Source organism: Bos indicus x Bos taurus, chromosome 5 (genome assembly GCF_003369695.1).
Source record: "Bos indicus x Bos taurus breed Angus x Brahman F1 hybrid chromosome 5, Bos_hybrid_MaternalHap_v2.0, whole genome shotgun sequence".
Lineage (NCBI taxonomy): Eukaryota > Metazoa > Chordata > Mammalia > Artiodactyla > Bovidae > Bos > Bos indicus x Bos taurus.
This window is the reverse complement of record NC_040080.1, coordinates 50,398,245-50,685,958: the sequence shown is the minus strand read 5'-3', so window position 1 is coordinate 50,685,958 and position 287,714 is coordinate 50,398,245. Positions and strand designations below refer to the sequence as shown.

At 42.7% G+C, this 287,714-nt stretch overlaps 3 protein-coding genes across 6 annotated transcripts; 2 read left to right on the top strand and 1 right to left on the bottom strand.

Annotated features, from left to right (window-relative positions):
• Nucleotides 1-77,982: 77,982 nt before the first annotated feature.
• CKAP4 (cytoskeleton associated protein 4) lies at nt 77,983-86,795 on the bottom strand. The gene is made up of 2 exons (XM_027541898.1): nt 86,051-86,795; nt 77,983-80,455 (listed from the first exon to the last, which is right to left on the bottom strand). Exons 1-2 carry the CDS (start codon nt 86,501-86,503, stop codon nt 79,139-79,141), a joined length of 1,770 nt encoding a protein of 589 aa, XP_027397699.1. The 5' UTR covers nt 86,504-86,795; the 3' UTR covers nt 77,983-79,138.
• Nucleotides 86,796-120,372: 33,577 nt separating this feature from the next.
• TCP11L2 (t-complex 11 like 2) lies at nt 120,373-161,361 on the top strand. Of its 4 annotated transcripts, XM_027541894.1 has the most exons (11): nt 120,580-120,750; nt 130,257-130,400; nt 130,856-131,045; nt 134,348-134,483; nt 139,346-139,466; nt 140,940-141,160; nt 143,239-143,375; nt 150,016-150,203; nt 150,420-150,601; nt 153,262-153,434; nt 158,994-161,361. In XM_027541894.1, the coding sequence occupies exons 3-11, from the start codon at nt 130,889-130,891 to the stop codon at nt 159,236-159,238; spliced, it is 1,560 nt and encodes a 519-aa protein (XP_027397695.1). In that variant the 5' UTR covers nt 120,580-120,750; nt 130,257-130,400; nt 130,856-130,888; the 3' UTR covers nt 159,239-161,361. The 4 variants fall into 4 exon arrangements, with proteins under 4 accessions (XP_027397696.1, XP_027397695.1, XP_027397694.1 ...); XM_027541895.1 differs by lacking the exons at nt 120,580-120,750; nt 130,257-130,400 and adding an exon at nt 120,373-120,458; XM_027541893.1 differs by lacking the exon at nt 130,257-130,400 and having other exon boundaries at nt 120,581-120,750.
• An 8,283-nt stretch (nt 161,362-169,644) lies between these two features.
• Nucleotides 169,645-285,417, top strand: POLR3B (RNA polymerase III subunit B). The gene is made up of 28 exons (XM_027541892.1): nt 169,645-169,895; nt 173,467-173,499; nt 175,644-175,700; nt 175,785-175,849; nt 181,794-181,869; nt 183,684-183,784; nt 185,062-185,153; nt 187,126-187,243; nt 188,728-188,836; nt 196,211-196,333; nt 204,538-204,657; nt 206,913-207,047; nt 217,351-217,512; nt 220,261-220,461; nt 222,575-222,737; nt 223,982-224,135; nt 229,794-229,868; nt 230,421-230,519; nt 237,382-237,509; nt 245,642-245,851; nt 248,468-248,626; nt 249,246-249,363; nt 250,857-250,999; nt 272,074-272,177; nt 272,731-272,897; nt 277,630-277,743; nt 279,086-279,259; nt 284,674-285,417. Exons 1-28 carry the CDS (start codon nt 169,824-169,826, stop codon nt 284,801-284,803), a joined length of 3,402 nt encoding a protein of 1,133 aa, XP_027397693.1. The 5' UTR covers nt 169,645-169,823; the 3' UTR covers nt 284,804-285,417.
• Nucleotides 285,418-287,714: the final 2,297 nt, after the last annotated feature.

Below are 287,714 nucleotides of genomic sequence, written 5' to 3'. Positions count from 1 at the left end.
CTCGCCCTTTGTGCAGCGCCGGCTAGGCCGTGCCGGCGGCCAGGGGGCTTTGTCCTCGCTCGGCTGGGAAAGAGACGGGGGGGTTCCCAGCCCGGGCGCCCCCTCCCCCGGCTCGCCCTCCGCAGCCGCCGCCGCTACCGCGGGCTCTCCGCCGCCGCCGCCTCCTCGGACTCCGGCTCCGGCCGCTCGGCCTCCCTTCCTGCTCGCGCCCTGGCTGCGGCGACGGCGGCGGCTCGCCGAGCCCCGGGGCCGGGTAGACGAGAGCGCTCGGAGCCGGGGGCCCCCGGGGCCCGCTGGCGATCCGGCCGGGGGCGCTGCGGGCTCGGGCGCCCCTTCATTTTCTTTTGGGTGTCGCCGCGGCCGCCAGGCCGGAGACGGGGAGAGGTGGGGGAGGGGAGGCGCGCGGGTGTTGGGTTACAGGCGGTGAGTCACGGCTCCCCCTCCCCCGCCGCGGTGCGCACCCCCTCGCGCTCAGCCCAGGCTGCCACCCGCGCCTCGCAGACCCCTATCCCGGCTGGCGAAGGGCTGCTCTCCCGGGCCGGGGTCGGGGCAGCTGCGCGCCCCTGAAAACCCCAAGAGGGGCGCGTTGACCTCGGCCCCGCGCCCTCGCCGGAGAAAGGCTAAGGCGGGGAGGAAGGGAGGTTCCGAGGCTGAATCTGCGGCCGGTCGCCGCACTGCAGCCTTCCGACACTATCCAGGACTCCCGCCTGGGAGAGGAGGAGAGTTGGGTCGCTAGAGGTGCCTGGATGCAGCTGGGCGCCTACCCTGCCCGCCAAGGCTGTGTTTGGAGGTGGGCAAACCAGGGACCTCGGATGGAGCAGGGCCTGAGACTGGCTAAGCCAGAGGCGATAGGCAGGCCTCTTGGCCCCTTGGGCGTTTGTATTTCTCCTTTAACTGAAATGGCCAGATCCTGGAGATGGTACCCAGCACCCCACCCCCACAAGCGAGGGTCAGGCAGGAACGGCTACGACTGTGGCAAGACTGCCACCTTCTAAGAAGTAGCAAGGGAAAATAAGGAAGAAGGCAAGAGAAAAAGAAGGCTTCGGGAGTTGTTTCAATAGTGTGGTATACCAGACTGGGATGGGAAGAGTGAGGGGTGAGGAATGTCTGGTGCGTTCTGCAGATGGCGTGGTGGTTCATTTTTTCACCAGTGAGCCGGACTCGCCCTTCCTCCGCAGCTCTCAGGTTCATCCCTCTGCATTCCTGCTGTCTTCAGGCCTGTCTATACCTTATCACCTTACCCTGGATCCCGCAACAGCACGTCCTCCCTGCAAGCCCCCTCTGCGCTGCCAGAGTAATAGCCTGTAACACTAGTCACCATAATGTGTCCTCCACCCTTGCAGGGTCTCCCTGCCTGCCTCCTGCAACTATTCTGCTTTTATACAAAATCTGTAGACTTTGCATATGTAGATTAGAAAGTCAGTATAAATAACATGCAGGTTGAGCCTGGCTTCCTAGTGGCTAGGCTGTGTGACATTTGTCAAATGACTTAACCTCTCAGAGCTTCAGTTTCTTCTTGAAGTATAGATTACTGGATCTGTTTTACAGGTAAACGGATCATGTCTGTAGTGGTAATTAAAACTGTTAACCCTGGGTCTTTCCCTTCCCAGGGATGTGGTGTGCTGTGCTTAGTCACTCAGTCGTATCCAGCTCTTTGTGACCCTCTGGGCATGGGATTCTCCAAGCAAGAGTGGCTTGCCATGCCCTCCTCCAGGGGATCTTCCCAATCCAGGGATCGAACCGAGGTCTCCAACATTGCAGGCAGATTCTTTACCATCTGAGCCACCAGGGAAGCCCCTGAACATGGTAGGAATCCACTACCCCATCTCTTGAAATTAAATGTGGCCACATTACTTAGACCAATGGAATGAGAGCAGTGATGTGCATTGCTTTTAGGTGGAAACTTTGAAGGACCAATGGGTACATGCCCATGTCTTGACAATCCTGAAAATGCAATGTTGGCACTCACAACAACCATGAAGAACAGATATAGAGCCTCCATCATCCAGCCGGGCCTCTGTAACGATGGCAGAACTGGCCCAAGTAACCTGCATTGTAAAAGTAGTGTGAACAAATATTAAACATGTGTTAAACCAGGGAGATTTAGCAGTTGTTTGTTACAGCAGCATAACCTAACTTATTCTGGCTGATGGTGATCCTCCCCAGTGCCTAGGACTTAATCAGTATTGAATAAATAGCACCTACAGTGTGCTGATCCTATTTTATGACAGTAAACCCTGTTTTCAGTTGAGGAAACCATATCAGAAAGGTTAAGTAATTGGCCTGAGATTACACAAGTTGTAAATAGCCACACCAGGAATTAAACCCTACCTGTCCAGTTCCCAAGCGTGTGTTCTTCCACATATGCAGTTCTACCTCTCCTTAATTGGGAAGGATGGAAACAGTACAATGCCTGGCACAAAGTCATGCCCAAGAACAGGGAGTTCCTCTCCAGACTGAATTCCTATAGCATTTATAATTTGAACCACACTTTAGCACAATGTTATCGTGCATTGTGCTCGAGTGTTTTCACATAGATAAAGCATTTCCTCCAACAAGCTCCCAGGCTCCTTGGTTAAGAGCTTGAGTTCTAGAGTCAGACTGCCTGGGTTCAAATCCCTGTTCCACCACTCATAATTGAGCATTTTGGACAATTGTTTTCCCTCTCAATCCTTCTGTTCTCTCATCTGCAAAATGGTGATGGTAATAACATAGGTGGTATTGGCAGTGGTAACAGTAGGTCTCGGGGTTGGTGTGAGGATTGAGAAAATCAGTAAATCATGGCTATGAAGATTATACTCATTTTTCACCTTCTTATGACTCTTACTAGAATTCAGGCAATTATAAGCAGGTTAATCATACTGCCTGCTTAGACTCTGATTTCTGGCTTCATTATGGATATGGGACCAATGTTGTCACATTAGCAGTTGGAAGCGTAACATCCACACTGTCCTACAACTTATATTTTCATAAGGCCCACTATTTGTTTTTTATTACACTTTCCATTGTCAAGGCAATTTAAAAAATAGAAAGTAATATTTGCTCTCTTAAGAAATAGCTGTTTAGAAGACCTCGTAATGCCAGTTATGGTTTATCCGCTATCTACCGTCTGCCAGGACCTTTATATATATTGGGGGCTTCCCTTGTGGCTCAGCTGGTAAAGAATCGGCCCGCAATGTGGGAGACCTGGGTTTGATCCCTGGGTTGGGCAGATTCCCTGGAGAAGGGAAAAGCTACCCACTCCAGTATTCTGGCCTGAAGAATTCCATGGGCTGTATAGTCCATGGAGTTGCAAAGAGTTGGATACGACTGAGCAACTTTCACTTTCACTTATATGTATTACCTCTAATCATCATGAAACTGCAAGATGAGTATTAATGATCCCCACCTAGCTGTTCACACTGAGTCTCAAAAAGGTTAAGTTGTCTATGATCAAGCTTTCCTCTGATCCCTGTTCCAAGCTGCCTAACATCCCAGCTCATATCCATGAATGTGTATGCTTTGGTTAACTAAAGTCTTACGTTTTTCTAGACGAGGTTTTGAAAAGTTACCAAAGGTCGTAATATTTCTAACTTAAGTATGTTGTTTGGTAGACACCTTATGATAAAAAGCAACCCAGGAAAGTGTTTGTTCTTCACAGTGGCAGATTTCTAGTTGTTGTTCAGTTGCAAAGTTATGTCCGACTCTTTGTGACCTCGCCAGGCTCCTCTGTCCTTGGGATTTCCCAGGCAAGAATACTGCAGTGGGTTGCCAGCATTCCCTTCTCCAGGGGATCTTCCCAGACCAGGGATTGAACCTGTATCTCCTGCATTGGCAGGTGGATTTTTTGCCACTGAGTCGCCTGGGAAGCCCAGATTTCTAGTTGCCCACCAAATATTCATGCTTCTCAAGCAGGTGAGCTCACAGACAGCTGCTCTGCTGGGAATGTATGTCCCCACTTCTCTTGCATCCCAGTGTGGCCATATGACTGGTTATCTCTAATGGAATATAAACAGAAGTGATGTGCATTACTTCTAGAGCAGAGTGTTGAAAAATGGATGTGTATTCCCCTCTTGGCCTAGCTGTAAGTAGAGGGCTCCAAAGCCCCAGAAGATGGTGAGGTCACCAAATAAAAGAAGCCTGTGTTCCTGCATCACCTTCGGAATAAAGCCAACCTCTGGCCAGGACATTGGACTGGTACATGAGTGAGAAGTAAGCTGCTACTGTGTTAAGCCCCTGAGATTACAGAGTTTCTTTGTTACAGCAGCTAGTACTATCCTAACAAATATATACAGTTTATACCGTACGTGTGTTCAGTCACTCAGTTGTGTCCAACTCTTTGTGACCCTATGGACCATAGCTCACGAGGTTCCTCTGTCCATGGGATTTTCCCAGCAAGAATACTGGAGTGGATTGTCATTTTCTTCCTCCAGGGGATCTTCCAACCCTGGGATGGAACCCTCTTCTCCTTCATCTCCTTCACTGCCAGTGGATTGCTTACCACTACACCACTGTATTTACATATAAAAAGCACAATGGGAGATTATAACAATCTCAATATTTGGAACCCAAAATGCCACTTTTATGTTCTCTGGCCACTTGCTTATTTAAAGAGAAAGCTTATTATTTGGAACTGGAAGTTTTTCCTCTAATTTTCCCTGTATTACATGTATCCAAGATCCAAACAAGAATAGTATTCAGTAGTCATAAAATGATTTAATAAGAAATTTAGTCATTCAACAATATTCTTGTTTTTCCCACTACATACCAGACATCTGGGGCTGAGAATGCACTGTGACAGGACAGGCCTGGTCTCATCTTAAGGAAGCTGAACATCTTACTCACCCAGTCTGTGGGTAATAAATACAATTTACAGCTTTCAACTGACCTCCAGCCACCAAACTTCTTGGGAGATCCCAAGCTATTTAGAAGTGCAAGATATGCTTAAAAACTAAAATTTCCTTGTACATCAAAACAGAATGCTATGTTTCTTCCCCTGCTAAGTGGCTAGAAAAACAGTAAGAATGGTGGATAAGAGCATAGGCTTCAGAGTCAGAACTGGCTGAGATCAAGTCCTGGCTCTACCATTTTCAAACTGTGTGGTCTTGGGCAACTTCTTTGTTTCTCAGTTTCCCCATCTTTAAAATGGGGATGCAATACCTAGCACAAGGGGTGTTTGTTGAGGATTGACTGCATTAATGCAAAAAATAAAAAGCACTAAGAACAACATGAGATAACACGAGACAGCACCCAATAATGTTGGCTGTTACTATCTTTGGCCACCTTCCCACTGGAATGACATTTTGTGTATACAAGGATATAGTGGACAACCATTTCAGGGGGCTGACGTGACACCAGGAAAAGGAATTATCAAGAGAATCAGTGGATATTACAAGTATTCAACTGAAATAACCCAGGTTGAGATCCTACTTTCCATTCTTCTCATCTACTTGCTGATTGAGGGGCCAGAAGAGTCCTGTTGGGATCAGCATCCCTTTGGGTAATCCCTGGAGAATGGGACAACCCATGGGACAAGAAACAGGGCTCCTGACCCCTGTCATGCCTATACCCCGGTACTTTGGCCAGGTACCTTCACCTCTCTGTGGAATCCTGTCATCAGGCAAGATGCTCCTAAGGGCTGACAATTTCCGACCCCTTTTGGAGATTTCAGTTTTACATCCCCAGCATGTTCCTTCTTTTCCTCCCTGCTTCATGCACGTGTGAAGTGAATGGAGCAAGTGGACGATTGGCAGCAGCTCCATTTGCTTTGTTTTCTCTGTCCTAAACTTTATACTGAAAAATAAGATAGCAGCTTCCTGTGGGAACACAACAGCAGGGATTCGTTGGAAGGTTCTGTTACTGAGAAAAGAAACTGAAATGTGATAAATTCCCCATCAACAGAGAAAGCGCTGGCAGGACTCCAGCAGGAGCAAACAATACTGTACCACCCTGGAAAGAGTGGCTGCCAGAAAGTCGAGAGCGTACACGTGTCACATGCAGAGATGCACTGGGGTCATGTGGGAATAACTCTAATTGGCTACAATAGAAGAGCCTTTGGGTTTCAAGGAAGTTGAATGGAGATTTCTGGGCAGGTTCAGGAGATATAATGAGTTCTTGATGGGGAGGAGGGGATAGTTAGGGAGTTAGGGATTGACATGTACACACTGCTAGATTTAAAAGGATAACAAATAAGAATCTACTGTATAGTAGATCTACAAAGAATTCTTTACGATGTTATATGGATGGTCTGGGATTTTGGCGGGGAGGGTGAAGTGAAGTGAAAGTTGCTCAGTCGTGTCCAACTCTTTGTCACATCATGGACTATAGAGTCCATGGAATTTTCCAGGCCAGAATACTGCAGCGGATAGCCTTTCCCTTCTCCAGGGGATCTTCCCAGCCCAGGGATCGAACCCAGGTCTTCCGCTGATTCTTTACCAGCTGAGCCACCAGGGGGTGATGGATACATATATATGTATGGCTGAGCCTCTTTGCTGTCCACATGAAACTATCACAACATTGTTACTCTGCAATACTCCATTGTAAAATAAAAAGTTAAAAATAAAAGTCAAGATATTAGAGATAGGGTTTCCCTGGTGGTCTAGTGATTAAGAATGCACCTGTCAACACAGGGGATGTGGGTTTGATCCCTGGCCAGGATGACCCCACACAATGAAGAGCAACTGAGCCAATGCACCACAATTACTGAGCCACCTGCGGCAGCTACTGACGACCTTGCGCCTTACAGCCCACGTTCCGAAACAAGAGGAGCCACCACCATCAAAAGCCCCTGTTTGCTGCAACTAGAGAAAGCCCACGTGCAGCAATGAAGACCCAGTGCTGCCATAAATAAATAAATATATCTTTTTTGGAAAAAGATATTAGAGGCAGCCCTGCAAAAATAATTAATAAATAAAAATAAAGAGTTTTCCTTTATTACATTTTATAAGTGTATTCCTTATACACTCCCTGTATGGGTAAATGCACTCAGTCACATTAGCTACATGCTTACCACAGGCTCATCGTGATTCTAGGTACTGCAGATACAGAAGTGAACAAAAACTAACTCCCTGCCTTCATTCAGTTTTGTTGTTGCTGTTCAGTCACTAAGTCACCTTCCACTGTTTGCAACCCCATGCACTTCAGCATGCCAGGCTTCTCTGTCCATCATTATCTCCCTGAGTTTCCTCAAACTCATGTCCATTGAGTCAATGATATCATCCAATCATCTCATCCTCTGTTGTCCCCTTCTCCTCTTGCCTTCAGTTTTTCCCAGCATCGGGGTCTTTTCCCACAAGTCTGCTCTTCACATCAGGTGGCCAAAGGATTGGAGCTTCAGCATCAGTCCTTCCAATGAATATTCAGGGTTGATTTCCTGTAGGATTGACTGGTTTGATCTTCTTGCTGTCCAAGGGACTCTCAAGAGTCTTCTCCAACACCACAGTTGATCTCCTCTCTGCCATCCTTCCTCCACGTGGTCACCATATGTCATTCCTAAAGCACAGTCTATCTGACCCTGAATCTCCCTCCTCTGCTATCTCCTGTGGCCTTCAGGACAAAGTTCAAACTCCTTAACCTCACATACAGGGCAGCTGGACAGGGTAATAAGAGTATCAGCGTTAGCATCAGAAAGACCCGCGTCAGAATCCTGGCCCTGCCTATCAACAGCTGTGTGATTTTACCGAAGTCACTCAGCTTCTCTGACCTTGGTTTCTTCTCTTTTCTCCTTGTCCTGGATATTACTATCTGCATGTCCTTGAGAGCAGGGACTTGGTCTTGTTCCCTCTGTATATTCAGCATGTAGAACAATGCCTAGCACATAGTAGGTCCTCAACACATTCGTGTGGACTCAGCCAATGAGCTACTCTAGAAGAAAGCATGTTATGGTTGCTGGCTCACAGGTACCCAGCCATGCATTTTTCTTTGGCTGAGTAATGCCTGCTTCCCTTGCCCTGATGGTCTGACCCTAAAAGCCGTCTCCTGATTTGTATCCACACCACCTCCTCCCACTTAGCATCCATTATTTCTGGGGTACCTCACTCTGTTTTATATCTCTCCACCTTTATACATGCCGTACCCAGTGCCTAGAACATCCCCTTTCCTGCCCTCCAGGTGACAAACTCCAACTCACCTTGGACACTGAGCCAAAGATGTCAATCTGCCTCTGATCCTGCGCTAGACAGAACAGAAGGCTCTGTCCCCAGAGCACTCAGTCCCTGGGTCTATTACAGCACTTACATCATGGCAGTGTAGTTACTCAATTGTGTGCCCAGCTCTGCTCGGTTTCCTGAAAGCTCCAGGGCATTCAGGTCTAGAACAGCACCATCCAATAGAAATATAATGTGAGCCACATATAGCGTTTATTTTTTCTAATTCATCATTTTTTCTTTTTTTTTTTTTTTTCTTTTTTTAGTATTTCTTTTTCTTTACTTATTTGGCTGCTCCAGGTCTTAGTTGCAGCATGTGGGATCTAGTTCCCTGACCAGGGATCAAACCCAGGCCCCCTCCACTGGGACCACAGAGTCTTAGACACTGGACCACCAGGGAAGTCCCTGTATAGCATTTAAACTTTTCTAACAGCCACATTAAAAATTAGTTTAAAAACTGAGAAATTAATCTTAATCCTATATTTTATTTAACCTATTCTGTTCAAAATGTGATTTTAATGTGCAGTCAAGATGTAATCTTGACTGTAATATTAAAAAACTCATTGATGAGATATTTGACATGCTTCTTTTTGTGCTAAGATATCAAAAATCCCTTGCATAATTTACTCTTACTGTAAATATCAATTCAGAGCTTTGTTTCCAATGGTTAAACTGAAATGAAATCCTAGCAAAACAATTAAGCTGTATTTAACAGAAAAATATTTTCCATTGTCCCAAGGTTTTCTGCTTTGAATTTTAATTAATTGCATGAAATTAAAAATTTAGTTTCCCAGTCACATAGCCACATTTCAAGCACTCAATAGCTACATGTAGCTAATGTCTATTGTATCCAACAGTACAGAGCTAGATCTTAACTTCATTCTAATAGAAGTATAGATCTGACTTATAATGCTGCTGCTGCTGCTGCTAAGTCGCTTCAGTCGTGTCCGACTCTGTGCGACCCCATAGACAGCAGCCCACCAGGCTCCCCCGTCTCTGGGATTCTCCAGGCAAGAACACTGGAGTGGGTTGCCATTTCCTTCTCCAATGCATGAAAGTGAAAAGTGAAAGTGAAGTCGCTCAGTTGTGTCCAACTCTTAGCGACCCCATGGACTGCAGCCTACCAGGCTCCTCTGCCCATGGGATTTTCCAGGCAAGAGTACTGGAGTGGGGTGCCATTGCCTTCTCTGAACTTATAATGAGTGCCATACAAACATTGGAAAGATGACGGATGGATGGATGAATTTGACTATCTTTACTTTCTTTCTGGTTTATCTTCTTATTTCTTACTCTGAAAATACATAGCCCCAGAAAGAAAGAATGAACTTAAGAAAAAGGTGAATCCATAGAAATCTTCCTTGAACTCCAATTTTTCAAGTTGCCCAATGGGCAAAGTTCAAAGGCATTAAACTTCTACTCTCTGACCCACTTCCACACAACTCAACAACCCAGCTCAACTCTGCTCAGATGTCACCTTACCGATGGGGTCTTTCCTGATCATCTTGCTTAAAACTACAGCCCACCCTCTCCTCCCCCACTCCATCAGTGGTGCTCCTTACCCCCTTTATTCTTCACTATTGCATTTACCAGTGTATAATATTATGCATGCCTGCTAAGTCCCTTCAGTCATGTCTGACTCTTTGCAACCCTATGAACTGAAGCCACCAGGCTCCTCTGTCCATGGGGATTCTCCAGGCAAGAATACTGGAGTGGATTGCTGTGCCCTCTCCAGGGGATCTTCCCCACCCAGGGATCGAACCCACATCTCTTACCTCTCCTGCGCTGGCAGGTGAGTCCTTTAACACTAGTGCCACCTGACAGCAGGATCCTCTATGACCCACCTCCCAGAATATCGGAAATAAAAGCAAAAATAAACAAATGGGACCTAATTAACCTTAAAAGCTTCTGCACATCAAAGGAAACTATCAGCAAGGTGAAAAGACAGCCTTCAGAATGGGAGAAAATAATAGCAAATGAAGCAACTGACAAACAACTAATCTCAAAAATATACAAGCAACTCCTACAGCTCAACTCCAGAAAAATAAATGACCCAATCAAAAAATGGGCCAAAGAACTAAATAGACATTTCTCCAAAGAAGACATGCAGATGGCTAACAAACACATGAAAAGATGCTCAACATCACTCATTATCAGAGAAATGCAAATCAAAACCACTATGAGGTACCATTTCACACCAGTCAGAATGGCTGCGATCCAAAAGTCTACAAATAATAAATGCTGGAGAGGGTGTGGAGAAAAGGGAACCCTCTTACACTGTTGGTGGGAATGCAAACTAGTACAGCCACTATGGAGAACAGTGTGGAGATTCCTTAAAAAACTGGAAATAGAACTGCCTTATGACCCAGCAATCCCACTGCTGGGCATACACACTGAGGAAACCAGAAGGGAAAGAGACACGTGTACCCCAATGTTCATTGCAGCACTGTTTATAATAGCCAGGACATGGAAGCAACCTAGATGTCCATCAGCAGATGAATGGATAAGAAAGCTGTGGTACATATACACAATGGAGTATTACTCAGCCATTAAAAAGAATTCATTTGAATCAGTTCTAATGAGGTGAATGAAACTGGAGCCTATTATACAGAGTGAAGTAAGCCAGAAGGAAAAACACCATTACAGTATACTAACGCATATATATGGAATTTAGAAAGATGATAACAATAACTCTGTGTACGAGACAGCAAAAGAGACACTGATGTATGGAACAGTCTTATGGACTCTGTGGGAGAGGGAGAGGGTGGGAAGATTTGGGAGAAAGGCATTGAAACATGTAAAATATCATGTATGAAACGAGATGCCAGTCCAGGTTCAATGCACAATACTGGATGCCTGGGGCTAGTGCACTGGGACGACCCAGAGGGATGGTATGGGGAGGGAGGAGGGAGGAGGGTTCAGGATGGGGAACACATGTATACCTGTAGTGGATTCATTTTGATATTTGGCAAAACTAATACAATTATGTAAAGTTTAAAAATAAAATAAAATTAAATTAAAAAAAAAAACCACTAGTGCCACCTGGGAAGCATATAATATTATACAATTCATTTATTTGTTGTGTTTGTCTGGACAAAGCAGAGATTTTTATCTATATTACTTGCTCATGAATCCCCAGGACCTGGTATATAATAAATGCTCAATAATTCTTTGTGAAATGAATGAATGGATGGATAAAAAATTTGAGTTCCAGCTCTTTCATCTGCTAGCTCTATGAACCCAGTAAGTAAGTAAAGATTAAACCTCAGTTCCCTCATCTGTAAAATGGATATCATAGTAACACTTTATAGTGATAAATATACTTTATATTTATTAAATATATATATAAATAAATATATTTAAATAAATATACTTTATATTTATTGTACAATGTGATCCCATGGGGTTAATACTTATGTTATAGGACTAAATAAGATCATGTCTATGAAATGTTCAGCATGGTACCTATTCGTGATAAGCATTGACAAAAAGGGAGCTTCTATCTGACTGTTAAATTAATAATTTTATTCAGTTTATTTCATCAGCTATAACAACCTTGTAAAGCAATTACAATTTCCCAAGTAATTTTGTCCCAAACAAACAAACAAAAGAAAACCTAGGTCAGGGAAAAACAGCCTTGGGATCTAGATAGCCTACATAATTGCCTGTATTTACCTGTCTTGTTTTTATTTGTATTTCTAACCCTGGGATACGGGTCCCTCAGCCCTGCCCTGCCAAGACCCAGGGCAGCTCAGTGCCAGGCCCTGTGTCCATTATGTTTATGGTCACCAGGGACTTAGGCACTGAACGCAGGCTGGAGAAGGGCATTCCGGGCGTGGCACCAGCCGGCCTGTGACAGCAGAAGTTCCTGGCCCACCTGCTCTAGTGCGGTCCCCTGGGCCTTAGATGGCCTGTGGCCTGGCAACTGGGCCCAACTGGAGCCAAGCTGCCCAGGCAGCCAGCTGCTGAGGGACGTGTTAGCTGCCTTCCCAGCACCTGCAGCACGTGCCCCAACTTCCTCTTGAGGATCTGCCGCTTCAGCTCCCTCTGCAGCCTCATCTTTTGAAACCCTTAATTTACCAGGCATCTTGCCAGTCTCCCCCTCTCTTCTCAATCTCTGCATCTCTGTGTTTTTTCATTCATTCACACAACAAATGTTCCTTGAGCGTCTATAAGAGGCAGTCCTTGTGGCAGGACTGGGGATCAAGAGTCATCTAACAGAGTCCTCTGCCCTCAGGAAGTTTCTAATATCTCCCATGGGCTTGCTTGACAGTCTACCAAACGCCTTGACACGACTGGCTTCTTTTCATTCTCATAATGATCTTTTACTTGGGATTAGAGATTTTGATTTTTCCCACATTTCACTGGATGTGTTAAGAGACTGAGTGCCTTATCTAAGTTCTCACAGCTCATAAATGGGGAACCAGGGGCTCAAACTCAGGTATATTTGGCCCCACCGCAGCTAGTATCCAAGCAACATCACATCTCACAAATAGCAGTTCTATAAAAGTCACAAAAAGTCAGCTCGCTGAAAGATAAGGTCCATTTGAATGGCTCCAAAGAGAATTGATGTTTTGTTTGGGGAGGAGAGAGACTGATTCCCTCCCTAAACAAGACAGAAGTGGGGGTGGGGCAGGGATCTGGGAACCAACCAAGAACCAGATGAATTGGGAGTCTCCCCAGATGTCTTCCCCTGGTCCCTCCAAAGCATATATCTGACTTGGGATTCCTGAAACCTCAGAATCCAGAGCCCTGAATACCCAAATTAACAGAATGTGGACAAAAGCAGAAAACACATGCCCAGGTATGAACCACACCTCTTTCCCTGCCTCCCCCCAAGAAATGCCAATTCTGATGTCCCTACCCTGAAACCTGAAGTTCTCTGGAAGGAACTTCCAGGTGGCATTATGAGTAGAAACATTTTACCATAGCACCACCAAGTGGCCGAGTCTCTGCCCACAAAAATCTCTATGAAACAGGCAGAAGAAATTTAGTTCACTTCAGGGCAAACCAAGGCACAGATTAACTAATGACCAGGACCGAGAGGGAAAAGGAAAAAAAAAAAAAAAAAAACTTGGCTAAAATGGAAGCAGAGTGGAGAGTTTCAGGGGCAATCCAGGAGGCGTGGATGTCCTCAGGCCCAGGAAAAGGCAGGAAGTCAAAGCTTTTTCTCAAGAATTTGGCAGGAATTTACAGACTGCCAGGGCTGCAAGTGGCCAGCTCTTCACTCTTTGTGCTCAGTCACTCAGTCGTGTCCGATTCTTTGCGACCCCATGGACTGTACCCCACCAGGCTCCTCTATCTATGGGGATTCTCTAGGCAAAAATACTGGAGTGGGTTGCCATCCCCCCCTCCGGGGATCTTCCCAACCCAGGGATCGAACCCAGGTCTCCTGCATTGCAGGTGGTCTGAGCCACCAAGGAAAGGAAGCCCAGGGAAGCCCATGCTCTGACAGTGGGACAAAAGAGCAATGATGCCCTCTGTGAACGTGTATCCCCTGTCTGATCAAATTTAATCCATAAAAATCTAAGAGAGAGGTATGCACACTCCCCAGTTTTACAAGTAAGATAGAGCAGGGGCCTTCACCACCTTTTTTTGTGCCCCACACAAGCTGAGACTGATTTTCACATGATTACGTGGTTGGAAAAATCAAATAAGAACAACACTTTATGATATCTGCAAATTACATGAAATTCAAATTTCAATGCTATACATAAAGATTTCTTGGAGCACAGCCATGCCCATTTATTTATGTACATCTGTGGCTGCTTTTGAGCTATAAGAACAGAACTGAGTCGTTTCAACAGAGACCAGATAATCATCAAAGCCTAAAATACACATTGCCTGGCAGACAAAAATACATTGACCAGCTCCTAGGACAGGGACTCAAAGAACTTGAGGAATCCAGGGAGAAGTGATGTGATGGAGAGTAGAAGATGGAGTTAGAGGACCAGGTCTGCCACATGTGACCCATAAAATGGGAAATAATATTCCATCACAGAGACATTGTCAAAATGAAAAAAGAGGGGGCATGTTTGTGAAAGTCACTTGTGAAACACTTTCTATGTTGTTCATTACAGGGTCTTGATGTGCTTTTGCTAAAGAAATGGACTGTATGTAGCTCTCGGTCTCCAGATTAGAGTATAGTGAGCCACAAACAGGATAGGACGAAGAACCCGGCCTGGCTCCAACTTGACCTCCTGCTCTTTCAAACTTCAAGCTACCTCGATGTTCTCTGAAAAGGGCGCTGACCAGACCCTCCACACCTTCATTAAGCTGGAAGGGCTTTTAGGGAAGTTCGTACGTCCTTGGAGTATTTCCACCTAGTAGACTCGCACTCTGGCTCTCACCCCTGGCTTTCACGTGTTACCAACGGGCTTTCTTGTCAGCAGCACAACCATATTGAACTGTGTTTTCCATCTGGTGCATAATGAGGGCTCGATTAAAGGGAGATGTTATTTTTGACTGTTGCAGCAGCTGTTTCTCCTCATGCATCTTGGTAACCCTCTGCCCCTCAGATCAGAACTACTGAGAACCACCTGCTAAATGTGAATGAAGCACCAACAAGCAGGGGCTTCCCTGGCGGCTCAGTGATAAAGAACCTGCCTGCCACTGCAGGAGGCATTGGTTTGATCCCTGATCCTCGAAGATCACACATGCTGAGGGGCAACTAAGCCCATGCATCCCAACTATTGAGCCTGTGCTCTAGAACTGGGAACTGCAACTATTTTTAGCCCACGTGCCACAACTACTGAAGCCTGAGCACCCTAGAGCCCGTGTGCTGCGATGAGAGAAGCCACCGTGATAAGTCCACATACTGCAACTAGAGAAAAGCCTGCGCGATAACAAAGACCCAGCCCAGCCAAAAATGAATAAATAAAAATATTTTTAAGAAAAGAACTAACAAGCAAAAGAGCAGCATGCTTCATTTGGTCCTCCTGATGACATCCACGAGAGCTGTGCTATTGCATAGTTTTTTTTAACTAATGATAACACTTCCTTTATTTTCTTTAATTTACTTTTGGCATGGCATGTGATCTTCATCCCCTGATCAGGGATTGAACCCAGGCCCCCTGCAATGGAAGCACTGTCTTAACAACTGGACTGCCAGGGAAGTCTCAGCTATTGTATTATGGTGTCCGATCTTCACATGAGCAATGTTAAGACCCAAGAATCCCCATCCCCCATAGAAATATGAAATTCAAGCTAAGGGTTTAGATTTTGGCTTCTGTTGGGCCTCTGTTTCCTCATCAATTAAACAAGTATAGTCGTCAAACATCATACTGGGCTGCTCAGGAGCATCCAGTGAGAGGCAGGAATATGAGAACATCACTTTTGCGACTCATAAATGTAACAATTCACTCTCCAAGAAATGTACTTAACAAAGCACAGATTGCCTGTTCGACTTTAGCCAAAAGGATGAAACTCTGATTACTGAATTTCAAGCATAGCCAGATGAGCTTAAGAAGTGTCAGTGCGAGTGAAAGAGAACTTGCCATCACTTTTGCAAATAAGTGCCATGTGACAGTGTTGGCCAGAGGTGAGCTTGTCCTTTAAGGGTATTTTCCTGGATTTGTAAAGAGTACAACCTCAATTATGATCCTGGCCTCTTGAGTGAAACATATAGACAACAGAGTTGCAAAGATAGTTGATCCTGCAAACTGCATCCATGTTATTCTAGGAGTACCTGACATAGTCCCTGTTTACAAGCACCCTGTCAGAGCTACAGGGGTTTCAGGCTACAGCGAGCTGGGCTTTGTTCATTGCACTGACTCTGCCATATGTAAAAGCCCATCTGAGGACATCTTTCAGATTATACACACAAAGAGGATTATTTAACACTAAAAAGTCTCCCAATAGAAAATTACCTAAACTGTCTAGACTAAACCTTTGCGTTAATGCAAACACATCTACTCCTTTGAGATAAAAGGCTTTATCAGTACCCTAATGTTCAGGAAGGTACCTGTAGGAATCGCTCACCTGTAGGAATGAGTATTCTCTCTCTTGCCTCAGCAATCGTCTCAGCCATGACTGTGGTTATATCCAGTCCCAAAGTTCTCATCAGAGCATGATCCAGTTCAGTTCAGTTCAGTTCAGTCGCTCAGTCGTGTCTGACTCTTTGCGACCCCATGAATCGCAGCATGCCAGGCCTCCCTGTCCATCACCAACGCCCAGAGTTTACTCAAACTCATGTCCATTGAGTCGGTGATGCCATCCAGCCATCTCATCCTCTGTCGTCCCCTTCTCCTCCTGCCTCCAATCCCTCCAAGCATCAGGGTCTTTTCCAATGAGTCAACTCTTCACATGAAGGGCCAAAGTATTGGAGTTTCAGCTTCAGCATCAGTCCTTCCAAAGAACACCCAGGACTGATCTCCTTTAGGATGGACCGGTTGGATCTCCTTGCAGTCCAAGGGACTCTCAAGAGTCTTCTCCAACACCACAGTTCAAAAGCATCAATTCTTCAGTGCTCAGCTTTCTTCACAGTCCAACTCTCACATGCATACATGACCACTGGAAAAACCATAGCCTTGACTAGACGGACCTTTGTTGGCAAAGTAATATTTCTGCTTTTCAATATATTATCTAGGTTGGTCATAACTTTCCTTCCAAGGAGTAAGTGTCTTTTAATTTCATTGCTGCAATCACCATCTGCAGTGATTTTGGAGCCCAAAAAATTAGTCTGACACTGTTTCCACTGTTTCCCCATCTATTTGCCATGAAGTGATGGGACCAGATGCCATGATCTTCGTTTTCTGAATGTTGAGCTTTAAGCCAACTTTTTCACTCTCCTCTTTCACTTTCATCAAGAGAGCCTCTGGCTAAAGACTTTCAAGGGTTACTTAGGCCAGTGAGAAAGGGACATGTAGAGGTATACAGTGTGGGCCCTACAGTGTCAACAGATGCCATCCAGCCCTGAAAGCGCATAGTTCCCGGCTCCTTTTCTGTGATTGGTTTCACTGGAGTGTTGCTGTTCACACTGTTGCTCTGATTGGCTATATGCAATAAGCAACCCCTAATACAGTGATCCTAGGTATGTTCTTAGTGCCCAGGCTGGCTATACTACACCCTCATCTCTCTGTCATTTATGGAGGTGTAAATTAATCTGTCTTACTACGATGATGCCACAAAAGTGAGGAAGGAAGGGAGTTCTCATGAGCTGATGTAGGTTTCCAGAACTAGGAATTCGAGATACAAGTCATACATTCATATACCCTGTATACTCCCTAGTGAATCAGATGGTAAAGAATCTGCCTGCAATGCAGGAGATCCAGGTTCAATTCCCAGGTCAGGAAGATCCCCTGGGGAAGGGAATGGCTACCCACTCCAGTATTCTTGCCTGGAGAATTCCATGGACAGAGGAGCCTGGCAGGCTCCAGTCCATGGGGTTGCAAGGAGTCTAACATGAATGAGGAACTAACACTTTCACTTTTTAAATTTTTCATACACCCCATAGTAAGTGTTCAATAAATACTCTCTTTTCTGATTTGATTCACTACCTCCATCATCTTCCCCAACCATGTGGTTGGTTCCCCTCCTTTGAACTTTCATATCATCATTGAAATTTCCTTTTTTTGAAACTGTTTATCCGTTTGTTCTCCCCTCTAGACTGGGCAGAGTCTGGGTCTCTTTTTCTTTGTATATCACCAGTGCTATTACTGTGCTTGGTACAATTGGTCCTAAGTAAATATTGAACTAAGCTAAGCTAAAGCCCACGTGTGTAACTATAAAGAAATGAGACTGGATTTAAAAATACATTAAGACACATAAATCCAAAGTGAATGGTGTCCATTTCAGAGTACTCACCATGGGGTGGGGGAAGAACCCTTGCTGGACACTTTTTGGGAAGAGCTTTTTAGGGTGTGGCACATTCTTTTGAACAGCCTTAGTGAGAATGTACCTTTCTCCTGTCGTGAGAAGATTTATATAAAAATGCTTTTAACAGCAAGGAACAAAACAACGAAGTAAAAGTGACAAACAGTGAAGACATATTATTATCTTACATGACAAAAAGCCTGGAGGTACATTCTTCCAGAGATGGCTCAGCAGTTCAAAAAGACATCAAGGACACAGGCTCTTTCTATTCTTCTGAACCGTTCTTAGTTTATTGGCTTTTCTGTAACTTTGGGTTGTTGCCTCATGGTCACAGATGGCTGCTATAGTTCCAGACATCACATTCTCATACTATTGCTTTCAAAGTAAGAAAGGCTGGGGTGGGGTGAGCCCTTCATGTGTCTTTCTCTCCTTTTATGAAAGATGAAAATACTTTCCAGCCTACTGGAAAATACTTTTCCAGTTCCACCAGAACTTGGTCACATAGTTATGTTTATCTACAAAGAAGGCTGAAAGTAATAGCCAGGCATATTTAGGTTCTGAGAAAGGAGGCAGGGAAGGAGAAAGGAAGTTGGGGGGCAAGTAAGAAAATTTCTCAGAAATTTGATCTCCATTAGATTCAAGATTCAGTTAGAGCCAAAAGAATCCAGTAGTTAACTTCAAGGTTTGGAATCACATATAATAACCTGCTGAACACTAACTGTATGCCAGCTTTGTAGTAAGGAGAAGGAAGACCACATCATCCTCAAAGCCAAGCTGAGATTGCTAGTCCACCTTCAGCAGTATACAACTGATTCCTCTGCCTGATTCCTGTGTTCTTTTCTCAGCTGGTTCACATCTAGAGGGGAGGAGAATGCAATAGAGTTATACCAAACCCCTAACATCTAGAATGCTCTGACCTCTCCCAAGCTCTCCTATGGCTAACACCTACTCATTATAAAAAAAAAATTGATAACAATAGCTAACACTTACATAATGCTTATTATATAGTCACTGTTATAAGTACTTTTCAAATACCCATTTAATACTCATGCAAACATTATGACATCTGCATGTTAAAGATGAGGGAACAGAGGTACAGAGAGGTCAAGTGACTTGCCCAAGATCACACCCCAATTCAGAGCTGGGTTTCACTTTGGGCAAGATGGCTGGAAACCATGGCCTTAACCACTATACTTTACTGCCTCTGACTTCTCTACACCCCCATCCCCACTCCCAGGCTGGATGAGGAGAGCCCATCTCTTATTGGTGTCTGCAATACTCCATCCACACTGCTAAAGGCCACCCTGACCACGCTGTATCAGAATGATCTGTTTAGGCATCTGTCTTCCCTTTTGGCTCTGAGATTCTTGAGGACAAGGACAGCATCTTTTCTTACTTTTATCTTCTCTGCCTAATAAATTGCTTCTATTTATTTATCCAACATTTCATGAGCATGACTAATGGCAAGCGCTGTGTTAAGTGCTGCTTCATTATTTCTCCCATTCACATGATGTCCCAGATGATAGCAAACTTGTAAAGTTAGAATGATAGATTGTTTCCAAAACCAGCCTGCCATCATTCCCCTCCTTGAATCAATTTGCCCATTCCTTGAATCTGGGCTGACTTTGTGACTCACTCTGACCAATAAAATGCAGTGGAAGTGACATTCGGTCAGTTCCAAGCCTGAACCTCAAGGGACCTTGTCCACTTCTACTCTCTCTCTTGAGGTCTTGGACAACTGCCACTGGAACAAGCCCGGACTGGGTCACCCTGTTGGAGGATGGGAGGTCACATGAAGCAGAGATGAACCAGCACAGCCGAGGCCACCCAAGACCAGCCAGCTGCCAAGCCATCCTGCAGCTGACCACAGATGCGTGAACCTAGTGTTGTAAGTCACATTTGGCCCAGATAAGAGAAGCAGGGAGTCACACCTAGTCTCATGAGCTAAATAAATGGCTGTTGTTTTAAGCTACTAAGGTTTAGAGTCTTTTGTTACACAGCACAAGCTAACTAATGTAACTGATAACTCTGGTGTGCACAGAATGGTAGTGAAAGTTGCAGTAACCATGTCCAGACTCTCTTAAGGACAAAGAGGCAATAAGCACTCATCTTCTTCCCTTGTCAACTGGGTCAGAGACCCTAGTTCTGCCTCTTCCTTTTTTCTTCTCACTCCAATCACATGGCCTGTGAGATGAGAAAGGACCACAGTGGTTCCAAATACTCTGTGAAAATAAGCCAGACAACCAAACAGAGCTTTCATTCCAGTTCCAAGGGTTTTCATCTACTGGTTCTCAAACCCTGAGATAAATCTTGCTCTACCAAGGAATGGCTACTGTGTATCCCCCAAATTAGAACATTTCAAAGGAATGTTCAATGAATAAAACAAAGTGCCAGGAAAGCCTCTTATTCCTCTTGAGGGAATGAAGCCAGTTCCTTTGGAAGTGAACTTGAATCCTGGAAAGGATTCAAAACATGTCTGTTTTTCTGGTTAGTGATTAAGGACTCAGCATTTCTGGAAAGGGATGAAATCTTGTTGTTCTCTCACCAAGTCTTGGCTCCTCTGTCCCCAAAGCTTTCACTTTTCTCCTCTCTGGTTCTATCACAATAAACTGAGACAGCTCTGATCCCTCTATTAGCTTTTTGTGGAGTGGAGGTGCCTCCCCACTGCACGGCATATGGTACCTTAGTTCCCCAACTGGAGATCGAACCTGCACCCCCTGCATTGGAAGCACTGGCCCACCAGGGAAGTCCCTTTATTAGCTTCTTAATTGCTCTGCTGAGTTTATACAACCCACGTCAGGAGCATCAAGTTGCATTTCTAGGAGTATAAGTGGGAGAGCAGAGGCAAGTTTCCTAGGAATAGTCTTTATCATTTTTTCACTGAAAAAAATTCTAGTAAGTAGGCACTGAGCTAGGTTCTGGAAATAAAATGGGGTAAAGACCCAGGACCTGACTTCCCAAAGAAGGAAATGGGGAAGGAAGACCAAAAGTAGAAGATGATCTTATAACTACCAATGGGTTTTGTTCCTTTAGTTAAAATTCCAAGGTTTGTTTTGCTTGAAGCTTTCTTTATTGTAGAGCCTGGAACTGTGCTGGGCTAGGAAAGACAGAGTTAAGAAAATAAACAGGATCCACTTTCATAAATATAACGGTAATTATTATTAATAATAACATTGCTAGTATAACTTCCTTGGTTTGGTTTTGTTTTGCTCCATTTTGTGGAAAAATATGCATAGCATCAAATTTACCATTTTCATCACTTCTAAGCATACAGTTCAGTGGTATTAAGTACATTCACACTGTTGTCCAGCCGTTGCCACCATCTGTCTCTGCATCTTCTTCATCTTCCCAGCCTGAAACTCTGCACCCATTAAATACTGATTCCCCTTCCACACTCCCTCCAGCCATCACCATTCTACTCTTTGTCTCTGTGCTTTTGACTACTCAAGGCACCTCATAAAAGTGGAATCAAACAATATTTGTCCTTTTGTGACTGGCTATTTTACTTAGCATAATGCTTACAGGTGCATCTGTATTATAACTTTCATCAGAATTTTTTTTGTTTTTTTTTGAGACTGAACAATGTTCTATCCTATGTCTACACCACATTTTGTTTATCCCTTCATCCATCCATGGACACTTGGCTGCTTCTACCTTTCGGCTTCTTTGAACAAGGCTACTGTGAGCATGCATATCCAAGTATCTCTTCACGTCCCTGCTTTCATTTCTTCTGGGTGTGTACCCAGAGATGGAATTGTTGAGTCAAATGGCTATTCTGTAGTTAACTTCTTGAGGTTCCACCATACTGTTTTCCACAATGGCTGCACCATCTTACATTCCCAGCATCAGGGCACGAGGATTCTATTTTCTCCGTATCCTCACCAATGTTCATTATTTTCTGAGTCTTTTTTTAAAAAAATAATATGCATCCTAGGGAATTCCCTGGTGGTCCAGTGTTTAGGACTCTGCACTCTCACTCCAGGGAGCACAGGCTCAATCCCTGTCAGGGAACTAGGATCCCACAAGCCACACAGTGCAGTCACAAATAGTAATAATGGCCATTCTAATGGATATGAGATGCTGTTTCATTGTGATTTTTATTTGCATTTACCTAATGATTAATGATGCTGAGCACCTTCTCATGTGCTGATTACCCTGATTGCCCATCTATATGTCTTCTTTGGGCTTCCCAGGTGGCTCTAGTGGTAAAGAACCCACCTGCCAATGCAGGAGACACAAGAGGTGCAGGTTCAATCCCTGGGTTTGAAGATCCTCTGGAGAAGGGCATGGCAACCCACTCCAGTATTCTTGCCCGGAAAATCCCACGGACGGAGGAGCCTGGTGGGCTACAGTCTGTAGCACCGCAGAGTCAGACACAACTGAAGCGACTTAGCAAACAAGTGCACACACGTCTTCTTTGGAGACGTGTCTATTGAGATCCTTTGGCTTTCTTTTTCACGAGCATATGCTGCCTTCCTGTTTTGTGCCAGGCATTCTAGCAAGCTCCACAGATGCATTATAACATTGCACTTAACCTCAAGACAAGCAAATGGTTATTGTTCCTATTTTGCAAGTGAGGAAACTGAGGCTTCTTTCATTATTTGCTACCTAAGAAGGGGCAGAGAGGGCTTTCAAGACCCTGCCTCATCTCAGGCAGGGGAGACCTGTGGGACAGCAGCCAGGTCAGGGGCTGGGGGGACCCAGTGCAGTCTGGTCCAGAAGGGCTGGTCTTGCCATCTCCTGTGTTCCTTCCTGCCTTTTGCAGCACTTTTTGCCTCTTTTTCTTCTTCCCCTTCCTCTTTCCCTCCTTTCCTCTCTGAGCCACTGAATGTCTCCTCTCTTCCTGCCCAGATCTCATAAACTCTTAGCACCTCAGTGAAAATAGCTCCTTCCCCCAGAGGATTTTCATTTTCAAAGGCTTGAACTGGAATAGAAGTACCCAGAAAGACCCTCTAGAGGCCCTGACTGTGAAAGCTGAATCTCACATGGGCTGAGACTACTGGAAAAAGGGCAAGCCAACCCCAGCCCCACCCCACCCTGATGATCTGATGACTGGTTCTTTTTTATTTCCTTGCATGAGGAAGTGTTGCCCAGCTATTCACTAGTTCGTAATACAATGGGTTATTGGCATAGCTACAAACTAACTGGTAACTACTCTGTGCCAGGTAGTGCTCTAAGCACTTTACACATATTCACTCATCCTCCCAACCTGGTCCCATTGAGAGATGCAGAGACTGAGCCTCAGAACACTGAGATAACCAGTTCAAACTCTGACTGCTCATAAATGGTCCAGCCAGCACTCCAACCCAAGTCATGCAGTTTCAAAGCCTGAACTTAGCTGATACTTCATACCACCTACAATTTTCTCCTAGAAGAATTTAGAGACATATATACCTGATGGTTGGGTTTTCTTGGTGGCTCAATGGCAAAGAATCCACCTGTCAATGCAGGAGATGCAGGTCCAATCCCTGGAATGGAAAGATCCCTTGGAGAAGGAAATGGCAACTTACTTCAGTATTCTTGCCTGGGAAACCCCATGGACAAAAGAGCCTGGTGGGCTATAGTCTATTGTCTATAGGCAACAGGATTATAGATGTTTTTGATTTTCTATGATATTCATGACAAGTTTCTTAATGGTCTTTCTTTTTGAAAGAAATGCTGATCCATTGGTGAGTAGGCAGAGCCAGTGAGGGCAGGGGGCGGGATGAGGGGGCGCATGGATATATTTGAGCACCTGGCTTCTTCTGATTTTCCCTGAAATCACCTTAGGAAGAGAGGTACCTCGGCTGCCTTTGCAAAGACTCCCCCCTCAAGCCCTCTCATGACCATCACAGAGCTCTGAGCCCAACCCATTAAGAGCCCTTCTTTTCCCCCAAAGTGGCCAGAAGTATCAGCTAGCCCTCTAGCTGGGCCTTTGTCCCCCTGTAGTCCCCACGTGAGGTGTGGAGCCCACCCCCAAAATCCCTTGCTCTCTGTCTGTGAGGGGAGTCAAAGGTGGGCTCATTTGTGAGGACACCCCAGGCTTCCCAGGCAGTCTAGGAGTCAGGTCAAGACCCCTGGGCAAGAAGGGCCAATGCCCCTCACCCAGGCAGGGGCTGGGCCCCCAGAGCCCACCAGCCCTCACCAGAGCTGTTCAGTAAGAGAAGGGAGTTTCCTACACCTCGTTGTCACTTCCATCTTCTCCCCACCTCCACCCCCTCACAGCACCCAGTTCGATTCTCTTTCAGGACCTGCTGGAGATCAGAGCAGCTCTGGCTCTGGCAACAAAAGCAGGTCAGATGGAAAAGTGCTGCTGCTCCCAGGGTTATTTACATTTTAAATAGAGGAATCTTAGCAAGGCAGCCCCCAAGGAGGGCCTTTAAGGGAGCAGTTTCAGGCAGGGGTGGGTCTCTTGAGAAAATGAAGGTGTCACAGGGCCCTTGTTCGAGACCATAATCAACTTTCTACTGCATTTCAAAGTAGGGCCACCAGTCGGGTCACTGCCCATGGCTGCTTCTGAGAAGCTAATCTAACCAGGATCTAGCAACACCAAAGGGAGGAACCAGCTATTGAGACAGGAAAGCAGGTCCAAGCAAATGAGTCTAGGCTCCACCCCACTCCCCAGCGCTGTGGAGGCTTCCAGGAAGCAGCAGTCAACAATCTCTGTGGGTGGCAAACAGCCCCAGGCCAAGAAGTTGAAAATCCTGTGTTCTGCGCCCAGCTATCTCCAAACGTGCTATGTGACCTTGACAAAATAAACCTCTCTGAACCTTGTAGTCATGACTGGGAGAGGGTAGACTACATGGCCTTAAGGTCCTCGGCAGCCTCAGTGTGCTAAGATCTTCCTCTCCTTTCCCTACCTCCCCCTCCTGCCTCCCTACATCTGGAGGCCAAGAGCCACAGCTACTGAGCCATGCCCAGAGCCGTTGCTTCGCAAATAGAAGCCCGTGCACCACAATGAAGAGTCGCCCCCGCTCACCTCAACTTGATAAAGCTTGCTTGCAGCAACAAAGACCCAGTACAGCCATAAATAAATATACAGACTTTTAAAAAGAACTGAGAAATAAAATATCTAAAAAAAAAAAGAAGCCTATATATATATATATATATGGGCTTCCCTGGTGGCTCAGTCAGTGAAGAATCCCCCTGCATCGCAGGAGACCTGGGTTTGATCCCTGGGTGGGGAAGATCCCCTGTAGAAGGAAATGGCAACCCACTCCAGTATTCTTCCCTGGGAGATCCCGTGGACAGAAGAGCCTGGCAGGCTACAGTCCATGGGATGGCAAAGAGTCGGACACAATTTAGCAACTAAACCACCACCACAAACACACACACACACACACACACACATACATATATAACTGAATCACCACATGTACACCTGAAACTAACACAATATTGTAAATCAACTAGACTTCAATTTAAAAAACAAAAAAATGAAGACAAAGGCAGAGAGTCTGGCTCAACTCAGTCCAGAGATGTCTGGAAACTGCAATTTTCACATTTAATCAACCATGGCAAGCTGGATTAGGGACCAAAAGAGCATCTCTTCCCAGGTTCCACAAAGGTCCAGACCCAGATAAAGGACCTGCCCCAAGCTCGGCTAGTTGAGTTGCTCAGCCCACATCCAGGATCAACCAAGGCTCCTCACTGGCTCTCTGGTTTCAAAACAAAACTTGAAGGAGAACTGCATTCCGTGGAAAATCTTCCAGTAACAAGACTCCTGGGAGCACTAGGGGAACAGCATCTGTCAAGCATTGGTTTGCACAACCTGTGACCAAAAACAGCCTTTTAATGTCAATACCAATCACAATCATCGCACCTTGTGTACTTAGACAGCGCTACTGACCTTTCAAAGCCCTTCATCTGGGCTTAATTTGGCCTTGTGCAACTTTCTAAAGTAGGCAGAGCAAAGGACTTACAAATAACTCAGTCCTGTGTCAGAGACGGAGAAACTGAAGCCCGGAAAAATAACAGAGCTGGCAAGAGAGATACTCAGAGTTTGAACCAAATCCCCTAAGTAAAGCTCAGTGAGTTCCCCCACACCAGTGCATCCCAAATGCCATCTTCAGATGGCTGCCCAGCTAGCAGTATCACAGCCATCCAGACCCCACCACAGAGACATTAGAGGTCTTGGATGTCACCTCCAAACAAGCAGTTTTTTTAATTTCCAGCATGATGCACAAATCTGGAGACCACTGTCCACTATACTGTGTTCACAGAATCTGGGATTCCTAGAAATTCTAGGCTAGAGAGATCGTCAGAGCTCATTAGATACAATCACCTGTTCTGCTCAAACCACCCCCTACACCTCAACAAGTGCTAGGACACAGGTTCTGCTGTAGATCGTGCGTGCGTGCTCACTCAGTCGTGTCCTACTCTTTGTGACCCCATGGACTATAGCCCGCGAGGTTCCTCTGTTTATGGGATTCTCCAGGCCAGAATACTGGAGTGGGTAGCCTTTCCCTTCTCCAGGGGGGTCTTCCCGACCCAGGGAGTGAACCCACGTCTCCTGCGTCTCTTGCATGGGCAGTTGGGTTCTTTACCACTGATCCACCTGGGAAGCCCCCAATGCAGTGTGTTGCTGTTGTTCAGTCACCAAGTCATGTCCAACTCTTCATGACCCCAATGAACTGCAGCACACCAGGCTCCCCCATCCCTCACCATCTCCTGGAGTTTGCCCAAGTTCATTTCCATTGAATCGGTGATGCCATCCACCCTTCTCATCCTCCGTCACCCTCTTCTCCTTCTGCCTTCAATCTTTCCCAGCATCAGCGTCTTTTCCAATGAGTTAGCTGTTCACTGCAGTGTAAGATGCAGCAAATAGTACAGGCTTAAATGTAGGGGTAATTTCTTTTTTTCTATATTTAATTTTTCTGTGTATATTCTTTCATTCTATATTTTTATATTTATATTACAGTAAACAATAGAGGCTGATTAGGGCAACTCCCTGGAGGTCAGACACAGGATCTTCTCTGCCTTGGATCCTTTAGGGTTTGTTGCTGTTTGAGCTCCCCAGGAAACAGACTCGGGGTTGGAGACCAGCATACAGGGTGGACATCTATGGAAAAGTATACAGACTGGATTGAGCAGAGGGAGGCGTGGGCTCTGAGGCAGTCATAGCCTCAGCCAACCCCTTGGGGTGCCCTGCAACTGCAATGGCTTTTCAGGGTTGTCCTATTTGAGGTCCTGAGACCAAGACTTTATACCACACACAAAGATTGGTCACTGGATCCTGTCTGCCCCAGGGAAGACATGTGACCTTGGAACAGAAAACAGGGTTCAGCCGAGGGCACATCTCAGCAAGGGTTGAGAGCTGGGGGCCAGCAGCTGTCGGTACAAATCCTTAAGTCCTAAAAGGTAATCACAGCACAGCATCCACTATGAAGTGATTATGGGTTGAATTGTGTCCCCTCTAAGATTTATACATGGAAGTCCTCACCCCCAGTGCCTCAGAATATGACTTTATTTGGAAAACTAGGGTCATTGCAGATGTAGTTCATTAAGCTTGGATGAGCTCATCCCAGAGTAGGGTGGCCCCTAATTCAATATGACTGGTGTCCTTATAAAAAGGAGAGATTTTGACACATAAATGCACACAGGGAAAATGCCACAAAGGCAAAGACTGGGGTGATGCATCTCCAAGCCAAGGAAAATCCAAAGATTGCCAGCAAACCATCAGAAGCTGAGCCACAAGCACAAAACCGACCCTCTCTCACACCCCTCAGGAGAAACTAACTTCTGCTGACACCTTGATTTTGTACTTCTAGCCTCCAGAACAAGGCCAGAAAACAATAAATTTCTGTTTTTTAAGCTGCTTAGTTTGTCGTACTTTGTTACAGCAGCTCCAGAAAACTAATATGGAGATGTTGCCTTCATCTACATGGTCCAAAATGGTTTACCACCATGTCTGCATTCCAGCCAGTAGAAAGGACAAAAACAGAAGGCAGGGAGACCACCTCCCTCACTTCCTGTCACATCCCATTAGTCATAACCTGATCACATGGTCATATCTGTTGCAACGAATGCTGGGAAATGAAGTCTTTATTCTGGGCAGCCATGTGCCCAGGTAAAAATTAATTACTAAACAGTGAGACTAGTCCTCCACAGGGGCTCAGTGGTAAAGAATCTGCCTGCAATGCAAGGGATGCAGAGATGTGGGTTCAGTCCCTGGGTCAGGAAGATCCCCTGGAGGAGGAAATGGCAACCCACTCCAGTAATCATGCCCAGAAAATCCCATGGACAGAGGAGCCTGTCGGGCTGAGTCCCCGGGGCCACAAAAGAGTCTGAGCAACTAACCAACAACAACAATGAGACTACAAATAAAGTTAGGGTTAGGATGCTCCCATTGATCCCACCTTTTGCTTAGACTACTTGGTGAGCCTGATCTAAGACATCCTTTTTCAAGTCTTTCCTTAGCTCACTGATTCTTCTCCCGTGCTTTTGGTTATAGGCATCCTAGTTCTTCCTCCTACAGTTGAAGACATGAAGTTTAGAGCACACATCTGATAAGCATCAGAGTCAAAATTCAAACCCCATCACTCTGTCTCTCTGGGGAATGAACATAGTTCCTGGAGTCCAGAGACCTTGGGTGAAGGGGTAGTCCTATCCCTCACCAACCACATGACCTAATCCAGCCATTCAACCTCTGAGCATCCCATCTGATTCTTTTTTTTTTTTTTTAATTTTTTTTTTTATCCCATCTGATTCTTCTGTAAAATGGGAATAACAACATCTCCTCCCCTACCCTCCAGGATTATGGATGAAATACTACATGTGACACGCTTTTCTAATTGCAAAATACTAGCCATTTATTCATTCATCTGTTTTTCTATATCTTTCCCTGTTTTATGAGATTGTTAAATTGAAGATGCCACTTAGACTTGAATGTCCCCCAAGAGCACCTGGAAGTCTGTTGGTCCTCGGAAAATGTGCAATAACTCCAGGTTGAGAAATCCCAAACACATTTGTCTTCCTAAAGTAGAGGATATAGATTTCATAAGGAAAGTAAATATGTTAAGAAATTACTCAATTTCTTAACTCACGTTCCCAGCTGTTCTTTGGAAATGCTGTGGATGGCATTTGGCATGATTAACAAAGAAGAAATAATTTATGTGAATGTCTGCATGTTGTTTCTCAAAGTAGCTATTAACAACACAACCAAATAGCATGTGTTTTTCCATTCTCTGGAAAGCAAGAAATATAGAGCTGTTTTTACCCCAGTTTTTCCAAAACAAATCACCTTTTTGCAATGGAAAATGTTGCCCTAAGGAGAGAAAGTTTCAGAAAAATTCTGAGTGAGTGAAAGAAAACAGAGCACCCAGTGGAAGTTCTATTTAATGAGAACAAGAACCTTAGCCATTAAACCTGAATCTGTTCACAGCCCGTGTCACTCAGTTGGCATCTACAGGCAGGCATGCTGAAGTCAGACAGACCTAGGTTCAAATCCCACTGTGATTGTTCGTGGGGTGCCCTGGGCTATCTTGTCATTTCCATAAGCCTCAGTTTCCTCTATAAAATGGGGATGAAATACTCTCCTCATAGGCTTCTGGAAAGGTTGAATGTGGTTACATATTTAAAGTACCCACGATGTGGTAAACTGAACATCATGTCCTTTCTCTGGCTGCACTGGGCACATTTAATCCCATTGAACATATCACACTGCCCTAAACAGCATCTCCTAGGACCACACTCTTCCTAGTGATGCCTACTAAAATATTCTAGTTTCCAAAACTGAAGTTAGACTCTCATGTGGGCATGCGTGCTAAGTCACTTCAGCCGTGTCTGACTCTTTGCGACCCTGTGGACCTGTCCATGGGATTCTCCAGGCAAGAATACACTGGAGTGGGTTGCCACGCCCTCCTCCAGCCTGGGTCTGGGTCCTCCAGACCCAGAAGAGGACTGAATCCACATGTCTTAGTCTTCTGCATTGGCATTGGTTCTTTACCACTAGCGCCACCTGGGAAGCCCATGCCTCTCATCCTGGTATCTAAAACAATAGGGATTGGGTAAAGAAAGAGAAACTGGAGCAGGCAACCCACTCCACTGTTCTTGCCTGGAGAATCCCATGGACAGAGAGCCTGGCAGTCTACAACCCATATGGTCACAAAGAACCAGACACGACTGAAGCAACTTAGCGCACATGCACACAAAGAAAGGGGAAATGATTTTGTTCTCTTATTTGTATTTATTGTTCTAAACAACATTGCTAAGTCCAAAAAGACCCATCAAACAAGAGATGTCAATGCCTGTGGTGTGTGAGGAGGTAAGGTGGGGAGAGGAAGGAGGCTGAGGATGTGGACCAAGAAAGAAGGGGAAAGAGAATTTCCACTTTTATTTTAAAATTTCATTCATATAAAAATATTTGAGGGAAAGAAGATAAAATATCAACAGCAATTCAAAGTGGTAGATACATGGATATCTAGTAATAATATTCTTTGTACCTTTCTTCATGTTTCACTATCAAAATTATTTCCAACTAAACAAATTTTTCATTGAAACCATAATACATTTTTTAATGGCAAGAACTTCACTAGTATCCTGGCTACCCTCACAATTGATATCGTTTGTATCCTGTTTCTTTTTCTCTTTGCACCTGAGTGTAGCTGTTTTATACAGAGCATGATATATAATCCCTCTGCACATAGGGATGTGCCAGGATATGAGTAGCAGGCCCAGGTGTTTTGTGGGGCAGTTTGCCCAGGGCTTCCCTAGTTGCTCAGACAATAAAGAATCTGCCTGCAATGCAAGAGACACAGGTTTGATCCCTGAGTTGGGAAGATCTCCTGGAGAAGGGAACGGCTACCCACTCCAGTGTTCTTACCCAGAGAATCCCATGGACAGAGGAGCCTGGTGGGCTACAGCCCACGGGGTCACAAAGATCCAGGAGTGACTGAGCAATTAACACTTGCTTAACCCATGTAATAGGACAGAAAGTAGATGGTTCATGTTACAAACAGCCAAGCGCCTGTGGTCTTAAGGGCAGCCAGCTTCAAGGATTTTTTTTCCCTTGCCTGGTCCTTGAGTTGGCAAGCTCTGAATCATAACATAACACCTGCCTGCTTTAGCTCTTCATCGATCATTGATTCATTGATTCGTTCTAAAAGTCTGTTGAGTGTCTCTCTGTGCGGGGCCTGAGGAAAGTGAGTCAAGCCAGGTGGTCATCCTTAAATAACTCAGGGTCAAATCTGGACAAGTACGCATCCCGTGAGAGATTACACAAAGTGATAAGACCCGATGATGATGGAGAGAAGCAGAAGGCATGGGGGGTACTCAGAGGAGACAGGGGGAATGAATGACTCCCCAGAAGAAGTGATCACTGGAATGGGTCTTGAAAGAAAAATAAGAGTTTGCTAACATTTTAAACTTGGGAGATTATTTTGTGCTTTTAAATCCAGATGTTTGAACTTATCTTTAAAAAAAAAAAAAAAACAACCCAAACAGGAGATCTGACCATGCTGGGGAAGAGTTCTACAGGGTGAGAGTCAGCTGGACCTGAGTGGGGGACAAGTGCCTGAGCAGGTGAAGGGATTCCACAGCCAAATACCATCAGGTTCAACTAACCCCATATGGACTGGTGGTGTAGAGTGCTTTGCACACCCTCTTGGGTTTCTCTCAACTTTGTGGGGGGTAGGGAGGAAGGACGTATTGGCTCCCACAGGCAGAGGAGCCTGGATTCAGAGAGGTTCCCTTCTGGAATCTTCTAGGGTGGAGACAAACTGCACCTGCTAGAAGTAAGTCTGGGTCTCTTGCTTCTGGGCCAGAGAAGTCCCCATCGTGATGAAGGTATTGGGCACCAAGGGAGGTCAGCCGAGGATTTGGTTTAGGGGGTATGGAGAATTCAGTTCTCTGTAGATTATACCTCAAGGCCCACTTCCTTCCCTATGGGCTCACAGGGAGGTGTTCCTAGGTAAAGGAAGAGAGACAAGAGACTAGTTGAGATGATCCCAGGCCCAGAGGTAACTGGAATGAGATGAGAGCTGGGAAGAGTAGGCAAAGGCTGCACTGACCTACTATCAATAAAAAGCCTATGTGCTAAGTCGTTCATTCATGTCTGACTCTTTGCAATCGATGGACTGTAGCCCAGCAGGTTCCTCTGTCCGTGGGATTCTCCAGGCAAGAATACTGGAGTGGGTTGCCATGCCCTTCACCAGGGGATTTTCCCAAGCCATGGATCGAACCCACGTCTCATGCATTGCAGGCAGGTTCTTTACCACTGAGCCATCAGGGAAGCCCCTATGAGTCTGTAAGTTGTATCATTTCAGTTTCATGTGTTCAGAAAATAACTGATTGAAAACCATTTTATAGGTGGAAAAGCACGACAAGAGTTGATTGGCACCAGTTATTTCCAGGCCGATCTGGATATCCCAAACTCTGGGATATTTTTTAAAATTATGGTGATGCCATTTGGATTTGGCCAGATCACTCAGCTAGTAAAGTGGCCAGGCTGAGATTCAAACCTTGTTAGCACTATGCCACATGGTCTTTGCAAGATGTGGCATAGCATCCAGAGTTGGGGGAGCACCTCTAATGCTCTGAGGTTGATGTCATGAAGGAAACCTTGCCTCCCCAAAGACCCAAACCCCCAGCACCCCACCTCACCAGACCCAGCACCCCAAGTCTGATCTTACCAGCAGTCCTGAGCTTGTACTGTGTATTTATCCATCCCATGCCCACACAGTAAGTTGTGAAATATTAGAGTAGATGACCTGGTTCAACCCTCTCTTTGACAAATGAGAAAATGGACACCCAGAGAAGTAAAAGGACTTTCTCAGGGTCACACAGCTAAGTGGTGCCTCTAGTCCTAACTCTGACTGACTTCATGGACTGTAGCCTGACAGGCTTCTCTGTCCATGGCAATTCTCCAGGCAAGAATACTAGAGTGGATTGTCATGCCCTCCTCCAGGGACTCTTCACAACCCAGGGACTGCAGGCAGATTCTTCACCATATGAGCCCATTTCTGCTAGAACTGTACCCCAAATGCTTTGGCTTCTAGCCCACTTTCCATTTTTCCTCTCTAGGCTTAATTCTCCCAAGTTCCATTTCATTCTTCTAAGAAGAAGAATCATTAGTCCCAAATGGGAAAGAAAGCAAGCTTTTATGCCCCCTAAAGATCTTATTTCCAATATTCAAGGGATTATTGCAAATGACAATAAGTAATATTAAGTTATTGAAGCAACCCCATGTAAAATGAAAACATCGTCTCTCAGAAACTGGCTCCAAGACCATCTTTCAGAAATTAGAGGGAAAAAAGAGACTAGAATAGGGCAGGAAAATCACCATCAATCCAAACTGAACACATGAAAGGTCCAAGGCTCAGCCCAAGGCGACAAAAATAGCCAATTTCTTTCAATTACCCCATTTTCCATCCCCTAAACTAGATGAGGACTGTCATCTTATTGGCTTGTCAACCTTCAGGAAACTTGACCCTGCTCTTTATTTATTCAATTATCTCCCCAGCCCCAGCACACAGCAGAGAAAAGCGTGTGGCCCAGCAAACTCACTCCCGCTCTGGGGCTTCTCTACCTTTCCTTGCCCAAGAAGCTTCTCATTTCTCTATTTGGTTACTTTTAATTTCCTGACATCCTTAAAGTCTGTGCTTATACCACCACTCCAGGCATGCAGACTCTGGAATCAGCCTGAAGTATAGCTGTATAAACTATACAGATTGCCTTGAGTATTGGAGCTCTCTGAGTTTGTTTCCAAACCTATAAAATGGGGATAATGAAATGACACGGGACTTTTGTGAAACATACATAAGATTATGTATATCAAGTAACCAACACATAGTCAGCCCTCACTCATAAAGGCTGGTTTTGTCCCCCAAGGCACCTAGCATGACACACATATCAACCAGCCCTTTAGCTCAGTGAAGTGAAGCCGCTCAGTCGTGTCCGACTCTTTGTGACCCCGTGGACTGTAACCCACCAGGCTCCTCCCTCCATGGGATTCTCTAGGCAAGAGTACTGGAGTGGGTTGCCATTGCCTTCTTCAGGGGATCTTCCCAACCCAGGGATCCAACCCGGGTCTCCTGCATTGCAGGCAGACACTTTAACCTCTGAGCCACCAGGGAAGCCCTCCTTAGCTCAGTAGACCTTACTAATTAACACTCAGAGTACCACAAAAGATTCAAGGTACTTTAAGATGTAGAAGGCCCAAAGGGGAAATAGTTATCAAAAATAAATAAATGGAATGCATTTAACTTAGTTCTATGAGGTGGATGAACTTAGAGCCTGTTACACAGAGTGAAGTATGTCAGAAGGAGAATTAGAAATTTCATGTATTAGCACATATATATGGAATTTAGAAAAATGATACTGATGAACCTATTTGCGGGGCAGGAATAGAGATGCAGGCATAGAGAACAGACTTTGGACACAGCAGGGGAAGGACAGAGTGGGACGAATTGAGAGTGTAGCATTAATATATATACACCACTTTGTGTAAAACAGATAGCTGCTGTATGGGTACCTGGAGCTCTGTGATAACCTAGAGGGGTGGGATGAAGTAGGAGTTGGAAGGGGTTCAGGCGGAAGGGGACATATGGGTACTTATGGCTAACTCAAAATGACGTATGGCAGAAGCCAAAACAATATTGTAAGGAAATTATCCTCCAATTAAAACTAAAGAAAAATATTCCACAAAGGTGAACAAAAATAAATAAATTCTTCCTAAAAGCTATTAAAAAATAAATGAATAGGAAAGCCATGTCTCTTTTTTTTTTCAAAAATCAGAATTGAGAATCCTAAGAAATAGGACTAGAGACAGAGTTGGAGAAGAATTCAACTAAAGGCATTGAGAAGTTCTATAGAAAGAAATCTGCATATCTTGTATTGTCTAACTTATTTGGCTACAGAAACTTTTGTCAAGTAATACCTCTTAATTCCAAAAAAAAAAACCCTGCACTTTAGGAACTGTTAGGAACAGTACACTTTAGGAACTGTTGGTTAACTATCTTAAGAGTATAAATAGCTATCCCTGATCAAGGTGACTGTTATGTGTTAGGCATTTCAGTGACTCGTCTGGGCTCACACAGACCTGAGAACTATTGTTGTCCATTGGAAGCAATAGTTTCTAAGGATTTTCCCGACATTACACAGGCTACCATGTAGGAAGCATCTGTACCCAAGTCTGCCCAACTCTGAAGTCCGTGGCTTTCCCCCCTGTACCATACACCCTCCCAATTCTATCTGATTTCTACCCCTTTCTTCCCAACCTGAGCTGCAGCTAGTCCTGGTCCAAGGGTCCAATGAATCAGACCAAACTCCACAACCAAGCGATGGAGAGAGTTTGCCTTTGGTAAGCAAGTATGCACAGTGACTCTCCACAGACACCACCCAGGCTTCACCCACCTCCAGTCCCATCTTTCACAGAGCATCTCATTATACCTGCTTCCAGAAATACGTCGTTGAAATCTCTATTTGAAGTCACCAGGGAGGTGGTATTCTGATTGTTTTAGCATAGTTAAATCCTGATCTTTTTCTAATATGTGTCTAAAGTAGAGTCAGGGACTGAGTTCTTACCCAGCTCCATCTCCAGTCACAGGTATGACCTTGAGCAAATCCTCAAGATGCCTCCTCTCTAGATTTCTGAAGTCCCAGGTGTACAAGGAATAGGGTGGACCCAATGACTAATCTTTGGGTCTCCCAACCTGCACATGAGATAATCTGGGTTTATGATTTCATAAAGACTTAGGTTCTGCAGTCCAGCTAGGAATCCTGGCTCTATCACTTACTGTATGACCTTGAGCAAGTTACTTAACCTCTCTGTTCCTCAGTTCTTTCCTCTGTCAAATGGGATTAAATCAGAGAATAAAGGCTTTGAAGGGTGATCAGAACAATGCCCAGCCCATTGCAAGTTCTTGATAAGTGTTAGTTTCATTTGCATTAGCCTTGTTGCAAAGCATTGCCTAAGAGGTTGTCATTGTTCAGTCACCAAGTCATGTCTGACTTTGAGATCCCAGGGACTGCAGCGTGCCAGCTTCCCTGTCCTTCATTATTTCCTAGAGTTTGCTCAAATTCATGTCCATTGACTCAATGCTATCCAACCATCTCATCTTCTGCCACCCTCTTCTCCTTTAGTCTTCAAACTTTCCCAACATCAGGGTCTCTTCAAAGTCCAAAATGCCCTGGTTTCAGGACCAAGCTGACCTCTTACCCACAAAGCTCATTCCCTTCTCCCCTTCTCTCCTCCTTCCTCCCCTCTCCCTCCAACTCTACCTTCCACCCCCTTCTCAGCCTCCCAGTCTGAATCCTTCAAAAAGGAGTCTCCAACAAGGCTAAATGGAAAGCACCCCGCCTGAGGATAGAGAGGCTGACCTCTCATAGCTGGACAATGCTCACAGTGGCCAATGGAGCCGCACAAAGTCGGGGGCAGCAGCAGGGTCAGCAGAGAGACTGGCTGGGCCGCCAGCCCATTTACTAACACCTGGCACCCTGCCTGTCCCCAAGCTCCAGGGCCTCTGCAGCTATTGTGAGGTGGGCTCAGCCACCTGGACCCCACAAAGGCAGTGGCTACCCAGAGCTGGCCCCAGAAACCAGCAGGGGGGTTTCACTGTTGCAGCTGGACCAGGGAGAAGCTGGTGGGGTCCGGGGGAGGGGAGGAGGGGACAAAGATGGGAATGTGGAAACGGACAACAGTTAAACATGCTAGGATTTTCAACAAGAGCTGGCGCTTTTTACATGATGATTAGGAGATGGTGCTGGGGAGGGAACAGGTGAGCTCACACAAGGCTGCACCACTGTGCCACCCACAAGCCCCCATGTCACCCAGCTCTTCCATGCCCCAGCTCCCTGAAAGGACCGAGTGAAATGATACATAGAAAACTCTCAGAAGACATGAAATAAACTCATCAGAAATCTTAACTATTATTATCAGCAGTTATTCATTTATGCCTCACAATCCTCTGAGACAGCAATTATTACTATCTCCATTTTCCTAATGGAAAAATGAGACTTTACATTTTCAAAGAGCTCATATTTGGATCCTGGGTTCATATACAGCTTTATTTCCAGTGTCCACACTGATGCAAAGACACCTTTTGCCTGGAGTGAGGTTCAGACTGCCCCTCTCTAGCACCTTCTTCTCTAACAGAGACAAAAGCTATAAAGTGTGTTATTCAGGCATTGTCTGGAATGGGCCAGACTCTGACTACAGGGTCAGGGATACAATGTGAAGCAAAAGAAGTCATGTCCGCCCTCATCAAGCTTACGGTCTGTGACTGACACGCACAGATCAGACCAGAAGGGGTGAGAGTATAATTCCTACATGAGGCAAAAACTCCAAAGCTGTGCTGTCCAAGATGATAGCCACTTGCCCCAAGTGGTGATTTTTATTCAACTTTCAATTAAAATTAAACATAGTCAATAATTCAGTTCTTCAGTCACACCAGCCAAGTGCCCAGCAACCAATGGGATTAGTGTCTACTCTACTGCTCAGCACAAATACAGAGCATGCCCATCATCATAGAAACGTCTACTGGAAAGCACTGCTCAAGAGGAAAGAAACCAAAACAATGAGTTCTGGAGGTTCAGACACCAAGTGGCTTCCCATAGGAAGACGCATTTGAACTAAAGCTGAAGGATGAGGAAAAATCCAGGGGTGAGGAAAGCTGGGGAAGGACAGGAAAGCCTGGTAGGTAGGGTAACAACACCCATGGAAAAAGCCTGTGGTGGGAGGGACCTATGTGACTGGAATGCAAAGAGAAAGAATGGAGTGGTTAGGAGTGGAGTCTCTAAGGGGCTGACTGGCTGGTTTGCATCCCGACTATGATTCTTCCTAGCTGTGTGCTTTTGGATAAGTTACTTGACTTCTCTGTGCCTCACTTCCTCACCCATAATATGAAGACAATAAAAGTATCTCCTTCCCAGGATTTTCTTGAGACTGTCCAGAGTCCAGAACATATTTAGCCCTATATGTAAGACTGCTTTTATTATTTCTGGCATAAGATGAGGACAGGGAGGCAGGCAGAAGTCAGTCTATGCAGGCCTGGTGGGCCATGGAAAGAATGTTGGTCTATAACCTGAAAGTAATAGGAAGCCTGAAGAATTTTAAACATAGAAGGCAGGGGGTAACTGTAGGCACCAGTAACAGCAGCTATGACTCAATACCAGCCAAGTGTTAGAACATGAGACAGTGAACTCAGTATTACCAGGCCTTCCAATTAAAAAAAAAAAAAAAAGATGGAAATTCAGTAAAGTAGTTAAATACCCTAATTTTTAAAAGTAGACCTCTTATTTCCCATTTTTTGATATTTTGTGTGACAAACCAACCACCTTCTAGGACTTCTGGTCTACCTCACGATCTACAACTCCCCAAACCTCCATAAACCAAAGTCTATAACAAAAGCCACATCACCTGGTGAGCCAGGTGGTTTCAGGAAAAACCAATAGATTGCCTAGAATACAAGTGGCACATGAAAAGAGTCACCAAATTAAATCTGATCCAAATGGCTACACGACTGCACTGGAGGCCCTCAGACCTGAGCAAAGGAGCCCAATGATAAAAGCATGCACAAGCTTCACAGCCCTTTTACTTTTATTTGTTCACCTTTCAGTGGTAAGAAAGAAAATATATGAAAATCAGTATTCTCGTCACTAATCAGTTGTTAAATGAAGTATTCTCAGCCTCTCCCCAGAATCTGGCAGTCCTTTCACCCCAAAAATATAGGAAGCGAGTGTTCATTTGGGAGGTCTATGTTTCATGTCATTTCCTGGTACAAGGTTATAAAGCGAAACCACTTAATTGGACATGGGATTAGGTGGGAGAGCAAGAGAGGATAATAAAGAAAGACTGGTTTGATGAAGAAAAATGTTTGAATGAAAGCCTTAGGACTGAGCAAGAATCAGGTATTTTAGGTTTTCATTCTTGACACCTTAACCTTCATTGACTATTGCTTTTTCATAGAAGTTTTTCTTCCAAAAATATTGAATGTCTAATGCATACTAGAAACTGGGACACAGAACCTGGTTTCCATGCTCAGGTAACTTACAGTCAACTAGTCAGTGATTACCATTCCTTCAGACTAAGCAAGAGACCCAATTAAGCACTTGCTCTAGATGGTAAAACATTTGTAACAAAGAGAATAAAGAAAACTCTGACTGGCTTCCTGGAGGAGGAAATGGCAACCCACTCCAGTATTCTTGCCTGGAAAATTCCATGGACAGAGGAGCCTGGAGGGCAACAGTTAATGGGATTGCAAAGAGTCAGACACAACTGAGCCACTAAGCACACACACTGACTGGCTTGAGCATCTTATTAACTGCCCCCTTCCCCATCTACTCCCCTGATCAGGGAGGAAAGGTGGTCATTGGTCTCCTTAGGGAAGACTTTACAAATACCAGGAAAGTGTAGAAACTCTTTAGAAAGAGGCTTCTAGCACTTCTTCCAGTACTGGACTTCCAAGGGTCAAGCTCAGTTCAGTTCATTTCACTTGCTCAGTCATGTCTGACTCTTTGTGACCCCATGGACTGCAGCACGCCAGGCCTCCCTGTCCATCACCAACTCCCAGAGTTTACTCAAACTCATGTCCATTAAGTCGGTGATTCCATCCAACCATCTCATCCTCTGTCGTCCCCTTCTTTTCCTGCCTTCAATCTTTCCCAGCATCAGGGTCAGCTCAGCAAACAGCAATTTAGAAACACTAGATTTTCTCTCTAAGAAAGGAGGGGATTTTATTGGGTGAAGTATTCCAGTTTGAGCTGGCACTGGGAGCTGGAGACTGAAGCTGAGGCTGAGGGCTGCCAGCAGAGGTCCAACCTCCTTTCCATCTTCCCCCATTGCCCTCACCGCTCCTATAAGTAGATGAAGGGAGGGCAGGTTATAGGCTGGCTGAGCGTTCAGCTTTGAAAGCAGAAGATAAGATATATGATACAGAGACATAGACAAAATGCTTCCAGATCTTAGGTCAGGGCCATCTAAATTGGACTAGGGCAGAATTATTAACTTACAGTCTATAGACTGAATTTAGAGCTCCCTGAACTTGGGCATAAAAAAAAAGAAAAGTGTTATCTTAATTTTTACCAACCTGTAACTGAAATGGGAAAGCCCCTTCTCCTAGGAGTGTAGGCAACAAACCACAGTGGCATAGTGGTACTCACGACTTTGGCACAAATTATAATCACAGATACTCTCATATCACATTTCATTTGTGACAAAAACTTTGAAAGAGCATGTATGTGCATCATGACACCAAAACCATGGTAAATACTAGACTTGCTTCTGGATCTTGTTATCTAATGCATTAAGAAGAAGCACATAGGTTACTATGTCACAAATTCATTTTTTTTTTCCAATGAGCTCCAAGGCGTTAAAAGATTAATGGCCCCTGGACTGTAAGATTCAGGTGTGGTCTTTAAAAGGCAAGTTGTTTACATTCAAAGGGTGTGAATTAAAGCAGGCAAAGGAAAGGGGCAGGGAAAAGGCATTTGAGGCTAGGGAAGAACATTTGGGAAATCAGTTGCTTTTCAGGCACCATAGCTGTTTGGTGTAGCTCAGTTGGTAAAGAATCTGCCTGCAGTGCAATAGTCCCAGGTTCAACTCCTGGGTTGGGAAGATCCCCTGGAGAAGGAAACAGCAACCCATTCCAGGATCATTGCCTGGAGAATTCCATGGACAAAGGAGCCTGGCAGGCTACAGTCCATGGGATCACAAGAGTCAGACACAATTTAGCGACTAAAGAGAGAGAGAGAGCTGTTTGGTGAGGCTGCTCAGGGCCTCTTAGGCTGGGGAGAGCTGACAGGGTTCAGAGGCTGTGTGTAGCTGTAAGCCTATTCACCTTGAAACTCTTCTTCACAGAGGGCCCAAAATTCAGGCTTCTCTTCCTAGTCATCTAGTGAGATTATATCCCCATTGAACTTTTCATGCATGTGTTGAAAGTGTTAATTAACCAAAAAAAATGTTTTTTAAACAATTTTCCTAACTCTATTTTGACATATCTTCCTTTTGCTTCAAGGTGCTCTTCCCTGCACCCCAGCCACTCTGCTGAATTTCCACCTTGGTGAGTGAGGAGAGATGTCCATAGTCCTCTGCTGATTTCTGAGAAAGTTAACCTGGCCAAGAGGGGGATTTACTGAAAGTGTGGAGGAAGGTGAGGTCAGCAAAGTGAATGAGGCCCAGATCAAAGAGTTGGGATTTTTCCCCTCTCTCTATATATGTACGTATATATACATGTGTATGTCTGTGGCTGATCCATGTTGATGTATGGCAGAAACCAACACAATATTGTAAAGCAATTATCCACCAGTAAAAAAATAAAAAATAAAAAATAAAGAGTTGGGATTTGGTTCTGAAAATTATGGGGAAGGGGGATGGTTTAAGTTTTTTCCTCACTGTCATGCAAGTGACAAAGAGAGGATAATGCTCATTTACTGATTTTTCTTCCAACAGATATTCCCTTTCTCCTGGCAATAGTAGCTCAGTTGCCTTTAGGAGAACCACCTTTCAAGCTCTTGGGTCAATAGCATGTGACCCAAACCCGGTCAATCAGAGCACAAAATCCCCCAAGTCATACAGTGATCGATTTAGAAGTAAGCCTGTCACAGTAACTCTATCTTTCTGACTTTCCAGGAATTGTTTCAGGAATATTCGCCCAAGTTGGTCCAATCAGAGTGACTCTTAGGATTTGCGCAAGCACTATTGGTAAAAGAGTGTCACTTTTAAGCTAGACTGGATTAGCCTAGAGAAGGTGGTTAAAACAGCTATCTTCCCTGAGGATAATGCAAAAATGAGAAAGCAGAAAAGTAGAGCCAAGAGGTGGAGAGAAACGGCATCCTAATGATAATACTACACCTCTGGGTAAAGTTGGGCCAAATTTATCCTGGAGTTTTCAGTTAAATAAACTATTAAACTCTCTTTTTTTTTTTTTATCTTCTGCTTGTTGAGTTGAGTTTTCTGAAACTTGCAACCAGAAGAGCCCTAATGGACACAATCAGATGATCTGGTTTTAGAATGGGCATGCCTTCTGTGTGGAGGGGAATGCCCAAGAGGCTCCTGCTTTGGAGGCAGGAAGACCCAGAATGCCAAAGCTAGAGACCATACATGGAGAAGGCAATGACACCCTACTCCAGTACTCCTGTCTGGAAAATCCCATGGACGGAGGAGCCGGGTGGGCTGTATAGTCCATGGGGTCGCGAAGAGTCGGACACGACTGAGCGACTTCCCTTTCACGTTTCACTTTCATGCATTGGAGAAGGAAATTGCAACCCACTCCAGTGTTCTTGCCTGGAGAATCCCAGGGACGGGGAAGCCTGGTGGGCTGCCATCTGTGGGGTCGCACAGAGTCGGACACGACTGAAGTGACTTAGCAGCAGTAGCAGCAGAGACCATACAAGCCCACCTTCCCTAAATAAGGCTGCCATCACAGACAGCCGCAAGCTTCTGAGGGCCTACAGCAACCAAGATTCACTTCTCACTCACATTGCTTGTTGGTTGCAGGTGGATTGCGGCTCTGTGGCTCCACTCCAGATGTCTTCTGAGTTCTAGGATCCAGGCTGGGGAGCAGCTCCTCTCAGTCTCATGGCCGAGAGTAAGAGAGCAGCAACCGAACCATACCATGGCTCTTAAAACTTCTGTTCAGTGAGCGACCCTGTCATGTCTGCCCACATTCCATCTACCAAAGCAGGTTTATGGCCAAGCTGACATCACTGGAAACACCGAAATCTATGTGGCAATGGGCACCTATGTCTAATTCACTTATAAGAAAGGCAGTGACTGATTAGAACAGTAACAGGACTCACTGTCAAGACTTTGGAGACAATTTGATTCAAGCAGTTCATTTGACAGAGGGAGAAACTGAGTCCTGGATTAAAGTAGCCTGCTCACAGTCATGTGGGTCATCAGTGGCAGTGTAAGGGTGAGAACCCAGGTCTCCTGGCTCCCAGTCCAGAGCTCTTCCCTGCACCCCAGCCACTCCCCTGAAGTTCCACCTCGGTGAGTGAGGAGAGATGTCCGCAGTCCTCTCACCCACACAGTGTGCTTCCCTGCACTGGTTGCTGGATAATGGTCAGGACAAAAGGAAATTCTCCAGAATCATGATCTGAGATGGTTTCTTCCAGGCATTTAGTGAGAACAGAGAACAGGTTTGAGGTGATCAAATGTCTAAGAAAGTATAATTCTGCAACATTTGAAAAAACAGATTTAGATTTAGAACTGGCGGTTTGGGGCTTCTTCCTCTTATTATGACTTGATTTTTCTTTTTACCATCTTTTAATCCTAGAGGAGAAGATAAAGTAATGGCTCTTGAATATCTAGAAGGTGTCAGACACTGATAGATTTGACATATGTGTAACTTTATTACATGTGCTTTCCCAGGTAATTAGGAATTTTAAAAAATATTTCTGAAGTGACACGTTGTTCTGTCCTTCCTACCCCCTTTTTGTAGCAGCCCTGAGGATACACAGAATATAAGAGAAGATGGGTCATCCCGTGGTACTACTCTCTTAGACTTTCAAACAGCCAAATATTCCATATAACATATTTCAAACACAAACTATATAAACTGACTATAGACATTGAGAATTTTAGAGAAGTCACAGTCTGAAAAATCCATTTACCTTGATGCCACCAGGAGTGATCTTCCAGATCTGGGCAGAGCATTTGGGTTTGTGTTCAGCCTCCCATTGTCCTGAATTCCACTGGACCCAGTGACTTGCATCCTGTTACAGAAATGCTTCCAGCAGAGACTGCCTCAGTGGAATCGGGGAGGGAGGGGGCCCTGGGGACCCTGGGTTGTATATGGAAGCCTGTCAGGAACCTTCCAGTCTCCTTGCCTGGACATCTAAGTCTCTGATCCAAAAAGAGAGGGTGGACTAGGCAAACAGTAATGATTACCAGCTGAGGGAAATGGCTACATTCTATACTCTTCACTGGCCTTCACCATATCTTTGGCTCTTCCTACCATCTCACCTCCAGCTCTGATGTCTCTACTTTAATTCCCCCCAGAGTCACCATCAGTTCTGAGGGTCTCTCTTGACTGAATTTTTTCATCAACTGATACCCTAGCTCATCCAACCCTCAATATAAGCTTTGTGTGATGAATACTATTATCTCCATTATGCAGATGAGGAAGTGAGGCTCAGAAAGAAAACAGATCAATTTTGGCCACAAAGCTATGGAGCTAGCTTTCAAAAACACATCTGGCCCACTCCAAAGCCATAGATGCTGGTATTCATTCACAGATAGGATAAAGTCCCTACCGTCTCCTAAATCCTGTGTGAAATTGGAAATAAATGATAGATGAGACCCACTCCTCATGTAATGTATTCCAAATTCCCTCAACAGATAGTGTCTGAGATCCCACTAAATGCCTGAGCCACAGCAGTCTATAAGCTACTAGCAAATGCAGACAAATTCCCCAGCAACTAACAGCTTGATTGGGTGTCATCTGTCAAAGGGTGATAACAGAGAGGGTGGGTGAGAACCACCTTCTCCACCACTTGCCTTGCACTGGGTTTGACAAACCTTGGAATAGGTCTACCCAACCCCACTCTCTCCGATTCTAATCATCCCCTTCCTTAACAGCTCATCAAAATCAGGGACTTGCAAGGACTTAGGTTATACTGAGTTTGGGATTATCCTCTGCAGCTATAGAAAACTGTATGGGAGCAGTGCCTTAGGCCAGAATTAATTTCCATCCAGGAAACCAGGCAGCTCCATCATGGGAGGGTGCAGGAAGAAAGTCTGAGATGGTTCTGGAGAAACACAAAGATGGTTCTGCAGTCAATTACTGATGGTAAGTGAAAAATTAGGTCAGCTCCCTGACAGCAAGGCCCAAGAGAAGCAGCAAAATACCACAGAACCCCCATTCTCTGTGGCCCTGAGGACATGACGTCTAAAAATAGACACACAATACCACTGGATATGCTGTGGATTTCACAACTGCTGGCCCAGCACAAAATGTTTGGCTTGAGCCAAATCAGGATGCAATAAAAACCAGCCAGGAAGGCAAGCCTGACCAAGATCAACATTCACCAGGACAACAGCAGCCCCTCCATCCATCAGGATTTGACCATGAATTTGAACATGGAGTTACCCACTGTCCTCCATTCTTGTTCGACTCACTCTGCAACTTACAGAAAACTTGCCTTGCATGCCAGGGACTTTCTAAGACATCACATTTCAGGGACACCAGGGTGGAGGTACTGGTGGAAGCTTGCCCTGAGAACTGGAAAATGAGTGAGCAATGTCCATAATTTCAGTGTGAGAAGAAACACAACTACAAGCGTGGGTTGTGGGTGGATGGGATAAGAAAACATTTTAAAGAGAAAATAATGACAAACATATGAGAGAGAAAGGGCATGGCCCAGGCTGGAAATGTGTAAGAAAATAAAAGGAAAACAAGAAAAGATTTGGCATTGTACTTATAGGTTTAAAACCAATTTTAAAGTTGACAGTTCTACTCTGCTGGCAAAACTCTATTTTTATAGTTCATGAGATATTATTTACTGAGTAGGTCACATGTGCCAGAAGCTGCTCTCAACTCCTCCCATGTGTTATTTCATTTAATCCTCACACCAACCTTATGGGGCAAATACTAAGAATATTCCCATTTTTCAGATAAAGAAAGCAATTTAGACTCATGAACAGACTTTAGCAGTCATCTTGGCCAGTGGGTTCCTAAGCTGCCTGGTACATCAGAATTATCTAGGGACCCTGTTCTAGATACCACCAACCTCAATTGGAAAAGGGACAGGAGTGGGTCCAGGAATCTGTGTTTACAGAGGACCCCCAATTGATTCTCATATACAGCCTTGTTTGGAATCCACTTGCCAATCCAACTAACCTCTTCACTTTCCAGACCAGAAAACTGAAGCCCAGAGAGTTCTAGTATCATGCCCAAGGTAATCAGCCTGTTGGCAGCAGAGCCAAGCCTAGAAACCAGGGCTTGCAATATGGCGCTCCTGCAATCACATCATACATTCCTCACAGCATCCTAAATGAGGGATCTTTCTCTCCCACTGAATCAACAGATATGCATCACATTCACCCATCTCTAGTCCAAACCCTTCAACTCAACTCAGAACAACTACACAAAATTTTGCTGAATACTTGCAGTGAGCTACACACAATCCTTGCTGCTAGGAATTCCCTAGTGATAAGATTAACATGCACTCTTACCCCCCTAGAGCTGAAAATGCAGCCGAAAAGAACCATCTTTCGAAATATAACCAGCTTCCTGAATGAACTGAAATCAGTCAAAAGCAATTCAGTTTTCTCATCACTGCCCCCACAAACCTACTCCATCTTCCGATTCCTTGGAAATCTTAGGTGCCGTCAATTGATCCTGTATTTATTCTGGCCACTCTTAGGTATTAAAGAATAACTTCACATTTCAGGTAATTTATAAAGTCCCATTTAGTCTAATGGCAAATTTCCAATCTTTCATCCAGTTAAAGAGTTCTCCCCGAGCCTCATCTTGGGACCAACTCAGGCTGGGAAGATTCAGCAGGGAAAGGGAATGTCTGAGCTCCTTTGCTGGGTTCTTGGGCTTCCCAGGTAGCACAGTGATAAAAGAATCCACCTGCCAATGTAGGAGATGCAAGAGACTTGGGTTCGATACCTGGGTGGGAAAGATCCCCTGGGGGAGGAAATGGCAATCTACTCCAGTATTCTCGCCTGGGAAATCCCATGGACAGAGGAGCCCAGTGGGCTACGGTTCATGGGGTCACAAAGAGTTAGACACGACTGAGCAACTGAGCATGGACACATGCATGCCCTTCTCTTCCACCCACTGCTTTTTTTGGCAGGAAGGAGGGGTGAGAGAGGTAAGGAAGATGAGAAGATCTTAAGGAGCCAGGGTCATCTGTCTTGGTCAAATGTCCTCATTAATGCATATGTGTAAACCCTTGTTTTTCCTCCTGGCCTCCTCTAACTCCCTGATATGGGCCATGCCTTCCCCAGCTGACCTCTCAATCCCTCACTTCCAGTCACCTGGACTCTCTATTGGAGTCACAAGGGATCTCTTGGCTAGAGACCCTCTCAGCATGACTCAAGTCTGGCTCCTCCTTCTCAGGACTATACCCAGGCTCCCACTGCCATTGGGAGAACTGTTTATACCAGTACGGTCCTTATACCTCTTTCTCATCAAGGTAGAAAGTCAGAGGAGAAAGTCAGACCTCCCAGCATAGTTGTGCACTAAGTCCCTTCAATGCCAGGGATTTTTCCAAGTGATTCTCTGAAGTGATTCTCCTCATTTGGTGTGGAGGAAGGAGAGAGAACCATTCACCCTCCTTTTCCCCACTCTGACTACTCATTATCCAGTCTCTCCAGATTCATCCCCACTACCACCTCATTGTTTGTCCTCCAAGTGTCTTAACTCATGTGGGTGATGTACTAAGAATCTTTTTTAATAAAAACTGATTTCACAATCCCTTAGCATGTACTACACAGATGGTCTCAACCTTAGGGACTTTCCCAAAACACCAAAAAGTCAAATTTAACATCCTGTTATATGAGAAATTACAGACTCAGGGTGCCAAGACAACATACAGCAAGGGCATTTGGAGCCAGCCCACTTTAGTTTACTAAGATTTTTCCCTCACAGCCCTCAGCTAAGGTACCAAGTCCCTCCTCTTCTAGGCTTCAAGAGAGACAGGCTTTCCAGGGAGCAAACAAGCAGGTCTTTGCTATAGCTCAGGATTCACCCTTCTCACTCCATCAAAATAACTGCTGCTTTGCATTATACAGTATATATATATAGCTTTATACATGTGTAGACTTCTGTCCGTATCTTTAAAATCATAAATTGTAAATACTTATGAAGGTAGTGTAGATCATGGTCATAAGGATGATGACAATGACCATGTCAGTCAACAACAATGATGACAATTAGGAGTGAAGAGGCAAAGAGAAATGATTAGCTCCTACTTTCTATCTTTTCTAACTATTAATATACTGTCCAGCCTTCCAGGTCCAACTCAAAAACCTAACATTTCATCAATACCATTCCAAAGATGTGAAATACCTTATCAAGTACTTCCTGTATGTTGAAGAGCACATTGTAGTAGCCAGCCTCCAGGATAGTCCCCAGTGACCTCCATCTTCTGTTATTCACACCTTTGTGCAGTTTTCATTCACACTGACTAGGACTGACCTATGTTACCAAAAGAATATTGTGGAAATGGTGTGTGACTTGAGGCTAGGTCATTTATTTTTTCAACTGCAATTTCTGCCTTGATCTCTCTTTGAACATCTCCTCAGGAGAAAGTCAGCTGCCATGTTGAGAGAATGCTCAGCCAGCCTTCTGGAGAGATCCACCTAGCGAGGAGCTGAGGCCTCCTGCCAAGAGCCAGGGTTGACTTCCCAACCATGTGCACAGCCATCTGAGAACTGGCTCCTCCAGCTTCAAGTAAGCCTTCAGACAACTGCAGCCCCAGCTGACACTTTGATTTTTAACCTCACGAGGGACCTTTAGCACCCAAGATGAATAACTCTTGAGTTCCTTACTTACAGAAACTGTGTGAGATAATAAATGTTCATTGTTGTTTTAAGCTGATACATTTTGCGGTAATTTGTGACATAGCAATAGATAACTAATATATTATGATGGCTAAAAGCATGAGCCTGCCTTCAAATCTTATCTCGATCACTGATTAGAGATAAGTCCAAGATACTGTGTGATCTTGGACAAGTTATTTAATGTCTCTGAATGCCAGTTTCCTCATCTGAAAAATGAGGAAACAAGAATACTTGCTTCAGAGACTCAGAGAAGATTCAACAAAATGAAATGAGCCAGTAAGGCATTTAGCACAGGATCTGACACAAAGAAGGCACCAAATAAATATTAGTTATTATTGTTAAGACTTGCAGAAGTTTTCCTGATGCCCACATGAAATGATCTCTTCCTTCTGAATTCTAAGAATGTTCGCTATTATTCTGTGAAAACAGAAAGGGAATGGAGGACTTCTCTGGTGGTACAGTGGATAAGACTCTGCATGCCCATGCAGGGGACACGGGTTCAACCCCTGGTCCAGGAAGATCCCGCATGCCATGGGGCAACTAAGCCCATGTACCACAACTGCTGAAGCCCTTGCTCTAGGGTTTGTGCTCCACAACAAGAGAAACCACTCCAAGGAGAAGCCTGTGCACTGCAACAAAGAGTAGCCCCCACTCACCACAGCTAGAGAACGCCCATGAGCAGCAATGAAGTCCCAGTGAAACCAAAAATAAAATAGTCTTTTTTAAAAAAGAGCGGGAATGGAAATGGAGTTGACATTATCTGACCATGAGTTACTATACAAAGGACTTGACATGTATTATCACATCCGATCTTTGCACAGTCCTAGGAACGTGAGGCGGAGAAGGCAATGGCACCCCACTCCAGTACTCTTGCCTAGAAAATCCCATGGACGGAGGAGCCTGGTGGGCTGTAGTCCATGGGGTCGCTGGGAGTTGGATACGACTGAGCGACTTCACTTCCACTTTTCACTTTCATGCATTGGAGAAGGAAATGGCAACCCACTCCAGTGTTCTTGCCTGGAGAATCCCAGGGATGGGGGAGCCTGATGGGCTGCCGTCTATGGGGTCGCACAGAGTCGGACACGACTGAAGCGACTTAGCAGCAGCAGCAGGAACGTGAGGGCACAGGAGGGCCTAGAGGAGCTATCCCACATTGAAGGTCAGGAAGGGCGGCAGTGAGGAAATACCCCTTGTCCAAGGTAAGGAGCAATGGCTGCGCTTTGCTGGAGAAGCCGTGAAGAGATACCCCATGCCCAAGGTAAGAGAAACCCAAGTAAGACGGTAGGTGTTGAAGAGGACATCAGAGGGCAAACACGCTGAAACCATACTCACAGAAAACTAGTCAATCTAATCACATGAGGACCACAGCCTTGTCTAACTCAGTGAAACTAAGCCATGCCCGTGGGGCAACCCAAGACGGGCGGGTCATGGTGGAGAGATCTGACAGAATGTGGTCCGCTGGAGAAGGGAATGGCAAACCACTTCAGTATTCTTGCCTTGAGAACCCCATGAACAGTATGAAAAGGCAAAATGATAGGATACTGAAAGAGAAACTCCCCAGGTCAGTAGGTGTCCAATATGCTACTGGAGATCAGTGGAGAAATAACTCCAGAAAGAATGAAGGGATGGAGCCAAAGCAAAAACAATACCCAGCTGTGGTGGATGTGACTGGGGATAGAAGCAAGGTCTGATGCTGTAAAGAGCAATATTGCATAGGAACCTGGAATGTCAGGTCCATGAATCAAGGCAAATTGGAAGTGGTCAAACAAGAGATGGCAAGAGTGTCGACATTCTAGGAATCAGCGAACTGAAATGGACTGAATGGGTGAATTTAACTCAGATGACCATTATATGTACTACTGCAGGCAGGAATTCCTCAGAAGAAATGGAGTGGCCATCATGGTCAACAAAAGAGTCCGAAATGCAGTACTTGGATGCAATCTCAAAAACAACAGAATGATCTCTGTTCGTTTCCAAGGCAAACCATTCAATATCACAGTAATCCAAGTCTATGCCCCAACCAGTAACGCTGAAGAAGCAGAAGTTGAACGGTTCTATGAAGACCTATAAGACCTTTTAGAACTAACACCCAAAAAAGATGTCCTTTTCATTATAGGGGACTGGAATGCAAAAGTAGGAAGTCAAGAAACACCTGCAGTAACAGGCAAATTTGGCCTTGGAATACGGAATGAAGCAGGACAAAGGCTAATAGAGTTTTGCCAAGAAAATGCACTGGTCATAACAAACACCCTCTTCCAACAACACAAGAGAAGACTCTGTACATGGACATCACCAGATGGTCAACACCGAAATCAGATTGATTATATTCTTTGCAGCCAAAGATGGAGAAGCTCTATACAGTCAGCAAAAACAAGACCAGGAGCTGACTGTGGCTCAGACCATGAACTCGTTATTGCCAAATTCAGACTGAAATTGAAGAAAGTAGGGAAAACCACTAGACCATTCAGGTATGACCTAAATCAAATCCCTTATGGTTATACAGTGGAAGTGAGAAATAGATTTAAGGGCCTAGATCTGATAGATAGAGGGCCTGATGAACTATGGGATGAGGTTTGTGACATTGTACAGGAGACAGGGATCAAGACCATCCGCATGGAAAAGAAATGCAAAAAAGCAAAATGGCTGTCTGGGGAGGCCTTACAAATAGCTGTGAAAAGAAGAGAAGCAAAAAGCAAAGGAGAAAAGGAAAGATATAAACATCTGAATGCAGAGTTCCAAAGAATAGCAAGAAGAGATAAGAAAGCCTTCTTCAGAGATCAATGCAAAGAAATAGAGGAAAACAACAGAATGGGAAAGACTAGGGATCTCTTCAAGAAAATCAGAGATACCAAAGGAACATTTCATGCAAAGATGGGCTCGATAAAGGACAGAAATGGTATGGACCTAACAGAAGCAGAAGATATTAAGAAGAGATGGCAAGAATACACAGAAGAACTGTACAAAAAAGATCTTCACGACCCAGATAATCATGATGGTGTGATCACTCACCTGGAGCCAGACATCCTGGAATGTGAAGTCAAGTGGGCCTTAGAAAGCATCACTATGAACAAAGCTAGTGGAGGTGATGGAATTCCAGTGGAGCTATTTCAAATCCTGAAAGATGATGCTGTGAAAGTGCTACACCCAATATGCAAGCAAATTTGGAAAATTCAGCAGTGGCCACAGGACTTGAAAAGGTCAGTTTTCATTCCAATCCCAAAGAAAGGCAATGCCAAAGAATGCTCAAACTACCGCACAATTGCACTCATCTCACACGCTAGTAAAGTAATGCTTAAAATTCTCCAAGCCAGGCTTCAACAATACGTAAACAGTGAACTTCCTGATGTTCAAGCTGAATTTAGAAAAGGCAGAGGAACCAGAGATCAAATTGCCAATATCCGCTGGATCATGGAAAAAGCAAGAGAGTTCCAGAAAAGCATCTATTTCTGCTTTATTGACTATGCCAAAGCCTTTGACTGTGGATCCCAATAAACTGTGGAAAATTCTGAAAGAGATGGGAATACCAGACCACCTGATCTGCCTCTTGAGAAATTTGTATGCAGGTCAGGAAGCAACAGTTAGAACTGGACATGGAACAACAGACTGGTTCCAAATAGGAAAAGGAGTACATCAAGGCTGTATATTGTCACCCTGTTTATTTAACTTACATGCAGAGTACATCATGAGAAACGCTGGAATCAAGATTGCCAGGAGAAATATCAATAACCTCAGATATGCAGATGATACCACCCTTATGGCAGAAAGTGAAGAGGAACTCAAAAGCCTCTTGATGAAAGTGAAAATGGAGAGTGAAAAAGTTGGCTTAAAGCTCAACATTCAGAAAACAAAGATCATGGCATTCGGTCCCATCACTTCATGGCAAATAGATGGGGAAACAGTGGAAACAGTGTCAGACTTTATTTTTCTGGGCTCCAAAATCACTACAGATGGTGACTGCAGCCATGAAATTAAAAGACGTTTCCTTCTTGGAAGGAAAGTTATGACCAACCTAGATAGCATATTCAAAAGCAGAGACATTACTTTGCCAACAAATGTCCATGTAGTCAAGGCTATGGTTTTTCCTGTGGTCATGTATGGATGTGAGAGTTGGACTGTGAAGAAGGCTGAGCACCAAAGAATTGATGCTTTTGAACTGTGGTGTTGGAGAAGACTCTTGAGAGTCCCTTGGACTGCAAGGAGATCCAACCAGTCCATTCTGAAGGAGATCAGCCCTGGGATTTCTTTGGAAGGACTGATGCTAAAGCTGAAACTCCAGTACTTTGGCCACCTCATGCGAAGAGTTGACTCATTGGAAAAGACTCTGATGCTGGGAGGGATTGGGGCAAGAGGAGAAGGGGACGACAGAGGATGAGATGGCTGGATGGCATCACTGACTCGATGGACGTGAGTCTCTGAACTCCGGGAGATGGTGATGGACAGGGAGGCCTCGCGTGCTGTGATTCATGGGGTCACAAAGAGTCAGACAGGACTGAGTGACTGATCTGATCTGAGGAACCTGAGGGAGTTGCAGCCAAGGCATATAAGTCATATTCAACCTACTGTGTTGACATGTGTGTCTTACTCAGCAGATTGATGGGACTAGCCTGCCAGAAATTGATTTGCATGAGGGACCAGGGAGCACCCTAGGAAATAGGCCACTTTAGGGATCAAAGATTTTTAACCTGGTGTGACAGGTGAAAGATGACCATAAATTCTTTGACACTTCACCCATCAAGAGGCGGATCCTATTTCACCTCCCCTAAATCTGAGTTGGCCTGTGACTGTTTTGACAAATAGAATACAGTGAAAGTGACACCATGCCAATTTTTGGTCTAACCATCGAAGAGGACGAGAACTTCTTAGGTTCTTGGAGCCTCCTGATCAGAACAGTCAGCAGGCAAATGCCATGATTCTAGTTCACACCACGTGGAACAGCAGAATAAAAGTGTTGCTTTAAGCCACTAAGTTTTGAGCTAGCTTATCATGCAGCATAAGATATATCTGGGACATCTGGGGACCACATATCCCAAAGTGCCTAAATAGAAGTCAGGGAGTACAAAAATTTGGAGAAGGAAAAAAAAAATGCATCTTTATTTTTACTAACCTAGAACTGAAATATATTTTTCATTTAGAGCGTAAGCAGCTAACCACAATAACATTAGCTGCATCTAATACTTTAGCTTTGATACTGAAAAGGGATTTATGGGCTTTTTCCAAACCACCCAAATGGGTTGGGGAGTGGGTGCATGTGAATGTATGCATTCACAGACATACACACACACACAGCTTAAGAATAATGGAAGACAGTGAAAGCACAGCAGAGAGGGTCCAGGGCAACAGGCCAGTGTTATGCGGGGGTGAAGGTTGATTCTGAGCATGAGGTCCTATCCCCGCACTGTCTCTGACTCATGCCTGAGCCCCGGAAACAAGGGGGCTATGTGGCGCTAGTGGTAAAGAGCCCACATGCCAGTGCAGAAGACGTAAGAGATGCAGGTTTGATCTCTGGGTTGGGAAGATCCCTTGGAGGAGGGCGTGGCAATCCACTTCAGTATCCTTGCCTGAAGAATCCCATGGACAGAGGAGACTGGCGGGCTACAGTCCACAGGGTTGCAAAGAGTCAGACACGATTGAAGCAACTTAGCATCTACACAAAGGAGCTGTTTACTGACATAACTGCAAGACTGAAAGTCCACAGTGGGGACTTGCCTGGTGGTCCAGTGGTTAAAAATCTGGCTTGCAATGCAGGGAATGAGGGTTCGATCCCTTGTTGGGGAACTAAGCACAGATGCTGCAACTCCTGAGCCCATGTGACACAACTGGAGTCCGAGTGCTGCAATAGAAAACCCCGCACGCCACAACTAAGACCTCAGGCAGCCAAATAAATTAATAATTTTTTTAAAAAAGAGTCCCCAGTGGCATTTAATACAGCAGCGCAAACAGAAACAGACAATCCAACAAGAGCCAGAAAGAAAAGTAGAATGCAGCCAACATCTCTGCTTGGCTGCAAGGAAGCTGTGAACACAGGCTTGTTCTGGGGGCAGTTATTTGGAAATCATGGAGGAGAACTCTAAACTGGTCTGTAGTTTCACAAAATACAAGGGGGAAAGAATAGACAGGGATTCTTTGGGGCAATTCAGTGACACCTTTTTTCTCTCATGGGCTGTATGACATAGGCAAAAGCATTACCCTTTTGCAGGGGCCCTAAAAGTTTCAATTACTTAACAGAAAGCATCCAGGCAGGAAGTGGCAGAATCAGGATTCGAACTCAGGTCTGCCTGGCTCCAGCATGCACGTTATTTCCACAAAATTGGCCCAGCCTCGCCTCCTATGATTCCAAATCTTGGTCTTCTTAGACACATCCTGAGTTCCCAAACATTTGTGTCTTTGCTCACATTGTTCCCTTTGCTGAGGGTTCTTCCTCTGTCCCTCCTACCCTGACTCCTGCCCCTGAAAATCCCCTTTCACATGAAACTTTCTTGATCCATCAGAATTTATTGTTCTCTATATTTCCATAAGTCTTCCCTGGAGGCTCAGTGGTAAAGAATCCACCTACAAGGCAGGAGGTACTGGTTCAATCCCTGGGTCAGAAAGATCCCCTGGAAAAGGAAACGGCAACTCACTCTAGTATTCTTGCCTGGAGAATCCTCTGGACAGAGAAGACTGGCTGGCTACAATCCATGGGGTCTCAAAAGAGTCAAACATGACTTAGCGACTACACCATCACCACCATGTTTCCATAACCCTTCATTATAGACTGTCTCACATTGTGAGATTGGCCTATCTGTCTCCCTGGTTAGATTAACAACAGAATTATTATTAATAATAGGTATTTACTGAACACTTACTGGATACTATTCCAAAGCCCTAACATTTAGGTCATTTAATAACAGCAACCCTATATGATGGGGACTATTATTATTCCTATTGTACAGACATGGAAACTAAAATACCAATTTGAATCAATGTGCCCAAGGTCAACTAGCTACAAGGAGACAGGTCTGGGATTTGAAGCCCCCAGCTCATGTTCTTAACCACTAGGTTACAAGGTAAAGATTGTGTATTAATCAATCTCTGCTTTCCTTGCACCCAGCCCAGGGTCTGGCCCTCAGTGTACACTGAGTAAATAATCATTAAGTGAATGACAGGAAAAATACATCATCTCTATTTGTGCACTGCTATACCCAGTTCCAGGTCTGGTGCCTGGACAAATGGAAGATGCCATGTGTTGATTTGATGGACTAAATAATTTCATTTTTAGCTGTGATGCCCTGTGATGGCGGGGTAGGAACACAGAAATAAAATCCACCCCCCAGATAAGAGCTGCCACAGCTTTTGATTTTGAAGCCTCTATTCTTTTCTACGGCCATCACCTCCAGCACCTTCTTTTTTTTTCTGACAACGCTGCACAGTTTGCAGAGCCTTAGTTCCTTGACCAGAGCCTTAAATCTGGGCCCTTATGGCTCAGACAGTAAAGAATCTGCCTGCAATTCAGGAGACCCTGGTTTGATCCCTGGGTCGGGAAGATCCCCTGGACAAGGGAATGGCTACCCACTCCAGTATTCTGTCTAGAGAATTCCATGCACAGATGAGCCTTGTGGGCTACAGTCCATGGGGTTGTAAAGAGTCAGACATGACTGAGTGACTAACACACATGCAGTGAAAGCGCCAAGCCCTGACCACTGAACCAACAGGGAATTCAACAGTGATTTTTAAAAGCCTTGTTGTTGTTCAGTCTCTCAGTCGTGTCTGACTCTTTGTGACCCCATGGACTGCAGCACACCAGGCCTCCCTGTCCATCACCAACTCCCGGAGCTTGCTCAAACTCATGTCCATTGAGTCGGTGATGCCATCCAACCATCTCGTTCTCTGTCATCCCCTTCTCCTCCTGCCCTCAATCTCCCCAGCATCAGGGTCTTTTCTAAAACAAAACCCAAGCCCCACCAAGTTCTTGGACTTACCCCTTCATACACTGGGGAGTCTTGTGAGCAGGTCCAGGAAGAACTGAGCACATAGTCTATGAAGTTCATGCTCAAGTTCCTTTCCAAGCCAGACTCAGAGGCCTGGCCTTGAAGCAAGCCAATGTTCACAAGGGACAGACAGCATTCTCAAGCCACTACTTCAATAAATCAATAATAATAGTGAGTTGAAAGAATAAGCACCCTAGGCCAGTATGTATGAACCTGTGGATCAGCCAGGCAGCTTCAGCACCAAACCTTCTAGGTGTCACGTGTGACAGGGAAGGATGAGGTGTGAAGACAGAGAGAAAAGGGGGCCCATTCAGCCCTCTTGGTGTTGCCTCTTCTGGTTTTGCCAGAGGCACTGCTCTCAGCCAGACCCATGTAACAGCCCACTTCTCCTAAGTGGGTTTTAATCAACCATGGGGGCCCCAGGAGCACCTTCTTACCTGCCAGGTGCACTGCTAAGGGGGCGCAGAGAGAGGAAAGAGGAGGCCCAGAGGAAAAGGAATGTTGGGGTGTGCAATTCGGGATTATATTGAAATAAAACAACAGAGACCATAAAGTTAAACAGAATAATAGGCCCAGCCCAGGACTGGCACCAGATGAAACACTCGGCAGGTGTGAGTTCCCCTTCCTTCAGCTAATTACAGGGACAAGACGTTAGCCCTTGCAGTGCCTGTTCACAGCACGTGCCTGATACACTGCTAAAGCATATGATTCTCAGTGTAACATTCTCAGATGCTGCATTTAGCATCCCAGTCAAGGCTGATATTCGGCCAAATGCCCCCATGAGACTGTACTGATAATTTATAACAAACATCCATCCCAAGTGGACCACGCCTTTACTTTCTAATAATGACATATTTTGAATATAACATCCAGCTCCACATATTCATTTATTTAATACGCGTGCATGCATGCCTACTGAATGCCAGAAGCTGATCACACAGCAGTGAAATCCTGAACCAAAAAAAGAAACTGAAAATGCCCCCTCTCTTTAGGAAGCTTACATTCCAGTGGGAGAGACCAGTACAGTAGCACAATATGTATAGGTGATAAATGCCAAGCAGAAGACGGAGGAAAGGCAGCGAGTACAGGAGGACCATTTTTGAACTTTTTTTTCAATATTTATTTATTTAGCTGTTCCTGGTCTTAATTGTGGCAAGTGGGATCCTTTGTTGTGACGTGTGGTATCTAGCTCCCTGCCCAGGGATCAAACCCTAGCCCCTTGCGTTGGGAGAATGGAGTCTTAGCTACTAGACCACCCAAGGGGAGTCCTAAGAACATGGGTTTTGAAGTCAGCAGACCTGATAGTGCATCCTAGCTTCACTGCTTTCTTGAATATATTTAAAGTCCCCCACGCCTCGGTCTTCTTCACTGTAGTGTGGAGCTAATAGTTATCCCTACTGCATGGGGCTTTGCAAATGATTTTGTGAAGCTGGGCCTTTCATCATTTACCATAATCGTTGCACAAAGTGATACCCAACATATAATTTTTTAACCAATCCTTCCAACGCCATCTGAACTGTCTCATTGCTTCCTCTTTAAGAAGGCTAAGATCTGCATGGCAAGGATTCCCCATCTACCCTCAAAAGTTCACTCTTAAAATCAGAATACTGTGGTAAGACCGGAGTCCTAACTAGGATTTGAGTCACATCTCAGTCAATGACAGGTTCTCTGACTCAAAGCGAGTCCCCTCTGTCCTCTGGGTCTCTCCACATGACTTAAGGCAACTGCCTTTCTGAGAGGCCTGTGACAGAATAATGGTCCCCCCAAAGATCCCCACATCTTGATCCCTGAGGCCTATGAATGTGCTACCCAGTGTGGCAAAAAGGACTTTGCAGAGGTGATCAGGTTCAAGATCTTGAGATGGGGAGTTTACTGGATCATCTCAGTGAATCCAATGTAATTACAGGGGTCCTTAAAAGAGTCAGAGAGGCTGTGATGAAGCAGGGTGTCAGAATGATGCTACATACATTCGAAGATGCTACATTGTTGGCTTTGAAGACAGATTGCAGGGCCAGGAGCTTCTATGAGCTGGAAATGGCGAGGAAACAGAGGCTCCTCCAGAAGGGACACAGTCCTGCTGATACCTTGATTGCAACCCAGGGAAACCAATTTCACACTCCAATTTCCAGCGCCTTGAAAGAAGACACCGGTATTGTTTTCAGGCACTACGTTTGCCATCATTCATTAGAGCAGCTGTGGGGAAGCAATATAAAGCCCCTCTGTGCATGTTCTCTAAAAGTGTCCCTGCCTGCCTGCTTTCCCATCCCTAACTCTCCACTGCTAACATCTAAGATACGTGACCTGGCAGGTCAGCAGGTAGCTGAAGCTCTCGCAGAGGGGAGAAGTATAAACACTGAGCCTTTATTACCCAGAAGCCAAGGGTCACTGAACCTCCATCAGACCAGAGCCAGATGGTACAGAAACTGAACCAGGAGCTTCAGAATCACCACTCCCCAGAGCCCCAGAGCCCAGACAGGGCCAAGGAATTTATGATCTTCCCAAAAAACACGTATTATGCGTTCCACCCTTACTCAGAACCAAAAGATTTTGCCCTGACCAGATCCATCCTGGTAAAAGATGGGACCGTCCACAGGAATGTAGCAGAGCGTGGCTCTTTTGCCTCCAACGTGAAAAGTACTAAAGGAAAAAAAAAAAAAAAAAAAACCAGCCTTCTTTCACCATCGCTGACAGAGTCTCGCTCACCCTCTATAATTACCCAGTGTTGGTGGTGGTTTCGTGTGGTTTTCTTTTTTCTCCATAAGCAATGTCATTTGCCTTTGCTTTTGAGAATGCTCCTTGGAGAAAGTGAAAAAAAAAAAAGTTGGTTTTTGGGATCCCTCCTGGTGGTTTAAAACTGCCAGGTGCCAGATCAGATCTTTCTGAGGATAAGTTCCATAAACATTCTGCCACACGGAGAGCTCTCGCCTGGCAGTAAGAGCCGTGTTTTTAGCAGCCAGGCGGGTCACCAGGGGCACACCTGCTAAAGGGAGCCCTCCTTGCACTTAGCCAGAGCTGAGGCTGATGGAGAGAGAGGGACCGGGCAGAGTAGGTGGGCAGGACAGAAATGAGAGCTGGGGGCTGGGGCTGGGCTGGGGGCGTCCTGGCCTTAATAGGAAACAGTCTCACAAGGGAGCCCTCGAGTCAGCCAGGCACTTTTTAAAAGAAAATTTTCCTTTTGCAGCTGTGCTGGGTCTTCATTGCTTCGTGGACTTTTGCTCTTGTTGTGGTGCAGCGAGGGGGTCTACTCTCCAATGGCAGTGTGCAGGCTTCTCACTGCAGAGGTTTCTCTTGTTGCGGAGCACGGGCTCTAGGGCATGTGTCTTCATTAGTTGGGGCTCCCAGGCTCAGTAGTTGTGGCGCATGGGCTTAGTTGCCCTGTGCCATGTAGGATCTTCCTGGACCAAGGATCGAACTAGTGCATTGCATGGTGTATTCTTAACCACTGGACTACCAGGAAGCCCCAGCCAGGCACTTCTTAAGACCATGTGCTTAAACACTACAGACTGAGAAATAGTGATGATAAAGAAAAAAGAGAGTCTTGTATGAGGAGAAGAGAGGGTGTGCTGGTGGAAGTGGGTGGAGAAGGACAACGAGTGGGAAAGAGAAACCATCATGGAAGTAAGGAAGGATGGGAAGAAGGGAAGAGAGATAAACCACAAATACTGGGATATATGCACTATTTTTCAGATTTGGACCTTAGTCGTGGCAGTGGGGAGCAGGAAACGTTCTCGAGAAATGTTTAGAAAGACGTATCAGGGAGATCTGGTGACTGGATGAGAGAGTGGGGAAGACGGGAAGTATAAGATTCATGTTTCTGACATGAGAAACCAGGGAGCTGAAGAAACCTTTACTCTGTTACGGCTCACTGGAGGAGGAGAGAGTTTCAAAGGAGTAGATCGTTTGGGGCACAACGAATTCAGTAAGCTTGAACCTTTCATGGATCTTGGCTGCAATCTCTTCCCTGGGTTGGAGAGACAGTTGGCTCACTGGTGCATCTGAAAGGCTAGAGACCCAGTCACTGGAAACATTCAGACAAGAGGGAAGCAAAGTTCATGTAAAAATGGCACATCACGGATGCTGCCAGGGGCACTGTCACCCCTGGATGCTTGCTATCTCAACCCTGGATGATCAGTTTCTTCAGCAAAAGTGTAAATGACCTCTGATGATCTCTGCACCTCAAAGATTCCAAGCTCTGGGCTGAGAGTTTGTGAATGGCTGAGAACCAGAAGAGAGAACAGCTTGTCTCATCTCCCCAAATAGAAACTGGGTTCCAAAGACAGTCTGCTGCGAGGTCTTAAAACACCAAGCGTGCCCTTACCCAGAGCTGGCTCAGAACTCAGGAGAGAGTTCAAGGCTGGAGATGAAACTCTCGTGTCCTCAGCCTATGGAGGTGGTATGTTAAGCCCAGGAACAGAGGTCATCACCCAGGAAGAGAAGATAGAGCAAGGAGAGAGGATTGCCCATGATCAAGCCCTTAGGTCTGATTAAGATGGCACATATCCCAGGAAGGGGTGGCCAAGAAAGTGAGAAGAAAACCAGAAGTGTGAGGTAACGTGGACAGCAAGGAAGGGAGCAGGCACTTCTAGTGAACACAGATCAAGGGAAATGAGAACAGGAAGATCTCGGAAACCACTGGTGACTTCCACAGGAACCGTGTGACCACACAGAGGGGAATTCAGATCACTGGACTGAGAGAAGGTAAGGAGACAAGCGCAGGTGACTCCGAGAAGGTGGCCTGTGGGTGAAGGCAAGAGGCAGGATAAGCACCGGAGGTTTTCTTTTCTGTTCTTTTCTTTCTGAATAGGAGAGACAGGAACGTGTTCAAGACTTGCCTGGGCGGACCCAAGGAGGAAGAGGCTGAAGATAAAAGAGAAGAAGGGGGAGGATGGAGACGGTCTCATTCCAGGTGGCTGGGGTCATTCATTAAGCAGATTTAACCAAACATGTGGCTGCATGCCCAGACATGATAGCATGGTCCAGAACACAGCTTCTAGAATGTTCAGCTCTTGATTCTTCCCCTGACTGACTAGCTAAGTGACCTCGGTCAAGTCATGGAACCTCTCTGAGCCTCAATTTCCTTGGCAGTAACATGAGGCTAATAGTTATAACAGGCTTCACACACTTGTTGTGAGCAGGGATTTGAAGCGTGAAAACAATAATGACAGCAAACATTTAGTAAGCTTATTGTGTATTAGTATCTAGTTGTTTCAGACAGGTGGGCAAATCCAGTCCCTCTATCCACCTCAAGTAGAGACAGTGATTTTTAAATACGTTTTCTTCCGGGATTTTTTCCTCTGCATCCACAAGCCTCTGCAATGTAGACCTGAATGTATATATTCAATAAATCTTTACCAAGTGCCTACCTATACTAAGTACCAGTAGTATAGGTGCTAAGTGCTTTCATCCTCATAGTGTAAGTGCTAAGTACTTTCATCCTCACACATACTCTGTGAGGCAGGTACTATTAAAATCACCCCCATTTTACAGGTGAGGAGCCAAGACAATGAGGAGTTAAGGAACTTGCCCTGAGTCACACACCCAGACAGCTGAGGTCCAGAGCCTGTGTTCCTCCTAGCCCCTAGGCTATCCTGCCTCCTCCAAGAAATGCAAGGGTAATAACAGGAAGTGAAGCAAGAGGTCCACAGCCAATGGATGTAGGAACAGGCTGGGAGATGGGAAGCTTGGTAAGAGGCTTCTGAACAAGGCACCCTGCCCAGAGTTTACACTTCTGCAGCTGGCTTTTTAGTGAGTCTGGCAGAATTAGAGACCAATAGAGATGCATAACGGAGAAGGCAATGGCACCCCACTCCAGTACTCTTGCCTGGAAAATCCCATGGACGGAGGAGCCTGGTGGGCTGCAGTCCATGGGGTCATGAAGAGTCGGACACGGCTGAGCGACTTCACTTTCACTTTTCACTTTCATGCATTGGAGAAGGAAATGGCAACCCACTCCAATGTTCTTGCCTGGAGAATCCCAGGGACGGCGGAGCCTGGTGGGCTGCCGTCTGTGGGGTTGCACAGAGTTGGACACAACTGAAGTGACTTAGCAGCAGCAGCAGCAGCAGCAGCAGCAGAGATGCATAACAGGTGGAGCTAGTAGTAAAGAATCCACCTGCTAATGCAGAAAATATAAGAGACCTGGGTTTGATCCTCTGGAGAAGATCCTCTCGAGAAGGAAATGGCAACCCACTCCAGTATTCTTGCCAGGACAATCCCATGAACAGAGGAGCTTGGCAGGCTACAATCCATAGGATCACAAAGAGTCAGACATGACTGTAGCAACTTAGCATGCACACAGGCTTCTAATGACAAGCTCTCCCTTGGTGCTGTCTTAAGATACAACTTCATTGTCTCTGACTTCTGAGGGCACCAATCAAATGACTTCAATGGAAAAAGTCCCTGCCCCAAATCATCAGGGTCTCCCAGGCCTCTCATGGGGCTTCTAAATCCTAGCAACCAAGGTAACTGCATGGAGCTGCTGAGCCAGAAAGGGTTTTGCCTACTGACTTCACTTTTTAACCTCTGCCAAGGGGCACCCTGAGGCCAGTGCAGGCTCTACATCAGCCATTATTTCTGGAAGGAATTTCCATCAAGAAAAAAATAGGCTCTGGCTATTACACAATGCAGAGATGGGCAAACCACCAGTGAGTGCTGTTTGTAACTGTAAATGTTTTTTGGGGGGATTAAGCTTTGGCACCAACAAGGACAGGAGCAGGGTATGATGCTCCATTCCAGACTCCTTGGGGTGGTTTGACAGGGCCGCCCAACCTAAGCATGTGATCCTAAAAGAGCCGTTTTAAGGCTTTTTCCACCTGTTGCATTCAGTAGAGAGGTTTTCATGCATGCTCAGTTGCTCAGTCATGTCCGACTCTTTGGGGCCCCATAGACTGCAGACACACAGGCTCCGCTGCCCATGGAATTTTCCAGGTGAGAATACAGGAGTGAGTTGCCACTTCCTTCTCCAGGGGATCTTCCCAACTGAGGGATCAAACCCTTGTCTCTTGGGTCTCCTGCACTGGCAGGTGGATTCTTTACTGGGAAGCCCCATAGAGAGGTTTTGAATCCCCCACAAAAGAAACTTCTCAGCTGTGCACACCACCACCCCATTATCACCCCTCCCCCATTCCCCCTCCCCCATTTCCGGTTTCTTACTTACATAAGCCAACTTGGAGTTCTTGGCTAGTTCATCCCATTGTCTCCTAATAGAACAGCAGAACCTTAAAGCTGAACATCAGGGAAAATGGGGCCAAGCTTATTGTGCAGATCACTGCTACTGCCAAGCAGAGTCTGAACTAGAACCCTCGGCTCCAGGAGGTGCCGAGGGTTATATCCTCTCGGTGCTCTGCACTACACTGCCCCCTTCTGGCAGTGGAGGGAAATTGCCCTTTTGGTCTGCGTGTAGTTTTCCAAGACTCTTGCTTTGACACCTCACAGAACAGACTTTCTCTGCAGAGTGACTCCAGGGATTCTAGGAGTCCCTGGGATTCTAGGTGGTGTTTCTCTTACGAATCTCACTCACTTTTTCTAGCACCCCTTCTGACCTCTGGGAGTTGGTTCCTCCCTGGGAGGGACAGGAGAAAAGTAGACATCTGTGGAAAGAGGTAAGGAAGGTAAAGCTAGAGCTGGGCCTAGTTCTTGGCTAGCAGAGCCCTTTTTCTTGGCAGGAGAAACCATACTGCATGACAAGAGAACCTAAAGATCTCCAACATGAGGTTGCAGACCTTAAAAGAGATTTACAAAGAGTCCAAAGTTTCCATTTCTGAGGGTGACAGTTTCCTTCCATTACTTCATCTCATACACAGCAAGGATCAAAATCCCAAATACCTTTGAGAGCCAAACAAGGGTCCTAAATGGATATAGAAGCAGATGTGAGTGAATGATGGGACTTTCAAGGGTCTTAGTACACAGGGCCACCTGGAGATGCTCAGACTCAAAATTCTCAACGTGCATTTTGCTGTCCAACTACAAGTCAGTTCATTTCATAAGACTTATATTTTCAGATGATACCACCCTTATGGCAGAAAGTGAAGTAGAACTAAAGAGCATCTTGATGAAAGTGAAAGAGGAGAGTGAAAAAGTTGGCTTAAAGCTCAACATTCAGAAAACTAAGATCATGGCATCCGGTCCCATCACTTCATGGCAAATAGATGGAGAAACAGTGGAAACAGTGAGAGACTTTATTTTCTTGGGCTCCAAAATCACTGCAGATGGTGATTGCAGCCATGAAATTAAAAGACGCTTGCTCCTTAGAGGGAAATTTATGACCAACCTAGACAGCATATTGAAAAGCAGAGATGTTACTTTGCCAACAAAGGTCCATCTAGTCAAGGCTATGGTTTTTTCAGTAGTCATGTATGGATGTGACAGTTGGACTATAAAGAAAGCTGAGCACCAAAGAATTGATGCTTTTTGAACTGTGGTGTTGGAGAACACTCTTGAGAGTCCCTTGGACTGCCAGGAGATCCAACCAGTCCATCCTAAAGGAAATCAGTCCTGAATGTTCATTGGAAGGACTGATGTTGAAGCTGAAACTCCACTACATTGGCCACCTAATACGAAGAGCTGACTCATTTGAAAAGACCCTGATGCTAGGAAAGATTGAGGGCGGGAGAAGAAGAGGACGACAGAGGATGAGATGGTTGGATGGCACCACCAACTCAATGGACATGAGTTTGAGTAAACTCCAGGAGTTGGTGATGGACAGGGACACTTGACATGCTATAGCCCATGGGGTTGCAAAGAGTTGGACAAGACTGAGCAACTGAACTGAACTGAACTGATATTTTCAACTCCCTGCCTTACAGTCAGTTTTGAAGTAATATTTACGGAGCACCTTTTTGTGTAAAGGGCACTGTTCTCAGCACCTGAGATGTAATGACTCTGTTAAGGTTCACACAACCCTATGAAGTAAGTATTCTTAGCATCATCCCCATTTATAATGGGAAATGGAGGCTTGGAGCCCATCAGTATCTTTCTCTATATCCAAAGGATCTAAACTCAGGTAATCTGGCTCCAGAACCCAATTTCTAACCATCAGTATTATATACACTGTACAAGTATGTACAGTTGTATCCTTGGACATTGTTGTTGTTTTTCAGTTGCAAAGTCATGTCCGACTCTTTGTGACCCTCTGGACTGCAACACACCAGGCTCGCCTGTCCCTCACTATATCCAGGTGTTTGCTCAGATTCATATCCATTCAGTGATGCTATCTAACCATCTCATCCTCTGTCATCCCCTTCTCCTCCTGCCCTCAATCTTTCCCAGCATCAGGGTCTTTTCCATGAGTCGGCTCTTCGTGTCAGGTGGCCAAAGTATTGGAGCTTCTGCTTCAGTATCCATCCTTCCAGTGAATATTCAGGGTTGATTTCCTTTAGGATTGACTGGTTTGATCTCCTTGCTGTCCAACGGACTCTCAGGTGTCTTCTCAGGCACTACAGTTCGAAAGCATCATTTCTTCAGCGCTCTGCCTTCTTTATGGTCCAACTCTCACAACCGTACAGGACTACTGGAAAAACCATATCTTTGACTATACGGGCCTTTGTTGGCAAAGTGTTGTCTCTGCTTTTTAATACACTGTCTAGGATTGTCATAGCTTTCCCTCCAAGGAGCAAGTGTCTTTTAATTTCATGGCTACAGTTTCTGTCTGCAGTGATTTTGGAGCCCAAGAAAATTATGGATATTATGGGATGTAAATTGTATCCTTTTGGCAAAAAGAATATGATCTTTAGTACCCAGAAAACAGTTGTTCGAGACAGACCAATGTGAGTCTGAATCCTCTCGCCAACAATTACTGTATAGGCAAATTAATGAAACTTTCTCAACTGCAGTGAATGATCAACTAGTCAAAGACAGTCATTCTTACTCCCTAGGATAATCACCAGGATTGAGTGAGATAAGAAATGTGTTTTAATTAATGCATGACATAAAACTCAGATACTTATGTTAACAACTAAGCAGTCAGCTCTAGACTGAGCTGCTTTAAGGGTCAGTACCTGCCCTTCTGAACTAGCTGGATGTGGGAAGGATAGAGCCTTAAGGACTTTCTAAGCTTCTACTAACAAAAGACTCCTGTTAACAAAACACTTTATTGTTATCTAAGTTTTCAGAGGGCTCTAAGTAGGGGGAGAGTATACATATTACAATAACCTTCATGTCACATGTAAATATATTCAGGAGTCTTTTAAATAATGGGTTTTCTTGGTATATTTTAATTGGCACAACTGGATTTATCTCTCCTTTATGAAACAGGATACCTAGAAAAATAAAGAAATCATTCCTGTGATCCCCAATTCAGACACTCGGTCTGTTCAGTCATTCTGTCATGTCTGACTCTTTGCGACCCCATGGACTGCAGCACGCCAGGCCTTCCTGTCCATCACTAACTCCCAGAACTTACTCAAACTCATGTCCATCGAGTCGGTGATGCCATCCAACCATCTTATCCTCTGTCTTCCCCTTCTCCTCCTGTCTTCAATCTTTCCCAGCATCTGGGTCTTTTCCTACGAGTCAGTTCTTCGCACCAGGTGGCCAAAGTATTGGAGTTTCAGCTTCAACGCTGAAGCTGAAATTCAGACACTAGATGGCGCTAAATTCTCACTTCAAGTGGCACCTCTCGTTCTTACAGCCATCAGCCCCACAGATTGGGGGTTACACCTCCGCTGAAAAAGTTCAAGAGAGTGAGCTACTTTAGATTTGCGCATCAGGGAGTCTTCTAAAGAAAACAGACTTCGGATGAAGTTACCCAATATGTCAGCCTAGTCTAGCAGCTACCGCCAACAGCAAAACTAACAAATCACTAGCTCCACCTTGGTAAGAAAGTATTTGAGCACCTACTGTATGCCAGACACAAATGAGAGCTAGGAATACAGCCTTGGTTAACACAGAAGTCATATCTGCCCTTCAGGGATTTGTCCACGCTCAAGTTCTTTTTCCCTCAGCTCTCCTCCTACCCACAAGATGCTCCCAAAGAATCATGCAAGATGATGAAGTCAAGGGAAGCTGGAGCTGGAAGAGAACTTGGAGATCATTTTATCATCCTCCTCACTTTACAGACAGGAGGGCAGACAGGAGCCCAGAGAGAGAAGATGAATTATCCAAAGAAAAACAGGCCAGCAGATGGCACTAACACCAACTTTCTAATCCCTAGGTCCTTTTCCTCCCTGCCTCCAGTCCTTAAAATTTCAGCTGGGGAGAATTCCCTGGCAGTCCAGTGGTAAGGACTCCACATTTCCACCACAGGAGGCATGAGTTTGATCCCTGGTGGAGGAACTAAGATTTGGCATGGCCAAAAAAATAAAACTTCAACTGGGAACCTCCCAAGGAGAATAAATCAGGACAATCCAGTGCATGAGTAATGTAGACCTACATTCCTGAGTTTCTAAGAGTGACTCTGTAGGACAGTAAGCATCTTAACTGATGGTTCAGTGGTAAAGAATCTGCCTGTCAATGTTGAAGATGCAGGTTTGATCCCTGGTCTGGGAAGATCTCCTAGAGAAGGAAATGGCTACCCATTCCAGTCTTCTTACCTGGGAAGACTTCTATGGGCAGAGAAGCCTGACGGTCTGTAGTCTGAGCGAGTGAGCTCAGTGACTTCAGTCATGTCTGACTCTTTGCAACCATAGGGACGGTAGCCTGCCAGGCTCCTCTGTCCACAGGATTCTCCAGGCAAGAATACTGGAGTGGACTGGCATGTCATCCTACGGGGGGGTCTTCCTGACCCAAGGATCAAATCCATGTCTCCTGTGGCTTCAGCTTTGCAAGCGGATTATTTTTTTTTTACCGCTGAGCCACTGGGGAAGCCTGGGCTACAGTGCATGGAGTCTCAAAGAGCTGGACACGACAGTGACTAAACAATAACAACAAAAGCACCTGAACATGGGCAGCTACACCCGATTAATAACAGGCATTTCAACACCATCAGGTATTTACACACAGACAGGCTGAGGTTTCACCACAGCCCATTGCCCAACAGGTATTGCTCCTGGCTGCTCAGGACCAATATGCTGAGCACCAGCCTAGGGGCCACACCCCTTCCTGCCAGAATGCAGTTCCTGCTTGCAGGGACTCAGCTTTGCTTGTCTCTGGACATTTCAGAAATTTGCCTAGGCCTAGGGTGGAGCCCAAACAAATAGAGAGAAGAGAAGAAACTAGCTCTGTCTCCTTAACAATTAGTTTCTGAACTTGGGGAGCAAGTACCTCTCCCTGAGTCTCAGTACCCCTGCCCTCAGTCTGTAAAATAAGGGAGATTGGGAATACTTTTTAGCCTGAGCTCTCCAAGGCCTGCCATGTAGCTATTTAGCTTGACTATCATGAAAAGCAATTAATTATCTTTAAATATAGCTCCTCATGAAATATACGGAGATGATCGTTTGTTTTCCTATCTTACACTCTCACATCATTCTGATAGTCAGAATGGCTATCATCAAAAAGACAAGAAACAACAAGTGGCAGAAATGTGGAGAAAAGGGGAGCCCTTCCACTGTGGGTGGGAATATAACGTGGTGCAGCCTCAATGAAAAATAGTATTGAGGTTCCTCAAAAAATAAAATAAAATAAATAGAGCTACCAGGTGATCCGGCAGCTCCACTTCTTGGTATTTACCCAAGGAAAACAAAAACACTAAGTTGAAAAGATATGTGCACGCGTATGTTTATTGCAGCATTATTTTCAGTGGCCAAGATATGGAAGCAACCTATCAATAGATAAATGGATAAAGAAGATGCGGCATGTATATTCAATGAAATATTGCTCAACCATAAAAAAGGAATGAAATCTTGCCGCTGGAGGCAAGACAAGTGTGGATGGACCTGGAAGCCATTACGCTAAGTGAAATAAGTCAGACAGAGAAAGACAAATACCCTATGATCTCACTTAGTTGTGGAATCTAGAAAGCAAAACAAACAAAACAAAACAGAGTCATAGATGCAGAGAACAAACTGGTAGTTACCAGAGTGACAGGGGATGGAGGGAAGAGATGAAATAGGTAAACGGGAATAAGAGATACAAACTTTCAATTATTAAATAAATAAGTCATGGGAATGTAATGCACAACATTGTGTGTGTGTGTGTGTGTGTGTGTGTGCAAGCTCAGTTGTGTCCCACTCTTCAAGACCCCATGGACTATAACTCACCAGGCTCCACTGTCCATGGAATTTTCTAAGCAAGAATATTGGAGTAGGCTGCCATTCCCTACTCCAGGGAATCTTCCTGACCCAGGGATTGAACCCGCGTCTCTTGCGTCTCCTGCATTGGCAGGCAAGTTCTTTACCACTAATGCCACCTGGGAAGCCCATATAGCATACAGAATATAGTCAACAACATTGTAACAACTTTGGACAGTGACAGATGGTTATTAGACTTCTTGTGGTAATCATTTCATAATGTATAAAAATATCAAATCGCTGTGTTGTAACACCCGAAACTAATATAGTGTTTTCTGTTAGTTATAATTCAATTTCTTAAAAGTATGAATGTTTTCCTTGGTGTTTATTCCCCCTTTTTAAAAAATTTTCATTGCAAAACATTTCTGACATACAAAAAGTTATCAATAATATTGAGAGACTGAGAGCTTCTTGGGGGCCAAGTGGTTAGCATTCTAGGCTTTCACTACCTTGGTCTAGATTCAATCCCTAGTCAGGGAACTGAGATCCTGTAAGCCATGTGGAGCAGCCAAAATATGTATATAAGTATGGGGAAATGGGGCTTCTCAGGTGGCTCTAGTAAAGAACCCACTTGCCAATGTAGGAGACGTAAGATATGCAGGTTCAATCCCTAGGTTGGAAAGATCCCCTAGAGGAGGCATGGCAACCCACTCTAGTATTCTTGCCTGGAGAATCTCATGGACAGAGGAGCCTGGTAGGCTACAGTCCATGGGGTCACAAAGAGTCGGACACAACTGAGATGACTTAGCACACACACATGTGTGGGAAATACATGTGATGGTAAAATATTCATTGTAGTATCTCAGTGGTAAATGTATGAGTGTTCACTGGACAATTCTTTCCATTTTTTGTTTAAATTTTCATAATAAATTGTTAAGAGAAGAAAAAAGATATTAAGAACAATATAATGAATACCCAGGTAATCCCCACTTAACCTAAGAAACCAATCTGAATTTGGATAGTCAGTGTCCTAGCTACTTTTTGACACTTGTACTATAATATACAGTATTACTTTGTATGCTTTCTTAATTTTACATGCAAGTTCTCATACTGTGTATTTTCTTTTCTTTTTTTTCCCACTCAGCATTTAGTTAAGAGATCCATTCACATTGATACACAGCTTCTGATTTATTCATTTTTATTTTTGTTTTGGAGTACATTGATTGAACAAGGGATAAAGTAGTCATTGATTAGGTTACCAGACTTCTTAGGTATTTACAGTCTTTTACTTATTTGCTTGTTTTTCTTATTTAACTTATATGCAGAGTACATCATGAGAAATGCTGGGCTGGATGAAGCACAAGCTGAAGTCAAGATTGCTGGGGAGAATATCAATAACCTCAGATATGCAGATGACACCACCCTTATGCCAGAAAGTGAAGAAGAACTAAAGAGCCTCTTGATGAAAGTGAAAGAGGAGAGTGAAAAGGTTGGCTTAAAACTCAACATTCAGAAAGCTAAGATCATGGCATCCGGTCCCATCACTTCATGGCAAATAGATGGGGAAACAATGGAAACACTGAGAGACTTTATTTTCTTGGGCTTCAAAATCACTGCAGAAGGTTACTGCAGCCATGAAATTAAAAGACACTTGCTCCTTGGAAGAAAAGCTATGACCAACCTAGACAGCATATTAAAATCAGAGACATTATTTTGCCAGCAAAGGTCCATATAGTTAAAGCTATGGTTTTTCCAGTAGTCATGTATGGATGTGAGAGCTGGACTATAAAGAAAGCTGAGCACCAAAGAATTGATGGTTTTGAACTGTGGTGTTGAAGAAGACTCTTGAGAGTCCCTTGGACTGCCAGGAGATCCAACCAGTCCATCCTGAAGGAAATCAGTCCTGAATATTCATTGGAAGGATTAATGCTGAAGCTGAAACTTCAATTCTTTGGCCACCTGATGCTAAGAACAGACTCACTGGAAAAGACCCTGATGCTGGGCAAGACTGAAGGCAGGAGGAGAAGGGGATGACAGAGGATGAGATGATTGGATGGCATCACCGACTTGATGGACATGAGTTTGAGTAAGCTCCGGGAGTTGGTGATGGACAGGGAAGCTTGGCGTGCTGCAGTCCATGGGGTCTCAAAGAGTCAGACACCACTGAGTGACTGAACTGACAGTCTTTTACAGGGTTTCCCTCCCTAGCAGCTCAGTGGTAAAGAATCCAGCTACCAAAGAAGGAGAAGTAGGTTCGATCCCTGGGTCAGGAAGATCCCTTGGAGAAGGAAATGGCAACCCACTCTAATACTCTTACCAGGGAAACCCCATGGACAGAGGAGCCTGGCACAGTCAATCCATGAAGGTCACAAAAGTGTCAGTCATGACTTAGTGACTGAACAGCAACAGTCTTTTTAGTTATAAGCAGTACTATTATGCTTATCATTTGCATGGCTCCACGTCACTTTGTGTCCATGTGAAAGTTGGCATGTTGTCATTGCTTAGTCACTAACTTGCATCAGACTCTTTGTGACCCCATGGACTGTAGCCCACCAGGCTCCTCTACCCATGGGAGTCTTCAGTCAAGAATACTGGAATGGGTTACCATTTCCTTCTCCAGGGGATCATCCTGACCTAGGGATTGAACACAAGTCTCCTGTACTGCAGGCAGATACTTTACCACTGGCCACCAGGGGAGCCAAAAGTTGGCATAATGGTGTACGATTCCATGTAGTAAAGAACGTGGCTTCTGGAGCTTTAGGGCACAGCTGGATCCAGGTTCTCATTCTATGTCATAAGGAACCAGTTACTGCCATCCCTTGGATTTGCTTTCCTCTATGCCAGCTTCATTCTCAGTGATCTCTCCACATAAGATGGCCCCTAGCTGCTGTGGGCTTATATCCAGCCAGTGGACAAAGGGCACCCCTTTCTAGAAAGTCCCAGCAGCAATGGGTGAGATTGGGACATGTATTTGTCAACTACAAATTGACACTTGCCAAGAGCATTTGCCAGTGACTGAACAACAACAAGGGCATTTGCCATCGGCCTCTGTGGAGATTGAACCCTGTGCTGCCGCAGCTGCCAACCTTCAACACCCTCTGAGGGGAATTCAGGGTGGAGGGTGAGGCACTCTGTGCTCGAGGAAAACTGGTAGAACAGGTCTTTAGATAGATATTTTCAGGAGTTGATTTCATGATCCAATCCTTTCATCTCTTCATATCTAGAAAATCACCAAATCTCTTCGTGGTGACATCAGTTCCTCATAACTAGGAGAAAATCGTTTATAAAATAAGCACTTGATTGTATTAAGCTCCCCTTTCACCAAAGTCTTATATACTGACCTTCCCCCATTGCCTCTTTGGAGCAGTCTCTCGGAGCTATCCATCTGAGGTGCTGTCTCTGGGCTACAGTCCTCATTTTGCCCCAGATAACATTTAACTCTCATGTTGTGTAGGGCTTCCCTGGTGGCTCAGATAGTAAAGAATCTGCCTGCAATGCAGGAGACCCCGGATTGATTCCTGGGTCAGGAAGATCTTTGTGTATCTTTTTAGTGTAGTCCTTGGGGGTCTACACTAGCAGTATTTCTTTGTGTATCTTTTCAGTCGGCTTGTTCATCTCGAACAAATCAAACCAGGAGAATGGGATTTCTCACTGGCCAATCCTGGGTCATGTGTTTATCACAGTCAGTCTCATCAAATGGCAGTGGACTGGGAATGGGAAGGGGTGATTCTGTGAATAAAAACAGAAGAGCTGTTGCCAAACACGGGAGGACTGATGCTGGGCAGGCGACAACAGAGGTCCAGGGCCTCGTCGGCCCCTCCTGTGTGCAACCCTCTACCACTGCATGCCGTACTACATGTGATCCTTCATACATGTGTGGGAATCTCTCAAGGAAAGGGGCCCTCAGCCTTCATCTTGTCTCCCAGAATGAATACAGTTCTGCCCTGTTGAGAATAAATGGCAGCCTGTGGAATCCAGTCCTGACCAGATGCAGCCTGAGGAGGAGGACAGGCAGTCAAAGCCCCTTCCTCTGTGGTTTTCACCTCCTCGCCTCTGGACCCAGCCTGAGAGGGGAGTGGTTTCTACCACTCTTCACACTTCTTTGTCCTCTCAGAGTTGTTGACTAGCAAGATGGAGACCCTAACATTGTTTGTCCAGTTCAAAAAACCTTATGACCGCAAACAGATACTGTTTATTGAACACCTACTATGCGCCTTTTTTTTTAAGTATGTGACAGGGGCAAGATTTAGCAAATAAGAATGTCTTCAGCCTTCTGTAAATATACTAAGAGCAATTGTATATTTTAATAAATTTTGTACTGTGTGAATTATATCTCAATGTAGTTTTTTTAAAAGGAATTCCAGGTCTTATGTGGTATGATTCAATCTATATAAAAGTCAAGAATGGACTAATCTATGGTGATGGTGGTCAGAAGAGTGGTTACCTTGGGAACTGACATGACCGTGGGGCATAGGAAGCTTGTGAGGTACTGGAAACGTCTCTCTTGATCTGGTGGTTAGCATGTGGTGTGTCACGTAGAAATTCACTCAGCTGTGTACTTCTGATGTGTATGCCTTAAAGCCCACGTGTTATACTTCAATAAAAAGTAAACTCAAGAAGTACTGGGTATTTTTCAGTGAAGAAATCAGTTCTAGAGTAATTCAGAGCACAGGATTTTTTCCTCTGTTTATTTTTGTTTTTTCCATTTTTTTTCCATTTTTTTGATTGAGATAAAATTCACATAACAAAGTTAAACATTTTAAAGTGAATCATTCAATGGAGTTTAGTATGACCACAGCGTTGTGTAACAACCACCACTATTATGGTATCATTTTCATCACCCCAAAAGAAACCTGGTGCCTGCTAAGCAGATGCTCTCCACAACTCCTTCCCCCTCCCTCTGCCCCCACAACCACCAACTTGCCTTCAGTCGCTGTAGATTTATTCTGGATATTTCATATACATGGAATCATACAATATGTGACCTGTTGTGTCTGTAAGAGCACAGGTTTTTAACTGGGATATTCTTCTGAAGCCAAAGGGGAGACACTGAAGGATTAAGTGGGGGAAAGGACACAGGCTGACTTTTGAGACATTTTCTTTCTCAAAGCTTTTGAGGAACATCACACCGGTTACCCACTGGGGATTGCCTGAATGGGAACCAGGCTGGGGACAAAGAGGCCAACTAGGAGCTGTTCATATCCCTCAAGATACGGACTGCAGTTTGTACAGTTAGCTCTGTTTCTTTCCACGTTTACTGCCTCCCCAGAGCTGGACTGTAAACCTCATGAAGGCAGGAACCACATGTCTTGTTCCTTGGCATCTCTTTGTTCCACAAAAAGCAGTACTCTCCAAGTAGTGAGTGAATAGTGAGTGCATGAACCAGGTTTCTGTATTAATAGGCAGAGGGTGCAGTCAGGGGTTGCTGCTGGAATTCAGGGACCATCCAGTGATGGAGTAAAGGCTGGGGGATGTGGGATGGAGTGGCTGTGTCCAGGTTTCTATCCAAGATGATGTGGAAGAACAGGAAAAGGGAGAGTTGGGAAGACAGGAGGGACTCTTGAGCTTCTAGTTCAAGCAATGAGGGAGCAGTGGTTACCCTGATTCCAGGGAAAAACAATGACTTTAGTTTTGAACCCTGTGAGATGTCAGGGGGATGGGGGTGGGGAGGGGTGCAGTGTGTCCAGATATTATTGAATATTTAGATCCATAGCTCAGAATCATGCTTTGAAGAAAACATTTCCTTGTTGCTCAGTCATGTCTGACTCTTTATGACCCCATGAACTGCAGCCTGCCAGGCTTCCCTGTCCTTCACGATCTCCCAGAGTTTGCTCAAATGCATGTCCATTGAGTTGGTGATGCCATCCAACCATCTCATCCTCTAGACGCCCCTTCTCCTCCTGACCTCAATCGTTCCCAGCATCAGAGTCTTTTCCAGGGTCTTTTCCACAGGCTCTTGTGGAAAACATAGGGTGATTTCTAAATATTTAACCACTGTCAAAGCATGGGTGCGCAGTCATCAGAATTAATGCTGGCCATGAGGCTGAAGCACTGTCCTAGAGGTTCCAGTACATCCATATTTTAGCCGGTTGCTGGACTGCAAGAAGGTTAGTGGTCCCAAAAGAAGGCACTCGGGGCTGCAGGTGTTTACCAAGCAGCACAGAAGTATTTCAATCTTTCACCCTCTGGTGTGGCTGCACATGAGCCCTGGAGTTCTTGCTATAGCCAGATGCCGTGTTAACCTAAACCCTCTCCACCCATGGCCCCCTGCAGCCCTCACAGTCATCCTGTTAGGTATCATCACCATCCTAAGTGCCAGGCGACACAGTAGCACTTTCCTTACCAGCATGCTGCCAGTCTTGCCTGGGGAATTTCACTGCAGTCGATTATCCTGGTGCCAGGTCATCCAGTTTTTTTGTTTTTTAGTATTTATTTATTTGGCTGCACTGGGTCTTAACTGTGGCATGTAAGATCTTTGATCTTCATTATGGCATTCAGGATCTTTTTAGTTGTGGCATGTGGAATCTAGTTCCCTAATCAGGGACCAAACCCGGGCACCCTGCACTGGGAGTATGGAGTCCTAGCTACCGGACCACCAGGGAAGTCCCTGAATCATCCACTTTAATCAAGGCCTTCAGTAACTTGTGCCTATCCCCTGTTCAAAGGGCGGGGCAGCCTCATGTTTCCTGAGTGTTCCCATTATTCACGGACACATTCCAATTGATTTCCCGCAGGCCTCTGCGAATCTATTCTAACCACCCTAGCCCAACTCTCGCAGAACTTGCCACTCTCTCTTCTGTACTGCATTAGACCTGGCTATAGCACCTGTGATTCCTTATGCCATCTACCAGCTTTCAGGACTGTCACTCCCATTCCACTCAGCTATAGGTCCTTGAAAGACAAGGATCTTGTCAGGTCCATCTTGAATTCACTGATATTTGGCAAAATGTTTGGCTATGGGCTCAACAAATGTCCATTGAATGAATAAGTGAGCAGAGTCACGAGGAAGACTGAATTGTGATTATTTGGGGTAAGATCTCATAATGCATTCCTTTTATCTTTACCACTTGAATTTATATCTGATTACTTCTCTGACCCTAGTAGATGTTTTCAACTATGAATATTAAATGAGAATATATTAAACTACTCCACAGTCGGAGATTAAGGACTGCAGAAATGAAGGTAAAAGAGCAAGAATATGCCTGATGCAACCAACCGACCTGAGAATCAGAATTTAATTTGCTCCAAACATGGGGGTTTATCCTGCTCAGCACCCTCCCCCAAAGAGGGCAAAATGAGTTGCTAAAACATACATATCAACTCTTTGACTTTAAAATAAAAATACAGATATGATAGCTAACACTAATAAAGGGCCCATCTTGATGCGCAAACTGCTTTGGGAAAAATAAGAGTTGTGAAGGCTTAGGGATGCTGACCCCAGGATGCAGAATGACCAACAGAGAAGTTCAGAGATGAGAGGCCCTCCAGTCAGAGTGGAAGCTTGAAGGTCCGTATGCACTCAGGTCTTGGTCTCCCCTGTGCCCTCTCTCCCTTTGGGAGAGAAAAGAGCTCATGCAGTCTCTGAACCAACAGACAGGAGGTGTTGCCCAGGTCAATGAAGGCCTGCCCTTGTGCTGGTGGAAGGTGGAGGATGCTGTTACAGTTAAGAGCAGGGACTGGGTTCAAACCTCAGCCCTGCCCTCTCCTAGCTAATGACTGTACGTTGTGCTTATTTACAAGCCTGTTGTTCCTTTATAAAACGGGGAATGATACTGCCTACCTCCGGGTAATATTAGAAGGAATAAACTGAGGCCTATGAAGTGCTAAGCACCTGGCACTGGCAGACAGGTACTCAATTCAATGAACAGTATCCTTTGTTATAGAGTGGTAGGTGTATGGCAACCTGAGAAGTCAACATTCCTAGGTTTGCACAGGGGCCAAAGGTCACACAGATGAATCAACACACTGGTTCTCAAACCTGGCTGCACATTAGAATCAGCTAGGGAAACTTTACTGATTTTTTTTTAAAAAACATTTATTTTTCCTTATTTGGCTGCACCAGGTCTTAGCTGTGGCCTTCAAGCTCTTTTAACTGTGACATGTGGGATCTAACTCCCTGACCAGGGATCGAACCTGAGTCCCCTGCACTGGGAGTAGAGAATCTTAGCCACTGGACCACCAGGGAAGTCCCTCAGCTAGGAGGCCTTTAAAATGCTAGTGCCAGCCCTCTGTACCCACTGAATCCAAAATCTATGGAGAGGGTCCCCAGGTATTTTTTAAGGCTCCAAGAATCTAACAGAAAGCCAGGGTTGTAACCCTCTGCTATAGTTAAGCACTGGGGTCAAGCAATGACCTATAAAGAAAACTGCTAATAGTCAAATCAGAACTAGGTGCCCAGGCCTAACAGGGAGGACATCTTGATTGAAAAATTAAAAAAAAAAAAAAGTTTACAATTGAAAATTACCCATCTTTCTAATTCTGAATACTGCACATTAATACATCATTAAAAGTTACCAAATTCTCAGAAAACCACCACTCTGGAAAAGTCATAACAAAGCTCAAGTGTTTTATTAAGAATTAAAAATACTGTAAATAAGCCATACAGTTCATTTCACAGTAAACTAAACAAACCTTTTTTTTCTTTTTCCTTTTTTTTTTCTTTTTTTCTTTTTTCTTTTTTAAAGGGCAAGACAGCCATTAAAGAACAGTACAGCTCAAAGGGGGAAGGGGAACAGCAAATGGCTACAGAAAATGCACACGGTCCTCACTGATGGATGGGGTCTGCTGACAGCAAACCTCTTCAAGAACATTGTGATAAAAGAGAGACGGTGGCCTCCATTCCCTGGGGAGGCAGTCTATGCCTTTATGAGCAGCTCTCGTAATACATTTCCTGAAGGAATCCAAGGACTCTCAGGGATTCTAAACCCTTATTCTGAACGCACTATTTGGGGCCTTATCAAGAGGTGACACGGGTCAGCCACAGGGGACTCTGTGGGGGGTTGTGTCTTCACATTCAGAACCGGCTGAATTCTTTGCATAGTTACCACTGAGATCGTGAAATGGTTCAGGAATGGAAAAGACACCTTTCCCCACAGAGGCGACCATCAAGCAGCTGATGCAACTAAAAACCGAGGGCTTGTCCCCCTCTCAATTCAGAGCTGACCTTAATGAGCTGTAACCAGTTTGAAGTGGAAGACAAGAAGTGAGTGACATCTCATGAAAACCTCGGCCAGAAGTACTAAAAAAAAGATAAAAATAAAATGAATTTTCCTTAAAGACAATTAAAAAGAAAGGTACCTCCTACCCCCACATTTTGCTTGAAATCTGCCAGCCAGGCAGGATTTTTGAGGTTAATCTGCTTCTGTTAATCCTCAACTGCAGCCACTACGGTTCTTCCCTGACACTAGGAAGAGACATCCCTTCTAGAAGGTGCCTCTGAGGCACAGAAACCGTGCCTTCAGGAAACCGGCCCCCAGCCCCAAAGCTGAAGCAGAAGACTTTTGCACAACCCTTGGTGCGCGGTAACCATCATAAATAAGTAAACCAGGCACAAAACCATGGAAGGCCCGGGAGGTCCTGGTGGTGCGGGTCGTGGAGGGACCTGTCTGTGGGGGGAGAGTTGAGGAGGGGCCATTTTTTTTTTTTTTTTTTTTGGTCATGAAAAACTGCACTGGCCATCCGTGCCCTGCACACGCAATCCATTTAGACTTTCTCATGAATCTTTTCCACTTTCACAAACAACCTATCCAGGTCATTCCTCAGGTCCTCTAGCAAACCCTTGGCGGACTCCAAGTTGTTCTCGTTGGTCTCGATCTTCACCGAGTACGCGACCAAACTGTCCACAGCAGTCCTAAGCATTTTTAAGTCCGACTCCACCTGGCCCACAGAGGCTCTGAGGTTGTCGAGAGAGGAGAGTCTGTCCAGCAGGTCCTGGGGGGGCACGGCGGTGGCCTCGCGGCCCAGCAGCGTGTGGACCTGCTCCTGCACCTTCTGCAGAGCCTCCACAGCGCCGGGGAGCTCGGCCACGCGGCGCTTCAGCTCGTCCACGTCACCGGCCAGTGAGAGCTGGGCCTCGCCAAGGCCACGCACCGTGCCTGCCAGGCCGCCCTCGGCATCAGCGTCGGGGCCCAGGCCGGCCACGCGCTCCTGCAGCTCCGCCAGGCGCCGCGCCTGTTCTTCGCTCTGAGCGCGCAGCGCCTCCAGGCTCTCGCCCTGGCGCGCTGAGGCTGCCCGCGCCGCCTGCACCCCGTCTTCCACGCTCTGCAGCCGCGAGTCCAAGCCTTGGCTCTCCTTTTGGAGCGTTTCAAAGGCCTCGGAGGGTCTGAAGGCCCCGTCTTCTTCTGGCCGGAGGGCTGCGGCCTTGAGCTGGCCGAGCTCCTCCTCGAGTCTCCTGATCTCCTCGGGGAGATGGGCGGCAGACTCCTCAGCCCGGAGGATCTTCTCCGTGAGCGCCTGAAGGGTGTGATGTTCCGAATCGGCCGCCTCCTTGAACCTCTGCTGCTCCTGTTTGAGGCTCACCAGTTCTTTGACCTCTGTGTAGACATCCGACTCCATGGTCTGGATGGTGCTTCTCAGGGCCTCCATGTCCTTCTCTTTGGACTTCACAGAGGTTTGTATTTCCTTAACCACTTCCTTCAAGGCTTTCAGATCCTGCTTGTATCCCTCCGAGTCTTCCAGAGAGGCGACCTTGGCCTTCACGTCGTTGATTTCCTTCTGGCTCCTCTTCTGGACATCCGTGAAGATGGCGATGTTGTCATTGATGGACTTGGTGAGCTCCGTCAGCCTTTCCTCCACTGTGTTCTCCAGGGAGGTGAAGTCTCGCTCCCGGGCATCCTTGACCACGTGGATCCCATCAGAGAGGTCTTTGAGGATCTCATTCTGGAGTTTTTGTAGAACTTCACTGATGCGGTTGATCTCGCTCTCCCCCTGCTTCACAGCTTTCTCTGTGAGATCATGTTTATGCTGGGAGCTTCTCACGAGGGACTCAAAAGTACCGAATGTGGCTTGCAGAGACTGCACCTATAACCAAAATACAGATGTTAACCACAGAGAACTGCTGAAGGGTTTTATGCAATTCAGCTATATTTTTTTTGATCTGCCCAGCTTAAAGGTCCCTCCTCCAACAGAACAGCACCATAATTCTCCTTTGGGGAACCATCCTTACACACAGCCCATATGGTTTGGGGGACCAACCCAAAGGCTCCACTACAAGCCCTCTAGGCCTGACCAATCAATGCTTTCCATCCACCCACTTCCCCACCCTGGCCTGGAACTACAGTGATTAGGGGATGGGCATGTGGCCTAAGCCAGGCCAGCAAGTCAACTGCATAACTTCTCTTAAAACTACTGGGAATAGAAAGCTCTTTCTACTGGAATTGCTAGCTATAGGATGAGGGAAGTCTGGAACAGCTCAGACCAGCACATGATCAATGCCTGCCTACAGATCAAGCCAGCACAGAAGGAAGCAGAACTCAGGGAGGGCAAGATCAAGTTCTGAAGATACAATTTAAACCCCTGGAGACAGCCATACTGAAGGCATCTACTCTGGAACTAGTAAGTTTGAGCCAATAAATTATCTTTCTCCCTCCCTCCATCTTTCTTTAGGGCAATTTTAGCTGAATTTTTAGCTCTTGCAACTGAAAGGTCCCAAGTTTTCACAGAAACAAAGCTGAGGCACATGGGAGACACTGGGCAGGAAGGCAGGAGACCAGGTTCAGATCTCTGCTTGGTAGTTCTAGCTCTTTGGCCCTGAACAAATCACATCCTTAACTGAAAATGTGATCAGTGGACCAGTGGCCCTTAGCATTTTCTGGCTTGTGAACACATTATGATACTGACTGCCACTATACATTCATTCTAAATAAATTCTACCCTGAACAGGGTCTGACCTGGGAACCACTCCAGGGAGCAGGTTTAATGTCCTGAGAGGCTGAGAGTATGATGATTAATGGCCTGCCAAAACAGTCAGAACTGCTGAGCAGAACTGAGCAGGACAAAATGAAAGGAGGAAGGGGTGGTGAATGGATTAAATAAAATAGAAAAAATTGATGATTATTGAAAGTAGGGTTCACTATATTGATCTCTTCTTTTCTTAATGCTTGAACATTTCCATAATGAAGGGCTTTAAAAAAAATAGCATGGGTTTTAGAATGGGACCACCTATGCTCAAATCCTAGCTTGGACACTTTCTAGCTTTGTGATCACGGGGAAGTAATTTAGCATATCTATGCCTTGGTTTCCTCAGCCACAGGATGGAAACAAAGATAGTATCTAATTCATTAGCTTGTTTTGTGAGAATAAAGTGAGTTAATATATATAAAGCGCTTAAATTGGGCCTAACACATAGCTGTGCCTAGTCGCTCAGACTCTCTGCGACCCCATGGACTATAGCCCTCAAAGCTCCTCTGTCCATGGGAATTTCCAGGCAAGAATACTAGGGCGGGTTGCCATTTCCTCCTCCAGGGGATCTTCCTGACCCAGGGATCAAATCTGCATCTGTTGTGTCTCCTGCATTAGCAAGTAGATTCTTTATCACCATGCAACCTGTAAACAGTAACTGTCACCTTCATTATCATTGCATCTTTCTGGAGTAGCTCAGCCCACCCCTGGCCCAGTGACAAAGGGCAAACACTACAGGACTAGGAATAGTACCCTGGGCTCTAGTTCCAGTCCCACCAATAACCAGCTCTGTGAGCACAAGGAAGTCACACTCAAATTCCAAGTCCCAAGTTCTTCATCTATTAACAAATCGGTTTCTAAAGTCCTTTATTGCTTCTACCAGTCTGTGATTTTAAAGCAGATTAGAATAAGGTTCTCAGGGACTCCAGAATACTAGACAATTTGCCTGCTCAACCAAATATAACCTGAGTCATAAAGGACACCTTGAGAAGGTACCAGAGACAGCTCTCCTCTGAAACTAGGTTATTCAATCACAGAATCTGCCTGTTCTAAGCACAGATTTCAGAACAGGGGTGTCAACAGGTAGGCACAGTACCTGAAACATGGTAGGTGTTCATCAGTGTTTTCTGAATGAATCAAAGAATGAATGAATTTACAGAGCAAGGCCTGAAGAAGCCCAGGCTGGTCCATTTCCCCAACCCGTCTGTCACTCCTAACCTGGACTGGCTCTTTACAGACGGCTAGGAAGGGACCTAGATCAGAAATGACAGATGAAACCAATGAAAAGAGCACAGACAGTGTCTCCCTATGTTGGTGCTGTTCATCTTCTGAGCTGTTCATCTTCACATGCAAAGACCCTGTTATAATCAATATGCAGTGATTTTATCTGTTTCCCCAGCATATGTGGGATGCCCACTAAGTGGTGGACAAGATGCCCGAGCAGAGTGACACCAAGACAGGATCCCTGCCCTCAAGGAGTTCACAGTAGAGGCGGGGTAAGAGACTAGTTAGCGGTGGTTGATATTCAACAGGAACTTGATGTAAATAATTATGCAAATTTAAGAGACATCATCTCAATCCACCCTCATAATAATCTCATGGAAGCACCTATTGATCCCCATTTTACAAAGCAGGAGCCTGGGAAGTGGTAGAGCTGAGCATCAGAAGCCAAGAATGTCTGAGTTTAGAAACTGCACTCTTGGCCTCCAGTGATACACCCGGGCAGAAGCATGTTTAAAGTGCACTGAGTGCCTAGAAATGCTGCTCAGCCTCAAGCCATGACTCCTAGCCCAGAGCAAGATGAGAGAACAAAGAAATATGACCAGAGAACTCACTCGCCCACAGACAGCTCTTAGTCTCATTCAACTGACCCCACCGGCCTTAAGCCAACTTCTAAAATCACTGTATGCCACCCTGGATCTGCCAAGGCAACCCAAGCCCTTCAGAGGGCCTAGAGCAGAATCAGGGTTTCTGAAGCCCTGCGCCTAATTGTGCCTGCTGAATCTTCAGGATAAGAACAGGCCAGCCTCTCAGCCCATTCAGCAGACTGGGGCCATGCCCAGGTCTGAGAACATCTGAGAGCATCTGAGAACGAGATCAGGTGGGCACCCCAAAGGGCAGTGGAATAGCATGCTTCAAAGTCACACTGCTCTGATTCCAACCCCAGCTCCACCACCGAGGGTCTGCACATGACCCTGAATGAGCAACACAACTGCTCCAGACTCAGCTGGCCTATCTGTGCAGTGGTGCTCATGTCTCAGAGGGTAACTGGGAACACCTGGCCCACAGCGAAGACTAATTATGAATAATAATAATACAGTAAGAATATGTCTCTGAGAAGAACCAAACCCTCATCCTCAGAGGAATAAGGTGCTCAAACTTAGTTTGTCAGAGGACCATCCGTCACTACTCACTCCTTAAGGCAAAGTAAAATCTACTGGCCACCCTGGAGATCCAGAGAGAAGTGACCACATGCAATGGAAGATCCTATGTGGCAAATGTTCCAAGTCAATGAAATGGACATTAATTGAGCACCTACTAGGTACTAAGCAAGGCATGGGAAAGATGGCAAAATGAATAGGTAAGTGGTGAACCGTGTTCTAGGAGTTCACTGCACTTTGAATCCTAGCACTGCTGGTTGTGTAACCATGTACAGTTACTCAGCCTCCTGGTGTTCACCTTCCCGGTCTGTGAAAAGGGGATCATATCAGTACTTATCAGTACCTGTTAGCACCGTGAGAGTCAGATGAATGCACAACAAACATGAGGCATTAAATATGAGCCTCTACACTACTAAAAAAGAAAGGTCATAATTTCAATGGTTTATAGCCAGGTGGATTCTTGAAAACCTGGAAAGAGTCCTCCCCTTACTATGGAGATGGGAGAACTGAGTACCCAAAAGGAAAGGGAATCTGTACAAAGCTGAGATGGAGCAAGAGTGGGAACCAGATGGAAGAATAAGGGAGGGGACAGGGAGGAAGCAGAAAGAATAAACCTCAATTTCTTTCTCCTGCCTCAACTCAAGACCTCCACCATCTGGGCCTCATCTTTAGCCTCCCCTCTTACAGCCTCCTAAATTTTACTCTGCTGCGGGCAGGATGGCCATGTAGAGTCTGCCAAACAAGCCTGTGTGTTCCTCATGCCATCTCTCAACAGTTATCTACCACCATATAGATCTAGACTGGTACCACGCTGGCCACCGGGTCACAGGCCTGGGCAAACTCCACCTTCTCTCTCTTCTGAACTCACACAGCAGTCACCCTCAACCAAAACCTGCCTGTGGGCTGCTTCACAAATAGGATTTGTCCTTTGCACCTTCATACCCTCCACAGGGCCTACCAGGAGCCATGCGACTATCAGACTTCACCAAATATTATGATTGATTGGTAAGTGGGTGGATCAAGAGAGGAAACAAAGAGCCTACTGATGATACTTCAGCAGTATGTCTATTTTTTAAGAATGATTTGACATTCCAGATAGGCAAAGCAGCGCTGCCTACTTAATTCCCTTCAAAAAGTCACCTCCCTTGGCCTGCAGCATGGAGCAAAATGACTCACTCCAGTTGCTCCACCAGTCTTAAGAGGAAATTCCTAGTCCCGCATATTCTACACAGTCAATAGAAACTTGGCAGGGCCGGCAGCATGCTGGGAAAAGGAGGCAGCAGTTCCGGGCTCAGAAGAGGTGGCGGGATTTTTTGTTTCAATCATGCAACCAAGTTTCATTGAGCAATGACATGAGTGGAGGACGGAGGAGGGGGAATGAGGCTGAAGGAGCTGCACTTGGTGTAAAAAGAAAAATCAGAAAAGGTAGACCCTAAGCAGCTTCCTGTTGAAAGGTGGGTCCATTGGAACCTGAAACAGGCCCCAGTGGCCTCAAGGCTGTCATGCAACCTGCCACTCACCAGTTGCGGTCTTTGTCAATTAAGCTCTAAATCTCAATTTTCTGGTCTGGAAAACAGAGTCAAAACTGCCAGTCCTCTCTCCTTCCTTCCCTCCCAAGGTTGCTATGAGGATTAGATAATAAGTGAGTAAGCCCTCTAAACACCATATAAATGTACCTCTGTATTATTCACCAGTGTGACCTAGTATCTTTGGCCGTTCCTCTCCTCTAAGGCTGAAATATGCTATCATACTTCCAAGGCCCACTTAGGTACACTAGTCTAATAAAGCGCAGGGGGCCTAACGAGATGAAATATTTCATCAGAACTATACAAACGAGTAACATCACTAGCTTCTCTATCCCCGGGCTCCGGGTCTATTAAAATCTGGCTCAGATGTCTCCCACGGGGAGAGCAGAGGTGCGGCCTTGCCCGAGGCTTCCAGGGATGCGCTGGTTTCCCTTCCAAGCTCCTCTCCAGACAACTCTGCCCATTCAGCGGTTCCTAATCCAAAAAGAATGAGCTCCCCAGAGCATGCCGGCTTCCTTACAGGTCACCGCTAATGTCCTGTGACAGGCCCTTGGCCCACCCTCCCAGGCGGTCGGAACATCCTCGAAGCGGTCCATCCCTCGGGCCGGTTCCTCAGCGGCCATTAACAAAGAGGGTCTGGGGGCTGCCTCGGAGCCAAAGGGCCGGGGCGAGGGGATCCCGAGCCGCTGGCGGAGGACACCCGGCCTGGGCCGGCGAGGGCCCCCGCCGGGAGGGCACGAGGGGGCCTGGCTGTGTGTGCGGGAGCCGCCGCCGCCGGGAGCACGGAGGTCGGGGGCCTGGGTACCCACCTTCTGCTCGACGCCCTGCAAGCCCTGACCCAGCTCCTCCCGCTGCCGGGAGAAGTCCTGGTGGCTGCGCCGGACGTGCTGGACCTCCTCCAGGACGTGGTGGACACACCAGCCCGAGAAGGCGGCCGCCGCCACCAGGGCGAGGTAGAAGAGAAAGTTAAGCACCCGGCCGAGCCTACGCGAGCAGGACGCGGAGGACGAGGCGGCAGCAGCGGCGGCGGAGGAGGAAGACTTGCCGCCGCGGTGGCCGCCCTTGCCGTGCGCCTGGTTCTGCGGATGCTGCGGCGGGTGCTGCTGCTGCGGGTGCGGCGCGGGCGGCGGCGGGTGCTGCTGCGGCGCCGGCGGCGGCTTCTTCGCCACGTCATCCGCGCCGCCCGACGGGTGGGCGCCCTTCTCCGAGGGGCTCGCGGCGCCGTGGCCGCCCTTGGAGCCCCTTTGTTTGGCCGAGGGCATGTCGGGCGCGGCGGCGGCTGAGGCCGCAGGCTGCGAGGCGAGCGAGTGGGGCGCGCGGCCGGGGAAACTTCCTCGGGCTCCCCCGGGGCTGGGCGAGCAGCACGCGGGCGCTGTTGGCGTCGGAGCGGCCGAGAGAGAGAGAGCGAGAGCGGGCGGGCGGGCAAGGAAGGAGGCCGGGCGAGGGAGGAAGGAGGAGGGGGCCTGCCTCCGCCGCCGCCGCCGCGGCGCCGACCCCGCCTCCCGGGAAGGGAGGCCGGCAGAGCCGATCCCGGAGCGCCTGCCACGCACGCTGGGGCCGGCGGGCGGCCCCTCCCCTTGCCGCCACGACCCCAAAGAGGGAGGGCCGAGCGGGGGGCGGCCCCGCGGGGTCTACGGAGGCTGGGATAGGGCGAGGGGATCTAGGGGAAGGCGGTGGCCCAGCCGGGTCTACGGGAGCCGGGGTGGGATGAGGGTGGCCGAGGAAAAGGGGCGGCCCAGCAAAAAGGTCCAGGGGTTGGGGGTTCGGCGGAGGGGAGGGTTGTGGCCGAGCGGGGTCTACTGGGGCATGGTGGGAGCGGGGGGCGACGATGGTATCCCAGCCGGGTCAATGGAGGTCAGGGCAGGCGGCTGTAGGGGGCGAGGTGGGGAGCGGCCGGGCCGGGTCTAAGGAGGCGGGAACCGGCTGCTGAGGTGGCCACAGGGAGGGGGCAGAGGGCTGGGTCAACTGGGACCCGGACTGGTGACTGAGCTGGGGCCCCGGGTGCCCCGGGGAAAGGCGGCCGGGCGGGTCAGAAGTGGAGGAGCCGGGCAAAATCTAGTGTTGAGGACTCAGCGCGAGCCCCGCTCCCTTCTGGACCCTTGCGAAGAGAGGAAATGAAGGGGGGCGCCCCAGGAGCCGTGCTCCTGGGAGTGGGAGTAAAGGGGCAAGAAGAGACCCCCATTCCTTTTTCCGGGGAGCTGGGGAAACCCCCAACTCCCCTCACTCTTCCCCGATCCCACCCTCCACGCCTCCGGGGGTTGGACCTTTTTTCTTTCCTGGGGTTGGACCTTTTTTCTTTCCTGGGGTTTGAAGACTAGGCAGAAAGGGCTTTCTGAAAACCAGTTGGCCCCAAAGGCATGTTTCGGAAAAGTTTGCAAATATTGACGGGCTGCGTGAAGACTGTTCAAGGGAAGAGTCATGAGCAGCCCACTTAGCCCAGCCAATTCGCTGTCGACACTGTTGACTTTTTTCTGAAGCCCGTTCAACTCCATTTTCTCTTTGCCTCCCCCGCCCCGCACTGTGTCCGCTGCCCCCACTAAGGACAGGCTCTGTGCTACGCGCTGGCAACCGGCAGCGGCCGCAGTGAGAGGACGGCAGATCAGGGCTTCCATGCCTACTTTGGTGGAAGGAAATAAACTAATGCCAGGCCCTGTGCTCCGCAACTTACATATATGTTCTACCAAACCTCACTGATATCTTCTAATATAGAAATTATTTTCCCTGCTTAATGGGAGACAAACTGAGCTTGAGCCCCACCCCAAGTGATTGTCCCAAGATCTCCCATAACCGTAATCTGAACCTTGATCTGCTTCTTCCGGAGCCTGTGCGGCTTAATATTGTTGTTTAGTCCCTAAATCGCAGTCTGACACTTTGCGACCCGGTGGACTGTAGCCCACCAGGCTCCTCTGCCCATGAGGTTTCCCAGACAAGAACACTGGAGTGGGTTGCCATTTCCTTCCTCAGGGGATCTTGGGCCGTGGAGAAATTAAGCAGTTTGTTCACACTCAATAAGGCCAGTTAATACTGGGACATGTACTGAGCTCCACTTTACAAGCTCCTTTCCCCCTAATCTTGGTGTCTGTCTGTGTGTGCCTGTGAGTTAGCAACCCTGTTTCTTTTCCCTGGAAACGTCTCTCAATTCCTTCTTTAAAAAAACACTCCCTATCCTTAAGGCCTAGTTCAAATACTCTCTTTCATGAAACCTTACTTGTAAACCACATGATACCTCTCATGCGACTTAGACACAGAAGACAATTGCAAAGCATTGTGTACGTTAGTTCAACATAGCAAACCTTTGTTGAGGGTCTGCTATATACCAGATCAATATCTGCAAAGTACTAGAGTCTCCTCTCTTTGAGGATAGGAAGCAACCATTGCCTATGTCTCTATGAATCTCACTTTATAAGATACTTTTAAAAATCTCTAGTGAATGAATGAACCTATGTCCCGGCCCTCAAAGGGCCTACATTCCACTTGGAGAAATGTGCAGAAACATTTTGAAGGCTAAATTGTGTCATCCAGACTTACAAATGGAAAACAAACTTGGAAAGCAAACCATTAGGCTGCACCTGGGGAAGTCTTCTGAGGTGGAAAGTTCTTGAACAAAGCCTTGAAAAATAGATTTGCATAGGAGGAGAGTAGGGAGGATATTTCTGTGGCGGAAATGGGGGTGAACCCCGGGCACCTGTCTGACATTAAGGGTGTGAGCTGCAATTAGGAAAGAGAGATGAGCTGGGTGGAGTGGGTCCAGGTTGCAGAGGTTCGCAGAAGCTGGCCAGGCTGGCACAAGAGTTGCTATTAGTGTGGGAGGCCAAAGTAGATTAAACCAGGTTCTGGACTAGAAATACAATCATTTGCCCCAGACAGAGAGCAGTCCCCACTCCACCTAAACACTAGGAGCTCTGATAGAAAACTCCCTGCTCAACAAGGCCTATGACTCTGACCTAGGAGGGGAGAAAGGAAATGGCATACGAAAGCAGAAGACTAATAATCAGAAGATGCTAGAAGAACCTTGTTTAAAAACTTCCGCAGATTGTGTTTCAAATTTCTAGTGCACAAAAAAGTAACCATCCTCCTTCAAGCAATCATCCCTGTTAGGGCAGAGGTCATGATAATTTGCAAAGTGGCTTTGGGGGCTCAGCCAAGCACACCAAACTCTGTGACCTTGAGAAGTATACTTCTCTGGATTTCAAGGTCACCATTTCTGTATCTCTAAAGGCCTTTCTTATTATTAATCTATTTCTTATAGAAAATAGTCATCTGATTTTTTTCAATCAATTGTATTTCTTTTTTTTATTTTTATTTTTTTAATTTATTTTACTGTGCCAGGTCTTAGTTGCAGCACGAGGGATCTTTAGTTGCTAACACTTAGTCATAGCACGTGGGGTCTAGTTTCCTGAACAGGGGTTGAATCCCAGGCACCCTGAACTGGGAACTTAGAGCCTTAGCCACTGGACCACCAGGGAATTCCCAGTAGTCGGATTATCATGAGAAATAATTACATTTAAAAATTTTTAAAAGTTGATTCAACACATAGACCTGCTTTAAAAATGACAGATTTCTGAACGTTCTGCCTCCACCGAGCCCTGGGAGAATGAAGGGATGGGAGATGGGACCGTTATTAGTGTGTACCTCTCACCCTTTTCCTTTTGGGAGGTAGTGAAGTATAATGGTTAAGACATGGGCTCTGGAATAGACTAACTCGAGTTCAAATTCAGCTCCATGACTGATGGGGGAATGTGAACTCTCTGAACCTCTGTGTCTTCAGAGGTAATAAAAACTGCTTCACCTGATTGTTGTGAGGGTTAAAGGAGAGACACTGTATGATCCTGGGCCCATGGCAGGACTCAGTGAATAAAGAGTAGGTAGAGTCACTGAAAGTCTAGCTGCACACAGAACTTCTATGTCTAGATTTCAACATTTTTCTTTCATCATTATTTCTTGGAGCTCCCAGCACCATTTGTGGCCTGTAGACCACAGGCTTTGATGGGTTTAACTTGAAAGAGCAGCACTGTTTCCCTCTGGATTGTGGTTCCACCATGGTGTTCGGCTACACCCAGAGGAGGAGGTTGGTAAGTAGTCGTGGAAGCACACCTTCTGGGACAGGAAGACTCCAGCGGTTCTTGGGGATTTCCATTCTTTTATCCTGTTTTATTTGTCAACACAACAAGCATTTAGAGGAAGTTTCCTGTCTCCTCCTGATTTCTTCTTAGCCTTTTCCATTTCACTTTCCATAAAGTATGTTCGATGGTCAGGAATGTAGGTAGAAAAGAGGAGGAGCTAAAGCCATCTCTTCCTTTCCCCCAGCTTGTGCAAAGATGCTTCTGAACACCCTGAACTACAAGGATCTTCAACTACCTAGAGCTCTGTAAGCCTTCAGCCCTTTGGTTTTCTGCATTTCAGTTAGAATAGCTAAATAGAAAGCCCCTATTACTTTAATTGCTTCTTCTCTATTCCAAGTTGACAAGAGGCCAAGGCATGAGGCTCAATGCCCCACAAACAGGGTGTCTGTTAGTCTCAGTGGTCCCTGGTCCCAGGAGCTCCCCAGCTCCAAAGCCTGAGCTCCATGCAACAGGGGAATTATTTCTTGGAACTCCCAGCACCATATGAGGCTTCACTTCACTGAGTCCTAGTTTTTATGGAAGAAAACCATAATCCCTACCTCACAGAGGCAATATGAATACTCACTTGATCTCGTCCACTCGTGGTCTTCCTCATCCCAGCACGTCAGTAACATCCATCCAGTTGCTCAGGAATCATCCTTGACTCCTCTCCTTCTCTCACCCATCTCCCCACACCCAGTGCAATATATTAGCAAATTTTATCTAGCATCTCTGACTTCTTGTGACCTGCACCATTATCCCGTGGCTCCAAGTCACCACCCAACATTCACTTGGGTTATTGAAATACCCTCCTACTGGACTCCTTGCTTAAGCACTTGCTGCTTCCCTGTGGTTGTTTTTTTTTTTTTTCAATACAAAAGCCAGAGCAGCCCCTCAAAATACAAGTCAGACCTTCTCACACCTCTTTCCAAAACCCTGTGATGACTTTTCAACACAGTCGGAGCCAAAGGCAGTTTTTACAATGACCTCCAAGGGTCCCTGTGTCCTGGCCCCCTGCTCCCTCTCATCCCTTCTTAATTGCCCCCTCATTACTGCCATCCAGCCACACTGGCCTCCTATTGCTCCTCAATATGCCAAGTATCTTCCTATTTTGTGGGCCTTTGTAATTTTGTCCCCTGTGCCCACCAAACTTCAGCCCCAGGTATCCACCAGGTGGTGGCCTTCCCTTCCTCAATTCAAATGTCACCTCTAGGCCAGCTCTTCCTTGATCATCTGATATAAAATAACAACTGCCCAACCTGAGACACTGTCTGTCCCTCTTTCCCCGGTTTATTTTTCTCTGATATACTATATATATGCTTATTGAATCATTGCTGTATGTCTCTTCTCATTAGTAAGTGCCATGATTGGGAACTTCATTTAGCTCATGCTCATATCCTCAGTACTCAAGACGATGTCTGACACATAACAGGAACTCAGTGAATATGATGAATCTCTCATTATTTAAAATTTATCTATGTAGGGCCTTCTCTTTCATAAGATAACCACAGTGTCTTATGAAAGGAAGGACAGTGGTGGGGAGGAACCCAATGAGAAATGACCTCCTAGAACTTCAGCATCAGGAGGATGGAGATGATGAAGGTGTTGATGATGATGGTGGTAACGATGATAGGAATGGGCATGACAAAGACAGCATGGTTGCTAACACTGGGAGGCTCAGAGGAGCTGCAGTATTCTGTTAGCTGACATTTACTGCTCACTCACCCCAGGCACCGTGCCAGGAGCTTCACATATTTTACCTCCTTTCATGCTCACTGAGCCTTTGATGTAGGCACCACGGTGGTACTGATCCAGTTTGCCGAAGAGGGTGAACAGCTCTTATACTAGGTGACATAGCTTGAGAATGGTGGGTGTCGTTTGGGCTAAAGACCAGGCAATTGATCCTGAGCTCATACCCTCAACCAGCACATGAATGTGTAGACCAATAAGAAGACAAAGCTTAGCAGGATGAGGTAATTGATCCAAGGCTAGTCAGACTTCTGAAGAAATCTAGACTCTTAATAAGCACCATGAATCTCAAACTGGGAAGGGCAAGGGAGGGCTGTATTTCAACCCGTCACAGGCGATTTACCTCCACAACTGTTCCCTCTCACCATGCTGCTGATGGACCTACTTTTCATCCCTCAGGAGTGTTGTAGGAAAAAAAAAATTCTGAGAACCAGTACCTTAGTATGACATTACAAATCCTTCATAATCTGGCCCCTACTTTTCTCTCTCTCCAGCTTCCCTTCTTCCTCAAATCTCTTCTTACCCTCTGTTTAGCCAGGCTAAGCTTTCCTAGAGTTGCCCTATTCTCTTAGGTACTCAGCTTCCTTTTCCTGCCCCACCCCCAACCTGGAGAAGATGTCCCTCCCTGGTGCTGTCCCAGCTCCCAGATGGGTCATAGCACTTACTGTGTGTGATGTGCTATAATTGCCTGTTTGCTTACTGTCATTCACGCTGAGGCTTTCAGGGCAGAGACTGTCATCTGTTCCTTTTCTCAGCCCTAGTCCCAGGCAGTTTGCCTGGATTGTAGGAGGCACTCAGTCCACGATGGGTTGCTTACTGGCTGGATATGACAGTCTGTCACTGAGAATGCTAGACCTCTGATTCTCAGCATTCCCCTTTCAGGGTACCTACTCTTAGTGGAGGGGGGTGTTAGGAAAGAAAGTTTTGAAAGCTTAGAGGTGGAAATGTGGAAATGCAATGTCTTATAATAGATTTAGATAATTTGCTAATTTAACCAAAAAAGCTGAAGAGATGTGTAGACAAGATGTATTTTTCAGTGAATGGGATGGAGAGGTAGCTGCAAAAACTATTCTTCAGAGACCATTTTCATCCTGCCCCTGGCTCAAGAATCTCCCATATCTCCTTGTTAGAGTCAAACCACAATAACCAAGAGTGTGTCACGGGATGGGAGTTTGAGAACTATGCCTCCTTACTCACCTAGGATTCTACTAAGCCTTCCTCTCCCCAACTTACAGCCACCTTCAAGCTTTCATTCTCTATTCAAGGTCTTCTCCCCAGCCCTTCAGCCTGGAAGTCCCAACTGCCTCCTTCACTAGCAAAATCTAGCCCCGGACTATCCCATACCCCAATTAGCCCCTCCATCATTTGGGTTGTTCAGAATGAGGAAGAGTGGTGAGGATACAGACTGAGTTTGATGCTATCTGTTAGTGTCCCTCCAGCAAGTTCTTTAACTTCTCTAGTCCTCGTTTACAGAGCAGGACAAATACATCACAGGATTCATGGGAAGTAATGAGTATGAAAAAAGGCCATTTTTTACTAAGTTACACATAGACAGGGCTTCCCTGGTGGCTCAAATGCTAAAGTTCACCTGCCAATGCAGGAGACACAGGTTTGATCCCTGGGTTGGGAAGATCCCCCATAGAAGGAAATGGCAACCACTCCAGTCTTCTTGCCTGAGAAAGCCCATGGACAGAAAAGCCTGGCGGGCTACAATCCATGGGGTCACAAAAGAGTCAGACACAATTTAGCAACTAAACAAGAGAACACATAAGTGATTATCATTAATATATGCCAACTAGATAAATCCAGGGAGAAGGCAGTGGCACCCCACTCCAGTACTCTTGCCTGGAAAATCCCATGGACGGAGGAGCCTGGTAGGCTGCAGTCCATAGGGTCGCTAAGAGTCAGACACGATTGAGCGACTTCACTTTCACTTTTCACTTTCATTCATTGGAGAAGGAAATGGCAACCCACTCCAGCGTTCTTGCCTGGAGAATCCCAGGGACGGGGGAGCCTGGTGGGCTGCCGTCTATGGGGTCACACAGAGCTGGACATGACTGAAGTGACTTAGCAGCAGCAGCAGATAAATACAGCCATTCTATAATTCAGAGCCTATCTGTGTATTTTCAGCTAGAAAATAAAAACTAAAATAGCATCCATAAACTGTGACTTACAGTACAACAACCTAAGGTTGTGGTGAGATTTCAGTGAAATAATATCAGTAAAGCACCCACTGTGCCATATTTCAGCAGGATGGAGATTTTATTGTGTAATTAGTGTGATGTCTTATCCCCACCAGGCCATGGTCTTCTGGAGCAGTGATCCCCGGCCTTTTTGGCACCAGGGACCAATTTCGTGGAAGAGTTTTTTTCACAGACCTGGGGGTGGGGATGGTTTCAGGATGGTTCAAGCACATTACATGTATTGTGCACTTTATTATTATTATTACATCAGCTCCACCTCAGATCAGTAGGCATTAGATCCAAGAGGTTGGGGACCTCTGCTTTAGAGGGCCACTCCAGTATTCTTGCCTGCAGAATCCCATAGATAGAGAAGCCTGGCAGGCTATGGTCCACAGGGTCACAAGGAGTCGGACATGACTGAAGCGACTTGGCACACACACATGCTTTAGAGGGCAAAAACTGTTGTCTGCCTCGTTCACTGCACTATCCTTAGTACTTACTGTTGGGTGGATAATTGATACTAAGAAAGCACTTCATTTGATTCATGCATTGGGCAGATTTGAGCATCTGACCTAGGCGTGGGAGCAAGAGCAGTGAACAAAGCTGCCCAAAGTCCCTGCGCTCATGGAGCTCTTATGCCAGCAGGGAGACCAGGCAATAACACACTAGAAAAGGCCCTGATGCGGGGAAAGATTGAAGGCAGGAGGAGAAGGGGAAGACAGAGGAAAAATGGTTGGATGGCATCACCGACTCAATGGACATGAGTTTGAGCAAGGTCCGGGAGATGGTGAAGGACAGGGGAGCCTGGCATGCTTCAGTCCATGGGGTGGCAGAGTCAGACATAACTGAGTGACTAAACGACAACAAACAGCATGCTGGATAGTGCTAAGGGCAAAGAGCAAAGTGAGGGAAAAGGACCAGGGTGGCCCTGGGGTTGAGACGGTGGCTGCAATTTTAGCTTAGGTGGTCAGGGAGACCTCACTGAGAAGGTGACATTGGAGTCAAGATATGAAGGAATTGAGGGGATCAGCCATGCAAACATATGAAAGAAGAGCCTTCCAGATAGAGAAAAGAGCGATGCAAAGGCCCTGGGGTGCATCTGAGGAACAGAGAAGAGGCCAGGGTAACTGGGGCAAGTGAATAGTTCATTCAACAAATATTTATGGAGCCCCTACTGTTTATGAATAAATGAACAAATGAACCCAATGCCTGGGGTACGGTCAACTCTTTGCACATGTTTATTATCACTGTCATCACCAATCTTATGTTGGGTCTCTTCCTACCTCCACCCAGTACCCAACCCAAGATGCAGCACCTAGTAAGAGGTCAGTGAACTGAATCCCACTATGTCCCTAACCATTAACACCTGGTTATTCCTTGAAGTTTAGCTGCATTGGAGACTTGTTTCCTTACAGTTGGCCTTATGCTCTGAAAATTCTTAAGTCTTAAAGTGCTACCAGAATTGTATGTAAATGCAATATTGTATCACTTGGGTTGAACTCCTCAACCTTTAGAAAGGTAGACAAGGGAGTCTACAGTTCAAACTCGGTGACTTCTGGTCAGTCTCAGCCCCTTATTTTCTAGGAACAAACAGCTAGTGTCTGGGCTCAGAGCCCAGCATCCCCATTGGCTTTGGGACATCACCTGGAACCCAGCAGCCAGAGCTAGCAACCTGCTGTCTACAACTCTGAATTAGCCTCTGAAAAGTTTTCTGCTGGGAGTGGAGTAGATCAGAGTGAGGAAACCAGGAGCTTACCATGAAACTTTCAAACACAATGAACCTCACAGTGATTTGGTAGGCTTGTCCAGTGATGTAGAAGAGCTTGAGAATCACTAATGAATGAACAAACTCCTCTGAGTCTCCGCCAGCCGGGAGATTCCAAGTCACTCAGGAAAGAGACTCCTTGGTGAGCTAGGATAATCTTGTACTTTTCTCATAGTGAGGAAATCAGTATTGCTATCTAATTTAAGCCGCTCTTGCTTCAATAAGCCTAGGTTCCCTTGCTTTCTTCAAGTAAAAAAAAAATACCATCCCTCTCTTGGTCTGTTTCTCTGACATCCAATGAAGGTGATGCAGATGAGAACTCTACTCATAGGAAGCTTGCAATTCAGTTATAATATCAATCTTAGAGCATTCATCCCCCTGTAGCCCAAAGCCCCTCCATCAATAGGGACTTCCCAGCCACCTGTCCTAAAGTGGGCTGTGACCAGGGGGCAGAAGGGCCCATCTTCTGCTGTCCCAATGTTATCTCTCCTTGTTCCCAAACACACCCACCTTGTAGGCAGCTGGGCTCTTTCTCTGTCCTCTCTGGTACCACACAAGTTCCTGTCTTCTAGAATGAATGAGCTCTTTCCTCGCCTTCACCCAAGAAAATGCTGTTCTTCCAGGAGGAGAGCACTGGCTTTAGAGTAAGAAAGTCAGTCTCATTTTAGAGAAAAATAAGGCTGGATCTCAGAGTGTTTTAGAGATTGGCCTAAAGTCACAGAGCTCATCCCTAAAGAGAGAGTCAAGGTTTGAACCACATGTGTCTGATTCCAGACCCCTCTTCTTTCCACCAGTCCCCACGGCCTTTTGGATGAACGACCTCCAAGGAATACTGATTAGCACCCAATCCCAAGGTAAATATTTGGTGTCGATTTGAAATGCAGGGAGGCATGGAAAACTAGTTGTAAATGAGCCCTATGTAGAGGCCAGTTCCAAAGTAGTTGTCAAACAGAAATGATATCAATAAATATTTGTCAAGTCACCAAATGAATATCAATGAAATGAAGTTAAGGCAGGTGGATCTTCTGAGAAGGAAGGGCATTTTCCATCCTTGAGAAAGGAGATTCTTTGCACTATCAACAGACTTGTATTAGGATTTTTTTTTTTTTTTTTTAATAAAATGACTATGCCTGTGTTGTTTTCACAACAGCTGTCCTTGGTTTACAGGCTAAACTGCCCAGGGGCTGGGATTATCTGTGCTGCTGAGTAGAGGTGGCCTCTAGTGGAGCCAGATTTTGTCTTTGCCTAGTTTACGAAGGCAAGGCCTTGGTGAAGTTCAAAACATCTCTCCATTTCTCTAAGGAAGAAAGGTCCTTTTCCTAAAAGGTACAGGCTCTTTGAAGGTTTCTGGAATTTCTGGGCTTAAAGGGCAACCTGGACCTTTCTGTTTCTCACCCTGACACGTATTTGCATGTTTTCTCTGGAAACGCCTTACATCAGTTTATCCCGAAGCAGCCCTGTGTGGGCCAAAGATTCATTCAAGAGGAAGAGGGGAGAATTAATGTGTCAGGTGCTGAACCAGGCATTTTATACTTAATTTCCCATTGAATCATTACAACCCTATTAGGTAAATGTTATTAAGTCTGCTTAGGGCCGGAAAATAAGACTCAGTGCAGACCAGTGATCTGCCCAGATATCAGTCTGTCTGCAAGTGGCAAAAATAGGATTGAAACCTACATCGGCTGGAATCCAAAGTCCACCACGTTCTTTCTACTCTTCCCCCAGAGGCTTCCTGGGCCTGCGACTGCATTCAGCTTGGCATTGACAACTCTCTCAATCTGCTCCCTAGTTAGCGAACAAGCTTTATTCTTCACAATTTTCTTCATCATCAATGCCTGTTGTTGTTCAGTCGCTGAGTCACATCCGACTCTTTGCAGCCCCATGGACTGAAGCATGCCAGGTTTCCCTGTCCTTCACTGTCTCCTTGAGTTTGCTCAAACTCATGTCCATTGAGTCAGATGCCATCCAACCATCTCATCCTCTGTTGCCCTCTTCTTTTCCTGCCCTCAATCTTTCCCAGGATGGGGGAGTTTTTTTAAAGATAAATGAACCCTGACCTGCTGTGTAAACTGCTAATGGTCAGCACATTAATCTTGGACTTCTTAGCTTCCAAAACTGTGAAGAATTTCTGTTTATAAGACATTCTCAGATTATGGTATTCTGTTGTCGCATCTAGAGTAGACTAATACTATTATTTTTGAAAGTCACTCGGTTGTGTCTGACTCTTTGCGACCCCATGGATATATAGTCCATGGAATTCTCCAAGCCAGAATACTGGTGTAGGTAGCCGTTCCCTTCTCCAAGGAACCTTCCCAACCCAGGGATTGAACCCACGTCTCCCACATTGCAGGTGGATTCTTTACCAGGTGAGCCACCAGGGAAGCCCAAGTATTGAGTAGACTTAGGCACTCTTCAAGTTATCCCTCGATAGTCAAGAGAAAACATTTACTATTTGAAGGGAGATTTACTCCAAATGTGCAGACATGTATCAAGATGTGGTTATGAGGCAGAAGAATTGATTTTCTCCACGTGCAGGGCAAAAAAAACTATTCATTTCCAACTGCATCAACTTATTTCCCAAGTACAGCATTGCAACATGCAAGATTCAAGATTTCGATACAAAGAGCTAGATTCAGAAACTCTCAGTATTGCTCGCAAATACTTGAGAGTTGGAATATTAAACATGGCAGTTCAAGGGTTTATGGTAGCGATATGAATGGTCCAATCAAGTTTGTCACTGTAAAGTAGAGTAGGGTTAGAATTTTCATGGTTTGCTGTATTGGTTGTATCATGGGGCAAAATCTTTGGGCAATGTGTTTTGAATTAACACAGTAGAGAAGAAAGAAGCTGACCTGTTGAAGGTTAGTAAAAATTATTTTTTTTAATGTCTCCATTTCTTTGTTTCTTAAAAAAAAAAAAAAATCATCAACCGCAACAAAAACCCCTGCTAATGGTAGGGCCCAGGCATGAGTACTTCTTTAAATCTCTAGTCAATAGGTATGTCCATCCCTGGTTAGGTATCACTACAATATATGGAACCTTCATTCCAAACAACCCTCCCCATTAATGCCTTATATATTTCCCCCTTCCTCAACATTTCCCATACGAGTTCCCTAAACTGAACAATTCCAACTGTACTTCAATATCCCCTACCTCACCTCTCCATTAATCACAGTTCTGTCCCTTTTAGAAATCAGTAAAGAAGAATTAGTGTTAAATGTTTGGAAAAAGTGACCTATTTTGGTGTTCAGCTCACCCACACACTGTGACAAGTTACAAATGAAATTAGTCATTAAATACAAAAGTTTCAACTTTAGACACGTAGAAAATAATGTGAATCATATCTTAAAAATTTTGGTGAGGAAATGGAGTTTAAACATGGAAGAAAAAGATTTTATTAAAAGGGGAAAGTGGATCAGATTTAACTACATAAAATATAAAAGTACTATATTAAAAAATAAAAAAATATAGGAAAATATTTGTTGTCAATATGGCAAGCAAATGTTAGTATATTATTATCTAAAAAGGTCGTGCAAATAGGTAAGTGCTCTGAAGACCAGAACACTATCTTGTTTGCTATTGTATTTCCTAAGTCTACATACAGATCAGTAAATACTTGTTAAATGAAGACATTTAAAGTAAAAAAAACTTAAAACCTCAGGAGATAAGTGAGAAATGACATGAAAATAATTCACAAAAGAAGAAATGCAATTATTCAATATGTAGGAGCCTATTGCTAACCTCACCTGTGATATAAGAAATACAAGTATTTAAAATGCCAATGGGTTATTATTTTGTCTATAAAATTAGCTGAGTTTTTTGGTTTTTTTTTTAACCATGGCATATAATGCCAAGGCAGGCTCCTTCATGCTATCATTGATTCGTCCACTTTGGAGTCCATTGGGACAGGTTCTGATGCTATTGAGATGGTCACTGTTACAGGAATCATGGGTTATATCTGACCAGCATCCCTCCATCCCCCTTTCTGACACACCCATGATGCTCAGGCAGTGCACTTACCTTCTGAGCCATGAGGGAAGGACACAATGAAAGGCTGCTTAGCCCTTTGCTGGGAATTTCAAACCAGCGCTGGCTGGAAGATAAGCCATTCCTTTTCTCTGGTTGTGATTCAGTAAAGATGTGACTCTGGAAGCTGCCAGCAGTCATGTCTGTTGAAGCATGCAGAGAGTATGTCTGTACTAGGCAAAAAAAAAAAAAAAAAGGCTGGTTTGCAGAAAGGATCTGATTGGCACTAGATTCCCCAGTTCCCATCATTCCTGAGGTCATTTTCTGTGTCCCTGCCCTCCCTATGTGTCAATGACATGAGCCAATCAACCCTCTTCCTTAGTTTACACAAGAGTGGGCTCCTCTGACTTGTAAGAGCCTATTAAATTATTAGGAATTTTATGAATGAGTTGTTAAAGAGTTAAAACTTGAAATCAGCTGGGATAGAAGTATTAACTCTACAGCCACAGGGGCATTTTCAGCCCGTGCAAATCTGCAAACACTGCAAATCAGGGCTGATTTTTTTTTCCCCCCAAAAGAGCCAGTAGTTAAACATTTACTAGCGCACCATTGTCTGAAAGCTGCTCAGGCTGGATTTCTCTAGCAACCCAGAGAACTTCCTGCAATGCAGCCAGAGATGCTGAATCCCACCTGAAACTTTTATTATCCTCCCTTTACAACAGAAGAAATCTCCCCAAGGGGTCCCCAAAGGAGGGAAAACCCCAAGGGGGAGTTTTATTTTTACCTGGGCTTTAGTCTCTGCACCTCAAAGCAGAATTCTGACGCATAAAACTGTTCAGCAAGGTCACTGCCAGACACCTAAGGGGCAGTCCTCTCCCCTGACCTGAATATCAGGTCAGCCCTTTGCGAGGAAGGGAGATTCAATGCCCATCCATCAGTGCTGGGTGAGATGGAGCCACAGAGAAAGAGATCACAAGAAATCTTTGTGTTGGCCTCTGAGCCCAGCAAGGAGGGTCTCAGGCCCGCTTGCCACAGGAGAGTTTTGAGAGCAAAGGAAATTCCCAGCCATCCTTTGGGAGTTCGTGCTCTGGGTCGCCTGGTCTCTGAGACTGTATTCAACAGATTGGCAGCAAAAAGAGAAACTGTGTCCACCGCCAGACTTCTTTCTGCCTGGTGATTCTGCCCACTGGCACAGATGACCCAGGGAGTGCCTGGGTATCTGGTTAATCACTTCCCTCCTTTTCCTTCTGCTTTTGGAAAAGAGACGAGAAAGAGGACTATAAAGGAAGAATCAGGAAATAGGGGCCCGCCTCCAGATACCCTCAGAAGTCTCTTGACAAGTAGGAGCATTAAAACTATTTGTACCTTCTACAGCAGGAATTTCATTTTAAGGAATCACTTCTAAAGAAACAATATAAAATAAAGGAAATGGTTTATGCCCAGATTTGTTTATTAATGAACTATTTTGAATAGGGGGAAAATCTGGAATCCACACAAATATCTAACAATAGGAAAATGATTAGGTGAATTATAATACATCAATTTAAAACTACTATACAGTCATTTAAAATGTTTTGAAGAGATTATAATAAGATGGGAAAAAATTCTTCAGTTAACTAAATAAAAATTATATTTAGAATGACCAGCACTACAAAAAGAAAAAAAGGCAAACTAAACTAAGTAATAACTGAAAACCGGAACGGTGTACTCTCAAATCTTAACTGTGGTTTTCTCCTTTGGGTGGTGGAACTAGTGATGGTTTTCAGTTCTGCTTTCCCATGTATTTTCCAAATTGCATTCAATAAACATACTTAAAAATGGATATTATATATGAAGTATTCCTGAATATTTATCTTGTGCCAGGCCCTATGCTAAGTACTTTCATAGGTTAATTTATTTAAATCTCCCAGCAAGCCTATGAGGTGGGTACTTTTAGTGTCTCCAGTTTACAAACTGAGGCTCAGAGAGCTTAAGTAACTTGCCCAGAGTCACACAGCTGATAGCCAGGATTTAGAGCTTGGCCTGTTTGACTTCAGAACCAAAGCCCAGAGTGTACCCCACCCTCCCCAATAAGAGAAGAAAATAAATAAATAGATATATTTTATATATATGAAATAAGCTTCTTTTAAGCAGTAGATCCAGGTTTCAAGGCTAGTTCCAGGCTTACCTCTCTCGTGAGAATTTCTGTGCCTGTCCCATGTCCTTAACTCTGGGACTGATGTCCACTCGCTTCTTTGACTCTTACATAGCTGCCTATCTTTTCTTCTTCTCTTACTCTTTCCTGCTTTTCATCCTCTCCTTCCTCGTGCATCCTAGATGTCGGCTGCAATCTCTCTGCACCGTAAGATAAAATGAGCCAGATGCTCCCAAATTCATGTCCTAAGAGAAGTTTAAAAGCCTTACCCAAGATTTCTGCAAATTCCCTGGGAGCTCTCTTTCTTAAGATTACTTTCTTAAGGCGATTTCTGCCTCCAGCTCCTGACTCCACTGAACTAGTTTATTCAGGAAATGGTCTCACCTTTCTGTCCCTGACCCAGATGGAAACTCAGCTCCTTCCTTGGTTTCTACAGAAAACCTGCTCTACCAGGTGATCTGAACATGTATAGACTTTATGAAAGGTATTGGAGAGCTTTCCACAGCTGAACTCAAGCAACTTCAATAGTAATAGTTAACATTCCTGTGAAAACAAAACAGAATACAACACAATACTCTGCTCACAGGCCCTGGAAATGTATTATTTATTGGCTGCTTTGCTCTATGAGTATCTTACTGGATCCTGTCTCCCCCTAACTCCCTGCCACTTTCATTTGCTTTCCTGCCCTGCCCTTACCTCACAACCAACCCCAAACCCTTCTCTCCAGTGTGTATAGTACATTCAAGCCCCAACTTCCAAACTGAGCTCCTGACCCTTCCAGGCGCCCAGCTGAACAAAATGACCTTTTATCAAAGTTGAATCCACTCTTTTTACAAGGCCGTTGTATTAGTGGATAGCAAACTTTTTATACTTCTCCCATTACTCTTGACTATGTAAACAGAATTGAGACCATGCTTTGTGCCAGATGCTGGAGATATACAAAACTAGAAAAATGCACAAGAGACAATTCTTAAGAGATTTGTCATTAAGTTCCCTAGGCTTCACAGCTTACTGAACAAGTAATTCCCATACTAAGCTTCCCTGGTGGCTCACTGGTAAAGAATCTGCCTGCAGTGTAGGAGACGCAGGTTCTATCCCTGGGTCGGGAAGATCCCATAGAGAACGACATGACAACCCACTCCAGTATTCTTGACTGGGAAATTCCATGGACAGGGAGCCTGGCGGGGTACATACAGTGCATGGGATCACAGGAGTTGGACGTGACTTAGCAATGAAGCCACTACCACCACCAATCCCCATACCAGGGGGATTATAACAAATATAGTAATCCTAATAACAAAGGTGCTAATAACAAACATTGAGGCAAAGTGTCCTGGGACTTTAAGGATGGAGCAGCCTGTAGATTGGGGCCCCTTAGAGATTCAAGGGTGAGACCCACAGGAGTCCTCAGTTCTGAGTTCCTTTCTCTAGTCATGTGTTCAGCTTGTGTTGCTCATATTTCCCTTCTAAACCCTTCTCTTTGACTGTGGCTGCCAAGGTTCTTTCTATTGCATTACACAATGTACAGCATTTATGATGGACATTAACCTCAATAACGTGAACTTGACAATCACCCTGACATGAAGAACATTAGGTCTGCTCTAGCACTGCTCCGCCCTGCAGGGAAACGTGAACGTCTGTCTACAAGACTATTTGGTGGGTTGAGCAACAGAAGATATTGAGGGCTCTCCAAGGAAGTCAACATCTGCTAAAATACTCAATAAAGTCCATTTTCAACCTAAGTTTCCTATTTCCTCTGTGTGTGTGCTTTCACCCTGCTTTCAAAACCAAGTACAAACCAGAGCTCTTTTGTCAGATTCTTTCCAAACAAATGCGGGCGAGGGAGGGCTGATCTCTGTTATCACAAAGGATGTTGCCTATCTCGACACGGGTTTCAACAGCTCCTTTACAAAACACTGTGACTGTGCTTTATTTAGTCCTAGCTTGAATTTTGAGCATGGAGCCACTGGTGGCCAAGACATTCAAACTGCTTGTCACAGAAGTTCTAATATTTGTGAAACAGGTTTCATGTTAGTTATTGTGCTAGATATAACATAATATCAAATTCAATCCCCCCAAATCAGCCTATGAGGTAAAGGATATGTCAGAATTTTTAAAAGAAAAAAGGAAACTGAAGCTCTGAGAATTTGGCCCAAATCACACAGCTGATAAATAGGAGAGCTAGAGTTTGAAGCCAGGTTCACTTGAGTCTAAACTCAGTTCAGTTAGTTCAGTTTAGTCGCTCGATCGTGTCCAACTCTGCGACCCCAAGGACTACAGCACGCCAGGCTTCCCTGACCACCACCAACTCCTGGAGTTTACTCAAACTCATGTCCATCCCATCAGTGATGCCATCCAACCACCTCATCCTCTGTCATCCCCTTCTCCTCCTGCCTTCAATTTTGCCCAGCATCAGTGTCTTTTCCAATGAGTCAGTTCTGTGTATCAGGTGACCAAAGTATTGGAGTTTCAGCTTCATCACCAGTCCTTTCAATGAATATTCAGGACTGATTTCCTTTAGGATTGACTGGTTTGATATCCTTGCAGTCCAAAGAACTCTCAAGAATCTTCTCCAACACCATAGTTATAAACTCGTGGGATCTCTCAAAAGCAATAATCTAGTGAAATACAAATACTGGTTTTAACCTAGATGTCCATCAACAGAATGGATACAGAAACTGTGGTACGTATATACAATGGAATATTACTCAGCTATATGACCCTGGTTCGATTCCTAGCTGAGGAAGATCCCCTAGAAAAGGGATAGGCTACCCACGCCAGGATTCTTGGGCTTCCCTTGTGGCTCAGCTGGTAAAAGAATCTGCCTGCAATGCCAGAGACCTGGGTTGAATCCCTGAGTTGGGAAGATCCCCTGGAGAAGGGAAAGGCTACCCACTCCAGTATTCTGGCCTGGAGAATTCCATGAGGTCGCAGAGTCAGACACGACTGAGCCACTTTCACTTTCACATATATATATGTGTAAAAAAACGCATTGGAGTCAGTCCTAATGAGATGGATGAACCTAGAGCCTATTACACAAAGTGAAGTAAGTCAGAAAGAGAATACACAATATTGTGTATTAACAAATATTAACAAATATACAAATATTGTGTATTAACACTTGCGTACGGTACCTAGAAAGATAGTACTGATGAATTGATTTGCAGGGCAGCCATGGAGACGCAGGCATAGAGAAGACTTGTGGACACAGTAGGGGAAGGAGAGGGTGGGATGAATGGAGAGAGTAACATGGAAACATATACATTACCGTATGTAAAACAGATGGCAAGTGGGAATTTGCTATGTGACACAGGGAGCTCAACCCAGTGTTCTGTAAAAACCTGGAGGGGTGGGATGGGGTGGGAGATGGATGAGGGGTTCAAGAAGGAAGGGACATATCTGTACCTGTGACTGATTCATGTTGATGTGTGGCAGAAACCAGCACAATATTGTAAAACAATTAGCCTCCAATTTGAAGAAAAAAAAAGAAAGAAAGAAAAAAAATATCGGTTTTGAGGTAATTTCCTAGTAATTTGAAATTGGAAACCAAATATTTTATTTAAAGATACAATCAGGATTTGCCTTCACTATCACCTTATTCTACTATTAAGTTTGAAGTTCAGATTGCAATTATTACTGTATTCTGGATTGAGATTTAGTTTTATTATAAAAGAGATATGTGGTCGTTGTAAAAATTTTAAATTTTATGAAATATAAAGTGAAATAGAAATGTCAATAGCCCACAAAAAACTGAATGGATACTTCACCAAAGGAGATCTACTGATGGCAAATATGTGTATGAAAAATGCACATTGTTAAGCATAAATGAAAATTTAAACCACCCATTCGAAAAGCTAAAAAGTCCAATCATGCCAGATACTGGCAAAGATACAGAGAAACTGGAACATTCATACAGGGCTGTTGTGATGTAAAATGAAACAACCACTTTGAAAACCAATTTTGCAGTTTCTAAGGTTAAACATACACCTAGATTTAAGGGCCTAGATCTGATAGATAGAGTGCCTGATGAGCTATGGAATGAGGTTCGTGACATTGTACAGGAGACAGGGATCAAGACCATCCCCATGGAAAAGTAATGCAAAAAAGCAAAATGGCTGTCTGGAGAGGCCTTACAAATAGCTGTGGAAAGAAGAGAAGCGAAAAGCAAAGGAGAAAAGGAAAGATATAAACATCTGAATGCAGAGTTCCAAAGAATAGCAAGAGATAAGAAAGCCTTTTTCAGCGATCAATGCAAAGAAATAGAGGAAAACAACAGAATGGGAAAGACTAGAGATCTCTTCAAGAAAATCAGAGATACCAAGGGAATATTTCATGCAAAGATGGGCTCGATAAAGGACAGAAATGGTATGGACCTAACAGAAGCAGAAGATATTAAGAAGAGGTGGCAAGAATACACAGAAGAACTGTACAAAAAAGATCTTCACGACCCAGATAATCACGATGGTGTGATCACTGACCTAGAGCCAAACATCCTGGAATGTGAAGTCAGGTGGGCCTTAGAAAGCATCACTACGAACAAAGCTAGTGGAGGTGACAGAATTCCAGTTGAGCTATTCCAAATTCTGAAAGATGATGCTGTGAAAGTCCTGCATTCAATATGCCAGCAAGTTTGGAAAACTCAGCAGTGGCCACAGGACTGGAAAAGGTCAATCCCAAAGAAAGGCAATGCCAAAGAATGCTCAAACTACCACACAATTGCACTCATCTCACACGCTAGTAAAGTAATGCTTAAAATTCTCCAAGCCAGGCTTCAGCAATATGTGAACTGTGAACTTCCTGATGTTCAAGCTGGTTTTAGAAAAGACAGAGGAACCAGAGATCAAATTGCCAACATCCGCTGGATCATCGAAAAAGCAAGAGAGTTCCAGAAAAACAACTATTTCTGCTTTATTGACTATGCCAAAGCCTTTGACTGTGTGGATCCCAATAAACTGTGGAAAATTCTGAAAGAGATGGGAATCCCAGACCACCTGACCTGCCTCTTGAGAAACTTGTATGCAGGTCAGGAAGCAACAGTTAGAACTGGACATGGAACAACAGACTGGTTCCAAATAGGAAAAGGAGTACGTCAAGGCTGTATATTGTCACCCTGCTTATTTAACTTACATGCAGAGTACATCATGAGAAACGCTGGACTGGAAGAAACACAAGCTGGAATCAAGATTGGCGGGAGAAATATCAATAACCTCAGATATGCAGATGACACCACCCTTATGGCAGAAAGTGAAGAGGAACTAAAAAGCCTCTTGATGAAGGTGAAAGTGGAGAGTGAAAAGTTGGCTTAAAGCTCAACATTCAGAAAACAAAGATCATGGCATCCGGTCCCATCACTTCATGGGAAATAGATGGGGAAACAATGGAAACAGTGTCAGACTTTATTTTTCTGGGCTCCAAAGTCACTGCAGATGGTGACTGCAGCCATGAAATTAAAAGACGCTTATTCCTTGGAAGGAAAGTTATGACCAACCTAGACAGCATATTGAAAAGCAGAGACATTACTTTGCCAATAAAGGTTCGTCTAGTCAAGGCTATGGTTTTTCCTGTAATCATGGATGGATGTGAGAGTTGGACTGTGAAGAAAGCTGAGCGCCAAAGAATTGATGCTTTTGAACTGTGGTGTTGAAGAAGACTCTTGAGAGTCCCTTGGACTGCAAGGAGATCCAACCAGTCCATTCTAAAGGAGATCAGCCCTGGGTGTTCTTTGGAAGGACTGATGCTAAAGCTGAAACTCCAGTACTTTGGCCACCTCATGCGAAGAGTTGACTCATTGGAAAAGACTCTGATGCTGGGAGGGATTGGGGGCAAGAGGAGAAGGGGACGACAGAGGATGAGATGGCTGGATGGCATTACTGACTCGATGGACATGAGTCTGAGTGAACTCCAGGAGTTGGTGATGGACAGGGAGGCCTGGCGTGCTGGGATTCATGGGGTCGCAAAGAGTCGGACATGACTGAGTGGCTGATCTGATCTGATCTGAACACATAATCTAGCTATTCCTCTCCTAGGTATTTACACAAGAGAAATGAAAGCACGTGTAACTACAAAGAGTAGTGTGTGAATGCTCAGAGGAGCTTCATTTGTAATATCCCTAAACTATTAACACTCCAAGTGTCAATCAGATGAATGTATAAGCAAGCTGTGGTACATCTATACAACAAAATGCTATCTAGCAATAAAAAGGAATTAATTACTGATACACTTAACAGTACAGATGAATCTTAAATTAATGTCACTGAATGAAAGAAGTAAGACCAAAAATAAGACACATTATTTGATACCATTTATGTAAAATTTTAGAAAATGCAACCCCTTACTGACAAAAAGCAACTCAGTGGTTTCCTGGAGATGGGAGGTAGGGCAGGGAAGGATGGGAAACAGGTATTGGGAAGGGGCGTGTAGAAACTTTTGAGGGTGATGGATATGTTCCCTGTTGGGATTGCAATGATGGCTTTATAGGGGCTTACACGTGTAAAACATTAAATTGCACATTTAAATATGTGCAGCTTATTGTATGCCAATTATACCTCCTAGAACTATTGCTGCTGTGTTGCTTCGTGTCCAACTCTGTGCGACCCCATAGACGGCAGCCCACCAGGCTCTGCCATCCCTGGGATTCTCCAGGCAAGAACACTGGAGTGGGTTACCAGTTCCTTCCATACACACATATACACACACAAGCATACACATATACCCAGTAAGCCCAAAACCTGCTCTTGAATTTACCTCTGATACCAATTTTACAATCATCTTTGTAGACATTCGCACAATCACATTATACACTACAACTTGGGATCACATTATACACTCAACTTGGTGTTCTCACTTGGAGTCTTTTATTGTGGGTACACAAAATTCTACCTTGTTCCTCTCAATAGCTTACTGGTAATCCAGTGTGTGAATATTTTGTGATATGTAACGTGTCCTGTATTTGAGGACTTTTAAGAGACGTTCAGTTTTTGCTGGATAATTTTTTCAAATCACTACAATTCTCTTCTGAGTCATGGGCATCTGACTTAGAAGTTTCCTGTCCATGAAAACAGCCCCTTGCTGGTGCTTTCTCCTGTTCTTTCTCCATGCACCCAGCCAGCAACCAAGCTGTTCTGGCTTACTTACTCCACCTGGTGGACAGTGTGGGAAATCGCCAAAGCTTTATTATTTTTCCAGTGTTGAGTGGGTCTTGTTGACCTAAGTTGGCTATTCTCAAATCCGTTTTGTCCCTGGATGCCAGAATGATCTTTCTAAACATAAATCTTATCCTCTCACTCTCGGGATGAAAACTCATCACCTAAAATAAACCCAGAACTCCTTACTGGAACACACAAGGTATTAATACTCTGGCCTTTGCCCAACTCTCTAGCTTCAGTTTTGGTAACTCTCATCCTGGCACTTTGTACTCCAAAAATACATGAGCAATTATAATTCTCTAAACACACAGTGCTGCTTCCTACATCCACATTTTTGTATCTGTTATTTGCCCTCCCCAGAGTGTCATTCTGCCCTCTCCTATTCCACATTTGCCTGGTAAACTCCTATTTAGCCTTTACAACCCTACCACAGAGTCCCCTCCTCTCTGCAGTGGGATTTGCTTTGCAGTTTACAGTCTTGTCCTTTTGGAGGCTACAAGGAAACTATCTCAGCAAATGGAGAGTTTCTTGACTTTTTTCCCAAGGGAGAAATTGTGAAATCCTTATGACTCTTCTTTTTTCCTCAGCAGTCCATGGGGTCTCAAAGAGGTGGACAGGACTGAGCGGCTGAACTGAACTGGGATCCAAAGGAAGATATTTCATCCATTCATTCATTCACTCAGTGTTTGAGGCACCAATATAGGCACTTAGAATACATAAGTGAATAAAACAATGATCCCTGCCCTCATGGAGCTTCATTCTGACAGAGGAAGAAAAACAGTACTAATACACATGTGTGTGCAGGCTAAGTCACTCAATTGTGTCCGACTCTGCGACCCCATGGACTGTAGCCTGCCAGGATCCTCTGTTCATGGGATTCTCCAGGCAAGAATACTGGAGTGCATTGCTGTGCCCTCCTCCAGGGGAATCTTCCTGACCCAGGGATCAAACCCTTGTCTCTTACCTCTCCTGAATTGGCAGACGGGTTCTTTACGCTTTGTAGTATTCCAGAAGATGTTAGGGCAAAAAGAGTCAAGCAAATCAGAGGGTTCTGCTATAAAGATACATGTATCAAAATGTACAAGCAAACAGACTGTCACTGCTATGGGAGGTGATTTCCCTGCTGTTCAAGGCTCTTTGAATTGGATTTCTGCTCCTCGAAGCCAAAAGCATCCGAACTAAACCAAGGCACGCCTTGGCGTGCCTTCCTTAAGAGCAATAGTTGGTATCCTAGCTCCATCTGTTCCTTTGACAAGGAAAAATTAATTACAAGGAGATGCCACAGTCTCAGATTCCATTTGGGGATTTTCCTGAGGGCCTTTGATGACACTATGTTCTTACTCATGCACCATTCAATTATTTCCACCCCAGGTAATCTCCTCCTCTCTGTCAGACATGGAATTAAGAAAACTGCACCTCAAAGGGAACCCCCAGGTCAGGATTCCAAATGAGCATAACCAACTGCTATTCACTGATATGATCTGTACAGAGGACCAGGCTACCAGCACAGTCCTAGGACAAGCAGCATCATCTCCAGCCTGAATCACTACTACAACCTCCAAACTCTTGCACTGCTGGGCAGTTATCCTCACGAAGCCAGGGTGATTCTTAAAAACATATATCACATCCTGTCCCTTTTCTTCAATCACTGTTTATCACTTCCAGGCTCCCTGTGAGCTGGCCCTGGGTGACTTCCAACCTCCCATCCTGCTCCACTCCTCCACCACAGTCCAGCCACACTTGCTTCTTGGCTGGTTTTTTACGTACGCAGATCTGCTTCCACCTCCTTTGCATTTTTTCCTAACATCTTTTTTTTTTCTCCCTTTTTCTATACAATTAAAAAAAGTAGATTGGTGAGTCTTAAACAAAGAGAAAACAACTAAATAATGTAGAATGTAGCCATTTGCTTTTTTTTTTTTTTGGCTGTGCTGGATCTCAGTTGCCATAAGCAGGATCTTTAGTTGCTACATGAGAACTCTTAGTTGTGGTATGTGGGATCTAGTTCCCTAAAGTGAAAAAGTGAAAGTGTTAGTCGCTCAGTTGTGTCCGACTCTTTGCGACCCCATGCACTGTAGCCCGCCAGGTTCCTCTGTCCATGGGATTCTTCAGGCAAGAATACTGGAGTGGGTTGCCATTTCCTACTCCAGGGGATCTTCCTGACCCAGGCATCGAACCCGAATCTCGTGCACTGCAGGTGGATTCTTTACCATTTGTGTCACCAGGGAAGCCCCTGTTTAGTTCCCTAACCAGGGATCAAACTTGTGTCCCCTGCCTTGGGAGCAAGGAATCTTGGCCACTGGACCACCAGGGAAGTCCCTGCCCTTGCTCTTTAAGTCTGCACACAATCTGATTTCTCCCCTCTGTGCCTTTTGTCATGCTGTCCTCTTACCCAGAACACTGACTCCCTTCTTGCAGCTAACACACTAACTCACTCCTGGACTCAGCCTTAGGGCAGTTCATTCATTCAAAAAATATTTATGAGGAGGGGAATAATGCGCCAGACACTACACCCAGCACTGGAGAGACAGCCATGACGAGTGAAGCAGCCCTTAGCTGCATGGGTTCCAGTGCGAGGAACAGATTTAATAGGATAGTTAATGAGACAGCCATGGCATCAGTTTCATCTGCATCCCCAAGAAAGTGACAGACAACTACTTCCATGTCCCCAAGAGAGATGTCAGACTCCTTACAAATGAGGGGGTCAAAATAAGTTTTGTGACTGGTGGCTCCTCATCCATTCAGACGTAGAAAGAGTTAAACTTAGAGAGTCCAGGGGAGACACAATGTCTGTATAGTCAGGGAAGCCATAGGAGCATACGAGGGTACCTGTGGAAGAATTATGGGAAGGATGAGAACAAGAGGGACAAGAAGTTTAAGCTGCTTGCCTAAAATGACATAGCTAGTAGGTAGTAAGGCTGGGATTCCAACCTAGAGTTATTTTAATAAGCCCACTCTCTTTTATGGTAATTTAATTTCCTCTAATTTCTCCCCCTCCAGATGCCTTGTTGTTGTTTAGTCGCTCTGTCACGTCCGACTCTTTTGCAACCCCATTGAGGTAAGAATACTGGAGTGGGTTGCCATTTCCTCCTCCAGGGGATCTTCCCAACCCAGGGATGAAACCTGTGTCTCCTGCATTGGCAGATGGATTCTTTCCCACTGAGGCACCAGCAAGGCCCCCAGATTGGCTACTAACCAACTCTCCCTGGCCTATCAGGAGGTATTGGCCCAGTGTGCTTGCTGTGCCCATATTATCTCTGCTCTTTGTTCTTAATTAACTCACTCTTTTCTGCAATACTTTGTGTCTGGAAATTCTTTTCCAACCCATGTTCGGACTGCCATGACAGATAAGATATAATAAGTGGTATAGATGAGCCTTCTGGTATGTGCGAATCCAAGGCATTCCCCCTTTCCAGCAGAATGCATTTGTTCTTAATAAAGAGCTAGTTTGTACCTGAACTAATTTGCTCTTTGAAAGCTTTGATCTACATACACTTGGAAATCATTTTTTAAATTTATACTTTATCACAATAGTCTTCTTTTAAATAGCAAAGTCAGCTTGAGCATTAAAATTCTTTTGACCATGATTATGTTTTACTCAGATTTCTAGGATTTGCTGATTATGTACTTAGAGGTATACTTGTATCTACTTAAAACCCTGAAAGTTGAGAGTTGTTTTCTTGGGTGGGAGATTTTTAGGACTTCAAGCCTGGGAGGCAGCATTTCAAGTAGCCCTGAGAAACTGCTCTGAGGAGGCAGGGGATGGAGTCAGGTTATATAGAAGTTTGCAACAAACCAGGCAGATAGTCTGAACATCGAAGATTATTGTTAATTAAGAAAACCAAATATCTCAAGTTTAGGAATTTAGCGCTCTCTAAGTATGGGAAGATGCAAGCGCCTGGGCTCACTGAACTCATTCCTTTCATACGCATTCAGCTGGGGCCAGTATCCTGCATTTTCACATCTCCCCTACCCCCATCCCATTGTTCTCCCTTTTGGGGGCCCTCACATTTGGAGGGCTGGAATCATGGATGGCTGTGACATTCTTGTTTACAGACATGGCAAGAGACACTCCATCACACACTTGTAACATGAACAATCTCTATCAGAGAATCAACCAGAAACACTTTGCTGCTCTTCTTCTTGTAGCAGAATTTACATTTTTATTGTTCTTTCTCTGACTGCTTCATATATACATATGAGAGACACATAGACAGCTTCATATTTTAGGAGAGTTGGCACCATTTTGTTCTTTTCGCAATCTGGAAGGCACAACCAGCCACCCCTGTACCTGGTCCAAGCAACCTTCCAGAATAATGGACTGTGATTATAAATACTTTGGGCACTTAGTTGATACAGTGCTGGTATGCTTGTTGACATGTTATGGAAGTTAGATAATTATGCCAATAGGTAATACCTTGCATGTGACTCTGCGTGTGTGTGTGTGTGTGTGTGTGTGTGTGTGTGTGTGTGTAGAGAAGCCATGAAAGGAGTTTTGGTTTCTATTCTTGACCAGTTCAGTGAGTCACTGAATATCTTTTTGCTCAGTCATAAACCCTACAATACTTTCCACTAGAACCCCCTAGAACTTGGGTAAGAGCTTTTGTACCGACACTTAAATGTTCAGGACTCTCAAATTTTTATCCTTACAAATAATCCAATTATTTAAGTTCCATATCACTTTGCTTTATTATCAAAGGGAAGAAACCCTTAAGCGGTTGTTGGTGGGGCAAACATCTTTTAAAGCCAAAATGAACTCCTTGCACTTTGACTGTCTAAGAATTGGGCCTGAAGGAAACAACTTGAGAAATAAATATTATTATTCCACCCCCACAGCATAAATAATTTTGACATACCTTACTGAAGGGCCTTTTGCAAATCTATTGCTTTTCATAGTTTACATAAAAAACTCCTTTTCTTATCATGACTTTAAAGAATATGAATACAAAGGAGATGGGAAGATTACTGTGTGGTGTTAATAGCCCTCCATCAATAAGATAGGACATTCAATGATAAGAGCAGTATCACTGTGAGGTGTGTGAAATTACATTAATAATGTATGAATGAATACATTCTCATTGTTTAAAAAAAAAAAAAGCCATTTGTATGCATGTAGAATAAATGATAAACATCTCCAAACTTGCTTCCTAAACAGTTGAGAGGCTAACTTTTCATCTCATTTCTATGCATTTCATATATACAAAATACTTATAGGGGCCTTCTACTGACAGCTCTCAATCAAGTGTAAATGGTATCACAACACAGTGACTGTTCTATAATTCATGCTTTTATGTTGAACACTATCTGAAGAGCCATGTTTCTTAATCTTTTCCTTTATGTCTTCTGGGCTTTGCCTTTATTTTTTTTTAATTTTTAAAGATTTTTTTTTGACATGGACCTTTTTTGGATTTGAATTTGTTACAACCAATTTTGAATTTGAATTTGTTACAAGCATTGCTTCTGTTTTACATTTTAGTTTTTTGGCCATGAGGCAAGTGGGAATTTTAGCTCCCCAACCAGGGATTGAACTAACACTCCCTGCATTAGAAGGTGAAGTCTTAACCACTGGACTGCCAGGGAAGTCCCCTGCTATTTTAGAAGCCCTTTCCCCACTCCATTCAGTTCAGTTCAGTCACTCAGTAGTGTCCGACTCTTTGCGACCCCACGAATCCCAGCACGCCAGGCCTCCCTGTCCATCACCAACTCCCGGAGTTCATTCAGACTCATGTCCATCGAGTCAGTGATGCCATCCAGCCATCTCATCCTCTGTCGTCCCCTTCTCCTCCTGCCCCCAATCCCTCCCAGCATCAGAGTCTTTTCCAATGAGTCAACTCTTTGCATGAGGTGGCCAAAGTACTGGAGTTTCAGCTTTAGCATCAGTCCTTCCAAAGAAATCCCAGTGCTGATCTCCTTTAGAATGGACTGGTTGGATCTCCTTGCAGTCCAAGGGACTCTCAAGAGTCTTCTCCAACACCACAATTCAAAAGCATCAAGTCTTCGGCGCTCAGCCTTCTTCACAGTCCAACTCTCACATCCATACATGACCACTGGAAAAACCATAGCCTTCACCAGATGGACCTTTGTTGGCAAAGTAATGACTCTGCTTTTGAATATGCTATCTAGGTTGGTCATAACTTTCCTTCCAAGGAGTAAGCATCTTTTAATTTCATGGCTGAAATCACCATCTGCAGTGATTTTGGAGTCCCCAAAAATAAAATCTGACACTGCTTCCACTCTTTCCCCATCTATTTTCCATGAAGTGATGGGACCAGATGCCATGATCTTTGTTTTCTGAATGTTGAGCTTTAAGCCAACTTTTCACTCTCCTCTTTCACTTTCATCAAGAGGCTTTTCAGTTCCTCTTCATTTTCTGCCATAAGGGTGGTGTCATCCGCATATCTGAGGTTATTGATATTTCTCCCGGGAATCTTGATTCCAGCTTGTGCTTCTTCCAGCCCAGCATTTCTCATGATGTACTCTGCATAGAAGTTAAATAAGCAGGGTGACAATATACAGCCTTGACGTACTCCTTTTCCTATTTGGAACCAGTCTGTTGTTCCATATCCAGTTCTAACTGTTGCTTCTTGACCTGCATATAGGTTTCTCAAGAGGCAGGTCAGGTGGTCTGGTATTCCCACTCCACTGGGTGCTTCAATTGATTATTTTTCTATTTTTTATTTAAATATATTAAAAAAATTTTTTACAATGTTGTGTTAGTTTCTCCGTAAATCTTCATCCATGGTTGAACAGGACTGGGAAGACATTTAGAAAACAGCTGCCTGCTGGCCTGGAGGTGGAGTAGAAGAGCAGGGCTGTCTTGGCTGAGCTCTGAGCCATCACCTCTTTGACCTCTCACAGATACTCCTTTGAGCTTCAGCTCCCTTTGGCCCCTCCCACTTCTGCCCAGAGTCTTCTTCTCTGTTGGCCCTCACAGTCTTTTTTGTTTTCCAGGAGAGGACTGTGTTTCCCAGGTAAGTGGAAAGGACTCATGGAAGAGGGTAAAGGAGAGTATTAAGGCTGGTTTTCTTTTTAGTGTGCTGTGTATGATGGTAGAGGCAATTGGAATGAGAAATAATCTCCAATTTTACACCAACTCAGTTCCGTGGAGTCAGGGGAAAAACTGGTTTTGGTGTTTTGGAAACTTGATCAAGAATCAACATTTTGTATGCCTATGGTTGATTCATATTGAGGTATGGCAAAAACCATCACAATATTGTAATTACCTCTAATTAAAATAAATAAATTAATTATTTTAAAAAAAGAATTGATATTTTGATTCACTCTCAAAACCAATGATCTAAGTCTGCCTTATATTCAAGACCAAAAGAATAAGTAATGACAAAATCTGTCAAAAAGTTGTGGTTAAATTTTGAACATGCAGTGATTGATCATCTAATTCATATTTTAGCCAAATTATTTCCCTCTCTTCTACTTTCTATTGCTTTTTTCCCCACTTTATCGATTTTTAGTCCTTCTTAGTACCTTAAGATGGACAAGTGAGAGAAAAAGAGATGGAATTCCATTCAATAACGTTTTCTGTTTACACCGAAGTCATATATTATGTGAGGGGTTAGGTTCTAAAGAGAGACCATAAGGTAAAAATCATGTAAAGTCAAAGTTATCCTTGAAAATTCCTCAAATAGACCATAAGACCTAGGAAACATCTAGTTTTGTTTTGTTTTGTCTCCAGAATTGAAACTGATTTATGGGGTTGGTTTGTTTGTTTTTGGCCACGCTTGTGGTTTGTGGGATCTTAGTTCCCTAATCTAGTGTCCAACTTGGGCCCAGGGAATCCCTGGAAGTCCAGTGGTTATGACTCTGGGCTTCCACTGCAGGGGACCCGGGTTTGGTCTCTGGTTAGGGAACTAGGTTCCCACAAACCACTTGGTGCAACCAGAAAAACCCAAAACACCAACAACAGAATCAATATGATCTGGCCAGGGAGTGAAAACGAGTCCTAACTACTGGGCAACAGGAATTCCTGGAAACAGATAAATGTTTCTTCCCTTGAGCATTAGATAAAATAATTGACTAGTATTTGGGGATGGGTTAAAAGGGAAGATAAGTACCTTCAAACATTAGACTCATATTCTATATGGTGAAGTCGGGACCAGTGACACCATTTTCAAGGTCCCATGCAAAATGAAAATGCAGAGCTCCTTGTTCAAAAATGAGTGAGGATTTCAAGTAGGCAGCAGCAGAGCTTTAAATTAAGTATGAGGCTCCTCTAAGCATGGGGTCATGAGCCACTGCATGCCCAAGAAGCTAGCCTTGGATAAGAAGCTTGGACCAGTAATGAGAAACTTGGAAACTGACATCAATTCAGGAAGCGAAGCCTCACAACTCTCATAAAGAGAAGAAGGGGTTAACATCACTGCCGGGGTTTCAACCATGCTTTTGTGCTCCCTACTCCACATCTCATTGATGTCAGGTTGAATTTGCATTACGTTGTTGCTGGGAAAGATTTAAGGCAGGAGAAGGGGAAGACAGAGGATGAGATGGTTGGATGGCATCACCTACGCGATGGACATGAGTTTAAGTAGCTTCCTGGAGTTGGTGATGGACAGGAAAGCTTTGTGTGCTGCAGCCCATGGGGTTGCAGAGTTGGACATGACTGAGTGACTGAACTGAAGTGAGATCAGCACACGATGCAACCCCACTATAAACGTTAAGCTGCTAAGAGGTTGGAAATCCACATTAAAATTACATTTTTGGATTTTCTGATTTATTCAAGGATTCACTGTAACTTAATTTAAGATGTGTCAAAAGAAGTCTTTAAATTTTTTTGCCGAGTAAAAATGTCGATCTGCCCTGAGTCATCTGCCAAAGGCAATATCAAATTCAATCTATTGTGTAATTTACAGGGAAAGCAAACTGCATTACCATGAGTTCTCGAAGTGCTTCAAAAAAGAAAAGTTAAAAAAATTAAGTATGATAATATGTCTTCTTCACATAAACAGCTAATTATTTTACTTACTAAAGAGGTTGCCTTTTCAGATTTTTTTTTTTTTTTTTTTCGGAAGGTCATGAACTAATCTGTGCAAGGAGGATTTTATTTTATGACTGCCTGGACTCTTTGGGTAAGAATATGATACAAGGCTCTCTGTTTTTTTTTAAGGAAGCTGCCTAATATTTTACAGGACTATATTTCTCCAAAGTGCTTTTATATACAAGCCAGTCTAAGGGCAATTGGTCAGGACGTTTCCTGACCAAGAGGTTCACTGACCAAGAGGTTTCCAGGTAGCAAGTTATTTAATGTTGATGTAATAGAAGATTATTTTTCCAGGAGATTTTTCTCTCTGGCATGGGTCTCTGATGCTACCCTACCTTTTATGTCTCAAAGTTCTCACCCCAGCAGATGCTGAAACTTGACTCATCTGTTTTGACAAAAATTGCTTCCTTGTGGCTTTGAGAATCATATATTTGAGCTTTAAAATACATGCCATGCCCAGGATCAGGCGGCTGGTGACCCAGGTAGATTGAACAACTCTCTTGACTCATGCTTACCTGCTTCACATTATGTAATATGGCAAAACAATACTTAACAAGCTCCTGCAAAGCTAACAAAGAAAGCAAAGCTGCCATGTGTCATTGTCACAGTGTCCAGAAGTTTGGGGGATATTTTTAGTTACTCTTTCTGTTGTGGAGTCTCTAGGGTGGTGATGGCAGTTGTGTGGTGGTGGTTATTTGGCAAGAATTGAAATGAGAGGCTTCTGTCAACCTGACTTCTGATTCCAACAAATGGCATAAGCTAGGTTCATAGGAAATTACCAGGGTGGCAACAGCATTTTCTCTTTAATCTCTTGATTTGTACCAAGTTGTGTATTTTAGAAGAGAGGAAAGAGTGGCATTAGGAGACACAATACAAATTTATTCAGATCACCGGCTAAGGTTGTTCAGAGTGGTTTGCCAAATAGTTTCAGCATCTAGCACTGATTGAGTGCTTACTGTGTACAACCCTAAGCACTTTACATGCTTTATCTCATTCCATCTTCACAATAGCCCAGTTAGATAATATTTTCTCACTGACCAAGATATCATAGTAGTAAATGTCAGAGGGAAGGTTTGAACCCAAGATAGGGCCATTTTTTAACACTGAATGATTCCATCTAGGTCCATCCTCCTTTATTTATTTTTTTTTTTGCGCCCCACCCCCTCCATCCTCCTTTAAAATGTTGCCTGTTTTTTTTCTGCTACTAATAGAACCAATTTTCCCTCCACCAAACCAGACATGATTTCAGCACTAAATGGAAGTACTTGAGGCTATACAAAAGTCACTTACATTCTTGCATGAAACTATCTCTCAAATAACCCCCAATTTACACCTGGCAGAAGATGCAGTTTTCCTGTGTGCAGCTGGGGGAAGGGTGTAGACTCGGAAGCACACCCACAACAGAGCAGAACTGTAGGCCTGACCGCACAGAGCTCCTCTGGGACTGCTTATTTACATTAACCACTGTCGAAACTTCTGAAACTTTTCTCGGAGATAGGTGTTGCCAAGAACCCTAGGGGAAGTTAGATGCTTTATCTTTTGCTCGCATACGAAGTTTACGTCTTCAGAGAGCGTGGGTGGGTGTGACTCCCAGGAGCTAATCGTCCTGTCCAGTCATATGCAAATCTGGACTCCTGTTTCTGTGGAGGTGCAGACACAAACATAGGTGACAATTTGGTTGCTGACGTGCGTGGGAATGCACTTGCCCAGTAGAGGGTTAGATTGTCTCCGTGTAGACCGTGTGATAGTGGGAACTTAATTTGGATCGCCTGGTCTAGATGAGGGGTGTTTGGGTCGTAAAAGTTCGACCTGCAGCCAGGCAGCTTGCTGCATTGCTCACGATGGTGTGGGGCCCTGTAGACCAGTGGGGTCAATCCAGGGCTTCACGGGACGATCCGCGGGCGGCTCCGCCCCGCCCCCAGAATCCCGGCTCCGCTCAGCTCCCCAGCGCCCCGACTGGCCCCGCCCCCAGAGCCCCAACAGGCCCCGCCTCCAACACCAGGCGCTTGGGAGGCACGGCTGCCCCAGTTCCGTAAACACTCCTCTCCCCGCCCCTAGCAGTACACGGACTGCACCATTCTCAGCCCACGGGGGGGAACCGTTCCCTCTGGCATCCAAAATACCCCCAATCCAAGCTCTCCTGGCTCTCTTTCATTCGAAGTTGAGGCTGATGCTTTCTATAAGGTCAGATCTGTCAGAACTCTGACATCAAAGCTGAAGTGCCCTAGGTTTACCCCTCTCCTTGATGCGGTTTTCCCCCCGCTCTCCGCTTACGTGGTGGCCACTCCGTGGCTGCCTCTCTAGAGTCCCTCCTGGCCCTTTAAATACCGCGTGGGGGGGTCGGGGAGGCTGAGGGTTATTGGACTTGTGAGTTTCCAAGGTATTTGTGTGGTCCTGGGCGAGGGAACACTCAAAGACCCCTGACGAGGAATCCTTCAGTCGTCTTTCTCCTCCGCCTGTCTTCGTGCCGGAGCCGGTGTGTACCATCCCCGGGGAAGGGGTCGCGGGCTCTGAGGTGACGGGCCAGATTGGCAGAGGGGGACGCGTCACCACAGTAGCTGCCCGTCGGCCTCCCCCACTTCATCTCGGAGCTGCGTCCTGGGACCCGCGGCCAGGGGCGGTAGAGCCCGGCTTCTCGCTTCCCCACCCCCCTCCCCATATTCCTTGTTTGACCTCGAACCGCCGTCCCGCGTGGGAGCGGGGCGAGGGCACCGAGTGGCCGCGGCGGGTGTTGGGGCGGCCGCGGGCTTCGGGCCCTGGAGGGGCCGGGGTCGTGGCTGCTTGGCCTCTGTTTACCTCCCGCTGGGCCCTTGCCAGCGGCGGCGCCACGAGCGGCTTCCCACCATCCGGGCTCCGGGAGGGGGCACCTTGTAGCCCCCGACCGCTGGCCCGGCTGGGGTGGGTGAACCGAGCCGCGGTCAGGCCCGGGAGGGGCTCCGATCGTGTGTTTGGGGTTTGTTGCCGGGGTTTCCTCGGTACTCGCCTCGGCCTCCGCTGTCCCCTCCCCCAAGGGTTTGTTTTGACAGGAAACGTGCTGCTGAAGGGGAGGGGCGCCCAGGGGACGTGGGCGAGGGTTGTGCAGATGCGTTCCCGAGATGGTACCCTCAGTTACCCGGAGGAGGCGGGACATGCGGGTCAAGCCCGGGTTCGAACCCCTGAGGCCCTCCGGGGTGGTTTGTGCTTCCCAAGGCTGCTACTTTGGATGGTGCCACTCCAGGTCACAGCGATGGTTTGGGGTGGCACGTGGACGAACATGGTTAAGTGTTTTCATTAGTGTTAAGGAAAACTGTTCCGTTAAACCGAGCGATTTCACAGTGATAGAAAGTTTCCTTTCAAAGCAAATCTATTTAAATACAAAAATCTCGTCCAGATAAAGAGAAGTGTTTGCTAGAGCACAGGTGAGGATTGAGATGTGGAAACAGACGTGAAGAGAGGTCGTCAAGTGACTAAGTCTTGGGAAACGTCATCTTGGATGGTTATCCTGTTACTTTGACGTTGAAGAAACTAGAGAAGCTGTCTTTGTCCCCAGTGGGCCCCTTGGGCCCCAAGATCCCCGTGGTCCCATGGTCTCCAGCCCAGTCAAAAACCTTGCTCTGTCCAACCTGCCAAATTTAATGAGGCTATGGCAGTGGTTCCCACTTTAGGGGTGCCCAGCCTGCCTTTTCCTCTTGCCTCCGGGGATTTCATCTATCATCCTGGCAGCCCCTGGAGGTTGCCTGACTTAAAGTAACCCAGGGCTGAAGATACCCAGTCGTGTATGAAGCAGCTTCAGTGCCCTTTTGTGGAGGGTTGAGGGCCCAAAGGAGGAAACAGGTACTAAAACAGGTCCACCAGAGGTGGGAGAAGTGTTTTCAAGTGTGCACAGTGCCTAGAAATCTTTCCCTGATGCTGTAATGTTATGGGTGGCATGAACATTTGCTTTTTTAAAACAATGATTGGCTTTGTTGGCATTTATCTAGCCCTTTGTTGGCTCTAATTTGATGAAGACCAGTATTCTGTAGCTGAATGAAACAGGCATCTACCTCTCTGCTCTATGGTTTTTGCTTTGCTGCGTGTGGATAACTCTTTAGCACTGCTATTGTTTAGGAGTGGTTCTAAAGCAGCACTTTGCAGAAGATGAAGATTTCCCATATCATCTGCAGGGTTTTCTTCAAAGTCCAACCTGACTCCTGTGACTCCCTACCCTTTACGACAGATATATGAATGCTTGTCCTTGCACCTGACCTTGATTGGGTCTTGAAGGATGATACCTGCTAGATGTTTCTTGAAATTTTCTCTTTTTCATGACTTAACCTTAATTGGCTGGGTTCCATTCCTCAGGGCCCTGCTGGATAATCTGAGTAATTCACTTCAAAATGCTTCTGACTCATGCTAGCTATAAGCAATTAACCCCTTTGATAATATTTGAGTTTTACAGAGGGATTTTGCAGTTCATAAAGAAAGGCTCCCTGATGGAGGATTTTCAGTCACTGTAGTGCGGTAGGTGAGAGTAATTTTGGTCAATGAACTCTTTCAGTGATGCCCTTCGTGGTATGGCACTTGAGCAGACACCCTGGGGGGAAAGTCAGCTGGTTATCACATGTGCAAGGCTCCATGTGGTGATGGATAGATCAGTTCAGCAGCATGGGAGTGGAAAGAATGAACAGTTCTCCACATTTTCTGTAGGCATCCTAGAGTGGTAAAGAGCACAAGCTTTAGGGATCCACTGCCTGGATTAGAGTTGTGCCTCTGCCACTGCTGTGAACCCTAGAGCAAATTATTTAACCTCTCTGAGCCTCAGGTTCTTCCCTCTAAAAAGAGAATAATGATGATTTTCTTTTGCTAACAAGGTTATAATGAAGATTCAAGAAGATAAAACATTTTAAGCACTTACTATAGGGGCTGAGTCATAGTAAGTACTCAATAACTGTTACCTCCAATTGTTATTTTTTGCTACCAGTTTAGCATTAGGAGGGTGGAAAGTTACAATGTGCAAGTTTCCTTAAGCGCTGGGACTGTGAGTCTTTGCTAATTTGAATTATTGGTGCTTTGGAAATGGGTTGAAATAGGCACTGGAAATTGGAGGAAGAAGACATAGCTTCTTCCTGAAAGGAGTTTAACATTTAGTGGGGAGACAGATTTGCAGAAGACTATCTTTCCATGACCACATATGGGAATATAAACAATGTGACTGAGACAGAGTAGAAAGGTAACCCAAGTTGTCTTGTGAATAGTGTGACTTAATTTGTTGATCAGTGATTCTCACTGAGCTCTTGCTCTATCCCAGGCAGCATCTAAGCTCTTAAATGACTAATAAATGGAATGAGTAGGAAACTCAAGGAAGGTCACTTTGAAGTTGTAACATTTGCTTTCAAGTCTGAATGACAACAAGGCTCCAACCACACAGAGATCAGGGAAAAGAACATCCCACTGGAAGGGAATAGCAGGTACAAGTGCTCCAAAGAAGGAAGTTTGGCATGTCAGAGTGACCCAAAGAAAGCCATTATGTTCAGAATACGAAGAATTAGGGGGAGAATGGTAACAGAATAAAGTGGACAAAGGCCAAATCACAGAAGGATTATAAACCACTGCCAAGAGACCTTGTAGGAAAAGGGGACCCACCTGGAGAAGAACACTTAAAAGGGATTTCTTTTGCCTTTTCTGAAGGGTTCTGGACAATTTCTGGTTTTATTCACTAGGCACTGTTCAAAAAGGACATTGGGAAAGTTTGACTGTCTAGAAGAGATTTTATAATAGAGTGCTATCTAAGCTAACATAGCAGTGGGAACAATCAAGATCTACGGGATCTACGGGATAAATAAAACTATATTTATTATTTAAAATAAATAAAACTATGGGAGACTGGACTGTTCTGAATGAGACTTGAACTTTTAGTACAGTACTTCTTCTAACCTTTTACTTTGCAGTCATTTCAAACTTACAGAAAAAGTTGCAAGAACAGTACAAAGAACTACTCCCTATTGTCTACCTTTTACTCATATTCACCTATTAGCATTTTGTTCCATAGGCTTCATTGTTTTCTCTTTTTCTCTCATTTGAATCATTGGAGAGAAAGTTGCATATATCATAGGGCTTTATTCCTCAATGCATAATCACAGCATACTTATCAACTTCAGTAAATTTGACATTATAATACAGACAGTAGATTCAAGTACTGTAACTGTGTTGTCAACTGATGCAATAATGTTTGTTATAGCATTTTTTAATTTGGTACAGGATACAGTCTGGGATCATCTACTGCCCTCAGTTGTCAAGTCTCCTTTCATTATCCTCAACCTTTCTTTGTTTTTTATGACACTGACGTGTTTTAAAAATTCATAATTTCTAATAAGAATAAAATAATATTTCATATCTGTCAAGCACTTAGTAGGAGTTTAAATACATAGACTATTTCAATTACAACAATTCTATAAGGTTGATAATACTGCTGTCCCCAATTCATCAAGGGTAAGTTCCCTGTCTCCAGTCTATAAGTCTCACGAGTTGAGATAAAGAATCCAGTCCTCCTGGCTCCAGAGCCAGTGTCCTAACTGCCTTGGTGACATGTGCATGGCGACTGGTGGATCTTTGCAGTTCTGAACCGGTGCAGGATCATTTGCAGGTAGATTTTGCAAAGTAAAGTCAGTTATCTGGACGCAGCCTGAGGATCACTAGCAAATTAAAAATTGATTTCCCCCTTATATGTGGTGAAATGCAGGATGAGCCCCTTCAGGTCTCTGTAACTTGTTCCCTCTTCTCTAAAATGCCAGTGGTCATATAGCTATTCATTCCCCAATAAATATTTAAGTGCCTCATGCCTCCCAGTCATTGACCTTGGAAGGAATGATTATACTGCCTTTATTATTATAAAATGTGGAACAGTACAATGAAAAATGTGATTATTCTCTTTGAATAGTGATACACCATAGTGCTGGAGGCTTTGTTTTGGTGTTACCTCCTCTCTTCACATTGACCTTACCTTTGGCCATTGAGTAAATCCTCCCATGTGGGATGAGACGTGGTGCTCCCGGAAAGTTGTCCAGTTAGTTTGTGAGTTGCACTCGTGAAGGTTAAGTAGATCTAGTTTGTCGGTATTAGAAGCATTACATTTCTTAAAGAAACAACCTGCTTTTGTTGTCACTATTCTAAGAGAGAATCCAAAACAGCTTTAAAGGCAGTCTACTTACCCTTAATGCTTTTGAGTCAAGTAGCTTTGTCCCCAGGTGACCTATGTGGACACCTGAGACCAAGAAAGGTAAGAGCAAGTATGAAGGAACTTGCAGAAGATTATACCATGATGCGCCATTTGCTTTTGATTTTTGTATTTCAAACAAATGCAAGAGTTCTGCCCTAGGTCAACTCCCAGTCTTTGTTATCTGTAGGAGAACATGCTTTTATCACCATGGAATGAAACTGTTCTTCCCTCCAGAGTTTCTAATGCCTAAAATGATGATAATAACAACTACCGAAGCAAGTAATACTAACAACAGCAAACATCTGTATCCTGTTTACTCTGTATCAGACATTGTTCCAATATACACTGCCTGAATGAAATCTCTCACCAACCCTATGAGTTAGGTATTATTAATTTGAGAATGCAGGCCATTTCTTTTGGCCTCAAAGAAGTTTCTGCTCAGATCCATGAAAACCCAGTTGTCTTGTAGAGGTTTCTACCAATTAAACAGGATTTCTGAACATTTTGACGCTTTTACATTTTATTTACATCCCCTATGCCAGAAACTCTACTTCCAGTGAATTGTTGGAAGAAAGCAAGCTGTGTATGTGCTATGCTCAATCACTTCAGTTGTGTCCAACTTTTTGCCACCCTGTGGACTGTAGCCCACCAGGCTCCTCTGTTCATGGGATTTTCCAGGCAAGAATACTGGAGTGGGTTGCCGTTCCCTCCTCTAGGATATCTTCCCAACCCAGGGATTGAACGTTCGGTTCCTGCGTCTCCTGCATTGCAGGCAGATTCTTTACCCACTGATCCAGCTGGGGAGCCTGGAAGAAAGCATAGTTGCATGTTATTGAGCATGTCTGCCATGAAACATTTGATTTCTCAGAACTTCTAGTGATGTGATGCTTCACAGAACTCTGGGTTTATATAGCATTTTAGCAGTTCCTCATAAAAGGCACCTGATAGCTGGTCCAACCCCCTCAGAAAAATGAGGTGAAGAGAGCAGATGCATTGTGGGTGAAGTCATGCAGCAAATCAACAGCAGAGTCAGGCCTCACACCCGGCACTTCTACCTCCCAACCTGGAGCTTTTCATTTTTAAAAAATCTTTGTACTTAGCTGCCTCGTTAAACACAATTAAGAAACCTATGAGGTGTGCCATTCAGCTGGAGTATAAAAATGAAATGGACAGTTTTAGCTATTAACCTAGTTCATAAATTCCAATGGATGAAAAGCTTTTATTCACTTTTACCTAGAAAAATAGCCAAAGTGAAGAGAAATGATCTCAGAGCATCATGGCACAGTTGTCACAGTTGAATGAATGAAAGAAATAATAAAGTGGAAGCAGAGCTTAAGGTATTCTAGTTTAAGAGTATGACAGGACCAGGGAATATTGAGTCCTAAGCCTCATGAGGCAGGTAGAGGTGGTAGGTTCTTTGTTCCAGGCCTTAACCTGTGCAGCAGCAGGTCTGTAAATGTGGAATATCAGTTTGCAAATGTTCTGGTTGCAATTGTACCAGATGGGATTCGGGGATTCCGATTCAGCTGACACCGAATGAATGCTTGTCACACACACTTGACGCTGATGGTGGACGAGACAGTTCCTGCCTTAGTAAGGGGAGTCAGAAGTAGCCAGGGGAGGAAAATAGCTATGAGAGTCTAAGTACTATTGGGCAGATACCGGAGATGTGCTGCAGGTGGACAGAGAAGAATGCCCTTAGCTCTGGCCAGGCGTAGAGGGAGGGCTTACCTGGTTTCCTTTCCTTGAAAACCAGCATTTTCGAGAAATGCCACCCATGAGAAGTAAAATATTGGCAAAGAGAGAAAGCCAGAGGGAAGGGCAAGCACTCCATTTTGGGACTTGGGGATTGGTGGAATTGAAAAGATTAGAGTGGACCATTTTCTTCTTCCTCTAGCCCCAGCCACACCCACACGTCCTTCTATCAGATGGTTGTTAAAGCGCAAGGCTAGTTTGCCTGGGGTAAAGTAGGTAAGCCCACCACTGAGAATGCCAGGGGTCAGACCTTTCGTACCCTGTGTCCAAGGTGTTTGGTTTTGGGACTCTGGGAGTAGTGTCTCTATGGGGAAGCTTCCTGGCAGCTCCAGCACCACCCTCTCCTTCCCCATCAGTCTGCAGAGGCAGCCTCTGAGTTGGTGATTTTCTGTTTGCAAAAGTGGAGGGCTGAGCAAGGGTGCATTTCTACAAGTGGCACGACTGTGGAGACTGCTTGCGTGAGGCCAAGGGCAAGTGCCCTTGACTTCTGACCTTCAGTAAGTCCCTCTTAGGCCCATCCATTTCGGTCATCACCCAAAGGATAAAAAAATAGCCCTGTTTCTCTCAGCAAAGGCTCAATCCCTCTACTTGGTCCCCAGCCTGCCTCTCCTTTCTGGTGCTTCCTCAGCAGTGCCTTGGTGTCCCCTTCCTTGTCCTCCAGCATCTGACACACAGCTTTAGGTAACTGGACTTTAGAGCCACGAGAGGATGGCCTTGCATATTTTGTTCACTGTTACTTTTCCCTGGGCTGGTGCACAGTAGGCGCTTAATACATTTGAAAGGGACCATTCGATAAAAGACAGAAATGGTATGGACCTAACAGAAGCAGAAGATATTAAGAAGAGGTGGCAAGAATACATAGAAGAACTATACAAAAAAGATCTTCATGACCCAGGTAATCACGATGGTGTGATCACTCACCTAGAGCCAGACATCCTGGAATGTGAAGTCAAGTGGGCCTTAGAAAGCATCACTACGAACAAAGCTAGTGGAGGTGATGGAATTCCAGTGGAGCTATTTCAAATTCTGAAAGATGATGCTGTGAAAGTGTTGCACTCAATATGCCAGCACATTTGGAAAACTCAGCAGTGGCTCCAGGACTGGAAAAGGTCAGTTTTCACTCCAATTCCAAAGAAAGGCAATGCCAAAGAATGCTCAAACTACCACACAATTGCACTTATCTCACACACTAGTAAAGTAATGCTCAAAATTCTCCAAGCCAGGCTTCAGCAATATGTGAACCGTGAACTTCCAGATGTTCAAACTGGTTTTAGAAAAGGCAGAGGAACCAGAGATCAAATTGCCAATATCCGCTGGATCATCAAAAAAGCAAGAGAGTTCCAGAAAAACATCTATTTCTGCTTTATTGACTATGCCAAAGCCTTTCACTGTGTGCATCACAATAAACTGTGGAAAATTCTGAAAGAGATGGGAATACCAGACCACCTGACCTGCTTCTTGAGAAACCTGTATGCAGATCAGGAAGCAACAGTTAGAACTGGACATGGAACAACAGACTGGTTCCAAATAGGAAAAGGAGTACGTCAAGGCTGTATATTGTCACCCTGCCTATTTAACTTCTATGCAGAGTACATCATGAGAAATGCTGGGCTGGAAGAAGCACAAGCTGGAATCAAGATTGCTGGGAGAAATATCAATAACCTCAGATATGCAGATGATACCACCCTTATGGCACAAAGTAAAGAGGAACTAAAAAGCCTCTTGATGAAAGTGAAAGTGAAAAAGTTGGCTTAAAGCTCAACATTCAGAAAGATCATGGCATCTGGTCTCATCACTTCATGGAAAATAGATGGGGAAAGAGTGGAAGCAGTGTCAGACTTTATTTTTGGGGGCTCCAAAATCACTGCAGATGGTGATTGCAGCCATGAAGTTAAAAGACGCTTACTCCTTGGAAGGAAAGTTATGACCAACCTAGATAGCATATTAAAAAGCAAAGACATTACTTTGCCAACAAAGGTCCGTCTAGTGAAGGCTATGGTTTTTTCAGTGGTCGTGTGATGTGAGAGTTGGACTGTGAAGAAAGCTGAGCGCCAAAGAATTGATGCTTTTGAACTGTGATATTGGGGAAGACTCTTGAAGAGTCCCATGGACTGCAAGGAGATCCAACCAGTCCATTCTAAAGGAGATCAGCCCTGGGTGTTCATTGGAAGGAATGATGCTAAAGCTGAAACTCCAGTACTTTGGCCACCTCATGCGAAGAGTTGACTCACTGGAAAAGACCCTGATGCTGGGTGGGATTGGGGGCAGGAGGAGAAGGGGACGACAGAGGATGAGATGGCTGGATGGCATCACCGACTCAATGGACATGAGTTTGAGTAAACTCTGGGAGTTGGTGATGGACAGGGAGGCCTGGCATGCTGGGATTCATGGGGTAACAAAGAGTCAGACACGACTGAGCGACTGAACTGACTGACTGAAGGAACTTCAGGCATTTCCAGGCATTCTGTGGGTAGTTGTGGTTTCATGTTCCGACAGTTTTAAAACCTCAGAGAACCTCATTGCTGGTTCAGGTTTAAAGACACTCGATGAACTCTTACTGTCATTACTATCTATTCAGGATTTGAGGTGCCTTTCTCCTCGTGCCTGGGTTTCCCCTCAGTGTCAACTAGCACCACACTCATGTATCAGGGCCAGCTCCTTCACAGGCGTGGCTGAGGATCCTGGGTTCTGGCCTGAGCATCCTGCATACCCCAGGTCTCCTTTCCAGGGAGTGACTGGGCCCACTGCCCTGCCCTGCCCTGGAAAGCAATCTGAGGTCCCAGAAACAGCCCTGGATATGGAGTCCAGGGACTGGCTTTGTGGCACAGCAAGTCTCCCAGAGCCTGTTCTCCCCCAGCCTGTGAACCAGCATCTTTGTGCCTGCTTGTTCATTGGGTGGCTGTGGGTACTTGGTAAATTATCAAGTACAAACCAAGGATTGGGCCTTATGCTGTATAGTGTGGCAGTTTGTGGCCACACTGCCACAAACTGGATGAGGAAAACCTATAGACTTGCCAGCCAGAGCTGTTACTTAGTAGCTCCTCTTTCTCCAGGAGACTCACGACAACTAAAGAGACTGATTTCAAAAATATTTTATGTAAAACAAAGACAGAGGAATAGTAACAGCTAATATGTGAATGCTGTGCTAAGCACTTTAATAAGATGAATCCTGTTTCATCTTCAAGCAACCCCATGAGGTAAGTCTTTCAGCCCAGCTTTACTCTGGAGGGAAGAAGTTGAGTGACTTCTCCAAGGTCACCTGGCAAAAGACAGAACCAGCTTCTAACCTGGAGCCCCACACTCTTAACTCTTACCCCTTACCCTCCCATGCTTCAGCAGCCCTCAGAGGAGAGAGTATGTGCTCTGTTTAAGGATCTGTTCTTGGATCTGTTCTTGCTGGGAGCTGCTCCATGTTCACACTGAGTGTGTCCTGTGGGAGCTCATACCTGTGCCTCTGGAGTCCCTTTCTGAAGGCAGTCTTGCAGGCCTAGTGACAGGCTGACCTGGGTGCCACGGGAGGAAGGAGGTCATCTGCTGGGGGCCTTTCCAGGGCTGTGACACAGAGGACGTGGCTGTCTATGCTGGGAGAGGCACGGGCACCACTGGTGGAAGCACCGCGGAAGGCTGACGCAGGGTCTGTTTGTCTGTGCAGGTGCTGTCTCTACCCACACTCCCGCGACACAAAATGCCCTTCAATGGTGAGAAGCAGTGTGTGAGCGAGGACCAGCCAAGTGATTCCGACTCTTCCCGGTTTTCTGAGAGCATGGCTTCTCTCAGTGACTACGAGTGCTCCAGGCAGAGCTTCACAAGTGACTCCTCCAGCAAATCCAGCTCTCCTGCCTGTAAGCCGACAGGGAGCACAGCCTGGGGGGTACTGTGCATGGTTCTAGACACACATGTTTGTTTTTTCTTTTAATCAATATTTTTAAAAATATTTATTTATTTATCTGGCTTGGCCAGGTCTCAGTTGTAGCCTGCAGGCCCTATTTTTAGTTGCAGCATGTGCACTCTTAGTTGTGGTATGTGGGATCTAGTTCCCTGACCTGGCCTGGGATTGAACCCAGGCCCCCTGCATTGGGAGCATGGAGTCTTACCCACTGGACCACCAGGGAAGTCTCTAGATGCATGTTTGAGTGAGAGCAAAGTCCTGACTTCCCTTCCTTTCTAGACATACTGGAATGTCACTGGAAGGGCACCCCAGCTGTCTTGTACACACTCTCAGCAATAAATAGCCACTGAATATTAAAAAGCAGAGACATTACTTTGCCAACAAAGGTCCATCTAGTGAAAGCTATGGTTTTTTCAGTAGTCATGTATGGATGTGAGAGTTGGACCATAAAGAAAGCTGAGCACCAAAGAATTGATGATTTTGAACTGTGGTGTTGGAGAAGACTCTTGAGAGTCCCTTGAACTGCAAGGAGATCAACCCGGTCAATCCTAAAGGAAATCAGTCCTGTATATTCATTGGAAGGGCTGATGCTGAAACTGAAACTCCAATACTTTGGCCATCTAATGTGAAGAAGAGACTCATTGGAAAAGACCCTGATGCTGGGCAAGATTGAAGGCAGCAGGAGAAGGGGATGACAGAGAATGAGATGGTTGGATGGCATCACTGACTCAATGGACATGAGTTTGAGTAAGCTCTGGGAGTTGATGATGGACAGGGAAGCCTGGCATGCTTCCCTATGAGGCCATATGGTCTCAGAGTCAGACAGGACTAAGCAACTGAACTGAACTGAAGTTTACAGTCTGTCTGTTTTTATTTTCGTCACTGTCTCTGATCTTTGGTTTGACTATAAATCAGGTCTTCCAACCCCACCCTGTCTTCTCTCTTACTTGGTGGAAAACTACTCCTCAAGATATTTTTTTGAGTCACATTCAAGGAAGAATTCAAATCAGTCCTTTCTGATTTACATGGAAGGAAACTTGCCCCAATTCAAGGGTCAGGCAGGAAGTGAAATAATCTAATGGGTTTCCTGCTGATTTCAAAAACTGTTGTGCAAATCACCCCAGAAAAGGGGTGCCCATGAGGAGAATTACTACACTAGGGATGTGAGAGTTAAAAGATGGCCATGGAGACGTCTTTTTCCTTTTTTGTGTGTGGACGCTAGAGATGTGCAAAGCAGTGTATTTGTCTTTTATTTATTTTTTTTTTTAGCTTTTTAATTGACATTTTATATAGGAAATATAACCTCTTAAGTTGTCAGTGCAAATGCAGAGAGACGCAACTAACATTTAATATGATCAAATGCCCCCTTTGGAAAAAACTTGTTCATCTGTATTTAAGTTAGCACATTCTCATTTTTTAAAACATGGAAAAGTAGATAGAAAAGAAAATATTGCCCTGGTAGGCTGCAGTCCATGGGGTCGCGAAGAGTCTGACACGACTGCGCGACTTCGCTTTCACTTTTCACTTTCATGCATCGGAGAAGGAAATGGCAACCCACTCCAGTGTTCTTGCCTGGAGAATCCCAGGGATGGGGGAGCCTGGTGGGCTACCATCTCTGTGGTCGCACAGAGTCGGACACGACTGATGCGACTTAGCAGCAGCAGCAGCAGCAGCAATGTCACTCAAAGATGACAGCTGTGACAGTGTTTTGTCGTATTTTCGTTCTTCACATAGACATACATGTGCACATGTACTCTTTTTGCTTACTATTATAACTAAAACATTTACTCATGATAATGTATTTTTAAACATTTTTATGATTGCTAAGCTGCTAAGTCACTTCATTTGTGTCCGACTCTGTGCGACCCCATAGACAGCAGCCCACCAGGCTTCCCCATCCCTGGGATTCTCCAGGCAAGAACACTGGAGTAGGTTGCCATTTCCTTCTCCAATGCATGAAAGTAAAAGTGAAAGTGAAGTCGCTCAGTTGTGTCCGACCCTCAGCAACCCCATGGACTTACTTTACCAAGTGAATGTACCATCAGTTTATTTAACTTCTGTTTATCATTGGGCATTTAGTTCATTTCCTTTTCTTTTTTTGCTTTACAAATAGTGCATTATGAACATTGCCGTGCATAAAGCCTTTCGAGGAATTCCTTTGTATATAATTAGATTCCTGGACTAAAGGGTACAGACATTTTCAAGGAGAATGTTAATGGGGAAGAGAATTGGCAAAAGAATTTGTTAGCAGCCACCCAGCTTTCAGTGCTTTTTCTCATTCTTTATACTATATACGGGGTTGACGTCTCCAGCAAGGCACCTGAGCGTCCTGAAAAAGGATTTTACTAATTGTGTACCACCATTCCTTCCATTCATTCCTCCTCCTCTTCTTCCTCCTCCATCTCCCTCTTCTCCACCATCTCCTTGTCTGCTGCTTATTTCTGAAATTATTTTAGATAGCAAAGCATTGGTGGCAGTCAGCATTATTTAAGGCAATGGTTTTTAATTAACAGAAGCTGAGAGTTCCAGGAATAATTTCAAAAAGACATGACTTACTAGAGTAATTTTTGAATAATCTTTTTCAAATAACTGAAATAATTCTTTACTCCCTATTTCCTACTGAGAAGTAGATGATCAACTTATCAGATTTATTTTAATTATCTGCGTTTATGGAATTTTTGCCATGTTCCTTACTTAAATTATCTTGTTTAATCACTTCAGGACAGTCCTTCGAGCAGGTTAAGTTATGCTTCAGTGAGGTCAAATGGTAACCACCAATTAGCAAAACTTAGAATTGTGCTATATTGCATATACTTTTAGATATTATAGTTTTAAAAAATCAGTTAGTTCATATTAAATTAATGTTTAAATTAATGTTATGAATTACAGTATAAAAAGTAGTAATCAATTTCCTGTAGAGTACATGTAATAGATGCAGATAGTAGTATGTGCTGAAAAATGAAGTGATTTAATTTTTAAAAGTAACTTGTAATAGCCTATATTAATAAAAAATTTCTAAGAAACATTTGACAGTTTATTATCAATACAGTAACTGAAGCTATCAAAGGAATTAAAAAATTTTTGAAGCCGTAAGTATCAAGCATGGAAATCTACCCGCTTTAGTATTCATTCTTCTTACTTGTAAAACCTTGAAAATAATACTCTGGAGTAGCTTAAATCTTGTGTGCATCAGAACGTGTCACTAGTTGGCAACTCCTCTTCCACAGCATTAACTGGTTTTTGTTTTCTTTTCAGCAACGAGCCCTCCCAGGGTTGTGACATTTGACGAAGTGATGGCTGCAGCAAGGAACTTGTCAAACATGACTCTTGCTCACGAGATAGCTGTAAATGAGAACTTTCAACTGAAACAGGATGCCCTCCCCGAGAGCAGGTAACCTGGAGGCATCTGTTGTGCATGAACTGTGCTGCAGACTCTGTGTGTGTGTGTATGTGTGTGTTCTGCAAACCCAAATATTCACACTGATTCCTAGACAGTCTCGTATAATGTCTACTGGGAGTTAACAGTACAGTAAGCCCCTACATGTGAACCTTCAAGTTGCAGACTTTCAAAGATACGAATGTGCCCCTGTATGCCAGCTGTTGGACTGTGCTACTGTACTTTTAAAGGTACAATACTGTAAGATTTAAAATGTTTTCTTTTTTGTGTGTGCTTGTTTTTTGTGTATTACTTGTGTGCAAAGTATTATAAAACTATTACAATATAGTACTCTAGTACACTATAGCCAATTGTGTGAGTTGGGTACCTAGTCTAACTTTGTTGGTGCAGGCATGCTAAGTCGCTTCAGTCATGTCTGACTCTGCAGTCTCATGGACTATAGCCCACCAGGCTCCTCTGTCCATGGGATTCTCCAGGCAAGAATACTGGAGCAGGCTGCCATGAGAACAAATCAGGCTTATGGATGTGCTCTCAGAATGGAACTCATTCATATATAGGGGACTTACTATATTTAGTTCTCTAACAAGGTCTTTTATTTGTTTTTAAAACCATTCTTTTAGGATATATGTCACTCACAGAGTTTTAGAATTCAGTTTATATGTCACTTCCTGAGCGAAGCTTTTCCTGACATTCCTGAACCCACTAGATTACATGAAATCACCTTCTAAAGACTCCTGTAGCCCCCTCTCCCTCTGTTAAGGTGTCTTATAATTGTTAAGGTGTCTTATAATTTTAGGCTCGAGGTCTGTCTTTTCCACTGGACCCAAAGCCCTGTTAATGGAGAAACTATGTCTATATTGTTTGCTCTGTTCTTATTGCCCAGCAGAGTGCCTGACACATAGTACATGCTCAAGAAATATTTTCAGCCTGACTTATTAAAAACTGATATTCAGGTTGTAAAAGACAAATGAATGCAGCTGAGCTGCCAGAGTGATGAGTCTATCTAGAAGCCTCTGGAGGTAGGAATCACGACAGCATAGGTACCCCTGGTTAACGTCATGCCCAAGGGATCTCTAGTTAGAGCCATGTCCTTATACCCCACCTCAGTCTTTCCAGTTTTGGTGGTTCACAAGTCCCTGGGACAAAGAGAAGAAAAGGCTTGCAGCCATGACTGCAGGCAAATAAGCTTTAGAGGCAAAATAGGCCCATGGATAACCACACTGAATCTGAAAGCTCACAGTGCCATTTATAAATCAGGAGGCATTCTCTCCATTAGTGAAGACAACATATAATATTTGATTCCATTCAGCAAGTTTTTGTTTTAAAGCAGGAAAAGAGTAAATATAGTAATTTTCCTGTTTAAAAATATGGGTCATAGTTCTCCTCCTGGGGATGTTGTTCATAATAATCATGAATACTTTTTAAGATTACTGGCCAAAGTAGGTGTATCTGTTTGGTTTTCTATGGTGACCGCATTTCACTACGATCCTTTTTACCAGCTCTGCTGCTCTACCCCCAGGCCAAGTCACCATCATCTCTGACCTGGATTCTTTCTACCCTTGCTGATTTCCCAGTCTTCATCCTTAGCTCCTGGAAGTCCATCCTCCACATACACAGTCAGCCACAGTGATCTTTCTAGAGGGTAAATCAGATTAAATCGTGGTTCTGCTTAAAACCCTTCAGTGGTTCTATCACACTTAGAATAAATATTCCAACTCTATAGTATGACTAGCAAGGCCCTCCTTCAACAACCATGCCTCTTATTCCTTCCTTTCTGCTTACTTCAGCCACACTGGCTTCTTTGCTGATCCTGCGGCATACCAGCTTGATCCTATCCCGAGGATTTTTTTCCGTCTTCCTTCTTTTTTAATGTGTTTCCCATAGGTCTTTACCAGCTGCTTTCTTTTCCCCATTCGTGTCTTGGCTCTAAGGTCACTCACTGTCTTAGAGAAGCTTTCTTCTACTGCCCCATCAAATGGGCACCCTCTTCATCACTGTGGACCACATGGTCTTCCTCTGCCTTCCTCATGGCTCTGAAATTGTCTTACTCACAGTCGATGTATTTTTTGTCTTTCTGTCTCTGCCAACATATAAGCTTTTTGAGAGCAGATTCTTTTCGAAACACCCCAGTGCCTGAAACAGGGCCTACCACATATTGAATTTTGAATAAACATTTATTGACTAATAAAAATGAATTTTTAAATTTAAAATGAGTATGATTTATGAAGTGCAGCAAAAGACAAATTGGGAATATTTGCTTTAAATTCATAAGTTGCAAATACAGACTGAATGAGGGCCCTTTAGAATCAGACAGACCTTAGGGTTTGAATCCTGGCTCTGCTGAGACTGTATCTGAGCCTCACGTTCTCTACAATACTCACTCTGAATGCATGCTCCTGGGCATGTAAGTGCCTTGCACATGGGTATTTTGATACTGTGTGAGATAGGAATTCCCCTTCTCTTCATTTTCTGCCATGGCTAGAAAATGTGAGCAAGAGAAACAGCACACAGGATCAGGACACATTATCTTTGTTTAAAAGTGAAATAGCATAGCATTAGCTGTTGATTTTTCAGATGACTCTCCACAGTGGCCAAGTTGATACTATTTTTTTTTTCATCAAAGCATCATCCTTTATTACTTGTGATAAATGAGACAGGCAATTGCTCTCAAAGCACTGTCTCCTTTACTGTTTAAAAAATGGCTGACTCTCATATTTTACCAAGTATTTTCTTAGGGAGAAACCCTTGGTAAAATAAGTCAGATTTCTGATACTGGGTAGGAATGCTTATAAATGATTTGATTGATCTCATCACTACCCACCCAAAACTAGAAATCTAAGAAGTTTGGAAAACGTAAACTCTGACATCCTTCAAGGAGCTATAAAGTTGTGTTAGCTCATTCCTGCTTGGTCCATTCAAGCCAAGTACCTGAGGCTTGTAAAGTCAAGAGCAAACATCCATTCCTGCAATGTTTGCCTTTCTAATTGTTCTTTAATTGCTTGATAGCGTTTCAGACATTGGGAATGGCATTTATGTTGAATAAATCTACTCAGGCAACTAGACTAACTTTTAATATTTAAAGTGGCTCAGTAGAGTATAGTATTTGCAGTTACAAAAACAGTTTTAAGTCACGCTTCTCAGAAAGCTAGTTTTTATATCTAACATTATTGTATATTTTAGCTATTTGAGCTTTAAAAAGAAAATTTAAGTGACATGCTTAACTGTCAAATTATCAATTCATTCACCATGCATTCAGTAAACCTTCAGTAAATACCAAGCACTACGCTAGGCATGGTCGCAGGTACCTAGAAGAAGTGGCCTCTGTCTGAGAGAGGTGCATAGCCCCGTGAGGAGTAGAAACTTGAAGTGATTACAGTTCAGGGAAATATGTGCTTTTCTAAAAGCAGTTTCAAAATGGTATAGGAGTTCAGTAGGGCTGTGTATTTTAACGTGCACCTATTTTGGGGCATTGACATTGACAGGATAAAGCAAGGTGGCCACCTATTCTATTGTGAAGCTTTCCTAGGAAGGCTCCTATTTCAGCAGTGTGGTCTGGCCAACTTTAAATGGGACATCTAAGCTGGAGCTGGCAGGCATTCAAATGCATGTCTCCTTGGGGCCAATCTGTTCTGTTCCATGCCACGAAACATCCGCTATTAAGGAAAGAACAACTTGGGCACCTCATCCTAAAAACCTAGACCAGGTCTGAAGACCTGTGTAGACGACTAGCTGTGGGAACTTCCCTGGTGGTCTGGTGGTTGAGATTCTGCTGCCAATGCAGGAGTCACAGGTTTGATTCCTGGTCTGGGAATTAACATCCCACATACTGTGCAGTGGGGCCAAAGTATTAAAAAAAAAAAAAAAAAAAAAGGGTGGATGGGTGAAATAAGGTATCTCCTTAGGACAGAATTTTATTTATTTTTGTTTTTGGCTGCACCAGGTGTTGCTTTTACATGGGCGTTCTCTAGTTGCCGTGCGTGGGCTTCTCATTGTGGAGCACAAGCTCTAGATGCAGGCTTCAGTAGTTGTGGCACACAAGGTCAATAGTTGTGGCTCCAGGCTTAGTTGCTCCATGACATGTGGAATCTTCCCAGACCAGGGATCAAACCTGTGTCTGCTGCCTTGACAGGCAGATTCTTATCCACTGTGCCACCAGGGAAGTCCTAGGACAGAATTTTATGAACTTGTCGAAAGCTATAGGAAGGAAGCACTTAAAAAATTTAGGGGATAATTATGTCTGCTCAGCCAATATGGGCTCATGATGAACTTAAGGAAAGCTGCAAAAAATAACTGAGCAGAAGTGGGAGGAGCTAAAACCCAGCAAAGAATGTGGTGGTCACTATTTAAATATTATTGTCATATTTTAAAAATGTTTTCATACTAATCGCCAGTCCAGGTTCGATGCAGGATATAGGATGCTTGGGGCTGGTGCACTGGGATGACCCAGAGGGATGGTACGGGGAGGGAGGTGGGAAGGGGGTTCAGGATGGGGAACACGTGTACATTCGTGGTGGATTCATGTTGATGTGTGGCAAAACCAATACAATATTGTAAAGTAATTAGCCTCCAATTAAAATAAAAAAATTTAAATTAAAAAAAATTTAGGGGAGACACTTAAGACAGAATATTCAATGAAATAAGTATATACTATTGTACAGACCACTACTAAAAAAATTGTATTAAGACCATTCATTGAAATATGTCAAATATGTCAAAAGATTAATAATAGAATTATGAGCAGTTTTTATTCTCTGTTTTTCTGCATTTCCTAAGATTTCTACAATGTGCATATTTCTTTTATAATTAGGAAAAATAGTGCTTATGTAAAAAAAAAGTGATTCATTTCATTCCCATAGCTTGGCTGGTCGAGTGAGGCACATTGTCCATCAGGCCTTCTGGGATGTCTTGGAATCAGAACTGAATGCTGAGCCTCCCGAGTATGAACACGCCATCAAACTGTTTGAAGAAATCAGAGAGGCAAGTTGATGTTGTCTGTATTCATTAGTAATCCTCTGACTCCACCCCACCCCAGAGGCTGTTTTTCTGCTCTCTAAAGAGTATTGGAGGCTTCTTTTGAAACACTGAGCCAGTTCAATCACTGGAAGAGTTTTTGCCTGCATCTCTGAGAGGAGGATGGAGACGGGGAACAAGCCCTCAACAGGAACACAGGCCCGTGCTTAGCTGGTAAGGCGGCGGCTGTGGTACTTCAGAGCACAGAGCCCAGGTTAGATAGGTCAGCTTTAGTGATCTGCTTCTGCTTTCTCCTAAGTCTCAGTCTCCTGAGTGAGTAAAGTGAAAGTCGCTCAGTCGTGTCCGACTCTTTGCGACCCCATGAACTATACAGCCCGTGGAATTTCCTAGGCCAGAATACTGGAATGGATAGCCTTTCCCTTCTCCAGGGGATCTTCCCAACCCAGGGATCGAGCTCAGGTTTCTTGCCTTGCAGGCAGAGTCTTTACCATCTGAGACACAAGGGAAGCCGGAGTCTCCTGAGTAGTTGCAAGAATTAAATCAAATGACAGTCATAGCTAACATTTCACAAGACACTTGCTCTGTGCTAAGCACTAGAGTATTCATTTATTCCTTACCATAATGCTGTGAGGTAGTTATGCCTGTTACTATTTTATATAAAGAAACTGAGTTACCTGACTCATCCAAGGTCACACAGCTTTGAGGGGCAGAAGGTATTTGAACTGAGGCACTCCTGCTCAGAGATCATGCTCCTAACCACATGCTGTGTGTATAAGTACAGTGTCTGCTGTGTCGTGAATAGGTTGCTCGCATAATATATAATGTGCGTGCATGCATGCTAAGTTGCTTTAGTTGTGTCCTACTCTTTACAACCTTATGGACTGTAGTCCACCAGGCTCCTCTGTCCACGAGATTATCCAGGCAAGAATGCAGAAGTGGGTTGCCATGCCTCCCTCTAGGGATCTTTCCAACTCAGGGTCGAATCCCTGTCTCTTACATTCCCTGCATTGTCAGGAGGGTTCTTCACCGCTAGTGCCATCTGGGAAGCCCATAATATATATTTCACATATAGATATACTGTATTATACTAATGGGGCCCATGGGGCTGTTACTATTTGCCCTTCTTTAAAAGGTTCTTTTGGATCCCTGATCTGCAACTTTTTCTTTCTTTGCATGATTTCTCTGTAAACTTTTAAAAATTCTTTCAATACTATTGCTTCCCTACCAGTTATTTTCATTATGATGGTGTTAGTAACTTCCCACAGGAGGGAGGGGAAGGCTTTCATTCAGAAGATAGAGCTTTCTTTTTAGGACAGGACCCTGTCATGCTTCTCTGATCCACCACCAAGTCGGGGCAAACTTCCATGATATCCAGGGCATTCAAATACTGAGGGCAGGGAGCTTGGTCATCTAGACACTGAAATTTAAAAAATGACAGCCTTTCTTCATGTAATGATGTTGTTCATTCTCCCTGTGCAGATTCTCCTCTCTTTCCTGACTCCTGGTGGCAACAGGCTTCGCAACCAGATTTGTGAAGTTTTAGACACAGACCTCATTAGGCAGCAGGCTGAGCACAGTGCTGTTGACATCCAAGGCCTGGCCAACTACGTCATCAGTACCATGGGAAAGCTGTGCGCCCCCGTGCGAGACGACGACATCCGAGAGCTGAAGGCGACCAGCAACATCGTGGAGGTGCTGAGGTTAGTGCTGGCTGCTTGCATTTTCTTAAGGTACCTTTGAGTGCATTCAGAAGGGAAATGTGGGAATTGAGGAGCACAGAATAGTAACTGGTCTCCCAAAGGAACCCTTAACCCTAGGGAAAAAACTGACTAAGCAAGGGGTCAATCATTTATTGTGTGCGTGGAACTTTCACATAGAATGAGCAAATGAGGGTGTTAGTTGGCAGTGCTGGGCCCTAGAGATGCAGTGATGAAAGGGGCAGATATGATCTCTGACCCCAGGGAGTTTACAATTTAATGGGGAGACAACCCTGAACAAGGAATTACAGTTGTGATAAAGCGCTGTGGGAGGGGAAGTAGAGAGGATTAATAGGGCCCCCAGCAGAGGCACCTAATCTCGGCAAGGATACAGGAAGCCTTGATTAGGTAGGGTATTGGGGCTGCTTTGACATGTAAACCTTGAATTCTTAGTGATTTAAATACTAAAAGTTTGTTTCTCACTCATGCCACAGTCTGAGTCAGGGATTCTTGGTCAGGCAGCCTTTCAAGCACCATACAGGGACCCAGTCTCCTTCTCTCCTTGGCTCCACCCAGGTCTTTGGAGTCCTTTACACTCAGCTGGTGAATGGGGAAGAGATCACGAGGAAGGCATGCTGCTGCTGCTTAGTCGCTCAGTGTGACCCCATGAACTGTAGCCCACCAGGCTCTTCTGTCCATGGGATTTTCCAGGCAAGATTACTGGAGTGGGTAGCCATTCCCTTCTCTAGGTGATCTTCCCAACCCAAGGATTGAACCCACTGAGCCACCTGGGAAGCCCTGAGGAAGGCATATTAAATGTTTAACCACCTCGGCCCAGAAGTGACATATTCCACTGACTATGCCTAGTCCTGTGGCCCCACGTAGACTGAAGTGGTTCTAGGCAATGTGATTGCTGTGTGAAATCACATTTCCCAGCCACACATCCACACTGTAGAAAGGGAAATGGACCTTTGGTGGTTGGTTAGCTAACTCTGCTGCAGCTTCCCTAAGGAAGTGATGTATACAGTAAGATCATAGGGACTCTAGCTGTGATCCCAGAGGAAAGAGGAGTCTACAGTACTTTTTGGCATTGAGGCAAATTCTTCTCCCTCCTTTGTGTGTGTGTGTGTGTGTGTGTGTGTGTGTGTGTGTGTGAAAACAGCCACATAGAGAATTAAATTTCATGTAATAGTATTGGAAAGGGAAGGGGAGGAAACTGGTTTGCATATAGCAAGTTCCTTATTTTCTGACTTTGGGAAAGTTGACAGTTTCTCACGTCACACTTTCTTCATCTGTAAAATGGGTTGTAAATATCCTTAAGAGTTGTGTTCAGCTCTGGCAGGTTGAGATTCTTCAGCTGTGGAATCCTTGCTTTGAATGATCTTATTACCCATGTGTGATAATCACATCTGTGGTGTTCATCTTGCTCATATATTGGTACCTAGTGGTTGGTACTGTCCCTGCATTTCTAATACGCTATCTCATTGACTCTTCACAACATTTCTCCAAGGTTGATCTTGTCCCTTTCTTTCACAGGTGAGGAAACTGAGGCTCAGAGAGATTGAGTAACTTGTTCCTGGCCACAGAGCTGGTCAGTTGTAAAGCTCTGATTGAACACAGGGCTGCCCAACTCTGAAATGCAGTGTTTTCCCCGGCGCTTCACTGCCCTGTCCTTTTCTTTTTCTTTTTTTCTTATTTCCTTAGGAATAGATACAGGGTATACTATATTCAGACTCCTTAAAATTTCAGGGACTTTCAAATGAAAATTCCTTCTTGAATCTTTTTTTGTCTCATTGTTAAGACTCATTGTTTATACTTCTTAGTGTCTGTCAGTCTATGGCTGAATGTAATGAATCAGTTGGAAGTATATTTGCTAAAGCAAATACTCTTGAGACCTCTGGAAGAATACATTTGGAATGCATGTGTAATGCCTTTTATGAAAAGTGTCCTTGTCAAAGTGATTGGAATTTCAAAACCATTTCGGAGATGTTTATCTTTTCCAGTCTGTAAAATAAATAATAGTTAATGAATTTCAGATGATTTTCTTGATCACCTAACTATTTTAACTCTGAAATTTTTAGACAAATATTTCATGTCCTGGACCTCATGAAAATGGACATGGTGAATTTTACAATTCGGAGTCTCAGACCACATCTTCAGCGTCAGTTGGTAGATTATGAGAGAACCAAGTTCCAAGAAATTTTAGAAGAAACTCCAAGTAAGTAAAATATGTGTGGATATATAGTGAAATGGGGTGAAATATGGCATTTTGGTTTTTGATATCTTAAATAGTAGTACTAAAGGCTTTTGGCATTTCTGTTCAACATTTTTTTGACTTCTAAAGTTAATATCACAAACTTACAGCTGTTAACTTTGACCCCAGGAACTGTGCTAAGCACTACTCTTTACGCATTAAAAAAAAAGAAAGAAACATTTATTAACCACCTGCTGTGTCCCAGACACATCTTGGGTGCTGTAGATATGACAGTGAACAAAAAATAAAGTTGCAGCTCCCAAGGAGATGGCCGAGTAGGCATGACAAAAAAACAAGCATATATGGTCGGATGTGTTATTTAGTGCTATGAATAAAAGTAGGATAAAGAAACAGACAGTAATGGGGAAGGAGTGAGGGTAAGAGGTGATTTTTTTAGGTGAGGTGGACTGAGAGGCCTCTCAGAGAAGTAACATTTGAGCAGAGTTTGCAAAGGAATGAGGAAGGGCCGTGTGAAGATGTGAGGGAAGAACATTCCAGCCAGAGAGAGCTGCAAGTACAAAGGCCTTGCAGTGGAAACTTGCTTGTGTTTTGCGCAAACACAGGGCAGACAGTGTGGCTGGAGTAGAGCAGGCAGGAAAGAGTGGTTACAGTTGAGGCCAAGAAGTAGACCGAGGAAGGTCCTATAGAGCCTTGTTAGGAAATAAGAGGAATTTGGATTTCAGTCCAAATGTGATGGGGAGTCATCGGAGAGCTTGAAGAGGGAAGCAGCATCTGCTTTTTATTTTTATTTATTTATTTATTTTTGCTTTTTATTTTTAAAACACACTCTGGCTCCTGGGTAGAGAATAAATCATATGGGAGCAAGAAGGAAAACAGGGACACCAATTAGGTGGTATCACAGATGGTGGATGGTCCAAATGGTGGTGGTAGAAGATAGTGAGAAGAGATCAGGTTCTGGTTGTATTTTGAAAATGGAGTAACAAGATTTGCTGCAAGTTGGATGAGGGAAAAACGAGAGTGGAAGATGACTCTAAGCAACTCGATGAATAGTGATGCCTATTAGTAAGATGGGAGAGACCCAGGAAAGGAGGGTGGGAGACGAGATGAAGTCAGAGTTCAGTTTTGGACCTGTGAACTTTGAGATCTTGTTTGACATCAATATGTAGATACCAGGAGGGATTTAGGAATGAGATTGGAGTTTGGGGGAATGGTGAGCACTGGGAGTGTACATCTAAAGCCAAGGAACTGGATAGTAGCTGACACATATAGAATGCTTACCATATTCTAAACACTTTACCTGTTTTAACTGATTTAATCTTTATAAAAATTTTAGGAAATTACTCCCTATTTATGGATGAGGAAACTGAGACAGAGAGAGGCTCAATAACTTGCCACCATAATACAACTTGAGAGTTGTAGAGCTGGGACTCACCCAAGAAGTCTGACTCCACACTCCTGTCCACTCCATGCTCTTATCCCAGGGTCACCCTGGGTGAAATTACTTAGACAGTGAGTGTAGATATTGAGTGGGCCTGACCTGGGACTCTTGCACATCTAGAGCTTAAGAAGAGAAGAAAGATCCAACAACAGAGACTGTGTAGCCAGAGAGGGGAAGAAAGACAGGAGAGGGTGGTGTCCTGCAAAACAAGTGAAGAATGTGTTCAGGGATCAGCTGTGACAAGTGCTAAGTGGTCAAGAAAGATGAAGACCAAGGCTTTATTGTGGTATGAGACCGTATGAGGCTCCTTGGTAACTGTGATGGGAGCAGTTTCAGTGGACTAGTGGACATTAAATCCAGACCAGAAGCAGAGAGAGGAGAAAGTATGACCTCACTGAATCCTCACAATTCCTTAGTGGGGGAGGTGCTGTTATTTCCTTCATTCCACAGGTGAGGAAATTGAGATGCCAGATGTTGGGCAGCTGGCAAGAGGCTAGCTCACTGGTTCCCTTATTAGCAAACCCTTGACAGCAGCCTCTGGGCTTCAGTTGCAACCACAGTCTAAGTCTGGGTTAGGTCATTCCCCCCATGCTACCTTCCCCTTGTGGACTGTGCTCTTCTGTCAGGACAGTCAATATGATAGCCTTATGAATACAGAGCCAAACACATGCCTCCTTTAAAGGGATTCCAGCAGGCTGGAGCCTGTCCAGGGAAGAGGGCAGGGGCCACTGAGGGTGACATGAGGAACAGTCAGTGAAGCTGGGCCCATAGTGCCTGGCTCAGGTGGGCCATGAGCACTGCCTGCCCTGTGGTTAGTGATTCAGGGCTTTAGTTAAGTTCTGAAGGGCAGACTAGGACCCATGGGAGGGAAGTAGCCAACAGCCAATTTAGACCTTCCTAGCAGCTGGAGCTGCTCTTTTAACTTCAGAATGGACTTCCTGTCACTCATAGTAGCCCATGCTAGCTAACATTTTGTTTGCATACTTATTGTGTGCCAAGACCTTATTATGTGCCAAACACCTTACATTTATTAGCTTATTCATGCTTCACAAATCACCCTATGAGACTGTTATCACCCACTGTTTATAAAGGAAGAAATTGAGGTTAAAGTAAGAGATTGCTAGTGGGTGGAAGAGCCTGGATAACTCAGCCATGTCTCTGCCCCAAAGCATACGCATTCAACCACTATGCAAAACTGACTCTCTTCAAACAGTATACCAACTATCTTGAGGGTATTTGCAGAGAAAGTTCTAGCATTGAGTGGCAGATATGACTAGATGATGTCTAAGGATCCTTCTGCAACAAAAATTCTCTTGACTTTAGGGTTACATTGTTTTGGTTTCAAAGCCAGAGAGGGATTATGGGAAATAGAAACCTACATCAACCCTGGATCTGAAACCTGAATTATTAATATGATAACCATGTTCTTAGCAGCATTTTCCTGAGACTCACTGGTTGGTTTGTGTCCCTGTGTGTTCATATACATGTGTACAAATGTCTCCATGTCTTGAGTCAAGATGGGCCTGTAATCTTGAATAAATCCCTTAATATAGGGTTGAACTACAGTTTTGTTCATCTCAAATGATTTGTTTCTCTCCTTGAAATCCAGACTTAGTCACTTGTATTTCACTCGTACCTTTCACATTGACTTGGATATTTCCAGAGATTTAAGAATAGAATGAATCCAGCTGTGCAAATAGGTCATTATTGCCCAGCTCTAAATATGTTCCCAGAGAAATCAGGAGTCCAGGAAGCAGAGTGTATGTCAGCTGTTAATTATATCCTCAAGTCACGCTGCCAAAAGTCGGCCACTGTGCCCTGCTATCAAAATAAGAGTCTTACAGTACTGCACAGAAGTACAAAAGTGTTGGATTTTTGTGTGTACATGATTTTTATAAGATAATTATTTGGAAAATCAATATTTAGAAGTACTCTGGGTTTCCTAGTTGACTCCCCAAAAGATTCTATTTTGCCAACAGAGAGATTTTATGTCATCTCCCTATTTAAAATACACCCAAGAAAGGCTTACGCAGTGATTGGGTATGTGTCTTAAATGTCAGCAAAATAACCACATTAGATCCAACAACTAAATTATCTGTGGAAAGAATGGCACATAACCCCCAGGCCACAAGTAATTTTTCAGATACTCAGAAAGAAGAGGTTTTATTTATTTAGATCATCTCTTATATCTGATAAAATGTTCTCAGGAACTTCATTTCATGTGATTCAGAAATCCTCATGGGACATAAATATTTTTCAAAAAATAAATGAAATTTCATTATGATTATCTTTGCCTGGCACCCAAGGCATTTGGGAAATATTTATGCAACATTTTAGAGTTGAGCAAGCTGATGCTCAGCAGCAACCTGCCCAAAGACAGAGCCATGCAGCCAAGAAATAGCAAAGCTGGGACTGGAAACCAAGTCTCCCCTGGCCAAGCCAGGAGTAAACCAAGCTGCTGCCTTCATTCTTCTCTTTGGATTTTTCAATTTTGTGTTGTATCAGCTGAGTTATATCAGAAGCAACAGAAACTCACTGGCTGATTTAGCAGAAAAGGAAGTGAATGGAAGGAGAGGGCAGTTCACAGAAAAGCTAAAACTTCCTGAGTCTGCGCAAGGCCAGAAATCAGGAGGGCATCAGGAATCTGGAGAGGAAAAAACAAGGGGAATTCCCAGCTGCGTCCTCAGATGGTTAATGTGCACTTCAACATGGACCATCCTTGAACGCTGTAATCATCATTCAGAGTCCCAGGAAAGAGTCTAAGGGGTGTACGACTCAGCCAGGCCAACCCCTGGGTAGGGAGGTTGCCTGGTCCTGGTCATGGGGCCTCTAATTAACATCTGCAAAAAGCATGGAGTGAAGGAAATGATTTCTCAAAATCAGTACCAACAAAAGGAAAGGTGAGGTGTAGCCAGGCATAAAAGAGTGGATGTCACGGATAAGCAGACTACATTCTTCTAACTGAAAAGTGGAATATTTTGTGTGAATATTTTCCGGAATATTGAAAATAGGGGCCAGGCTAGCTCTCGGTCTTTGCAATTCTGAACAGGCATCATTCAGTAAACCAGGAGAATGGTGTAGAATACATGAATGGGAGTCCCTGGCATTGTCCAAACCTTTAAATAGCCCCTATTTTCAATATTCTGGAATTTCAAAAGAGTTGGACATGACTGAGCATCTGAACACACGCTCACACACACAGAGCTGGCCTAATAAGTACAGTAGGAAGTGTTCCCTCCTCTTGCTTTCTGAAAGTTTGCAGAAAACACCTTATATCTTTTAGTTTGATTTGCATGCACTGTGTGTATCAGGAAAAGGGAAAGATATCTCAGGTGTCAGGGACTAAATCAATTTGCCAATCTGAAGGAGACTATTTGAGTCAGTCCTTAAGCCCAAGGTTAACTCCAGAGATAGTGAATTAAAAAGGAAACCTGCCAGGTGATATAGAGAGCAGAAGCTTTTTGAGAACCTACTAAGTGACAAGTACCACTGGGAAAATGTTTGATTAGTTTCCAAAGCAAGGTACAGTACCTAGTGTATAGTGGTGCTCAGTTGCCGTTGAAGAAATTAATGGAGAGGCTTTTTTTTCATATGAAAAATCAAGTACCAATGCCTCTTAGGGTTGACCTTGCTCTTGGAGCCGCTCAGAGCAGTCGATATTCTTGCTTATGGGAGTGAAATCTCAGCAGCGTGCATGTGTGCTTAGCTGTGTCCAACTCTTTGGGACCCCTGGACTGGGGCCCGCAAGACTCCTCTGTCCATGGGATTATGCCAGCAAGAATCCTAGAGTAGGTTGCCATTTCTTCCTCCAGGGGATCTTCTCGATTCAGAGATGGAACCCATGTCTCCTGCTCTCCTGCATTGGCAGGTGGATTTTCTTTACCGCTGAGCCACCTGGGAAGCCCCTGAAATCTTAGCAGATCCCTTAGAGAAAATCCTTGTTTCCCTCTAAACTCTTGCTCTTTCTGCTTTACCAATTGTACTCACACCTGGTTACATATAAGGGTCACCTGAAGCGTTTAAACACAGATGCCTGAGCCCATCTCAGGCTGATTAAATCAAAATCTCCAAGAGCCGACACCCAAAATCTTTTTTAAGTTCCCAAGGTGATTCTACCATCAGCCAGGATTGAGAACCTCTGTGCTACACTGTTGCTTTTGTTTGAAATAACTAAATGGGCTTTTAAATGTGTCAGTTGTAAATGATTACACTTGTAGTATATAAATGCTTATTACCGCCACATTGTAATTATACCTGTGATGTTTCCACTCTGTCTGTTGGATGTCTTTTAAAGACTGCAAGTCTTTTACTTCTTTATAAACAAAACTGGGAAAACCAAGAACAACATTTGCCAACTGAAGAGAAGTAAAGTTGTGAAATTCTGGGGGTGGTATAGCAAATGGAGCTGCTCATAAATTACCCCTGTTTAAGGGCTGGGTCTGATGAAGAATTTCAGGGTGACTATTCTTTATTTCATTCTCTGGGTGTTTTTTTTTTTTTTTAATCTGCACCTGTGTTCAGTCTGCATTTTAAAGCAATCGACACCTTATAAATTCTACCAAATGCATACTTTTAATAAGAAATGTAGTCTAAAGAACAATTTGTTTCTAGGCGTAAACCTTAGAACTGGGTCTGAAGTAAAAAAAAAAGTGTTCATACCAGCATGTTGGGAAAGGCATAGCTCTGATCAGACACTCCAAGGGGTCTGGAACCCAAAATGTTTAATCACCACTGCTTTTAATCTAGATAACTTCTCTGCACAAGACTCAAGGTCATGTGTAAGCTGGCCTGTCTGTCCGTCTGATGCTATCTGCAGCAACTCTCTCCTCCCTTCCCCGCTTCTTTATGGACCAGCAGTACAGATTTGCTTGTAGCATCCAAATTGCCATGCTTTCCCATTATTCCGTCTCTTTGTGTGGCCTGTTCTCTTAGCCTGGAGTGACAGATCTTTCCTCTATCCACCTTGTGTCACTTACGGAGTTCTTCCTCTTAGACTCTACCATAGACAGCCTCTCCTCCCTCCACCCTACTGCGCCTTCTAGTACTCACTGTCTTCTGCTGTAATCGCAAGCTCACATGACTGTCTGCCCATCTGGACCGTAGCTCCTGGAGGGTCATGGCCGTCTTACCGTTCATCGTGTGTGGAATGCACAAATGAAGGAGTCTGTCAGCCATAGGACAAGTGTGTGGCCTTTTCCCTTGCAGGTGCTCTTAATCAAACTACAGAGTGGATAAAGGAATCTGTCCATGAAGAGTTACTTTCTCTTTCTGAGGCTACTTTAACCCCTGGAGCCGAAAACAACTCCAAGCCAAGCCTGAGCCCTACGTTGGTGCTAAATAATAGTTACTTGAAACTGTTACAGTGGGATTATCAGAAAAAAGAATTACCAGAGGTGAGTGAGTTTTTTTTCCCTTTGGCTTCCCTCAAGTTTTCAATATTCTAATTCTTAAGTTCAAACAGTGTATCAGCTGGTCTGTCTGTGTTGCATGTGGTTTAATGACCTTAACTGGAATCAGATGAAAAATGGGGGTTTGGATGTAACACTGCTGATTTTACATGTTCATGGTACTGAGCTTCCTTTTCTATTTTTAAACCTTAAATATGCTAGACACTCATGACAGATGGAGCACGTCTTCAGGAACTGACAGAAAAGCTGAATCAACTGAAAATGATTGCCTGCTTGGCCCTTATCACCAATAACATGGTGGGTGCTCTTACAGAAGGCCTACCTGAGCTTGCAGTCAGACTAAAAAGGATTTCAGCTGTTCTACTTGAAGGCATGAACAAAGAGTGAGTTCCAGCGTTTTTATCTGCTCTCCCTTGTATTCCAGCTCTGCATGTGTTTCAGAGAACATGAATAACCTTGGAAAATCTGGATGTGGTATTTAGGACCGTGCTTTAGAGAAGCTTAGCTCATGCCTTCTTTTCCTAGAGTTTCTTTTCATATCTCTGAAGGCTTAGATGTCCCTCGTTGGTAGGGAGAGGTCTTTTCCATAACAGGTGCCAGGGTGAGTGTAGTGTTTCCACTTAGGACGGATGTGTGTACAAGCTCTCCTTTGACAGTGTTGTGGAAAAAACAAACAATACCTAGAAATTCATCATGCTCAGGGTCTATCAGAGAGGCTTTCTGATTCAGTTGTTCTGACTCTATCATTTTTCTGCAACGAAATGTTTACCAGCCTCACAGATCCAGCCTCTGTGAAGCCTACAGAAGTACTGACATCTCTGTCCTTCAGAGATATTTTACAAGTCAGTGAAAGTTTTGTCTTTGCCACATTCATTTCTCAGTATCAAACCATCATTGAATACTAGAATCTCATTTCAATTTTGTATTATTGGGAATCCTGTCCAAGTCAGAAAATTTCTAATCCTGGCCAATGACCGGGTGTTTCCATGGGTCTCCTATGTGTCAGCTTCTCTTGCTGACTGTCCTCTCAGGTGTTTTCAGGGATTTTACACCTAATACATCCAACATCCCATCTTCCTGCTTATTATTCAGAGAGCACATGCGTGACTTGATAAAATCCTAGAATCTTAAAAGCCAAACTAGCCCAAGTGGTTCCGGCAATCCAGAGTTCTCATTTTGACCTAAAGCTCAGAGAGAATAGGATTTGCCTTGGGCTGTACACCAAGAAAAGGCCAAGCCAAAGCCCGAGCCCAAGCCTGACTGTCAAGTCCCTGCCCTTTCTACTGATCCTGGTGCTAACCTGCCAGGCTCTTTTCTTTCACATTCCAGGACCCAAGACCTGTAAGGAAAAGAAACCTGCTCTGATTTTGCAGAAACCTGCTCTTAGCATTTCCCCACACTGGTTAACCATTATTTTCCGGGAATTCTAAGTTATTAAGCCTTTAGTGAGTCCCCAAATACTGCTTAGTGTTAGCTGCTCAGTCGTGTCCAACTCTTTGCAACCCCATGGACTATAGCTCAACAGGCTCCTCTGTCCATTGAATTCTCTAGGCAAGATTACTGGAGTAGGTTGCCATTTTCTACTCCAGAAGATCTCCCTAACCAGGGACTGAACCCCCATCTCTGTGTATCTTGTATTGGCAGGCAGATTCTTTACTACTGAGCCACCTGGGAAGCCCTCCAGTACTGCCTAAGTATTCATATGAAGCACATGGCAAAATGCTTACTAAAAGGACAGGCTTTTGGATTAGACAAACCAGGGTTTAAATCCTAGCTGTGCTGCTGACTTGTAATGTACCATTGAATAAGATCCTGAGTCACTCTGAGTCTCCTGGCTTCACTTGTAAGAAGAGATATAAAGATACTACCTTAGAGTTATGGCAACTTAAGATGACATTTGTAATGTACCATTTGATGACCCTGATGCTGAGAGGAATTGGGGGCAGGAGGAGAAGGGGACGACAGAGGATGAGATGGCTGGATGGCATCACTGACTCGATGGACATAAGTTTGGGTAAATTCCGGGAGTTGGTGATGGACAGGGAGGCCTGGTGTGCTACCTACCGTTCATGGGGTCGAAAGAGTCGGACGCGACTGAACTGAACTGAATATGACTCGTGTGTAGCATTTAGTGCAGGTGTGTGGCACGTGGTAAGTGCTTGATAAATGTTAGCTCTTAATAACTATTTAGTTGTTAAGTCATCTTCTTTATAGTTGTTCTGCCTATCTGATTGTTTTGTTGTTTTGTCTAATTCCTCTCACCACCATCCCCCCTTCTCTTATCCTTTAATCCATTTTGCACAAAGTTGTCTTAAAGATCCTTTCTGAATAGCGAGATGCAATTTTCAATATCATTTACAATAGTGTGGACACAGCAAATGCTGCTTCCTATTATACCTTTTTCATTACCTATTAAATCACCACCACTAACTACTTTTTACATCTTTCCAGACTGTATATATTTGGAATTATTGATCAGCTACTTGAAAGTAACAGTGGGAAAGAGTCTCTTATCTTTCATCATGATAGGTCAAGAGGTTTAGGTAATTTGTCTTTATGGTGTTGGCCTCTGAATATCTTTATTTCTTGTTCTTGGTTGGTGTTAAAGGTTTCCTGCACAGGCATGGATAAATGAATTGATTCTATCTTATTTTCTAAGCACATTAAAAACAAAATCTATGACTGAATCCACTCAGGCCAGAGGGTTTATTTTGCAAATTAAACAAATATTTTCTATCCTTTTCTGATAGCCCTGCCTGAAAATGGGGTTGCAGATTTATTTTTAGGGACCACATTTTTCTGTCTGTGCTTTTTGTATTTCCTACAGAACTGGTGGTTTTAAGCATTTAAAAGTCTGATGCATATAAAGCTTGGTGGTTGGGAGGAGTTTCCTATTTTCTAAGCTCATTCTAATAGAGATAATTTTTGTCTATAGAAGATAAAATTGGTATACATTTGAAACAAGCTGGTATATTTTTTAAACAAACAAAAACCTGATGAATAAAAGCTGTCCCTGGTGGAATTATTGTTTCATATTTTGTAGGACCTTTAACTTGAAGGAAGTTCTGAATTCTATTGGCATTCAGATTTGTGTTGAGGTTAACAAGACCCTAATGGAGAGAGGTTTACCAACTTTAAATGCTGAGGTTCAAGATAACCTTGTAGGCCAATTCTCAAGCATCGAAGAAGAAGACAATCCTATCTGGTCTTTAATTGGTGAGTCTGTATATTTTTATTGGTTTCTGCTTCAATGTCAATATACTTTACCATGCTGGCTTTGGCTAATGTTAAGTATCAGTCAAATTTTAGTCTTAAACAGATTACCTGCTTCTCTTGGTGAATAAATATTGAAAACATGAAGAAAGCATTAATATTTTCAAAGCTTTGGGATTCACTGCTGCTTATGTGTGTATATGTAGTGGAGTGGGGGGATGTTTCAGGGTCTTCTACCTTACTACCCAGCTGATAGAGTTTTATGAAGAAAATAACATCATGCTGCCATCATTTTAAATTCCTAGATCAATACAGCAATCCAAACCAGATGGCAGTATGTTCACAGAAAGTAGACCCATGCTCTGATAGAAGCTAACCTGTGTGAGCTGAGGCCCCTTGCTTGGTTAGGCTTAGAAAGACTAAAATTTAAAAGGGCCATAGAACTGAGAGGCATAGTGGGGGATTTTTTTTTTTCCTACTTGATTGCTAAGAAAATGAATATCTCAGGATCAAATTGTGTTGGTGAGTTGGGGAAATGGAGAATGTATCAGGACTTTTTTCTGTTACCTGTGACAGATAATTTAAAACTCTAAAGTGGCTTCCCAAGTGGCTCAGTGGTAAAGAATCTGCCTGCCAAGCAGGAGACCTGGGTTTGATCCCTGGTTCTGGGAGATTCCCTGGAGAAGGAAATCCACTCCAGTATTCTTGCCTGGGAAATCCCATGGACAGATGATCCTGACGGGCTACAGTCCATGGGGTTGCAAAGGGTCAGACATGGCTTAGTGACTAAACAACAAAGTGGCTTAAGTAGGAAGGGACTGTACTTGCTCATATCACAGAAAAGAGCAGTTGGGGGGTTGGCTGCTGGTACAGCTTGATCAGAGTTCAGATGATGTCTTGGCACTGTTTCCCACTTGTGGTCCCTCAGCGCTGCCTTCCTCTGGGATGGCTGTCTCTAAAATAGTCTCTTCCCAGCATAACAAGATGACTTCCACTCCAGCCTGCATGTTTCAATATTTAAATCAAGCCAAAAAAAAAAAAAGTCAGTTTCCCTCCCCTCTTAGCTCAAACTATGACCCCAGAATTGAATCCCATTAGCTCCACTTGGTGGTCACAACCCATTTTTGGTGGCCAGAGTGGAAGAAACTTAACCCCAAGACATGTGTTCAGTTCCTGGAGCCAAGGTGAGTCAGCTTTACCTGAACACCTGATCTGAAACTAGGGAAGCAGTTGTTTCCCCCAGACAGAATCAGGGTGCTGTGGCCATAAGAAGGGGACAAGGGTGATGTGGGAGACAAAGCAAGTGTCAGCTGCAGTGGGAGAGGATCAGATGGAGGAAAGAGTGTGGAATTTGAATATCCAAACATTCCAGGAGGAATCTGCAAGTTTTCAAAGCACCGCACTGACTTCTATAGGAACACAAACACTGGTTATTATTTAGCTGAGATTCTTAAAGGGTGTCTTTCAACCTTATCCCTGGGGACATGGGATGCTGGTGATCTAATCCACCCAGGCCACGTAAGAGCTCTGGTGTGCAGCACGTGGGCTTCGAGGGGTGGCAGTGAGGACAGTAACACACACAGCATAACCTCAGCTGCCTGTGGCCGAGCCCTGCCTGCATGACCTTCACTGCTGACAAGCGCGTCACAGCCTGTCACCTCCGGCTGTACAGCCAGCACGTGGGCCATGGTGCTTCTTGGAGGAGGAGGGGCAGGCTGTCAGCCATCTCTGCCTCATACCAGGAGACCCTCGCTAGTGCACAGGTCTCGTGAGGAGGATGGGATGCATCTTTGCTCATCGCAATTTCCCCAGACCATGGGGGGCGGGGCCCAGAGATGACCTTTAATAGATATCTGAGGTGTCAATCACAGATTGGCACTTGCCATCTACCTCTCTAAGGATTAAATCATGTGCTGCTACAGCTGCTGACCTCCAACACCCCCTGAAAGGAGTTCAGGATGGAGAATAGAAAAGAGGCACTCTGTGCTCAGGGGAAAACTGGCAGGATAGGTCTTCACGTAGTTAGATATTCTCTGGAGCTGATTTTATGAGCCCAATTCACGTATCTCCTCATATTTGGAAAAACACTAAAATCCTTCATAGTGATGACTGTTTCTTGTGACTAGCAGAAGCTTCACGAAACTAGCAGAAACCTTTTGTAAAATATGTTTTTGATTGCATGTATTCCCCCTTCCGGAGAAGGCAATGGCACCCCACTCTAGTACTCTTGCCTGGAAAATCCCGTGAATGGAGGAGCCTGGTAGGCTGTAGTCCATGGGGTCCCTAACAGTTGGACACGACTGAGCGACTTCACTTTCACTTTTCACTTTCATGCATTGGAGAAGGCAATGGCACCCCACTCTAGTACTCTTGCCTGGAAAATCCCAGGGATCGGGGAGCCTGGTGGGCTGCTGTCTATGGGGTCGCACAGAGTCGGACACAACTGAAGCGACTTAACAGCAGCAGCACCAGCATTCCCCCTTCACCAAAATCACATATATACTGTCCCTTTCCCCTATGACTCTGGAACAGTCTCTCAGAGCTATCTGAGGTGCTGTCTCCCAGGCTGCAGTCCTCATTTTGCCCCAAATAGAACTCAATTTGCAACTCTCACATTGTGCATTTTTTTTTAAGTCGGCAGTGGAGTGGATGAATGAATGCATGGAGAACTGGAGCAGTCAAGTATCTCTCACCTGAGGCCATATAACCAGTGGGTCTCAGGGTAGGGAGTCTTCCTGTCTGACTCACATTCTCACCTGCTCTGATGTGACTCCAGTCAGAGCTGGAGCCCTGCTGCCCATTGACAGGCTGGCCAGAGCCTCAGGTGTTCTCTGTGCCCTTGCTTTAGATCAGGGAACTACTGGCAGCGCCAGAGAGAGAGGGGGAAGCTGGGGGCCAGGAGATGCCCCAGCCTGAGGAGGCCTCTTAAAATCCAGTCAAGCCACTTTTTTCCACCCAGCCCTCCCTATTCCAAGTTTCCTGTTCTTTTGCAAATTGAAAGTATTTTGTAACCTTGTTCAAAGTATTGTTGCCTAGCAACTTGCATGACTCACTTGAGCGTCTCTCCCTAGGCTCTGGAAGCCAAGGACATGTCTTTGGCAGGGGCTGGGTTTGGCTGCTCCTAAATGGACAGACACTTCCATCACTTTAGTCTTGGCCTAAAAACTGACTCGTCCACAGAAGAGACAGAACTACTTGTCAGCATAATAACAGTTTTGAAAGACCTGCATTCTTTAAACAGTCTCACAGAAAAGTATCCGGACCATAACTGTGACAAAAATAGACCTGGGCTCATGAGAGTTGAGCAGCCAGCCTAACAGGGAGTTTAGTGGACCATTTGCTCTGAATTCTCTGCCCACAGAGGAGCTAGAATACATTAGACCTTAGAGGGATCCCTGGGACAGAAGAAGGGCTCCAGCTTAGCCCTAGCTTTCCTCCTCTGTTGTTCATGGTACCCACAGTCTGCCGTCTTCTGTTCTCAGTTGATGTGCTATTTATTTACAATAAAATCACAACTCCCACTATGTTCTTCACCTTTAAAAAAGATAATTAGAAAGCAAGTTTTCTTTCAAACCAATTTTTTCAAATGTATACGATAAAAATGATCTATGGATTACCTGCTGTGGAAATTGTTTGCATGCTAATAGCCACCTACATTTTTAAAAAGTAATTTTCAACTGTACAAGTGATCCCTCCATGAATAATTTCCTCTTGTTGAAAAATTATGGATAAGGCTCAGGTCTTATTCAGCCCCCATTCCTCTCTGGCTCCTTGTGTTTTCAGTTTGAGGTTTATCTTCATAGACCTTTTTCATTCCATTCTCACTTCACTACAGTCAACATTTATGACATACCTGCTGCCTACCAAACCAGGGAAATAAAGGCTAAAAAAGTAGCCCTCACCCTCAGAATGCCTACTATCTGAGAAGTGAGAGAGAGAAGTTCTCAAGTAACAATAATAAGGGGTGAGAGTATAACAGATGGTAAGGAAAGCCACAGAAAGGAGGTGACTTTAATATCAGCATGGGTGCTCTCGACTTTGGCAGAGATGAAGTGAGATGGAAGGGCATTCTAGTAACAGGAAATAGTCTGGGCTAAGATATAGACATGGAACACTGGGCACTTTGAGTTCTAGGTCAGATCTGGCTGAAATGTATGATTTGGGGTAGACGTGTTTGGATATAAGAATTTCAGTAATATTACAGCTGTCTGTATTAGATGAGTGTATTTAAATGGCAATCCACTCCAGTATTCTTGCCTGGAAAACCCCATGGACAGAGGAGCCTGGTGGATTACAGTCCGTGGTGTCGCAAAGAGTCAGGCAGGACTGAGCAACTTCACTCACTCACTCATTTTCCTTAGTAAATGTTCTTGTGAGATTTCTGTTTCCAGAGCCAGAGAATGTCCTCGGAGCAGCCTGCGCTGGACCAGGTCTGGCTTGTCCAGTGCCATTTGTCCAGGACACCTCAGCTTCCCTTTTTTAAGCATTTGCATGCATTTGTGAAGTCTTCTCAAATGCAGATGCCCCGAAGCAGGAAGAGTGGAGAAGGTGGCAGTGCCAGTTGGGGTGGTCCTTCTTCAATGCCTCCAGATTCTTGCCCACATGAGGGGTGATCATATAATTTATTTTCTAACCCGGGACACTGTTGAAAGTGTTCTTTTTATTAAGACCAAGACAGCGAGTGTCAACTTCAGCTGTCCTGAGAAAACCCAGATGTATGCTCACCTTTGCCATGTGGCAGTTTGGGCTCCCAAGTTTGCCAGATCTGTAGATTTTTCAAGAAGAACAAAAAATTTGATTTTCTATGTGAAAGCCCCTCATTTTAAATAGCTACTGTTTTTTAGAAAAACACTATCTGGGCTAAACTAGCAGTCCCAGTTTACATACTCAGCTTTAGGATATATAACTAAAATTATGGACATTTGAATTTTTATAAAAGATTCCCCACTCCACCCTGAAAGTGCTGTGCATGTTTTATTAGTTAGCTATTACTGCGTAACAGATTTCCCTAAGACTCCATCTGTCATTGCTCACCAGTCTGTGGGGCAACTAGGCAGTTCATTTGGTCTTGCTGGACTCAATGCATGCATTTATGGTAAGCAGCCGCATGGGTAGTTAGCTCTGCTGGTCTCGCCTGGGCTATCTCAAGTGTTTGGGATTTGGTTGGCTACTGGTTGGTCTAAGATGGCCTAAGATGGAATAGCTGGGCTTCCCTTGATATGGGCTCTCATCTGGCCCAGGCTTGTTTACATGGTGGTGGTAGGCTGAAAGGAATGATTCAAACCATGCCTCTTGAGCATGAAACATACACACCATCACTCCAGCCACATTCTGTATGGGCCAAAGCAGGTCAGAAGGCCATCCCTGATCCAAGGCCTGGGCACCCAGACTCCAGCCCTGATGGGAAGAACTGCCAGGCTACCTTGGAAAGGGCATGAGTATAGGGAAGGGGTAAAGAATTGAGGATGTTGTTGCAATCCATCTACCACAATTACTATTCTCATGTTTAAAAAGTACATGCTTTAATAATAGGACAGATAAACATATCTTCTTTTCCCCCAGATAAACGAATCCAGCTATACATGAAAAGCCTGCTTTGTCTGCCAAGCCCTCCAAGATGCATGCCCCCTGTGCCAGGAGGCCTTGCTATCGTTCAGCAAGAGCTGGAGTCACTGGGCTTGCAATACGCAAACATCGTGAATCTCAACAAACAAGTGTACGGACCATTTTATGCAAATATACTCCGAAAGCTGCTGTTCGGTGAGGAAGCCACAGGGAAGGCAGAAGCTTCTTCATCTACTAACTAAAGAGGAAATGACATTGGAAAAGAGATTGGAAGCCCAGCACTTAGGTACCCAGTCTATTTCCACCAGCGGCATTACAGAGGGGCACATTCTCGATCCTGTGCGAGGCACAGTGTTAGCCCGAAGTTGTGTAACCCAGTAATGTCAGCGTTGTAGAGACACGCACATCACAATGTCCCTACATGTGCACCATTTTCGAGTCCTAAAGAGACTTTTTAACAAACAGAAAGCAATTTGTATTTAATTCTATTACCTATATAATACTTGTAAATGTTTTCTTAAGCATTTATATATGGCTTATTCATTCAACCCTTAAGGAGTTGTATTTCCTCACCTGTTACTATCAAATCTAATGATTTTTTTTTTAACTTTGGTACAGCTTCTTAAAGGGTTGAAAGTTGTGATCATAACCAAGGGGACTGAGGTTCTAAATAAATGATGTGAAGTAAGGATAATTGTATTTAAAATGTACAAATTAAATTTTATTCATATGTAATAGAAACTTACATAGTAAGTCCTCAAATTCTACAAATATACCTAATCACATCTGGTGATACCGATGGTCAGTATTTGTTTAGAATTTAAACGTATTAAATACATTTTTATGCTACATACAAATTTTAGATAAAACCTCCCTTGATGATTTAATGGAAATAGAAACAAACCCCTTCTAAAATCTCATTCTAGAGGGTGGATTCTTCTTGCAACTTATGCTGCTCTCTGAGAGAAACACTTTTTGCACACATCTCTTTGTGAATGTCCTTGCATTTCTCAGGCCATTGGTAAGGTTTATATAAGATTTTAATATTTTTACATAAGGCAGGAGTGGTTTGAATTGGTAACTTGAATTTACTTGTAAGAAAAAGTTGATAAAATGAGACTGCATTCTCAGTGAAATTCACTTCTGAAAAAGAAACAGATGAACTTTGGATTCTTTTTCTTCTTTAAGCATATAACATGCTAGCAAATGCCTTCTCTGTGGATTTGATTCTTACCCCACTGTGACCAAGAAGCTCTTCTCAGTACCATCATCATTTGCCACTCTAGTGCATTAAACTTTGCCACGCTGGCACTGCTTGTCGGGATCCTAGAGAAATCTGCTTGTCTTCAGATTACATGCTTCTGAAGTGTTGAGGGAAGCACTACCGGCAAATGCTTTATTTGCATAAAATGCATTTTGGATGGTTTGATTTTCTGAGGACTCCTTGAACCTTAGCCGTCTGGTGGAGAAGAGCAAGTAGGAAGAAAAAGATTAATGCTTCGTTTTTCCTTGCCTCCTCTTCCTCACCATGACCTCTACCATTATGGTGCTACCTAGTGATTTGATGAAGGCCTGGGAAATTATTGTGTGGATAACTTATCTCTGATCTTTTGGAGGGATCTGCCAAATTGAGGAAATGTTGAACATCAGCTTTTTTCTCCCAGTGACCAATACATAAATCACCATTCTGTCCATTGAGCAGCTACGTAGAAGTGGAATTTACTGAAGAGCATATCATTGGTCTTACCCATTTTTTCCCTCCTCCTGTATGTCCATTCTGCCTGTTTCCTGTGCTTAGAGATCATAAGGTGCTGTAGATTTTTGTTTGCATTTTCTCTTAAGTTGAAGTTGTTTTCAACTGCTCACTTTGGGGCCTGGATAGCCAGAGGGTCTGAAAGGTAGTGTGTAGCGTGACTTTTGGTCACTTTCCCAGTGAGCTGTACATTTAACTAGAAGACCAGGTGGTATACTTTTTTACTAACAGATTGGAATCTGCCTGGTATTCTTATATACTTGATTATACTATAGTTGCCAGCAGGAAAACAATCTGCAAACTTTAATGCATTTTAAAATGAAGGGCATTCTGCATTTTTTTTTTTTTAAGTGGCAAAGTAAATCTCAATGTCCCAAGTCTGGATGTAAGCAAGTACATTTATTAGGATTTTTAAATCCTGTCCCTTAGCATGTTGTTTATTTGGTTTTTACTTAAATGTTTACTTCTACGTTTGAGAATCTTCTTAACATGGTCATGTTTTGTAATGTCAATTTTCCTAAACACCATACACACATTTTCATTCTTCTACTGCTAAAACATGTATTGTGCGCACTAGTTACATTTTAAAACATTAAAAGTTATTTCAAAATAGATGGTGTCTCTGTTTTCTAAACCACCTTTGGGTAGCTCAGGGCTGGAATATTGCACAGTCTTTATTGCAGTGGTTCTAGAAGGAATCTTCTACTTAATGTCAAAGCCTCACGGACATCAATCGTGTTCATTCATTCATTTAGTCAACAAATAGCTATTGAGCATCTACTATGTGTCAAGAAGTATCCTAGGTATTTAATACACAGATAACTAGACAGACACTGTCCTGAGAAGTTTGTGACTTAGTAAGAAGGACAAACTTGTGAACAATAGCAATAAAGTGTAATTCGGGCTATGCTTTTAAAACAAGTACACATAGTGCAGAAAGCGAAGAAGAACTAAAGAGCTTCTTGATGAAAATGAAAGAGAAGAGTGAAAAAGTTGGCTTAAAGCGCAATATTCAAAAAACTAGGATCATGGCATCCGGTCCCATCACTTCATAGCAAATAGATGGGGAAACAATGGAAACAGTGACAGACTTTATTTTTGGGGGGCTCCAAAATCACTGCAGATGGTGACTGCAGCCATGAAATTAAAAGATGCCTGCTCTTTGGAAGAAAAGCTATGACCAACCTAAACAGCATATTACAAAGCAGAGACATTATTTTGCCAACAAAGGTCTGTCTAGTCAAAGCTGTGGTTTTTCCAGTAGTCATGTATGGATGTGAGAATTGGACTATAAAAAAAGCTGAGTGCTAAAGAATTGATGCTGTTGAACTGTGGTGTTGGAGAAGACTCCCGAGAGTCCCTTGGAATGCAAGGAGATCCAACCAGTCCATCCTAAAGGAAATCAGTCCTGAATATTCATTGGAAGGACTGATGCTGAAGCTGAAACTCCAATACGTTGGGCACCTGATGTGAAGAAGAACTAACTCCTTAGAAAAGACCCTGAGAAAAAAAAAAAAAGAAAAGACCCTGATGCTGGGCAAGATTGAAGGCAGGAGGAGAAGTGGACAATAGAGGATGAGGTGGTTGGATGGCATCACCAACTCAATGGACATGAGTTTGAGCAAGCTCCGGGAGTTGGTGATGGACAGGGAAGCCTGGCGTGCTGCAGTCTATGGGGTTGCAAAGAGTCGGATATGACTGAGCAACTGAACTGAACTGACACGTAGTACTAGAGGAAAAATCACTGGACTCTTTCATGGATCACCCTTGAGCTAAAACATGAATGATAGGCAGGAACTTGTCAAGAGACCAAGAAAGCAAAAGGCACAGGAGGCACAGTCATGTGGAGAAATGGTGAGCCCAGGGAACAGCCTCCGGAAGAGGGGAAGTGACGAGAGGAGAAACAAGCAAGGGAAAAGGCTTGGGATGTCATGTTCATATGTGTGGGGTTTGTTCTGAAAGAGGTAAAGAATCAGGGAATCCTTTGAAAGTTGCAAACAATTATGTCTTGGAAAGACTGTCGTGGCAAAGCACACTTGCCATTGCTGCTAGAATATTATGTGTTGTGTGTGTATGTGTACACGCCCTCACACCTGAACACATGGCACAAGCAGTAGAAATGGACTCTAGCGAACAGGCAGAAAGAGAGTTTATTGGAGAGATTTACATACTTCACAGAATCTATTTTGTTTGGGGAATTAAGCTTGGCAAATAGGTAGGAACCAAAGCAATGCAAGGGCAGGGCCTCAGCCAAGCAGGATTCAGAGACTGATTTCTCAACTGTTCTTGCTGCTTTGCCTCATTTGCTCAAGATTTAAAGTCCCAGATATCAACATTCAGTGGGACGAATCTCTGTCAAGGGCAATGCTCTAATTTCATGGGATGGAGTGAGATAGTGGCTGACACTTAGACTCCCATATTCCCACCAAGGTCACCCAACTAGTGATTTCTTTCAAATAGGAAAGGTGTCCTGAGGAGCAGAAAGAGAAAAACAAATCCACTATCCTTTACGTTTATGAGGTCTTTTGAACTCGAATGGGAGAAATGTGTGACACCCCCTGCCCCCATCCAGTATTGCCTCTAAGAATGACACTGTAAGATGATTCCAGGAAGGGCATAGTCAGTGAAATCAGCCTTTACTGGTGTGCATTGATGAACTGCTGAACAAATAGCTCTCAAGTCACCATGGCCTCAGCATAGCCTTATTGCTCAAATTGTAGTTCCAAGTTTAGGGAAGGTTGGTGTATGTATCAAGGGCCTTAATCCAGCTACTCAGAAACCCAACTTCCATCCATCTTATAACTCAGCAGTCCTCAAAACTATCAGCATCTCCTGAATCACTCAGAAGACAGGAGAAATAAATGGATTGCCCATTTCTATTCATGGTGCGTTGGCCAGAACTCAAAATCATCTGGCTCCAAGTGCAAGCAAGTCAGGAAAATGTGCCCAGGAGAAAAGAGGTGGGCATGGGTATTGGGTATTGATAATCATTAGCAGTTTCTACCTCAGTTTCTACGCCAGTTTCCTTGAATAAGCTCTATGAATCCTCTTGTCTATGAAAATAAGTTTAAAGTCATGTGTCTGCTCTGATCTTTTAGTATTAGCTCCCCAGAGCACTGAGTTGAGAGGATTTTGAAGCCAAATCCAGGATAAGCAGTAAAGAATTCTGTGGCTGATTGGCAAAGTGTGGGGCCTGCCACATTTTGTGCAACATATATTTTTTCACTTGAATCCTCCTTAAAACTAAAATTCAATCTGTTCTACCTCTGGGGATGTTAACTACCAACAGCTCCCACTTGTTACAAAAGTAGCACAGGACTGAGAATCAAGGGACTTGAGTTTGAATTCACTTATTTTTTTACAGCTATTACGACCTCAAGTCAGCCTTCTAGTCTCGCCCTGAACATCGATTTCCTACTGTACCTGCCTGCCTCACAGAGCCCTGAAAGTGAAAGTGAAGTCTCTCAGTCATGTCTGACTCTTTGCGACCCCATGGACTGTAGCCTACCAGGCTCCTCCCTCCATGGGATTCTCCAGGCAAGAGTACTGGAGTGGGTTGCCATTTCCTTCTCCAGGGGATCTTCCTGACCCAGGGATCGAACCTGGGTCTACCACATTCCAGGCAGATGCTTTAACCTCTGAGCCACCAGGGAAGCCCTCACAGAGCCCTGCTGCTGCTGCTAAGTTACTTCAGTCGTGTCCGACTCTGTGTGACCCCATAGATGGCAGCCCACCAGGCTCCCCCATCCCTGGGATTCTCCAGGCAAGAACACTGGAGTGGGTTGCCATTTCCTTCTCCAATGCAGGAAAGTGAAAAGGGAAAGTGAAGTCGCTCAGTCGTGTCCGACTCTTAGCGACCCCATGGACTACAGCCTACCAGGCTCCTCCGTCCATGGGACTCTCCAGGCAAGAGTACTGGAGTGGGGTGCCAGTGAGAGTCAAATAAGATGTATTTGAAATTGTCTACAAACTTAAGCATAATGTGGCCAGAATACATTACAAAAGCTAATTTATTAGTCCTAAATCTCTTTCAAGCTTCAAGAGGTTTTAGTATTGTGAGATGTGGTGATGGAGTACTTAAGTACATAAGACCAAAAATTGTCAACTGTCATCACAACCATGGTTCATTAAGCCCAATATTGTCATTGGCAGAGAAACTCAAGGGTATGTATAAACTGCAGTTATTGTCCTTGATGTAGACTTCAAAGGATAGTGACACAACCCAACATGTTCCAGTTTCGTTTAGTAGATCAGGTATGACTTTATCCTCCATGATTTAATCTAACCTTTTAGAAAGTACATTTGTACCAGCAATTTGTGCCCTCTTGTTCTCTATTTTTCCAGTGAAACTTTCTTTTTTTATGTCTAAGCTTGGTATGTTAGCCTTGTTCAGCTTTCGAGGGAAAGGGACCTAGGGATTGATCGCAAGGCTTGAAGAAGAAAGGAAAGCTGGGAATCTGCCAGCAGTTACACCTGCAGGCATGATAGAGAAGCTGAATATAATTTTTTTCTTTCAGAATTTAGCAAAATAATTACTTACCACATGGACTAAGCATTTTATATAAATGGTCTCATATAACTGCACAACCCACTACAAGGCAGGTTCTATCATTATTTCCATTTGTGCAAGAAGAGACACAGAGAGATTAAGGTCACAGAGCTGATAATCAACTTGAAGCCAAGAGTCTAACCCTGGAACGTGTTAACTACTCGCTCTATTGGTTGCCTTAGGTCATCCAGTCATGGTTCACTGTTGTAATGCTACCAAATGCTGTTTACTTCTCTGCCTCTGTTTCCTGTTGTCCTTCCCTTTTGGTCTTCATTGAAAACCTCCCAGGAGAGAGAAAATGAGTGGGTCTATTTGCCACTAGTCACTATGGATACCCTTCCCCAACTCTCTTGCCTTCGGTAGGGGGGTCTCATTAGGAGCTCCGTGCCCCCTCCCTGCCCCCTGCCTTAGGTGGCTGCCTTTAGCTAGTTGCTGGCCCTGTTAGTTTTGACAGGATGACAAGGTAACATGACACAGAGCAAGGCTTTTCAGATAAAGACCTATGGGCCTGGCAGGTAACTATAGGTTTTGGACCATCCAGTCTTGCTCAAAATGCAAAATGTTCTCTGATTACAGTAGAGACTTCTGTCCCAGCTTCTCCTTACCTTGCTGGTTGTGAAACAGTAGACTTCCAGGATCCCCTTTGCCCTTGCCTTTTCAGATTGAAGAACCCCTATTCCTTCTCCAACATTGTTCTGGGCTTTCTCTAGTTCTGCTGTAAATTTATTCAAATATAGAAATCAGGATCACTTTTTTTTCCCCCAGTCTGAATGCACCAAGGTTTTCAAGGAGAGAGGGTCATCTTTTTCTTTAGTTTTCTAGTGTCTTCAAGTTGAAGCCTCTCAAAATAAGTTCTAATTTCTTTAACATGGCATAAATGACAATTTCTAGTGTTATCTATAGCCACGTCCCTCAACAAGCCCTGTGGGAGAACTACACTCAGCCGCCACACGTATTGATAGGATTATGTACTCTAGAGCCCCCATGTCATTTTGCTCAAGCTGTCTTTCTCTGCTTGATGTCTTCTACCCAATCCATTCAGCCGGTGTCACAATAGAGTGGTTTAAAACATGGGCTCTGGGGTCAGGTAAGTGTGGATTTAAATTCCAACCATGCTTGGCAAATTTCTCAAAACTTATGAGCCTAAGTCTCCTCACTTGGCAAAATGGGGCTTATCATACTTCTCCCCCTTGATTATTAAATCAGAGAATGTACAAAAAGTGGTTATTCCAATGCCTGGCAAAGAGTAAACAGTCAACAGAAACACTCCCTAACATTCCAGGGCTCAGCTCTGACACCTCTGCTTTCCCCTTTCCCTTGCTCTTCTTTAACTGATGCTCATGGTTCTCCTCCCATTGGTCACTTTCCCATCTGGGGACCACAACACTTCATACCTAGGTGATGGGATAGTATTCCAAGATGTCAACCGTTTTTCTGTGATTTCCTTTCCCTAATTGCCCAGCCCTCTATTCAAACCACCAAGTCTTTTTTGTACCAATATTTAGGAAAAGGACAGCAGAAACCAGAAACCAGGAGACTGTTTCTGGCCTTTTGAATTAAAAACTCCAGCCCCTTAGGGCAGCAGTCCCCAGACTTTTTGGCACCAGGGACCAGTTTTGTGGAAAACAATTTTTCCATGGACTGGGGCAGGGGGTGGTTTCATGATGTTTCAAGTGCATTACATTTATTGTGCATTTTATTTCTATTGTTATTACATCAGCTATACCTCAGATCATCAGGCATTAGATCCTGGAGGTTGGGAACCTTGCCTTAGGCGATCAGAAAGACAATGGATTTGACCCCAGGATGCAAATGCCTCTATCTCAGGGACCAGGTAGGTGTAAACAGGGTGGACACCACTTAGTGTCAGCCAGTGGCTCCCGTAGGACTCTGGGACCACTGCTACCAGATCCTCCTCCAGAGACACTTTAAAAAAATCAGAATTTTAAAAAGCATGACATGAAAAATTGAACTTATCACTCAATGCATGTTTTTTCCCCCCAAATCTTTTATTCAACACAACTTTACAAACAATGAGTTAGAACCTGAAAAGAGGAAGACAAACAAGACAGTCCCTGTTCCAGGTGTTCCCTGTCAGAAGGAGAGGTAAACACATCAACAGGCCATGGGATCGAGTGATAAATCTCATGTTACATTACAGAGTGATTCTCAACTGTGATCACTGGGCCAGCAGCATCAGCATCCCTGGGAGCTTATTAGAAATGCAAATTTGCAGGCCCCAGCCCAAACCTACCAAATCGGAAAACTATGCTTATTTTAACAAAAAACAAAACAACGACAACAATCAGACTAACCCAGTGCTAGGGTTGCGTGCGTGCATGCCAAGTTGCTGTAGTCGTCTTCGACTCTTTGCAACCCTATGAACCACAGCCCACCAGGCTCCTCTGTCCACGGGATTCTCCAGGCAAGAGTACTAGAGTGGGTTGCTGTGCCCTCCTTCAGGGGATCTCCCTGACCCAGGGATTGAACCGGTGTCTCCTGCATTGGCAGGCTAATTCTTTACCACTATCACCACAAGGGTTAGGCATTCAGAATGGCAAATGAATATTTATAAATTTTCGTAATTTACTATGGCAAAATATACTAAAATTTACCATTTCAAGTGCACAGTTCAGTGGTCTTATGTACACTCACATTTCAAATGTGAAACTATGACCATTATCCATTTCCAGACTTTTGCATCTTCCTGAACTGAAGCTTTGTACATACTAAACAACTGTTGATTCTCTTTTGCCTTTTTCCCCCCAAGTGGGATTTTTTCCCCCTATTGATTCATGTAAGTTCATTTTAAATGAGGAATATCAATCCTTTCTCACCTGCCAACTTGTGTGTCTTAAAACCTATTCATGGAGATTTTTAATCATCTGTTCAGAAAATTTTAAATTTTTCATGGAATCCTAAAACTATGGGTAGAATTTTACGATTCAATCTATGAATATTCTCCTTTATGATTTCTGTGTTGCCATGCTTGAAGGCAGTCACCATTTAACATCATGCATTTGTTCACTTTATATTTCCTTCTAAGGTTGTTAACGTTTAAATATGTAATCCTTATAGGATTTATATATATATATATATTTTTTTTTTTTTTTCCTCTCAAAACAGCTAATCAGCAGCTCCAACATCATTTTTTGGAAAAGCATCTTTCCAACTGATTTAAAATGTCATCTTTTCATACTAAATTTCTGCTGACGTTTACTCCTGGATCTTCTGCCTAGTCCTTTCAGAATATAACTATCTTTATTGCTGTCCTGTTATGCTCTACTCTCTAGGTAAAGTTAATTCCTCCTCATTTTGTGGTTGTTTTAATGGTTGTATAGTAGTCCACCACACACGTACCTTAAGGTTTTAAACCAATCCCCTCCTACTAGGTATTTGGTATATTTCCTACTTTTCCATACTATACGTGTAGTTTGGGGCTAAATTAAATGATTCCTGTGCAAGGAGATCAACCAGTCCATTCTAAAGGAGATCAGTCCTGGGTATTCTTTGGAAGGAATGATGCTAAAGCTGAAACTCCAGTACTTTGGCCACCTCATGCGAAGAGTTGACTCATTGGAAAAGACTCTGCTGCTGGGAGGGATTGGGGGCAGGAGGAGAAGGGGACAACAGAGGATGAGATGGCTGGATGGCATCACCGACTCTATGGACGTGAGTTTGAGTGAACTCCAGGAGTTGGACAGGGTGATGGACAGGGAGGCCTGGTGTGCTGCAATTCATGGGGTCGCAGAGTCGGACACTACTGAGCGACTGAACTGAACTGAACTGATGCTTCCGTGGCTCAAGTCGTGCAAATTCTCCTTTTACCCTTTTCTGTGAAATATTTTTAAAACAATATGCTTTTTGGCCTCAATTATGGGATAACTGGGGGCTTCCCAGGCAGTACAGTGTTTAAAAAAAAAAAAAAATTGTCAGTGCAAGAGAAGCAAGGGACAAGGGTTCCACCCCTGGGTCAGGAAGATCCCCTGGGAGAGTAAATGGCAACCTACTCTAGTATTCTTGGGGCTTCCCTGGTGGCTCAGACTGTAAAGAATCTGCCTGTAATGCCGGAGACCAGGAAGATCCTCTGGAGCCTAGGAAATCCCATGGACAGAAGAGCCTTGCGGGCTACGGTCCATAGGGTCACAAAGAGTCGACACGACTGAGCAACTAACACTTTCTAGTATTCTTGCTAGGATAATGGAGTCTGGCGGGCTACAGTTCACGGCGTCCTAAAGAGTCGGACTGACTGAGATCGCAGGAACAACCTGCCTGGATTTCAGATTACCCACGCGAGACTTCCGATGGACACTAGAGGGCGCAGTTTCCCGGCTCCACCTCAGCCACATCCGGGTTCAACCGCAGGTTCCGACCGACAGCAGGCGGAACCTTTCTTCCTCCTATTAAGTTGTGCGGCGAACCCTTTAAGACACCACGCAGCGCTCTCCACCGGTACAGCGGATACCTTGACGCAAGGGAGGCGCACGTGAGTATTCTGCTTAGTGCCTGTTTCATCGTGAGTAGCATGGACCTGCTTGCGGAAGAGTTTGGGAACCTGACCCCGGAGCAGCTGGCTGCGCCGATCCCAACTGTAGAGGTGAGTGCAGGGCAAATGGTGAGCGGAAGGGGCCGTGATGCGTCCCCGAGAGGCGTTGCCCCGAGAGTCCTGGCCGTGGAGAGGGGCGGGCCGCGTCTTCCGCGCATGCTCAGGGCTCAGCGGGTTCACTCCCTAGCCGGCTGCTGGACCCACGTGCAATGGTTGAGCTGGGGGAGCTGGCAGGCGCCACGCTGGCCTAGCAGCCCCGCCCACGGCTCCGGGGTTGAACCCATTCTAGTGTACGTGTGTTGTCAGGGGAGGACTGACTCTTACCCACCTTGGGGGACGTATTGCTTGCTTCCTTATAAAGCAAGGTCCAGGGAGCTTAGGCTCCCACCGCTGGCTGTGGTGTTAAAACCAAATCTTCTGAATCCCAGGCTAGTAATTTCTCCTTTTCGCCGGGAACTCAAGTTGGGATTGCAAGAGTATTTTAAGTGCCCAGAAAATTTACTCCAAATTTTAAGTGTTTTCTCGGGGAGTACCCCTGTAGCTTTCATCAGCTTCTGAGAAGTTAAGGATAACTGTCCTACTCTGAGCTGCCTGATGAAGTTCAGCTGTTGATATAATTTTATTTTCTGGAAAGGTACATATAACTTCTCTGGGGCTCAGAATTTTAGTTGGCATCGGTTGGGGAGATGGAGAAATAGTCAATGGAGAGATTGACGTAGCGGGAAGAAGACACTTGAAACCTGGAGGCAAGGCCATCTGATATTTTTGAGAAATAAAAATAAATCCAGTAGTATCAGAGTGTGAAAAAGTAGAGGAGAGATTAAAGGTGACAGATAAAGGTCCTGGTTATGAAAGGTTTTGTTAGACATTTGAAGGAGGCCTTGGATGCTATTGACAGGTTAAACAGGAGAATGACTAACAAGATCAATGAATCAATTTCTTTATAATCATTCTGCAAATTACATTCTGAGGAATTACAGTCAGTCTATTAGATTCTGAGTGCCTTCGTACATGGTGATTTTCATCGGGCAATACTGGATTTTTAACTTCTTTTGTTTGTTTATTTTATATTGGAGTATAGTTGGTTTGAATTTTTAGCTCTTGAACTGCTATTTAAAAGCCAGCATTTACTGAGCACTTATTATGCGCCAGCTCTGTTCAAACCTAATGAGCATTATGTTATTTAATCTTCTGAAGCAAGTAGTATTTTTGCCCCATTTTGCCAATGAAGATTTTTAAGACCCAGAGAAGTTAAGTAACTAACCCAGTGTCAGAAGACCATTAAGTGACTGTTGGGGATTTTGGATTTCAGCAGTCAGACTCCAGAGCTCCTGACTTTAACTGTTGACTGAACTGCTTCTCCAGAGAGCTGCAGGATTTCTGTTTCTTCTCTGAATTTGCAAAGCCATGAAGGGACCAGTAACATATTTCCATTAAACATATTTAAAAATAAGAGTTCCTCTTCCTGACCCTCTGCATCCAGTCCACCATCCCATCTTAAGGGCCCCAACTACAAAATGTACTCAATTCTGACACTCCCACTGTTCTCCAAGTCAGCCACTGTCATCTCTTACTTCCTTGGCTTCTTACTTGTCCCATTCCAGTCTCTTCTCTGCTCTGTCACCCGGGCCATCAGTTTAAACATGCAGATATGTTCACATTGCTCCATTGGTTAAAATTCTTGAATCTGCCCATTGCTCTCAGGGCAAAAAAAAAATCTAGTCTTTACCATATTGTTAAGACTTTTCTCAATCTGGCTACTCTAGCTTGTTTCTCCCCACTTGCCCCCTCTCCACTCCAACTCCTCAAGCTCTTTCTACTCTCCTCATGTAGTCCGTTCTGGTCTGTCGTTCGTTCTTTGTAGATTTACATCCAGTAAAATGCAGAAGTACTTACTTAGTGTTCATTTACGTTAGTTTTTACAGATATGTATACCCAAATAACTACCACCCCATACAGGATATAGAACATTTTCATCATTGTAGAAAGTGCCCTTTTCAGTCTAAGCCCTACACCACCATTTGATTTCTGTCATCATAGATTAGTTTTGCCAGACTCATTTCTTTTGTGTGTGTGTGTGTTGATGTTTGGTAGAAACCAATAAAATTCTGTAAAAGCAATTGTCCTTCAAGTAAAAAAAAATTTTTTTTTAAAAGATGACTTTTTTTTAAAGAGTAGTTTTAGGTTCAGAGCAAAATTGAGAGGAAGGTATAGAGATTTTCTATTTACACCTGCCCCCACTTACCTTTTCTTAAAAAATGTTTTTCCATTTTCCAGATGGTCTGCCTCCCTCTCTGGCCACTCCTCGATCTCCTTTGCTCAGTGTGCTTTCTGCTGCTCCAAGTGTTGGAGTGTTTCTGATCTCACTTTGTGGAGCTCCTCTCCATCTACACTCCGTAGGTGGTCTTACCTGTTTCATGACTTCCACTGCCGTCTGTCTGCTGACTTTCCCTGACTTAGATCTCCAGGCCACTCTTCCCAAGTTCCAGACTCCTTTGTTGTCTATTTGGCATCTCCAACTGCATGTCTAATGGATATCTCAAACTTAACACGCCCCTAGCCAAACTCCTGGTCGCCCCTTCACACTAAACCTGCTTCCCCAGCAGCATCCCTGCCTCCTCGTCTCCAGAAATGGCAGCACTAAGGTGTCAGTCTCAATTCGTCTTTCTCAGATTCCTGCATCTCATCTACTGTCAAGTCCTGTTGACTCTGACTTCACATCGTGTTTTCCTAGGCGACAGTTTCTCACTTCCTGTATTGTTATCAGCCTAGAGTATTGCAGGGAACTCCTAAATGATCCCTCTGCTTCTAACCTTGTCTTTTCTCACCCCAGCAGCTGGAGTGATCCAGTTAAAATGGATCACATCATCTTGTCACTATTTTGCTCAAAACCTTCTAGCACTTCTCCGTTGCCCAAAGTCAAAAAATTTTACAGTTTCTTACAAGGTCTTACATGATCCTTGGGCTCTTACTTAGAAACTGTGTTTTCTTACTTTAGACTCAGTTCTAACCATTTGTCAGATTTCCCATGAACAGATTAGATACCATTCATGAAGAGTTGTATCATGGTAGGCTGTTTACAACCCCAGGAAGGTGTGAAGAGCAGGCCTTAGAGCTGAACGTGGCAGTTTGCATCTGTTTAAATAGGTGAACACCAGGTGATATCTTTCTTCAGCCTGGGCTCTGGCCAGGCGCCAGTTGAGAAAAAAATAGGAGGGAGAAAGAACTCCCTTTGGGTTTAAACCAAACTCTCTGAAACTTACTAATACTTCCCCTTTCTCAAACTGGCAAAGCCTGCTTACTCAGGAAGAGTCATGAGAATAAAATAAAGATGAAAAGTGCTTGGAATCTTGAGTCATCAAAAAGAGATCAAAGTATATTCTGTTTAAGAAATCTGTGGTTTATATATGCTTGTGTGTATGTATATGTTTGCATGTACATGTACAGTACATATACGATTTCCATAAAAAGGTTGCAATGTAAAAATTGTTCTTTTTGTTTCCACTTACTTTCTTTTGCTTACTGTGATAAAGTAAGTCACTTTTGGTACATTAAAATAACCTCATGAAAATATGTGATCACTGACACAGAGTTCTGATACTTTTATTGTTCTGATTCACAGGAAAAATGGCGGCTGCTTCCAGCATTTTTAAAGGTAATTAATATCTAATAACAGTTATTTTTCCAATCAAGAATCAAGAAATAAGCCTTTTTAAAATTAAATTTTTATCACCAACATTTTTTGACTTTGTACAACTGTGCACTTTTCTAAGTTTTAGAAATATGAGAAATTATAAGGCAGTAACCCTGTCCATAAAGTACTAGGTAGGGGGTTGTAATCTAATTTTAGAGGTAGGAAGTAGTTTATGTTTTCACTTGGCATAGGAATAATACAAACCAAAGGGTACAAACCAAAGTGCTGCTGGCAGAAGATTGATGCCACAGGTGGTCAGAAAGGGCCTCCTAAAGGAGGTGAGACATAAACCACATCCTCAGAGGAGAGGAGGACTTCCCAGTTGGCTCAGTGGCCTGGCAGAGTGCAGTCCATGGGGTTGCAAAAGAGTCAGACACGACTTAGCAACTAAACAACAACAACAAGAGGAAAGGAATTACCTAACCTGAAAGGTAGGATGCGGGGAGCATGGCTTAATAAAGGTCCTCTAGAGGAGGATCCACAGGGTCTGTTGAAAACAGAGTCCAGTCTGCTTGGCTGGAGTGGATGAGTGGTTCGGACAAAGGAAGTACAGATTATAAGGTTCCTATTATTGAATTTCAGTTTTAAAGAGCTTATGCTAAATAGTAGCAGGTTCCACAATGAGAGACCACTTGACACCCAGTAGGATGGCTATAGTCAAGAAAGAAAGACAATAACAAGTGTTGATGGGGATGCGGAGCAATTGGAAGCCTCACACTCTACTGATGGAGATGCAGCCGCTTTGGAAAACAGCCTGGCAGTTCATCAGATGGTTGAACATATAGTTACTGTATGATCCTGCAATTCTACTCCTAGGCATTTACTCAAGAGGAACAAAAACATATGTCCATGCAAAACCTTGTACACAGATGTTCATAGCAGCATTATTTATAATAGCCAAAAATAGAAACAACTCGAATACCAACTGATGGATGGCTAAATGAAATATGATATATCCATACAGTGCAATGTTTTTGGCAGTAGAAAGTGCCAATACAATGTGGATGAATCTTGAAGCATTATGCTCAGTGAAAGAATAGAGGGTTGAAAAATGAGTCAAGTTTTTTCCATCTTAGTTCTGTATTATTGGCAGAAGGGAGCATGCTGGCGTATAAGGTTGGGAATTGTCAAGGCCAGATTTCTTACCAGTTTTTACAGTCCATGAGCTGCTGAAGAGTCTGGAAAGCATGTCTGTGAGAAATAGTGGAAGAGCCTCTTCAACCTGGAAGAGAGGACATAAAAGAGATATGATAACTAAATGGACTGTGGTGGAGAAGACATTTTCTCCAGAAAAGACATTAAGCCCATAGCCGGGGAGCCCCGACAATCTGGACGATTTCAAAATGGGATAGCTGCTTAGTAAGCCAGTGAGATCCCTCAAAAGAGGTGTAATTGAAGCAGAGGCCCTGTGATGCTTTCTGTTGGGTGTATTTTAGAAGTGTTGAACTAATTGTGTTTGAACATTAATGTAAAAAGCTGAACACGTTACAGTCCTTTTCAATCTTAAGACTTTGGAGTCTGTGTTTAGCATTTCAGGGTTTTTCATAGCAGCACACAGCACTGTCTGTGTAGCTGTACTGACTTTTGAGATGAAAGGCAGTCACTGGAGCTGATCTGTTCATAGATCCCTAGGATTCACCTTGCTTTCAATTTTAAATGCATTTATTTTTGGTTTCCTTAATAGAGATTCTTGTTTTTCCCCCTCATTCTTCTAAAAGTGATATGAAAAACCAGATACGGGGAAATCATAAAATCGCTAACATAGGAGCAAGAAAAAAAGAAAAGAGGCATTGTTTGAGGGTTGGAGAGATGATGCTTGATTGCAGTATTTTTTTCTTGGATTTTTTTTCCTTGCCTCGGGAGTCATTAGGTATATATCTTGAATTCCAAACATCAGGTTGTTTTTCAGGGAGGAAAGTTTGAGGGTGTTCTAGTAAGATGGAGGAGAAATGGAATGAGGACATGAAAATAGAAAGTTTTGCTAAGTAAAATTTATGGACTTTTTGTGGTCACTTTGGTTTTGGGAAAAATTTGTAGATCAGGTTAAGCCCCTCGTGTAATCTGCTATTTTGTTGCTAACCTGCTTTTATTTTTTATTCATTTAGGTGAAAGGTCTTGTGAAACAGCATATAGATTCCTTTAACTATTTCATTAATGTAGAGGTAAGCATCAGATCTTGGGAAAGGATATGATTACGAATGAACTGGAAGCTAGAGTCTTTCCTCATGTTACTCTTTCCATTGCAGATAAAGAAAATAATGAAAGCCAATGAAAAGGTTACTAGTGATGCTGACCCCATGTGGTACTTAAAGTAAGGAACCGACTACTCTTAGTTTGCTATTTTGATCATGTTTAACATTTCTGTGTGTTTATCTGACGTTTTTTTTTATGGTGATTGTAGTTGCTATCAAAATTCTTTTAATTCTCCTTTTTTGTTTTGAATAGGAAGATAATTATCAAATGTTCAATTTTTAATTGGTAAGCTAATGATAACAAGTAGTTATGAGTGAAAAGTTACTGAAACTTAGGTTTAAGCCTTTCTTAAAAACAATTTTAGACTTAAAGAATTACAAAAATAAGACAGAGTTCCCATGTTACCCTTCACCCAATTTATGCTGATGTTAACATCTTATGTAGTCATAGCACAATTAGCCACACTGGGAATTCAGCACTGATACTATACTGTGAACTAATCTTAGGTTTCCCACAAATGTCCTTTATCTGGTCCAGGATTCAATCCAGGACCTGCATTAGGTCCAGGTGGCATAGGTCTCCTTTGTCTTCTCCAACCTGTGGCAGTTCCTCAAGTTCTCTTGGTCTTGGTCTTTCACGTGACCTTGACATGTTTTTGACCTTGACACTTTTGAAGGATTCTGGTCAGTTGTGTTGTGAAAGGTCCTCAATTTGGGTGTGTGTGTTTTTTGCTCATGGCTACATTGGTTTATGCCTTTTTGGCCTCAGAAGTGATGCTTTGTGTCGCTCTCACTGCACCATATCAGGTGGTATAGGTGTCAGTCTGTTTTATTCTTGGTGATTTTAACTTTGTTCATTTGGTTAAGGTGTATCTTCCAGGTTTCTCCACAGTAAAGTTACTATCTTTCCTTTAGTAATCAGTCGCGGTCTTACAGGGTGATCCTTTGAGACTGCAAGTGTCTTATTTGTCATACCATGTTACCCACTACTTTAGCATGCATTGGTGATTTTTACCTTTAAAAGTAATTACTTTGTTAAAAAATAAAATTAAATTAAAAAAAAAAAGTAATTACTTTGGTGTTTATCTAGTGGCCAGTATCTTTTTCTGTCATTCCTTTTACATTAATGTAAGATTTCTACTGTGAGAAGAGCTTTTTTCTTCCCCTCAGTTTCTTTCTATTCACTTCAGTTTAGTTCATTTCAGTCGCTGTCATGTCTGACTCTTTGCAACCCCATGGACTGCAGCACGCCAGGCCTCCCTGTCCATCACCAGCTCCCGGAGTTTACTCAAACTGTTGTCCATTGAGTCAGTGAGGCCATCTAACCATCTCATCCTCTACTGTCCCCTTCTCCTCCCGCCTTCAATCTTTCCTAGCATCAGGGTCTTTTCAAATGAGTTAGTTCTTCACATCAGGTGGCCAAAGTATTGGAGTTTCAGCTTCAGCATCAGTCCTTCTAGTGTATAGGCAGGACCTGATTTCCTTTAGAATGGACTGGTTGAACCTCCTTGCACTCCAAGGGACTCTCAAGAGTCTTCTCCAACACCACATGACTACTGGAGAAACCATAGCTTTGACTAGACAGGCCTTTGTTGGCAAAGTAATGTCTCTGCTTTTTAATAAGCTGTCTAGGTTGGTTATAACTTTTCTTCCAAGGAGCAAGCGTCTTTTAATTTTATGGCTGTAGTCCCCATCTGCAGTGATTTTGAAGCCCAAAAAGATAAAATCTGTCACTGTTTGCATTGCTTCCCCATCTATTTGTCATTAAGTGATGGGACCAGACCTTTTAGAACTAACACCCAAAAAGTTGTCCTTTACATTATAGGGGACTGGAATGCAAAAGTAGGAAGTCAAGAAACACCTGGAGTAACAGGCAAATTTGGCCTTGGAGTATGGAATGAAGCAGGGCAAAGGCGAATAGAGTTTTGCCAAGAGAACGCACTGCTCATAGCAAACACTGTCTTCCAACAACACAAGAGAAGACTCTACACATGGACATCACCAGATGGTCAACACCGAAATCAGATTGATTATATTCTTTGCAGCCAAAGTTGGAGAAGCTCTATACAGTCAGCAAAAACAAGACCGGGAGCTGACTGTGGCTCAGATCATGAACTCCTTATTGTCAAATTCAGACTTAAATTGAAGAAAGTAGGGAAAACCACTAGACCATTCAGGTATGACCCTTATGATTATACAGTGGAAGTGAGAAATGGATTTAAGGGACTAGACCTGATAGATAGAGTGCCTGATGAACTATGGACGGAAGTTTATGACATTGTACAGGAGACAGGGATCAAGACCATCCCCATGGAAAAGAAATGCAAAAAAGCAAAATGGCTGTCTGGGAGGCCTTACAAATAGCTGTGAAAAGAGAAGTGAAAAGCAAAGGAGAAAAGGAAAGATATAAGCATCTGAATGCAGAGTTCCAAAGAATAGCGAGGAGAGGTAAGAAAGCCTTCCTCAGCGATTAATGCAAAGAAATAAAGGAAAACAACAGAATGGGAAAGACTAGAGAACTCTTCATGAAAATTAGAGATACTAAGGGAACACTTCAGGCAAAGATGGGCTTGATAAAGGACAGAAATGGTATGGACCTAACAGAAGCAGAAGATATTAAGAAGAGATGGCAAGAATACACAGAACTGTACAGAAAGGATCTTCATGACCCAGATAATCACGATGCTGTGATCACTCACCTAGAGCCAGATATCCTGGAATGTGAAGTCAAGTGGGCCTTAGAAAGCATCACTAGGAACAAAGCTAGTGGAGGTGATGGAATTCCAGTTGAGCTATTTCAAATCCTAAAAGATGATGCTGTGAAAGTGCTGCACTGAATATGCCAGCAAGTTTGGAAAACTCAGTAGTGGCAACAGGACTGGAAAAGGTCAGCTTTCATTCCAATCCCAAAGAAAGGCAATGCCAAAGAATGCTCAAACTACTGCACAATTGCACTCATCTCACACGCTACTAAAGTAATGCTCAAAATTCTCCAAGCCAGGCTTCAGCAATACATGAACTGTGAACTTCCAGATGTTCAAGCTGAGAACATCCCTCTGAGAAAGGCAGAGGAACCAGAGATCAAATTGCCAACATCCGCTGGATCATGGAAAAAGCAAGAGAGTTCCAGCAAAATGTCTACGTCTGCTTTATTGACTATGCCAAAGCCTTTGACTGTGTGGATCATAATAAACTAGAAAATTCTGAAAGAGATGGGAATCCCAGACCACCTGACCTGCCTCTTGAGAAACCTGTATGCAGGTCAGGAAGCAACAGTTAGAACTGGACATGGAACAACAGACTGGTTCCAAAAAGGAAAAGGAGTACATCAAGGCTGTATATTGTCACCCTGTTTATTTAACTTCTATGCAGAGTACATCATGAGAAACGCTCGGCTGGAAGAAGCACAGCTGGAATCAAGATTTCCGGGAGAAATAATAACCTCAGATATGCAGACGACACCACCCTTAGGGCAGAAAGTGAAGAGGAACTGAAGAGCCTCTTGACGAAACTTAAAGAGGAGAGTGAAAAAGTTGGCTTAAAGCTCAACATTCAGAAAACGAAGATCATGGCATCTGGTCCCATCACTTCATGGGAAATAGATGGGGAAACAGTGGAAACAGTGTCAGACTTTATTTTTTTGGGCTCCAAAATTACTGCAGATGGTGATTGCAGCCATGAAATTAAAAGACGCTTACTCCTTGGAAGCAAAGTTATGACCAACCTAGATAGCATATTAAAAAGCAAAGACATTACTTTGCCAACAAAGGTCCGTGTAGTCAAGACTGGTTTTTCCAGTGGTCATATATGGATGTGAGAGTTGGACTGTGAAGAAGGCTGAGCGCCGAAGAATTGATGGTTTTGAGCTGTGGTGTTGGAGAAGACTCTTGAGAGTCCCTTGGACTGCAAGGAGATCCAACCAGTCCATTCTGAAGGAGATCAGCCCTGGGATTTCTTTGGAAGGAATGATGCTAAAGCTGAAACTCCAATACTTTGGCCACCTCATGCGAAGAGCTGACTCATTGGAAGAGACCCTGATGCTGGGAGGGATTGGGGTAGGAGGAGAAGGGAACGACAGAGGATGAGATGGCTGGATGGCATCACTGACTCAATGGACATGAGTTTGAGTGAACTCCAGGAGTTGGTGATGGACAGGGAGGCCTGGCGTGCTGTGATTCATGGGGTTGCAGAGTTGGACATGACTGAGCGACTGAACTGAACTGAACTGAATTGATGGGACCAGATGCCATGATTTTAGTTTTTTGAATGTTGTTTTAAGCCAGCTTTTTCACTCTCCTCTTTGACTTTCATCAAGAGGCTCTTTCGTTCTTCTTCACTTTCTGCCATAAGTGTGGTGTTATCTGCATATCTGAGGTTATTGATATTTCTCCTGGAAATCTTGATTACAGGTTGTGCTTCATTCAGCCCAGCATTTCTCAGGTTGTACTCTGCATAGAAGTTAAATAAACAGGGTGACAATATACAGCCTTGATGTACTCCTTTTCCTTTTTGGAACCAGTCTGTTGTTCCATGTCCAGTTCTAACTGTTGCTTCCTGACCTGCATACAGGTTTCTCAAGAGGCAGGTCAGGTGGTCTGGTATTCCCATCTCTTTCAGAATTTTCTAGTTTATTATGATCCACACAGTCAAAGGCTTTGGCATAATCAATAAAGCAGACGTAGACATTTTGCTGGAACTCTCTTGCCTTTTCCATGATCCAGCGGATGTTGGCAATTTGATCTCTGGTTCCTCTGCCTTTCTCAGAGGGATGTTCTCAGCTTGAACATCTGGAAGTTCACAGTTCATGTATTGCTGAAGCCTGGCTTGGAGAATTTTGAGCATTACTTTAGTAGCGTGTGAGATGAGTGCAATTGTGCAGTAGTTTGAGCATTCTTTGGCATTGCCTTTCTTTGGGATTGGAATGAAAGCTGACCTTTTCCAGTCCTGTTGCCACTGCTGAGTTTTCCAAATTTGTTGGCATATTGAGTGCAGCACTTTCACAGCATCATCTTTTAGGATTTGAAATAGCTCAACTGGAATTCCATCACCTCCATTAGCTTTGTTCACAATGATACTTCCTAAGGCCCTCTTGACTTAGCATTCCTGGATGTTTGACTCTAGGTGAGTGATCACAGCATCGTGATTATCTGGGTCATGAAGATCCTTTTTGTACAGTTCTTCTGTATATTCTTGCCATCTCTTCTTAATATCTTCTGCTTCTGTTAGGTCCATACCATTTCTGTCCTTTATCGAGCCCATCTTTGCCTGAAGTGTTCCCTTGGTATCTCTAATTTTGTTGAGGAGATCTCTAGTCTTTGCTATTCTATTATAATTTTATTTATATCAATATGAACTCATAGATAGTTATTGTATTATTTGCATCATAATCCAGTACTGTCATTATTTTATTTCTCTAATAATCCCAGATTTGACCATAGGAAGCTTCCATCGAGTTGACCTTTTAACATGCGCCTGTTTTGAGCACTCCTTTACTTTCTGTTACCATGAGATGTGGTTCATGTAGTATTTCCTTGTTCCAGCCTGGAATCAGTCATTTCTCCAAGCGTCCTTAGTCTCCTCTTCTGGAGAGTAGTGTTTTAGACACCAAGATTTGGGTACTGAAGTCTCAGTATACAGAGCTATACTTATTGTTTATTCAGTCCTAGGATATACAGAAAGTAGTTTCAGAATCATGACTCTGTGAGAATAAAATTTACTAATATTTGTATGTTGCTTTTCTTATAAGAATGGTAGCAAACTGTAGATACTCTTGCATTTGCTTTTTTCCTTAAGTATCATTTTTAGGAAGCGATAATTTCAGTATTTTTGTAGAGATTTACCTTTTTTTTGTAAAAAAAAAAGTCAGCTTGATGGTATTTCCTCTCCTTTGTAAACCGTGTTTTCTATGACTTCAGGATCTCCAATTGTAATTTTTTAGTTTGCCATCCTCTGCAAGATAAACATTTGTCAAAAGTGTAATCTCATATTTGGAAGGAAAATAGCTTGATTGTTTATATGTTCTTTGAAGAAGTATAATTGATTCTGGAATAACTTGCCTTTCAGATATCTTAATATCTATGTCGGGCTCCCTGATGTTGAAGAAAGCTTCAACGTAACTAGACCAGTGTCCCCTCATGAGGTAATTACCAACCATAATTTAATTGGATTTGTTTGGCTTAATCAGAAGAGTCAATGCCCTTAAAATATATTCTTAAAAAATGATTTAAAGATAGGGGAAAAATATATTCTCTGAAAAGAGTTCAAAGTAGTTCAAGAAGGCTGAGGCTGCAGCTGTCATGATAATTCCTCCTGACATTGAAGAAAACTCATGGGTATTACTGCAGTTAGAGAAAGAGGACACAAAGATTTCTTGGAGGGATTTTGACTCTTGGAGAGATGGAGAGCGTGGGAGAGCCAGGTGGGTGGGCAGTCGTGGGGCCCACAGTAAGACTTGGGGTGCAGGTACTGCAGGCTCTGCCATACAACTCTACTCCTATTGATAGCAGAGAGCATCCGAGGGGGACACAAGGGTCCCTGAGGTAGTTTTGGGGTCCTGTCCAGTTTCATTCCCATTTGAAGGGATTGTTAATACCAAGAATATCTGCCTATCATGGGTATTACCTTAGATTTATTAAAAAAGAAAACAAGATAATATTTATATAGTACTCTGTACCAGCACCATTCTAAAATACATATTCATACTTTTAGGAATTAAAGTTACTCACATGACTGAGATACAGAAAGTTTATTTAAAACTTAATTGGTAGAGCCAGGATTTGAACACAGTCCAGAGTCCACACTAACCATCATGCCAGCCTACTTTCTGTCAGGCCTGAAGAAGGCTTGATCTAATTAAATAAATGGTGTAAGCAATGCTTACTGGTCAATAATAGGGCTTCACTGGTAGCTCAGATGGTAGAGAATCTGCCTACAATGTGGGAGACCTGGGTTTCCATCTCTGGGTTGGGAAGATCCCCCGGAGAAGGAAATGGCAACCCACTCCAGTGTTCTTGCATGGAGAATGTCATGGATAGAGGAACCTGGTGGGCTACAGTCCCTGGGGTCGTGAAGTATTGGACACAACTGAAGTGACTATTTTAAAACCTTAGGTACAATTAGGCTAGAAAAAAGTTTATATTTGTCTTTGGTTTAGTAAAAGCTCAAGAGAGGATTCAGCATCATGAATTATATGACTGGTGTTCAGAGGAATTCTCTTTTTGAGACCACAAGCCATCTGATGACCTTCAATATAATAGAGAAGTCTTCGGAAGATGCTGGTGGGTTTCCTGTGTCCGATAACGGCCCAGGCGAGGGCATTACTTAGTGAGTCATGGCCATGTAAAAGTAAAGCTTGCACCATCAATTCCAAAATTTCTGCAAGTGACTCAGAAGCTGTTAGAATGACGTGTTGAGTGATTTGTGCTCTGACATGCCACTTGCAAAGGAATTTTGTGATACAGTTTAGTTTATTTGAAGAAGACAAGGAGATACAGTTTAATTTTTTTAGTTTGTGTTTGTACACACTTCAGTTATGTGTGTGTGTTCAGTCTCTGAACTGGTTGTTAACTGTTTTGAGTAGGCCAGCCACATTGATGACTTTCCAAGGTCCCAGTTTGCAAAGAAGGATCTAACGGCTTCAGAGAGGTGGAAGGAGACTGGTGATAACATCAGGTCAGGGAGTAGAGACTCAGTCCAAGATTTATTGTCCCATTTCTGGGCTGGCAGGGGCAGGGTTGCTGTGGCAATGTCTAGATCCGTGGGTGGCATTGTCCCCTCATGGAGAAGGTAAGGTCATAACTCCCAGTTCCCTTAAGGCAGCATGGGGGCAGCTGGGTACCGTGGAGGGGTCAGAGTCCAGCATGGACCTTATTCTGCTTGAGATTGGCTCTTCGAGGCTGTTGGGACCCATTCTTTCCCCAGAGGAGGAGCAGTGATTGTGTGATTCTCTTCCAGTGCCGATTGCGGGACATGACGTACTCCGCTCCCATCACAGTGGATATCGAGTACACCCGAGGCAGCCAGAGGATCATCCGTAATGCCTTACCCATTGGCAGGTGAGGCCTGACGCGGCCTGCATCGCGGCCCTGTGAGGTGACCCCCGAGCAGTGCTGACACATGCCTTGCCCCGTTCTCTCATCTGAAATGTGGGGGAATGGAGCCTCCTTCACCGGGTTGCTTTATGGGTCTGATGAGTCAGTGTATGTAAAACACGTGGAGCAGCGTTCATCACGTTGTTGTGTTTCAATTGTGAAGTTAAGGAAACTGCTTCCATTTCCTCCTATAACTGCAGGCTGTTAGGGAAGCACGAGGTAAGATAGCATTTCCTTCAACTCTCCTGGGCCAGTCTTCTCGGTGGATTTTTGCATATTTTGAGTTTTCTTGGAAGAATGAATGTTCATAGCAGTGTATAGGGGAGAAGTTATTTGCCTGGGAGAAGTTATTTGCCCAGGACAAGTTTGGAAGTGATAGCACCGGCTGGCATTTTTGCTGTCTGCTTTTCCTAATTAGGGAAATGTATTGACTCTCCTGTAGAAATGGACCAGATCCACAATATTGTGTGTTTACTAATGATGTTGGACTTTAAACACGACACAAATAATTGTCACTCAAGTGTTGCCCCTTGCCTCAAAAGAACTTAATAAACATGCATTTGTTTATTATTAAGCCAAGAGCTCAATAAACATCCATTTGTTCATCAAATATGCACCAGCTACATGTTACTGTCATGTGCTATGCTGGTACCTCTATCAGGTAAATAGAAGATACTTAAGACATTGCTCACTTGGCTACATTCTCCTCATTCTTCACTTAGAAAAAGAAATAGGGATATTAAAAAAAATATTAATCTTTGTTTTAGCACGACTGTTTATCAGTGTTAAAAGAGAAGAAGTTCTCTCTTATAAATGGACCATACTTGTGTCCAGTTAAATCTTAGTTCTTTTTCCCAATTGCCTGGTTAGTTCTGAGAGTCTCTGGTTCCTTACATTTTGATTCATAGTGCTATTTCTACGTGACTAAGGCAAGTCACTTTGTTTTCCACGAATGAAGACTTGCTGCCATTTGTTGACTGTCACTCAGGCTTGTCTGCAAAGTTGGAGGGAACCATGGATTTGGGTTTTTGGTATCTGTACCAGAAAAACAGTGTACCTGAGGACATAACTTCGTTTCGCTCAGCTCTCTCCCACAATACCATCCCTCTGCCTTTCCTCACATGTCTGACAGGAATGCAGACCCTTCAATGGTGTGTGCACTGGCCAGCTTGTGTTCTGTTCAACCTTTTTGCCAGTGACCATCTGAATGTGATATTTTCTTTTTGTTTTATTTTAAACAGAATGCCCATAATGCTACGTAGTTCAAACTGTGTTCTTACAGGAAAAACACCAGCAGAATTTGCTAAACTGAATGAATGTCCTTTAGATCCAGGTAGGTGTGATTTCTTAGATTTCCCCTCCACTTCTTTTTTTGTTGTTGTTGTTTTTGCTTTTGTTTTACTCTTGCTGTTGATTTAGCATTTTTTTCTCAGAAACAAGATCAGCTTTTCTTCTTTTAGTGAATTAAGATAAAATTTTGTATGCAAAACATACAGCAGTTTGGTTCCAACTTTATTCTGTTGGTCTGTATTTTTAAAGATATGTTGTTTCCTCTTTTATTTCAGGCTCAAAACTTTAATACTTCAGTTCAGTTCAGTTCAGTCGCTCAGTCGTGTCCGACTCTTTGTGATCCCATGAACCGCAGCATGCCAGGCCTCCCTGTCCATCACCAACTCCTGGAGTTCACCCAAACTCATGTCAATTGAGTCCGTGATGTCATCTAACCATCTCATCCTCTGTTGTCCCCTTCTCCTCCTGTTCTCAATCTTTCCCAACATCAGGATCTTTTCAAATGAGCCAGCTCTTTGCCTCAGGTGGCCAAAATATTGGAGTTTCAGCTTCAACATCAGTCCTTCCAATGAACACCCAGGACGTTCTGGTTTATTGCTATGGTTTATCAGGCTGTCTCTTTGCTCGATGGTGTTTTTTGGTATGCTTAAAAATTCAAGAATAATCTCACTAAGTTTTTTGTCTGTCTCATCTGAAAAGACACAAGTAGCTCACTTCCGGCTGTTTTGAATGCCATATCTGGGCAAAAAATGAGTCTGTTTAAATTTTTTAAAGTTATATTTTCATACTTATTTCTAGGCAGTTTTTTTTTAAGCTTCGTGCTTAGCAGTTTACAGAATGTTCTTTTAATTCCTTAATTCATGTTTCACTTTGATTTAGTTCATGGTTAATCTAGTTCCTTTATAGTTGCATATATTGCATCCCTGATAGCTCAGTTGGTAAAGAATCTGCCTGCAATGCAGGAGACCCTGGTTCAATTCCTGGGTTGGGAAGATTCACTGGGGAGGGGGTAGGCCACCCACTCCAGTATTCTTGGGCTTCCCATGTGGCTCAGCTGGTAAAGAATCTGCCTGCAATGCAGGAGACCTGGGTTCGATCTCTGGGTTGGGAAGATCCTCTGGAGAAGGGAAAGACTACCCACTCCAATATTCTGGCCTGGAGAATTCCATGGACTGTATAGACCATGGGGTCACAAAAAGTCGGACACGACTGAGCGACTTATGTAGAATCTGAGAAGGTTTTGGAAAGAGGATAACACAGAATGTGGCTTTACTAGAGCAGTAATAAGATGTTCCATAAGTCAAATATATTGCCTTGTTTTTGCTTATATTCTGAAGGTAAAACAGTCTCACTTTATCCCATTCTGAATTGTGTGCAGAAAAGTTTAACAATGTTTTATGAGTTTTGTCAAGTATAGAATATATTTTGGAAACCTGATCTTAATCTGCCATTGTCAATGATTTGTTAGAAAACTTGAGCGAATTTTAATTTATATTGAAGATTGTCAGTTATTTCTGTGCTTATAAAATCTGAAGACTAATTTATTTGGCTTTTTTTTTCATTCACTTCTCATATGTCAAGTCCTGATGATCCATAGACCAATAAGATGCATTCCTTGTCCTCCAGAAATTTATCTTGTGGCTCATTTGTTTAAATCATGTGCTAAGACTGTTAACAATTTGTATAACAATATTGACAAACCCCTTTAAATTAAGGAAATGGCAGCCTACTCCAGTATTCTTGTCTGGAGAATTCCATGGACAGAGGAGCCTGACAGGCTACAATCCATGGGGTCGCAAAGAGTCAGACACAACTGGACTACTATCTCTCAGCACCATAAGGTCATGGTATTGAGTTGGCTGATAAGTTCATTTGGATTTTCCTGTAAGATGTTATAGAAAACTACAAATTAACCTTTTGGCCAACCCAATAGAAAGACTAGGAGCTCGCTGCCATTGCTCAGTCATGCTGTTGGAAGAATGGCTAGTGATGCTTTTCTTATTTCCCTCTGGCAGGGGGCTACTTCATCGTTAAAGGAGTAGAAAAAGTTATTCTTATCCAAGAGCAACTGTCTAAGAACAGGATCATTGTGGAGGCCGACAGAAAAGGGACTGTGGGTGCTTCAGTTACCAGGTATGGATGGCAGAGTTGGTGTTCTTATGAAATATTGATCATCCCATTGGTGTCAGATGGCGATCACTGAATACAGAAGTAGCCCGTTATTTCTCTTCTATAACAGGGAGTGTGATATTTAAACTAAACTATCTAGCATTCAGTTGATTGTGTACATCTGTGTCAGAGAGTACTGATTTAAAATTTTTGGTGATGAAAAGTGTGAGACATTGTTCAAAAGGCCATTAGTTATTTTATCCAAGTTCAACTTGGCTCCAGTCCATAGGGTCGCAAAGAGTTGGACACTGAGTGACTTATACACATTAAAGGAACATTAAAGCATTAAAGGAACTTTTAAAAAAAGTTAACAAACAGTCTGGGAATAAAAAATACGTGGCATGGTTAAGATGTCAGTATGGAATAGACTTTCTCTTCTGATGACTTATAATGAACTGCTCAGCTTAGAGTTTCGGAATTTTTCTTTCTGGTGAAGAGGCAGCTAACAATAGTGCGCATTTGTTGAGCAGTTAGTAGGAGCCAGAGAGTGTATTAGGTGCGTTATATATATTTGTCACCTCTGCCCTCCAACATAAGTGCTGTTATTTTTAGGTGAGTAACAGGCCTTGCTCGCAGCGTGACATTGACCATTAGAGGAAGCCAGCATTTGGATCAAGATGTAATAATTCTGCAACCCACATCTTCCTGTTGTATGCAGCTTTTGAAGCCAGGGCAATCAGGATTTGAATCCCACAGTTGTTTACTAGCCATGAGGCACTTGGGGGCGAAATTACAATATTTAACTTCTCTAAGCCTTGGTTTCTTTCATACATGATTTAGGGACAACACTGCAAAATAAGTGTTAGTATGTAGGAGATTAGAGCTAATGTTCATAGAGTGAATAACAGTGCACAGTATGTAATAGGTGATCAGTGTGTGTTATTATTGTGGGGGATTAAAGCTGGGAAATATTTTTAGATCCATCAGGAAAGTTTCAGCTAACTGAGCTATGAATAGGAGATTCCTTAGTTTCTTTTGGCTTCACTGTATACCAAAACTGTAGGATGTTTTATTGGATTCTTATTTTAAAAATTCATGGTGTTCATTCATTTCCTTGTGGTTTTCCCATTGTGGGGTAGGCTCATTTTAAAGTTTTTCTTTTCAAATGTATAAAATTGATCAGAAATATATCCCATATTAGAACAAAGCAGTTCAGGTGGAATCAAAGTGAAGGAGGTTAAAATGAATTGGTGATTGTTGCTTATTCACCCACAGAACTTCTGTCATAATCTCACAGCTAAAGAAACAATTCTAGTGTTCTAAAGTGTTTGTGGAAGTGGCAGAGGAGGCTGGAGAGGACTTGTGTGTCTTTAAAAGGTACCTGTTTAGAAGGACCTTACTGATCGTTGCTGATCACTGGAATCTTATTGATTGGTAGTTATTGCTTTTGCATGTTACTAGTTTGAAACTAGGTGGGATGTAGTTTAACCAACTGTGTTTTCTTACAGCTCTACTCATGAGAAAAAAAGCAGAACCAATATGGCTGTGAAACAAGGACGGTTTTATTTGAGACATAATACTTTGTCAGAAGATATACCCATTGTCATCATATTTAAGGTGAGTCTGCAAGTGTCGTTTGAAAATTATAAAGAATTATTTTATACTTTTATATATAGGTTAGAAAAATTGAGCCTGCAAATATCTTCTGAAAATTATAAATTTTTTATGGTTTATTTTCATATATAGGTAGAAAATTGAGCACAAGGAGTTCTAGGAATGTAAAGATTTGTGACATAGAGAAATTGTCAGGCGTGTAATATAAATTGAAGGCTAGTGAGGCTGGGGTTCAGGTATTTTTAAAAGTAGTGATCTATTCTTTAAAATGGAAACACCATAAGGAATTCCAAAGATACAAAAGGGTGAATAGTGATGAGTAGGCCTCTCCCCCACCTGGACCTAAAAACGTGGTTGTCCTGCCCAGCAACACTGGTTTCTGGTGCGTCCCTCTAGAGCTAGTCTGTGCGTGTACAGCACCTGAGTATGTTGTAGGTTTCTTTTATGTTTTGTTTTTCACTTACATTGGAGAAGGAAATGGCAACCCACTCCAGTACTCTTGCCTGGAAAATCCCATGGACAGAGGAGCCTGGTAGGCTACAGTTCCACGGGGTTACAAAGAGTTGGACACGAGTGAGCGATTTCACTTTCTTTCACTTGCACTTACATAAACTGCACCCTATTTTGCACTTAGCTTGTTTTCTTTTTTGTAACTTACATCTTGAAGATAGAGTTTTATTAGTTCATATACAGTTACTGTTTTTTTTTTAATGGTTCCATTTATAGGTGTACTGTAATTTATTTAACTATTGTCTCATCAGTGGACACACAGCTCTTGCTATTTCAAAGCTGCTGTAATATTTTATACAGGGCAAGGATATCTGCAGGCTAAGTTTCTAGAAGTGTAATTTTCTAGGTCACAGAGGATGATCTGAGTCTTTTGTTCTTTTTTATGGACTTTGGGATCCCTGTGAATTTTTTCATAGATAATGAATCTTTAAGCTAAATCTGATTTTTAAAATCTTCTTTGTGAATTGTTGACTTAGAACCCAAAAGACATTTTCCTGTAGAAATAATGTTTAAGTGGTATTTACTGTTCAGTCACTCAATTGTGTCCAACTCTGCAACCCTATGGATGCAGCACGGCAGGCTTCCCTGTCCGGCACCATCTCCTGGAGCTTGCTCAAACTCATGTCCGCTGTGAATTTTTAAATTTACTTCTTATTGCCTTTCTCTGAAGTTTATGTTATTTGTAATTATAATTTTTGTAAAAGACAAAGTAATTCTGTCTTTACTTGAAGGGAATCCCACATTGCCCAACGCAGTATCTTGTGTACAGAGTGAGGTTTAGTGGATAAATTTTACCTATGTGAAATTACATCTCCAGCAGAGGGCAGTATGTTACCATGCATGAGAAGGACTTTTATGGACAATTTCAGAGCTTTATAAAGATGTGTAGGACTGCTTTCCCTAGACCAGAAATTATAAATTAATTATAATGCAGATACTGTTATGTCACTCATATGGAAAATGGATCATTAGACACATGCATGCATTAAAACCAGAACACTTCTAAATACTAGGCGACTTCACTTTCACTTTTCACTTGCATGTATTGGAGAAGGAAATGGCAACCCACTCCAGTGTTCTTGCCTGGAGGATCCCAGGGATGGCGGACCCTGGTGGGCTGCTGTCTGTGGGGTTGCACAGAGTCGGACACGACTGAAGCGACTTAGCAGCAGCAGGTGACAAAAGTTTGATAAGACAGTTTTTTCTGTCAAATTTAATATTATGTTGTAAATGTATACATATTCATAGCTGACTTAAATCCTTTCTAGAATGGGGCTGTAACTTAATAATGTGCATTTTTATGCAGCCAGTAGTTGAGATTTCCAGCTTCTCCGTTTCTGATTGTAAAATAGTCCTTACATTGAATTGAGAAAGTCACTAAAAAGTGTAACAACGTTGGATAAAGTTTTTTAAGACCTTTTTTCCTTTGCTTTTGAAATATACACATTGATTTTATTTTACTTTTTTCAGTTAGCAATGAATTTTGAGTAACTTTCCTCATCTATAAATAAAATCCACATCATTATTTTTACTAGGTATTCTATGGAATTCATGTATATAATATCTATTTAAGCAAATTCCTATAGTGGGACATGTAGGTGTCTTTTTTCCCTAAATTTTCACTCTTATGCACAGTGCTGGGCATCTTTATATATACATGTTTGTGTGTATTGCTGATTATTTTGTAAGACTTAATTCCTGGGAATGGGATTATATATTTTTTTAAACACTTACACGTTGTTTAATTTTCCCCCTAAATGTATTCATTACATTTTAATCAGCTGTGTATACTAACTAAAATAAATATTTGAAAATTTTTAGGTCAAATGAATACATTGGTCACACATAGTCACTTTTTTTGGGTCTCTCACTATAGAGTTGCTTTAATGAACTTGCTTATTAACCACAGTTAAGACCTTCCCATTTGGGAGGCAGCATAGAATGAATATTGGATGTCTTACCATCAGGCAGATCCAGGTTGATTTCCAGTCTCTTCACTTACTAGTCTGTGTGGCCTTGGATAGATTTCCCAGTCTTCCTGAGTCTTGGATAACTCATCTAAAGTGAGCATTTTACCTAAGTAGGGGGGCGGGGGAAGTTTCTTTGAAGAGCAAATGAGATAATATATTTTTTGCAAAGTAGACTGCATAGAAAGACAATGCTATTTCTTTTTAGTGAGTCTTCTTTACACATTTAACGTCAGAAGCCCGGGAAAATAAAGTAGGCTACCAGAGAAATCACATCATTTCTCTTTTTGTGTTGTGTGGCCCTAACACAGACCTTGACAGTCATTAGGACTTGATGGTTGTTGATTGTAGCCAACAATTGGCTAAAAGTGACAGAAGCAGCAGGGTTTCCAGACTCCATGCTGAGTCTGAATATGACGGATAAAGCTTTTAAGACCTAGATCAGCCTTATTTATGGACTTGAATTACAACAAAGGTTCTCCTGCCCATGAATCTTCCCCACTTTTATTTTTTGTACCCCTCAGTATTCAGCAATTGTGCTGTGATGGCATCTGCAGCCTAAAGATTTTTATGGAAAAAGAGGACAGATATCAAGGGGGCTGGGCATTGCATAATTTTGAAATTTTTGGTCTTTAAAGAGAAGAAAAATTAGAGTTCAAGTGAGTGAATGCAGTTCTTTTGTTATCTGCATGGACTGCTTCTGGTAATGATAGGTTGACTTCTGTCTAAAGAAAAATCTCTGGCTTCTGAATGTTAGATATTTTAAGAACTTAACCCTTTTCCCTTCTTCACATAATATGTTGCAACGTATCACCATTAGCTTGTGTATCATTCTCTTTTGCTTATTAGTATTCTTCTTTCTGTCTCTAAAAATCACACTTTTAGTCACACTGAGTGGATATCCAAGGAGAAGACTTCCTGCCACTTTTTAAAGAGCACGTCCCCTTATTTTTGTTCTTTTTGCTGATTGCCAGACTGGGTGACCTTCCGTGGGAATGTATTATCTCTGCTATTTTTTCATGCGGTTATTAAATAGCCTTCACTTTTGACTTATTCGTTAGGTGAAATGATTTCAGATATCTGGAGTACAGAGTTCCATATAAAGCTGGTTTTCAGATGTCTAAATTATGTCTGTAGAGCAAAATGGTTGGGCATTTTGCTGTCGTTTCCATAGCAGTATGTCATTTATTTGTAGCTGTGACTTCTGAAGGCTAAATAGTCATAAAGTCACTTCCGTCTTTGGAGCTGGAGCGTTATTGATGACGACCTGACTGAGTTATCACCCCGTGTTTCAGTGATCTGATATAGGAAGAATTTAGGGCTTTTAGAGCTAAGCTTTGGCACAGATCATTCTTCTGCATATAGGGTGTCATTTACTGTGTGACGTATCTCTGGCATATCTTTGTTTCATAGCGGAAAAATATTTGGAAGGCCTAAGCAGTCTGTTTAGATTCATGTTAGGCCACTCGAGAGTTTTGTGCAATTAAAGACTTGCTCCTTAGATCAGCATCAGGGCAACTTGAAGTGGCAGCTTCAAGGGAAGACTCTTTCGTTACTATTAAACACCAAAAGAGACAATCAAGAACACTGTCTTTTTTGCTTGGAGATTACTGAGCTAAAAAGTATTAAGGTGACATACGGACCTTCATGTGGTTTAGGTGTTGTCTTGCCGAACGAAAGGGGGCTGACCCAGAATGCATCTGCCGTTTCAGCTCTAGGATTCTGTTTGTTTCAGCGAGGTCTTTTCCTGCTGTATCGTTTTGCCTCCTTGGTTTGGCACCTGTTCTACACAGATCTTATCTCCTTTAGTGGTTTTTTTTGTTTGTTTGTTTTCTTTAGTGTTGGGGCTTTCCCTGAGAAGTGAGACTCCTTAGTTACAAAGTTTTATGTTTGAGATTTTAGAGAAAGATGACTGCAAACTATTGCCTTAGTGTTGTTTTTGTAAAAATATGTTAGTTCCATTGAAACCCATTATTTTGAGAGATTGACAGGTAAAAATTAACTTACATTCTAACTGGCTTTTCACAGAGAAGAACTGTCGTCTGTTATTTCTGAGTGGCTCCTTGGCAGACCACAAGGGATAGATGGTACTAGATAGATGCCATCACCATCAGAGTAAATGCAGCTCTGTGTTTGGTTAAAGGATAATCTAGGGTTGTTCTTTTTTTTAAATTAGAGCCGATAATTTTTTAGGATTGCTCTTCTTTAATACATGAAAGACTAAACGTTTGTGTGTTTTTCTTTTTTTGACTGCGCTAGGTCTTCATGGAGGCACACAGGCTTCTCTAGTTCATGGAGCCTTAGTAGCTCCACTGCATGTGGGATCTTAGTTCCCTGACCAGGGACCAGACCCGGGTCCCCTGCATTGAAAGGTGGATTCTTAACCACTGGACCACTAGGGAAGTCCCAGGAAGACTGTGTTTTAATGAATTTGTGTAGTGTTTAGAGTTGCTGTCTACTGTCCATTTGAATAAATGCATTGTATCAGACATGAAAACTGACATGAAAATTAACATATAAAAAAAAGATTTGTATCCTGAAAACTTCTTCATTTTGTTCACGAAACAAAAAAATTTTTCAAAACAAGTTGTATGCTTAAAATATTAAGTTTAGTGGATTTAACTCCCAAAGTTGGTTTATTAGTTATCTGTGCTGAGTAACAAATCACAACAGAGTCTCTGTTGGTCAGGGGTTTGGGCCCTGCTAGACTGAGTAGTCCTGGCTCAGGGTCTTTCATGAGTCGAAGCCGTGAAAACCTTTCATTCATGTCAGCTAAGGCCTCAGTCATCTGAAGAATGGATTGGAGCTGGAGGTGGCTGACCCTCAGGGTAAGAGACCTGGTTCCTCACTGTTGGCCCTTCCTTCCATGGGAGCTGGAGTATCTCCATGACATGGCCACTGGTCCCCAGAGGAGCCAGCAAGACTCCAGAGTCATACCGTGGTTCCTACATTTTATCTATAGAAGTGAGTCATTAAGTTTAGCCCACACCTAAGCAGAGGTGCATCTTGATGAGAGTGAAAGAGGAGAGTAAAAAAGCTGGCTTAAAACTCAGCATTCAAAAAACTAAGATCATGGCATCCAGTCCCATCACTTCATGGCAAATAGATGGGGAAGAAGTGGAAACAGTGACAGATTTTCTTTTCTTGGGCTCCATAATCACTGTGGATGGTGACTGCAGCCACAAAATTAAGACATTTGCTCCTTGGAAGAAAAACTATGACAAACCTAGACAGCATATTAAAAAGCAGAGACATTACTTTGCTGACAAAGGTCTGTATGGTCCAAGCTATGATTTTTCCAGTAGTCATGTATGGATGTGAGAGTTGGACCATAAAGAAGGCTGAGCACCAAAGAATTGATGCTTTCAAATTGTGGTGCTGGAGAAGACACTTGAGAGTCTGTTGAACTGCAAGGAGATCAAACCAGTCAATCCTAAAGGAAATCAGTCCTGAATATTCATTGGAAGGACTGATGCTGAAGCTGAAGCTTCAATACTTCGGCCACCTGATGCAAAGAGCTGACTCATTGGAAAAGACTCTGATGCTGGGAAAGATTGAAGGTGGGAGGAGAAGGGGATGACAGAGGATGAGATGGTTGGATGGCATCACGACTGAGTTTGAGCAAACTCTGGTAGATGGTGAAGGACAGGGAAGCTTGGTGTGTTGCAGTCCATGGGGTCGCAAAGAGTCGGCTGAACTACAGCTGAGCTACTGAACAACTGCAACTGTCCTAGCAAGCTTCAAAACTTTCAGTAAGCTTACATATGATCCTAAGATATCCAAATTGAATTTGTATGATACAGACTATTAAAATTCAAATGTAGAGTGGTGGAATGTGGAGCTGGAAGGGACCTGGTTTGCCCTGTCATGACAGAAATGAAGAAACGCAGGTGGAGGAGGTGATGTGCATTAGTGGTTGTCAGGCGTGTTGACATTCTCTGTCAACTTTGAAGAGGTGCCCCTTCCATTGTGCCCAGCGTGATGCTCTCCGTGTTCTGCATCAGACTCAGAATTTGATTTTCCCTGTCTCGTGTGTGGAGAAGAGCTAAGAACTAGATCGTCCAAGTTTAATAGACGAGTACCCCTGGTTCTCTTTTCTCTGCGTAGGTAAAGGAAGAATTTGAATACAAATGTAACTTTTCCCCTAACTTCTTAGAAGTGGAGTACTTTTCTGCCAGGATAGGTTTAGTGAGATTATGCTCTATTTCTTGATGTGGCAGAATGCCAGGCAAATGTGTGAAGGAGTGAGCCTTAGGATGACCATATGGAATCTACAAAGACTTGCGTTGCTGGCTGCCACCTTGAAACACTTAAAGATAAATGGGTTTTTTAAACCTAAGGGTGTTCTTGGTTTTATAAAAATCTCATTAAAAACCTACATAAAGTAGAGCTTGATATCTCTAGAATAGTGAGGTAAAACATCCTCTAGGAAAAATTCTTTGAGCCTAAAGGTGCATGATTTGACAGTTCTCAGAAAATTTTGTCTTGTGGCAAAACTTTTTGAGGATTCTGTTTATTTTCAGCCAGGCATATTTTCTGATTTGCTGCTCTTTGCCTTTTGTTTTGTTCTGTTTTCTCTTTTTTCAGTTTGCCTTTGTAATTGTGACCAGGGTCTCCACTCTACCGTCGTACTTCCTTGGATACTTGTAAATTGTAGAAGATAGTACACATGCAGAAAGTGCTTGAGAATGTTTGTTTTTCCTCTTCCTCATCAAAATTTCTGTTTCAGGTTCTTCTGCAGCTTGGGCTGTGACTGCCAATGCCAGATGGCACCGTTTCTGAGAAAAGAGCTAGCTTTTGCTTAGAAGTAATACTCACAAACAATGCCAAATTAGCATAAGCAAATGTCAGTGAGTTAACACAAAGCCCACACTCTTTCTATCTTTTCTTCCCTTCCTAGGCCATGGGTGTTGAGAGTGACCAGGAAATTGTGCAGATGATCGGAACAGAGGAGCACGTGATGGCTGCGTTTGGGCCCAGTCTGGAAGAGTGCCAGAAAGCTCAGATTTTCACACAGATGCAGGTGTGTCTTTTCACGTTGTCCTTCACTATGAAAGGGAATTAATTGAAGATTTAATGCTGCTCGTCGCTAAAGCATCAGATGCAGTGACTTTCTGGGGGTAGAGATTTGGGGTGGATGTTGGGGAGATGGGAGTAGTGGTCAAGGAGCTTCTTTGGCTCATTATTTGAGGGATTGGAGGAGTCTGCCTAGACAAATTATCGGCTTTGGTGTCCAGTTTAGAAGCAGAGGGACCAAGAAGCTTTTGTTCTAATGTAATAAATAGCAAGTATTTTTTTTTTGTATTTGCCTGGTGACACAATTTTTTAAACTACAGCACCTCTAGTGTAGAAAGCTTTTTTTTTTAAATGTCTTTCTCTTTAATATTCTTTTTTATTCCCTGCCTCAAGTTGCTTTCAGCATTCAGTTGTATGTGGTCTCTGTCTCTTTTGCTGAATTTTCAATGTTTCCAGCAAGAAAGACCCAGGCTCAGAACACATTTGCCACTGCAGAGCCTTCATTGACCTGTCTTAGGCACTTCCAGCTGGAACCTGTGGATTTTAGGACCAAAGATGAAGACAGGGAACTGTATATATGCTTTATTGTTGTTTAGTCACTAAGTCCTGTCCGACTCTACAACACCATGAACTGTAGCCTCCAGGCTCCTCTGTCAGTGGGATTTCCCAGGCAAGAATCCTAGAGTGGGTTGCCATTTCCTTCTCCAGGGGATCTTCCTGAACCAGGGATCGAACCAACATCTCCTTCTTGGCAGGTGAATTCTTTACAAATGAGCCACTTTGGAAGCCCCTTTATATATCCTAAACATAATCAAAATAATTAGACTTCCCTTCCCATGTGACAGGTAGCCCTCATGGCCATACTCAGGATTTTTAGTTATATGTTTGTAAGGTGCTTTGCTAAGCATAAATCAGTAGTGACCTTCCTCATGGCCATGCTGGTAGGTAGGATTTCCCTACTATAGAGAAGCACAATGGGCATTTCTTATTTATCCACGTGTACATTGTCTATTCTGTTAGGTTGCTTACATAAGGTATAAATTCCATGCTGCTTTTTTCTTGTCACCCAGGATGTTTATAGAGATAGCATTTTCCTTATATCTGTTAGTATGTGTTCTGAAAAATGAAATGAGTCTTGACATTTTCATAGACTGAACCAAACATTTAGGAAGATTGATTGTCATATGTAAATACATATAAATTCCAAAGCAGAAAATAGTAAGGATTATTCTTACCACTGCCTTCTTCTTTTTCTGTAGTTAATTAACCAGTCAACTCTAGTTATCAGGCAGGCAGCATCAGGAGAAGTTGTTTCGATTTCAGTTCAGTTCAGTCACTCAGTCGTATCTGACTCTTTGTGACCCCATGGACTACAGCACACCAGGCCTCCCTGTCCCATCACCAATTTCTGGAGTTTATTCAAACTCGTGTCCATTGAGTCAGTGATGCCATCCAGTCATCTCATCCTCTGTCATCCCCTTCTCCCACCTTCAATCTTTCCCAGCATCAGGGTCTTCTCAGATGAGTCAGTTCCTCACATCACATGGCCAAAGTATTGGAGTTTCAGCTTCAGCATCAGTCCTTCCAATGAATATTCAGGATCGATTTCCTTTAGGATGGACTGGTTGGATCTCCTTGCTGTCCGATGGATTCTCAAGAGTCTTCTCCAACACCACAGTTCAAAAGCATCAGTTCTTTGGCGCTCAGCTTTCTTTATAGTCCAACTTTCACATCTGTACGTGACTATTGGAAAAACCATAGCTTTGACTAGATGTACCTTGGTTGGCAATGTCTCTGCTTTTTAATAAGCTATCTAGGTTTGTCATAATTTTTCTTCCAAGGAGCAAGTGTCTTTTAATTTCATGGCTGCAGTCACCATCTGCAGTGATTTTGGAGCCCCCCAAAATAAAGTCTGTCACTGTTTCCATTATTTCCCCATCTATTTGCCATGAAGTGATGGGACCAGATGCCATAATCTTAGTTTTCTGAATGTTGAATTTTAAGCCAACTTTTTCACTTTCCTCTTTGACTTTCATCAAGAAGCTCTTTAGTTCTTTTTCACTTTCTGCCATAAGGGTGTTATCATCTGCATATCTGAGGTTATTGATATTTCTCCTGGCAATCTTGATTCCAGCTTGTGCTTCTTCCAGCCCAGTGTTTCTCATGATGTACTTTGCATATAAGTTAAATAAGCAGGGTGACAATATACAGCCTTGATGTACTCTTTTCCCTATTTGGAACCAGTCTGTTGTTCCATGTTCAGTTCTAACTGTTGCTTCTTGACCTGCATAGATTTCTTAGGAAGCAAGTCAGTTGGTCAAGTATTCCCATCTCTTTCAGAATTTTCCACAGTTTATTGTGATGCACACAGTGAAAGGCTTTGGCATAGTCAATAAAGCAGAAATAGATGGTTTTCTGGAACTCTCTTGCTTTTTCTATGATCCAGTGAATGTTGGCAATTTGATCTCTGGTTCCTCTCCCTTTTATAAATCCAGCTTGAACATCTAGAAGTTCACGGTTCACGTACTGTTGAAGCCTGGCTTGGAGAACTTGGAGCATTACTTTGCTAGCATGTGAGATGAGTGCAATTGTGCAGTAGTTTGAGCATTCTTTGGCATTGCCTTTCTTTGGGATTGAAATGAAAACTGACCTTTTCCAGTCCTGGAGCCACTGCTGAGTTTTCCAAATTTGCTGGCATATTGAGTGCAGCACTTTCACAGTATCATCTTTTAGGATTTGAAGTAGCTCAACTGTAATTCCATCACCTCCACTAGCTTTGTTCCTAGTAATGCTTCCTAAGGTCCACTTGACTTCACATTCCACGATGTCTGGCTCTAGGTGAGTGAGCACACCATGGTGATTTTTCACTGGGTCATGAAGATCTTTTTTGTATAGTTCTTCTGTGTATTCTTGCCACCTCTTCTTGTATCTTCTGTTTCTGTTAGGTCCATACCATTTCTGTCCGTCATTGTGCCATCTTTGCATGAAAAGTTCCCTTGGTATCTCTAATTTTCTTAAGGAGATCTCTAGTCTTCCCCATTCTATTGTTTTCCTCTATTTCTCTATTTCTTTGTATTGAGGAAGGCTCTCTTATCTCTCTTTGCTATTCTGGGAACTCTGCATTCAAATGGGTATATCTTTCCTTTTCTCCTTTGCCGTTTACTTCTCTTTTCATAGCTGTTTGTAAGGCCTCCTCAGAGAACTATTTTGTCTTTTTGCATTTCTTTTTCTTGGGGATGGTCTTGGTCCCTGTTTCCTATACAGTGTCATGAACCTCCACCCATAGTTTTTCAGGCACTCTATCAGATCTAATCCCTTGAATCTATTTGTCATTTCCATTGTATAGTTGTAAGGGATTTGATTTAGGTCATACCTGAATAGTCTAGTGGTTTTCCCTACTTTCTTCAATTTAAGTCTGAATTTGGCAATAAACATTTCATGATCTGAGTCACAGTCAGCTCCCAGTCTTGTTTTTGCTGACTGTATAGAGCTTCTGCATCTTTGGCTGCAAAGAATATAATCAGTCTGATTTCAGTGTTGACCGTCTGGTGATATCTATGTGTAGAGTCTTCTCTTGTGTTGTTGGGAAGAGGGTGTTTGCTATGACCAGTGCGTTCTCCTGGCAAAACTCTGTTAGCCTTTGCCCTGTTCTATTTTTGGTCTTCACTGAAAGTGAACTATTGGTGAACATGCATCTTCATTATAAACTGAAATTACATTGTAATTATGTGAAGAGAAAATGTTAAATACTTAGGAATTGGCTACATTTAGGGAGATACACTCAATGCTTTAAAGCTGTGTAATGTCTGGAAGAATAATTCAGCGAGATCCAGTATTCATATTATTGGAAGCATCATCATTGCTGGTCAGATAACTCTATCATTGTTAAGCTGTTTGAGCAGGAGTTAAAACAGTGGGTTGGAAGATCATTCATTTATTCCTCTTAAATAGATACTGACAGAAAATATTGGCTAGCTAAAAGTTACTAAAGTGAACTGGAGAAGTTCTTTTAAAAGATGAGAATATGTGATTAGCTAGGAAAGACAAACGTAACTCACATGAGACAAACAGGAAGTAGAAGTTTGAGATGGCTTGTTCTCTGTGTGCTGGATTAAAGCAAATATTAATTATTTGCAACTGACAAAAGGTTACAGAGGCACAGGTAGTCCAAAATGGTTGATGACTTGAACATATGAGTTCAGATCAGATGAGATCAATCGCTCAGTTGTGTCCGACTCTTTGCGACCCCATGAATCGCAGCACGCCAGGCCTCCCTGTCCATCACCAACTCCCGGAGTTCACTCAGACTCACATCCATCGAGTCAGTGATGCCATCCAACCATCTCATCCTCTGTCGTCCCCTTCTCCTGCCCCCAATCCCTCCCAGCATCAGAGTCTTTTCCAATGAGTCAACTCTTTGCATGAGGTGGCCAAAGTACTGGAGTTTCAGCTTTAGCAGTTAGGGCAACACCAATATTTTATGTTATTCTAAATAAAAATGTATTATCTTACATAATAGAACTTTTGACATGGCACTTCAGTAGATTGTTTAAAATATATGTTTTGTTTTGTTTTGTTTTAATGCCTCCCTTTTTAGTGACTCCTCTATTTATTCTGCTCATAAAGCCCTTTTGCTGCTACATTTGTCACAGATGTTTTACATTATCATTGCCAGGGGCTCTGTAAAATGGAGAAGAAATCAGTTACTACCTTTTTGGAAGGAGAGGATACACCAGGGGTAGCATCTTGGCTTGTTTTTAAAGCCGACTGGGCTCTTAACGCAGCCCTGACACTGTGCAGCCCTGGCAACTTTATCAGCTATTCTAGGGAAAAGTGACTTTCTGCTGCATCAGAAGGCGCCCCTGTATTCCTGTTTCTTCCTCAGGGAAGTGAAGAATCTTTAGCCTCTTCCCCAAGGGAATTGAAAAACCAAAATTTAATAAAGACAGCTAAGTTTAGGGAAAACTGAAGCGCCTGTCTATTCCTTGTTCCCCACCATCTGCTGACTTGCTTCAATCAATTCCTCAGTTACTACTTCTTGCTTTGTTACTGCAGCTTGTGTTTTAAAGGTCTTAGTTTGTTTTACCCTCTGATAGCCTTGTTTTTTTTTAAATCAGGAAGATTCTAGATTTGATCTCCAGTCTTAACAGAGATGTTCCAGTCAGTTTCAGGGACTATTTTAGTCAGGAATTAAAAAAAAAAAAATGACAAAATGTCTAGTAAGCAGGACATACGGGTAAGTAGACAGAATACAGTGTGATGCGAACACAAATGGAAGTACTCAGTTCTGTATATGTAAGGAATTAAAGAGCAGAGAGAAAGAAGTAGGGTTAGGAAAGGCTTCAAAGAGGAAGTGGTACCTGATCTAGGTTTTGAAGCATGGAAAAAAATTTTCCCAGGCAGGAAACTGGCAGCAGGAATTCCAGGATAAAGAATCAGGGATACCAGTCCTTTCTTATGACTAAATGGAAACCAGTGTTTTGGTATTAAAATAAGTGCATTAAAAAATGCACTTATTCCTCTCACAAAATAATAAGAACCACATGATCTTTTCAAACTTTTTTTATGGAAAAATTTCAAAATATAAAAAGTATACAGAATTGTATTATGAACCCCCATGTTCCTGTCACCCAGCTTCAACATGAAAAACACTTTGCCAGGGACTTCCCTGGTGGTCCAGTGGCTAAGACTCCATGCTCCCAGTGCAGGAGACCTGGGTTTAATCCCTATTCAGGAAACTTGATCCTGCATGTCACAACAAAGATGGAAGATTCCGTGTACTGTAACTAAGACCTGGTGGAGCTCAATAAATAAATATTAAAAACAGAAAAACTTTGCTATTCTTGTTTCATCTAAAGCTCTGTCTCTGCCTCACCTATTACTTGGTTAAGTTTTTTAAATTTATTTTAATTTGGGGGGAAAATTGCTTTACAGTGTTGTGTTGGTTCCTGCTGAGCAGCAACACAAATCAGTCATATGATTAGTTTTTAACATTTCACTTTTTAGGTAAAGTGTATATACACATAATATACAAGTCTTAATTGTATACTTTTTATAAGATACAGAATATTTCCATGACCCCTGAAAATTCCCTCATGCCTCTTCTAATCAGTTTTCACCTCTGTTTTTCCCCACTTTTCCTATTTTTTTCACCATAGATTAGTTTTGCCTATTCTAGAACTTTAGATAAGGAATTATGCAGTGTATACTTCTTGTTTTGTCAGCTTCTTTTGTTGAACGTATTGACTTAGATTGATCCAAGTGTTTCCCCGTTATGTTGTGTATCCATGTTCTTCATTCCTTTTAGTTGTGGAGTAGTGTTCCATTGTATGAATATACCAGTTTGTTATCTTTTCCTGTTGATGGACATTTGGTTTGTTTCACTCTTTGGCTGTTAAGAATAAAACTGCCGTAAGCATTCCTGTCTAAGTCTCTGCCTAGACAGTTTGGCATTTCTCGTGGATAAATAACTAAGAATAGAATCGCTGGATCAAAATGCAGTTGTGTGGAATAGTACTCAGCCATTAGAAAGAACGAAATAATGCCATTTGCAGCAATATGGATGGACCTAGAGATTGTCATACTGACTGAAGTAAGTCAGACAGAGAAGGAGAAATATCGTATGGCATCCCTCTATGTGGAATCTAAAAAGGAATGAATGATACACGTGAACTTACAAAACAAAGACTCACAGACTCAGAGAACAAACTTACAGTTGCTGATGGGGAGAAGGATCGGGGAAGAGATAGTTAGGGAGTTTGGGACTGACGTGTACATGTACATGTACATATCCATTTGAAATGGATAACCAGCAAGGTCCTACTGTATAATATGTGGAACTCTGCTTAATATTACGTGGCAGTCTGATTGGGAGGGGAGTTTGGGGGAGAATGGCTACATGTATATGTATGCCTGAGTCTGTTTACTCCTCACCTAAAACTATCACAACAGTGTTAATTGGCTAAACCCCAACCCAAAATAAAAAATTAAAAAAATAATCAGTTGTGTATGTAACTTTTATCAAGTCAGAACTGCCAGATGTGACGGTACCATTTTGCAGTCCCCCCAGCCATGCCTGAGAGTTCTGGTTGCTTCACGTCCTCACCAGCATTCAGTATTGTTAGTCTTTGTAACTTTAGCTGTTCCAGTTTGTTTTGGTGGTATTTCATTGTGATTTTAATCATGCATTTTCCAGATGACTAATAAGGTTGACTAATTTTTGTGTGCTTACTGTCTTCCTTTATAGTTGAAATCATGTAAATCTTCTGACTGTTTCAACACTATTTTCAGCTATTCTAGGTCTTCTGCTTTTCCATAGAAATTTTGAAGTCCAATCAATTTATGTTTTTTAACAAACCCGTCAGGAGTATAATTAACAATAAAAATCATCTTTAATTGTTTAATTAACAATAAAACATCTTTTGGTCAATCTGGAGAGAATTTTAATAGCAAGCCATCTTTAACTATATTAAATGTTCTAGTCAATGAAAATGGCATAACCCTCAGTTTATTTAGCTTTTGTCTTCTCACAGCAATGCTTTGTAGATTTCAGGGTAGAAGTCATACATGGTGTGATTCCTTTTTGAGGAGAGAAAGTACTCCCCCTTCCCCCAAAAGAATACTCACCCAAAGTGTTAACTGTCGACAGGATTCTCTTTGGGTGGAGGATTGATGGCCAAACTACTTATTTCCTTTGTATTTTCTAAACTTCCTATAATTGTCCTGTATCAATTTTATAGTAAAAAAACTAATTATAAAAAGGGAACTATTTTGTCATTGCTGCTGCTACTGCTAAGTCGCTTCAGTCGTGTCCGACCCTGTGTGACCCCAGAGACGGCAGCCCACCAGGCTCCCCCGTCCCTGGGATTCTCTAGGCAAGAACACTGGAGTGGGTTGCCATTTCCTTCTCCAATGCATGAAAGTGAAAAGTGAAAGTGAAGTTGCTCAGTCGTGTCCGACTCCTAGGGACCCCGTGGACTACAGCCCACCAGTCTCCTCCATCCATGGGACTCTCCAGGCAAGAGTACTGGAGTAGGGTGCCATTGCCTTGGTTTATGACAAATTTTTGTTTTTTTTAAACTAGGACCAATTCAGTTTTCTTTATAAAGGTCCTTGTCTTTTTTGCTTATAGTGTTATGTATGGGTAGCTACTTAATAAATTCTTTCTGATGTCATTCAAACATTATTGTAATATATTCTGTTTTTTAATAGGCATTAAAATATATCGGGAACAAAGTCAGAAGGCAAAGGATGTGGGGAGGTGGCCCAAAGAAAACCAAAATAGAAGAAGCAAGAGAGCTCCTGGCTTCTACCATTCTGACCCACGTACCAGTGAGTAAACCCTTTGCAATTGTGAATACTGATCACTGTGGTATCCATGAACTTCTGTTTGAGTACAAGTTTACATTAATTAAAGTCTAGTTCCATAAGAAAAGAGAGAAGCCTAAAGAGGACTCTCCGATGGCCTGCCAGGAAATAATCTTCCATTATCAAGAGTTTATTTATACTTAGAGAATGTTGCTATATTATGTCATCATCTGATCATGTTTATTGTCTTGATTCTTCTTTCAATCCAAAATTTTAGTTTTTTCTTTGATATTCAAATATATATTAACAATGCTGCTAGATTTCATCTCTGAAGGTCAGAGGTGGTGTTTTAGATATTTTTAAATAAGTTAAAAACAAGCTTACAGTGCCTTGCCTATATGTGTAACTTTTTGAAAAATTGTGGTAAAACATACAAAAAAATAAAATTTACTCTTTTTATGTGTATGTTTCTGTGGGATTATGTACATTCTCACTGTTATGTTACCATCACTGCCATAGATACTTCTTAAAATATTAGATGGGCTTATCTTTTAGACCTTGAGCTCACATTGTCCAATCTCCTTCACTTAGAAGGCAGATGCTCAGGTCCAGAAAAGCTGGATGATTTTTCTTGTCATCCAGCTGGTTAGTGGTCAGAGAGAGAGAGCTAGAATCCCATCTTCTGACTCTTGAACCAATGCTTAATATTTATTTTTATTAACTTACTATTAAACAGAGTTCAGCCATATTGGCAAGAGTCATTCTTCCCCTACTCTCACTTAATACATATGTACTCTTTCTAAGTTATAAAATTGTTAGTCATACTTATCTGGTAGTCTGGTTTATGTTGACTTTTAGCATGTGTATTATTCACAAATGATCTAATTTAAGAATTGCACATTCTACCTTCAGGGGCTGATTATGAATAATGAAAAGCTGAGGGAACAGTAGAAGTGAACAGTGACCACCTAAACACATGAAGATACAGCTTTCTTAGTTTGAAACACCTTGTTAGCCAAATAATGTGGGTCTATGATTTTGCCCTTTTGCTGCAATCTGTGTGTGCCCTTGATCTGATTCAGAGAATTAGGAAAGTAAAACAAATTTTATAATATGAATTCTTTATAAACAAGCCTATAAAATATTCCTTAGAACTGACAGAAACTTAGACTACTCTCAGTATTCATTGTTTGGAATGTAGAGAAAGAATTTACCTACTTCTCTAAGATTTTTGTCTCTCCAAATAAACCAGTGCAATGATTTCGCCAGTTTTGATTTAACTTACTGATTGGGCCAGATTCATTTATGTAGATTTCAGTTGTACAAGAGAAAATTGAAAAGAACATTTGCAGCAATTTACTTATCAATCTGTTCATTTATTCCATAGATGCTTGCTGAGTTCTGACAGTGTTTTAGTACCATTCCTGTTATTTATCGCTGCACAGCAAATATTTCCAAAACTTAGTAGCTTGAGATAACTGTTCATTGCTCTCTCTCAGGATTCTCAGGTCTGAAGGGGCTCAGTGATGGGGAAGGAGGTTCTTTTTTTTTTAATACTTATTTAGCGGCATCAGGTCTTAGTTGTGGCACATAGCTCTAGAGCACATGGGCCTAGTCGTTGGAGCTCACAGGCTCAACTGCATCATGTCATGTGGGATCTTAGTTCTCCAACCAGAGACAGAACCCGTGTCCCCTGCATTAGAAGGAGGATTCTTAACCACTGGACCACCAGGGAGGTCCCAGGAAGGAGGTTCTTGACATGAGTCTTATGAAGTTGCAGACAGATAGCAGCTGAGGGTGGAGTCACCCAAAGGCTTGACTGGGCTGAACATCAAAGATGTGTCATCAGTCACATCTCTGACTCCTCACTGCCTTTCCAAGTGGCCCTTTTCTCCCCAGCAGAGTATCCTAGACTTCTTATTTGGTGCTTCAGGACTCTTAAAAGGAAAGAAGTGGAAGCTGCTAGTTTACAAGCCAACCCAAAGATGGTGATTAACTCCACCTCTTCATGAAGGAATGGCGTGAAACATATAGGGAGGGAAGGAGTTGATGGTGGTCATCTTTGAAGAAAAACTGCCACAAGTACTGAGTACAAAGATGGAAAGTCATCATCTCAGCTTTTAGAAAGTTTATAGACTGGTTGAATTTTTTGAATAAGGAGAATCGTAACAATTCATTTTTTTCTTAGTTAAATATTATAGCATTGGTTATTTTCTTGAGGCACCTTAAATTTTAATGTGTAGAGTCTTAAACATTTTTCTCTAATTTCTGAATTACAGGTTAAAGAATTCAATTTCCGAGCCAAATGTATCTATACTGCAGTGATGGTGAGAAGAGTAATTCTGGCCCAAGGAGATAATAAAGTTGATGACAGAGATTATTATGGTAACAAGAGGTTGGAGTTGGCAGGACAGGTGATTTAACTATTTTATGTCAAATCTTATTTTCCTCAATAAAAGTTAATTTACTATTCATTTTAGATAGGAGGAAGAAACAGTTGAATGGAATATAGGTTTGTATATTGGAATATAAACATTCATACGTGACTTACTATCTCTTAGACTTAAGAATTTCTTGAACTATGAAAACTCTTAGCTCTTTAAATATGTTAGTAGTGTTACCTATATTGTATCTTTTTTGAGATGTTTATTTACTCTCATTGTGTTTAATGTAGAAAGTGATGTATGATATTAAGTAGTATCATTTATTCAGTTAACAGATGTCTATTAAACTTCTACCATGTGCCAGGCATAGTTATACAAGCTGGGTATAGAGGAAAAATAAGACAGACAAAGGTCCCTTTTCTATCTTGGGGCTTAAAAGAAGTGCCTTGATGTGGTGGTCTCTGTTAGTGTCCTACTTAGAGTTTACTAAATTCTTCAGACTGTAAATTTATGTCTAACTAACTTTGAGACATTTTTGGAACCTATTTCTTCAAATATCTTTTTTATATTATTCTCTGTTGTCCTTCTAACTCCAATTTATCTTGTTTGACCCTTTGATAGTGAGGCTCTGTTAGTTTTTTTTTTCCCCCAGTTTAGCGCTCTTCTTCAGGTTGGATAATTTCTATTGATCTATTTTCAAGTTCCCTAATTTTTCTTATGTTGTCTGTAACATGCTTACTACACTGATCCAATTAATTTTTTACTTAAGATGTTGTGTTTTCAGTTCTAGAAATTTCATTCTGGTACTTTTAGCTTCTGTTTCTCTACTGAGATTTCTTATTTGTTTATTCATCACAACCATGTTTTCATTTACATCCTTGAACCTTAACAGCTGTTTTAGAATCCTGGTCTCATTCCAACAACTCAGTCATCTTAGAATCAATCTCTTGATTAAATCAGTCAGTTAATTAAATATCTCTTTGAAAAAGTGATACATATTTTAAGCTGAGCCCTCAGACATTCCAGCTGAGACTTGAGAGGAGAATCCAGTCTCACACAATCTCTGGAACTGCATTCTGTTAAGAGACCTGCACGAGCAACATATGTCTTCAGGCAGTGGCCTTATTGGAGGAATTGGAAGAGGACCAGTGTTTCTGGAGTGTGAGGTGTGGGGGTGGTGAGAGAGGACATTGGAGAACTAGCACCATACGCCATGGGAAGGGGTTTGGATTTAATTGCTCCTGCAGTAGAGAATCACAAGAGAGTTATAATCAGGGAAGTGACACCATCAATTTCAGTTTAAAAGATCTTATTTGGAGATGAACCTGTCAAGAAAGTCCGGTTAGGAGACTGTGGCAGTATTCCAGATGAGTGATGGTGGCTGGGATCATAACAGCAGGTATTAATTACCACGTCTAAAATGTAAAAAACTGGAATTATAATTGTATCAGTTTTTTCTGAGAAAAAAATTAACACCTGGCATACTTGGGAAGTTGTTTGGTCAATGGCTAAGGCTAACAGGTGGGCTCTTGGCCACCTTCAGATTGACCACAGTTCAGGGGGTTGATTGTGTGTATCCCTGCCGCCAACAATCCCAAATTTTTACAGATCTTTATAATTGGAAAAGAAATCTTGATGTTCAGCTAGTCCTTTAAAAAAAATGTTGGTTGTTTGGAGGACTAAGGAATGGAGTTGAGAGGGGAGAGGAAAAGACTACCCTGTTGCTTAAAAAATTAGAATTAAAAAGAGGGTTCCCATGTGCAAGAAAACATTGCTTTATAAACAGTGTAAGAACATAAAAGGCATTGTGTTGGCAAAAATGTGTAAAAACAATAGCTGCTAATTTCACACCCCATGGGATGAGGGAGTATGAATGTGCTTCAGCTTTAGATAACAGAGCTGTATCCACTGGCCAGGCAGGTTCACAGAGCCTTCCCTCAGTCTCACTGCCACCAGAGGGCTGGCCGGCTGGCCGCCAATAGAGGTGTTAGCAAAACCTACCGGTTTCAGGCTTAATCTTTGCACCTACCTTTTCTCTTTCGGTAATGTGTTCATTATTTGCCGAGCATTACTCTATTCTTTGTCTGCAGATTTTTTTGTTTCTAATGCAGCTTGCTTTGTATGGGTGAGATATGGAATGGCACCAAAATCCGGCACCCTGGAAAGCCAGGGATTTCCACCCGGTGACAAAAGAATGCCGTCTTGACTTCAGAGATTGCCTAATCCCAGCTGTTCTGATAATGTAATTAAGGCTGCCTAATGTCTTTAATTTTGCAACCAGTTTGTGTGAAAAGGAGAATTTGGCACTCTGAAGGCTTAAACACTAAATAGCAATCTCAAGACGCCTAATTAGAATTCTCTGACATTAAGCTAATTGGTGAAACTGTATTTCAGCAGCTTAACTTCTTTATTAATTTTTTTTTTTTAGCATTTTCATTGAAAATCAATTGATGAGCTGTCAGCATTTTTTCTTAAATATAATTTGCTCTTTAGTGCTCCTGTCTTAGGCAGGCTGAAAGGCCTCATGCCAACAGTGAGAGGTATTGAATATTATAATATCACCAGCATTCCATCCCTTTTCATCATTTTACTCTTGACCTAAATAGTGTGGCTTATTGTGGGAATAGGCCTTGTAGCTTCTTACTGCTCTGTGAACTGGAGCACATTATTTCTCTTATGAAGAAATTTGAAGGGTGGAGAAATTTATTAATGAGGCCGTAGTTTTGTTGAGTGTGCTCTTACTCTTTACTTGTTTAGTACTGGAGCATTTCCTTGTACTTGAATCAGGGGGCTACAACAAATTCATCTAGGATCCCCAAAAAAACTTTATTGCAGTTTGAGACACAAAAGTCTTAAGTGTAAGGGACTAATTAAAACAGAGCTGAGCTTTTGTGGTTAAAGGTTAAGGGCATTTGCTTCTGTTCAGGATACTTATTCAAGTCCCTTTGCCAGTTTCCACAGGAAGTTGCTGAAATGGGCTTGTCCATCCCTCTCTTCCCCTGCACCTGCTTCCATTCCCATATTCTTTTTCATGAAGGAAACTGCTGGGTCTGAGTGGAAGAAAAGATTAAGCTCTCAGAGGAGGAAGTTTTCTTTTTAGAACACTTCTGACATGGTAAATCAAGGACCCTGGCTTTCCCGTCTGCAAAGTTGATTTTGTAGAAAAGTGGAAGGATGTGTCTTTTATCTTAAGGGAGAAGAGTATAAACTCACGTTCTACCTAGGAAATGCTTTCTTCCACAGTGGCTGGAAGAGACGACTCATTGGCTTTCATGTCTTCTAAATTATGAATCAAAAAACTACCTGTGGGTTGTAAACATTCAAGAATACAGTGTGGAATTTGGAAAATCTTTAGCTTATAAGATTTTCCTGAACTTCAGAATTCCTGAATTATGTAAGGAGTGCATATATAATGTCCTCCGATACTACATTATTGTGCTAGGTAGCTTAAATTACATATATATCCAACTGTTTTATTCCTCTATAAAGGAATAAAAAACAAATGTAATTGATTTTTCAGGGGAATTTAAGTAGTTGTAATTTTATATTTGATTATTGAAGAAGTATGCCTATTATTTTTTGGTCATAAGCCACTTACTTAGTTTTGTGAACTGTCTATAAGTGGTGTTCTGGTTTTGTCTGTTGCTGCATTGTATGGTATCTATCTCAAAACTTAAGACAACCACCACTGTCTTAAGTGGCTTAAGACAGCCACCATTTTGTTATATCTCACGATTTTGTGGGTCAGGAATTCAGGTATGATCCAGCTGTGTAACTCTTCTGTATCACATGGAGCTCAGTTGGTAGTGTTGTGCTGGAGGTGCCGGGATGCCTGGAAGGCTGGGCTCAGCTCCGTCTTGACCATGGCAGCACTGTGACATCAGAGTGGCTTAGGACTCAAGTGGTTTCCCATGCACAGGAGAATCTGCGTGACCTTAATGAGTTCGTCTTAAAAGTCACATCTTCACTAACTTTATTGGAAAAAAAGCAGTCACAGCCCTTGCCTGAATTGGGGCAGGAGGAGACATAGCAAGCAGAGATTTGGGCAAAATTTATCTACATTATCTTGGGATTTTCTCCCAAGATTAAGTGGGTAGTGGATTTGAGGATGTAAATTTTATTTGTGGTTATCTCCTTTCTGTGACTTTCCCCTCACTTTCCAGCTACTGTGGTGGCTGGTATCTTCTCCCTCTGATCCTTCTATCCAGTAAGACTGTGGGTCTTTCTCTGAGTTTTAGCCTCTAATGTCACCTGGACCCTTTTTGCTAATGTCTTCTACCCTTAGTTGAAAAGCCTTCAAAATGCAAATGCACTTTTGATAACTGTCAAGTTTCCTCCAGTTTCTGTCTGCATTTACTCTGCAGTGCTGTCAAATAGTTTTAATATTTTGTCCAGAGTTTATAATTTTTATCAACAAATGAGTCTCATAGGAGCTACTCCCATCAATTCTGAAACAGAACCATTCTAGTCTATTTTTATGACTTTCCGTTCCCCATCCCATTGATTTGTTTTCCGTGGTTAACATGGTTTAATGTCATTTATTTTCTAATATTTAACATAAAGAGTAAAAGTAAAAATGTCACATATATGTAAGTTATGAAGGTGACAAATTAAATCACCTCGAATCCACTATCAGTTTAAGTAATTCTTAATAATTGACCACTAATTGCCATTTCATTTACTTATATATTTCTTCCGTACTCTGTCCTTTTCTTTCTCCTACTACCCTGAACTTGTGTACTTATTGTTTTCTTTTTTATTGTATCATTTATTTAAAAATTTTAAAATATTTATTACAGTGTGTTTTGCTTTTTTTTATTGAAGTATAGTTTATTTAGTCTTGTGTTTAAGATGTACAGCAAAGTGATTCAGTTATATATGTGTGTGTGTGTGAGAGTATACTATATTTATATTCCTTCTCAGATTATTTTTCCATTTTAGGTTATTACAAGATACTGCATATAATTCCCTGTGCTATACAGCAGGTCCTTGTTGTTTATCTGTTTTATATATTGAGTCTGTATCTGTTAATCGTAGCTCCTAATTTATCCTCTCCCCACCCTTTCCTTTTTGGTAACCTTAAGTTTGTTTTCTGCATCTGTGACTGTATTTCTATTTTGTAAACAGGTTCATTTGTACCATTATTTTAGATTCCACGTGTATCATACTGAGTGAAGTAAGTCGGACAGAGAAAACAACTATCGTATGATATCACTTATGTGTAGAATGTTTTAATTTCATTCTTTTACATGCACCTGTCCTGTTTTCCCAACACAACTTATTGAAAAGACTGTTTTTTCTCCACTGTGTGTTCTTAAATATGTTTGGCTGCACTGCATGACATGTGGGATCTTAGTGCACCCACCAGGGATCAAACCCACACCCCTTGCACTGGAAGTCTGGAAGCATAACCACTGGACTGCCAGGGAAGTTCCCCTATTGTGTATTCTTGCTTCCTTTGTCATAAATTAATTGGCCATAAGCGTGTGGGTTTATTTCTGGGCTTTCTGTTCTATTCCAATGATCTCTGTTTTTTATGCTAGTGCCATACTGTTTTGATTATTGTAGCTTTGTAGTATAGTCTGAATTCAGGGCGTCTGATCCCTTCAGCTCTGTTCTTTCTCAACATTGTTTTTTATTAAAACAGTTCAAAAGTTTCTCTCTTTAAATGTGATGATTTAGTTGCTAAGTTGTGTCTGACTGTTGTGACCCCATGGACTGTAGCCTGCCAGGTTCCTCTGTCCGTGGGATTCTCCAGGCAAGAATACTAGAGTAGGTTGCCATTTCCTTCTCATTGGGATCTTCCTGACCCAGGAATTGAACCCAGGTCTCTTCCATTGCAGGCAGCTTCTTTACTGACTGAGCTACAATGGAAGCCCCATATTTTTTAAATAAAGATTTCTTTAAAATTTTTATTTTTGGCTGCACTGGGTCTCTCTGCTGCACACAGTCTTTCTCTAGTTGTGGTGAGTAGGGCTGCTCTCCACTTGCAGTGCATGGGCTTCTCATCATGGTGGTTTCTCTTGTGGAGTATGGAGTCCAGATATGCGGGCTTGGTTGCTCCTCAGCATGTGGGATCTTCTGGACCAGGGATTGAGCCCATGCCCCCTGCATTCTCAGGTGAATTCTTAACCACTGGACCACCAGGGAAGTTCCCTTAGGATTGTTTTGGCTATTTGGGATCTTGTTTCCATACAAGTTTTAAAATTACTGGTTCTGGGTCTCTGAAAATTGCCATTCGTAATTTGGTAGGGATTGCACTGCATCTATAGTTTGTCTTGGGTAGTATGGTTGTTAATAGTATTGATTCTTCCAGTCTAAGAGCTCAGTATTATTTTTGTATGTTTGAGTTTTATAAGAATAGATTCGTATCATATACATTCTTTTGCAACTTTTTTCTTCACTTAACATTGCTTTAAAGATTCATCTATATTGTTTCATGTCACTGTATTTCACCTTCACATTCAATGTGTAAAGGTATGATACAAATGATAAATAACCCTTTATCCATCCTACTTATCAAGGCTATTGTATGAGTTTTCTTTTTTTAAAAAATTAACCTTCTTATTCATATTTTCTCTATGAAAGAGTTTCTGCAAATCGGATTGTCCAGTCATGGAATCGAGTTAAACCTTCAGCTTAACTGAAGAGTGTCAAACTAGTTTCCCAAGTATTTGTACATTGCATTGTATGTAAGACCTGATGGTCTCTATCCCGTGACTTAGTGTGAAAGTTGAAAAATTTTAGTCTTGTCTAGTGGGTGCAATGGAGAAGGCAATGGCACCCCACTCCAGTACTCTTGCCTGGAAAATCCCATGGACAGAGGAGCCTGGTGGGCTGCAGTCCATGGGGTTGCTAAGAGTTGGACACAACTGAGCAACTTCACTTTCACTTTTCACTTTCATGCATTGGAGAAGGAAATGGCAACCCACTCCAGTGTTCTTGCCTGGAGAATCCCAGGGACAGGGGAGCCTGGTGGGCTGCTGTCTCTGGGGTCACACAGAGTCGGACATGACTGAAGCGACTTAGCAGTAGCAGCAGCAGTGGATGCAAAGTGCTATCTCCTTGTGGGCTTAATTTGCATTTCCTTCATTGCTAATGAAGTTGAGTCTTTATGTTTCATGTACTTATTGATCATTTCTGCTTTTTTCTTAAATATCTTTTGGGTTGTTTGTATTTTCCTTAATTTTAAGATTATATGGGTGTACTTTGGATCCAGTTTTTTATGAGTTACATGTGTTGCTGGTATCTTCTTCCAGTTTGTATTTTTTTTTACTATTATGGGATCTTTTAATTATAGAAGTTTGTCATTTTAATTGCATTCAATTTTGTCAGTCCTTTCTTCTTTTCAGTTGTACTTCTTATACTTTAAACTTATGCCTTTGTTATTTGTTCTTTAGTCTATCTGGAATGGATTTTTGTGTGTAGAGTGAAGTAAGGAAAGGAGTTTCATTTGTTTTTTTTTTGTTTTGTTTTGTTTTTTAATTTTTTTTTCTTTTTAAATTTTATTTTATTTTTAAACTTTACAATATTGTATTGGTTCTGCCATATATCAAAATGAATCTGCCGCAGGCATACATGTGTTCGCCATCCTGAACCCTCCTTCCTGTTCCCTTCCCATACCATCCCTCTGGGTCATCCCAGTGCACCAGCCCCAAGCATCCATGAAATGAATAACTGATTTCCCTAGCATCATTTATTTGTAGTCTTTCATTTCCTTACAGATCTAAAATGCTAAATGCTAAAATAAAATGTCTTTACCATATAACGAATTTTAATATATGTGTTGTTATATTTCTGGACTTTTTGTTCTGTTGATTGGTAAGTTTATCTATACATTAATCAGTTCACTTGCCTTCTTTTTCAGGATTGTCTGTCTGCTCTAGAGTCTTAGCTTTTCCATATTAATTTTAGAGTTAGCCTCCATTTTCATTAAAAACCTGGGGATTTTGATTAGTTGCACTGGAATTGTAAATCAATTTGGGGAAAACTAGTAATCTTAAAATAGTCTTCTCATCCATGAATATTTTCTTCGTTTAGGTTTTCTTTGATGTCTTTCAATAAAGATTTGTAATTTTCTCCATGAAAGCTTTGCACCTCTTTTGTTAGACTTACTCCTTAGTATGTTAGGGGTTTATTTTGGTAGATATTTGTAATATAAATATTAATAAGAAAAACCTCAAACCTATATAAAAATTAGCTTCCATGTTTTAATCACACATCTTTGGCTATCATCAATAGAAGTTAATCTGGTTTTATCTATGTCCTCTTCAACTCTTTTCCTACTCCCCCCATTCCACAAATTCAGTTGTTTAAACAAATCCAAACCATCAAATCATTTTAGCATTTCAAATAATCAAATCACATTGTATAAGTACTTAAAAATGTGTCTCTAAAAGATATAATTTTTAAAAATCATAACATCATTTTCACACATAAAATTTTTAAAGAATAAATTGCTTAATGTCATTAAGCATCAATATCATCACTCATCAAATTTGAATATTATATATTCAGATTTCCCTGATTTCTTTATATTGTTGTTTAAAGTAGGATTATTCAAATAGAATCCAAACATGTTTCACATATTGCATTCAGTTGATGTCTCTTAAATTCCTTTTTTTCAGTATGTATTCTGTGTGTGTCTGTCTATCTTTGAAAAAACTGGACCTTTTTTGGTTTTGCTTCTACGCCTCTCTCAGTGTGAGTTACCTTTGCCTGGGATCCTCGGCAGAAGGGTTTCCTGCCTTTTCTCCAGTGACTTAAGGGTTTCTTCTCATGTAAGAGGAAGTCCAGGGAAGTAGATAGAGTTTTGTTGCTTGTTGCAACAAAGGGGTCGTTCTCAGGTCTTCTTTCTCCTTCCAGTCTTTCCTGAGCATTCGTGGAATGAACTTGCAAGTGTGGATCCTGTCGTGTCTGGAGCGAGGAAGAATTCTAAGCTTTCGGGATAACTCACGTTTGGCATTGTAGCAGTCCTGAACATTTTAGCTGATGTCCTCTTTTACGGCACACTCCTGCTCTGTCACGTGTCCCATCTCTCCTTAGAGAGGCTTGACGCCTTTGCAGTTTAGTTCCCCTGGTTGCCTTACAACTTACCTCTTGGTTAGAGTCAAGAAGTTTTATGATTTTGTAGATTCATCTTTTTTAAAAAAGGTTATCAGTTTGGGAAGGATGTTGTCTTGTGGCTTTCTGCATTCTAGGTGGAAGCAGAACTTGCAAAATCTTTCTTAAGCTTTCCCCTTCCCCTCCAAGGTGTAATCTCCAACCTGATTTTTATGGTGTTTGTGTCTTTCCTTTTCATTTTGCCTGCTAGTTATCCTTCCTAAACAATATAGCTGATTATTGTGCTGGGTTTTGAACCCTATATAGAGTCACATCATATATATTCTTTTGGGTCTGGCTTCTTTCACTCGATATTATATTTTTAAGATTTAGCCATAAAAAAAAAAAAAAAAAAAAGATTTAGCCTTGATTTTGTGGCCAGTTATTTTTTTGTCCATTTTCAATGCTCTGTAGTATTCTGTTATATGAATATACTACAATTTGTCTAACTAAATAGTGTTTTTATGGTATCCAGTTTTTAACTGATACAAATAGTGCTGCTTTGAACATCTTGTATATGTACTGTGATGCACATAAAGACATTTCTGTAGGGTAGTGATTCTCAGGGGTACCCTTCCCCCACCAGCAACAGTGGCATTCCTAGAACTTGTTAGAAATGAAAATTCTTGGGTTCTACCGTAGACTTATGGAAGCATATACCAGAGGGGTGTGGCCAGCAATTTGTGTTTTAATAATCCCTCAATGTGATTACATGCAGGTTAAAGTTTGAGAACCATGGCTATAGAGGATGTCCTTATGAGAGGAACTTTGGGGCCTAGGGATGGGCAGAAACTACAAACTGGTTGTTAGTAGTTATACCAGTTCCATTTTTACCAGTGATGCAGGAAGGTTCAAATGGCACCCATCCTTGGTGCTGGCAGAATTTTTAATATTAATTCTTCTCCCCTGATCTTTTGTGGATTTTAATAGCCTTTATTTGTGAAGTTAAAAATTAGGTCAGTGGAAACTTAGTCTGGGAGTGGCTGGTCTAAATGTCTTTGAATGCAGGGATTATGTCATCATCTTCACTTGTATTTTCAACACCAAGCATAGTGATAAGTACATATATAAGTACATGTTTATCATGTTGAATTTTTAAAATGTGTTTTCCCCAGTTTTAAGCAGTTTTTCCATCAGTTTTTTTAAGCAAAGTTTAATAAAGACCTAAAATGTAGTAAATAAGCTAGTGATGCATTTTGAAAGTTTACCATATACTTTTTTTTTTCTTTAGCTTTTATCTCTTCTTTTTGAAGATTTGTTCAAAAAATTTAATTCTGAAATGAAGAAGATTGCAGATCAGGTGATTCCTAAACAAAGAGCAGCCCAGTTTGATGTCGTGAAACACATGCGTCAGGACCAGATTACCAATGGCATGGTGAATGCCATTTCAACTGTAAGTCTTTGATCCCTCGGGCAGAGTTTTGTAACTTATTTGTACATCTGTTCAGTGGGAAATTTAAAGTATTTTGAGAATCTAGGTGGGGAAAAAAAAATTTATAATACACATGTATATTTATTTGAGGATGCTACAAGTCACAAATTTTCTTCTTTGAAATATCTGCAGTTGAAATCAGTAGAAATTTTGCTGCTATATGACTGTATTGCCAAATTATATTTCCTGTTACAATTTACTGAGGCAATAAGGAAATAGATACACTCTTCCATAAAGGAAAAAATCTTTCAGTTTAACCATTAATAACCATTCTTTCAATGGATACTTTACCCCATTTTTTCTGTAATAAAGCTGACATATTGCAAGTAGGTTTACTAATGACAACTTTTGTCCGAAACATTGTAAAACGTTTCATTGCACTGTAGGTTCATAGTCCTCAAAGGGCTCTCAGCTGTTCTCATGTGAGCAGTGAATTCAGGCCGCAGCAGCTGCTGTGTATTCAGGGCCTCTGGCTGTTCATCAGGGGTTATCAGATAGGTTTTTGCTCCCTTTCTTAAAGCGTAACATCTATAGGTCTATCTGATAAAGTCTGGTTCACGTTTTGTATGCCAGACATAAAATTAGTTTTATGGATGGGATTTGGTCCCAACAAAAGAAGAGTATATCAGCAGCTGACTTGCCGCCCTGTCTGACTTGAGAAATGTGCAGCAGGTCTGTGTGAGCAGCCCCCACTGTGACAGGTCCATCCAGACTGGAGGCGGCCTGGCCTCTGTGCCTCTCTGGGCCCGTCACAGTCGTGAGGCCCAAACTTGTCTGGAAGTAGATTCCTGGATATTTGAAAAGAAGCCTCCAAAGAGCACTCAAACACACTTTGTTAGAGTGACTTTTCCTTGCTTTCTGACGCTTTATTTTCAGGTCAGAATAGCTGTTTTGAGTAGTTGTATTGCCCCCAATGACACCTTATTAACTCTGGGAGCAGACTGCTTATTAGGAAAATCAGTAGTGGGCCTTGTTGTGGGTGAACACCAATCTGTAGGCAACTGGAAAAAGATGGGTTCCATTGTTGAGACTTCACCTTCCAGGACAGAGGGTCTGAGTTCAACTCCTGGTCAGGGACCTAAGATCCCACATGTCTAGTAGCCAAAAAACAAAAAATATAGAACAGAAGCAATATTGTAACAAATTCAATAAAGCCTTAAAGGTGGTCACCATAAAAAAATCTTAAAAATTGTGAGTGTTGTCATATGTAGAATATTTTCAACAAATAAATTTTCTCAGAGGAGCAGTTTTAGCCCTTTGTCTGTTTCTCCTCTCTCCCTTTTTAAAAAAAAGAATATTGGAACAAATTATCTTGCTGAATGTCTTGACTTCATCCCCATCTACTTCTTATTTGCCAGCAGCTGCTTAGTTCTCTGCTGAATGTTTGTGTATCTTCCTTGCTCTTCTTGGTCATAAGTCAGTTCACTAGGTTCATTCTCATTCAAAGCATACAAGGAGTTAACTGAGCAGTATGAGGAGTTAACTTGTGAGATAAACGTGTTTGCTCTGTTTCTCTGCTTTGTAATGCATTGTTTCTTCCTAGGTTTTAGCTTTTTTTCCACTCTATCAAAACTCAAGTTTTTGAAGTGATAGATCTTCACTGTAATAGTGACTAAACTTTAGTTTGTGAGGAGCTCCTCTGAAGTCACATATTTAAATTCAGACAGATGAATTTTTCTACTAGGAAGGATTTTAATCTGGTATCTGGGAATCCGCCCCTGAAATTGAATTAAAAATTTGTATTTGTGGTCCTGTGTGCATTTTTCTCAAGAGAACAGTCATAGCTTTCATTAGATTATCAAAAGGAAAATGAAGAACCACTGTTTAGCAGGTTTAAGTTTTTTCCCTTTTGAATCAGAAATATTGAATCAATCATTTTTTGACATTTTATTTTCTACTTTGTTTTTTCTTTGCATACTGTTTTCTGTTGATTCATGTTACCATGAGTTGAAAATTTGATTCCTAACCTTGATCTTTAAATTATCCTTGAGAATATTTAATGTGTACAATTAATGCTTCTGTAAAATAATATATTTAATGTATTTCAGTACTTCTAATGCATTTGAAGTAAAGTAAATTTAAGGCTTAAGATTTATTTCATATAAATCTATTTTAAGATTGACATGATAACCAAAGAAGATATATTTATTAATGTGAATATGTGTAATTTTTATCCTTGATTAAGAAGCCTATATTATTCATTTTCCCTGATAACTGCTATTAGAGTCTTTTTTTTTCTCTTGCTATATTTTTCTCTAATTAAAACTAATTTTGGAAGGCATCCAGATAACGGCACATTCCAACATGAAATTATCTCTTTGAGCTTCAGGCTCATTTTACCTTAAATATGTGTAGAAATTGGTAGTATTCTATTAGTTAGCTTATTGCTTCCAGTGAAAATCTCTGGTTGAACTGGCTTGTTCAGAATGTAATTAGTTCTTTAGGAAATACCTGCTCTGATGTGATAATGTCAATCCATTGAACCATTCTGAGGTTGGTTGCTAGATATAGGTAATATTCCTTAAATTCCTATAAAACCCCAGTGAGTAACTTGGCTAGATTTTAATTGTGATTTTTGATTTCTGAATATATATCATGACTCTAATTTCACAAATAAGCAGTTCCTGTGCAGAGCCTCTCAGAATGACTTCAGGGTGTCAGGCAGCACGAGCGGTCCGGGGTAGTCTCATGTCTCTCCTCTCTCTTCAGGGCAATTGGTCTCTAAAGAGATTTAAAATGGATCGCCAGGGTGTGACTCAGGTGCTGTCTCGCTTGTCATATATATCCGCACTGGGGATGATGACGAGAATCTCTTCCCAGTTCGAGAAAACAAGAAAAGTGAGTGGTCCTCGATCCCTCCAGCCATCGCAGTGGGGCATGCTGTGCCCTTCAGACACTCCTGAAGGAGAGGTAAGGTCCCTGAGGGTCTCCACTGTGTCAGAGGTAATGGCTGTTCTGCTCCTGTCCCGTTCCCCCCAGGCTGTATCCTCTCTGGGGTCAGCCATTTATCTGTCAGAGAAGTGTTGATGCAGCCTGTGAGAACATCAGTGTCATTCCCAAACAGTACCTCCAGAAGCCTTTGATTTACTATTAATAGCTCACCTAAAGAGGGGATTCCCTGGTGGCCCAGAGGTAAAGAATCCGCCTGCAATACGGGAGACCTGGGTTTATCCTTGGGTTGGTACGGTGTCCTGGAGAAGGGTATGGCCACCCACTGTAGTATTCTTGCCTGGAGAATTCCATGGACAGAGAAGCCTGGCAGGGTACAGTCCAGGGGTTGCACAAGACTCAGACACGACTGAGTAACACTTTTACTTTCTTTTCTCACCTAAAGAGACATATGGGCCAAATTTTCTTGCTTGTTTTATTTTATCCCAAGAGTCAAACCACTCAGTGAATAAGGGATAAGAATAGGAAGGAAAATTGGGAGACTCATCACCTTTGCTCACGAGGAGCTCTTTTTAAACAACTCCTTATTTTCCTTGACTCTTCTTAGAGGACGTTAAAGTCATAGCTGCAGCCATCCAGAAGCATACAGTCCAAGACTTAAAGTGGATTCCTGCTTACTTATATAGGAAATGTAAGCAGTTACCTAAACACTAAACCAAGGAGTTTAAATTGGTTTACATCAAGACACCAGCTACTTCCTGTGTCATGGCTCTTTCTCCTTTTTGTTAGCTATCATTGGTTTCACTTGATCTTATTCCTTCTAACTTGTAAACGTCTGGTGGAAGGAACCATGTTAGGTTCACCATTGTATCCCAGGCTCCTCAGTCCAGAGCCTCATTCTGAGTAGAGGTCCCATAAATATATGCTGAATGAATAAATTACTTAATTAGGACAAGTAAAAGATGTATGTTTCGAAGTATAGGAATTTGTTATGACTTGGGAGAGGTGAAAAATAGAAGTCTATACAGGGTTATAATTTTTAGAAATTATCATTTTTCTCCTAATTTATTTTAAACCATATGGAAAGTCATGCTAAAATTGTGCTGCTTGTCAAATTTGCCTAGTATATACATCTTGAGCTTTGGGACACCAAGTTCCCCAGAGCTTGCTTCAGCTAATCTCATAAAGAAACTGTTTTGTGTATCACTACAAAAGATGGTTTTTAAGAATTAAAGATGTAATCTTTAAATATCACATGTGTCTCAAGTGGCTTTTTTTTTCTTAATTTGTTGTATTAAGTCCTTCTTTATGTTTGCTTTAAATTTTTTTCATGGGTTGTGTAGAAGTTTAAAAGAATGTTTTTTCATCTCCTTTTTACTTTGGAATAATTTTAGATATACCAAAAAAATTCCAAAAGTAGTGCAGAGAGTTTCCATGATCGTTCACCTAGATTCCCTAAATGTGATGTCTTATGTAACTATAGTATGTAATTATATTTATCAACCTCATGAAATTAGCATTGGTAACAGTATTGTAGTCTCTAGACCTTATTCAGATTTTGCCAATCGTCCTGTTTTTTCTGATCCCAAGATTGCACTTTCAGTTGTCAAGTTTCCTTAGTCTCTTAATCTGGAGCAGTTTGTTCAGCCTTTCTTTATTTTTTAAGACCAAGAAGCTTACAGAGTACTGGCCAGTTATTTTGCAGACTCACTCTTATTTCAGGCCAGAAGTTTTATGTTCATGTGTTCACAATTATCAGTGTTTTTCTTTACTCTTTTTACACAACATCATCTAAATGACTATGATATACTATTGTTGGGAAATAAAAATTTAGGTAAATCAGTTTCTTTGGGGAGGGGACATTTATAATGCCATCTCATTTCCAGTTCAAATAGTACTGAGCATTTCTGTGGCTAAATCTATATTTATATCCTTGTTTGTGACTTTAGTATCAGTTCCTCTGAAATAAAGGGTAGGTGCCTCCTTCAGGCTTTGTATGAACCTCCGAAGTGTTCCCTGTGAGGCTGCACTTCTGTGCCTTGTTGCCAGCAGAGTGGTGAGCTATATTCAGACACAGACCGTATTTTGTGTTGTTCGTGTTCATTCTTAGACATGACTATCTTTTGTTTTTTAGGCATGTGGTTTGGTTAAAAACTTGGCCCTTATGACACACATCACGACTGACATGGAAGATGGACCCATTGTCAAATTAGCCAGTAACTTGGGAGTAGAAGATGTGAACTTATTGTGTGGGGAAGAGCTCTCTTACCCAAATGTGTTTCTCGTCTTCCTCAATGGTGAGTCTGTTGGGGAGGCATGTTGATCCTAAACAATCTGTGGGGGAAGGGGAAGGAATTGACTATGTATTTAAAGCACAAATATACTTTTAATTCTGCAGTCAAATTCTCTGCCACTGAGCTCTACTCCCTAAATATACCTTAGTTCTGGATCCAGGTTGGCCTTAACTGAAAGGTAGAAAAAATGGTAACAAACACTTCTTCCATTGACTGGGTCACCCAGGTTCTGAGATGATTTGGCTGTCAGAGCTAAAGGTAAAGGTGCAGAGACCCTGTGGCAGCTGCCAGTGTATCCTCAGTGGAACGAGGTTCAACATGATATTCTTAAGTTCAAGTTAAATATGTGAGGTGTTCTGCAGAAATAATCAGGTCAGCCCTTAGAGTGAGATGACTTGTCTTCAGCCACTGAGTGAGTGAGTGTCAGCAGGCTCTGCAGGAGGGTCCCTTTCCTTCCGCTCCATCTCCACGTGCTGCTGTCTCACACCCTCCCCATCCCCTCAGGGTCCCCCAGAGACGCTGCAGCAGGTGTGGCTTGGTGGCCTGGGTGTCTGTCCCCTGCCTGGGGTGCTGCACGTGCTCGTCCTCACCTCAGGCCCCACATCTTCTCCCCCTCCTTCCTGCTCTGGGAGGGCTTCACCATTTACTGTTATGCTGGTAGGAAGGAAATGGGGCCGTTCACTGCCTGCCTGGTCAGTGAATTCTGGCAGCTCACACTGAATGTGACCTTATCTGCCACATTCACCCAGTACCTCCCTGAATCCTCCCACTCACCCTGGGAGCCCAAGTCTGTTCTCTTCATCTCTCAGATAATGACAACAATAGCAGCTTCATGATAGCAATTACTCAGTGCTGTGTCCAGTTCTAAGTACTTTACAGGAGATCAGCTCATTTAATCCTCACATGAACACAGTGGAATGATAGAGCCAGGGTTCAACTCCAGGGCTCTGGAGCCCAAGTTCATGGCCCTGCACAGTGCTGACAGAAAAGGAGACAGACTGACTTCACCAGCGATATGCACTCAGCATATGGTAGGGCCAGCTCTGGTTTTGAGTCCCCTGGACTGCCCTTGACCCCTCAACCCCTCCACTCTGTTGCTTTCTCCAGCCTTGTGGACTGGCTGCAGCCTTAGTAACAGTATTTCCAAATGACTGCTCACTGCTGGTTATTGTTTTTATTGAGTAGATATTTTAAGTCCATTCGATGTATTTTTTATTTCAATCTTGAACATTCTTATTTCTGTTTAGGTAACATCCTGGGTGTCATTCGAGATCACAAGAAGCTGGTGAATACATTTCGACTGATGCGAAGAGCAGGCTATATCAATGAGTTTGTTTCCATCTCAACAAATCTGACAGATCGATGTGTCTATATTTCCTCTGATGGAGGAAGGCTGTGCAGGTAGGTGTGGCTGGAAATAGTTAAGATCTCTTTATTTACTTTTGAAGGAAATGGACTTGTTTTTATTTTAAAAGTTGCTTTAACCTTTTTCATTGTTAAGATAAATTTAATTCAGTTAGCAAACACTTCATGAATATGCATATTGGCTACTGGGGATTCAGAGATTAATGGGAGTCAATCTCTGCCCTCAGAGAACTCAGTCTGCTGGGAAAGGCAGAAATAATTAGTAATAACAACCAACTGTGAAGAGAGCTGAGCGCCAAAGAATTGATGCTTTTGAACTGTGGTGTTAGAGAAGACTCTTGAGAGTCCCTTGGACTGCAAGATCCAACCAGTCCATCCTAAAGGAGATCAGCCCTGGGTGTTCATTGGAAGGACTGATGCTGAAGCTGAGACTCCAGTACTTTGGCCACCTCATGCGAAGAGTTGACTCATTGGAAAAGACCCTGATGCTGGGAGGGATTGGGGGCAGGAGAAGGGGACGACAGAGGATGAGGTGGCTGGATGGCATCACTGACTCGATGGACATGAGTTTGGGTGAACGCCGGGAGTTGGTGATGGACAGGGAGGCCTGGTGTGCTGCGATTCATGGGGTCGCAAAGAGTTGGACACGACTGAGCGACTGAACTGAACTGATGTGAGTAGTAAGTGCTAGCCATTATGCTGCTACTGCTAAGTCGCTTCAGTCGTGTCCGACTCTGTGCGACCCCATGGACTGCAGCCCACCAGGCTCCTCCGTCCATGGGCTTTTCCAGGCAAGAGTACTGGAGTGGGGTGCCATTTCCTTCTGCTCTGTTTGTAAGGCTTTAACCACATTCAACCCTATGAGGTTGGATTATTATTTTCATTTAACAAATGAGGTACTGGAATTTGGTGAGACTAAATTACCCAAAGCCAGATGGTGGTGGAGACTGTTTTTTACTGGAAAGTTCTTAGAATTCATTTTACTCCAGTAATCCTGATTTTACCCACTCTATTCTGGTGCTCTGATCTGAGCTTTAAAGGATGCTGAAGTCCTTATTGCCAAATTCAGACTTAAATTGAAGAAAGTAGGGAAAACCACTAGACCATTCAGGTATGACCCAAATCAAATCCCTTATGATTATACAGTGTAAGTGAGAAATAGATTTAAGGGCCTAGATCTGATAGATAGAATGCCTGATGAACTATGGACTGAGGTTCGTGATGTTGTACAGGAGACAGGGATCAAGACCATCCCCATGGAAAAGAAATGCAAAAAGGCAAAATGGCTGTCTGGGGAGGCCTTACAAATAGCTGTGGAAAGAAGAGAAGCGAAAAGCAAAGGAGAAAAGGAAAGATATAAGCATCTGAATGCAAAGTTCCAAAGAATAGCAAGAAGAGATAAGAAAGCCTTCTTCAGCGATCAATGCAAAGAAAGAAGAAAACAACAGAATGGGAAAGGCTAGAGATCTCTTCAAGATTAAAGATACCAAGGGAACATTTCCTGCAAAGATGGGCTCAATAAAGGACAGAAATGGTATGGAGCTAACAGAAGCAGAAGATATCAAGAAGAGGTGGCAAGAATACACAGAAGAACTGTACAAAAAAGATCTTTATGACCCAGATAATCACGATGGTGTGATCACTGACCTAGAGCCAACATCCTGGAATGTGAAGTCAAGTGGGCCTTAGAAAGCATCACTACGAACAAAGCTAGCGGAGGTGATGGAATTCCAGTGGAGCTATTTCAAATCCTGAAAGATGATGCTGTGAAAGTGCTGCACTCAATATGCCAGTAAATTTGGAAAGCTCAGCAGTGGCCACAGGACTGGAAAAGGTCAGTTTTCATTCCAATCCTAAAGAAAGGCAATACCAAAGAATGCTCAAACTACCGCACAGTTGGACTCATCTCACACGCTAGTAAAGTACTGCTCAAAATTCTCCAAGCCAGGCTTCAGCAATATGTGAACCGTGAACTTCCTGATGTTCAAACTGGTTTTAGAAAAGGCAGAGGAACCAGAGATCAAATTGCCAACATCCGGTGGATCATCAAAAAGGCTAGATAGTTCCAGAAAAACATCTATTTCTGCTTTATTGACTGTGCCAAAGCTTTTGACTGTGTGGATCACAATGAACTGTGGAAAATTCTTCAAGAGATGGGAATACCAGACCACCTGATCTGCCTCTTGAGAAATTTGTGTGCAGGTCAGGAAGCAACAGTTAGAACTGGACGTGGAACAACAGACTGGTTCCAAATAGGAAAAGAAATACGTCAAGGCTGTATATTGTCACCCTGTTTATTTAACTTATATGCAGAGTACATCATGAGAAACGCTGGACTTGAAGAAAAGTCAGCTAGAATCAAGATTGCCGGGAGAAATATCAATAACCTCAGATATGCATATGACACCACCCTTATGGCAGAAAGTGAAGAGGAACTAAAAAGCCTCTTGAGAGTGAAAGTGGAGAGTGAAAAAGTTGGCTTAAAGCTCAACATTCAGAAAACGAAGATCACGGCATCTGGTCCCGTCACTTCATGGGAAATAGATGGGGAAACAGTGCAAACAGTGTCAGACTTTATTTATTTGGGCTCCAAAATCACTGCAGATGGTGACTGCAGCCTTGAAATTAAAAGACACTTATTCCTTGGAAGGAAAGTTATGACCAACCTAGACAGCATATTCAAAAGCAGAGACATTACTTTGCCCACAAAGGTTCGTCTAGTCAAGGCTATGGTTTTTCCTGTGGTCATGTATGGATGTGAGAGTAGGACTGTGAAGAAAGCTGAGTGCCGAAGAATTGACGCTTTTGAACTGTGGTGTTGGAGAAGACTCTTGAGAGTCCCTTGGACTGCCAGGAGATCCAACCAGTCCATTCTGAAGGAGATCAGCCCTGGGTGTTCTTTGGAAGGAATGATGCTAAAGCTGAAACTCCAGTACTTTGGCCACCTCATGCGAAGAGTTGACTCATTAGAAAAGACTCTGATGCTGGGAAGGATTGGGGGCAGGAGGAGAAGGGGACGACGGAGGATGAGATGGCTGGATGGCATCACTGACTCTATGGTCGTGAGTCTGGGTGAACTCTGGGAGTTGGTGATGGACAGGGAGGCCTGGAGTACTGCGATTCATGGGGTCGCAAAGAGTCGGACATGACTGAGCGACTGAACTGAACTGAACAGACTTCCCTGGTGGTCCAGTGGCTAAGACTCTGAGCTCCCAATGCAGGGGGCCTGGGTTTGATTCCTGGTCAGGGACTAGATCCTGCATGCTGCAACTTAGGACCCAGTGCAGCCAAATAAAATAAACTAAAAATAAACCTAAGTAGAATAAACAAAAGCCCAAGTCCTTTGGGGGAACAAAGAGGTGGGGGTTGAGTACTGTTGCTTTAAAGGAAAAAGGCTCAGGAATGGCAAGAAAGAAAACGTGGCAGCACAAAGAGATGACACCACGTTAGAGCCTTAGAAGAGCAGGTGCCTTGTAATCACTTGGAAGATGTTTAGGGCCTGTTTCGTTCAGCTGTGTCAGAGACAGGGCCACAGAGACCAGTATGACATGGTGTCTGGTGCTTTGGGGGTATGCAGGGACCTCGGCTGAGGATGTCACCTTGTTTCCCAGGCCTTCACTCAGTTCACCGGAGTCTCTCCTTGAGGGCCTCAGATGGTGTGAGGGCGCAAGTCGCTGAGCTTGCAATGGTTGGGGAGGTGGCAGGAGCTGCCAAGTCTGACAGCTGGGAACCTGGACTGCCTTTGCCTATGTCTGTCCAGCCTCCCTTTCTCCTTCTAGTTGCTCTCCTTGTTTTCCTTAGGATTGCCCTTCCCCACTGGCAGTCTTCTTAGGTTGGTCAGTCAGGTGCTGTCTCTTGCTCAGCCAAAGATCAGGCATATGACCCAAGCCAGGACAGTCAGACTCTCTTTGGAGAGCTTGAATCCCAAGGAGAATAACTGAGAGCAAGACGTGGTCAGAACAGATTCATCTTGGCAGCAGTGCATGCAGGAGACTGCCCACTCCCCCTGCCTTTCTGGATCTTTGGGACTGTTCTGGCTCCTTTTCTTTCTGAAGCTGAGCCTTGTACCTTTTTATTTCATTCTTATTTTTCTAGTAAGTTTTGAGCCTTTTAGTAAATTCCTTAAAATTTTCTTCTACTTAGTTTTTAGTAAATTCCATCTTTGCTTAAATTAGCCTGCATTGGTTCCTATTCTCTGCAATCAAAAAGGCCTAATTGAAGCTTATACCCATGTTTGAATCCTGATGTTCCACTTATTGACTCATGTGACTCTTGAGTTTATTACTTAAGTCTCTGGGCCTTGATTTTTCTCATCAGTAAAGATGTAAATAACAATGCCTTCCTAGGATTGATACAAGGTGTGGTAAGTGCCTTGTAGGGTGCTAGGCAAACACGGGGTACTTATAGCCACTAACATGGTCCAGTTAAGGGTGGGGAAAACACTGACATTTTCTCGATTACTCTTTTTTTAAGATGTTTTACTACATCCAATATAATATGGCATAGCCTAAAAAGAAAACTAGTTCTTTTTTTAGAAGTGATTTTATAATGACCCAACATAGATTTGGCAAGAAGAGTTAGTAGAATTTTTGGAATAAAGTGAAAGATAACTGAGGTGGCTTAGTGCAGTCCCTGCCCTCGCCTATCCCTGCTCTGTCACCGCTTCTCAGTCGCTTGTCCTGAGCTAAACTGCAGCCCCACCTGGGGAAGCGTGGGGTTCCTGCTTCCCTGATGAGAGGAGCAGCCAGGACTTCAAGGTAGCATCCAGTCATCTTCAGCACCTTGTTTCCCCCTTTTGTAATCGTGCAACTCCTCCCCTTAACTGTCTCCAGGTGCTCATTAGTCCCGAAGGGCGCGTGGACCTGAGGGTGGGGTGCACACGTGCGTGCCGGCCACTGGCTCCTCTGCAGGAACCGCTTGTCCAAATAGCAACAGCCCTTGACGATCAAGCCACGCGCCATGCTTTGTGTCGGTGTTTCCTCGCGGAAGCGGAGCCCTCGAAGGCAGGTTCCCACTGCAGTTACGGGTTAATCTATCAGAACGTGTGGACCGAGCCTCTCTGCCTTACTTAAACCCATGATATCACTAAAAATCACAAAGTGAGAAAGCTTTATTCTCTTCAGCTCATACCCACTCTTTGGTTGTACGTAGCTTTAAGTACCCTGCTAGTGTCGTCCTGTGATCCTGTTTATCCTGAAGCAAAAGCACTCTAGACAGCTGGCGGTCATCAGACCTTCACTGAAAACGCCACTGTTTTTCTCAGTGACTGTTCTCTCTGACTGCTGACTTCTCCATATTCCCAGCATGAAATCAGAAGACATTTTTGGTATGATGGCTGCATTTACAAAAACATATGATATTTAAGGTATTAAAGTTGTTTTTTTTTTTTTTTTGCTAGACTTTATCAGGTATTATTTCACATTGCTTTCTCATTCAAATGCTTTCTCATTCAAAACCAAATATTTCCAAAGATACCTGGACGAAGTAACTGTGTGTGTGAACACGTGCTTGTGCATGGGCTGGTGTATATGTAAGAGAAAATAGGCCCCTGTGCTCTCACACTTGTAAAAAATACCTGGTGTCCTCAGACAACCCAGAAGCATGTCTATAGCTTCCCTCACTTCACTGTAGTGAATTTATTGGTTTTATTCTTCTGTTGAACTATTGCTGTAAAGCTGTTCTTTTCTCTTCCAGACCCTATATAATTGTAAAGAAACAGAAACCTGCAGTCACAAATAAGCATATGGAAGAGCTGGCTCAGGGGTACAGGTAAGTAGCCAAAAGCAAAACTTCTCAGTCTCCTTAAGACTCATTTATGGGATCTAAACGGAAGTAATGGTGTTTGAGCTGAGCTTTTACGAAAAGCGTATTTTCAGTTTTAGTCTCTTAATTCCTCTCTACCAAATATAACAACCTGTTAAAAACCTTTTCTCTGTGTGAGCTTGCTTGGACATAGTAAAAATGTTTATCAGTTTAGATAATGCAGATTATAGAATGTTGGTGTAAATCAGCACAGATGAAGTAGTAGGAGAAAGTTATGTTGATGTAGATACTGGGTCTCTCATCATATAGGACTTTTTAAATCACAGAAGGTATTTTTAAAAGCGGGACCAGATTAACAAGAATCACAAATTTTTCTAATATTTTGGTGATTTGTGATAACTGTGGTCTAAGAATAATATGTTTCAAGTATCCCAGTGTATTCTTTTTGGGAGAGAAGAATGCTTTGAGGCTAAATGAAAGCACATATCTTCCATTATTGCATATAAAATATGGCAGTAAAATGCTTTTTAAGTGTCCATTTCACCAATATTTTCTCAGGAATTTTGAAGATTTCTTACATGAGAGTCTGGTTGAATACTTAGATGTGAATGAAGAAAATGACTGTAACATCGCACTCTATGAACATACAATTAATAAGTAAGTAGGATCCATAACAGCCATAATTAAACCTGTTCTGATGTTAGACACAGCCTCCTTTTTACATTTCATCTTCAGTTCTGTTGTGTATTCTTAGTAGGAACTGTTAGGAGTATTCTGTTTTATAATGAAGCATAATCCATTGCTTATCCCAAGAGTATCACAGAACTGCTAACAAATAATCTTTAGATTTAATTATCCTTCCATTTCATTTTACACATAGTGTGTATTTCTTAAAAGGAATTGCTTCTCTGACTTCGATTACTGACAAAAATTGAACTAACGAATCACGCCATGTAATGGTGTGTATATCTCTAAGGGTTGATTTTGTCAGTGGATATCTGAATTCCTGTTGTCATTGCAGAAATTCCCTATGTTGTTTTGCTGTAAAGATATCTCTAAACTTAAGTACAATATTGACATGAAATGTTAATGTGTCCACAGTGTTTCTTCTAGAACAGTGATATTTTTAGAAATATCTGTGTTCCATTTGAAATATATTAAAAGACATTTATGTCACTTGCTGTCAGATGCTTGTGGCTAAGGTACCACTTTGGGCTTTCCTGATAGCTTAGTAGGTAAAGAATCCACCTTCAATACAGAAGACCAGGGTTTGATCCCTGGGTTGGGAAGATCCCCTGGAGAAGGAAGTGGCAATCCACTCCAGTATTCTTGCCTGAGAAAATCCCATGGACAGAGAAGCCTGGCAAGCTACAGTCCTTGGGGTTGCAAGAGTTGGATGTGACTTAGAAACTAAACCATCAAGGTACTACTTACCTAAAATGAGAATTTTTGCAGTTATGTTGTTAAATGGTTAATATTGCCAGCTGATAACTATTTATGTCTTCAATCAGAAAAGTGCTTTTCTGCTTTCTGCTGCCAGATGAAATGTACCATTTTATTTTTGTCTTACTATAATTTAGTAAATAATGCTTTTCAGTCAGTTTTTCATTCTTAAATATATGGCTTTCTCAAAGTACAATTTTTATACCCCTCATTTCAAGATTGAGTGTAAAGGAGAACTGTTATATGGTGGAGGTGGTTTAGTCACTAAGCCATGTCTGACTCTTATGATCCCACAGACTGTATCCCACCAGGCTCCTCTGTCCATGAGATTTTCCAGGCAAGAATACTGGAGTGGGTTGCCATTTCCTCTTCCAGGGGAGTCTTCCTAACCCAGAGATCAAACCCATGTCTCCTCCATGGGCAGGCAGGTTCTTTACCCCTGAGCTGCCAGGGAAGCCTCCATCATGGTTACTCAAGCCCAAAACCTCAGTTTCAGCTTTGCCTCCTCTTCTGCCCTGCACCCACATCTAATCACTTAACACACTATGTGGGCTTTCCAAGTATACTCAGAATTTGAGCTCTCCTTCACATATTACCCTATGGGAGGCCACTGCCATTGCTTGTCTGGACCGTTGCAAAAGGCATCTGACTAGGTTTGCACCTGTTCTTACATAGTCTGTTCTTCAAGGATCAGAATGCTCTCGTGACTGCTCTTCTCAACCCCTTCCCCCACCCCCAAACCCACCACCACCTCCCGGTGGCTTCCCCTCTCCCTCTGCAGTCCTTGCAGAGGCCTTCACGTTCCTACACAGAACCTGTGCCGCTGTGTCATCTCCTCCCTCGCTCTGCTCTGACCACGCTGGCCTCGTCTTCATGTTCCTGCCCCAAGCCCTCTGCCTGGAATGCTCTCAACTACATGCCTGGCTCACTGCTTCACATTCTCCAGGTCTTCACTCAGGCACCACCTTCTCAGCGAGTTTTCCTGACCACCCTATTTAAAGTAGAAACCCTTCATCAGTCCACCCCTGTTCACGACTTTATTTTTCTAGTGCTTAAGTCTTAAAATCTGTAAAATGCGCATTTTATTGATGCATCTGTGTGTTGTCTATCTCCCTCCAGTAGAAGCTTCATGAAGGCAGGGATTTTGTCTGTTTTGTTTACTGCTACAAGTTCAGTTCAATTCAGTCGCTTAGTCGTGTCCAACTCTTTGCGACCCCGTGGACTGCAGCATGCCAGGCCTCCCTGTCCATCACAAACTCCTGGAGTTTACTCAAACTCGTGTCCATTGAGTTGGTGATGCCATCCAACCATCTGATCATCTGTCGTCCCCTTTCTCCTCCCACCTTCAATATTTCCCAGCATCAGGGTCTTTTCAAATGAGTCAGTTCTTCACATCAGGTGGCCAGAGTATTAGAGTTTCAGCTTCAGCATCAGTTGGAACATTTAATTGGAATAAATATTCCTTTAGGATGATTTCCTTTAGCATGGACTGATTGGATCTCCTTGCAGTCCAAAGGACTCTTAAGAGTCTTCTCTAACACCACAGTTCAAAAGCATCAGTTCTTCAGCACTCAGCTTTCTTTATAGTCCAACTCTCACATCCATACATGACTACTAGAAAAACCATAGCTTTGACTAGATGGACCTTTTTCGGCAAAGTAATGTCTCTGCTTTTTAATAAACTATCTAGGTTGGTCATAACTTTTCTTCCACGGAGCAAGTGTCTTTTAATTTCATAGCTGCTCTCACCATCTGCAGTGATTTTGGAGCTGAAAAAAATAAAGTCTGTCACTGTTTCCCCATCTGTTTGCCTTGAAGTGATGGGACCAGATGCCATGATGTTAGTTTTCTGAATGTTGAGTTTTAGGCCAACTTTTTCACTCTTCTCTTTCACTTTCATCAAGAGACTCTTTAGTTCTTTGCTTTCTACCAAAAGTGTGGTGTCATTTACATATGTGAGGTTATTGATATTTCAATCTTGATTCCAGCTTGTGCTTTATCCAGCCCAGCATTTTTCATGATATACTCTGCATATAAGTTAAATAAGCAGGGTGACAGTATACAGCCTTGACATACTCCTTTCCCGATATGGAACCAGTCTGTTGTTCCCTGTCTAGTTCTAACTGTTGCTTCTTGACTTGCATACAGATTTCTTAGGAGGCAGGTAGATCAGGTGGTCTGGTATTCCTGTCTCTTGAAGAATTTTCCAACAGTTGATTGTGATCCACACAGTCAAAGGCTTTGGTGTAGTCAATAAAACAGAAATAGATGTTTTTCTGGAAGTCTCTTGCTTTGTCAATGATCCAACGCATATTGACAATTTGATCTCTGGTTCCTCTGCCTTTTCTAAATCCAGCTTGAACATCTAGAAGTTCATGGTTCACATACTGTTGAATCCTGGCTTGGAGAATTTTGAGCAGTACTTTACTAGCGTGTGAGATGAGTGCAATTGTGTGGTAGTTTGAGCATTCTTTGGCATTGCCTTTCTTTGGGATTGGAATGAAAACTGACCTTTTCCAGTCCTGTGGCCACTGCTGAGCTTTCCAAATTTGCTGGCATATTGAGTGTAGCACTTTCACAGTATCATCTCTTAGGATTTGAAATAGCTCCACTGGAATTCCATCACCTCCACTAGCTTTGTTCATAGTGATGCTTCCTAAGGCTCATTTGACTTTGCATTCCAGGATGTCTGGCTCTAGGAGAGTGATCACACCATCGTGATTACCTGGGTCTTGAAGATCTTTTTTGTATAGTTCTTCTGTGTATTCTTGCCACCTCTGCTTAATATCTTCTGCTTCTGTTCTGTCCATACCATTTCTGTCCTTTATTGTGCCCATCTTTGCATGAAAAGTTCCCTTGGTGTCTCTAATTTCTTGAAGAGATATCTAGTCTTTCCTATTCTGTTATTTTCCTTTATTTCTTTTCGTTGATCCCAGAGGAGGGCTTTCTTATCTCTCCTTGCTATTCTTTGGAACTCTGCATTCAAATCTTTTCTTTTCTCCTTTGCCTTTGACTTATCTTCTTTTCATAGCTGTTTGTAAGGCCTCCTCAGAACCATTTTGCCTTTTGCGTTTCTTTTTCTTGGGGATGGTCTTGATCACTGTCTCCTGTTCAGTGTCACAAATCTCCCTCTGCAAAGGAAAATGATTATCAGTATCACCCAACACCAAGTTATCCCATACATCAAATTAATTGTACTTTAAAAATAAGAAAAAAAGTAGTATAAATTCATATTTAGGATATTTATTAAAATGTAGAAGTGTGTAAAGTAATTCCCCATCCCACCAAACTCCACCCTCCAGAAGTAGCCAGTGCTAATGGTTTAATATGTACTCTTCTAGATTTTTTTTAGGTAAATGCAAACATACATACATGGTTACAATTATTTTCAGCATCTTGATTTTTTAACTCAACATTATTAACATTATCATCCTGGATATTTTTCCACGTGAATGTATGTGTATATATTTATACATATAAATATTTTAATTGCTTTTGATTATGTTGTCTGTACATAAGTACCTTATTTAATTTGCTCCACTATTGATGACAATTTAGGCTATTTCTGGACAGGGAGGCCTGGCGTGCTGCGATTCATGGGGTCGCAAAGAGTCGGACACGACTGAGCGACTGATCTGATCTGATCTCTGAGGCTATTTCTAATTTTTTCACTATTGCAAGCAACGGGTCAGTTATTCTTAATTTGAGCTAAATTTAATGCCCTTATGCACAGTGAACAGTAAGTCTCCTATTTCCTCTTTAGGATAGAAGCTTAGAGTGGTTATAATTTTGAATAATATTGAATGATAAGGTGTTACACAAAAACCCGAGTAAATTTTTGGCCAATCCTATAAAATTCCTTTCTGTTTTGTAAAATTCAAATCCAGACTGAATGTTTGGACTTTCATATAATCTTCTATATGTTCTTGTCATGAAAAAAGAGGAAACTCAGATCTTTACCTTCTTCATTTTCAGCTTATCCCAATTTTTCCATCAGAAAAAGTAAAGTTTTTTGGATTGGTCAAATTGGCCATCATATTAAATATAAACAGAACAGTACCTTTTAACAAACTGTTTCATTCTTGGTTATAAAATGTTTCTATAAGCTGTTTTTCTATCAAAAAAACAAAAAGAAAGAAAACAAAGCCTAGAGCCATTTTCCTTTCTGCTGACAAAGACCTAAAGTGTCTGAGAGGATTGGGGTTCTGCGAGGTTGTGAGGTCAGAACTGTATTCTTCAAAACCAAAGACTGCATGGAAAGCATGCTCTCTAACCAAACGAGGGACAAAATTCAGTACACATTTTTTGAAAAATAAATAGATGGATAACTGGATAAGTGGGAGATCCTTGCCATGTACATTGCAACTAATTCTCCATAATGTGTTGGGTTATCTTGGAAATCACTTCTCTTCAGAAGTACTGTAAACTATTGAAATTACAATTAAGGTTGTGCTTCAGAAACACTCAAGGAAAGGACAGAGGGTCATTGGAGACCACAGGTCCTGGAGGTGAGATGTTTCATCAAGACCTAAAAACAGTCTAGCTGCCCTTTCCCATTGCAGTATCTCAGTTGCCTTATCATTTAACCAAAACTGAGCTTTATGCAAAATTATATTATGAAAGTAATCAAGATTCTGACACTTACTAGACAAAGTCTTACTTTGTGGCCAGTATCTAGAACTGAGCTGTCTAGTAAAAATATAATGCAAGTCACCGTATAACTTTTAAGTTTTCTCATAGCCGCATTAAAGAAGTAAAACAGAAACAGATGAAATTAATTTTAATAATTTTATTTAACCCAGTGTATCTGAAAGATTATATCAACATGTAATCATTATAAAAATATTGAGATATTTTACATTTTTTTCCTACTAAGTCTTATCTGGTGTATAGTTATCCATATCACAATTTGGAGGCTAAATTTTCATTGGAAATACTTGATCTGATTTCAAAAGATTTACAATTGAAAAGGTAAATTAATACATTTAAGTGATTACAAGCATAACTAAAAGATTTAAAATAACTGATTAAAAATTCAGCTTCTCAGCTACACTATTTGAACTTTTCAAGTGCTCAACAGCCATGTTTAGCTAGTGGTTACAGTATTGATCCCCTGGTGGCTCAGATGGTGAAGAATCTGCCAGCAGTGCAGGAGACCCAGGTTCAATCCCTGAGTCAGGAAGATCCCCTGGAGAAGGGCATGGCAGCCCACTCCAGTATTCTTGCCTAGATAATTCCATGGTCAGAGGAGCCTGGTGGGGGTACAGTCCATGGGGCCGCAAAGACTCGTAGACTACTGAGTAACTAGCACTTTAACTTTTCACTTCACGTCTTAGTAATTGTTCTTAAAGGGGACATATTCCTCTCTCTAAGATGATAATACAACTTTTTTCATTGATATAAGTTAGAAAAGTGGGAGAAACCAGGCTACTCATCCACGTAGATATATTTTTTTTTTTAATTTTTAAAAAAACTTATTGAAGTATGTGTGTCAGTTGCTCAGTTGTGTCCGACTCTTTGTGACGCTATGGACTGTAGCCCACCAGGCTCCTCTGTCCATGGAATTCTCCAGGCAAGAATTCCAGAATGGGTTGCCATTTCTTTTGCAAGTGAAGTATAGTTGATGTACAATGTTGTGCCATGTAGATATTTTTGATACCGCATTTCTATGTGCTTAATATAGTCATTTCTTAAAAAGTGTTAGTTATTATTAGTATGTAATAATGTTTTATTTTTTATATAGGCATTCTATATTGTCTCCCTTCTCTTGTATTGCTTCATATAATAAAGTTGCATGTTTTAGTTTCACTGAAAAAAAAAATTTGCTTTATTAGATTTTATTTATGTATGGGTTTTTTCCTATCAGCTTTACTAGCATCAAATTTTATTGAGGTTTTATTATTATATAAATTCATTATATATGTTTTATATATAGATTTTAAAATATATTTATGTAAACTTAAATTTTATTGTCTAGATCCCTCTGGGGCCTGGATAGTAATATTTTTTATACCCTTAAAGAGATATTATTTTGTACTTGGAACCTGAGACATCTGCTTCTTAATTAACTTGATAGAGATACCACCCACCTGGAGATTGAACCTTTCACTCTTCTCGGAGTCTGTGCTGGCCTGATCCCGTACCCTCATCACAACCAGTCCCCAAGAAACACATATCAGTGTGCCATGGGGAAACAAGCCATGGGTAAGAATTCCTTCTTGAACTTGGTTCTAAATACTTGGATGAATACTTACACCTTTACTCGTGTTTCACTAGTATTGCATGTTTGGCCGAGTCAGATGTTGCTGACACACATGAGTGTTACCAAACCCAGGAGGCTGTGGAATTCTGCAGTGCTTGCAAGTCATGTCTAACGCCTAAACAAAAATGGAGAAAACCTCTCTGAACTTGTTCCCTTGGCCAAACAAAAGGATACATAATAACTATCACAGAATAACAAGGTAGTAAATATAAAGAGAAAAGCCCTATATAAATGTAAGTTATTAACCAGGAGAGCTGGAAGAAAGAGCAGTGAAAACTCGAGGTAGAAAGAGGAGAGTGGAAAGCAATAGGGATAAAGAACTATAGTATTGATTAGAATGTACTTAGTTATTGTCTGGATGACCGTCACTGAGCCCGTTATATCCACAGAGTTGCTCCTGTAGCTCCTGAAGCATTCAGTATGTGTCACACGGTTTCCTGAATTTGTGTTTCTTTTTACTTTTCTTTCCTTTCATTCATTCATTGATTATTTATCATCCATAACATTTATTGAACATCAACAATAAACCAGACAGGAGTACTGGAACCTGAAAATACAGAGATGACAGAGTTCTGCCCTCAATGAGTTCACAGTCTAGTAGGAGAGAACAATAAATATACCAGGAATTGGATATAGTCTGATAAACGCTGTGGTAGACTGATAGCTAGCGTCTAAGGGAGTAGGAGCAGAAAGAACACCTAAGGTTAGAGAGTGGATTGTTTCTGGAGACTAGAACTGAACTGAGGCTTGAGGACTCTTGAGTATTTCTCACAGGTATGAGTGCGTGGGGAAGTCTTGGTACATACTTTGATTCAGCTGTTCTGTATCGTGTTTGCTATATAGTATGGGCAGAGAGGCATGCTGGAGAGATGCCCTATGTGTAGGAGTTTGGATTTTTGTCTTGAAGAGAATACAGAGGATACTGGCAAAAAAAAAAAAAAAAAAGTTTTGCTTATAAGCCTTTTTTTTTTAAATATTTTTTAAAACTCATTTAAATCCTAATAAGTTTAATAAATTTTTTTTCATCCATGTCTATGATATCAATATGACTTGTCATCTCTGATTTAAAGTATGCTACAAGGAGGTTCATAAAGAAACCGTAAAAGGTTTTTGCTTTGCCTTTGGGTAACAACTGGAATGCAGTTAGCCTCTCAGTTACTGATAATTAGCTTGACAATTAAGGAATTCTGTTTCTGCTATGGATAAAGAGTATGCATGTCTTTTCGAGTTTTTATATTGCCCTTTGGTTGGCCACAAAGAAATAAGAAGCATGTTGTCCTGCTACCATTTACCTGAATGATGTAATGCCTGGACAGTTGAGAATAATTCCCAGTGGGAAAATCTAAACAGCGGCTCATCAATTTAGCGTTTCCCATTCATCCTCCGCAGCAGTGTAGGCTGAGTTCTCGCTTGTGCTTCTGACTTGCTAACAAGTTGAAATATACAGTACTGAATCCTGTGTGTCCTGAAAGGGCTATCACTTCTATTGGGTTTACCAAACCATTTTGTTTCATGATGTGAATCCCAGCTGAAACAATACACCTTTTGTGTAGAACCTTCAGCAGAATTAACGGAAGACTAATCACTTCATCGCGAATGCCACTCTTTAGTGTGTTTGAAGATTGAAACAGAAAGGGCTGTATCTCTCACCACTTGGCAAATCTTTTTGTTTTTGTAAATAAGCGACTCAAACGAAATAATATTTTTATTTTTGTAACTTCTCTTCCTACCAAAAAAGAAAAAAAAAAGCCTTTATTTTGTAGCCCTGAGTACCTAAAACGTTTGGCCAGTTACCACACACAGTTAAGCAGGATCAGTGTGTACAGAAAGCCAATTCAGTGTCTGTAGAGTTCTTTTGTAGTTTTCTGTGTGAAGGTTTTTTTTTTCGTTTTGTTTTGAGTGTCATTTGCAATTCATTGTCTGTGTTTTCTGAGGTTGGTGTATTCAGCTGCTCTGACCCTGGGTCCTGCACATTTAGCTCCTTGGATACAATCCTCTGACGTGACTGCTGACGCTAGGAAGACAAAAGCCGCTGAATATCTTAAGTAATAATAATTTAAAAAAAAAGCCTTTGTTACTGTTTGTTATTATAAAACACCTGACTGGAAAGAAAAGCCATGAGATAAAAGTAATATTTAAAGTTGGCACACGAGAAGGCCACCTTGCTCTGTGGGCACTGAAATAGCTGCAGAAGTATTGAGCGAGGTCTATAGGAAAACTGGCAAAAGGAGAGAGGGCAGCAGAGGGAGACCAGAGCAGAGACCCAGTTCTGAAGCAAACCCAGCTCTCTGAGTTGGACTTCTCAAGTCATTTTAATTCCATGCTGTCTTGACAGCTAGTAACTAAAATAACACTATCCCATTTTAGGTATCAGCCACTGCTTAACACTGTATACAGTTCAGAAATTCTGTGTGGATTTTCTTTTTTTTTTTTCGGATGAAAAATTACACAGTCACTTTTTGTGATTCCTTATATATCCTCCCAGTGTCTGTGTGGATTTTATAACAGAATATTTTAGTTGCTCTTCATCTGTTAGTCCATGTGGAAAGTGAAAGACATTATCCCAGAATTAATTCACTAAATACTCTAACCAACCTGGAAATTGACTATATGCCATTTACCACTAACCCCTCCCATTCAACAGTGAGAAAATAAAAGTCATATTCTGTCACTAAGAAGGAGACCAAGACAGCACAGACCACAGAGACTTGAGAGCCTTACCTTGTATATAAGACAGGGCTGACTTGAATGCAGCCTAAAACACCAGCAGAGGGTGTTTCTTAAATCTAAGGCTCTTTAAATTATTCGTGAAGTTCAGGGCTCCACACAGCGTGTTACTGAGCTACTGGGAGGCCTTCCTGCCGTGCCTGTGGCTCTGTTGTGACGTGGTTCAGAGCGCGAAGTCAGGTCGGCGTGTGTGGAGGTGGCAGGGTCTTCAGGTCACCCAGTGCTGCAAGTGAAGGCTGTCTGAGGGGGCCGCGTTGTCTGCTCCCCCCGGCACCCGACGCCAAGTTCACATGAGTCACGCTTTCATATCCTGCCCATTTTATTAGTTGGCACGCCTCTAGTAGAAGCCTTTCTCCCATTTAAAAGGACCTTTTGGTCACTGTCAGCTCAATTAATGAATATGCATCACATCCCTCCTCCAGCCCCCGCTGCTTCTCACCGCCCCTTCCTCCTTCAGCTCTAAACTGCTTGGACTTTTTTAAAGTTCGGCATTAATGCAGCTTCTGTTTTTGTTTTTGTTTTTGACTGAGTCTGTTCCTAAGAGGGTAGTTCCTTCTCTTATATCCCCCACTTTACAGTAGGATGGCATGTACTAGAAATAGGCTGGAGGATTTAAAAATACTAGGAACACATAATGTACACATAAAAACTCATAAAATGTGGCTTCATTCTACACCTCTTCTCTCGTTTTCTGTTTGAATTTTTTTTTTAAGACAATTTTTTTTAATCCATTTGGGGATACAAAGTGAAAAGATGTCTTGACCAAATTATCCATGGTAATTCTCTTTTAGAATTCCGTTGGTTAAAAAACACATACTCATTGTAGATATTGTAGGTGTAAGCTTGTGTGACAGTTCTGAGACTAGAATGTTTATAATGAGGTACAGTTCCGTATGTAGGGTTAGAGTTGGAGGTAGAGTGGGCAGTCTTGCAGGATGATGAGTATGTATTTTTACTGCTAATATTGTTAATATTAGTCATAATGAATGTTGCCACTCATTGAATATCCAACTGATTTATGTACATTTCTTCATTTAACATATTAATAATAATAGTCCTGTCAGATATAATACATACCTCTTTGTTTCTGACAAGGAAATTGAATTCCAGTTTGGTTGAGTAACTCTTAAGAGATTACTTTATGTCTTCTATATAGTGATCTTTGTAAAACTTACTAAAATTTTTCTCAGCTGAAACTAACTTCTTTCCTCACTTTTCTGGTTCACCATGGATCATGATGAAGGTAGACTGTAAATTATAAACTCCCTTGAGGACAGGGACTACGTCTGCTATTTATCACTGCATCTCTGGGGCCTAGCCGGGTGCCAGCTTAGTAGCTACTTAATAAATGTCTCAACAATGAATGAATCTTTGAGCACATTAAAATTGTTAAGAAATCAGATGCAGATTTTTAAAAGTCTTTGAAATGAAGAACTACATTGGAGGACTTTACAACCCAGTGCTTAGACTTACAATAAAGCCATAGTAAGGAAGACAGCATGATGTTGGCATAAGGGTAGGCATGTAGATCAGTGGAACAGAATCCAGAAACAGAGTCACACTTTTATGAGCAATTGATTTTCAGTGACTATATCAGGGTAATTCAGAGGAAAGGAAAATCTTTTCAACAAAATAAAATATCTGAGTATCTATATAGAAAAAAATGAATGTCAGCTCCTACCTCATACCATACAAAAAGTTAATACAAAATGAATCACACCCCTAAATGTAAGAGCTGAAACTGTAAAACTTATAGAAGGAAACTTAAGCAAAAATCTTTGTGACCTCCAATGATGTAAGAGTTCTTAGAACACAAAAAGGACAAACTATAAAAAATGAAAATTTTAGTAAATTGGATTTTCTCAAGTTATACTTCTTCTCTTTGAAGGATGTTGTTAAGAATATGAAAGACAGGGACTTCCCTGGTGGTCCTGTGGTTAAGACTTAGCACTTCCACTGCAGGGAACATGGGTTCAGTCCCTGGTTGGGAATGAAGATCATGCATGCTACTAGATGTGACCAAAAAAAAAAAAAAAAATATATATATATATATATATATATGAAAGACAGCATTAAGCCACAGAATGGAAGGAAGTATTTTCAGTATATCTGATAGAGGATTTGTGTCCAGAATACATACAAAGAACTCTTGGGTAATAAGACAACTCAGAAGATGGGGGCCAGGGGAAAACTCAAGACATTTCACAAAGAGTAACAGGAATAACCAATACACTCATGAAAATATGTTCAACGTTATTAGTCATCAGGTAAATGTAAATTTCTGTAAGATGTGACTGCACACTCATTAGAACGAAGCAGATGAAAAAGATTTGACATTTGTGAAGCAGCCAAAATGCTCACACACTGCTGGTGAAAATGTAGAACAGTAAAATCACTTTGGAAAATGCTAAAATTATTCTATAAAGTTAACCATACTCTCAGCAAACAACACAGAAGCTCCACTCCTGTGTATTTATCCAAGAGAAATGAGTAACAAAGATGTGTGCATCAATGTTCATAGCAACTTTATTCACAGTAGCCCAAAACTGGAAACATCTCAACTGTCCATCAGCAGGTGAATGGATAGACAAAATGTATATTGGAATAGTACTCAGCAATAAAAAAGAATGAATTCTGTTACACACAGACATGTGAATGCATCTCAGAATCATGCTAAATGAAAGAAGCAACTCAGGAGTACATTTACTATATGATTCCATTTATATATAAAATTATAGAAAATGCAAACTGAAACTGTACTGATAAACAGATCCTTGGTTGCCTGAGGCCAGGGACAGGATCATCTGTAAGTATTGGAAATGTTCTGGATCTTAATTGTGGTAGTGGTTTCACAGATTCATGTATCTGTCAGAACTCATCACCTTGTACACTTTAAATGGGTGAAATTTATTGTAATTCCATAATATATACAATTAAATAAAAAGAGCTTGGGTGAAGGAAGATGGAAAAATTAGTTAAATATATACAACTTTATTTTTCTCAATATACCTTTTCTAAGTTGTGTTCATCCTTACTTTTTTTCCTTTTGTCTTAAAAAACGTTTTCACTGTTTTTAACCTACATATACCTACCATGTTATGCCAATTTGTGACTCCTTAAGAAAGTTTTGGTCAAGAAAATAAGACTTTGTAAGAAAGATTATGTCCTGGGTAGTGAGCAAATAAATTCATTGGAGACTGTTTTTATAGCAAAATGGGCCAGTAGAAGGAGAATTCAGCTTATAGATATTCTATTAGTTATTATGTACATGCAGTGCCCTTCTTAAGGAAGCTGGAAATACTGATAGAGCTGTCCTAGTTTGAGCATATGCTTCACCCTGGGTTAATGTTATAATTTCTACATGACATTTTCTCCAAAAAACTTACTTATTGATAAAAATAGCTAGGCAGTCATTCATAATTTGTATAAAAATTATGGGGTGTGGTGGCATTTGAGAATTTCAGAACATAGAAGTCATAGTTTATAAATCATATTTTAACCTACGCACCCATCGCCAGTGCTGCTAGAGATGTGTATACATGAATAGGCCTACAAGTTCTTTCAAAAGTCTTTAAGGAACATTTTCTGATGAGATCATAAGCCCCAAACTTTTGCTAAACCGTTTAGCTGTTCCTCCATTCCACAGTGGGTTGCGATGCCCCAGAGTTACGCTCTGGGCCGAGTAGCACAGGTTTATAGCAGGATGCCATCTCTGTCACCCTTGTTTACAAGTGCAGCTGGCTCTGCGTCTCTGCTGCATGGTAACACTCGGCTCAGGTCTCAGAAGGCACGTTTGGCAGCCTGGTGGGACTTTGCCTGAACCGTTGTCTCTGGTGGGTAAAGTATACAGTTGAAGCTGAAATCTCAACATAAATTTGAATTGATTTCATGTAAAAGGATGAACTTACTATCATGAACTTTACTGTAGTCTGAGCAGCAGCAATTTTATTTGTAAGGCCATAAGTGATCTATTATCAGGTATCCTGCCCAGTCTATTAGTTGGCACTAAAATAACAGTAATTGGGGATTTTTAGTGTGAACTTGAGAAAAAGTTCATGCAGTTTAGTTTAGCTATTGGTTTTCAGCTGAATCTTGATAAATTTTCTAGAGATTTAAGCACAAATATGTACCTTCATAAAAAGTATATTGAAATTCTTCCATTTCATTTACTTGACATTTATTGAGCATTGGTAATAAGCCTAGCAATGTACTAGGCACTTGTTTCTTTAGTGTCCTACGGATTTCATTAAAGCCCAACCATCAAGGAGTACTATATCATTTTTGCTGCCTGAATAGGTTGTTTCCATCTCTAAATTGAAATCACCATTGATTTAATGAGATGAGTAAGAGAAAAAGGAAAAGGAAACAAATAATTGAGTGTTATATCTGCTCACATTAAAGCTTAACTCCATTAAATGACATGTCAGCAGCTTAGAGGTGTGTGGGTATTGCAGACGTGCCGCTGCAGGGAAAAGAAGAGATACTTGGGAAAAGTTAAAGAGGTCTAGAAACCTGCACTCAAGCTCAACAGTAGGGCAAACGTGGATTTCCCAGTTTTAAGGTCTCTGAGTAGGAGCAATTGTGTGTTCACAAGCCCCGGAGACCGAAAGCCTTTTTGTTGAATCGATCTTTGAACTTTAATGCACTCAATGGGGAAAAAGGAGAAGGGTAGGTCACATTCTAGCTTCACTTTCAGTTGACAGTGATACTCTTCCAAGGTCCAATCAGGTGGAAAGGCTGATTGCTAAGGAGAGAAAAGCCCATCCCTGACTGGACAGGGCCCTGGATTCCTTAGGGGAAAGGACCCTGCCTTTCCCCATTTTATCTCCAGCGCTGGGCCCTAAGTAGGTGTTTATTAACTGCTTAATAAGTGAATAGTTATTTTTTCCTCCTTTTTATTTTTTCATGTTGAACATTTGGAATTGCTGGTTTCTTATTTGTCCTGTTGTCCAAGCTTTCTGCCGTCAGCACTGTGCGGTATTTTCTAATTGCAGCTGTAAATAGGCCTGGAACATAGTAGAACCAAATGCAGGATTGTTGACTGACGTGTATGATTAACCAGCAGAGACAAAAGCTCTCCAAATGGAATCAATTTTATAAATCCAAAAGTTGAAATTATTCAGATTAGTATACCTTGAGTATGGTTTTTCTTCTTTGTAGGATTTTTGACATAACTAAGAAAAATTGTTTTTGAAAGTCATTAATCACTATGAGGTATTGCTCTTTAAATATTTGAAGATTTTTTTCATTTTAATTATTAAAGTGAATGTTTCTCTCTATATTCATTGCTGCTTAATTATTTGATCTAATAGAATGTTGCATTTTGTTTTCTCCAATACCAATGAAGGTACCATTGGATACAACCAGAGGAATAGAATTGATACTCTCATGTATCTCCTAGCATATCCACAAAAACCCATGGTTAAAACAAAGACTATTGAGTTGATAGAATTTGAGAAACTGCCAGCCGGACAGAATGCGACAGTTGCCGTGATGAGTTATAGTGGCTATGATATCGAAGATGCTCTTGTTTTAAACAAGGCTTCCTTGGACAGAGGTAAGTGAATTTTCAAAGCACGAGCACCAAAGGTACCTTTGTGCAGATTCAGATACAAGTGTGATCAATGTGAAAGTCACTTGACGTCAGAATGTTAATGTCAGTTTCAAGTGATTTGATTTCTATAATCTACAGCCAGGAAGTGGTTATGTATGGTGTTGACATTTTTTAAATGAATATTATATAGAGGTATTAATAATTGTTACTAAGGAACCTTTTTCTTTCTTTGTTATTTAATTTATTGGTGACTTGAGACAGTTCAACAGAAAACAAAATTTGAAATGTAAGAATTTGATTATTTCCTAGCAGGAATTACAATAAATGAAATACCGTTTTTTTTGTTTTGTTTTGTTTAAAAACATCAAGTTGTATATTTAATTACAGACCTGTTGAAAGGGCAATGGCAATAGTTGTGTGTGAACGACTATTTTCTTTTTTTATTGTATATCTCAGCTCCATAATGCTATACCTTTTTGTTAGCAAAATGATAAAAGTATACATGCACAAACCCTGATTCATCATTTTACCTTTTTCTTTGCCAGTGTTTTGATGGCTTACTTTTGCACGTCCCCACCTGGGGGCTTGTTAGCCACCACCTGATCTGCGGGGTGACTTCTGTCTTCATCATCCATTTCTCTCCTTTCTCCCTGGCAGACCCGCCCTGCCTTCACTCTTTGCAGTTGCTAGGCAGCCATAATAGTACTCCTAGACATGTGTCTTTGGCGTTAATGTTGGCTGCACTTAATTTATGCCTCTTTTTTTCCTCCAAATGACAACAGCCATGCTTTAAAGCTAGATGTTTTCCTTTCTGATTAACTGGTAACGTTTATGTGGAAATCTGAAGACTTTGTGATATCTGTCAGAAACTCCGCAACACAATTTAATGATCTGAGTTTACTGTCTGCTTGCTTTTAAGCTCCCACCTGTAAATAAAATGTCCATTTATACTTAGAAGAAAACGCTTCTGATTCCATGCAGTTCAGATTCACACTGCACTCCAGCATGTTGCACTTAATGGCCATTGTACGAAATTTCAAGATCATGTAAGGTTTTCAAAGCAGCTTGCTCTCTGAGGCGAGTTTATTATGGCCATACACAATTTACCAGGAGCCATAACAACGAAGACTGTTATCAGAGACACACAGATGTCTTCATCTACTGTCCAGATGTAGAAATGTGTTGTTTCATCCTATGGTCACCTTCCTATTTAAAAAATGACATTAGAGCACTGAGATTTTATTTAGAAATCCACTCTTCCCTGATTAATTTCCTGAACTCAAATTCTTAGATTTCTTGAAAGAGTTCTGCTTTGGGTGGAGAATCATAAGCAAAGGATTTTACAGCCTTGCATTTATTTCTTCAGTAATAGCTGGCATTTAATCTGGAGACATTTTCCTATTTAAGTGAACTCTGACATGGCTCAGTATATCCTGGAGAGATCAGAGGGAGAATCCCATTTAAAATAACAGCTTGGCCAAAAGGGGAAGAAGAAAGAAATTCAGCCATAGCATCTTAGGAAATGTTACTTAGTGTGGAAGGACTGGCAGCTCTTTTGAGCAACTGACAAATCCTTCTGTGGCTTTCAGTGGTTGAGTTTGCTCCATCTAAAGGCTTTTTCTATTCATTTTGCTTACTTTTCTTAATGTTTAAGTTGTTAATTGGTACCAGCACTTTTCCCTCCTCCACTAGATAAATGTAATATAAAAATGTAATCAAAGTAATCTCTAATCTTCAAGGCAAAGGTGAACTGTCTCTCCCATTAATATCATTTGATTGCTTCTTTTTATTCTCTCTTTTCTCTGGAGAAAAATTAATGTTTTTGTTTGCTTGTTTGAGACTTCCTCTAAATGCTAAAATCAGCTAAAAGAAAACTTTCCAGAGAAGAGTAGCAAACGTTTTGCAACAAAATGATATGTGAGAAGAATGAGGGCTAATCAGTGAACTTGCTCTGTCTCAACTCAGCCACCATGTTGCTGAGTGCCCTTGGCCACTTAATTTTTCTGCCCCTCACTCGTGGCCCCTGTAAGATAGAGGGATTAAGCCAGGTGATCTCTAAGACCCTTTCCAATTTTCACATGCTATGGCTCTGCACTCTTAAAGAATCATAGTGATATTCTTAGGTTTTTCTCACCTTCCTCCAACCTGACAAGGTATATTCTGTGCTGGAAAATGATTGTAGAGATTCCAGTGTTTATATGCTTATATGGTAGAGATCTTGAGCCAGTTCTTCAAGTCATCAGATTGTTATTTGGCTTGGCTGCTCTCATAATCTAAATGTAGAGCAAACGTGGAGTGTGTTTCTGTGGGCTTCCCAGGTGGCTCAGATGGTAAAGAATCTGCCTGCAACACAGGAGACCTGGGTTTGATCCCTGGGTTAGGAAGATCCCCTGGAGAAGGGAATGGCAACCCACTCCAGTATTCTTGCCTGGTGAGTTCCATGGACAGAGGAGCCTGGTGGGCTACAGTCGATGGAATCACTGAGTTAGACACGACTGAGTGACAAACACTTCGGAGGGGAAGGGAGGTAGAGTGGGGTGGCTTGTTGAATAACACAAATCTTTGACTTCATAGTTTCATATTGCTGGTGGTTCTGAACCCACTTTGATTTCATTTTAGGTTTTGGGCGTTGCCTTGTATATAAAAATGCTAAATGCACCTTGAAACGATATACCAATCAGACTTTTGATAAAGTGATGGGGCCCATGCTGGATGCTGCTACAAGGAAACCCATCTGGCGACATGAGATTTTAGATGCAGATGGTATTTGTTCTCCAGGTAAAAGCCTTAAAATCATTTTTTTAATGTATATGCTTTTAAATTATGGTAAGTATTCAGCAGTATGTCTGAATGTTTGGTATACAGGGCAGAAAAAAAATAACAACCTATAAAACCATATCACCCCAGGTGCTATGGCAGGGAAAACAAGTGCAGTGACAGCAGTGTAGTAGCTGGTGTCTGTGCTTACCGCAAAAAGGTGCAAAGTGAAGGTGAGGACAGCAGGAAAATCAAAGAAATGCTTATATTTTCTCATTGTCCAAGTTAAGTTGGTAGGGACTCATTACTAGCTGAAATCACTGTGACATGGCCCAAACCTATTCTGATACCCTAGGAGATATTTTAAAGTGGATGGATTTTCTATCATTCATGTGGTCCCCTAAAGCAGCATCTTAATTTTATACATGCTGTGATCTTAATCTATGTGGTATTTTCAGATGGGCTTGCAGAATTTCACACAAGCCCTGTTGAACTCTGATTCCAGCCATGTGGACTCTTTTTGTTACCTCCACGTCTGAACTTCATGCACCAGGTCTAATCATGGGGTTTTATTCTCCAATAACCTTTGCCCTCCACACGGATGATAGTGACTTGTCTAATGCTCTTCTCTCTCTCTCAGGTGAGAAAGTAGAAAACAAGCAAGTGCTTGTAAACAAGTCCATGCCCACAGTGACTCAGATTCCCCTGGAAGGAAGTAACGTGCCCCAGCAGCCGCAGTACAAAGATGTGCCCATCACGTACGTCCTGTTACATGAAAGATTTTTAAAAAGAAGGGATGGAGGAAATTAGAAGTTAGCTCCTTTGGCTGGTGACTCCCAGAGAGACATCTGCCCAATGTCAGCTCCATACCCACTCTTGGACAACGGGGTCCCCAAACCCAGACCCAAACCGTCATCCTCCCCTCACCTACCCCAGCCTCAGACATACTTCCTCTGGGTCCGTTTCTTAGTGAGTAGTGCCGCCATCCAGCCAGTCACCTACAGCATACACCTGACTCCTTTGCATGACCTGCTGCTCGCATTAATTTGGTCAGTGCTATCAGTTCTGTCTCCTCAGAGGTTCTCTCACTTCCCAGTAACAGGCGTGGCTATCTGAGTTTGGCCCGCTTCTCCTGCTGGACTCATCGTTCCTGGTACCTGCTCATCTGCCTCCAGTCGTGCACCTCCCCACACGTCTCAGGCTCTGTTACTGCTAGAGTGATTTATTTTTTATCCTCAATTATTCATCTGCTACTCTCTTGAGTAAATAGAATAAAACTTGAATAGATTGAATAAAACTGCTAATGACAATGTCGCCTGCAGGATAAAGGCTGAACGAAATGATAATATAATAAATACACAGCCATCCATGACTCTTGGCACATGTCTTTAGTCTCACCCTTTGGCACACCAGCCCCCGTATTTCTAGTCAGTTGTCTGTTATTCTCCAGACATTCCATGTGACTTCTGTGCATTTACTCATGCTGCTCCCTCTGCCTGGAATTTCCTTCTCTCTGGTCACGTCTCCACTCTAGGGTCTCCTCCTCCAGGAAGCAGTCCTTGATAGCTTGCCTCTCCCTGCCACCAACCACTGGCAGGACTGACTGTCACCTCCTCAGGCCTTTCCCATTACCCCTCTCGCCATGCCAGAAAACTTTCTTGTATCTCCCTTTCTCTCTTCCTTCATTGGTTGTGAGTTTCTTTGGGGCAGGAACTATGTCTTCTTAATCTCTGTATGTACAGAGCCTGTAAGGATCTGACACAAGTAGACTCTGAATAATGTTTGTTGAATGAAGGACAGATGATGTGAAGTGTGTGAAAAAGTTCCCAATGGAAAAGCTGAGTAGATTAAAGTAATATTTAAAAATATGGAGTTGAGTAACAGGCTTCAGCTTAAATCCCAGGTCTGCTTTGTATGAGTCATGTGTCCTGGGCAAGTTCTTAACCTTCCTAAGTTTTCCTCAGTTCTTATTTCCTATAAAGGAATAACAGTATGTGAATACCATGTATGGTAATGATTAAATTGTATTGTGCCTGCCTCATAATAAATGTTTAACCACTTTAAACTAGGACTGTCCAAGGGAAATTGTCACATTTTAATTTATTCTTGAAAGAGGAGAGTCATTTTTCAGAACCTGAAATGAGAATGTCAGAATATTCTGTGATAGGTATTACATGAAATATGCCTGGAAGAATAGGTTCACCAAGGGCGGCTTGAAAGCTCTGCTATAGTGACTTTCTCTTAATATTAGCTACAAAGGGGCAACAGACTCGTATATTGAAAAAGTGATGATATCTTCAAATGCTGAAGATGCTTTTCTGATCAAAATGCTGCTGAGACAGACAAGGCGTCCAGAGATTGGAGACAAATTCAGCAGTCGTCATGGTCAAAAAGGTAAGTTGTATCGTTTCTCAGCTTTTTTTTTTTAATAAAACTGTAGTATTTATTAACCACATTATATAAGAACTACTTTATAATTCTCTGTTAGAAAAATTCAGTATGTTACAAAAAGTATTAACCATGTTATCAAAAGTATTCTTGTTTTATTTCCAAGATTAACCTGTTTATATTTTAATGGCATCTGACAGTATACCATAGTGTTGCTTCTCTATACTATGTATTTCATTCTGCAGCTGCTCAGCCCAAAATTATAAATACGTTCTAGATGACGTACCTACTAAAGTACAAGTGGCTGTTCAGAAATAAATAGTAATACCTATTTTTTACGAAAGGTGTTTATTTAAAATGCTGTATGTTCTATTGGGTCATAGTATCAGGATGTAAGCACCAAAAGGTACCTCAGAGTCATCTGCCCCTTTGTTTAACACAAAAGGAAGTTCAGGCCCTGCTCAGTGAGCAGCCGGTCACAGGTGCCCAGCTCGGTGCTGAGCGGGTGTTAGAACCGTGGTCTTCCCCGCCTCCAGTGCAGTGCTTTGTCTACCTCACAGTGACCCTTCTCCTCGATGCTCCTTCTCCATCAGATCCCATTGGCAAGCCTATTTCTGCTGATGGTCAGTGCTGGGTTTTCATTCATTGTTGGTTTTATTTTGTTTTTATCTTCAAGGAACATGTGGTACTGTGTCACTACTGATTAACTTAGCAACAGAGTCTCTTTTAGTCAATATATACCTAGAGTTTAAGTTTGTCCTGGTGTTTGAGTTTTAGCTGTCTGCCATGCAGTAGTATTCAGAACAACAGCAGCTAACACTTGGGTAGCACTCAGTGTGCCTGGCACATTGCTCATCTGTTTCTTCCACAGTCCCAGGAGGGAGGTCAATCTGCACTTTATAGGTGAGAAAGTCAAGGCACAGAGAGGTTAGAAGGTTGCCACATCCCCAGTTGGTGGCAGAGCTGGTTTTTAGGCCCTAGCAGCCTAGCTCCAGAGTCCATGCTCTGTAACTAACCTGTTTGCTATCCTGACTGTTAAGCAGTTAGGGTTGTGCCTGACACATAGTAAGTGCTCAAGAAGTGAAAGCTGTGATCATTAATACTGGCTATTACTCATTCAGTCTTCAACTTTGAATCTCACTTGTGCTTATAAATTGCTGGTGTGGTATTTTCCTGTTTTTGTTGTTTGTTTTATTCCTTCTCTCCTGAACCCCTCTCCCATCTCCTACCCCATCCCATCTTCTTGTTTTTAATTGACTGGTTTGAAGATAATTATACATTAAATTCTTGATGATTCTGACTATTGCTTTGCCAGGCAAGTATATCACATATTATAATGTGTTTGGTCAAATGAATCTAGCCTTAGTTGTCATTCCATCAGTGGAACTTTTTCAGACTAAGGTGCTATTTCATTGGAAGCATTTTTTAGTTCAGTTAACAGACACAAGATTATTTCAGCCTATCAATATTTTATGAAACAGAATTGGTTCCATCTGTAACTGTGAATTTGATACCTCTACTTCATACAGTTCTGTAAGATGCTAAGTCTTAACTTTTGAGTTTAAAACCGATCTTGAGGTTCTATTATTTTCTATTGCTTACCAGTGAAAGTCAGATTCTCTATATTGAGATTGTTTCTCCTTCTCCGTTGGTCTTGACACTTTCTGAGATATACTCCGAAGTCTTTCTGGGGTAACCATAGCCTCGTTAACAGCATCTATTTTACTTGACCTATTTCCTGGACAAGAGCAAAGCTTGATACTCCTCTTATAAAATGTTGGTTGGCACTAAAAGTTTTACAAGCATGCACACCATAAGAGGACATCTCTATTCTGAATCAGTGTGCACAGTTGAAGCCCAAATCCTTGTGCTTTGTTCCATCAAAGTTACTGTGTAAAGAGTTGAAGGCTAGTGTACATTTCAGTACTTATCCACTGTGTTTGCATTTCACTAAGCTTGAGGACAGGGACTATGTCCTTAGATTCTCATAAGAGCTTTTCTCAGAGTAGATATTTAGTAGATAATTGATAACAGTTGAATATATGAATGAATTGAAAGTACGGGGAATATGAAAAGGAACAGGTTCCCCGCTCTTGATGGATTGATTTTTACCCAGATTTTAATCTGTACATTGTATATGAGTGTGTGTATGTTACAGTAGAAACAAAGCAGTACTTCTGAATGAAAACCATGCTTGGTTAGTAAGTACCTGTGAATACAGACCTCGAGGTAAAATGTCATCAAGTCTGTGCTCTCGCATTTTTTCAAACTGTCAATAAACTACAGATAGTGTTCATTGACAGAAGTGGTTTCCAACTTGCAGTGATCTGAAACGCAGCAGAGTTTAGAGATCTCTTCAGTCTTAGGGAGCTTTGACTAGAATATCTCTATACGAAACTGAAAGAAGTCCTCCTGGGTCCAGATGACCTTTCACTTGTAGTGAGGAGTTTATCTTGCTAGTTTTCTTTTTCCAGATGGCTTTTAATCCAAGGGTAAAACCTTCTGATTAGCCTAGATTCCCTTGATATTCTCTTCTCTTACAACTTCATTAGATTTATTGAAAAGATTGGGGGGGGGGAACAGCAAACAAACAAAAAATAGATAATGTAAGCTTTATCAGAGTATAAGGACCATTCACATAATTTTTATTTAAATAATTTTTATTAAATAATAAATGCACATGGCTTAAAAAGGTCAAATAGTACCAAAAAAAGAGTGCCTTGTAAAAAACATAGTTTTCTTTCCTTTCCTTTCTTCTTATTCTGCTTCCTGAAGCAGTTTCACCTCAATTTCATCTTAGTATTTCTAAATAATATTCTTAAGCAGCTCTGTGTTCATTCATCCGTTTGCAGACGGATTCACCAGCAGACATTGCTTGCTGATCTCGCCTTGTGATAGGTAGGAGGACCTACACTTGGCTACCTCCATTTCCTATTCCCAACTTCCATTCCCTGCATAGATTTATCATAATTTTAAGTTATTTAATTATATTGCATTATCTGGCGCCATAAATATTTGCTTCCAAACCAAGTGATTGTTGAGTACATTTCTTTGGTTATATAACTTTATTTTTTCAGAAGTTAATCTGTATCTCATTTAAGAATTTTGCTTAATTTTCCTTATTTTTATTACCATTCTTCTATACCATCAATAGCCTCTCAGCACAATTTTCCACATGATCGGTGGTCTGTTAGAACCATTTTTTCCCCAGATGGTTTCTTGTGTAGTGTCCCCACTTGTCCTCCTCCAAGCCATGATGGTTCTTCTCTGAGCCAGACCTTCCCAGGAAAGTGTTAAGAATTGTAATAGGCAAACTGAGAGGTTAATCCTTGGAACTCTGAGGAGTGCAGGGCGGAGCCTGGGGAAGCCAAGACCATTACAGCTCATCTTGCGTGCCCATTCTTAGAAAGGTTGGGAAGCACTCTGTATTGGTTTGCTTGGACTGCTAAAATAAAATGCCACAGACTTAGGTGACCTAAACAAGAGAAGTTATTGTCTCTCAGCTCTAGAGGCCAAAACTTCAACATCAGTAATATGAATTTTAGGGGCGACCCAGCCCATGCACTGCACTCTAAGCCTGCTGAATGGTAATCATTTATGACAGCCTGCTTTGAGCCCTTGTTTCTTGGCTCTCCCGTCACTGCTCTCTCTACCCCACCTCCCACCCCTGTAGTGGGATAGTCCATCTATTAAGTTGCTGAGAAAGTGTGCATGTAAAGTACATTTTTTTGAGCTCGTGTATGTCTGAACATATTCTATCCTCATACTTGAAATATAGTTTGGTTGAGTAAAGAATTCTAGATTTAAAAATTGCTCTCCCTAAGGATTTTGATCCCATCGCTACATTATTGTCCAGATTCCATCTTACTTATATGAATTGCAACATCATTCTTCAGATCTTTGTCAGTGCGTTCTTTTTCTCTCTCTTTTCCTCCTTCCATCCTTCCCTCTTTGCCCACCCCTGGAAGCTTTTACTGTTTTCTTTTCTTGAATTCTGAAATTCCATAGACTCTTTTCTCATTTCTTGTCCTTGAACATCAGACACCCTCTTATTCTGGAAGTTTAAGTTCCTTCAATTCTTGGACATTTTCATATATTTGTTGTTGGTAATTTCCTTTTCATCATTTTCCCCATGCCCTTTCTGGTTTTCCTGTTAGTTAGATTTCTTCCAGACTGATATTCTAGCTTTGTTATCTTTTCTCTCCCTGCTCTCCATTCTTTTCTCTTATTTTTATTTCTAGGAGATTGGATCAGTTTTATTTTCAAGATCCTTTTAACCTATTTATATTTTTGATTTCCAATTATAGTTTTAAATTTGTACTCTTCCATTTTATAATAACAGATATGTATTTATATATTTTAACTTTTCTTTTAGTTTTTAGCTTTACTTTTTTGGTTTTGTTTTCTTTTTTGGGTTTTTTTCTGTTTCTAATGTAATCTCTGTTTCTTGAGAGCTTTCTTTTCCTCGTGTGTGTTTTAGAGTCTGGTTGTTGTTGGAAGCTTTTCTTTAATGTGCAGTGCCTCCTGGAACCCTAAAGAATGGTTGTCAAGTCTGTGTCCCAGGGATAGAACCTGTTGACTGGTGGAAGTCATTGTAGGTGATCAAGCAGTGAATCGTATTTCTTGCGAGTGCCATTCGGTTCAATTTCAGGTTGCAGTTGGAAATGTGGGTAGGAGCAGTGCTTAAGGTTTATCTGTCAGCTGACCTTCTGGAAGCCAGATGGGGGCAGCAGGCTGTGAGCCCAGTGCACAGGCTTTCATTTCATTCCTCTGTATCCTTACCCCACCCTCAGCTGTGTCAACACCCCACACCGGGTCATGGGTCATTCTGGTTCATTTTCTTGGGTAGGTTTTTGGGGGTAGAAGGTAGTTTCTTGGCTGTATAGGGTAGAGAATAAAAACTCAGGTTCTGATGATTTCTTATACAGACATATATTTCTACAAAGACTTAGTTATGTATCTCTTAAGTGTCCGGTACTATTCCATGTCCTGCTGATACGCAGTGAACAGAACAGACAAGATCCCAGCCCATGTGGAGCTTACATTCCTGTGGGCAAGAGAGATAATGCTAAGTGCTGAGATGAAAAAAACTAAGAGATAGGGGAGCAAAACAGGAAGCAGGCCAAGGGGGAGTGATTATTCATGACATTGTAAGTAAAGTGGTTGAGGAGCAGTGCCTTACTGAGAAGATGACTGAGTATAGTCCTGAGAGAAGGAAGGGCGCAAACCCTCTTCCAAAAAAGGGAGGTCTGAGGCTGCGCTCAGCCTGGTGTGTGGAGGCCCAGCCAGGAGCCAGTGCGGGCTGGAGCGGAGGCAGTCAGAGATGAGGCCTCCCTGGTCACTCTGTGAACTTCAGCTTTACCCTGAGGGAGAGAGATGCCACCCGAGGGGTCTGAGCAAACGAGAAATACGATGGGACTTCCTTTGGCCCCCATGAAAACAGACTGTATGGGGCAAGTGAGGGAGCCCCGATTCCAGTTCAAAGGCAGTTTTAACAGCCCAGGTGAGAGTTGGTGGTGAGTGGGGGAAGTGGTGGGCTTCGCTGGGCTTACTGCTTAGACAGTAAAGAATCTTCCTGCCATATTCTATCCCTGGTTCGATCCCTGGAGGAGGAAATGGCGACCCATTCCAGTATTCTTGCCTGGAGAATTCTGTGGACAGAGGAGCCTGGCAGGTACAGTCCATGGGGTTGCAATGAGTGAGATGCATTTTAAATACAGAGCCCACCGGGGTTGCCGGTGGACAGGGAGCCTATGAGTCAGTACTACTGCCCTCAGGCCCACCCCTCACCCTGTTTTCACAGCACTTTTTGTCTGTTTCCTGAGCCTTCCCGGGAGCGGTGGAGAGGTCTGAGGCAGTTCCCTTCCTTGTGCCTCCGTGCAGGTTCAGTTCAGGTCAGTCATTCAGTTGTGTCCAACTCTTTGCAACCCCATGGACTATAGCATGCCAGGCCTGTCCATCACCAACTCCCAGAATTTGCTCAAACTCATGTCCATCAAGTCAGTGATGCTATCCAACCATCTAGTCCTCTGTCGTCCCCTTCTTCTCCCTCCTTCAGTCTTTCCCAGCATCAGGGTCTTTTCCAATGAGTCAGTTCTTCACATCAGGTGGCCAAAGTATTGGAGTTTCAGCTTCAGCATCAGTCCTTCCAATGAATATTCAGGACTGACTTCCTTTAGGATGGACTGGTTGGATCTCCTTGCAGTCCAAGGGACTCTCAAGAGTCTTCTCCAACATCACAGTTCAAAAGCATCAATTCTTCAGCATTCAGCTTTCTTTAAGGTCCAACTCTCACATCTATACATGACTACTGGAAAAAACCATAGCTTTGACTAGACAGACCTTTGTCAGCAAAGTAATGTCTCTGCTTTTTAATATGCTGTCTAGGTTGGTCATAACTTTTCTTCCAAGGAGTAAGTGTCTTTTAATTTCATGGCTGCAGTCACCATCAGCAGCGATGTTGGAGTCCCCCAAAATAAAGTCTCTTGTTTCCCCATCTATTTGCTATGAAGTGATGGGACCAGATGCCATGATCTTAGTTTTTGTAATGTTGAATTTTAAGCCAGCTTTTTCACTCTCCTCTTTCACTTTCATCAAGAGGCTGTTCAGTTCCTCTTTACTTTCTGCCATAAGGGGAATGTCATCTGCATATCTGAGGTTATTGATGTTTCTCCTGACAATCTTAATTCCAGCTTGTGCTTCATCCAGCCCAGCATTTCGCATGATGTACTTTGCATAGAAGTTAAATAAGCAGGGTGACAATATATAGCCTTGATGGACTACTTTCCCAATTTGGAACCAGTTCCTTGTTCCATGTCCGGCTCTAATTGTTGCTTCTTGACTTGTATATAGATTTCTCGGGAGGCAAGTAAGGTGGTCTGGTATTCCCATCTCTTTAAGAATTTTCCACAGTTTGTTGTGATCCACACAGTCAAAGGCTTTGGCATAGTCAATAAAACAGAAGAAAATGTGTTTTGGGAACCCTCTTGCTTTTTCTATGATCCAACAGATGTTGGCAACTTGATCTCTGGTTCCTCTGCCTTTTCTGAACCCAGCTTGAACATCTGGAAGTTCACTGTTCACATACTGGTTGAAGCCTGGCTTCAAAAATTTTGAGCATTACTTTGCTAGCGTGTGAGATGAGTGCAATTGTGCGGTAGTTTGACCATTCTTTGGCATTGCCTTTCTTTGGGATTGGAATGAAAACCTTTTTCAGGTGTAATTTTCTCCTTCTCTTAAGTCACTTAGTGTTCTTTCCTCTGTTCATCAGCTTTCAAAATTGTATAGTTCTCTCTTGCCCATTCTTTTTCCTTATAGGCTTATACCTTAATTTTGTCAACTGTCTTGTTAGTGAGGTTCAGAGAAGGAGTAGAGATAGACATGTTTCTTCTTCCCTGTTTTCCTGGAAATCCACGTATCTATTATTTAAGAATGTTCAACACAAAAATGCTAAGTGTGTGAATTTTTTTCACTGCAGCATATAGAACTGAAATTAAAGTTATTTTAGTAAAAGGTGAGAAGAGTTTTTAGAACACCTTTTATCTGCTAATCAGAGCCTTGCCTCCAAGGTGCCTTGTTTTTGTTGTCTGATGTAAGCATTTCTGAGATTGAAAACTAACTTAAAAAAGGTTTAAAGTTCATATAATCAGAATTATGACATAAATGCTAATGATTATCAGAAAGGTATTCATCACAGTTTGGCAACTCTTATCTGAGAATAGCATATCTTTTTCCTGGATCATTATTATAACTAAAGTCTGACATGTTTATCCTTTCTGTGAATGTCCCCCTTCTGAAACCAGAGACACAACAATGGCAGAAACCTATTTTTTCAAGTTTTTTCATTTATAGTAAAATCATAAAGATTCAAAAATAATCATGGTTTTGTTAAACCACTTGTATATATTGTTAAACATCAGAACCCTTTGTTGGGCTAACTTAAGTATATTTTAGATTTATTGAGGATGGAAAACATGCCCTACTAATTTAACTACCCCCACCCAGCATCCTGCACAGCACTTTACATATTATACAGTATCTGTTCAATGTGTCTGTGGAATAGTTTATTAAATAAAGTATCACAAACATACAAATATAACAAGCCAAAATCTTCCCTCCCCAAATTAATGTAACTTATTTGTCCCAGTAAATATCAGAAATGAAATGTCCTATTTTTATCCAGACTGGTACCAGGGTTTTCATCACCCTGGACTCATAGCTCCCCAGCCCTAACTGACCACTGCTGCTGCTAAGTCGCTTCAGTTGTGTCCGACTCTGTGTGACCCAATGGACGGCAGCCCACCAGGCTTCCCCGTCTCTGGGATTCTCCAGGCAAGAACACTGGAGTGGATTGCCATTTCCTTTTCCAATGCATGAAAGTGAAAAGTGAAAGTGAAGTCGCTCAGTTGTTTCTGACTCTAGCGACCCCATGGACTGCAGCCTACCAGGCTCCTCCGTGCATGGGATTTTCTAGGCAAAAGTACTGGAGTGGGGTGCCATTGCCCTCTCCCTAACTGACCACAGAAGCCCACTAAAGCTTTTCAACCAAAATAGCTAAATGCACATACCCACCCGGAGATGCACCCTGAGCTTCAATAAAAATCTGCCTTGACAGCCCAGAGAAATCTATTTGGTCATATTTAAATCCCTGCCGTGGGCTCAAAATCATGTTGGCTCTTTGAGAGGTAGCAAGGAAACTCAGCCCTTGGCTAGTGTTCCTGAGTAATTGGCAAAAAGATGAATACAATGGATTGCATACAGTTCATACTAAACTAAATGGTGAAGACCATTCGTGATAGGGAAGTTGTGAGGTTGTTGTAGATAGGGATAAAACTCAGCATTTGAAAACACTTTTTAAGAAGTCTGGTCCAAATCTATCTTCCCTAGAATAAGAATTTCTTTTAGATTACATTTTACAGATGCTGTTCCTCTTTGCCTGTGACCTGTGAAGGGAGCCTCTTGCAGCTTTCTGAGGCTATGGTTCTCTTATATGGAACCTGAGTGCACTTGCCTGTAATGTACACCCAGTACCCCTGCCCTGCCCTGTGGGCTTACTGAATGCACACTTTCCCCTTTTTTTCGAGGTTACCTCTGTTCAGCATTTAAAGAAAGCCTTCAGGTTGAGAAAAAGTATAGTAAAGAGATAAAGGTCCTGAGTGCCAAGTGACCAGTTTTATCCCTTTGAAATAGAGACGGTTTCCTAGGAGTTGTTACCAGGATTAAACAGAATGATGTGTGTGAAACAGGCAGTGCCTGGTCCATGGCCACAGTCAGGAGAGGTGACCGCTGGAAGGTCTGCTGTCGCAGGCTGGGCAGGAAAGGGAGACAGGCTAGGTGTGGTTTGGACTTGGAGGGCTGTGATGAAGATTTTGTTTTTCCTGTGAAAGAAAAAATGGGGAGCAGCAGTAAAGAGTGAAAACCTGTTGACCTACAGGAATAGAGCCAAGAAGAGTCAGGAGGCCATAGTGACTGGTTTTAAGCCTGGTAAAGGATGGCACCAATCACAAAGCAACTTTGTGTCTCATTGAACTTGATATAATGGAGGATCATCTCAAGTGCTTATATTATTAATCGATCCATTTCTCAAGCTCTCACTATGTACCAGGCCCGGTTCTCAATATTAGAAATAACAGTGGTAAATACTGACAGTCTCTGCTTTCCTGGGATTTATGTTTTCTTGGGGAAGAAAACAGAAAAAAAGTAAACAAAAATACAAACAATAATTTAAGGTAGTGATCAGTGTGACACAGGAAGACTAATGCAAAAGTGACTGGTTTTCAGGAAGAGAGGGCTGCCCTGTGGTTGATGGTTAAGGTCGGCCTCTTGGAGAAAGCGGACTTGAACTGAGACCTGGAGGATGAAAAGAAGCCAGGGACGCAAGGGTCTGGGAGAGTTAAGTTCACCAGCCCTGAGGCATGAGTGAGCTTGGTACAATCAGAGAAGACACACAAGGGCAGTCTGGCCAGACATGTGCCTGAGCAGGAACACAGTTTGAGACAGTGAGAGAAAAAGGATGGGGCACAGCGTACAGGGTCATGTGGGCAAAAGGAAGGGATTTGGACTTCATTCTAATATACTGGGAACCAGCAGGCCTGTTGGGTAGCGACTGTAAGCAAAGGAGTGACAAGATGGAATTACCGTTTTAAGAAATCAACCTGGGTTCCCCATGGAGAGTAGATTGGAGGGGAGCAGGCAGAGAAGCCCAGAGGTGGTGGCAGTGGTCCAGGCAGGAGGGGATGGTGACTTGAACAAGGGCAGTAGTGGAGAACAGGAGAGAAGTGATGCATTCTGGGTGTGCTCTGGAATTAGAGCCAGCAGGACTTGCTGATGGCTGAGGTGCTGGAGATGGAAAAGACAGGAACTGAGGGTGAGGTCTGTGGCCTGAGCCGCTGGCAAGGCGGTCTATCAAGAAAGGGAGGACCGGGAAGGAACAGTTTTTTGGAGTTAGGCCGGGGCAGGAGTTGAGTTCGGAGAAGGCAACGGCACCCCACTCCAGTACTCTTGTCTGGAAAACCCCGTGGACAGAGGAGCCTGGTAGGCTGCCGTCCATGGGGTCCCACAGAGTCGAACACGACTGAAGCAACTTAGCAGCAGCAGGAGTTGAATTTGGTTCTCTGGTCTGAGATGCACATTAGATTCCCAAGTGAAAAGGTTGAGTAGGCACTTGGATAGAGTCTGGTGCTCCGGGGGGAGGTTGGTACTAGAGATAAAATTTGGGAGTCACCTGCATGCAAACTTTCAGTGTCTTTCCTTTTGTGATTAATAGTTTATGAGCATTTTCATCTATATTCCATCCTTTAACCTTTACAGTTCTAGTTGGTATCATTGTTCCTACTATCCAGATCAGGAAATTGAGGGTCAGAGTCGTGAGTGGCCTGCCTCCTACAGCTTAGTGCTGGCAGAGTCAGTTCAGATCCAGATTTCTGATTCCAAGTGCATTGCCCATTCTGTACCAGGTAAGGTGTCCTCTCTTGGTATCCCATTACGACTCTGTCCCCAAGGTTGCCATGTATGTGTGTGCTCAGTCTTTTACTTGCTGACCTACGGGGGAAGCCTCAGCTTCCCAGGTGGCACAGTGGTAAAGAATCTGCCTGCGATGCAGGAGCTCTGAGTTCAATCCCCGGGACAGGAAGATCCCCTGGAGAAGGAAATGGCAACCCACTCCCGTATTCTTGCCTGGGAAATCCCATGGAGAGAAGAGCCTGGTCGGTCGGCCACCGTGTGTGAGGTCACAGGGTCTGACACAACTGAGCCACTAAACCGCCACCGCCACCACCACACCTGGGAAGCCAAGGTTGCTATATTCCCTGGAATTTTCCCTTGAAGAAGACGCAGCCTTTTCCTGAGACAGAATTCTAGTTTTTCTTAATATTATATTTAATATTACCTATTTAAATATTAATTCTAGTATTTCCTTGAGGAGATGCAAAATTCCCTTTCATCCTGGACAAGCAGCTTTACATAGCACTCCTCAGCCACCAGTCCAAAGGAAATACTATCCTCACATACCTCATTCCCGAAATGCCTGACGATCCCCCATATTAAGATATACTTCTGACACAGAGCTATGTTACCAGGTATTCCTGTCTTTCTAAAATCAACTCATTGTAAAACTCATTGGCCCAGTAGCCTGGCCAGAAGACAGTGTTTGGTTAAAATTTCTAAATCTGTCAAGAGTCAGCCTATGTAGAAGACAAAGAAGATTTTTTGTTTGCTTTGTCCACTCTCTTTGTCCTCTCCTTTGTCCACTCTCCTGGTTTGTCTGGCTCGATGTGGTGGTTAGAGCCAGGAGGGCCCTTGAGGGCAGTGACCTGGACAGGGCTGGAGGGAGCTGACTTGAATGTTCATGTGCAGTGGGCACAGCTGGTGGCATCTGCGTGGAGCCTTGCAAGCCACGCAGCCCTCAGCGTGGGGCCCAGAGAGGAGCTGGATGAGGCCTGAGAGAATAAACTGTGAATGAAATGGAGAATAGTCCACAATGTCCATTATGTGTTGTGGCTGTCATGAAGTGAGCCGACCAAAATTTCATAGTGTTGTGATATGGTGTCTCCTACAATGATTTCTTTCTGTATTGGTCTAGATGCACACCAGCATAAGAGAACTCTTAGTTGAACTAAGCTTTTACTCTTGAAATGTAGAATTTTTTCGGAAGTTTTTTTTTGGTAGCCTCTCCTGCAAGCTGACACAAGTGTGTTCTCTATGAGAAAAAGTAAAGATTGCTTTGACATAGGTCATCTTTATGCTCACCTCTCTCACCCCCTCCATTTAGAGCATTAAATTTGTTAGTCTTGGTGTTTAAAAAGCAATGTGGCCCTGCAGATGGCCTCATTTTTGTCTTTTGGTGAAAGTTTACCTTGACAAAGTTGTTATTAGGAATTAGGAAGTCTTTTTTTGTATACACACACTGTGTAGATGGCATTTCTGTACCTAATGCCTCTGAAAATATCCTCTCTAACAGACTTGAAAATTTAGTTTTACAGAACATGAGTGTCTATCCTGCTCCAGCCTGATCACTTCAAAGGTGGTGGGATAATTAGTAGCTAAAAGAAACACAGCTAAAGAGGTAGCTAAACAGTGGTAGTTACAAGCTCTGTGTTATAAAAACTCAAGAAGAAGGTCGAAGAGGCCACAGTACGTGGGTGAACTGGGACAGAAAAATCAGTTCTAACTAGCTGGGTTCAACATAAGTGCTCTGTGATAAGCAAAGCTTGAATGCAATTGATTGGACAGAGAAGGCCGGCTGGAGAAGTGAAAGTATTTGATCAGTAGCTGTTTAAAATGTGGCAGACCCAGTCAGCAGCAGCACTTCCTGTGACCTGGACAACAGAGGAGGACCAAGCAGAGAGAGCCAAGCGTGGAGGAGAGAGAAAGGATTCCATAAAGAAGAGGGAATTAACGCGAAGCAGCCAGGATTCACTCACAACACTCTTCTTGTTTCCTTTTTAAACTTTTTACTTTGTATTGGATTATAGCTGACTAACAAAGCTGTAATAGTGTCAGGTGGACAGCAAAGGGACTGGGCCATACATATACATGTATCTATTCTCCCCCTAAAATACACAACACACTTTTTAGATAAGGGAATTCCAATAGAGTTTTCCAATGAGAAATGCAAAGACTTTTAATGAAGTACATCATCCTCTGGGTCTTTGTGAGGTTCATTGTGCATCTCATCAGTAAATGCTTAGTGAATGAGCTCCCCCTCAAAGGAACTGGCCCTTGGTCAGAGATCTCTAGAACAGTTCATCCTTTTAGTAATATGCAAACTATTGGGGAAGGTGAGATGAGTTAGTAATAACCTGTACAGCAAAGTTATGAATTTGTTGTATGTTTGTTTATGAAGGAAGGAAAGCTTACTTTAATTTTAAATTCTGGTGGTGGTGGGAAAATATTAGGACCCCAAAGTCTTGATCTCCTTTCCCAAGTGTTCTCAACATCCGGGTACTTCATAGTGAAGCTATGACCTGTATAATAGATGCATAATGATGCTCCACAGGGGAAAGTAGAGCAGACATGGGTCTGGAATGTTCTTCGTGTTTTCTCTTCACATTCTTCCTTGATCAAATTTATAGATAAGAGTTAAAGACAGGAAGGGGCTTCCTGGTGGCTCAGATGGTAAAGGATCTGCCTGCAATGCGGGAGACCTGGGTCCGATCCCTGGGTTGGGAAGATGCCCTGGGAGGGCATGGCAACCCACTCTGGTATTCTTGTCTGGAGAATCCCCATGGACAGAGGAGCCTGGCGAGCTTCAGTCCATAGGGTCACAGTGAGTTGGACATGACTGAGCGACTAAGCACAGCACACAAAGATAGGAAGGGGCATTCACATAGAGTGCTGGTTGGAGTCATGTTTGGAACTAGAGTTTTTATTAAAGTCAAAATAATGTGTATAAGCCTCTTGAACTTTGGCATAGGTTCTATATGAACAAGGTTCATCAAGGGCACACATTTGTATCTTGAGCCTTGCTTTCTGTGATGGTCAGTGCATTTATTAGAAGGGTGAGCAGATTTCCTGCTCAGTTGGGTTTTTGTTTGCTTGTTTTATTGTTTAATCCTTTAACAAAAATTACCTGTCAGCCTAAGGAATTCCCAAGTTAAATTTCATTTCAGTCCTCAGGAAACCAAATTATTATATTTCCAGATTTCCTCTGACTTTTGCTGCCATTCACAATGAGGGAGGAAAAAGTGGACTCCTTTGATGTAGGGGAAAAAAGCAATATATCACTTCTCTCAGAGAACATTTCTCAGTCTCTCATGTGAAAAAGGATTAGCACCTCCAACAAAGGTCCTGGAGATCACAGAATCGGCAGCAACACCAAACAGTATTCCAAAGGAGAGGAAAAACTGTATTTGAGCAAGAGTGTTTGTCCTGGCAAACAGAAGCTTTTTAATAACTGCAAATCTGAGATAATGGCATACCCTCCTCAGCATCGCCCCCTAAATCCTCAAACAGCCAGTTTAAGTGGAGTGAAGTCAACCTTTGTTTTAAAATAGAAATACAGTCTTATCAAAGTGCAGTTTTTTTCTACAGGCTGATTCAGCTTATCTATCTTTGGTTCATAGGGATTACACCTTTATGGATAACATTGTTTGGAAGATTCATCTTTGACTCTCTCTTGTTCAACAAAAGTTCCATGATAAGGTCCCTTGCCTCCATTTTGCATTAATAAAAATTATTCAGCAACCTGCTAAATTAATTTATTAGATTTTAACTGAATGTCTATTAGAAGAAAAGAAAGTCTCCCCTGATTTCCCAACACATTAAAGAATCTGTATACAGTAAGCATGAAGAGGCAGTGGAAAGTAAAAAATTTTAAATTTGCTTGTGGCAAAAAATCCAAGAGAAAAAGTTTGTTAAGCAAGGCTGGGCAAAGCTTTGCTTTTTCCAGACCTTCACTTGTCATTTCAGTTTTCTATCTTATGTTTTCTAAAAGTGAGAGAATGAAAAGGCTTTGACTTAGAGTAATAATAATAATACCTTGTACTCATGTAACACTTGAAACCGTCTAAAATCCTCTCTGCTAGTCTGAAGCTTCAAAGTCTGGATGTCTTTGGCTCCCTACTTTGCTTGATCCTTTTGAATGAAAGACTCCAGTGGGAGGGGAGAAGGGGGCTGATGGAGTTAACAGCGTGAGCCCCAAGATAAGGTATATGACACCAGACAGTCCTTCAGAGTTTCCTTCCAAAAAGAAATCCTGGCAACTCTTTAACCTTTGAAATCAAGGTGATTTTTGTCCACATAGACACCTCAGGAAGATTTTATTTAATTTGCTTTTTGAAGAACAAATTTTGGTCTTCGGTAGCTAGCCAGTAACCCTCTGACCTTTTAGTAAATATCCAAGTAAAGCTTTGAAATTAGGGTTTTTAGTGTTTTATGGCCCAGAATAAAAATCTCCAATTCTGTTTCCAAATAGTGTAGCCTCAACACATTTTATTAAGCTCTCGACACATTCAGCCATGTGTATTTTGTAAAGTTCCTATGGTTATTGTTTTACAATAGCTGCTTCCAGAAGCATTGTAAGGGTTTCAATTAATCAGCCCTTTGTGTGCTTCAGACTATGCAAATTTATCACATCAAACCATTCAACTGCTCATGGGAAAGCTGTGTAAAAACTGTATTGTCTTCTAGCGCCTCCTCTCATTGAGAGTGATGTTTTAATAAGAAAGCTAATCAAGTTTTCTTATGCATTATTTATCTGTTAACATGTAAGGAAGAGCCGAATTAAAATTATGTCAACCGGGATATGGCAAGTGATGTGATAGATCTGGAAGCGATTCAACAACAGAACAAAGCTAATATGATTCAACAGTTTTTTTTTCTCCTCCCCTCCCCCTCAGGATTATTTAAGGTGGTGGTGTGGAGAATAAAAGAAGGTTAATTCAATAACTGGAAAGGGGGAGAGGAAGAAAGGAGTAACCACCTGTGTTAGCCTTCCCATTTCGACTTAGAGATTTACATTTCTGAATATGTAAAGGCTTATCGAGATGAGTTTGTTCAAAGTAGAAACACTTCTTATTGAACACGAACAGTTCGAACTTGAAAGCATTCCTGCTGCTTCTTCGGCCCCATTTAGCACCATATTCATCAGCAGTAAGCTACTCTGCCCTGGAAATCCGCAGCCCGGTCCTGTGAAGTCCTAAGTTATTACGAGACACCGTCCTGATCGCGTGAAATGATCTGCACGGCCCAGTGGAGGGAGCTGCCTTTCAGCCTCTTAAGCCACAGTTAGTGCCACTGCATCTGCCCCTTCCATCCATTCATTAAGTTGGTCTTCTTTGCCTTGCTAGTTTGCTTCCTGCTGAGAGTAATTAGGTTTCTTATATAATAATAATTCCTTGTGTTTAGCTGCCGCCTTTCTCTGAGGACCTGAAAGTACCTCTCAGACATTAGCTCATCTGTTTTTGTAATACAATTTCCTCCTGAGATAGATGCTAATTATTCCCATTCCAAAGACCAAACAACTAAGGCTGCCTGGAACTCGGTGCTTTACCCGCCAGGTAACAATATCGGTTGAATAGCACAGAGACAAAGTAAGATCTCCTGCTTCCTCGATGCCCCGCCCTCCGCAGGTCTCAGCGTCCAAGGGGTGATGAGCCTTTTATAGATGGCACTCCCCCTGCCCCCATGTCTGAACCTCATTAATACTGGGCTTGGCAGTGATCACACCTTCCCCGAACACCAAGCCTCTTCCTGCACTGTGACCAATAGAGAAGCATGGCAGCATCATTTCACCTTTGCTTAGTGCTCAGAGTATGAAACTGTGCAGAATAAATAGCCTTGTCTAACCAGTACCCACAGAGAGTAAAAGTTGGCAGTGTAGACTCTGATCGGTGTTATTTCAGCAGGATCGGCTCTGCATCACTTAGAGCATTAGAATGCGGTGAGCTGAGCCGGTCCAGGTATTTTCGTGGTCAGCATTCAGTTAGGCTACTCTGCTCGGGGCAGCTCTGAAGTGGACCCAAGTCTTAAACCTCTTCATATTCCCACCTCTATCACAGCACTTGTCACATAGCCTGTTAATAGAGGAAAATGATTCTCTCTTTTTTTCTCAGAAAAGAAAGAGTAAAAATATGTAGCAACCTGAAAATGGTAAATTTAATCCGAAAGTATTTATATTTAGAAGGTAGACTTGCTGCATAAAATTTTTAAAAATTAAAAAGTGAAGCAGAATATGATCTTAAGGGGAGACCAGGCTGTCAACAAGAGAAAAACCCTTTGCTAGTTGGTTCTCAGCACGTTAAAGTCACACCAAAAATAGCAAGTTAAAGATGTTATTTCAGTTTTTGTCTTTAGCCAGCTGTTACTTGCTTTTCTGTCTCTGTGTGGTAATGTAATGCTTTAGTATTTTTTCCATATCTTTTTTCTTACTTTCTTACCTTTTCTTTCCCCCCTGCCACCACCCCCGTTTGGATTGAAATGGATCCATTACATTAAGACTAGTTTTTTTTTTTTTTTTTAATCTACAAATGACTTTTGAACAACTCAGTTGCTGTTTATAATTAGAAATACTTTCTAAGAGTGATTTGTCAGATTAACTGGAATTTTGCTGGGTAAACCTGTTCTTAAAATGATTTATGTGGTGTTCTGCAAGGCACAGAAATAGAAACAACAAATCGGTGTAAGAGCCTCCACTATCTGGACCGTGACATAGAGAGCCGTGACAGCGGGTCCCCAGACTTGCCTTTGCCGTGTGGCGTGGCAGTCGGACTTGTAGCTTCTTGAGACTCCCTAAGTTCTTCACCTTTACAACTTGATGTTAAGATGGATGGTGATGGAATAATATTTTATTGACTGGGTATCTGTAGACTTTTTCTGCTCTAACTTTCTGTGTTCCAGTTTCTCCCTCTTGTCTGTTTCCATCTGTTAAAAGTTCTGTAGTGTCATCTGTGGTCTAATTCCCACTTGGCCCCTGTGAGTGTGTTAAGTGTTCCAGGCCTGTTAAACTAGTGTATTTGTATTTCACTGCCAGGCAGTTGTGCTATAAACAATGGGGTTGAGACACCAGCATGAGCCAGGGGATGAAATTTTATTTTAAAATCTGAAATGCTGCGTAAGCATTTAAGGTATGAATCAGTAATTGTTTCACAACAGCTTCCATTAGATATGGTTTATTTGTAGTCCATCCTCTTTTCAAGGATCCAGGAGAGTGTTAACACACTGAAGCGTACTGCATATCATTTACATTTTTAAACTAGTATTAAAGGAGAGTAACTTTAAAGAGTTGTAAATATCGGAGGAGATTTTTATGCCTCTGTTCCTGGAGAAGCCAAAGTTTTAATTTTTCATTTGAAAAATAAGAGGAAAAAAAAAAACCTTTCTGCTTTGATTAAAGATTTGAATAATTCTGAAACAGAAATACCTTTAAAAAAAAAAAAAAAGAAAGAAAAGTCTGGTTCTAAGATCGAGAACTCTCTCCCCCACCGCCTAATGAATTCAGTAAAATACAAAGTTTAAAAAAATCATCTGTCTCATTTGAGATTCGAGATCATCAAATCCTGTCTAAATATTTTGTTTTAACTCCTAAGCTCATTATGGTTTCTTTGTGTTAACTCGTATTAAAATCTGTCAGCTATGACTGGTCTCATAAGCACAGTCAGCGGACCAGAATAAGTTAATTATTTACTTGCGTCACTAGTGCTCTTCATCTAATGAAATGCACAGCTGTGTTGGATCTGCAGTTGGATGTGTAGCGCGCATTGTTCCACAAGTCAGCAGAGGGTAGAAGCCGCAATGATGGAGAGCCCTCAGTTCTTTCTGCTGTTCTGGCTTTCTGTGTCGATTTCATGGATCTTTTATCATTCACTTTCACACAAAACAAACAACACAGGCCTGTCTGCTATGGGAACCATCTTGGCATATAAAAGGGTTTTCAGAGCCTAAAGTAATTTTAAGTTAGCGAAGATTTAATTTTTGGCTTACAGGTGCCCTTGATTCAGATGTGGCCCCAGCAGTTCCTATTACGGAATGAAAAAAAAAAAAAAAAAATCTGTAAGTGACTTACATAACCAATACTTTTTTAAATTGCAATGTCAGAAAAGGGCTGGTAAGAAAATAACTTCCCAAGAAAGGAAGCTCTCTACCAAATATTAATCAGATCTCAAGCAGAGTTGTTGGAGATTCAGATTTCAGGGGAGGGAGCACTGCTTTCATTTTAATCACAAAATGAAGTTAAATTTGCTTGATGAAATGTGTCCACTAAGACTGGGAATACAGAATGCAAATCATGTATTTCTTTACCCTCCACCAATCTGAGTGTGTCCAGCTTCCGCCCGGGGTTCCTGCACCTCCTGCTCCTCACTCCCACCTTCTCCTACCAGGCGAACAGGCAGCTGCCCCTAGAGCCGACGCCAGCATCCCCCTGTGAACTGCTGTGGAAGGGGGTGCTGAAGCTTTTCTTCGGTTTTGTTTTTAAGGGATGTAGCCGAGCCCTTCACCTCCTCACCAGCCAAAGTGACATTCTCACCCAAGCACATCCTGGGACTGGCCTCTGCAGGAATTGCTGTTTTTAACATTTTGTTCACTGCTAAACAATGTTGTTGTCGGTTGCACCTAGATTTACAATTTGATCTCTTTCAGAGTAGATTTCCCAGTAGCCCCAGTGTTTTGTCGGATAATTTCAGTGTAGACAAGATGGATTTTTGGAGAGAAGAAAAGAGAGTCACAGACTCTGCTTGATTTAAATTCTAACACACTGTAGCTGAATTTGCAGTCAAGTGAACTGACTGTTTCTATGCTTGATGTAGGAAAGCATATGTTCTTTATGATAAACAATACAGTTTCAACCAAAAAGCCAAGTAAAGTACCTACATGCTCTAGAATTCAGCTTCATAAACCTAATTACCATTATTGTTGGCAGTGACTGGAAATCTGAATATTGATAACTGATGTCAAATAGATAAATGGTGCTCTTTTTCTTTAGATTTCAGGTCTTGGTGTTTATAACATGTCACCCAAAAAAAATCTCTTTTGAAATAGTTTGAGTAATTATGTAGAAACCAAACTGAGGAAAGAAACGTTTCTTTGAGGACAGTTTCTTTTTAATAGATGCAGATGGTTGATAGCTTCGTGTACAAAGGAAAATAAATTTCATATTTTGAAATATTAAAGCATTTTTTCTTGCCCCAATGCCATTGTACACTAGCTTTCTAATTCTGAATTTTGTAGATTGTGGTTAGCAGTCTAAATTGTACTCTTGTATTCCTCCTATCAACAAAGAAGTCAGAGGAATTTAAAATTATTTAAGTGGTAAGATTTTATAAGTTAGATTTTTAACTCTACAGATTAGAATAATATTTAGGGATTAATAAAGTACAACCAATTTAAGAGACTATCAGTAGAGTGCAGAGAGTTGGTGGGGTTTTGTTTTCATGCTTAGAATTTCATGTCTAACTCTAGCCTTTTCTTCCAAGAATAATTTGGCATTTAATTTTCTTGTTTAACTTCACACTTCAATCTGAGGTCCCTTTTCTGATGCGCTGTCAACTATAGGAATTACAATTCCTTAGGGCAGCTTAGGGAAAGCCAGGGGAGCCGGGGCAGAAACCGGCCCCGCAAGCCAAGGGCTCAGCAGCCAGTGGGTAGACCCGTCAGCACATCGGCCACGCACAAGTACTCCTTGTCCCAGGTTTTAAAACCACAATTTAAACACACCCCTCGCTCAGTCAGCTCTCTGTGTTTGGTGGTCAGAGAACTCGCATTCCTGGGACCTGGGTACGGCACATCAGGAGCTGGTGACGCAGAGCGAGGCCGCTGCTGACCTGCAGCTTCAGGGCTCCTGACAGGGCCAGGACTGCTCTCCCCTCTCCGTGGCTGGAGAGGCTGGGCCAGCAGCCGACGGCACGCTGTGTGTTGTGCCAGCAGGCCAGTCCGCAGGCTGCAGGGCCTTCCCGCCGGGACAGTTGTTTCGAACCATTTGTCTAGCAGGGCAGTTAGAAATTGCTTTTGTTAATTCCTGATAGAGACCACAGAGAAGGTTTGAGAGCACCAGAGATAGAAATGGCAATGAGGAGATCCCGGTTCAGTTCTGTGCTCTTCCTTCCTGCCGACTGGCTGTACGCGGCCCGAAATCTTCTCTCCCCCAGGTGTCTGCGGCTTGATCGTCCCTCAGGAAGACATGCCATTCTGTGACTCTGGCATCTGTCCGGACATCATCATGAACCCCCATGGCTTCCCATCTCGAATGACGGTCAGTCCGTTTTTCAGAGACGCTGCTTTTAAGGAAGAGGGCAAGGCAGTTGGAAGAGACGGGACCCTGAAACTGATTTTCAGAAAGGGCCGTTGAGCAAAAATAGGTTCCTGACCAGGTGGGCTGGTCTAACAAGGGGAGGTGGAGAGGCCTGGGCTGTTCTTCAATGGCAGTCTTCTGAGTGATGAAATTACTCCCCAGCAAAAGACTCCGTCATATCAAACCTAATGCATCTCCCTCTCCGTGGTTGTCACTGGTCAGCCTGGCTCCACCACTGACCAGCCTTGGGACTTCAAAGTCGCTTAACCCCTTGGTCTTCAGTTTCCTTGTGTGCTAACAGAGGGAGATAATAGTATCTATCCCATTGGGGTTTTGGAGGCATAAACTTAGGTCACAGTAAGAGAGGGTAAATATTTGCTGCTCTTAATTTGTCACTGTTACTAAGAGTAATAGTCTCATAATCTTTGGGGGGAAGGAAGGCCAGAGCTAAATAAACCAACAGAATTCCTGCACCACAGGAAGGTGCTTACTTAAATCTGTTCACATCACGCAGGTGGGAAAGCTAATCGAGCTGTTGGCAGGCAAGGCCGGCGTGTTAGATGGCAGATTCCACTATGGCACCGCGTTTGGAGGCAGTAAAGTGAAAGATGTGTGTGAGGACCTCGTCCGCCATGGTTATAACTACTTAGGGAAAGACTACGTTACATCTGGCATCACAGGGTGAGTGTGTGTTTAGACATCTTAAAGGAAAAGCATGATTTTATTAAAGTAAAAGTCTGATAAGACTTAAGAGCCCTTAAAATATACAGCTGGACTTTTTAAAGAAATCTGAAACAAGAAAATCCAGGTTGGTGCTGGATGTGGCAGCTAAGCTCTGGTGGTCATGACTTTACAACATGTGTGTCTCACGTCAGCACTCTGTATACTGTTCCTGATGTTGTATGTGAATTATATCTCAGTTAAACTGGGGAACCGGAGAGAAGAAAAGTTTTAATTTAGAAAACTAGGGCTTCCTGGGTGGCTCAGTGGTAAAGAATTTGCCTGCCAATGCAAGAGACACAGATTTGATCCCTGCTCGGGGAAGACCCCACATGCCTCGGAGCAACTAAGCCCACGTGCCACAACTATTGAGCCTGTGCTCTAGGTCCCGGAAGCTGCAGCTGCTGAGCCCTCGCGCCGCAGTTACTGAAGCCTGTGCACCTAGAGCCTGTGCTCTGCAATGAGAGAAGCCTGCCCACTGTAGGAAAGAGTAGCCCCTACCTGCTTGCTGCAACTAGAGAAAAGCCTACATAGCAACACAGATCCAGCACAGCCAAAAATATAAACAAATAAATAATTTTTTTTAATTAAAAAACTGATAAATTCAGGAATTCTGTTTTGCTGAGGAGGTTCTCATTTAAAAAGTAGAAAAGATCTTATTAGGATTACTACACAACTTTTAAACAACACATCAATTGTGTATAATACAAAGTCTCTTAACTGTTGACCTTTCTCTGTACTTCTATGATGAATTTCAGGTATTTTGTGCTCTGACAGATAGCCTGAGGCCTAATGTTTGCACATTGATTCTCCAACAGCGTGTTAAACACCTAAGTATATAACAGTGAACAGAATAGACATGGTCCCTGACCTGTGCATCTGACCATTGAGATTTGTTACTAGACATTAAAAGATAGAGATTACTTTCTCAAATGATCTACCCAGACTGTAATAATGTGAATTTCTTTAGGTGTATCATGGTTGAGATATTATAGAAAATCACATTACAGGAAAAAAGTGGTGGTCCATTTCAAAAATGATTCAGTGAAATAGCTAAGGTCCATTTCAAAAGAAAAGTTGTCATTGCTCAACTGATCGTTTTACGCTTTGCTTCTCATCCAGAAATAACGCAGTAGTTGACCAGAAGGTGTGCAGAACTGGTAACTCAATTTGGCGGACCTTCTGAACATAATTTTACTGGAAGATTTGAATGGGTTGTGCCCTGCTTCCTGTGAACAAAACTGTAGACTATGTCTACACCACCTTCTCCAGTGCCTCCAGCCAAGCCATTCATCTCAGTGGCAAAGTTTGAGAAACACTGTTTTAGCTTGTTAGTTGAAAGTTCCACACAGGACTTACAAACATATTCACCCACCAGCTTTCATCTCTTGTCGTATTTCTGAGCATAGTTAAGAGGAAAAATTGCATATGGCTTTATTCAGTTAATGATAGAATGGCATTAGGTGACAGAGTTCCAGAAATTCTACCATGAAGAGCCATACAGTGGAGAAATAGAATCATTTATTATTAAAAGCTGGAAAGAAAGGGGGTCATTGTGACCCCCTTGTACAAATAAGAAAACTGAGATAGAGAGATCATGCAATTACTTTGTGACCGGCCTAGGGTGAGAATAGTGTCTCCTGACACCCTGTCCATTGAGCCTTTCACTCTACTGTGTCTTCCAAGAGTCTGGCTGTACTTAAGCCAGCAGAATGGCTTGATAGATGCAAAAGTCTTTGCTAGTGGTGCTGAAAGCACTGTAAGATGTGTACCACGCAAGCAGGGGCAGGTGCTTTTGTGTCCTCTCTGCTGTGTCTTTTGTTTTCTTTGCTCTTTCCACTCTTGCATCAGGCTGTGGCCCAAAATTTACTTAGTAGGGAAAGCCCTGGATTTGAGTCACTGTACCACTCACCAGCTCTTATTTAGCCCTCTGTGCCTATTTCTTCATCTTAAACAGAGGGAAGACAGTCTCTCCCTCCCTGGACTGAGTTATGGATTAAGTCATGAGTTAGATAGAACATACTAGATGCTTCCTTTCTTTTGAGGAAGAAGTTCTGGGGCAGTTAAACATGTTTTTAAAGGCGTCTTTCTGGCTGCTCTTGCTCCAAACTGAAGAAAAAAGCTTTCTACTGTCAAAGCATTTAAATATTCACTCTCTTTTGAAACTCTTAGTACACCTTTTCTAAAGGCTCATGAGTCAGCCATGTGACAGATGTTGACCAAGTACCAGTTGTGTGCCAGGCAGAGTCATTAGTGCAGGGACCACAGTGGCAAAGAGATGAAGTGCTTATCCTGCAGAGTTTACTTCTCCTGGGGAAAAGAGGCGATAATCAGAGAAATAACAAATGTATATTTTAATACCAAACAGTGACAAATACTCTGGACAAAATATAACCTAGGTGAGAGCTGAGACAGTGCCCTGGCACTGTGATGCTGGGGTGCAAGGAGGACCCCATCAGGGTGCATCTCTCTGAAGAGGTGGCATATTTGACAGAGCCACATGAGTACCTGGTGAAGAATGTTTCACGCAGAGGGGACAGTGAGTGCAAAGGCCCTGAAGCAGACAGGTATGCTACATTTGAGGAGCAGTAAAGAAGCCAGTGTTGCTGAAGTAGAGTTGCATGGTGGGGAGAGGGAGTAGAAAATGAGTCAGGTGGACAGGAACCAGCTTGTGTTAGACCTTGTGGCCATGATACACAGTTTGGGTGATACAGATTCTGAATGTAATGGGAAACCACTGGGAATTTAGAGCAGAAGAATGACCTGCTGTGAGCTCTGTTTTAGAAGGAATCACTCTGGCTTATTGTGTAAAGAATAGATTATTAAGAGATAAGAGTAGAAGCAGAGAGACAGATCAGAGGATTGTCTGCAGTGGTCCAGGCAAGAAAGGAAGGTGACTTGACAAGGGTGGCAACCGTGAAAGAGGGGTTGTCCTATATACACTCTTTCACAACCTGTTTACATTTTTTTCACTATTCTTTTTAATTGAATGAAAGACTTCATTTTATAGTGCTTTATATTTTCAAAAGTTTCGCACATGGTTTCATATAATCCCATAATAACCCTTTTTCTCCTACCCCTATACTGCCCCTTTTGCTTCCCTTTCCCCACTGGTAACCAGTAGTTCGTTCTTTATGAGTCTGGTTCTTTTTTGTTTTATTTACTAATTTGCTATAATTTTTAGATTCCACATATAAGTGACATCATATGGTATTAGACTTTCTCTGGCTTTTTCACTTAGCATAAGTCCCTGCAAGTTCACCTGTGTTGCTGCAAATGGCAAAATGTCATTCTTCTTTATGCCTGAGTAGCGTTCCATCATATAGATATACCACATCTTCTTTATCCACTCATCTGTTGATGGACACTTAAGATTGCTTCCATACCTTGGTGATTGTAAATAATTTTTAAATGTTGTATGGAAACACAAAAGACCCCAAAGAGCCAAAACAATCTTGAGAAAGAAGAGTAGAGCTGGAGGAATCACTCTCCCTAACTTAAGACTGTACTACAAAGCTATAGTAATCAAAACAGGATGGTACTGGCATAAAAACAAACAGATCAATGGAACAGGATAGAAATCCCAGAAATAAGCCCACACACTATGGTTAATTAATCTGTGACAAAGGAGTCAAGAATATATGGTGGAGAAAAGACAGTCTTTTCAATACGTGGTGCTGGGAAAACTGGACAGCTACATGTAAAAGAATGAAATTAGAACAAACTCTAACACCATACACAAAAACAAACTTAAAATGGATGAAAGACTGAAATGCAGGACTAGATACTATAAAACTTCAAGAAAAAAACATAGGCAGAATACTCTTTGACATAAATTGCAGCAATATTTTTTCTATCCATCTCCTAAAGCAAAGGATACAAAAGCAAAAATAAGCAAATAGGACCTAATTAAACTGAAAAGCTTTTGCACAGCAAAAGCAACATCAATAAAACAAAAAGATAATCTAATGCATGGGAGAAGATATTTGCAAATGATAAGACTGAAAAGTGGATGGGGTTAATATCCAATACATAAAAACAGCTCATATGGCTCAACATTAAAAAAAACAACCTAATTAAGAACTGGATAGAAGAACTGAATAGACTTTCTCCAAAGAGGACATGCAGATGGCCAACAGGCACATGAAAAGATATTCAGCATTGCTAGTTATCGGAAATGCAGATCAAAACCACAATGAGATACCACCTCACACCTGTCAGAATGGCTATCATCAAAAAGAACAAAAATAACAAATGTTGGAGAGGATGTGGAGAAAAGGGAGCCCTTGTACACTGTTGGTGGGAATGTAAATTGGTGCAGCCACTGTGAAAACAGTATGGAGATTTCTGAAAAAGCAAAAAATAAAAACTACCATATGACTCAGGAATTCCATTCCAGGTTGTATATCCAAAAAACCAAAAACCCTAATTTGAAGAGATACATGCACACAGTGTTCATAAATTTTTATTTCTAATCAAACAGTATATCTTTTATTGCATCTGTGGTACTTGTATATTTTCAGTTCTAGCATTTTGTTTACTGCAGTCTGAAAGGCACTCTCTTGCCCATTCATTCAGTCATAAACTCATTCAAAAAACAGATTAGGACCTGCCAGTGATGATTCCTAAAAAAGGTTGTCTCTTGTGAGCCCAGACTTAGGTCCTTAACCTAAAACTCTGGCCTTTCTTGCAGTGAGCCCTTGGAAGCGTACATCTATTTTGGCCCTGTGTACTATCAGAAACTGAAACACATGGTGCTTGATAAGATGCATGCCCGGGCCCGGGGACCACGAGCTGTCCTTACCAGGTAAGAGAAGAGCATTTATAATGTAGTCAAGTCCACGTTGCATTTCTCGGATGTAGCAGTAGGCAGATGTCAAAATTTAGGGTGTTAAGTAGGCATCAACAAAATTCACATGTCTGATTAAAGTGAGAAAATAGCCACCAATTGAAAATCAGTTCTTAGGTAAGCAAACCCATGGAAGGTCTTGCCAGTAGTCTCCTAACAAAGTCATTTATCCTGTACCAGTTGGGGCTTGGGTCCCTAACCTTTTAAAGTATTCTCAAGCCCAGCAGATACGTAAACCACAGGAAGTCCATTTAGGGGGCCAGTTCTCACACAAGAAGGAACGGCCTGAGTGGGACACACAGAACCTTCCCAGTCTCTGGGGAACCTCCCATCTGGCTCAGAACTCCATCCTTCCGGGGGATTCCTGATCTATTCCAAGTTTTATAGAAAACTCTCTCTGCTTCTTCCCATGTTTAATTTATATCTTGGTAGTAAAGCTCCTCTCTGGAGCCCTGGCCGTAGCTATTGGGGACCCAGGTTTCTTCCATAGTGTGTTCTGCTCAGTTTTTCTATTTTTAAATAACAGAGAACTGAGACATCTTTGAAAATACTCAAAAGACTTTCTCCCCTGATTTAACGACTATACGGTGCTGATAATGATGATAGTGATGGCGATAGTAATGCTAACACTGCTGTTTTATGTGATTATATTTTAACTTAACTGTTATATCACAGAAGCTTGTGTAATTATTATTTCCATCGAATAATAATATTAGCAGCCACTCAGGTTACGTCTCTTATTGAAGGCTCTTTGGGCTAGATTGTCTTACATGCATTTTTACAAATGAGACTGAGAGGCTGAGCAGCATGCTTTTGGTCACTGTCTACAAGCAGTTTGACAAATACCATACAATATCACTTACATGTAGAATCTAGAAAAATGGTATAGATGGGCTTATTTACAAAGCAGAAACAGAGTCATAGATGTAGAGAACAAATTTATGGATACCAAGGAAGGAGAGGGTGGGATGAATTGGGAGATTGGGATTGTATAAAATAGATAACTAATGAGAACCTACTGTATCACACAAGGATCTCTATTCAGTGATCTGTAGTGACCTAACTGGGAAGGAAATCCGAAAACAAGTGGATATAGGTATATATATAGCTGATTCACTTTGCTGTACAGCAGAAACTAACACAACACTATAAAGCAACTATACACCAATAGGAAATTAATTTTAAAAAATAGAAGCAGTTTGAATCCAGGTGAGCCCTGCTCTGTAGCCTGTGCTTTTAGCCAGCATGTGATGCTGCCTCTTTGTTTAGTACAAACACATTTGTCTGACTTGTTCCAAAGGCAGCCCACTGAAGGTCGATCTCGCGATGGTGGTTTGCGTCTTGGAGAAATGGAACGTGATTGTTTAATCGGTTATGGAGCCAGTATGCTTTTACTAGAGAGACTAATGATTTCAAGTGACGCCTTTGAGGTTGATGTCTGTGGGCAATGCGGACTTCTGGGGTACTCTGGCTGGTAAGTGGATACCACATGTCTCTCGCACCGCATCCCTTGCCTCTTAAATCACAGCTCAGTGTTTCACCCTGCATCTTCCCCACATATTCTGCAGCCTTCCCTATCCAGGCATTCCGGAATTCAGGATTCTGTATGTACATGCTTAGTTTGTCTGCCTAATGTTCTGCTCTCTATGACCACTACAGTTTAAACTCCCAAGGAGACTTTGTCTTCTTTTTAATGTTATCTCAAGTACCTTTTATAACACTGCTGCTGCTACTGCTAAATCAGTCGTGTCCGACTCTGTGCAACCCCATAGACGGCAGCCCACCAGGCTCCCCCGTCCCCACGATTCTACAGGCAAGAACACTGGAGTGAGTTGCCATTTCCTTCTCCAATGCAAGAAAGTGAAAATGAAGTCGCTCAGTGGTGTCCGACTCTTAGCGACCCCATGGACTACAGCCCACCAGTCTCCTCCATCCATGGGATTTTCCAGGCAAGAGTACTAGAGTGGGGTGCCATCGCCTTCTCTGTTTTTATAATACTATTCATCTGTAAATACTAGCAGATTCAGAATTATAGCATATTTTAACTAGTATCCTTCAATAGAAGACCGTGTCAAATGCCCTTGTTTAACCTCAAACCCAAAGAACCAGGTACGTTGCCCCAGCTCTTATAGCAAATTGGTGGCAGAGCCTGGACCTTGTCTGTACCCTCTCTGCTTTACATTTGGCCTGTGAATTCCCTGAAGTCAGAGACCACGTCTGTCTCGGTTTTTCACTCAACAAACGTTGAGTAAGAATCAGCTACATGCCAGACACTGTTCTAGGCCCCAGAGTTATAGTGGTAAATAGGACAGATGAATGGCTGCTCACAGGGAGCTTGTCTTCTAGCTCATTCTAACTCCACCTCTACTTCTCCAGCCTGGGACCTTTTTGATGCTAAATCAAATATAATTGCTTAGGATTATCCATAGATAAATTGCATAATTCATAAACTTTGTAATTTCTGTGTTGAGTTCAGTACACAGGCCAGTTAAAAGATGATACTCCGTATTTTTTGTTTGTGCTTGTTTTCCTCCTTATACTGGTTCTACTCCACCACTGAAGAGCAGCTGCTCTCCTTAGGTTAGTCATGATCCAGAGCCCTGAAATACCCCTGCAGGCAGGAGAACCAGCAGTTCCCTGGTGTTTACTCACTCTTCTGCCAGAGATGAGGTCTAGCAGGGTATAAGGCAGATGCTGTGGGACAGGAAATAGCCTCAACTCCCTCACCCACCCTCGCAGAGCCCCTTCCCCCACTGAGTCCCCCTTCAGAGCCTCCTTCCAGAGAGAACCCCAACTTTTTGCCATCTGTCGCTGCCAGTTTCTTGGTGAATGAAAGCAAATCAAGAGTTGGAATGAGTGAACTTCTTTGAACACAGTGTATATACCTTGCTAGTTCACGACAAAACCCTTTAGCCAGTTAATGATTTTTTTTTTTTTTGGTGTAAAATAGTTGAGAAGGAGTCGTCTGTTTCTTCTTATCTGTGAAGAAATCATTTCATATTAAAAACCCAACACAAGAGGTGGCTGTTTGCACTTTGTTCCTTTCACACGATGGCAGAGAGGAGGCGACAGTATTCTAAGCATAAGCCTGGGCATTGCTTTATCAGTGACATGGGAGGGGGTGTTTCAATTCTGAGATGTCTGTTTGTCTTTTGAAATGCATATTGAGTTTGCTTTTTATTGTTCTGGCTGTGTAACACACCAACAAAATGTGTAATAGCAAGATGCCTGGAACTAGTTTTACTATGCTTAAGTCTTCTAATTTGGTGCAAGGATTTTTTTTTTATAAGCTTAAACTACAAGCACGTATTTCTCATATATATGGAGGCAGGGAAGTTTAAGATCAAGGTATCAGCAGATGTGCTGTCTGGAGAAGGCCTACCTCCTGGCTCGTAGACAGCCATCCTCTGGCGCAAGGATCTCAAAGTAATTTATTTTGAAAAGATGGTGCAGAGGAATCATTTTATTAAGAACAGGGATCATGAGACTTCAGAGTTTCCTTTTCTTCTCCATTCTCCCCACATTCCCTCCTGTGCCTCCCACTCAAAGAAGAAAGAGAGTGTGTGTGTGACAGGGAAGAGAAAGAGCAAAAAAGAACGGAAGCAGTAGATGAGCTTCATTCACATACTTCGAAAACCTTCCCCTGTCTTCCGCTGAATACTCGGGGAAACTCACATAAACTGTGGCTGATATCCTCGTTCTTCTGTTAAATTCTCATCTCCTTTGCTGCTGATCGTTTGTTTGATGGCAGTGCCTGATTTTGAAGCTCATGTGTTCAATGTGTATTGTATTTGAAATCCCTTGAAAGAGGACTAACTCAGGTTATACAGTTTAAGGGTCTTTACTGTAATTAAACAGACATAGATATGCGTAGGTCTGATTTTGAGTAGCCTGCTTACAGACCACTCAACCCTTGTGTCCAACAGAAAAAAATAAAATCCTCACCCACTCTGGGAGTCTGGCACCCTCCTTGCGCTGCTTCCTAGCAGAGGGGCCTAATGATGCTGTCATTTTCCCGTCCTTACCTGATCAGGCGCGCTGGGTTGTGTGGGAGGGAGCACGGGGCATTTGTTGGAGGAAGTCGCTCTTTAATGAACAGCACAATGGAGGCTGAGTAATTAGAGCAGTTCAGAACCTTGAAACTGGCCTTTTGTCAGTGATTTGCACATTAGTAAGGCATTGCTATGGGGATGTTTACAGCAAGACTGTTGTTCTGCAGAAGACACGGAGGGCGCAAGTCACAAAAGAGAGGAAAACTGCCGAGAAAAGAAAATCCCTATTCGGATAATTAGCTCGTAGAGGATATTTTACTGGACAGTCATTCCTCATGTGAAGCCACAGCCTCCTTCCACTGCCTTCGCCTTAAAAAATCAGTTGTTTCTTGTTGTTTGGGTCAAGTCTCTTCCTTTGGAACTCTTTCAGAAATAGGGTAAAACATTATATATTTTTATTTATGTGTGTTTTATCTGTATATATGTGTATGTTTTATCTGTATATATTTATGCATGTATGTATGCACTGGAACATCTTAAATGATGAGAAATATTTAATTAATAGAGAAGATTAGTGGACTTTCTGGATTATGAATCAGCACATATGGAAACTTTAAACAGATGAGCTTGGATTGAAGTCACAGGATAATGTACTGGTCAGGAGAATCAGCAAGACATTCCCCCAGTTAAATCCATTTCTCCAGTTTAGTTAAAGCATGAACATGATTCCTGAATAAATTAGATCAACCCAGGCACATTTAAAAACATAATTCATAAACTGTAATGCATTAAGGAGGTCTTTAGGTAGTCTTTTAGGAAAAAGTCATCCATAATGTTCCTATTATTAGTGTTGATGGACTCAGATCTCCACAGTGCTTGTTAAGGTCTCTGCAGGTCCCCTGGTGGGGACCCGGGCATGGGTCCATCGTGGCTTGTCCTTTTTCCCTCCACCTCTCCTTGTAAAGTTCATATCTGCATAGTCACCCACCATCTTGTTCAAATTCTCAGCCTTAATGCTTTTCTAAAATTAATAAAGCTTTATTTTACTGATGGCAAAAATGACCCCTGAATATTTTTATTATATTCTTTTGTAAAAAATACATATATATAGAAAAAATTGTCACGTTTGTGACAATACAAATTCCTGCCACCCACAGATGACCACTGTCAACATTTTAGTGACCCTTTGGGGACATTTCTGTTTGCCAGTTGTTCTGTGGTTTAGTTGCTAAGTCATGTCCAACTCATGGACTGTAGCCCACTAGGCAAGAACACTGGAGTGGGTTGCCATTTCCTTCTCCAAATAGTCTGTACCCTTTTTTACTTTAAATCATGAACCCCTTTGAGATTCTGATAATAGCATAAAAAGAAAATTATATACACCAGAAAATCTGGTTACAGATGATTTTGAAAGCTTCATACATTTACTGAAACCCATCTGAGAACCCCCCCATGTAATCACACTGTTGAGTAGACTGCTTTTTCACTCCACACTGTGTCCTGATCACCTTTACATTTCACTAATCTGGGTCTGGCTGCACAGGGTTCTTCTGCATAAATGTCCTGTAATCACAGAACCAGTAATTTATTGGACATGTGAGTTCTAGCTTTATGCCGTTATAACCAGTTTGACCATGAACATTCTTGTGCCACTTTCGTGCTTACTCAGTGAAATGACACACACCTCTATATGTTTAACACACGTTGTCTTACTGCTCTGTTCTGCCCATCACTAAGGAATCTCCATCACTAAGGAATCTCCCTCCAGCCCCCAGTCAGCACTGACTCTTCTAAGCCATGGTTGCTGTCCCTCCTACATTCATTTTGCACCCTGTTAGCTGGGAGGATCCAGTTTTCTACCTGTTAAGTTTCAGGATATATACTGGAAATCTATTGTCCCCGGTACCCCAGACCCTTGAGATACAGGGTGAGGTCCTGTTTTGGTCTGAAACCTAAGAGAATAACTCAGCTTCTCTCCTGGGACCCTTCTTCCGTTGTAGCCATTGATTAAGATCTAGGTTCAGTTCACTGGCTTTTCCTGAAGGAAGAGAAAAGAAAACTAATTGAAAGAGCAGATACGTTGGCTCGGAGCAGGTGCTGTTGTGAGGATAAAGTGGGAATACATGAACACACACAGGAATCAGTGCATTGTGAGCGCAGTGGCCTCCAGGACTAAGGGAAATATCTATGCTTGAAGAGCACTGGAAAAATAAGTAGCATGTGACTGACACCACCTTCCTGTATGAAAGTCTTCTCTTGCCCATCACACTTCAAGCATTTCAGTGACAGAAAGCAAATTGAGCATCTTGTCTAGAATTGTATAGAGCAGTAGTAGCTTTTCAACTACAGGGATAGGGACTAAATTGTTTTGAAATTCTTTCAACAACAAAGACTAAATCTGAGTAACTTTCAGATAGTTCAGATTTCTGGGCCTCATTCAAAACAAGTGTATAGGCAGATATTTTGCATTTTAAAGAGAAAGGTCTAGAAGTGTGGATGCAACTGATTAAAAGTACGTGCTTTTAAAACTGGGGGAGTGGTATTTGGTTTGTTTTTTTCTTTTCCTGCCTTGGATGCTTCTTTTTATTCCACGGGTGTACACATACATATTTGAAGAAGGAAATGGCAACCCACCCTAGTATTCTTGCCCAGAGAATTTGATGGATAGAGGAGCCTGGCGGGCTATAGTCCATGGGGTCACAGAGAGTCGGACACCACTGAGTGACTCACTTTCACTTTCATACATACTTATTTGATAGTGTGAATGAACACGAGGACTAGGAAATGAGGGAATTCAATAGGATGGTCGTGGAATGGGCAGAGCGCATCTTCCCTTCCTTCGAGCTGCCTCCGCCCCCGAGTTGCTGTCCCTCTAACACAGCTGACTTGGTTTCAGGTGCCACTTCTGCAAGTCGTCCTGCCACGTGTCCTCCCTGCGCATCCCGTATGCCTGCAAGCTGCTCTTCCAGGAACTGCAGTCCATGAACATCATCCCCAGACTGAAACTGTCCAAGTACAACGAGTAAGGATGGCGGATGGTTCTTTAAAAAGAACGGTCGGTATGTCCGACGCAGTGGAAAGCGGAAGAGATGAGGACCACCTCTACTCTGGGGTGTTCACACATCCTTTGAATTGTTCTCTCTCTCAAAAAAAACAAACCACATAATTGATGGAGAGGCTTTTTATACGTTGGGAGACTTGGCTGAGCAACCTCCATCAACGAGCCTCATGCCACGGGAGAGGTGCCAATGATACAGACTCGAGTGAAGTCTCTTGTCCATGTACCAAATTTGATTCACAAGTGGATGTGAACTAAAGGATAAGCTTTTATTTATGGCCTGGTATCTTGAAATTTACTCATTAGAAAGACCTTCCTCCTTAAGAAAATAATGTTTAGGGTCAAAGAAAACTCAAGATTCTTAGGAAACAGGAAGAATCTGTTTGAGTTGGCTGACTACTTTGTCTGGGAGTCTGTTCTGAGCTGTGTCTATAGGAAAACAACAGCAGGAAGCTGAGAGGATAAGCGGGGTCTTTCTTGTCCGGTGCAGTGAGGGGATAAATTTTCCCTACAATTGAATCTTGTCTTTATACACCCAACTTATTAATTCTATTAATAAATGTCTTCCTAAGGTACTCTTAAGTTTACCAAGGATGTCACCTTGTCTTAAGGACTAACTGCTACTCTTCTGAACCGCCATGATCATATGCAGTAACATTTGTTGAGTATCTGAAAATAATTCCATGGATGCTTTGTTAAGTTTTCCATCCCTTCCATTCCTGCCAGGATGTTTAGCTGTTCATTTGGCTTTTAATCGGACAGCACTCTTCATCCGATTCTATAATAGGTTGTTCTTAATTGCTCTGCCCTGAAGCCAGATAAATATTTGTGTTAGGGATTATTTGTAAGTCAGAAAACCTTTGAGTAATGGTCTAAGGCCAGGTCCCCAGCGTGTCACATTCACCTTGTGCCACGGAATATTAATAGGTGTTCTAGAATCAAGGTCCAGTGTCAAATAAGGTTGAGAAACAGAGTGTATCCACGTTAAACTACCACAGACTTGTTCAGAGGCTTTACCAAGCTACTGTGCTGGGACCTCTGAAAGAGGGAGCCAGGCTAGTCACTGATATGGGAAGCCAACCTCAACAGTCTCACTCAGGTCCTGAGGTTTCTCAGGATGGACTGCTGGGGAGCAGACCTTCTCCAGCTGTCTCCACATGTCTCTGTTCCCTTCAGGGACGGGTAGGATTTACAAAGGCAGAGGGGTTTGCACACCCAGATCTCTTGCTTCAGCTGGTGGTTCCTTCTTTGCATCTGGCTTTGTTGTTCTCAAGAGTGTTGGTGCCTGAAGATGACTCTACTAGATGGGATGTGGATGTCCTGCATTTCGTGGGCCGTATAAGGAGCTTTGTACGGTAACTTTTGACTATTTCCTGCTACATGACAACTCATTATCAACTCTGCTAAAGATGCCGTAGCCCAGCCCTGTGAGGCATGCCATGACAGTGACCCCTGGGAGGAGCTGCCAGCATGCAGAGTGCTGGCACGGGGGCTTCATCACATTCCCGTTGTGAGACCCTGTACTGAGGATAGAAGGGGCAGGACACGACTGCTGCCCCAAGGGGCTCAGAGCCCAGTGGGGGAGACCAGATGCCACTAGTCATGGGACACTGCCCGTCAACCAGTGCTGAGGCTTAACCCAGCAGTGCTGAGGGTTAGCTGTGCTCTGAAGTTTCCGAAACAGCCCAAGAAGCTGAAGCTCCAAGTGGCTGACTCACCCTGCACCCCACCACTGATGGGGAACAGTAGGGGCCTGGAGACCAGGGTTCCTGGTTTGGAGGGCTCACTTTGGGTTGCATCCAGGATTCTTATTTTTCTGGGGTTTTTTTTTGAAATTTTTTTATTGTGCTATTTTATGTGCTATTTATTTATTTATATTTTATGTGCTATTTTAACCAATACCTGTACAGTTCTGGGGCACTAAGTACATTCACATTGTGCAACTCTGACCATCATCCACAGGATTCTATTTTTCAGTCACTAAATGTGACAGTTTTTTGTTTTTTTTTTTAATTCAAGTGCCACTGAGTATTTGAATTCTTAAACTTCTTTTTTCAAAAACAGTTCAGTCAGTTCTGAAGGGAATTTGGCTAGGAAGTTCCCAGTTCTCCAAGTTAACAAAGATCTAGAAAGTGTGGGTTCCAAACTGAGACCTCCTTAGAGCAAAAAATTGTGTCGGGTTGGTAATTTCAAAAACCAGCAGATACGCCATTTGAGTAACTAGTTGACTGAATAATATTTTGATGAAAAGAACCCAGAATTGATATGAGCTCCACTACAGCTTTATTTCGGAGAAGGCAATGGCACCCCACTCCAGTACTCTTGCCTGGAAAATCCCATGGACGGAGGAGCCTGGTGAGCTGCAAAGAGTCGGACACGACTGAGCGACTTCACTTTCACTTTTCACTTTCCTGCATTGGAGAAGGAAATGGCAACCCACTCCAGTGTTCTTGCCTGGAGAATCCCAGGGACGGGGGAGCCTGGTGGGCTGCCGTCTATGGGGTCGCACAGAGTCAGACACGACTGACGCAACTTAGCAGCCGCAGCAGCAACAGCTTTATTTTGTAAGTTCCTTATTTTAAAAAATGACCATTTAGATTTCCATTTCCAGGAATGATAAATAACCTTTTGCAGGCCACTCTCAAAGTGCCTTTTTCCCTCCGGGCTTTGCCAGGCTGAAATTGGCTCAAGGATGAAAGGCTAAAAAGCCAGGCCAAAGCCACTGCAAGACTGCACCCCTTTCCCGAGCTTTGGTGAGTCCAAGGGCTGGGGAGACAAAACTGTGGGCTCAGTATGGCCAAGAGGACAGGCCTAGAAAGGCCAAGATCCCAAATAGAAAGCAAGCTTCCTGAGGCGAACCCAGCTTCTCTACCACTTTT

Coding starts and splice junctions, on each gene's coding strand:
- TCP11L2 (XM_027541895.1), top strand. CDS start 130,889: ATGCCCTTCAATGGTGAGAAGCAGTGTGTGAGCGAGGACCAGCCAAGT. Junction 131,046..134,347: donor CAAATCCAGCTCTCCTGCCT/GTAAGCCGACAG, acceptor TTTTCTTTTCAG/CAACGAGCCCTCCCAGGGTT. Junction 153,435..158,993: donor TCCTATCTGGTCTTTAATTG/GTGAGTCTGTAT, acceptor CTTTTCCCCCAG/ATAAACGAATCCAGCTATAC.
- POLR3B (XM_027541892.1), top strand. CDS start 169,824: ATGGACCTGCTTGCGGAAGAGTTTGGGAACCTGACCCCGGAGCAGCTG. Junction 183,785..185,061: donor AATGCCTTACCCATTGGCAG/GTGAGGCCTGAC, acceptor TATTTTAAACAG/AATGCCCATAATGCTACGTA. Junction 196,334..204,537: donor AGATTTTCACACAGATGCAG/GTGTGTCTTTTC, acceptor GTTTTTTAATAG/GCATTAAAATATATCGGGAA.
- CKAP4 (XM_027541898.1), bottom strand. CDS start 86,503: ATGCCCTCGGCCAAACAAAGGGGCTCCAAGGGCGGCCACGGCGCCGCG. Junction 80,456..86,050: donor TGCAGGGCGTCGAGCAGAAG/GTGGGTACCCAG, acceptor TTTTGGTTATAG/GTGCAGTCTCTGCAAGCCAC.